Raw genomic sequence first — 288358 nt, forward strand, 5'->3', positions numbered from 1 at the left:
GAATTGGGTCTGCGCAGAGTCCGTCCTTCGCTCCGTGGAGCTACTGCCACCTGCTGCAGCATCCACCGTGCCTGCTGCACCCCCAGGCCGCTTCCCCTTTGTTTCACGTGTCTGCAGGTTCCCGGACAATATTGCCTCAGCAGCCGCAGCCGCCACTGCCGCTGCAGCAAGAACAGCATCACTGTGCCATTAGCTGCGCTCCCGGTAAAGGCGTGCGGTTAGGCCGGCACCTGTCCGCCGTTGCGGCGCTGCTGAGGCAACAGCCTGCAGCTGACCACGGTAGGCTGACAACCCTGGCCGCTCTTTCGGGCCAAGAGGGGACCTTGCCCGAATTTTAAACAGCACCCAAGCCCAGCCTCCAGGCTGGGTCGCTTTGGCACACCTGGAGCCAAGTGGCAAAATGGAACCACTTTCTAGGTTTGCACCACCCGCCTGCTAGGCTTGTGTGTAGAAAGCCAGCAGCGGAGTGCGCACTCAGTCCTTCCAAATTGTTACAAATGTGTTCTGCTCGCTTGATAACACAAAAGTGGGAAAATCCTGGATCTACAAGTCTTGCTTGTTCTTGTCCGCTTCGGTTGTGGCTTCCACGGCTTTCCCGACTTACATACTTCCCGAGGACCTATGACTATGAAAGTGAGTGAGGTGTTTTGCTGTTAATAAAAACAAAACAGTCTGCAACACAAACATCCCCATCCCCGATTGCTTAGGAACTGCGAGTGTTCCCAGTGGCGAATGCGAATGCGTACATGCGCCGACTTCCCGAAACCCGTATGTAATATAAATAGAGCAATTTCATACCATTTATTTCTTGTATATACGACGTGCCCTACTCCAACGGGGAATGTTAAAATTAAGCCTAGTTATAGAGATTGAATAAAATGCAAAACTAGGATGCTACATCGCTTGTTTCCTACTATGTCTCGTTATTTGCTTTCGTAAATGGAATTAAAAAATTATATTATCTCGCAATTCGTTTTTATGATTTATATTCATTAGAGATATCGGGGATGACACGTTTTAAATATGGGCTTTAAAAGTTCCAAATATTTGAGGGCAAAAGTTTATCTTATAAACTAGTTTTAATTCTAACGAATTAAATTTAGGTTTTTGAAAGGGGAGTTTCGCTGTGCAGCTCTTGGTGGCCTGGAACTAGCGATCTTCCTATTTCAGTTTCCAGAATTCTTAACATGCTCCATAACACTGAGCTTGTGCGCCATTTTTCTCAAGTTTTTCTGAGATAAACTGGAGGATGACTGGAGATCAGTTTGAACCAGTGTAGCTATTCTTGGAAAATAAACGACTGTTGCGTTTACAACAAACAAACAAACAAACAAACAAACAAACAAAAAACAGAATAGTATTTTCAAGGCCTTTTCTTTATAATTTTTGAGAGATCCTTGTAACAGTGATACACTTCCAGGATACAGGGAAAACAAGGGAACGCCCATCACCTATGACTTCCAGAAGGCGGGATTTTAGATGTTGGGTCATTATAATCCGTGGCTTTGGGGAAAGCCCCGGGAGTAGAAGAAATCCTCTGTGCTCCCCACCCTTAGCAAAGAAGTCTACATTTCCTTGTTTACACCCCACCCAGAACTCCTACTGCTCGCCTCGCCTGCTACCTCAACCCCTTCCAATCTGAGAACTTTGTGGGAACTTCTGGAAAGTTCCTAAACTCAGACATTAGTAGCTTTGAGCATTCGGACAGGCAGCTTTCCTCTGTTTGGCCCCTGGGCTCTCAAAGTACCACCCCTCTGGTGGCTAGCAGCAATCTGAGAGTTTAGAGGCAAATAGAGAGAGAGAGAGAGAGAGAGAGAGAGAGAGAGAGAGAGAGAGAGAGAGAGAGAGAGAGAGAGAGATCCCCTTTCCTGTGTATCCGCAGCTCCTCTTTGCGCTTTGTGCAAAGATCCCTGGGCAGGGCCGAGGTGGGCTCCAGCGCTCCGAACTCCCTTTCCTCCCACCCCAAACCTGTCCCTGCAGGAGGATGACCCGGCCAGAGCTAAGGTTCTTCCCTCAGTTGAAATGCTTTATTATCAAAACCATAGCAAGACCAGACTTTTCTAAGATCTCATGGCGAGTTGAGATGAAGGTCGTCCTAGGTGTCCATTAGGCTAGGGAGCCCCGAAGACTAGGACAGCTTGGACCCCCTCCCGGTGTGACTTGCACCAAGCCCGGGGACCTTGCTGTGGTCGCGGCTCCTGAGAACCCGCAGGAACCAGCAACCGCCGCCGCCGGGCTATTCCACGGTGCCACATCCCAGGAGCACTTGAGGACGCACCTCGTGCACAGCCTGGCTATCCTCACTGCCTCCTCCCCGCCCACGCGGAGCCCCAGCCGGCGGTTCTGGATTCCACGTCGCGCGGTTATCTTGGGCTGGGCTTTTAAAAAAAAAAAAAAGTGTGGCCTCTGAGATCCCGAAAGCTGGACGGTCTCGTGGCGACAGACTGACTGGACGGATCCTGAACGGATTGTGCGGGCCATCCCCACGGTCACAGCGGGAGGGCACTTCCTTGGTCTCTGCCCTCTAGGAATGAATGACGCTTACCATCAGTTGCTCTCCGCCCTCTGCTCCTGGAGCGCCAGGCATTGACCCACTGAACATTCCCTGAAGAAAAGACCGCAGAACCCCACCGTTCACAGAGGAAAACTGTTCACCTAGGAGAAATTGTTTCCTAAGGACCCTGGGGAGGCAGTGTCCCGGGCACACGTATTTTCAAAACCAAGCTTTCTGCACCTGTGGCCCCAAGGTCAAGCCCAGGTCACTAGAACCGAAGTAGCTAGGGTGGAATCAGTAAAGAATTCAAGAAACTCCTCCCTCCCGAGTGATTTTGTTCTGGTTCTCTCTGGTGGTCCCTGAGAACTGTCACCCTGAAATGTTGTGTTGGAGAGATTTCCCCAACACAACAGAGCCACCTCCTCCCGGTGGTCTTTGGGCCTGGGGGCAGTGCTCTCAGCCACTTACTCTCCCACCCTAGGCTTCCTGCTTGCTGCTGCAGACCAGGGAATTTTGGTACACTTTAAAGTGCGGAGAAGAAACATTTGAAACTGGGGATCAGTGGGCCAGCTGGTGCTCTGGTCTTTACTGAGGTATCCCAAATGAACTACCTGTTGACATACTGGGGCAAGTGCTTAGGATCCAAAACTGCCTTCATCTCTAGACTGCAGAAGTCATGCCCCCTACTCTTTTGGTTTAGATTCTGAGACAGATGATAGACAGCCTAGATAGAGCCCAGCCAGAAACAATGGGAAGACACTGGACTCTTCCGGTAAGGCAGCAAGATGAAACTAATGGCCTTGCTTTAGCTTTTCTTTTCTTTTCTTTTCTTTTCTTTTCTTTTCTTTTCTTTTCTTTTCTTTTCTTTTCTTTTCTTTTCTTTTCTTTTCTTTTCTTTTCTTTTCTTTTCTTTTCTTTTCTTTTCTTTTCTTTTCTTTTCTTTTCTTCCTTCCTTCCTTCCTTCCTTCCTTCCTTCCTTCCTTCCTTCCTTCCTTCCTTCCTTTCTTCTTCTTCTTCTTCTTCTTCTTCTTCTTCTTCTTCTTCTTCTTCTTCTTCTTCTTCTTCTTCTTCTTCTTCTTTTGATGAAAATAATTTTTTAAGTTTTATTTATTATTTATAAGTGCACTGTTGCTGTCTTCACACACACCAGAAGAGGGCATCGGATCCCATTACAGATGGTTGTGAGCTACCATGTGGTTGCTGGGAATTGAACTCAGTACCTCTGGAAGAACAGTCAGTGCTCTTAACCACTGAGTTATCTCTCCAGCCCCCGAAAATAATTTTTTAATTTACTTTTTTATTAGATATTTTCTTTGTTTACATTTCAAATGTTATCCCCTTTCCTAGTTTCCCCTCAAAAAGCCCCTATCTCCTCCCCCCTCACCCTGCTCACCAACCCACCCACTCCTGCTTCCTAGCCCTAGCATTCCCCTGTGAAGGGCATAGAACCTTCGCAGGACCAAGGGTAATGGCCTCTTCTAAGAACCTGTGGGAGACTGTTTTTCCACCAGCATTTACAGAGAATGTTCAGGAAAAATTTTCCCACGTCAACATATAATTACAATCTGTACAGAATATTACTTGAATTGCTAATGTCACCTTGTAATTTTTTTTTTTTACAAAATAGTCTTAATAGCTGCCCCACCCCCACCCTGCATCAGCCCTGAGATTATTTCTATGACTTTTAAGTGTTTGTTGACTTCATGCCTACAAGCACTAACTTAAAAGAATTCATACAGGCGACAGATAACAGGACCAAAACTGACTTCTGGCAAAAGAAAAACTTACAGGGAGGAAAAGAGCAAGCGTTTGAGGCCAGAACCTCTAACTTTGTTCCCTGCTGCTCAGACTCCCTTAACACAGCGGAGGGTTCCCTGGATGTAAACCTTGCTCTCCTATTTCCTCAGGGTGCAGGGATGTGTTTGCTGCCATCAGTAACTAAGAACGCTTTAGGACAATATGGCTCCTGTACAGTGAAGCAGTTTTACTTCCCAAAGCCAGGCAGAGAAAACCATGAGATTATGTGAAGCCTGAGAGGTATGCGTTTTTCCATGCATAGGTGTGAGTCTAAGGCACTATTTACGATCCATAGCATTTCAAACTTTTCTGCTCAAAGGTGATATTCTCATGGCAAAATATACCCAGGGATAATGCTGTTTCTATAGATTTTAAAGACAAGCAAACAAACAAACCCAACCCCCAAACCAGAGTCTCACTATATACCCCTAACTAACCTGGAACTCTGTGTAGACCAGGCTGGTCTCGAACTCACAGAGATCTGCCTATGTCTGCCTCCGCAGAGCTGGGAGGAGAAGTGTGCAACATCCCCTGGACCTTTCTGCAGACTTTGGGATATTCCCAAGCTTGGGCCTCCTTGAAAGGCTTATGTTAATCATTCTTCAATGCTTCTTATATTTTTAAAAATTGATGGCTACTTCAGGTGCACTTAAGGACACATTCAATTTGCTAACCAAATGCCTCATCTTTAATTTAAATCTAGTTTTGTGATAATAAAGACCTTTATATCTTTAGATTTTTGTTTTAACATTTTATATCATATTGTGTTTTCATATGTAAATATTAAAATCTCCTCAGTGATTGTCAGGATAAGGTAAGAACGTGAATTCTGTGCTTGTGGAAAGAAGATCCACTTTCAGGGAACCCCAGACGTATGAGGATCAGGATATGAAATTAGATTGGACAGAAACCACTTGCATGTAAGGAGCAAGTTTATAAAATCTGAAGGTAGTGAGCTCTTTCTGCTTCTTATGAGTGAATTTGCAAACTAAATCGACCTCTCTCCAGTCACATAGACTCCTGGCCTCGCCTTGCTCCAGAGCCCTACAGAACAATAAACAACTACACTATCTTCAAATTTTAAATTAGCACACATGGGGCAACAGGGACTCTCCCTGTGAATCACCCACTGGCTTCCTTTCTGTCTAACTTAACTTTTGCTGGTGTGGAGAATTATTTCCAATTTATTTTTTCCAGAAGCTATTGACTGAGCAGCAACTACTTGGTGCTAGGCACTGTGTCAGGAGGTAGGGACACAGTGATGAGCAAGACAAATCAGGCCCTTACCTCTGGAGCTTGAAGTCACGATGTCAGAAGTGAATAACTATAAAGACAATGGATACGTGGTATGCTGGGCAAACCCACAGTGGTGTCATGTTTACTTGGACTTTCTATTCTTATTATCAGTTGTGTGTGTTTATATAGACACGCTCAGGTGTGCTACCAGGCAAAAAGGAGGCTCTGTGGGCAGATAGGTAACTAGCTAACATCACTGTTGGGACACTAAATTTTTTCAAGGATAGGTGAATATTTCTCATAGACTCTAAATAAGTTTCAGTAAGCTGGTAAACCATGTGATTTTACCTAAGCCATGACCAAGAAAGTCACCCGGAAGTGCAAGGGGAACTCAGTAGAAGGGAACTAAGGTGGCCCACAGAGATTTTTGGGTGGTGGGTGGAGTGCTAAAAGGCTGATTAGAGTAAAAATTCACCTGTCCACTGTAAAAGTATCTTTTATTCATTCAATATAATTGCCTCTGAGGCTTCCTGCCTTAGCCTGCTAACCTAGGCCTAGATCTGGAAGCAGCTAGACTCCATACAGTCTTATCAAGGCCTAGGATGTTTTCATTTCAAGACTTACTGCCGAATAAGCTCACCCTTTCTAGTTCTTTCTGAGCTCTTGCTGGCCAGTTCAGCTGTTCTGGCTTGAAACCCCTCTCCATGCTAACTGATTCAATCTAGCTTTTCTTAGTTTCTTACTAAATTGCTCTATTTGACCTCAAGCTAACTCTAGCAATCTGTTCTAATCTTCTGGCTCCTCATTCTCGGGCTCCTTTTGTCTTTACCTGTGTCTAGCTTGTTCTCTTTGCAACCTGTCTCTGTAAAACTCTCCTGGTAAAACTGCCTCCTTTCCCCTTTACACAACCCCTTTCTTCTCTCTTCTCATGAGAGTTGGGCATATCCTATTCTGTCAAATCTTTCTCTGATTCGTCACTTTGTCTGCCACTCAATTAGACATCACATTCAAACTCCGTGCTTCTGTACAAATGAACTTTCCCCCATCGTTTTGGATTAAAGCTGAGCACTAAGGAAGTGTCTGTATTCCAGCCAGAGGGATTAAAAGTGTGTACCAAGGGCTGAACCACACAACTAGAAAAATTTTTTTCTTCAGTAAATAACACAGTCTTGGGGTTCACAGTGTGATCAAACATCCTGCAAGCCCACTCTTGTGAGACCTGTGGGTGAGACTTTCCTGGCTACAGAAGAGATATTTATAAAGAACTCATAGACACATCTAAAGGGTTGGAGTGCAGGGAAGGGGAGAGGAGGAGAGGGGAAGTGAGGAGAGAGAGAGAGAGAGAGAGACAGAGACAGAGACAGAGGAAGGAGAGACTCAGCTTTACTGTGCCAGTCACAGGAGCACAGGTGCCAGAGCCACAGTAGGTAGGGTCAGGGTGTCACTCACTGACCAGGGCTTGTCCAGCATGCATGAGGCTTTAAGTTAAACCCCCAGTACTGGGAGAGATCAGTAAAGAGTCTGTGCCCCCTGGAACTGAGAGCTGCCCCTGGATGTGAGTGAGGTGCTAAATCCATGACAATCTTAGGGGGAACAGCATAGCTTTGTCATTCTGTGAGCTATCTCCTCTCCCAAGCCTAACTTTAGGAGGCATTAGAATATTCCTTAGCAAGCTGGCAGAGAGATGGGGAGCAGGAAGAACCTAGCATCTCAGGGCAGAGGTCTGACCTCTGGCTGAAGGGTAAAGTCTTGGGTGTCACTGAGGGTTGATGCTTTACACTGGCTGTCCCTGAAGTCAGCCTCACCATATGTCACGGACGTGCCAGAAGATGGCTTCTGTAATAAAAGCACACATGTGACATTTACCATCCTAACCTAAGCAGTTTTGATTGTACACATGAATAGTGTTAAGTACACATGGATTCGCAGAAGAGCAGAGACCTTTGTTATCTGATATGAGCGGAATTCTGTGTCTGTGTAGCAGCTTCTTATTTCTTTCTACCTCTCCTCAGCCCCAGCCCTGACAGGAGGGTTAATCTCAGTTGTCAACTCAAAGACAAACCACTGTATTCATTCCTTCACCAACATTATGAAACAGGCTCTTAGCACAACTGACTCCATGATAGAAGTACTGTCTAGGTCATAAAACAGCACATAGATGTACTACTACATGCCAAAATGAACACAAAGACCTCACCCATCAAAACTCACAGTTCTGGGAAAGTCTCTAAATTGCTTTCTTTTTGGCTTCTGTTTGTTCTTGTTAACTGAAGTATGTCAACCTAGGATATGGATTTTTGTGCTTAAAACTCATCCTGAGAGAGACTTGGTACTATACTAGCATCCAGAACACCCAGTGTAGGTGCCGGCCAGCAAATAAACACTTTCTATTGCTGTAAAGTCATGTCTGAACTGCCTTTTCTGGTGGATATTTCACAACATTAGGTCTCAGGTTTCGGCTTCCAGCATGGGCTGGGGATAAGTTGCTCCTCAGAAATTCTTTAGGCCTTCAGCACCAGAATGGAATTGCTGGAGCACCCAACCCACAGACTGAAAGAGTTCTCTGTCTCTCCTGTGTGAGGCAGACATTGTTGGACTTTCAGGACTATATTGTGTAAATGCATCTAGCAAATTCCCTTTAGTTACCTGGAAACCTGCATTCTACCTCCAAAGATTTATCCTATTATTATTTTTTAGAATGGCAGGCTAATTGTGGGTGGAGAGGGTGTGTGCCCTGGCAGTGTAGATTAGGGGTGCAGGGGGAGGCTAGAGAGATGCCTCCCGATTACACCTGTTTGCAGATCTCTGCCCTTCCCCGGGAACTGTCATGTTGGCTCTTGGTATTTTAGTGCCTGGCATGAAGCTTGTCACGGAGCAGGTGCTTAACCCAAACGTGGGATCTATAACCTGAAAGAATAGTTTATTTTCAGCTGTAACTGTCTTACAAAAGGTACGTTTGTGATAAGTAAAAAGAAGGTTCTGGAAAACAAAGAACCCGGGATCAGTAAAGGCGACGGGGCTGTGACAAGATGAATTCTGGAGAAAGTGCAAGAAGGAGAGGGAAACAGACTGTGGTCCCTGATCCTCCTGCCACCTGCTTCTGCACTCATGTGCCCACACGCCATCTTTAAAAAGGTGAGACTTGCGCCCCTTCCCTCTGTTTAACCCACTCTTCCCATTTATACATTTTCTCCCCCCCCATTCCTCCTACTTCTAACTTGGCATGCAGTCAATGTACCTTCTACTGTGTGTCCTTGGACTGGAACCACTCTTTTCTGTGGGTGGTGGGCCTCCACCATACCTGTCGTTGGCACTAGTATATAGCGTTCTCAGCTGCTTGTTGCTTTCCATTGCTCTGCCTGAGGGTGACTCCCTCAGCTCATCATCTGTCCTGTAGTTCCCTGAGCTTGCTGGGGTCTAGTAGCAAAGGTCAGACTTTTTTCAGGCGGCTTCAGAAACAAAATCCAAAATACCCGCCCTCCCCGAATCCCATTGGATTTACCATGAACCATAAACATAAGCGCCCGCCCGCACGCCAGCACGCACGCACACACGCACCTATGAAGCTTAGCTCTAGGGTCTCAGTACTCAAATCTGCGCATGCCCAATACCTTCCTATAAAATGGTATGGTATAACATAAACTATGTTAAATGTTTAAATGATTATCTGTCATACTGCACGCAGTATGGTGCTCTGTAGATGTTTACTGTATTGTTTTGTTTATTATAGTGCACATCCCCCACCCAGAATAACTTCTGTCCACACTGGGCCAAATCCATAGATTTGGAATCCAAAGGCATGAAGAGCCAGTGGGGTTCATTGTTATCCTCTCCCTGTTGGGAAAGCTCGCCTATGCTTTCCTTCAAGCAGCAGGACGCACTGTATTTACCATCTGAACTTTGAGTAGGAGTCTGTGTCGCACAGCACAGCTCCTGCAGTTGTGTTTTGGGGCAGGCCAGTCTTCTTCTGGGTGGTCCCAGCACTTCCATAATGACCCCACTTCTCCAGGACCCAGCGCCACACTCTTCCATCTCTGTCAAACTCTCCAGAAGTGGAAACTTAAGGGGTCTTTGGAAAGTCAGTTGGATCATGTTTTGCTGGGGCAAACACATGAAGGAACGTTTCATTAAAGTGGTCACAGGTGTGAAAGACTAAGGTCGACTCGTGAAGGAATGTTTTGCTGAAGCAGACACAGGAGAGAGGATGCTCTGCTAAAGCAAGCATGTAAAAGGACACGTGATGAAAGATTCTTTGCTAATGACACCCATGTATTGGCCTGCCTTACACTGTGTAGTTGAGCTACATCTGTCAGAATTCCATAGAGAGAAATGTACCAAAACCTTCTGGTGGTGTGCTGCAGTTCGTTGCTGCTTCCAAGGACTCAGGCTGACTGGATGCATGCGCTAAGGCAAGACCGGTGCAGAGGCAGGAGCCTGACGGAGGCAAGGCATGTGGAGGACATGTGATGTTTGGAGGGTATAAGTAGGACTCCGCAGAGTGACAAGGACAGAGCTTGGCTTGCTGGTACAGCTAGGTGTGCAATGCTTTTGTGTCTTGCATCTTTGCTGATCTTTGTTTCCCCGAGAGAGGCACACCTGAGAATTCCTGGTGTTCCTATTGGTCCCTCCAGCTGACTCGAGCCAAGGCTGGGGTCTGGCTGTCTCTGCTAGGTCTGTCACCGCTGTTGCTAACCCAACTCTACTGAACTGGACTGCTGGTGTATCTGTAAAGTGTTTGAATGGATTGAGCTGCCGCTGCCTGCTAATCTGTGAAATGAATTGCTGATTTCCAGACAACACAGATGGGAGTTGCTCCAAAGAACCTTTCCAGACAGGTCCACTTCCTCTGTATCCTTTCTTTTCAACTACCTCTCATAGGTGGTGGGTTGCAAGGAAGGTTAAAGCATTTAAAAACCATCATTAAATGTAGAATTTGAAATAAAAGTCAATGTTACACTTTCTTCCAGAGGACTATATAGCATTCGGATGAGAACTCTCCAGTATGCTACTTGTGTGTGTTATTTGTGTTATTTTATTCTCTAGAATGTTACATTTGCTAGCCCTTTCTCTCTCTGATGTATAGTATTATCTTAATACAGCTAAGAATCAGGTTCCCCAGAATCTCTCCCCAGTGTGACTCCAGGTTAAGCTTGGCCACAAAAGACATTTGTGCAAGGCGTTGTCACAGGACACTATGGGCACTGGGGACAGGTTGCTGTGGATGTTGCCTTACAGATGTGAATTCATGGCCTATCCCATTGCTCCACTGATGCCACTCTTTACTAAGTCCCCTCCAGGCATGCATGTGTGCACCTCTGTGGCTAGTGTGTTGCTTTTCTGGTGACTTTCATTGTCTACGCAGCATGGTAATATTTATGGTCCGTGGGGCTCTAGACCATTCCTTCCATTCATCTATGCAGTATTTGAGATGTGAACAAAGTCTAGGTGTATATACCAGAAGACAGTGGGGAATTCAGAACCAGGTTTTGGGAATTTGGCTTGTAGATAGTAGAGGAGGTGATGGTGAGATGAGATCACTGCATAGCATCATAGCCTAGCATGACAGCAGAAGAAAGCAGTAACAGACTGAGAATCGTGACTCAGGAGGGAGCTGGGAGCTGTAGATGAGGGAGAAGTGGGGAGGCTGAGAAAGATGAAGAAGAGCATCAATGAGGACCAAGTAAGGACCATCAGCCCTTCCCCCCAGCCACTGGGCAGTGACACAGAACGCATTGTTACAATCTGTTAAATGGGGCTGGAGAGAGATGACTCAGTGGTTAAGAATGTTACTACACTTGCAAAGAGCCTGAGTCTGGTTCCAGCATCCTCTGGTTATAACTCACAACTGTTTGTAACTGTAGCTCCTGGGAATACAGCGCCCTCTTCTGGCCCTGGCAAGACCTACACTCACATGCACATACCTCGGCCAACCACACACACAAACTCTTTAAAAAAAAAAAAAACTCTGTTGAAGTCAGATAGTGTTTTGGTAATGTCTTCTAGTCTCTATGGTAAGTACTCCTTCTGATGTTCATTTCTTATAAGTAAGCAAAGGTGGTAGAAGACGAAGAAACTGACTCATTTAACAGCTGTTGGCTCTCTTGCTGTCCTGGCTGTCTTGAGCAAAGGGACTATCAGTCTAACAGCTGGTTGACCTGCCCTTATGCCAGGATCAGCCAGCTGTCTGGAGCACTCCAAAGATGCCTTGAGACAACTATGCCAAGACTTCATGTAGCTCATTGCTCTGGGCCCTGAAGGCATAACATCAGCCAGAGCTATTTGAAATCAGACCTTTGCCTATCACAAGCCTCAGGAAACCATTTCTGAAGGGACTCTGGCCAGCTTGAGTGTGGCGAGCATGTCTCTGGCAGGCCTTGCCCTTCTCCCTGATTCTCTCTGCCTTGCTAAGAAACTGTTAGATTATACTCCTAAAGCTGGTCAGCCAAGGTCTATCCCCTTGTTTGATCAATTCCTCTTCCTGAGGCTGACCACCAAGGTCCATCTGTCAAAGTACTCAGGTCCAGAAATCAAAAGTCTCCTTTGGCTTACCTAATTAACATGCCCAATTAAATTAAAACACCTCATCCTAACCTGGGGTTTCCCGTTTTACCATTATAAACTGCCATTTGTCTATGGACCATGTCTGTCTCCTCTCTACCCAAAGGCAGTCCTTTGTTTCCCTGACAAATACCTCTTCCCCTCTCCCTTGACTCTCTTTTCTGTCCCCTTCCCTCTTCCCATCTCCTTCTCTTTTATCCTCTATCTCATGCCTTGTCCCTTATCCATGCCCTCTGTCTCTCTGGGACAAATTAATCTCCTTTGTGCCTTGGTCTTGGGGTGTCTTGAGCCAGCTTCCAAGGTTCTTTACAATTTCCACCTTTGCCAGAGTGGGATGTATCTCCTTGTGGTCTAGCAGAGGCCTGTTGTGTCTGTGGTGTCTGTTGCTGAGGTGAGGCCATGATTGGTGCAAATTATAAGCCTCAATGCGCATGATTGTTGCTAAGAGGCAAGGCTGTAACTGACCTAGATAGTGGGTTGTGACTGTCCCACACAGCCCTTCTGTGACTGCAAGTGCAGACTACTCAGAAGTGAGGTGACAGGAAAGACTGTCCTGTTTTGCCTGCATTTGCAGGTGTTATAGCGCGAGCTTTTCTTGCTGACTTTGTAGCATGCAGAGGCAGCAGAGGCAGCAGAGGCAGCAGAGGCAGCAGAGTGGTGGACATGTCAGTGTCAGGGGCAGACAGAGCAGAAGGTCAGAGGCAGCTGTAGCTGAGCAATCGGTAGGCCAGGCTGTGAAGGCAGCGAGGCACCTGTCTTCTCAGCTAAGCCGATCTGGAGTGGTCAGGCAGGACAAAGGAAAGAGATGACAAGGGAGGCTGGAGAGCTAGGGCTGAAGGATAAAAGCCTGGCAGGAGTCAGAGGAGAGCACCTGTAAGCCTTGGTCGCTAAACCAGAGAGTTATCAAGTCCTCAGCGTCAAAGGTCTCAGCCCCACCAGGCCAAGAGCTTTAACTCCGGACCGAGAGATCTTGTGGCCAGTACAAGATTGTAACACTAGAGGGCAGCATCCTCACTGTTTCCTGCTGCCTAATGCCAGAGGTCTCTGCATCCAAACACAGAAGAGATGAGAGCTACATACATTTGGTGAGCTTCCCCTTGCCTACCCATGATTTCCCTCTGGGTAGAGCTAAAGGACTCTCAGCTGGCTAGAGACACCGTGTGACTCAGAAGGTCACATAAAATGCAGGCTGGGTTTGCTGCAGCCCTTTATATGTAAAGGAATCTTAGATCCAGAAGAAAGATAGAAGTGACTTAAGGGGCGGGCATATCCACTTCATAAATGTGCCAAAACAACACACCAGAAACTGGGTGGCCGAAAACAACTGCCTCATTATTCACGGAAGCCAGAAATCCAAAGTAAGGTGTTGGGAGCACCGTGCATTCTCGGAAGGCTGCAGGGAAGTCTCTGTTGCGTGTCTCTCTTGGGCTCTCCTGTTGCTTGCCAGGCTAAGCATTCCTCCAGCACTCCGTGCATGACCATCACTCCGTGGGAGCGCTGCTCCACAGCGATCTTCACCACAGCTGTTGCTTTGCTCCCATCTCTGCCTCCGTTAAGGGGTTCTCCCTGGGTCCATGTCTGTGTCTCTTTTCTTCTTATGACATAGCAGACTAAGGGCATATACTTAACTGGTTATATGCATCAACAACTCTGTTTATAAATAGAGCTTTTTACAAAGTTCTCTGCTCTTCTGCGAATCCATGTGTACTTAACACTATTCATGTGTACAATCAAAACTGCTTAGGTTAGGATGCTAAATGTCACATGTGTGCTTTTATTACAGAAGCCGTCCTCTGGCACATCCGTGACATATGGTGAGGCTGACTTCAGGGACAGCCAATGTAAAGCATCAACCCTCAGTGACACCCAAGACTTTACCCTTCAGCCAGAGGTCAGACCTCTGCCCTGAGATGCTAGGTTCTTCCTGCTCCCCATTTCTGCCAGCTTGCTAAGGAATATTCTAATGCCTCCTAAAGTTAGGCCTGGGAGAGGAGATAGCTCACAGAATGACAAAGCTATGCTGTTCCCCCTAAGATTGTCATGGATTTAGCACCTCACTCACATCCGGGGGCAGCTCTCAGTTCCAGGGGGCACAGACTCTTTACTGATCTCTCCCAATACTGGGTGTTTAACTTAAAGCCTCATGCATGCTGGACAAGCCCTGGTCAGTGAGTGACACCCTGACCCTACCTACTATGGCTCTGGCACCTGTGCTCCTGTGACTGGCACAGTAAAGCTGAGTCTCTCCTTCCTCTCTGGGGTTTCTAGGAAGGACATAGATTTCTATGAGCAGCGACACTGTTGAAACTGATAAATGATATATATATATATATATATATATATATATATACATATATGTGTGTATGTGTGTGCATGTGTGTGTGTGTGTGTAGTGTATGGACAAGGATTATAAAAGACTGAAGAAGCTGCAAAGGAAGAAAGGGTTAAAGGCAGTTTTGGACTTTTGTTTTTTGTTTTGTTTTCTGCAAAATGGAAGAGGTTTGAACATGCTTCTATGATGAATAAGTTAAAAAGCCCTAGGGATGGGGAAGCCAAAGATTCTAGACAGAGAACAAGTAATTGATGGGACCAGCTCCGGAGGGTCTGGGGTCTGACGTGCAGGAGGATGGATCAATCATGGGCTTGGAAGGGGGGCAGGAGGGAGGCTGTAGGTGCAGATGTGGCTGGGGGGAAGGAGGAAGCCCGCGGTGCAGCTGGGTGAACCGTGACAACACAGCTCTGGGAATACTGAAGGTGTTCAGCAAGTCAAGAGCCGTTGCTGGTGTGAGCAGCTGCAACAACAGCTTGCGAAGCTCGCAGTACCCTGTGGGTAGAAGATTAGTTAAGGATTCTGACCATGGGAACTAAGATGGGGAGGGCAACCTACTCCTCATGCTGACGGAAGGGACTGCGGGGGCACAGGTTCATTGTTAACCTGAAAACTGCTCTGGAAGACCAGAGGGAAGCCCTGTAGTCCTGGTTGGTACCTGCCTCTCTCTGGCACTCTAGCACCAGGACTTCACGCTTTGGTGTGTGTGGGGGATGCAGCTGGGTGTGTGGGTTTGTGCACAATGTGTGGAGGCCAGAGGGTGATGTTGAATATCTTCTTCCATGACTTGACAACCCGAGTTCGCATCCCCAGAACTCAGTGAAAACCCGACTCTGTAGCTCTTAGTTTGTCCTTCCAGTGCCCCCTAAGGAAGTTGGCAAGCTGACACAGGAGACTATCAGGAAGCTCATGGGCCAGTTATCCAGGCTCAGTGCATCATCAAAGAGACTTTGCCTCAATCGAGGTTGGAAACTGAGGACTGATACCTAAGGCTGCCCTCTGACCTCTCCATGCACACCTTGGCACTCATATGCCCATATGCTAGAACATGCACACACACTCATACAATCACACAGCACATACTACACATGAACATACATGTACATACATACTACCCTTTAATGCACTCAGTTCTCTGTATTACAACATTGTGTGCTAGGTGGACAAGGTAACTGAGTCTTTAGGCATGCTAGTTGCTATACATGCTATTATGAGGACAAGAAGAAACACTCAAAATTATGAATGTATAAATTTAAATCCCACACCCTCATCCATATTCATATGTAGGCATGTACACACACACACACACACACACACACACACACAGAGAGAGAGAGAGAGAGAGAGAGGAGAGAGAAATGAACTTCTGTTTTCTCAAGCTCTGTCCTATAAGAAATCACATAAGGAAAGTGGGAAATAGAGTCTGTGATGCCCAGGCAGAGATGCTCAGAGACCAGTGGGGTAGGAGGAGGGCAAGAGAATAAAGACAGAAGAAACAAATTAGATAGAAGCAGTCTGGTTCTGTAGGAGAGAGGGGGACAGTGAGGATCAAAGGCATGGGAGCAGTTCATGCCCACTGCTTTCACCTTCTGTGGTCCTTGATGCCAGAAATTAATGTTGCTTTAAGAGCTCACATGCCAAGTGTTTTAACACATCAATTCATTATCTGCATATGAATGTGGGTGTGCATATGCCATAGAGGCATGCCACAGTGTGTGTGTGTGTGTGTGTGTGTGTGTGTGTGTGTGTGTGTGGGTGAGAGGACACTTTGCAGGAGGGAATACTTTTCTTCCAACATGTGGGGCCTGGGGATTAAGCTCAGGGCATCAGGCTTGGCGACCAGTGCCAAGGCATCTTGAAGGGTCACACGAACAGTTTTCTGTATAAACCGAATGTCCTTGTATTATTGCATTTTATCTTGCTCCCAACTGGTCCCCCTAAAATTAATTTTTAATAGAGCTGTCTTTGCACTAATTAAGAAAGGTGACCAGATTTTCTTTCCTTGCTTCTTGGAGCTGCCCTGTCCCTTTTGTCACCAGTGCAGGCTGCTGTACTTAAGGAACACAAAATAAACCCACTAGTAATAACAGCAGTATCGGCACCCAACATTTTACTGTTTATCCAACCTGTGTGAGTCACTGCACTAAACCACACAGAAGCACTGCAAGGGTTGTTCATGATGAGAAGAGGAGGGGAGTGTGGTGTGGTCCTGAGGGCAGACTGGAGTTCAAGTGTGGTCTTTGTGATAACTGTCAAGAATGGCGCACCAAGTTATCCTTTCACAATTGCAATGAGATGGGATCAGCTAAGAGACACATTAATTAATCGCTGGGCAGTGAAAAAATTACACAAACATACAAAGAAAAAAACCAAAATGATGAAATTTGTAGGAAAATGGGTGGGACTGGAGAATATATTAAGTGATATAACCCAGGCCCAGAAAGACAAACAGCATATGTTCTCTTTCATTTATGAATCCTAGCTTCTAATTTTTAGTATATGTGGGAGTGAGGGTGGATAAAGCCCGGGAAAGCAGACAGGGGCCCAGAGTGGGGACAGAGAGGCTTTGGGTGGGGGAAGGGTAGTAGAGGGCATATTCTGCAAGAGTAGAAGGGGGAATCCTGGGAGAGGAAGGGATTTTGTGGGGAGGACGTAGGGGGATGGGTGAAGGTCAACCAAACTCACCTTTCTAAAAATGCCGTAAAGAAGTCTGATGCTTGGTAAGCTAATTAAAAAAAAAAAAAAAAAAAAAAAAAAAAAAAAAAGAAAGAAAGAAAAAGAAAAAGAAAAAAGAAAAAAAAAAAGAAAGAGGCTGGAGAGATGGTTTACTTACTGTTCTTGCAGAGGGCATGAGCTTGGTTCCCCTGAACCACATTGGGTGGCTTAAAACCACCTGTAACTCCAGCTCTAGGGGAACTGACAGCCCTTTTTTGGCCTTTACAAGGGGCTGCTTTCACATTCACAATCTCTCTCTCTCTCCCTCTCTCTCTCTCTCTCTCTCTCTCTCTCTCTCTCTCACACACACACACACACACACACACACACTTAAAAGTTAAATAAAATCGCAGGGTGTGGTGGCACATGACTTTGATCCCAGCACTCAGGAGGCAGAGGCAAGGGGATTCTTTGAGTTCCAAGGGTGACATAGTAAGACCCAGTCGCAAAAGGACAAAACAAAACAGGCAGAAAGTTAAAAAAAGGAGTTTGCATGGGTAGATGAAATTGCTCCTAGAAACTATAGGTTATTAAAAGAATATCCCAGTGCTAGAGATAGGCTAGCCTGCTACAAGGTTTCCTAGAAACTATAGGTTATTAAAAGAATATCCCAGTGCTAGAGATAGGCTAGCCTGCTACAAGGTTTAGTCGGGGAAGTCCTCCAAACAATACAGTCATCTGCCATTGCTATCGATTAGCACCAACCTGGGTGGTAAGAGTCTGTCAACGATACCACATACCATATTCAGTTCGAAGGCAAAGAACTCAAGTTGGAACTGGTCTAGAAGCTCCCCTCTTGTTAGTTCTCACAGTGCTGGAAAAGACACACTGCTGAAGAGTTTTCAGCATAATCTGACCCAGCTGTGGACCCTACTAACTGGCCAGCCAACATATACCTCCTGGCGCAATACTGGCACACCTGTTATATGGGTAACCAGCCACTTTAAAATTGGCTCTGTGGTCTGCACCACAGGAGGAAATTCATTTCTTGTACTGTAAACCTGGTCAAAAGTCCATGGCTGGGTCATGGGTCCTGCAGTCTCACTAAATGGGCATAATCTGCTTCTACAATCTCCTCATGAATAAGCACTTTATACCCATATGTTAGTGTTGTTGTGAGCTTTGGTCAGAGAAGAATCTTCTTGCAGTGGGCAGTGGTAACTGTGGAGACTTATAACTGACCAAAGTAATGAGAGTAAGTGACTCTTTAATGCTCACTCGTAACTAGATCTGCATTATCTTTCCTGCATAGTGTATAAACTGGCATCATCCTTTCCATAGCACGGGCAACATTCTATAAGAAGTTCCAGAAAGAATGGATGCTTGTATCAGAAACATCAGAAGATGGACAAGGAGTGACATGGGATGCTGACTTCTGGACATGTTGTGGCTGCTGCATTCTTGAACTCAGAGCGTCTTTACTCAAGGCTTACATGTTCGATGGGACTACTTGGGAAGGATTAGGAGGTGTGGTCTTGTTGGAGGAGGTATGCCTCTGGGGGTGGGATTTGAGGTTTCAAAAGCCTACACCATTTCCAGTTAGCTCTCTTACTCTCCCTAGTGCTTGTGGATGAGATGTAAGGTCTCGGCTCCTGTAGCAGTGCCATGCTTGTCTGTCTGTCACCATGCTCCCTTCGCCATAAGAATCATGAACTCTAATCCTCTGGAACTGTAAACCCAATAAACATTTTCTCTTACCCGTTGCCTTGGTTGTGGTGAATAGAAAAGTAACCAAGACAGCACCCGTGATTTCCTGCACAAGGTCTGCCTAATATTAGGCTTGTCATCACCCTGTCACCGAGAGGGAAAGGGCTCACGAGGCATCGCCAATCCCTGAGGATCTATATGTAGCTTATGATTAGTGGAGGGGGAGAGACATTTTCTTCCATGTTGTTTCCAGTGGTAAGGTGCCTGTGCTAAGGTAAACAACCTCTCACTTGTATTCTTATAAGCAAGCGATCCTAATGAAACTCACTGGCTCATTAAAAAATGACTCGTGAAATACATGAAAAGTAGAACAGGGAATAGTTGAGAAGAGGATGGAGCACAGCGGGGTTGGAGGGGATGAGAGAGAGAGAGAGAGAGAGAGAGAGAGAGAGAGAGAGAGAGAAGATGACCATGGTTGAATACATTATGTATATATATGAAAACACAATGAAACCCAGTACTGTGTGTAATGAATAGATGCCATTACAGTAGTTTTAAGAGAGAGAATGATACCCCAAGAAAGGATTCCATAGGTAAATGTGTTATAAAGAACACTGATGTTGGTTGTTCACAGTAATAAATGACTACTGAGGGCAGTCACGTAGGAGGCAGGATCTGAGTCCTTAGCTAACACCCGTGACAATCCCACTAGTGAGTGTTAGGGTGCCGAGCTGTAGGAGGGGACCCACTCCATGCTTGAAGCTCTGAGGCTGGAGGGACCAGAGCTAAGGGAGAGGCCAAGGCAGGCAATGCACTCTGCCAAGTGGAGGAGACTCAGCAGAGTACCCAGAAACCCCTGGGAGGGGAAGGAGGAAGAGGATGCACGGAGAAGTGTTCAGAGTCTGCCAGAGAGTGTTTCTAGGGCAGAAGGGGGCAGCCCAGAGCCTAGAGCCTTTACCACCTCGAGCTGGCTAAGGGGTGAGGAAATGGCTTTCCACTTCCCTGCCCTGGGATTTAAGACTGGGAGGGGCTGAGGGGAGACGGGAAGAGAGAAATAAGTTGGGGCAATCACAGATGAAGCCTTACAGTTGTCTGAAGACCCGCAAGGGTGGGGTAGAGGGGAGGGGGGATCTTGAAGAGAAAACAGCTGAAGGAGGGTGATAATGAAAACCCCTCTTCTGGGTGGGTTGAGGAATGGGCTGATCTCCAAGAAAGAGATTACAGTCGTCCGTCTGTTTTGTCTCTGGTTCAAGCTCTCATCTCTGATCCATGTTATAGGCTTCTGAGGATTAGATGAGAAGACACACAATTTGATGCTAGCACAGTGCCTGGCACACCTAGTAGTTGCTAATTATTCTATGTTACTATATATAATTATATATTATATTATTATAAATATAATTATTATGTATTTTGTTACTGCAAAGTTATGGTGAACTCACCCAGAACCTCAAAGCCAAGGAATACATCACTTACACGTTCTTTCCTCTTGGTATCTTATATTTAACATTGAAAGTAAGAGTTCTTTGTACAAAAAGAAGTACCATTTGACATGTTTGAAAGATAGGTCTGGTAACGTGCTCAAAGACACATTCTTTTTATCTCCCATGTACATACAAACAGCGTACATTTCAATTAAGGCTTACAAGAGCCAAGCTGCCTTTCTGTGGGGCTTGGCTTTGATTTATTACCCACATCTGTGTAGAAGGATTAAGAACAGGACGCTCTCTGATAAGTGACTGAACTACGTTTCCCCCACTTAGCTAAGAAACCTCCTGTAGTCTGAAGCTGAGATAATGCCGTGTTTTAAAGAGGAGTTCTCTTCTATGGGCCAATTTGATTTTAAGCAGCAACACATCTTAGAGGAGACTCTTCCCTTGGAGGAGTCCGACCTGGCTCTTTTGGTAGAACTCCGTAGAAAAAATGAAAGCCAAAGGGAGGAGAGAAGGTAGGGTGGTGAGTGAGGGGGCAGGGAAGAGGAGAGAGGAGGAGGAGGAAGGGAGGAAGAGGAGGAAGAGGAGGAGGAGGAGGAAGGGAGGAGGAGGAGGAAGAGGAGGAGGAGGAGGAAGGGAGGAAGAGGAGGAGGAAGGGAGGAAGAGGAAGGGAGGAAGAGGAGGAAGAGGAGGAGGAAGGGAGGAAGAGGAGGAGGAGGAGGAGGAGGAAGAGGAGGAGGAGGGGGGAGGATTATGTCATGTAAAGTCCCCCCCACACACAATCAGCCCTTTTCACTTTTACAGAGATGTGAGCATATTTAAGGACACATATGGCACTTATTGGAGAGGTTGCCTATGGATCAGTGTGGAGAAGGACAGATAGAACAGTGGAGGGCTTTGCACAGCTACTGATTGTGCTATGAGATAGAGGAATGACTTTTAAGAAAAGAAAGGCATTGCTTGTTTCTTTTTATTAAAAAATTTCAATTAAATGTCTTTATTGATATTGTGTGTGTGTGGGGGGAGTGTAGGAATATGGAGGTCAGAGGACAACTTGTGGAAGTCATTTTGTGGGCTTTTGGGGATCTAAATCAGGTGGCCAGTCTTGGCAGAAAGTGCCTTTATCCGCTAGCCCCTGATTCTTTATGTTTCTGTAAAATCAGTCTGGCACAAAAGCAGACAATTACTGAGCACAACAGCCCCATGCAACCACAGGTTTGGAGGAACTTTTTAGGGAAGTCTAAGGAGGCTTCCTGAGGGATCAGGGGCTGTGGTTCAGTCAAATGTCAGAACTAGATCCCTGACTGTAGCAGAGCCTAGGGACGTGTGTGTGTGTGTGTGTGTGTGTGTGTGTGTGTGTGTGTGTGTACGATCACAGAAACAGTGTTCACCAGAGATGGGTCCCGAGGCTGATTCCCCTTGAGCTTTGTTTGAGGGCTACACTCCAGGTTACTTTTATAATTAATATTTCTGGAAAGTCCCCAGATGGTTCTAGCATACTGCCAAGTCAGAGCTGACTCCTCTGGACTAGGACTTGATAAATCTGTGCAAATGAATCAACTGGATCTTGTTTAAATGCATTGTCAGGGCTGGAGTTAAGCTCACCAGTTAAGTGCACTGGCTCTTCTTCCAGAGGGCCTTGGCTTGGTTCCCAGCAACCACATGGTGACTCTCAGCTATGTGTAACTCTCGTTCCAGAGGATCTGACACCTTCTTCTGGTCTCTGAGAGCATTACACACATGTGCAGACATACATGCACAAATACAAACAAGTAAATAAAACAAAAAATGCAAAAGCAGATAGAGTGGGCCTATGTGGGCCTGGGTGGCTCTCTCTCTCTGTGTGTGTGCATGTGTTTGTGTGTGTATGTATGTTTAACACACTTCTAGAATCTGCTACTGCCCTTGGGCATTTGGAGACACTGGCAGGTGGCAAACTGGATCTCAGGGGTCAGTAGTCCTGTTTTTCTGGCTGCCTTTTCTTTTCTTCTTTCTCTCTTTCTCTCTTTCTTTCTTTCTTTCTTTCTTTCTTTCTTTCTTTCTTTCTTTCTTTCTTTCTTTCTTTCTTTCTTCCTTCCTTCCTTCCTTCCTTCCTTCCTTCCTTCCTTTCTTTTAATTATATTTTTTATTAGATATCTTCTTTATTTACAATGAGGAAATGTTATCCTCTTTCCTCATTTCCCCTTTGAAACCCCCCATCCCATCGCCCCCCCTCCACCCCACCCCCGCTCACTAACCCACCAATTCCATCTTCTCTGTCCAGGCATTCCCCTACACTGGGACATCATCGATCCTTTACAGGACCAAGGGCCTCTCCTCTCATTGATGTCCCACAAGGTCATCCTCTGCTACTTATGTGGCTGGATCCATGAGTCCCTTCTTGTGCACTCTTTGGTTGATGGTTTAGTCCCTAAGAGATCTGGGGGTCTGGTTGGTTCATATTGTTCTGCCTATGGAGCTGAAAACCCCTTCAGCTCCTTGGGTACTTTCTCTAGCTCCTCCATTGGGGATCCTGTGCTCAGTCCAATGGATGGCTGTGAGCATCCACTTCGGTATTTGTCAGGCACTGGCAGAGCCTCTCAGGAGACAGCTTTATCAGGCTCCTGTCAGCAAGCTCTTGTTGGCATCCACAGTAGTGTCTGGGTTTGGTAACTGTATATGGGATGGATCCCGAGGTGGGACAGTCACTGGATGGCATTTCCTTCAGTTTCTGCTCCACACTTTGTCTCTGTATTTCCTCCCATGGGTATTTTGATCCCTCTTCTAAGAAGGACAGAAGTATCCACACTTTGGTCTTCCTTCTTCTTGAGCTTCATGTGGTCTATGAATTGTATCTGTAAATTTTGATTTTGAGAAGGGGTGTGCTATGGTTTGGGTAAGTGTCTCTGCAGTCCCTTGGGTTAAAGGCTTGAGTATAGGCACTAACCTTAGGGAGGAATTGGTAGGCGGAGGCTAGCTCAGTGAGGGTAAGTTCTAGAAGGGGACCAGGGACCTTCCCCTTTCCTCTGTTTCTTAGTTTTCCACCATGAGGTGGACAGGCCTTCTCTGCCACATGCTCCCACCATGACAGGCTGGCTTACCACTAGACCAAAGCAATAAGGCCAAGAGAACATGGGTAAAACTTCTAGCCCTCTGAATCAAAATAAGCATTCTGTCATGTTGGTTACCTTAGACAACTAGTGATGTTTGAAGAGCTGACAGACACAGGCTGTCTGGTAGACGCAGGTGGGAAGGGTGTAGGGCCACTGGCAGTGTAGCTAGGCTCTGAATCCCAAGGCCACTATTCATGACACAAAATGAACAATAAAACGTATTGGAATTTAGCAGGAATGCACGTTCTTCTCTTTGATTTGAGTTATGAAAAAAGCTCCTCCAAGGCAAATTGAAGCCAGAGTCAGCCGCAGTTGCATTTCAACAAGGATCCCATTAAAGGAAGGACTTAAACTTCCACCTTTCTTATAGCAAAGGACTAAGATTTCTGTTGTTAACTGTGGGGTCCAGGAGTTGAAAGGCGATAGTGACTGAACCTTCTCCACTTTGGCTGGCTTAGAGGCAGGGCCTGGGACGGACAGGTGGCTTAAAGGAACCGCTCCTGGGCAAGGCTGCCATCTGCAGAGAGGGTGGAGATCTGTTTTATGTTAACCTTAAAGGGGAGGGGGAGGGGGAGGGGGAGGGGGGGAGGGGGAGGGGGGAGGGGGGAGGGGGATGGGGGGAGGGAGAGCAAAGAGAAGATGGGGAGACCAGAGGTCAGTGCTGCTCCCTGTGGGAAAGGTTCTGCAGTAAAGTCATGTGTGCCTTTAAGGGCAAAGTTTCTTTGTAATATGTCCCTTTTAATCAGAAGACTCTGAAAAATAAACTAGTTATGAATCAAAAGAGGCAACTCCTAAAGTCTGGGCTTGTTTTGAGTTTTGTGGGGTGCCTTGATTGCAAAGAAGCAGTGCTTCATTTCTTGCTCCAGATATAAGGCAGGATTCCCTTGGCTATCATTTCAGATGTCAGGAACGTTGAATGGAAAAAACAAACAAACAAACAAACAAACTTTTCTCTACACAGGGTTTCTCCCCATTGTTTAGTAGAGAATGATCTAATATTTCCTCCTTAATATATCTTAGAATCCGTGTTTCTCTCAAGTGATGACAAGCCAATCATACAGCCTTCCTGTCACTGTTGTCACACTTTCTGCAGATCTTCGCTGACACGCGTCTGTTGCATTTCATGGCTTCTCCTTTAGGTGGCGCTGTTTGACCATTTTCTCCACTGGCGCCTCAGTACTGGGGACCACATTCAGAAGAGGAGATTGACCCGCTGTTGATAGAACCCCACTTTCTCTTTCACAGGATGCTCTCTTTGCACGGAGTACAGCCAGCCGGTGCTCTTTCTGCATTGCAAACCCGAGACATCTCTCTGTTGCAATAAAAATAAAGACTTCTGAATAACGTACTCCTGCCTGCTCCGTCGTTGCTCTGTCTAAGTCGCCAGGCAGCGGTGGCAGCATTTAAAAACATAAGTGGATGGTAAAGTGGGATGGGGTGGGGTGGTGCGAGGAGATCGGCAAGTCACAGAATGTGGACTGATCGTTGCCATATAAAATAAGCTGGAAGAAGTTGCCTGACACCATATGCAGGAAAACAGAAAAAGGAGAATTTGCCGTGGGGAGTTATCGGGAGAGGTCATTGTGGGCTGTTCCATGCACAATAACCATAGACTGCTTTTAAATGTGTGTGTGTGTGTGTGTGTGTGTGTGTGTGTGTGTGTGTGTGCATGCACAGTTCCATGCAGTTGTTCATATTTTCTTTTACAGTCAGAAAGTTGATTTATCTTCTCTTCTTATGGACTTCCTCCTAAAGTTGGAAGCCCCTTGAAAGCCCCCCTGCCCCGTTTGTTTATTTATTTATTTATTTGCTTACTATTAACAACCATCGTTTGATTCTAGAGTATTAAAGGACAGTTGAACTTCGGGACTCTGGCTCTGGGTGGGGTTGGCAATGGAAGTACAGCATTTCTCAGGAGCTCACTGCTTGGGGACTTCACTCTTGACATTGTGATTCCAACACCTGGTGGCAGGTGTGGGCTGTTGTAGCCCTTGGGAAGCTAAACCAGAATTGATAGCCTAAGCTATAGTGACACCCAGTCTCAAACAGGACAACACAAAACTGACCCAAGTGTTAGTTTTTTTAATTTTTGCACTGTTTATTTCAAAGCAGTAGGCAACTTTGGGCTTGTTGTCATTGTCTTTCATAGACGATCAAGCTAAGGGGACAATGTAACTGACAAACTTGCTTCACCCACCCCTGGTGCCAGCGGCCAGCATCCCATGGCACTAGTAATGGGGTTGTACTGATTTGGCACCTACTGAGAGCATATTTGACCCATTATCTTTTCAGAATTAAGATGCACTAGCTCTTGTGTGGAATGATCTGGAAGGGACCCGGTGTACTCAGTTTCCTTCCAACACACGTTTGGTGAGATGAATTAGCCATTTATATCAGGAGATTCAGCAATAGGGTCCGATTTTTTTTTAAGCCCAGAGAAGAGGAAGATATTTGCAGCTGTTTCAGAGAACGATAAATCAGAGGCTGGTGGAACATTGCTCTCCCTGAAGGCTTCCATTCCTTCCTCAGCAAGCAATCTGTGGGTTGCACACTGAACTGAGGGAGCATGAAGATGCTTGCTTCCGGGAAGACCTGGTGCCTCAGATGTTAGCCATTAGGGCCCAGATGTGAGATTTTTCAAGTTAAACTGAAGCAGCTCTGGTAGGAAGGCCTCTGTCTGATTATCCGTGCCTTCTGTCTCTGGATAGTCATCTCAGGAAAGCCAGATTTCGGCAGAAAAGTTGTTGTTGTTGAACATCGTGCAGCTGAAATCCTTTGGGAATAATAGAAAACATGGGGTAGGACTGGGTACATCGTGCACTTCAACACAATGTAGAGGCCACGGGCTTCCTAATAATAAGCCAAGACAAACAAAAATCCTCACGTGTGTTGAAAATATTACCTTCTCTTGTTAGATAGAGAGCTGAGCCCAGCCACATATCCTCTCCACATATCCTCTCCACATATCCTCTCCACATATCCTCTCCACATATCCTCTCCACATATCCTCTCCACATATCCTCTCCACATATCCTCTCCACATATCCTCTCCACATATCCTCTCCACATATCCTCTCCACATATCCTCTCCAGTGGTGACAGATTTTTCTGGTTATGTATATAATATCAAAGTCATTAGTCTTACCTTTGGCTCAGGAACAGATATCGCTAATCATCAGCGCTTTCCAAGGTAAGGCCTCACTATCCTGGAGGCTTCCCCTCCACCCTGTCATTTTTTCTCCCCTCCTTTGAGTATAAATATCCCGTTGGCTCTCCAGACGGGCTCCAGGGAATGACACAGCATGTTTAGACATAGGTATGGTTTGGCTTGTAATTCCTGTGTGAACTATATGCAAGTTTTCACTCCTCTGGATTCCCCTGGCCTCTGGGATGGTCATATCCAACAGTTGAGTCCCATTACAGTAACCTGTAATGTTACTGAATTATTTAGTCAGTGGTGGTGGTGGTGGTGGTGGTGGTGGTGTGTGTGTGTGTGTAGAATGTCTAGAATTTCCTCTGTGTTTTCTGTATGGAACAAAATCATGCCACCCCTGGTTCTGGAGAGAAGGAGGCTCTGAGAGCACTGGCTGCTCTTCTAGAGAACTGCAGCTCAGTTCCCAGCATCCACTTTGTGGTTCACAACCCTCTTTAAGGATAGTCCTAGAGGGATCTGATGCCTTCTTCTGGCTTCCTAGGGCACTGCACGAATGTGGTGCACAGGCATACATGTATGCAAATAAACACCCATAAAACGGCCATACCATCAGCAGGGACAGCCATCCCATCCCATCATCTCCCCCCCAACCCCCCTCAAGCAGACAGTTAGTTTCTGTGCTGCATCCTCCTGCAGTAGCCCGGGGCTCCCTCTCCCTCTCCTAGCGTTAGAATGGCATGACGTCCATGGTGAGGACGTTCTGAGGAGACATTCTCCCTGCCTCTGTGTCTCCAAAACCCAACACTCCTGCTGATAAGAACTCCAGGTGCCTGTCCATGAGACCTTAGAGAAATAACAAGCTCAAGGGAGACCATGGGAAGAAGGTAAGCAGAGGTCAGGTCACAGACAGTTACGACTGGCCATAAAATTAGTCCTTGAACAGACACCCATTAACCCCGCTCCCGCTTCAGTACTATTCCACCCTCTACTCCCCTTCTCTGTAAATATTCACACTATTTCTAACTGTACTGTATATAAACCCAATGTTTTCTGGACTCAGGGTGGCTTGCCAAGCATTCACACAGTGAGTTTGAACTTGAAACAATAAAAGACTCTTGCGAGTTGCAGAGGACTTCATAATTCTTGGGCTCATCTGGGTTTCTCTGTGGACTCAGGGCACAACAGTCACTTTTCCTATATGAATGTCTTTCTGTCCCTTCCTTCTTTCTTTCTTTCTTTCTTTCTTTCTTTCTTTCTTTCTTTCTTTCTTTCTTTCTTTCTTTCTTTCTTTCTTTCTTTCCTCCCTCCTCTCCCTCCTTCCCTCCCTCCCTCTCCTTCTCTCTTCCCTCTCCCTCCATCCCTTCCTCCTTCCTTCCTTCTCCCTTCCTCCTTCCCTCACTTCTTTCCTTTCCTCCCTTCCTCCCTCCTCTCCCTCCCTTCTTCCTTCCTTTCCCCCATTTTCCTTTCCTCCTTCTTTCCCCCATTTTTCTTCCCCTATTGCTCTGATTGGACCTTCCAGTATTTTGTCAGGTAAAAGTGGCAAGAGCAGGCATACTTCTCTTAATTAAATAAAGGGAAAACTTCCAATTCATCACCATTGAATATGAGGTTACCTATGTGTTTTCCATATCTTTTTGGTATATTTCCTTTCTGCTTAATCTGTGGAGAGTTTTCATCATGGAGGGATGCTAAATCTTTTTTCTGCATGTGTCAAAACATTCGTATGGTTTTCATCTTTTAGTTCATTGCTTTGTTTGTTGATCCCCAGGCCTAAGCCCCGCTGGATCCTGGCGACGTCTCTCTCGTGCTGTTGAACTTGAGCTGCGAGTGTTTGGTTAGGAGTTTTCTCCTCTGTCCTGTCGTTTCCCCGCTTGTGAGTGCCCTCATTTGGCTTTGATGACAGCATAATGCTGGGCACTTTTTACAAGTCTGAGAAAGATTAGTTTAAATGTTTGGTGAAATTTAACCATGAAACTGTCAGGTCCTGGTCTTTTCTTAGATGGGAGGCATTCTGTTACTGAACCAATCTCCTCACCCATTATTGGTCTATTCAGGCATTTTATTTCTTAACAATTAAGTCTTAGTAGGTTGGGGTTTTTTGTTTGTTTGTTTGTTTGTTTTAATTTTATGTGTATGGGTATTTTGTCTGTACATCAACATGTGTACCATATATATCCAATGGTCCAGGAGGCTGGAAGAGGGCAGCAGGCTCCTTGGAACTCCAATTACAGATGGTTGTGAGCCTCCATCTGGGTGCTGGGAATCAAACCCTGGTGCTCTGGAAGAGCAGCCAATGCTCTTCTTAACTCCTGAGTCATCTCTCTGGTTCCCTTGGTAGGTTTTATGTCTCTAGGAATGCATAATCTCTTTTTTATGTCTAACCTACGTGTGTGCATGCATATGCTTTGGGGACATCTGATGAATACGATAAGATAAGTAACTTAAGCCAGGCCACTTAGTTACCTTAGGCAGTACTACGAAGGTTGAGTCTCCTCTATGCTTCTTGCGCTGTTTCCTCTTCCTAGCAAGGCACTGTGATTTGGACATGAGTCCTCATTGCATCTAAAGGCAACCATGGCCAACACAGTCCTGTTACACTCTCTGTGACTGCCACCACAACACTGCACATGTGTGCCTGAGAAGCTACGCAGAGTATTCCGTTGTGTGTGTCTACATTTTTACGTAAATGGTCTCAGGTGCTACTTTTACAAACTGGTAAGGCATTTCCTGGTCTTTTAGGAAATTAAGCGGAACTGGGGTCATGGAATAGTGAGCACCCACTAGGGTTCTTTTGATTAAAAACAACGGAAAGGAGCTCTGCTGGTTCAAACCACAGAGGGATTCAGCGAGACACAGAAGGTCTTCCTAACCAGGAAAGGCAGCTGCTCTGTGGACAAGAGCAGCAGGCAGCTGAGATTCAACCCTCTTGGCCTGGCCCTTGGCTTGGATAAACCACAATGGCCCCGGCTTCTCCATACCTGGATCCCAGTCTTTAAATTCCCGAGATAGTGAGAAAATCCAGTTAAGCCAGGAGGTCTTCCCTGAGTCCTCCCCTGCCCCTTGTATGGTCAGGAATGTAGGATGATGTAGTAGAACTACTGGAATCAGGGCCTTTTCCAGTGAACTGGGGATATTGCAGAGGGGGACCTGTGAGCTGGGCACCTGGGTAGGTGATGACTTCATGGGAACAGGGAACGGGAGATCGGGAGATGAGAATAACACTTTCTTCTTGTTTTCTCATTTTTTTCTCTCTTTCTTTCCTTCCTTTCTTCCTTCCTTCCTTCCTTCCTTCCTTCCTTCCTTCCTTCCTTCCTTTCTCTCTCTCTCTCTCTCTCTCTCTCTCTCTCTCTCTCTCTCTCTCTCTCTTTCTTTCTTTCTTTCTTAGAACAAAGGGGAAGTGTTACTATTTGGGAGTGCCAAATAGTCATTTGAATTTCAATTGGTTTGGGCTTCTGAATTTTGAGAAAAATTCAGTCGAGACTCAAAGAAAATGACTCCTTGCTTAGTAATATGGCTCCTTAAAGTTTATGAGAAAAAACTCAATAGCCAATGTAGAGGATGTTCTGGAAGACCTCCATTGAGTCCAGATCGCTGATAGGTGGAGATAAAGGCCAAGGACCACTTTGCTGGCAAGCAGAATGGGTATAGGAGAGACCTCCATAGCAACGGGTGACTAGCCCGAGGTCAGAACCTCTGCCCGCTGGACATCGGAGGAGGCGGAATGACCAACCGTGGTCACAAAGCTAGCCTGACTCATTCCCTTAAGCAAACCAGATACAATTAGGTTAAAGAAAGTGAAGCTGGTATCTTCTCCCTGGGGGTGGGGGGAGGGCTATCTGTTCCACAGTAGGGTTTTCCTAACAAAGCTTATATGAGCCCCTAGGTATGACCTCTTGCTTAGATAGGGGTTGGGTTGAAGCTGTGGTAGGGTGGGGTAGGAAGATGACTTCACACATAGCGCCTAAATACATCCATGCCCGTGTGAGATTTTAGATCTACATTCTCTTCCTCCCTCCCCGCTCCCCTGGCTTCAGGGAAACCCCGATGCATTTGGCCTACAGTAGTTATATATTCCTACTGAGTCACTGTCCACTGCCGAGCACACAGGGAATGCTAAAAACATGCTGCTGACGCACTGGCCCTGAGAACAGAGAAATGCCAAAAGTCCAGGCCAAGAGGAGGCAGCAAAGCAAGCAGAAAATGTCCCAGGGCCGTTCTCCATGGAAACCACGCTCCTTTTCTACCCTCCCAGGACACTCTGGCTGGGGGACATTAAACATATATATATATATATATATATATATATATATTTTTTTTTTTTTTTTTTTTGGCTTTTCGAGACAGGGTTTCTCTGTATAGCCCTGGCTGTCCTGGAACTCACTTTGTAGACCAGGCTGGCCTCAAACTCAGAAATTCGCCTGCCTCTACCTTCTGAGTGCTGGGATTAAAGGCATGTGCCACCACGCCCGGCTAATATATATTTTTTCAAGCAACACCTAAAATATCACCTTTCACTAAACCTTCCTTCCCCCAACAAGTGATGTAGCCTATGGGGATTCCAGTGGAACCCACATCTTCCTCCAGACCTTTACAACGAGGACACGGCATGGTAAGAACTAGAAGGCTGAGCTCCATACATGCACCTAGCAAATGTTGGCACACCGCTCTCAGTGTCCTTATGCTCCTGGCTTTAGCTCTCCATCCACAACTACCCGTGCGGCCTGAACGAGCCAGTCAGGCTCAGATGTTCAGTTTCTGTGTCTTTTGACATACCTATTTCTTAGGGTTGGTGGTCTTATTTAAATAATTGGTGCAGTGCCTGGCTTACTGGTCTTACTATTATAAAGTAAGTCTGATCACTGTTGCCATCATTACCATTACTTAGACATTATTACTAAAATAATTAATAGAGATTAACTCGACTGTTACATTGCTATAAGAGTCTTTTTAAAAATTTTTAAAAATTTTTTGTTAGATATTTTCTTTATTTACATTTCAAATGTTACCCCCTTTCCTAGTTTCCCCTCTGAAAATTCCCTATCCTCTCCCCACTCCCCCTGATCCCCAACCCACCCACTCCCAATTCCTGGCCCTGGCATCTCCCTATACTGGGGCATAGAACCTTCACAGGACCAAGGGCCTCTCCTCCCACTGATGACCGACTAGGCCATCCTCTGTACATATATAGCTAGAGCCATGAGTCCCACCATGTGTACTCTTTGATTGGTACTTTAGTCCCAGGGAGCTCTGGGGGTACTGGTTAGTTCATACTGTTATTCCTCCTATGGGACTGCAAACCCCTTCAGCTCCTTGGGTCCTTTCTCGAGCTCCTTCATGAGAGAAATGGTCTTATTCTTTGTATCAAAGAGTACTGGGTTTGAGTGACCAAGTTTCACCTTTTAGCCTGGTATCAAGTACAATAATATAAATTAGAGAATTAATGGTAATGAAGAACAAGCATTTTTACTGACCCATATATGCTCTGTAAATAATAATGCATAAGAAGCTATCAGCTCAAAGTGTAAAAAGAAATTTTGGGGGTCAGCAAGATGGCTCAGCAGGTAAAGATGCTTGCTGCCAAGACTGGATACCTAAGTTCGATCCCAGAACACACATGGTAGAAGAAGTGACTAGATTCTGGGAAGTTGACCTCTGACCTCCAAATGTATACTGTGGCCCACGCACCTATGCACAAGAAAATACATAAACTCATAGAAATTTCTAAGAGAGATCCAGTTCTCTGGCAGTTTGATTTGGGAGGTTAGCTACAAGATACCTAGACTTTTTAAGGGCCTGTCCATGAGTCTTTGGAGGCTAGCAGAAGTCAATGAGAAAAATTAACATAGGTGTTGATTTCCTATGCCTGTCTGCACTTGGCCCAATATGAAAAGCATTTATTGTAAATTAACAGAGTTGTGAAAATTGTGGCTTTTGGAAACTAATTCAGTGATCCCTAAAGAGTGATTCCCTAAGGGCACTGATGTATTTCCCAACATCCTGGATAGAAACGTCAGAGACACGGAGTATGAACATCCTAAAATTTCAGAAATAGTCTCATCACAGTGCTTCCTGTCCTGATCTAACAGAATCTGATCTTTTCCAAACTGTTTCCAAGGGCTTCCAAGTGAAGCCCTGCTTCCTGATCCACCTGCCTCGGGCTGGGATTATAAGCATGCAGAGACACACCTAGATTCTGTCAGCTCGACCTACTGCCTTTCCTATAAGCTGACAAGTTCTTAATTGGAATATGGATAAGAACCATGTTAATGGTTCAAAGGAGAAGATGGAATGATGTCATTGGACGTGGCCCTGAGACATAAAGCAACTTGTGGAACACTCTTTGATCTGTGCTCATTGGTGTCTCAGATAAGGACCCCAAGGTTAAATAAGAGTTGGAATGCCAGAGTGAAGTTGAAGCAGGCTCTTTACCGCAGAGCCTCCAAGGTCTTCAATGCACGAACGTGCTCTATGCTCCTATAAGAATGGAATGGGGATGACGGCTTTCAACAGTTGCTTTACCCCAGGATCTCACTGGGGAAACACAGGTCTTGCTGAGTTTGGTGTATGCGTGGTATAAAGATGGTGGTTGGTGCTGTCTCAGCTGCAAGGAGATACTGAAGAAGAAAGGCAACACAGGTGCTCCTGTTTCACACCAAGACTTCCGGGTGGTGCTAGTGACTCAGAGAAGGCAGAGAGGCATCCCTACGTCAGAGAGCATCCCATTTCTCTTGACTCACCTTGTAAAGGAGCTGAGCTCAGCACAGGAGCATCCAGCCTGGAGACTAGGACCAGGTTCTTATCTCTGCCCACCTAGGACCGGGGATGAAGGACGTGCCAGCAGCTGTGCTTGTGAAGCTGGCCTGCCTCCCTTTCCCTCCTTTCCCATTGTAGTGAATCTTGGGAAGCACTCTAGTCCCACACTGCGAAGCTTTCTCTGCGTTGTCCTCTATCTCTCCACACACTGTAGATGGTTGGGATCACAGCCGTGTACCAAGCTCAGTCCCCCCCACCCCCCCTTTAATTCCCTCCCTTTTCACTCCTCTCTATATGAAGATTTTCCTGGTTTTGGATTTGAGGAGGATCAGAAAGAAAGGCTTCAGGCAAGAGGGCCAAGCACAGTAGGTGGCACCTCACCTTTGTTTCAGTTGGCTTCGTTCATTCATTCCTGGTGGACATTAAGTGTGTTTTAATCGCCTACAGAAGGTATTTTATCCAGAGTTCGGTAGCGTGGACAGATGCAGTGTGAGGGGAGCTGATTTCTAAGCAGATGTGTAGGAAGGACAAGCAGGAAAAGAATAAGAAAGTATGTGTTTGTTGCAGTTACAACAACAATGAAAAGAAAAAAAATACCTCTCACCTGGAGAGATGCTACAAATGTGGATGCTGGGGTAGGTCCTGGGGACTAAAGGGGCCGACAGGGTATGATTCTGCACAACAAATGTTCCTGCTGAGTGTACACACACACACACACACACACACACACACACACACACACACACTCACTGCCCAGCCTTCAGTTTCACCTCTGGCAGAGCCTAACAATTCTCAGCTCTCCTTTCCAGGGTTATTTTTGGCTAGGGCTGTTCTCTGATGGCAATAGGTTTTAGCCCCCTCCCACCTCCCTCTCTGTCCTTACTAGGGAGAGAAACTTGCGCTTGAGCTAAGCAGACTCGGGTGTGGGGAGAGAGGGCTGTGGGCTAGGCCCCTGGCTAGCTCAGACTCCAGTGCCAGGCTGTCTTCTAGTGGAGAGTGGGCCTCTGGAGGAGCTGGAAGGCTGAGTAGGGGCACTGGACTAAAGAGTGTGGTGTGGCTGGGGACACAGGAGCTGGTCCTAGAGCCTGGCTTTGAGACACTCCCAAAGTCAGGCGATCTGGGGAAAGGAATTGAGGACAGCTGGGCGATCCTCTGGAAAAGAGCTGGGCTGCAGAAAACTATCTGAAGGTGGAGGCAGACTCCACTCTGGGACGTTGAGGGGGACAATCCGAGAGTAGCTGCGGGAGGGTGGAGAGGGGCGGGGAGGGCGCAAGGCGGAGCCGGGAGCAAGGCCAGACCGCGGGGGCCCGGGAGGGCGGCAGATCCCCGAGGCTCCCGCAGCCGCGGCAGGACCGGCCAGCGGCGTCATGGAGGGGAGCCCCATCCCGGTGCTGACGGTGCCCACGGCGCCCTATGAGGACCAGCGGCCGACCGGTGGCGGCGGGCTACGACGGCCCACAGGGCTCTTCGAGGGCCAGCGCAACTACCTGCCCAACTTCATCCAGAGTGTGCTGTCGTCCATCGACCTGCGCGACCGTCAGGGTTGCACCATGGTGGTGGGCAGCGACGGCAGGTACTTCAGCAGGACGGCCACTGAGATCGTGGTGCAGATGGCTGCAGCCAATGGGGTGAGTGACTCCCACGTCCCAGTTTGCGGATCTCCACACCCTGGCCACCTCCCTGTGCTCTTTCCAGCTTCCCACCCAGGCGCACTGGCAGCCACTAGGCACAGTGGGACACTGGCCTTAAAGAGGAGCTGCTCTTCTCAAAGCCCCTGGGCTGGAAACTTAGGCTTCTCCAGCACCTGTTGTACTTTCTGTTGTATTCGTTCTGCATCCATTTTCCACTCCATCATAGCCTTGGGTGTCCCGTATTCCTCCAAGCGGTTTATTGCCCACCTCCCTACACAGACTTTTTTTCGAGTCTGTCAATATAATCTCTCACTCCGGTATTCTTTTATTCTATTAATTATTATTATTATTATTATTGCCATAATCCTCTCTCTCCAAATCATAGCTGTCAAATTTTAACAATTATCTGCGTGGGCACACTCCAGTATTGAACCATGTGCTATTTGTCAAGACTGGGCCCCAACACTTCACTCTAGCCCAGTGGTCCTTTAGTGGTGACTTTGATTGGGACAGGAATGGTTTGGATGATTTTGGGGGCTTTGCAACCTTGGCTCTCAGTTCCCAGGAGGTCTCTAAAGGGTGTAAGTGAGACTCGCAGCAGCATTCTTAACGCCATTCCTAACGCCCCTCCAAGATGCCTTCAGCAAGATGCCTCCAGCCGGTCCTCTTCCTTCCCATCTGCATCCTCATTCCCTCTCCCTTCTCCTAAGACCTCTGCAGTTTTTTTCTGCCACCTGGATTCTTAGACTTTGAGTTTCTTTCTGTCTGCTCCCTCTTCCCTACCCTACAGACAGAAGCACCCCCTTAAATGGTAAATTCATTCTGCTCTCCCCACCCCATCCCTGCTTAGCCCCAAATCTAGCTACCCAAACTTGTGACTAGCAAACTTTAGGGGGTCTCTGAATTATCTGTAGGAAGTTTCAAAAAGTCACTTGAGCCTGGTGAACGCGATCAGATCCACACCCATGGAACTTTACCTCGAGTGCAATCTCTTGCCGATGTCCATCTTTAAAAGTGAAAGCAGGTAATTACCTGTCCTGTGGATTCTGGCCATCCCACCCCTCTCTCTGTTTTCATTTCTCCTTAGTGTTTCTTCACTAGGGCTGTTTATGCTTCATGTTCTCTACTGTGATTTTTCTCTTCTCAGTGTTTTAGGAATGGCATGGAGGAAAAGGTGTTTTGTGAGTTTTTTGTTATTGTTACTTTGTTTTTTAATACCCTAAAAGCAATCACGGGAAATGGTCCCTGGAGTTTTAGAGCAGATTCCAGACTGGTATTTATCTCTGGCTCTTCACCTGGGATTGATGAATGTTGGCTGGAGTTCTGTTGGTGAGAGATTGACAAATACTCTTTCCCTCTTGTCTGACAAAGCTATTCCTGGGCATGATGGAGGATAATGAGCCCTGGGAGCGCTGTAACACCGCTCACCCTCCTCCACACTCCAGTTTGCCAGGCGGTGAGAGGAATGTAGCCTGCCCACTATTTATTGTGGGTCGGAATAGTTATTGAAGATGGCTGTTGATATTCATCTCAAGCAATGGCTTGGACCAGTCTCCTTTTCATTTTTTTCTCACCTTCCGGGAGACCTGTTCTGGAGTGAATAGTCAGATGGTTGGCTCTAGAAAAAAAGTAGCTTGGCAGGACTAGAAAATAATGAGCAATATTGGTCCTTGTGTGATTGAAAATGGATGTGAACTCACTTGCCTTCTAACCTACAGGCTGCGTGAGGCTGAGGGGATGATGGACCTGAGTTTCTAAAGCCTTTAAAATGGATTCCTGACGGGACATTCATAACCAGGATACAAAAGTAGCAAACTAGAATGTATTCCTCTCTGAACTGGAAAGTCTGATTATCAAGTGGCCTGCCATTCCTCTATCTGAAAAAGCTTGGTTTTGATTGGAAAGTGACTGTGGTGGTTTGAATGAGAATGGCCCCCCATAGGCTCATACAGTTGAATACTTTGTCACCAGGGAGTGGAACTTTTTAAAAGGATTAGGAGGTGTGGCCTTATTGGAGGAATTGTGACACTGGGGGTGGGGGTGGGGGTGGGGTGGAGGTGGAGCTTTGAGGTTTCAAAAGCCCATGCCAGGCCCAGCCTCTCTCATCTGCTGCCTCTGGATCAGGATGTAGAATTCTTACTACTTCTCCAGCGCCATGTCTGCCTGTGTACCTCCATGCTCCTGCCATGATGATAATGGACTAAGCCTCTGAAACTGTAAGCCAGCCCCCAGTTCAGTCCTTTCTTTTATGAGAATTGCTGTGGCCATGATGTCTCTTCACAGCAATAGAACGCTGACTAAGATAATTAATTTTACAAGGAAGTTTTTTTTTTCTAAGATGTACTTGGTATTTGTTAGTATAATTGCTGGAGGAGACAAGAATTATGAAATTTCTAAACGGTGAACATATTATATATATTTTACTAGTTTACAAACTTCAAGCTGACATATTTTACACTACTGTATAACTTGGAATTTGAACATTCTAGGACAAAATTAGGAGTATAGAGCCAGAAAGATAGCTCAGCAGGTAAAGTTCCTGCTTCCAGGCTTGATAATCTGAGCTTGTTTTCTAGAACTCATGTGGTAGGAGAGAAGTGACTTTTGCAAGTTGTCCTCTGTCACATGTACATTGTGAGATGCATACATATATATATATATATATATATATATATATATACACACACACATATATATATATGCATGTGTATGCACCCACATACATATACAATAAATAAGTGTAAAAAATTAAAAATTATGGTTGGAATAGTGCCTGTCTGCACTCTTACAATACACACCACATGTGACACACATAAAGATAAATAAAATGAAGAATTTTATAATTCATGAAAATTTATACCTTGCAGAAATGTCAAGATGGGATTTATTGACAGCCATAGTCTTGACTCTAAACATTTTATAATGTTTATGCCATTGGTTTTGGATTAAATGTTTTAAATTTTCTTAAGAGAAATAGCATTTGTTTATAAATTCTTCAGTATGGATCCCTTAATAAATAAGACTCTTTCCCTACATAGTTATAACTCAACGGTTGGGTTCACTCAGTTGTTTTGAAATTATTTTATGGGTGATTTACTCAAACCAAGTTCTCCTGATCAAGGAGTAAACATTGCATTTGGTAATGTTGGTCAAGTTTTAATCTGTACAACACTCTCCCACTTGCCTGTCTGTGTGTGAGTCTGTCTATGAAGGTGACTTGTCTGAGGAGAATCAGTGAGTCTGTGTATGAAGGTGACTTGTCTGAGGAGAATCAGTGAGTCTGTGTATGAAGGTGACTTGTCTGAGGAGAATCAGTGAGTCTGTGTATGAAGGTGATTTGTCTGAGGAGAATCAGTGAGTCTGTGTATGAAGGTGACTTGTCTGAGGAGAATCAGTGACTCTGTGTATGAAGGTGACTTGTCTGAGGAGAATCAGTGACTCTGTATGAAGGTGACTTGTCTGAGGAGAATCAGTGACTCTGTCTATGAAGGTGACTTGTCTGAGAATCAGTCCAGTTACTTGCAGAATGTTTCTTCCAGGCTTTTCACATTTTCTTTAATGGCACCACTCAGCTCTTCATTCTACCCTGGTTTTCTTGTTGGAAATTAGTTCTGAAAACTTGGCTTAGCCCACTTGAGTTACTACTGTAACACAATGCCAGGGACTGGATAGTGTATAAACACCAGGACTCATTGCAAAGCAGCTCTAGAGGCTGCAGGCCCAAGGTTCAGGCTCTGGTTATTTTGGTGTCTGGTGAGGGCCCATTTTCTGGCTCACAGAGTGGTGCTTTTTTTCAGTAGCTTCACTAAGTGGGAGGGCCTAGCTAACTCTTCAGGACTCTAAATTTCAACCACAAGGACTCCATCCTCACCACCTAATCACTCCCAGAATGCCTTACCTCAACCGTCACCTTAGGCTTTCAATGTATGAATTTTGTGGGACCAGAATATTCAGCCCATTTGCAAAGTTCAGTGGATTCAGATTTAACTTACTTTCTAATGAGAGTATTTCAAAGCCTGATGTGGGGGTATAAGCCTCTGATGCCATCATTTGGGAGGCTGATGTCAACTTGGGCTATGAAGTGAGACTGTCTCAAGGAACCAAAACAAGAACAAACATAGTTAATTCAGTATATTCGTTTTTCCAGACATTTGGTTTTTCTTCTGCTCCATCCTCCCTGTCCTACAGCTGCAATCACCTTTTGGAATATCCACTTGGTCTCCTCACTATCATCCCCTCATCCCAATCCAGAAACACATCAATTAGCACTCCGGGGGTCTCTGAATTACCTGCATCTTGTGAAGCACCGCTGTGTGGTCTCAGCATTCCTGTGACAATAGAAGGACTTCGGAGTCCTGCTGGTCACTGTTCCTATACCCCACCATGTCTTCCTTGGTTTTAGTCAGTTGTGGGCTCAACTTCATATTATGTGCATATTTGGTTTCTTTTTTTCCAGAAAATATTAACAGGTTTATTTATAATTGTTATAAAGTCGAACTGTTGAGATGTGCTCACTAAAATATTTTGCTTGCATTAATGCTTTATCCTTGGCATTTATATTAAAAATTAGCATGCAAATGAAAATAAAGAAGCTGTCAGAACCTGATTCTACCCCCACCCCCATGTTTCCATTTGCACTCATACATTTAGGTACCTTTTGACCCCATGGAAAAATATCTAGCATTTAGAACTACTGATAACAGGAAGAAGAGGAAAACTTCTTTGAGAATGAAATGTTTCCCCTCACAGCGGACTCTTAAGCACCTTCCTCACCAATGCAGCGTGCTAGCTGGATATCTTTTGGCATAACTGTTGCACACTTGACATAGATAGCACACAGGTTGGTTTCTTCACAATGAACAACCAGCTATTGGCAAAGCACCAACAGCTGCACTCTGGATGCGCAGATCTGTCTTGAAGTCTTGAGCAATTTCTTGCACCAGACCCTGGAAGGGGAGCTTTCGAATCAGAAGTTCAGTGGACTTCTGATAGTGTCTGATGTCATGGCATGCCACAGTACCAGGGGCAGCCTGTTTTTTTATGAGCCATAGTATAGATACCTCCTTACCCTGCTTCTCCTTAGGCTGGAGCTCGGCAAGCAAGAGGGATTGCTGGCCTTAGACAGCAGTGGTAGCGTGGGCTGTGAACACAATTTGCAAGTTTGGTTTCTTATCAATATTTCCTCAGTGGCTTGAAATCCACTTCTGATCATCTCTTAAACTACTTCATTGGCGGTTTCAAAATAGTGTTTCTCTAATTCTCGAATTACATTAGATGGCATTCGTGTGTGTGTGTGTTGGCAGGGGCATGTATACCACACCATGTTTGGGATCAGAAGACAATTTTTTGGAGTTGGTTCTCTCCTTCCACCAGGTGGATCCTGGGGATTAAATTCAGGTTCTCAGGCTTGGCAGCAGATATGTTTACCTACTCAGGCATTTCCTCAGCCCCATGGCATGGGTGGTTTGAATGGGTTTGGCCCCATACATTCATGAATTTGAATACTTGGCCCACTGGAGGGGTAATAGTAGGAGGTGTGGCCTCACTGGAGTAGGTGTGGCTTTGTTGGAGGAAGTGTGTTACTGTGAGAGTGGGCTTTGAGGTCTCCTATGCTCAAGCTCTGCCTAGCGTGGAATTCCAGTCTCCTCCTGGCTGCCTTCAGATCAAGATGTAGAACTTTGGGCTCCTCCAGCACCACATCTGCTTGCACACTGTCATGTTTCCTGCCATGATGATACCTCTGAACCTGTAAGCCAGCCCCAGTTAAGTGTTCGCTTTTATAAGAGTGGCCTTGGCTGTGGTGTCTCTTCACAGCAATGAACGCCAACTAAGACACCTTGCTTATCACGTGAGGGTGACCTCAGGTACTCATGTTTGCAATGGAAGCACTTTACCAACTGAGCTATCTCCCCAGTCTTTAGGGAGCCTTCTTTTAGAACCCTTACATGTCCTTACAATGGAACTACTTAGTTATTCCTTCTGGAAAGGAGACACCCTGTTTCTTTCCTTCTTTTCACACTGCCAACTTTGGAGCAGGGGTTTGGGAAAATAGCCACCCCCACAACTGAAGTTTATGACAACTGAGTGTGTGTCGCTTTTGGTTTTTGGGAATGCACCAGGAAATCTTGGATTTTTATGCAGTCAATTTCACTGGATTAGTAAATAAATATAAAAAGATACGTTTTTGCTTTCTACCCTCCACTCCGTACTGGGGAAGGAAGCCAGGCTTTGGGGGATGCTGGGCAAATGTTCTACCCCTGATCAATAACTGCAGCTCTCTCAATTTTATAGTTTCCATGTTGTTATATAAAATTACTTAAAACCTTCTGGGAAGTATTTTAATTTTTTAAAAAGACACAAACAGCCCTATACCCTAGAGTGAAAGGAAAACAATGGCCATGTATAAAAAGTCAGAGACTGAACTGAGAAGCAAATAGTATTTAATCTTGTGAACAAGAGTAGTTTGGAACTAACTGGTCTTCAGACCTGTTTCTCTTTCCATCTTATTCAGAGCCTCGTCAGTAGTATTGAGTCACACACACACACATGCACATACACACACACACACACCACACATAGACACACAGACACACACACCACACAGACACAGACACACACACACAGACACACACACACCACACAGACACAGACACACACACACAGAGACACATACACACACACCACACATAGACACACAGACACACACACCACACAGACACAGACACAGACACAGACATAGACACAGACACAGACACACCACACATAGACACACAGACACACACACCACACAGACACAGACACACACACACACACACCACACATAGACACACAGACACACACACACCACACAGACACAGACACAGACACAGACACACACACACAGACACACACACACCACACAGACACAGACACACACACACACAGACACATACACACACACCACACATAGACACACAGACACAGACACAGACACACCACACATAGACACACAGACACACACACCACACAGACACAGACACAGACACACACACACACACCACACATAGACACACAGACACACACACACCACACAGACACAGACTCACACAGACACACAGACACACACACACACACACACACATAATTTAAATAGTTTAACAGCTAAATAAAGCACAGTTGCTGTAAAAATGCCTTGGTCCTTTCTGGGTGAGCAGAGCAGGAAGTGACCGAGGTCTTCCTTCTCTGGAGATGACATTCAATAGGTTTCTCTGATGGTGGAACTGTTTTGGATTCGGCACTGTCCTATGCTCTATCCAAGTGTGACAGTTGAACACTTGAAGTGTAGCTAGTGTGACCAGTGAGTTTTTTTATTTTATTCCACTTTAATGAAGTATATATGAATTATATATTTATATATAATATTACATATTATATAAAATATACAATATTGTATATTTAATAAAATATAATGAATTATGTATTTAATGAAATATGTAAATGAGTTATAGTATTTCACCTTAATGAAATAAAATTGAAACTGAAATGTCATAAGTTAGTGAATGGTAATGATGTTGGAGAGCACTGCTCTGAAGCTTAGCATTTCAAATCTGCGTGTTAAAATTAGAGTTGGTCTGGTCTACCCCAGAGTATCTGCAGGTTAAATGTGGGTTATCGTGTTGGGGTCCCTGCAAGTGTCAGAGCCGGCAAGAGGATGACCTGTGCTAAGTGAAGAATGACATGCAGGCCAGGAACACTTTAGCAGAAGTTGGGTCAAAACTTCCAGAGCCTGACTTTACAGTTTATTTTTCTTACACACTGAAGCACAGTAAAACTTGGGGAGAAATCTCCATGAGCCAGTTATCACAACAGAGCTTCAGGGACAGCTACGTGGAAACCCCTTTGCAATGTACACCTCTGCAGCAAAGCACCTCTGCCCGTTACAAGAAAATTACTTCTGTTGACTGATGATAAACAGAGCTCAGGGTAAGGGCCTACGGAGGAAGGATTTATAATAAGCATCAAGATAGATTCTGTTGATGGAGAATGCGAAGCACATGGGACCTCTTTTATAATGATTGGTTCTACTCACTGAGAGACCTAAGCAATGCTCAGGATTTTGTGGGGGTCCAGGTAGAGTCTGGCTCCATAGAATAACAAAAGATCACCAGGTTGTTAGACAACATCCATTCTACCCTTCAGAGTAACCACGCATCAGTCATTGTACTTTTCCTGAAGAATAAAAATTTCTACATGTTTAATAATTCTGGTTCTTGGAGTTGGAGAGATGGCTTAGCGGTTAAGAGCACTGGTTGCTCTTTGAGAGGTCCTGAGTTCAATATCTCTCACCTGCATTGCAACTCAACAATCCAATGCCCATTTCTGGTTTTCAGGCATCCATGCAGACAAAGCACCTGTATCCATAAAAAAGAAAACAGAAAAATCTTAAATCAAAACCAAAAACGAACAAAGAAAAAAAAAAGCTAACTCTGGTTCCTTCAATGCTTTACATCATCAAATATCCAAGGACATACTTGGAAAGTCCAAATATGATTTCTGCGTGTGATGACCTTGGAGGTGACAGGATGGTAGAAATGGCCTTGGGTCAGCAGCTGGAAGGCAGAACTTGCTTGCTTGCTCTGTCACTCAGATTGCAGACGGGACACGCTAGCCTTTTGGTATGCCTAGAAGCCAGCGGTCTTCAAATTGGCTTCAGATCCCTGCTTTACCCTGAGAGTTCAATGAAACCTTGTTTCAGAATGCACTTTAAGCCACCACATTGGTCAGTTTTCATTGTTGTGACGAACGCCTAATTTATGGTGTTAGGGATAAAGATCTAATTTATCCCAGCATTTCTAGGGTGTCAATTTGTGGTCGGTTTGCTGTGGGTCCATGACAGGAACACATGGCTAAGCAAAGTTGTCCCCCCAACCTCTGTGGTGGTCAGAAAATGTAGTGGTATAGGAAGGAACCAGGGATAGGGTATGTATTTCTAAGCATGCTCTTCCAAATAGGCCCTACCTACCTTGCCTTTACATTATGACTCCATCAAGGTCTTAATCCTGAGTCCTGAATAGGTGAAAACCTCAGGACTGAATCGCTTCTCCCAAAGTCCATGAACCCACAGCTAATTTCCTTATTATGTGAGCCTTTGGGAGGCATCTTGGTTTCAAATCATAATACATTTTAGCATAAAGAAAGAAAAAGTATTGTTGTGGCCAACTGAATGTATCTTAGATAATTACGATTTAACCATATGTATTGAACAAAGCCTGTCATGGGTCCCTTGACAAAAACTTTGCAGCTCTGTTGTACATTTCAGCCAAGAGAAAATCCATTTGCTGGTGACATATAAACTAACTGTACTGACAACGTGGGGACCAGCAATGATAAACAAAGGGTGTAGTTTATGCAAGAGATTGGAAGGGCTGGCCGCATCAGTGAAATCTTTTGGAGGCAGGTTGAGTCAGCTGAGGATTTAGGACTGTCCCCCCCAAGGCAGGTGCTCCCACAGATTGTAAGATCCCAATTTGCCCACGAAAAGCTGGTTAGTCAGAGAGAGAGAGAGAGAGAGAGAGAGAGAGAGAGAGAGAGAGAGAGAGAGAGAGAGAATACTTGTTTTAGCATGTGTTAAAACTATCTGGGGAGTGGATCTTGGCACGGTTCCAAAGCAGAGTGACACAGACTAGAAGTTGGAACAAAGGTGGTGGTGGCATGCGGAGGAGGAAGTAGGAGTTGCACCCCACACTTCAAGGCGTAGGGCCTCTTTCCTGCATTAGATCTGAAAATCTAAGGTTGGGTGACCCAGGATCTTGCCTCTAGAGGAAGACTGTGCCGTGTTTTCAGCTAGTGTTCCGTTATAGAACTGGTGGACAGAACAAGCTCCTGTAGTGCTTGTTAGCACAGACATTAGGGGAAGCAGGCTCATGGCGCAACGCAGGAGAAACCCCAGAGGAACCTTCCACAACCTTGCCTCACTGCCCTTTCCGGATCTTCGTACCTGAGTGTGTTATAGGCAAATGTCCTGGGAGCAGCAACACACTTCAGGAGCCCTTGGATGTCCCTTCCCTGTGTGACCCATGCATGGTTGACACTTTCAACCTCTAGTGTCCTTACTCTCTGTTTCTGGGGGAGTTAAAGGAACGGGAGAGTTTGAGAACAGCTGGGCCCTCCCAGTTGCTGGGAGGTTATTTTAAGCTTTGGTTAATATATCCAGAGACCCAGATGGTGTTTTCAACCAAGCTGCTTTATTAGATCTCGTGATAAAATATAATAGTGTTTATTGAAAAGGCAGACACGCGTCCACAACATTATGTGTAAAACTTGCCCCGAGAAACATTTCTGATCAAAGGTCTGTTTTGATGGAGTCCTTTGTGAACCCTGCAAGTTTGCTAATTTCTTTACAGACCTGAAGATTAGGCCTTGGGGTCAACTTTTGGAGCAGCTCAAACACAGGTATTGAATCATCAACATTAACTCTGATTTTAGGGCCCTGCCCATTGGTAGAGCACAGCAATATGAAGTATGAAAGAGAATTTTAATGAGATTACTTGGGAATAATATGCAGGAAAAAATGGATCTGGCTATCCCAGGGATATAAAAATGAACGTAGAGAGCCAGGGCTTCAGTGTCAGCATCAGCCAATAGCCTTATGGGTAGATCTTTATCGCTCAAGCCTGGCCAGTGGGCTTACACTGCTGTGCTTACACCCCAAAGGGGCCATTTAAATCATTTCATCTGATTTTTACTCTGCTATTTATGAGTAAATGCATCCCTATAATAGGCACAAAACTTTTAAAAGTTAAAGCTCATATTTTCTGGGTCTTTCAATATCATGTACCTCTTATGGTTTCTAGTGACGTCACCTTTTGGAGCAATATCTATATTTGTACAAAGAGAAAATAATTCAGGAACACTCAACCATCAAAGAGGATCTTTCCCTTGGCCTGGAGTCACAGAGGTTTTGACTTTTCCCTTTCCAAGTCTTTCCTAAGAAACGTTTTGTGCAAACATAATATTGTTATTGCTTTTCTTATTGTTCTCCTCCAGCAAGAGTCCTGATTTCTAGCTAGTGCTATCTAGAGCTATATTTAGGATTTCCAAAGGAAAAAGGAAAAAGGAAAAAAAAATCTGAAAGCAGAGGTACAAAGTTTAGTTTATTCAGTAAAGGATCTCCAAATGTACCGAGAGGAAAAATTTAAAACCAATGGCTCATGTCTCCAATATAGAAGTACTCTTCCAAATCAAGAAGAAAATTCAAACAACTTAATACAAAAGTTGTCACCAACAAGTGCACAAAGAAGGCAATTAACCTTACCGTAACCAGATAAATCTAAATAAAGAGAATAGCTATGTTAAGAGCATTGAAAATGCTCAAGAGTTGGTACAGCTGGGGGAAGTCGTCATGTTTATTACATATTGTTGGGGAGCATTAATAGACACAACTATTAAGTTAGCTGGGCAGTAAATATCTTAACTAATAAAGTCTTTAAAAAAATAACAGTCTCTGCTCTCCATTTTTATGAACCAACCCTGAGGCTGTGTGACTTCCCCTGGTCATTCAGGTCACAAGCTACAGCATTGCAGATAAAATCCAGACCTTTTCCTGTTTTTACTGTGTTTCATGAAAGGCTGTGTGCTGCTGTTGGCATGTTAGTTTTGTTGTGTGTTTGGTTGGTTGGATGGTTAAGTTTCTGGTTACTGAGATAGAGGGTAGTTTGTGTTGCCCAGGCTAGCCCTGTAAGCTCATATGATCCTTTAGCCTATTTCTCCTGTGCCTGGTTAGTAATATCTTTAAAATGAAATCAATGAATATAGCTACATGATATAATATATGACTGCTTTAACTAGAAAGTGTGTAACATAGAATGCAAAACGGCACTTCTCCTCGCCCTACCACAGCACACACAGATATATGCCCACTGTAACTGTTTAGAGTCCATCCGTACTTGCTGATCTTCTATACAAAACAATGGGATCCTGCTTCCCCTGTGAATATTTCTCCAGTTAGCAAGCTGCCACGCACACATTTCTGGTACCAAATATCATCCCACTTCCTCTGCTTTCAGATTTTAATAGCGTCATAGTTATCACCATGTCATAAGTCATTCGCCACTTCTCTGTTACGTTATGGAATGCATAGATTGCTTTCTAGTGTTCTCTTAGCAAAGTGCCGCAGTGAGCATTGGTGAACACGGGCTTTCACAAGTGGACTTAAACATCTACAGCACTGACTCTTAGATGAACACACTCCTGGGCTACTTGCCTCCATAGTTTCTAAGGTGCTTGGTGGCTTAATGTAATAGATTATTAAGAATTATTATTTTTGAATACTCATATAACACAAGCAAAAATATTTTGCTTTGATGAAAAGGAGGCAGAATGTGATTTTTTAACTGTGGTTTTTCTGACCAGAGGCTCCTGAGTTGATCTGCTGACTACAGTTGCTTCCTATGGCTTCCTCTTGACTTTTGGCGTTTCTCCAGGCTGCTGGCAAGCTGGGTGGCAACTGCCGCAGATACCATCCTTCCCTGGCCAGCTGTGCCCACACACACATGCACTCCTCTCAATGATCCTTGAGTGCCCGCAGTTGTTCCCCCAAAGACTGACTCAACTCAAAGGACTTTCCTGATCCAGTCTCTGTGTTGTGTCTCCTGAAGGGAGCAAGCTGGGTCCACACCATGCTTTTCCACATTTAACCTTCCTGCCCACTCAGCCTTTGTGAAGACATGAATCCAGGCCTGACCCCACTGCCCTTTCCTGAAGCCAGACCTTAATCTGATCATTTATTGAGGTTCTTTTTGACCTAATGGACTGGGCCACGTGAGAGATTATTGAGAGACACAGGCCCAGCAGAGACTGGAGACTCCACGCTAATCTAGCTAATCAGCCGAGGAGTCTGAAACTGCACAGCTGTGGGGGCTCACCTCGCTTTCAAGCACTTGGTTAAAATATTTGTGAGGGGCTTGTGCCTGAAGCTCTGCTCAGTGTCTGGTGAGGAGGCACGCTGTTCTTTGGGAGGGAGCTCTCAAATAAATGAACAGTGACAGATGCAGACACGGAAGGTCTAGAACGGCTGTCGTAAATAACAGTAAACTGTTTAATCTTGCTGAGTTGTAAATCTGATTGCAGAGGTCTTTAGTTCACCAGTGCAGTGGAACATAGGATGAAGGGTGGGGCCCCTTAGGAAATGGGCAGTTACTATTTCCCAATTGGACAGAAACTGGCCTGAGGAGATTCATTTTTTAAAAAACACACACACATACATGAATTTTAATTGGCTGTAATAAGTACTCAGAGAAAATTTACAACTTTAAAGAGATTTTTAAAATCCTATGTGAAATACTTTACATAAAATCTACCTATAAAATGGGTGTGGATATACATGTGTGCATTCTGTCTACTGTATCAAGTAGCATGTGCCTAGGGCCCACTCTCCCTACCCCCACAAAGCTGTATATTTTCCTTGAATATGCTGAAGAGGAGTCTTCATTTCGTTTTCTGTTATCGTATAAGCTGCCATGACTAGAACAACTTAAAGGAGAAAGGGTTCATTGTATCTCAGAGGTCAAAAGACAGAGCTCATCTCGGCAGGGCAATCCTGGCAGTGAGAGCTTGAAACAGCTGGCCACACTGCATTCCTGGAGACCAGGCAACAGACAGATCAATGTATGCCAGCGGGCCTCAGCTTCTCTCTTCTCCACTTTATACAGTCCTGGATTCTCTGCCGAAGGAACAGCCTGATCCAGTTAGGGGAAGGACTGAAGGAGCTGAAGGGGATTGCAACCCCATAGGAAGAACAACAATATTCACCAACCTGACCTGCCTGAGCTCCCAGAGACTAAACCACCAACCAATGAGTACACATGGAGGGATCCATGGCTTCAGCGGCATATGTAGCAGAGGACGGCCTTAACTGGCATCAATGGGAGGAGAGGCCCTTGGTCCTGTGGAGGCTCGATTCCCCAGAGTAGGGGAATGCTAGGGCAGTGAGGCAGGAGTGGGTGGGGGAGCACCCTCATAGAAGCAGGGGGAGGAGGTTAGGATAAGGGGTTGTGGAAGGGAAACCTAGAAGGGGGATAACATATGAAATGTAAATAAGTAAAATAACCAATAAAAATAATAAAAATGATGAACCTTAATGTAAACAAGACAATCTCCCCTCTCAGGCAAGCCCAGAGGCCTCTCTCTAAGTGATTCTAGAATCTATCAACTTGGCAAGAAACTTGAGGCAAAACACTTTAATATTCATCAATAATAGTCCATTTAAGTAACGGAAGATAATACACCCTTTACAATTATATTGAGAAGATTGTTCAGTGCCATAAAAAGATAGGATTACCCAGAAAGACACATGCCGTGTGTCCTCCCTAAATGTAGCTTCGAGTCTTTAGAGTTGTGGGTTTGACTTTGAGGGTTTTTTTGTTTGTTGTTTTGTTTTTTGTTTTTTGTTCTTTTGGTTTTTCAAGACAGGGTTTCTCTGTGTAGCCCTGGCTGTCCTGGAACTCACTCTGTAGACCAGGCTGGCCTCGAACTCAGAAATCCGCCTGCATCTGCCTCCCGAGTGCTGGGATTAAAGGCTTGCGCCACCACGCCCGACCTGACTTTGAGTTTTTATAGAAGCGGGGAAAGTAAAAAGGGCAAAAGGGTAGGGGAGTGGGAGAGAGATTTTAAGGGAGAGATGGTATGGAGGGGGAAGGGTATAATGGGTGGGGGTAAAGTGAAAGGGGGGTGAGGATGGGAAAACAGATGGAGATGAGATTACTAGCACTGAGAATGTTTGAGAAACCTACGATTTACAAACTGTAAGTTCACACACACACACACACACCACATAGGAGGAGGAGGGAGGGAGAGAGACAGAGACAGAGAGACAGACAGACAGACACACACACACACACACCACATAGGAGGAGGAGGGAGGGAGAGAGAGACAGACAGACAGACAGACAGACAGACAGACACACACACACACACACAGATTAAGCATCAATCCCTTTTGTAACAGTGTGTGAAGATAACTGAGACAGGCAGAGACCAAGGCTGTGCCTGCGAATGTTGACCATAATTGTCGTAGGTGCTAGGATTACAGATGATTTTTATTTTGTTACTATGTACTTCATACTGACAAAGGAGAAGAGTATTTCAAGTTAGTGCCTGATGATAGCGACACATTCATTCATTCATTCAGTGTTAGGAAATGTCACCAGCTAGAGAAAGGGAGTGGGATATGCTGAGGGATGGTCGGTGCTGGCACTGTGACCTGCAGATGAGCTACGTTACTTTTTTTTTCTCTCATCATGTGATCTTGTAGATTCTTTAGATATAAAAGCTGAGGTGCAAAGGGGCTCAGGATCTTACCCAGAGTCACGGAGGCAGGGGAGTGAAGTCTTGGTTGGCTCTGGGATTCCCTTCTGCCTTCTTTACTAGGAAGCAACAACAGACATTGGTGATTTTTATCCTTTGTCTACGGAGATGATTTACCTCAGAGAATGTTAGCAATTTACTGAGTCGGGCTCAAGGATAAGGCTACTGAGCATTCTCTGAGCACGTAACTACCTGATTGCTAGCAGGGACATAACTTCCCATTTTTACTCCAGTTTGCAGCTGAAGGCAATTAGAGTTCGTGATCTCGGTGAGATTTTCATAGTGGGCTGATTAAACAACATAGTGGGGGCCACACTGCTATATGCCTGCGAGTTTTCTTCACATGTTCAGACACTAGGAGTTGCATGAGGAGTCTGTGTTGGTTTGGTTCAAATGTACCCTCAAACCTCTTTCCAGCTCCAGAGTGTATGCGATGTCTTCCAAGGGTCCAGGAAGCCGGGATGCATCCGCTTGTTCCCATCTGGTCCCCATGTAAGAAAGCACATAGCTGACAATTATCCATCTGCAAATGGAGAAGTCCCTTGATGTTTGGGTAACCACATCCATGCCTTGCCTCGAGTCTGTTATTTCTCTAAATTCCACTGAGCCATCCATCTCCTTATTCACCAAGCGCTCCTTAAGGGCTAGCATGGCTCTCTGACAGCTGGGACTTAAAGACTGAGGGCTTAGTATTCCTGTTAATGGCAGCTTGGCTTGGGGCTTTCTGTGTGTGTGTTAAACAAAGAAGACAGGAAACAGGCGTCTTTGTATACATTACTAGCTACAGTACCTCATGGGGGGGGGGGGACACTGTGGCATCTGTGTGGCCCTGCAGAACACTCTGTGGGGCATGAAGGAAATGTCTGTTTATTGCTCTCTTCACTTTCCCTGATTGATTTCTGGGATATAGCCCATTAAGCCATGTGATTCCATTCTAGGGCAGTGAACCAGGGAGTGGGAGACACCGAAAGTGCCACACTTCTCTCCCTTTTTAACAAATGTCTTACTTAAAGCTGAAGGAGACTTACACTGGAGTGTTTTTCTCGAGAGAGTTCACACATATGACCAATCTGGTTTTCTTTAGCCTGTGTTATCGGGGAACCCACTCAGCGTCTGGGTTCTGTATCTACTCGGACTATTAAGGCTTAGGGTTGAAATGGCACGTCTCTGCTCTCAAGGATTTTAGTTGGAGCTAGTTAGAAAATGAACTTATACTAAATCTAATTTAGGAGAACAGTTGTTAGCGTTCTAGAAGAAAATAAGAGCATGAAGAAAATCATAAGTTAGTTGTGGGCAAATGATATAAAGAAATGGAAGTGATTAGGAAAGGCTTTATATCATATTGATTACATCTTAGGACCAATGGAAGGCGCCTTTCTTCCCTCATCTCTAGCCATGTCCCTCCTTGGGTGAAGACAATAGCAAGATAAACAAGTGATATTTGTTTGGTGAGTGGCTTGGTGTCCTTAGGAGAACAAACACAAAGCAGCGTGAGGGGTCACCACCATGTCCCCTTCCTCTAAGCATCTCAAGTCCTGGCAGCGTGGGAGCCAGTCGACCCATCTCTCTCCTTACTCTGAATCTGGGGAGACATGTGCCCCATGTACACAGCTGAAGAGTCCTGTGTGTCTGCCTGGCTGCCTCCTGTGCTGTGAAACTTAAGGAACTAGGACTGGTCTGACCTTCTGTCCTGGTAGGAGCTGAAGTAGTGGCAATAAGGTTCCTTCGGGGGAGTCTGGTTCTGCTGGACTGGGTGGGATCATTCTTAGATCCAGCCAAAGCCACGCAGTGAGAGGTTCAGGGTAGGGACTTAGGGATACCCTAGTTTTCCCTCCCCAGTTGAGTCTCGGTTTTACTCAGATACACAAGGCAGATGTTGCCCTTCAGTGCTGGACTCAAAAGCAAAGCCAGTCAGGTAAGCAGACCATAGTTTCTTTGCTGTCTGCGACTTTGACAGAGGGTGGTCTTTCTAGGGCTTTCCCAGAAAGTGAAACAGAGGGTTAAAGGGGAATCTGCTATCTAGAAAAAAAATAATTTTAATAAGTGCAGGGTTTAGGGAAGACATTAGTATTATATTGGGTCATGCCTAATTTCAAAAGTGTTTTTCCTTACAGAACCTAAAGTGAACAATTTCGGCTTCGCAGATAAAGACACTAAGCTCACAGAAGTTAAATGGTACATCCTGCCTCCTGCTCCCCAAACTTGACACAAGCTAGAAGCATCTGGGAAGTGAGGCTTCAGTGGATAAGATAACTCCATCATATTTACCCATGGGCATGTCTGAGAGGGCCCAACCCATTTGGGTGATACCAACCCTGAGCAGGTGGTCGTCTATGGTTTAAGAAAGAAGACAGGGTGGGGGTAGAGGGGTGTCTCAGTAGTTAAGAGCACTGGCTGCTCTTCCAGAGGTCCTGAGTTCAATTCCCAGCAACCACATGGCGGCTCACAACCATCTGTAATGGGATCTAATGCCCTCTTCTGGTGTGTCTGAAGAGAGCATCAGTGTATTTATATAAATAAAATAAGCAAATTAATTTAAAATAAGAAGACTGAACAAGTCATAGGAAGAAAGACAGTAAGCGCTGTTCATTCTTCCATGATTTTTCCTTCAGCTCAGGCACCCAGGTTCCTGTCTTGAGTCCCTATCCTGACTTTTTTCAATGATGCCATATAAATTATAATATGACATAAATAATTTTCTTCCCAAGTTGCTTTTGTTCACGGATGTTTCATCACAGCAGCAGAGACAGAACTAAGACATGGTACAAGATTCACATGTAGCTTCAAATTGGGTGCCTTCCCTTTAGTCCATAAGCCTTAAATGTGCACTTATCTTAACAATTGTTAGATGCTGAAAGCCATGACGTGTCCAATGATGCTCGTCTTGGCTTAACTGAGAGAGGGAAGGTTAACAGAAGAGGAAACAACATAGACATGCAGAGGAGAAGATGATGTGAAGACAGAGTCATGGGTAGATACCAGAATCCAGAGAGGTGCTGGAGGCCCCTCTCCAGGCGCCATCTGAGGATGCGTGTCTTTGGGGGCACCTTGGTTTTGTGCTTCAGGGTCTTCAGAACGCCAAGAAGCCAACATGCTCTTGATTTAGCCACTATGTTGTTGATAGTTTGTTGTGGCAGCCGTAGAAAAGGGTACTGATTTTATATTCGTTTGCAGATTTTGTATTAATTTGTTAAGTCTACCATAACAAATGACCCACTTAGCTCAAACAACAGCAACTTATTTTCTCACAGATCTGGAGCCCAGAAGTTGAAAGGAAGGCATTGGCAGGGCCGTGCTCCCTGGAGACTCTCTGGAAGGCTCTGTTCCATGGCTCTTCTAGCTTCTGGTGGTGGCTGGCATTCTTTGGCTTCCTGGGCTTGTGGCCACATTGCTCAGCCACAGCCATCTTAGCCTCTGTCTTCACCTCCTCTCTCTGTGTGTCTTTCCTTCTGTATGTCCATGTTAATACAAAGTGCTGACCTTCCATGATGGAACTGACCCAAATGAATCAACCTGCTACCTGGCTCATCCATCCCAGGGGAATGCAGCTTGGGGTTGATTTCTACTGTCAGCAGATTGGACACTTAGCAGGGAACAAGGGCAGATCAGCCTAGCTGAACCGAAACCATGCCTCCGAGTTAATGAATAACCTCTTTACCACGGTGGTCACTTTGCTCATGAGCTCTTGGACAATGTTAGGAGTGGGTAGGGAAAGAGACTCCTGGGCACTCACAGACTGGGCCATCATATCTTGTTTATTGTGTTGTTTAGTTTTGGTCAACTTGCCACAAAGTAGGCTCACCTAGGAAGAAGGGATGTCAGGAGAAGAATTGGTGGGGTCATCTGTGGAGGCATTTTCCTGATTGCTAATTGATGTAGGGAAGGCTAGCCTACTAAGGGCAGCGCCATTCCTTAGCAGGTGGGCCTGTGCTGTGTAATAAAGGCTGTGGAGCAGTGAAGGAGAAGCAGTAAGCAGCAGTTCTCCAAGGCTTCTTCATCTCCTGACTCCAGGTTCCTGGCTTGAGTACCTCCCTGACTTTCTTCAGTGGAGAAATGTTCCTAGGAGTTGTAAGCCGAAATACACTCTTTCCTCCTTAAGTTGATTTTGGTCATGGTTTTATTCCAGAAACAGAAACCTAAGTAGGACGAAGCCTACTTCTTGCTCACTTCTAGTGCTCTTCACTCTCCTATGACCCTCTACTGAATTTTTGTGGACTGCTAACTATGTTTGCCACAGTTGGGCAATTAAGAATTAATTACTTTTTAATGGCTAAGTAGTATTTCATGATGTTCCCCCCCCCACTATACTCTGTCTAGCTGACTCTTTGTTATTGGACAAGATCATTTTAAAATTTTCATTTTAAGTAAACACACTATAAGACATGTCTACATGTATATACCATTTTCAATTTTATTAACTTATTCATTAACTAATTCATTATTGTGCCAGGGATAGAATTCACGACTTCATGAAGTATAGTAGGCAAGTGCCCGGCTAGTGAACTCTATCTCAGCCTCCTGTCTACCAGTTAAGAATGTATTTCTTTAAGGATCAATATAGATGATGGGGCAGACAAACACTTATGAATACAAGTCACTATCACTTTATAGTGACAAACTGAACAACTTTCTTTATTTCTACAGCCTCTACCAGGAAATGATTCGCCCCTGACAGCCTTCTCCTGGTCTTTAGCCTCGCTCCCTCACCCCCACCCCCACTTGCATTGGCTTTTAGTCATTGTACACAGTCTTGGTTCCACAGAAACAGTTTCTTTCAAGTATGTTGTATACTTTGATATGGAGCATCTCTACATCTCTCCCTCCATTACCCTGCCAGTCTCCTTCCTCCCTCAGTTTTTATGCTTTCATGTCATTCATACACATACACACACATACACACAAACATACATACATGCACACATACATACAAACACACACAAATTCACATACTCACACATACTCAGTCAAACATATTCTCACACTAACTAATACATATATACACTCTGTCACACACACATACACACACACAAACATACACACACACACACATATTCACCAAACACACACATGGTCTTATGCATGTTTTTAAGATCTAGAATCCACACAGAGCGTTATCTTACTAAATTTGGACTTATTTTGCCCAATGGAATTACCTCCAGTCACATCTGTTTTTCAGCAAAGAACACAACTTCATTCTTCTTTATGCATTTATAGCTATAAACTTTCTTCTTAAAAGGTCTTTTATCATATACCACAGGTTCTGGTATGTTGGGTTGCTTTGGTTTGAGGAATTTTTAAATTTTCCTTGTAATTTCCTTGATGATTGCTTAGTGGTGTGTTGTTTGATCTCTGAGTTTGTACATTCCATGATCTTTTGCTGTTGAGATCTAGTGCATTTCATTGTGATCAGATAGAAGAATTTACTTCAGATTTCTTATATTCATTAAGCCTTGCTTTGAATCCTAAAGTGCAGCCTTCTTTGGGTAAGTCTCCAGGGCCTGCAGAGCAGAATGTAGATTCTGGAGTATTTGGCTGGACTATTCCATAGAAGTCTACTAGTTCTATTTGACCCCTGTGACTTAACTCTGATATTTCCTTATTGATCTTTTCGGGGGGTCTGGGTGAGAGTGTCATTTTTGGTTAGAGTGGCATATTAAAGCCACCCACCATCGCTGTATTGAGGTTGGTCTGTGCTATTACATCAAGAATAATTTGTATTTATGTAATGAAATTGAGTACGCCAATGTTTCGTGTGTATCATTTCTTTAACTGTAACTTTTGTCATGTTGATTGTCCCATTCATCATTATGCAGGGAACCTTTTTGATTTCTTCCAGTTAATTTTAGCTTCAAGTCTATGTTGTCAATATTAGTATGGCCACGCCTGCTTGCTTTCTAGTTCCATTTGCTTGGGATGTCTCTTTACCATTTGTTCACTCTAAGATTGTGTCTGTCTTTGCTAGCAAGTTTGTGTTTTGCTTGTAAAAACCAAATATCAAATGGGTTCTGTTTGTTTGTTTTTTCCTTTGAGGTAGGGTTTCATTATGCTTCCCTGTCTTTATATAGAGTATCCTGGCCTCAAATTCACAGAGATCCTCTTCTTGCTACCTCCTGACTCCTGACAGTAAAAGCATTGATTCACCATGACCATCTTGTCCCCCAGTGTCTTTTGAATGGAGAATTAAGAGTACTTCTGAGTTATTGCTGAAAAATATGGATTGATTCTTAAACTTTTGCTGTGTTTGCAGTATCGAGTATGCCCTAAGTCCTCATTCACTTCCTGCTCTACTGTGGTTTATTCTTTCCTGGGGTCTCATGGTATGCTTATCTGCCACGTTAGTGTGTAAGACTCCTTATCTGCCACGTTAGTGTGTAAGACTCCTTCATCTGCCACGTTAGTGTGTAAGACTCCTTCACCTGTCATGTTAGTGTGTAAGATTCCTTCATCTGTCACGTTAGTGTGTAAGACTCTTTCATCTGCCACGTTAGTGTGTAAGACTCCTTCACCTGTCATGTTAGTGTGTAAGACTCTTTCACCTGTCACGTTAGTGTGTAAGACTCCTTCACCTGTCACATTAATGTGTAAGACTCCTTCACCTGCCACGTTAGTGTGTAAGACTCCTTCACCTGCCACGTTAGTGTGTAAGACTCCTTCACCTGCCACGTTAGTGTGTAAGACTCCTTCACCTGTCACGTTAGTGTGTAAGACTCCTTCACCTGTCACGTTAGTGTGTAAGACTCCTTCACCTGTCACGTTAGTGTGTAAGACTCTTTCACCTGTCACGTTAGTGTGTAAGACTCCGTCACCTGTCACGTTAGTGTGTAAGACTCCTTCATTTGTCACTTTAGTGTGTAAGACTCCTTCAAGTGTCCTATGTTTCTTCGAGTTCCCAGAGCACGCAGAGAGGGAGGGGCCTTTGCCTGTAGAGCTGTTAAGTTCCTGACTCAGTGGGGGAGGGCTTTTAAGTTTATTTATTCATTTAAAAATTGATCAGGTATATTAATTATATGCAATATGTATTTAGTGATGACATTTCACACACATATATAATATATTTTGATTATATGCACCACTCTCCATGAACTTCTTGCCACTGTGCTGGTCCAGTGTGGGGAAGAGAAAGTTTCCTAAACCCATCCTCTGCCAGTGCAGCTGCCTTGGATGTAGCTTTGATCTCTTTGTCTCAGTGCTCTAAAGTATTCTAGTACTGAACACAGTGCGAGTTTTATAAGAATCTCTCTTTGTCCTAAACTGTATTTCCAAACCCTGCTGTGGCCCTCACTAGCACCATGAGGAGAGCACACTCAGATGTGGCTGAGCTGTCTACAATGCACTCTGGACTTATTCACCTGCTCTGCTTTCCAAAGTTTTACTTCTCTACTTAGACTAGTGTTTTTCTTCTTTCACCCCTTTCGTAGCATAGCTGATGTCCAAGTCTCCTGACTCCCACCAGGACAGTCTGGCCATTCATTTCTATTGTCATAAAATTTCCTGACAAAAACAACTTATAGTTTCAGGCTACACTCCATCACTGTGAGGAAGTCAAGCCAGAAACTTCAGTCATATCCTACCCACAGTCAAGGACACAGAGGAATGAATCCATATATGCTTTCTTGCTTCCGCTTACCTTGGTTTCTCGGCTCTTACACAGTTCAGGACCTTGCCTAGGGAATGGCGCTGCCTACAGTGGGCTGAGCCTCCCCATATCAGTTGATTAAGAGAATCCCCCCACAGGCATGCCCACGGGTCAATTCAATGTGGATACTACTCTGTTGAAGCTTTCTAGTGGCTCTAATTGTGTCAAGTTGACAAAGGTAACCATCACATCATCATGTGTGTTGTCTTCTGTCTTTCTCTTTCCCAATGTATTTCTCATACAGAACTTGTTCATTAGTTTTGATGCTAACCGATCCACAGGTATTTATTACACACTCACTGTCTCTGCAGGTTTTTCTAGGTTATTTAGAATAAATAATTCTTGGGGGTTATGTATAGTGAGTGAGTAAATAATATGGAAAGTATTGGGTAATATTATATGAGGAAGCAAATTTGTTGGAACAATAGAGAGCAGTGCAATGGAGGGATTCTGAATCCTATGTTTCAGAGGGCTGTCCCTGTTTTTGTCTCTTACATTGGTGCAGAAACTCAAAAGCATGACAGCAAGAGCAGGCTGTAACTGGCGACATTGAATGCTCAGTCAGGAAGCAGAGAGCTGTGTGTGCTTCTGCTCTGTGGCTTTCTTCTTATTATCTAGTCTTAGACCAAGACCATAGACTGGAACAGCCGTTTAAGGCAGATCTCCCACCCTCAGCGAACCCAATGTAGACAATCCCTTATTGATGAGCCTGGAGATTTGTTTCCATGGAGATTCTAAGTGGCATCAAGGTGGCAATCGAGAGTAAAGTATCACACAGAAGAAGAAAGAGAAGTAGGAAGCAATCCTTTCCCTCTTCTTTGTCATTTCTAACACCTTCATCATTATAGTTTCTTAGTCAGACTTAAAGTAAGAACTTACGTGAGCTCAGCAAACCTGTTGGTCTTCAAAAGTAGAGATTTCAAACTACCAGAAACCAATGATCCTTGAGTAATCATTAGCTGGCAGTGGAAGACTAGATATGAGCACCCCAGGACTTGGAGACTTCAGGTGGAACACACAATCTTCCTTTTATTCAGCTTTACTAACACAGAGTCTGTCCAATTCCTTTGTCTAGGAGATTGAATACCTCTTGACAGAGCCTGGACTACTTTCCTGTCTAAATGCCTTCAATTCCATGAACCTTGGACTGACTTTTTTTACCCCATATTTTTTAGATTGGACGGCTGATTATTGGGCAGAATGGCATCTTGTCGACACCTGCAGTCTCCTGCATTATCAGGAAGATCAAGGCAGCTGGTGGGATCATCCTAACAGCCAGCCACTGTCCTGGAGGACCAGGGGGAGAGTTTGGAGTGAAGTTTAATGTTGCCAATGGAGGTATGTGGTTCCAAATAAGCCTTAACTGATACTGTTTCTCATATATTATCATACTCTCTGATGGCAAGCAGGCAAAGTGGAGAGGAATCAGCTCAGAAAAATCCAGTGAGATGCCCAAGGCTATGATATGATTCCAAGGAAGTGCCACATAGCCTCTCAGATGCACAAGGGCTAGTCTCTTGGTCACCTGTATGCTTCAGCCAAGGGAAAGACTGGATAGTTGATACAAGAGGACTCTGGATTTTAAAGTTAGAACATACCCTGGGGGCCATTTAAAACATCCCTTTCATTCCGCAAATAAATGAATTGAAGCCCCAGGAGGCTGAGTTACTGTGGAAGACCACAAAGCTGCTTGAGAGACAAATTTTAGCTTAGGTCTCGATCTCAGTGGAGATTTTTACTATGTATATAAGGTCCTTAATTTGTTCTTAAATTTTTAGAAATGTATAGTCTGTCATAAATAGACTCCAGCTATCCATCCACGTACTTTTCTCATTTTTGCCCCCTGGGGTATTTTAAGGCAAAATTCCACATGAAGACATTCCACACCTAAGTATTTTTGTGTTCATTTTTAAAGACAGACCCATCTCCCACAACTATAGGAACATGCTGTGCTGTTTACTTTTCTTGTGACAAACTCCTGACCACAAAGTGACTTCAGGAAAGAAGGGCTTATTTTGGCACACGGTTTGAGAGGACACAGTTCACCAGAGAAGGGAAGGTGCACAGGGGAGGAATGTGAGGCTGCTGGGGGCGGGGGTGGGGAGTGAGAAGGGAGAGGAGCAAAAGTTGGTTTCTTTGTATTTCTCCTTTATTCACTGTGAGGCCTCAGTCCATGGAATGGTGCCCTGTACTTGGGGTGCCCTGCACTTGGGGTGCCCTGTATGTGGGGTGGACCTTTCCTCTTCAATTAAACCTTTGCAGAAACACCCTTAAGAGATGTGTCGCCTAAGTGATTCCAAATCCAGTCCAGTTGACAATGAAGACTAACCATCATACATATCTAACAAAAATAACACCATCCCTCCAAAACCATCTGAAACCTGATCTCTAGTCACTTTCCCTGTGGTGATTGTCAACGTGCTATTTACAGCTGTTTCGTTTAAAAATAAAAGATGCACATCAGAATTGTACCTTGGTTTTCACTAAGCCTCTTTAGTCTTTTAAAATCTAGAATATCAAGCCTGTTTGCTTTATGAGAGCGTAAGCTGAATTTTAATAAAAAGCAGTTATTATTGTGAATTATTCCCGGCACAAGGGAAAACAGCACAATGATGTACTGGAAGAAGAAGAATTTGTTATTGTTCCTCCCCATGGCCACTTTTTACATTGTTTAAAAATAAACTATTCATAAATTATTCATATTGAATGTTAACATACACAAAGAAAGACACACACAGATACACACATGTATCTTTCCTGGGAAAGAACATATCCTGCTGTCATGAGACAGTAAGTTCTAGTCGTGCCTGTGAGGTCTGTTCGGTATAAAATGCAGTTCAAATCCCATGAGAACTTTGTCTTGTTGATCTACCCATTGATGAAAATGGGATATTGAAGTACCCTACTATTGTTATCCTGATACCCATTACTTCCTTTGTATTCATTAAGATTTGCTTTAAGTACTCGGGAGCCTCATCACTGAGCACATATTGACTCATAATTCTTATGGGTTCACAGATACACACATGTACCCAGACACAGACACACACATGCATATTCACAGGTAACACCCCGCCCCCATCCACACATACTAACCACAAGGAAATATTAGAGCACATCTACAAGTGTTGAGGGCATAATCAACATGCAATAGTATAGGAAAATCACAAAATCACAAAAGTAGACACACAAAAAATGGAAGAAAGTAATAAAGAGCCACGGAAACAACCAGAGAGCAGTCACCTGAGTGGGCGGGTAAGTACTATGAGTAATATCCCAGAATCCTGGATTAACTTCTTCAATTAAAATAGGTAGAGTTGCTGGATGACTACAAAAAGGAGCCATCTCATCTCCTTGCTGCCTGTAGTTGACTCTGAAGCTTTAAGAGCACATGTGAGTCGAAAGGGAAGGAGCACAAAAAGATAGTTCTAGAAGATAGACACCAAAGGAAACCAAGGCTGGTAACACTTAGGTAAAATATAACTCAAGTCAAATAATTATTACAAGGTGAAAATAAGGTCACCATGTAATGACAAAGGGAACAGTTCACTAAGAACCCATAAGAATTATGAGTCAATATGTGCTCAGTGATGAGGCTCCCGAGTACTTAAAGCAAATCTTAATGAATACAAAGGAAGTAATGGGTATCAGGATAACAATAGTAGGGTACTTCAATATCCCATTTTCATCAATGGGTAGATCAACAAGACAAAGTTCTCATGGGATTTGAACTGCATTTTATACCGAACAGACCTCACAGGCACGACTAGAACTTACTGTCTCATGACAGCAGGATATGTTCTTTCCCAGGACATGTGGAACATTCTTTAGTTAGACAATAAGATAACAAATTCAAGAATCATATGGACAGTTATTGTCTTCTATTTGCTAGGATGGCTACTATGAAAATAAGTAACATAAATGTTTGAGAGGATAGGGAGAAGGAGAAGCCTAGAATAATTGTCAAGTTATACAAATTGGTATGACCATTAAGGAAACAGTATGGAGGGAAAAAAAAAGGAACTTCCATATGAGCAAGCCATCCCTCTTCTGACTCTAAACTCAATGATGCTGGATCACTATAGTGCAAGGAAATCTGCACTCCTATTTTCTTTATAGCATTACCCACAATAGCTAATATCTTAGGGTTTTACTGCTGTAAACAGACACCATGACCAAGGCAAGTCTTATAAAGGACAACATTTGATTGGGGCTGGCTTACAGGTTCAGATATTCAGTCCATTATTATCAAGGTGGGAACATGGAAGTATCCAGGCAGGCATGATGCAGGCAGAGCTGAGAGTTCTTCATCTTCTTGAAGACTGCTAGTGGAAGACTAACTTCCAGGCAGGTAGAATGAGGGTCTGAAAGCCCATATCCACAGTGACACACCTACTCCTACAAGTTCACACCTTCTAATAGTGCCACTCCCTGGGCTGAGCATATACAAACCATCACAGCTAAGATATAGAAACAACCCAAGTATCTGTTAATAGTTGAATAGATGAAGAAGGTAATAGATACACGATGGGATATTACCAGTCTTAGAATGGGATGGACTTTCATTTGTTACAACGTGGATGGACCTGGAGGGCATTCTGTTACATGAAATACTTGTGCACCCACAAGGCAGCTGACAATGTTCTGGTCTGTACCTCTAGTTCCAGGGGGATATGATGCCCTCTTCTGGATGCTGTGACCATTAAAGACATGTGGTGCACAGAAAATGTCAAGGTGAAACATCCATACACATAAAATTAAAAGTAAACTGTACAAACAAATGAAGATTCACCTTGCTCTCTGACTTCAGTTTCTCCACTTAGAGAGGGTGGCAATACTTATGTTCTTGAGTATTAAGCTCCATATAACATATCCAATATGTTTTCACACATGTAGGCTCACATGAGGACCATATAGTCCTGTCTATGACCAAAACCAACTACTGATTTCATGCTTAGCTCATTTAAAGTCATTTAACTCCAACACTGTTGCTAGTCTGACCTCCTGAGGAAACATATCAAGCAGTTTTTAGCTACTTCCCATTTTTAAAAACTAAGTTGTGATGGCGAGTATGAACTGGAAAAAGTAATGAACGTATCTGGGTAGCATCACATATCAATGAGACAACAGTGAGGAGTAGAAATCAGATTTCTGAGGCACTTGGGGAGCTGTGGTTTGAATCTGGAATCTCCGACTTCTGTCAAGTGCATATCCTGTTTGTGTCTCATATCCTGAACAAAGCTGATTACATAACCGGGTCTCCCCAGCAGGTGCAAAACTATTTTTAGAGTGTATGTATCATTGCTTAGGAGTGGATTAAAACAAACATGTGGGTTGTTCATCTACACTGAACAGGCCGGGCTGATCAAATATCCTCTCCATAGTGAATGAATAAAATGTGGGACATACATGGTCTAATTGAACTGTGAATCTTTGTTCATTGTGTAGAGAGTCCCTCCTTGCTAGTGCGGGAGGCCAGTAATGCATCTCTGATAGAAATTATAGGGGCTTTAAAATAAATGCATTTTGGATGTCAAATTTTTAGGTCCTGCACCAGATGTTGTCTCAGACAAAATCTACCAGATCAGCAAAACAATTGAGGAATATGCCATTTGTCCAGATCTTCGAATCGACCTGTCTCGACTGGGAAGACAAGAATTTGACCTGGAGAACAAGTTCAAACCATTCAGAGGTAACAGATATCTTGAAAAAGTCAGAAAATGTTCCTGCATGGGGCAACCTTCCAAGAGGGATGCATATGGTAGATTCTAGTTGTCCATGGGTGTGTGGCGGGTCCTGGTTGGTGATCAGTGGTTGCTTCAGGGAAGGATACTCATGAAAATGACTGAATTAGTCAGCTGAAGAGTGGCGCTGTATGAATAGTTAGAAAGTATATGCAGTACAGAAAGAAACTGGAGAAACCTCTGAATTAGATATGGACACTTTCAAAAGCCACTCTCCAAACTGTATCATTCTCAACATAGGATAAGGTTTGTAGCATCATAGCATACACGGAGTAGACTGTGGATCACCAAAATTTGCTTTTCAATAATTTCTAAGTAATTAAGGCAAAGATGCGGGTTAAGAGAGCAATGGGTTGTTAAATTTCCCATGGGAGGTAGGAGTTTCTTTGACAGGCTAGAGCCATCCAGTTCTGCTTCATACACCATGGTTGATCACCTGCTCTATGCCAAGTACTGTCTCCAGAGATTTTACAAAGGAACTCAGTAACTCCCAAGTATTTTTTTTTAAGGCAAATTGTTCAAGAATTAAACAAACAGTCTGGCATACAATGTAACCACAGGACTGAGGAGACTGAGGAAGCAGGGTCATAAGTTGGAAACTAGGCAGAGCCCCACAGAGAGGTGTTGTTCCCCAAAAGGGAAAACAACCAGAATGAGTTTGACAAATATTACATGGTTGAGTGGATAAACTATAGAAGTACTAAGAACAGAATTTATTATTTTACAGATTCAGTTTGAATACTATACCAATATTCATACTGTGAATATGCATCTCATCTCATTTTATTCAATTAAAATTGTACAGAAGGCATATAGTTAGCAATAGAGCTACCTTCTTTTATTCTTGCAGTCCCTCTACAAGATTGGGCACAGTTTGTGTTCCAATGGTGTCCTCATTTTTACAAGCAATTCACCTAGATGAAAAAGATGAACTATCATAGGCACATGGTTTTTAAAAATATAGCATTTTTATTAATTCTTTAAGAAATTTATATATTTATACAATGTACTTTGATCTTATTCACTCCCCCAACTCCTACTCATAATTTCTCCTGGATTCACCTTCACAACCTGTGCACAAGATTTTTAAAGTCAGAGAAGAGCTTAAAATAAACTGTGTGGTGGCAAAAGCACTGGGAGACCTATACCATGTCTTTCTTGGAAAGTTTTGAGTTGATTATTGCTCAGATAGTAAGTATTTCCCGAAAGCCTTATCATATCCACTAGAAGCAACAGTGCCCACGTAAACAACAGAGTATCATTATTTGTTCTTCAATATTGTCATACATGTAAACAATGTATCTTCATATGTAAACAATATATCTTGATCATAGCACTTCCTAGCTCTCCCACAGGCTCCACTCTTAACATGTCTTCCTCTCATATTCATGTTCTCTCTCTCTCTTTCTCTCTCTCTCTCTTGCTGTTTTTGTTTATTTTTAAACCACCTAATCTGATTAGTGCTTCCCTGTTGGAACATTGGTTGATCTTGTTTGCTCGATCTTTCTCAGGTAACCATAGTTGCAGTGAGTTCCTAAACACAATGGCAATGTCATATGTAGAAGACAGGACTTAATACCACACTGTTCTCTGTACTCCACCTCTTACATTCTTTCTTTTATTTATTTATTTTTACATTTTTTGCATTTTCTTCTTTATTAGATATTTTCTTTATTTACATTTCAAATTTTATCCTCTTCCCCCATTTTCCCTCTGAACCCCCCTATTCCATCCCCCCACCCCCACTTTGCTCACTAACCCATCCATTCCCACTCCACTGTTCTGGGATCCCCCTACACTGGGGCATCGAGCCTTCACAAGAACAAGGGCCTCTCCTCCTATTGATGTCTCATAAATCCATCCTCTGCTACATATGTGGCTGGAGCCATGAGTCCCTCCTTGTGTACTCTTTGGTTGGTGGTTTAGTCCCAGGGAGCTCTGGGGGTATTGGATAGTTCATATTGTTGTTCCTCCTATGGGGCTGCAAACCCCTTCAGTTCCTTGGGTCCTTTCTCTAGCTCCTTCATTGGGGACCCTGTGCTCAGTTCAATGGTAGGCTGAGAGCATCTACCTCTGTATTTGTCAGGTACTGGCAGAGCCTCTCAGGAGACAGCTATATCAGTATCCTGTCAGCAAGCACTTGTTGGCATCCACAATAGTGTCTGGGTTTGGTAACTGTATATGAGATGGATCCCCAGGTGGGACAGTCACTGGATGGCCTTTCCTTCAGTTTCTGCTCCAACCTTTTTCTCTGTATCTCCTCCTATGGGTATTTTGATCCCCCTTCTAAGAAGGACAAAAGTATCCACTCTTTGGTCTTCCTTCTTCTTGAGCTTCATGTGGTATGTAAATTGTATTTTGGGTATTCTGAACTTCTGGGCTAATATCCACTTATCAGTGAGTGCATACCATGTGTGTTCTTTTGTAACTGGGTTACCTTACTCAGGATGATATTTTCTAGTTCCATCCATTTGCCTAAGAATTTCATAAATTCATTGTTTTTAATAGCTGAGTAGAACTCCATTATGTAAATGTACCACATTTTCTGTATCCATGCTGAGGGAAATCTGGGTTCTTTTCAGCTTCTGGCTAATATAAATAAGGCTGCTATGAACTGCTATGAACTATAGCTGACTTCAGATGTACCAGAAGAGGGTGTCAGATCTCATTATAGGTGATTGTGAGCCACCATGTGGTTGCTGAGATTTGAACTCAGGACCTTGGGAAGAGCAGTCAGTGCTCTTACCTGCTGAGCCATCTCACCAGCCTGATAATACCTTTAATGTAGGCTTAAGTATTTCAGCTTCAAAGCAATATGACATTGAAAAAATATATGATATTTAAAAACTTAATTATAGGGGTCTGGAAAGATGGTTTAGTATTTGTGAGAGAGTACCAAGTTTGTATTCCAGCACCCAGGCAGCTCATATCCAGTCACAATTCCAACTTCAGGGGATCCAATACCTCTGACATTTGTAGGTGGCTGGACTCATGTGCACATACCCAAATATGTGTACACATACATAAATACACACACACACACACACACACACACACACACACACACACACACAGAATTAAAGAGATAAATAGATGTAACTACAAATTTAAAAAGCAGTACTTTTTTTCTGGACAAAATTTTATTTCTCCCCAATTCAAATATTTACTCCCCCTTGAAAGAATACTTTCTGAGCATTCATTGTGTCTGATAGCTATTTGAAAATGGTGCCATATTCTGTGTGCTGGGTCTTCATGAGTTAAATAAAAAGGTGGGATTCTCAGTGGCACATTGGAGAGCTCTTGTGTTTCCGGAGCATTTGCAGATGTTTGGCATTCCCCTGGAGATTAGGTACTAGGCTGAGTGTAAAAGAGGGTTTATGTAAAGTCAGAATATGCCCCACATCACCACTTCTGTGCTTGGATCCAGTGTGCATAATAACATGTGGAAAATAAGACCACAGCTGGGTCATTCCTTTATGTGTTTGTTTCACACCAGCTGAGTCATTTTTTTGGCTAACCCCACGGGAAGGACCACTGCATATGTGAGTTGATTGTTAGCATTGGTGAGTGTGCAGCTGGGAGAGAGAGAGAGAGGTGTTTGCTGACAAGGTATCAGCAGGAGTGACCATATACTTGTATTGTAAATTCTTCTAGTGGTTCATTTTATCCTTGCAAAAAGAATGTGGAACGATAGTGTTTGTACCTTTACTTATCTGAAAAGTTTGTTGCATTTTGGCTGTGCTATGGCTTGAGGTTTGGTCTGGAAGTGGATATTTTCCTGATCATGTAGCATGCAGGTTATTCTGGGACTTTGTTCAGAATTTCCCATCATTGGGGTGGTAATTCTTTTTATGTCTGTAAAGATCATTTCTGGGTATGCTCACTGACATCCCTTTCTGTTTTCCCATTAATCAGTGGAGATTGTGGACCCCGTTGACATCTATCTCAACCTCCTCCGGAATATCTTTGACTTTAACGCCATCAAGAGTTTGCTGACAGGACCCAGCCAACTGAAGATCCGTGTTGATGCTATGCATGGAGGTAAGCCTGTGTTTTATTCTTTTTCCAAAAGCAGTGTCTGAAAACCATTAAGGAGACCTCTCTGTTTTCAGATATACAGAATGCTCTAGAAAATTTTAGGATTCTAGTTACTTTCTGTTGATAAAAATGAAAACAAAAATTGAACAAATAAATTTGGGTCTTTGCCACATCGAGGGTGAAGTAGATCAAGACTGCCCATTTATTGACTTGAAAAATCATGCTACATTTTATGAACAGTGGAATAAAAGTTATCATGGAAAACATAGCTGTACAACTCCTTTCTGCAGTCAATCACAATGCATATCACAACACCCAGTTTCCTGGTGTCTTAGTCAGGGTTTCTATTCCTGCACAAACACCATAACCAAGGTGCAAGTTGGGAAGAAAAGGGTTTATTCAGCTTACACTTCCACATTGCTGTTAATCACCAAAGGAAGTCAGGACTGGAACTCAAGCAGATCAGGAAGCAGGAGCTGATGCAGAGGCCATGGAGGGATGTTACTTACTGGCTTGCTTCCCCTGGCTTGCTCAGCTTGCTTTCTTATAGAACCCAAGACTACCAGCCCAGGGATGGAACCACCCACAAGGGTCCCTCTCCCCTTGATCACTAATTGAGAAAATACCTTACAGCTGGATCTCATGGAGGCACTTGCCCAACTGAAGCTCTGTGATAACTCCAAATTGTGTCAAGTTGACACAAAACCAGCCAGTACACCTGGTAAAATCAGGACTCCTAATGCTTAATTAACCAATCAGATTCATGTATCAATAATATCACAATTTACAAGATGCCAATACAATAATTTCAGAGCCAACTGATAATGATAAAAGCTTTATCCTAATGATTCTAACCTTGCCTGCCAGTGTCAACCTTTTCAACCCCTCTACTGATTTATTTTAGTATTTATCTCCTTGTTATGAAATATCACAAATACACACACAGCTCTTTAACTTCTGAATTTTAAAGGTTGCAGGCTTCTTACTGGACTTTTATGTTGTGGGTAATATTAAAAAAGTGAACTGGCATGTTTCTGTGCTAGTGCCGGCACCGGTGTATTCTAGCTGAGCTACTCCCTCCTGCTAGCTACTCTCGTTCTCTTGTCCCTAGAGCTCCTAGTTCTTCCAGTAACTAAATGGAACCACCAATCTTGAGGTTGCATATCACAATACCCAGTTACCCGGTAACAAATCAAGACTCTTAATGCTTAATTAACTAATCAGATTTATGTATCAATAATATCACAATTTACAAGATGCCAATACAATAATTTCAGAGCCAACTGATAATGATAAAAGCTTTATCCTAATGATTCTAACCTTATGATATAACCACCTGCGGCTGGCTAAAGACACGCTGGTTCTCGTCTGCCACCATCTTGCCTTCTCCACTTTCTCCTCCCACGGCACTCCCTTCTCTCTGCAACTCTTAGCTCTGCCTCCCTTTTTCCTTTCCAATCACAGGCCTCTTGCTGTCCTAATATGATTGGACAGGGAAAATCCTACAACATTTTTATAGTCAACCATTTACCTCTCTCAGCAGCCCCTGGCAGCTGTTCATCTCTCTGCTTTCATTTTCCTGCCTCTTCTGGAAAGTCATACAAATGAAAGAACAAACTCAGTAGTCTTTTGCTTCACATGTCATTCGGCCCAGTGTTTTGTAAAGCAGTGTTTTTGGCACACATACCCCTTCTTGTGCTTTGTGACTGTTGAGTACTATTCCATTTTATTGACGTACCACATGTTGTCTATTTGCTGGTTGATGGAAATTAGCCTCTGTGCCCATGGTGTTTGGCTATTACAATGAAAGGTGCTATGAAGAGTCACAAACACGTTTTTATGGGAATGTATGTTTCCATTTGTTTTGGGAAAGTTTCTAGCAGCAGGATTGTGGAGTCTGATGGCAAGCATCTCCTGAACTACATAAGAACGCAGCTGTTATCCAAAGTAGCAGTTCCGGTTGCACACATCAGCAGCAGTGGTGAGGGCTTTGGTGTCTCTGATTCCCAGCAGCACTCCGTAGTGTCAGTCTTTCCTGTTTCAGACATTTTGCTCCACCATTCATTCTCCCTGTGTGAAGAAGGTTCTCTCTGCTGTCTATTTCAGACTCATGTTTCATGCAGTCCACAAGATTTTGATGATCCTTGGCTGCCCGGCATGCTGAGTATCTTTTGGGACCTTGAGCACACTTGAGTCTGACCCTCCCTGGGCTTTGCTTGGAGGGTCTGTTCTTGGGATGTTTTGTCACTTCTTAGGCTGATCCAGCTCTCCAGGAAAAGCTCTTTCAAGTCCTTAGCCTAATCTGGCCCAGGAAAAAGACATTTCCTTCTTCCTGAATTTTTGTGTTTGCGTCTCATTGCCTGGCTCCTACTATATGTCCATCTTCAAATCGGTCACCTTGACTGAGGGCTGGGGAACAGATGGTCAGATGTAGGTCACCTCCCTAGCCATGGGGAAAGTGGAATTTAGCTATATCGATCATAGTCATATGGGCTGATTTGGAGAAAGATGTGTGTTTTCAAAAGAAACCCAATGCTTCCTTTAGAGAAGGGGACATGGGAACCAGGTCACAAGACAAGAGATGTGTATGGTGTGACCTCATGTACATTTCAGCTGGCAGGATTGCATGGTGATCCTATCACAGGCTCTCCCCTCCCTTGATTTTAATGGCTTCCACTTGTATGGTCCCCCTATTAGGACCCCTCTCAAATTGGTATTGTTCCTCCAAGTCTTATTTAAAACACTGTGTTCTCTGGGAAGTCTCACCCATGAATATTGTTTCCTTAAGTCATTGAGTCCAATTAGACATTTCCCTTTTGATCTCACCTCTCCATCTGTACATTGGACTTACTTCACTATTAGATAAAAGCCCAGGAATGTAGGGGTCATGCATCTTACCCTCTTAAATCTGATCCTTTGAGTTCTTAACATAGGGGTTCAGTGTTAGGTCTTCTGCTCCATGGACTTCCTATTCCTGCTTAGTGGTCATTGTTTTGCAAGAGGTGCCTTGTTTCATATAAAGCCTCTGGGATCTGGATGCTTACTTGGCAACATTACAACAGTTGTGCAAAGGGAATTGTGCTAGTGCCCTTTAGTGCTTTCCATATACTCAGTTGAAGTGCTTAATACATGAAACACAGCAGGTAATAAATCATTATTACATACTTGATTTCTTTAAGGCAGTGTTTTATGAAATCATAAGGAAAAAATTTCATCCTTTTGGATGATTGACATCTTTTATCTGCTCAGCAGAGCCTCTGGCACATGGTAGATGATCAATATATGGTAACTGATAGGATTCTTATTTCATATTGTGCCTTTAAAAAATGACTGTATAAAGTTTTCTTCTTCTGGGCTATTAAGTGAATTGTTATCTTTTTATTATCAGAAGAAAAACACCCAGGGAAGAATATTCTTCAGGCATTTTTATATTTTCTTCTATTTTTTTTAAGTTATGGGACCCTATGTAAGAAAAGTTCTGTGTGATGAACTGGGAGCTCCAGCCAACTCCGCAATAAACTGTGTCCCACTAGAAGACTTCGGAGGGCAGCACCCGGACCCAAACCTGACCTATGCAACCACCCTCCTGGAAGCCATGAAGGGGGGAGAATATGGATTTGGAGCTGCATTTGATGCTGATGGGGTGAGTGAGAGGGTTTCCAGTCTGCTGACCCTCTCATCACGTGATGAAGAAACATCAGAAACCAGAGACTGGAGATCCTGTGGGTGGGGCACTGCCGTTCAATGCTAGATAACACCATGCAACAGCCACAGCTTTTCATAGTTTCAGATTGATGGATGTTATTTAGAAATTATTTCTTTAAAAAAAAACCAGCCAGGCGATAAATTTTCATGTATTGCTGGCTTTGTTGAAAGTACCACGTTAAGAGACCGGCTATTTATCAATTACTACCACTCTCCAGTCCATGTGGGGGGAGGAAGGGATTGAGTCTGTGGGAGTCACTGAAGCATGAAGGAGCTGTGCACACATCTCAGCAAGTGGACCTAATTCCAGCTGTATCAAGATTCTAGGCCCCTGAGGGGTTTATATGGTTTCTCACACTTCCTTTGGCCAATTCAAATTGTGTGAGGCTGTTTCAGTGGCAGGAGAGTGGCTTGTGTTCATGATGGAAGCTGGGTACGAAGACCAGATGCTCCTTAGTGATAATCTTCACACATTCCTCCCCCACAGGACCGTTATATGATCCTTGGCCAAAATGGCTTCTTTGTGAGTCCCTCAGACTCTCTCGCCATCATCGCTGCCAACCTCTCTTGCATTCCGTATTTCCGTCAGATGGGGGTTCGAGGGTTTGGGAGGAGTATGCCAACCAGCACGGCTCTGGACAGGTAAGCAGGGTCATTACTAACATGTAGCACATTATAAACCTCTGAGCCATGGCCCCTCTGTGGGTGACTTTCTCCCTGATCCACTGCTAGTCTGGTGACAGCCTGGGGACTTCAGGATGTGGTGTGATATAGCAGCATGAGATTCAAGTGGTCTGAGCTGGATTCTTCTTTCTTCTTTCATCTCTATGTCGTTCTTTTTAAAATCTGCAATATGGGGATGCTAACAGTGTCATCCTTGCATAAATTGTGGTGAGGTATGGATGGCATCATGCTTTCTGTCACCAGAGGTGCTTGTCTATTCCTTTACTACAGATTTCATTGCTGTTGGCTTGTTTCATTTGATACGTTTTGTTCATCCATATGCGTTTCATTAAAACATAGTAAATATCTCATAAATATGTAGTCTTCCTGAATCTGAAGGTAAGTATATATATATATATATATATATATATATATATATATATATACATGTATGTATATCTATATGTGTGTGTAAAACGAAAAGAGCAGGGAGTTTGAGGTCAGATTGTGTTATATACAGGACTCAGCTTCCATCTTCATCTGGTGAGTTGAAACAGGGATGCTACACCGCAGGTTGGTTGTAAGAACGAAATGACAGAGAACACCCACAGGAGGTTCATTCTGGGGGCCCTTGAAGTGGGACCTGGATTTGATCAAACCCAGAGCCTAGAACCTGCTAGGCAAGCTCTCTGCCACGGAGCTACATTCTTGTTTTCAAAAACACCTATCCAAGACCACACATTAGGTCTGGTTGTGACATGAGGTGTTCTTATTTAGCACAATTCCTGTCCTTTGGCAGAGATATTTGGAGATCTGGCTGATTGGGCTGTCCTACAGAATTCCACCTTCTAGATGGTGTGACTATTTTCTTGTGATGTTACTTTTCAATCCTTCATATTGTAAAAGTTATATGCTGTAAAATGTATAAAGTTGAGAGTGAATAAAGTCTGGAGGTAAACATGCATTTAGCCACCATTAAGACAAAGGTGTGGCTTGTTCCCAGAATTCCCCAAACTCTCCTACCTCTTCTGGTTCCTGCAGACAGCCATTGCCATAGTTTCTACCACTATTGAAGCCTGCCTATTTTAAACTAGACATGGGTGGGATCCTCTGCATGTCACCCTCCATGAGTCCCTTTTTAACTTATCCTTATCGTTGCATATATCAGAAGCACATCTCTCCTTGCTATGAAGTATATTAATATGTAATAATATCACCATTTGATTTTCCAGATTCTCATTGATAGATAGCTGGGTTCTCTGCAGCTGGTAGCTATTTAAGGGTTTTGTTGTTGCTGTTGTTGACACATTTTAATCATGCCAGGGTAAATGCCTAAGAATAAATATTGATTTTTAGGATAGTTGTACATTCAATAAGCTGAAAACTGTTTTCTACCATACGCGTTTCTCAGAAATGTAGGGATCATAGTTTAATCGTATCCTTACTGATATCAGGGGCTTGGGACAGATTTTTAACTATGGTCATTCTATTGTGTGCTAGATATCATTTTATTGTAGTTTAAAAATCTCACTACACAATAACTGACCATTTTGAATGATTTTGTAAGCTTACCAGCCCCTTGTTACCTTCTTCCATTGGGTATTCATTCAAAGGGTATTTGCATGTACTTAAACTGGGTTACTGTCTTTTGTGTTATTGATTTTTGGATTATATATATATATATATATATATATATATATATGATTAGCCTTTTGTCAAATATAGTATTGTTTATATTTTCCCTGCCTGTAGTTTGCCCCCCAGCCCTCTATGTGTGTGTATATGTGTGCACATGTGTGTGTATGTGTGCATATGTGTGTGTGTGTATGGAGGCCAGAGGTCAACCTTGGGTATCATTTCTCAGATGATGGCCACACTTCAATTTTGGGACAGGATCTCTCACTGGTCTGGAAATCATCAAGTGATCTAGTGATCTGTGTGTCTCTGCCACACCAGGGCTGGGGTTACCAATCTGCTATCACACTCAGCTTTCTAACACAAATTTTGGGCTCACACTCGACTGACTTGCACTATCTCCTCAGCTTCTGCTTTCCATTTTCCAGTGCATGCCTTCCAATGGGCAGAGTTCTGAATTCTTATTAAACCCAGTTTGCTAATTTTTTCTTATCCTTCACTAACTATGTTGCTACTATAAAGGCTTTTGACTTCTTTGAGAAACATTTGCCTACTCTCGTTGTGTGATACTATTCCTGGGAGACATGCGCAAACATCTACCCCCCCCCCCCCCCCCCCAGTAAGGAACTCAAGGCAGACCAAAGTAAGGACACTACCGAAGTTCAACGGGGGAAACAGGTTTACTGGGGTTGCTTATAGGAATTAGGGTGAGGAGTTATTTACAGGGGCAGAAATGACTCAAAGACAGCCGCATCATGCAAAGCCTTCCCCAGCATGGGCGACAGCTCATGAAAGCTGGAAACCAGGATTCCCTGCACAGCCTGCAGGTAGCTCACTAGGCTGGGCAGTGTCCTTTCCAGCAGTTCAGATGGTCTGAGCCTCTTTGAGTAGTCGCTGAATGACCTGTTTCTTCCAGTGACTTGGCTGATCTGAGCTTCGTCTAAAAAGCTCAATTTATTTGAGACTCTCTCAACAGTCCTTACAGCTTATATATGCTGTGGAGGGAGGGGCCTAGTGTACCTGGCCAGTGTCAGGGACTCCTGAAGCCACTGAGTTATTTATTTCCCCCCAAGATGGGATGGTTCTCAGAAGAAAATGCTGTCCAACACTCTTAAGGTTAAAAAGATATTTTCCCTGTGTCTTTCTTTTGAAAAGTTTTAACATTTATGACTATGGGTTAGTAGCCCTATCCCTTCACTTGAGGTCCTGTCTATCTACTGGAGGTGGACTCTTCAAGTCCCTGCTCCCCAATGTTGGGCATTTTGGCTAAGGTCACTCCCATTGAGCCCTTACTTTTTGGTTCCTTTTTATGTGTGCTGTGGAGTAACAGTTGAGGGCTATCTCTTCCCATGCTCACTTGCTCCAACTCTGTTACCTGGAGGAATTTCCTGTCCCCTGACTAGTATTGATTTTATTGTTACAAATTGACTGGAGATATTCATCTCTTTTATCCTGTTTTATCCATTTTGCTGATCTTCACAGATATACCACACTGAAATCAGGCCAGCCCTCCCTTCATTTCTACTCCTTGTCTAATTAGTACATATGTATCCAGTAGGCCTCTCTGTTACCAAACATGTCTTAAAATGATATGTCTCTTTACACCAGAGCCCTTTGAGACCTTGACTGAGGTCGTGTTGAATCTATGGGTCCATTTCAGGAGGACTGCATTTTAATGATATCGGCTCTCACAGTCCATGGGTATATGTCGAAGTAGCCTTTCTTGAGTGTCTTACATATAAACTTGAAGTTTTTCGTGAAGGTACCTCATGGTTCTTGTTACATGTTGATCCTGTTGTGAGTGAAATCGTTTTGTTTTTTTTTTTTTTTAAAGAGAATTATTTTATTATTTTTAATTTTTATTTGTGTGTACGTATGTATCTGTGTGAGTGGATGCCATATGGCTCAGGCTCCCAGGGAAAGGATCCAGGGCATTATGTAGTTTATTTGATATCACAGGATTCTACTTAAACCCAATTTTATAATTTAGACAGAATTTACATATATACCACTTATCCTGACAATAGTTGTTGTTGTTGTTGTTGTTTGGAACGTGTATCAGTCATTGCTCTCGATCTGTTAATGATGAGCCAGTCATCAGGAGAGTTAAGAGCCTTGTGCTGGGTCCCACAGTTAACTGGAAACTGGCAGGATTTGACCCTGTATCTCCTGATACACTCACTTGGGGATCCAGAGGGTGCCAGCCGGAGCGGTTGGAAACTCCGCCTAGCTCTCCTGTGGGGTAGCCAACAGCTTAGGGAGCCAGGGCCAGGAGTGGGAAGTTTCATTCTGACCACAGAAACCATTTGTCCTCTTTTCTCGTGGAAATGTCCCAGGAGCTCTTGATTTCACTTTATCCACTTTCCCAAGAAAACCTCCGTTCAGTCAGAAGCCAGAGGCCCTGCTTAGAGAGGCACAATGGGCCTGTTCTGATACGTGAGTGACCGTGTAAAAGGATTATTCATGCTTGCTGGTTGGGATTCAGGATTCTGTGGGGCTCTGACGTGCTGATTTGCTTTGGGTATTTGATCTGCTGGGTAGCTCCCTTGTGGGTTCTCATGATGGACACTTGATAAGCCTCTTTCTTCCTGCGGAACAAGTGCAGGTTGGTCTTCTTGTGGTTTTCCCAAATCACTTGTTGTTATGATCATTGTCGTTATTGCAATAATTAAGTAAACGAAACCATAGGTTTGTACCCACAAACGCCAGGGTGACAGTGAATGCTGGAGGGATGGACAATGATCCACTTAACCCTTGGTATTTCAGAATGGGCATCTTTGAAACTGACGCGTTATCCAAACTTTAATTGTTCGCAAATAAACCTGGTGTTTCCCAGGGAAAGACCTTCATTGTCTTTAACTTCCATTCTCACAGTATCATGAAGACGAAGATTCCATTTACCCCCGGATAATAAACTTTCAGCTTTGAAAATGGCATTCTTTGGGGACCCTGTCATCTGGATGTGTCTCACTCTTGGTACAGATGAGCTGGGTTGTTGAAAACATTCTGGGTCAGATGATTGGCGAGGCAATGCGCATTCGAAGTGTGTTTGTGGCCCAAGGTCTGTCTCCACCCACGAGGAGGTACTAAATCATCCCTGGTGTCATCATCATTTAGTAATATTTATGATGCTCCTATCTGTGCTTGGGGCAGTGCCGAAAGCTGTGCAAGGCAAGGCAAACATGCAGGCTCCAGCCCTGCTCACTAGGGAGATTTCTACTCTTACAGGAGGCCAGCATCCCTGAAGACATTCAAAGGGTCCAGCTACGATAATGTTTTGACTACAAACAAGGCCACAAAGGGTCCATATGTATAAACAGGACAGTGACACACTAGTGACCTTCAACTCCCCTGCCTCCCTTTTTGGCTCTCAGTGCCACCTGCATGTCCAATATTTATTCGCTAGAAAATATTTTCTAAGTACATTCTATGCCCTAGATGTGGTCCCTTGCTATGGCAGAACTCACCATCTAACAAGACAGAAAATAACATGTAAAGAAAAAAAGCATAGGCACACAAATTGGAATATAAGGTATGGGGATAGGAACTTGGCACCATAAACTTGGTGAGGAGGGGGCTTAGAAAGGGTATTTACAGAAAGACTCTGAGGAGGTCACAGGTAGGTCAGGGGCCATCAGAAACAAGCAGCTGGGCCTGGCTGTGAGGCTGGGCTAAGGAGTCCCGTATAACACATATGAAAGCACTTACCCGTGAGTCTGTGGTTTGCTGTGGTTGTCTGCCAATCCTCAGTCTACAATACGGACTGTAGCTTATCTTGATCATGTTCAGCTGGTTCTTGGAATTCAGACAGTGTTAATCCTGCAAGTATGCGGGATTCTACTGATGTATGGTGACCTCGACCCTCGACACCTCCACAGCTCCGTGCTGTTTCATCTCCTGAATCAGTCATGATGTACACGGTGATGAGACGGATAGTGATGAGTTAGGGCCTATCACTCAGCTTCCTTAGATTGCTTTTGCAACAAAATGATGGGAACATTTTTGCCTCAGCAGATAAATATGGCCGCATCTCCTAGTGAAACAGCAGAGGGAAAAATTGGGAAAGCCTTTATCACAGATTGCCATGAAACCCTTCACACCCATTAGAATGAAGGCAAGAAGGAACTGGTGCTCTGAAAAGAGGCTTTACAGATGGCTTAGTGGTTCAGAGCTACTCTTGCAAAGGGCCTGAGTTTGCTTCCTAGCAACCACATTGGTCGATCACAGCTGCCTATAAGTCCAACTCCAGGAAAGCTGATACCTCCTTCTGCCTTCTGCTCATGTGCACACAAAAATATACATGCAACGCATCATCAAAAAACTCCAAAAAGTGTGTGGGGGGGGTGGCTTACAAAAGAGAATCTGTGGAGGCATAAATAAAGTTAAGGAAACTTCCCAAGGTCAGAAAAGAATGGGGAGGCCAGTGTGACAGTAATTACTGATGTGACTCTCTAGGACTGGAAAGGCGGTTGCATGAGGACTGAGCTTGAAGGGAGAGAGATGTAATGAACTCTGTCCTCTCTCCCTCCACTCTCCTGCTATTGCCTCCAACTGACTTAACCCAGAGAGAGCCTAGGAATTCCTTTTGGGAAGGAGAGCAGGATATTGAGTGAAATAGGGATCAAGGAATGGAAGGGAACAGCCAGCACACAAGCCAGCCTTTCTGGATCTCTCAACTTGCTCACTATACATCCAGTCTCTCTCCTTTGGGGGACCTCAACTTAGACAGGTTTGTCATACCCATCATTTTGTAACTGGCCTTATTTATTATTATTATTATTATTATTGGTTTCTTACATGAACTAGGTTTTTGGTGCTGGTGATCAAACCCGGGGTTTTGCACATGATAGGCAGAGCACTGCACCACTGGCCCATGTTCCAGACAGGAGGGCTTCTTTCTTATCCCTTATAACATTCAACATTTGTGTTTTCTCTGATTGACTGCTCCAGCACAGACCACAGTAGCGCGCTTGAGCATCCCACTGTGTTTTGACTCAGTCTCCACTTTCAAGTCTTGTGCTGACTGCTCTGGTTCTCATGTTATTTTTTCCTTGGATTATTGCAATAATTGTTCGTCTTCATCCCTTATTCTGGATTCCCCCAAGGACGTTTTTCTAAAGTACAAAATCATACCTCTCTCCTTCCTAAAGTTTTTCTAGTGTCTTCCATTCCGGTGCCTGGGTATACAGATCCCACCAGTCCCTGTTATGCTGTCTTCTGCCTTTTAGATCCATGCGGCTTATGGTGCCCCTGGTCCATGACCTCTTCAGTGCATGTCCAGGTGCTTCTCTGAGTGCTGCCTTGACCTGCCTCACTCCAGCTCATTGTTTTCATTTTGAGTTTGGAGTCCAGCATTACCTTTGAGTCTTTGGCGTCAAAGACCCTCCACCTTAAAGCAGAGCGTGAGCCTTGCTCTTCTCGGATCCTTTGCCAATATAATAACGGGAACTAAAACCACTGTTCCTTTCCTTTCAAATTGTCACAGAACTTGTTTTTGGTGTATTCTTGGTAAATGAGTGCGTGGCATTTCTTCAGTTTGGGTACTTACCATTTTGGAAAAATGGCTTGCTGAACACCACAGATTGGTGCATATAATTCTGAAAGATTACTGTGCACTGCCAACAGACCTCCGTTGACTTTTGAGCCAAGATAAATTTTGTGATACTATCACGCAGATACAGGGGAAATAGACACACTTGCTAAGGAGAAAACAAAGGATGCCAAAGGACCCAGTCTTAGTTGGGTATTGTCTTACTCAGGGTTTCTATTCCTGCCCAAAGCATCATGACTAAAGTAAGTTGGGGAGGAAAGGGTTTATTCAGCTTACATTTCCATATTGCTGTTCATCACCAAAGGAAGTCAGGACTGGAACTCAAGCAGGCCAGGAAGCAGGAGCCGATGCAGAGGCCATGGAGGGATGTTTCTTACTGGCTTGCTTCCCTTGGCTTGCTTAGCTTGCTTGCTTTCTCTCTCTCTCTCTCTCCCCCCTTCCTTCCTTCCTTCCTTCCTTTCTTTCTTTCTTTCTTTCTTTCTTTCTTTCTTTCTTTCTTTCTTTCTTTCTTTCTTTCTTTTTTTCTTTTTCTTTCTTTCTCTCTGTCTGTCTCTCTCTCTTTCTCTTTCTTATTAGATATTGTCTTCATTTACATTTCAAATACTATCCCAAAAGTCCCCTATACCCTCCCCCCACCCTGCTCCCCAACCCACCCACCCACTCCTGCTTCCTGGCCCTGGCATTCCCCTGTACTGGGGCATATAATCTTTGCAAGACAAAGGGCCTCTCCTCCCATTGATGGCCTACTAGGCCATCCTCTGCTACATATGTAACTAGAGACACAAGCTCTGGGTGGGGGGTACTGGTTAGTTCATATTGTTGTTCCTCTTATAGGGTTGCAGACCCCTTTAGTTCCTTGGGTACTTTCTCTAGCTCCTCCATTGGGGGCTCAGCTTGCTTTCTTATAGAACCCAAAACTACCAGCCCAGAGATGGTACCACTCACAAGGGGCCCTGCCCTTTGATCACTAATTGAGAAAATGCCCCACAGCTGGATCTCATGGAGGCACTTCCCCAACTGAAGCTCCTTTCTCTGTGAAAACTCCAGCTTGCGTCAAGTTGACAGAAAACCAGCCAGTAATAACAGTAATAACAGTCATAAACAGTGCTCAATTTGTGGTTTTCATGAACGTGTATGTGTCCTTTGAGAGTTGAAGTTTTAGAGATGGCAGGCAAGTACTGAAGCCCGTGTCACATGTGACTTAATGTGAGAGGAAATGATAGTCACATTCTGGCTAATAATTAAAATCTGTTCTAACCTAGGTCTTTGCTGCATGCCCTGGTAGACAGGAGGAGCAGTGAGCTCACTCTTAGGATGTTTAGAGCAGTGGTTCTCAACCTTCCTAAGATGGAGACCCTTTAATACAGTTCTTCACATTGTGGTGACACCTCAACAATAAAATTATATTTGTGGCTATTTCATAATTACAATTTTCCTACAATTTCAATTGTAACATAAATATCTGTGTTGTCCAATGGTCTTAGGTGAGCCCTGTGAAAGGGTCATTAGACCCTTGCCCAAGGGGTCACAACTCACAGGTTGAGAACCAATGGTTTAGCAGCTGCCTAGCACTCCTTCCTGGGTAGTTTTTGTGTTCATGCCCTAGGAAGGATGATGAGAGCATGTGTGCCTGCTACCCAACATTTCTAAGTGTAGGTATTAGGTGGGACGGTGGTATAGAGGATGGCGTTTGTGTGTGGCAAGAGTGAGAGGAAAGGACATTTCTGAACAGAAGGTGCCCAGGCTTCTGAGACATTGGATACATCATCTTCTTTCATGTTTTCAGAGTCACTACATTCTGCTCTGTGAGTTTGTCAGAAAAACAACTCTTGGATGGCTATTAAGTGGCCTGAGCTCCAAACTATGTCATTTTCCTTTCTCTCCCAAGTGAATGGAAAGATGTATGACTTCTGTAGTCCCCTCTCTTGGGTCTGCTCTATCTGTAAGGATTCTTCATCATTCCCGATGCTGCCTGGGATAGGTATTGGGATTGGCAAAAGTGCCCAGGACCCCGTTCTCAGTCCTTTTACTGATGCAGCTTCCTTGGCCTTAGAGATATCATATTGACCACTGACAGAATTCTTCATGCTGAGTGAATCTCCTTAGCATCATCATGATTTTGACTGGGGTTAAAGACTACAGCGGGGTTTCAGAGATTTTCACTAAATCAGTGGTATGTCATTATTTATAGCTTCGTTTTGATTTGTGGAGGATATGTTTGCTTAAATAATCTCCTTCATTCTTCATGACTTAAAATATGTGTCTATCATAGAAAGCAATCCAAGGGTTCGAGAGATGATTCAGTGATTTAGAAAGCAATCCTATTGGTTACTGTAAAAGGGTAATGAGGTAACCAGACAGAGAGCATTGCTTTGTGTCTTGATGATGGTGGTAGTTACACAATTATGTAGCCTTGCTAAGTTCCATGGAGCTATGCAATTAAAATCAAGGAAAGGGAGATAGTGAATCTAATTTTTACAAGCTATACTTTAGTAGAAGCAACAAAATAATCGAACCTGTTTCTGTAAAAGAGAAGAATGCATTTCTTTTGAGTCTTCCTCTACAGCCAGCATCAGGAACTGTCATTTACTGTGCATGACTCCCTTTGTCACCCCACAGAGCTTTGCACACACAGAGACCTTCCTGAAAATGTTGGTTGGAGTCAGAAGACAGGAGGGGGGTCTCTGAATTTTTTTCTTCTTCGTGCTGAATCAGAACATAAGTGTGCCAGCGGCAACCTCATTTTCTTTGACAAAGACTTACCTTTTTCATTTAGAGCTGGAAAACTTTTACAATTTGAAAAACCAGTAGTCAGATTTTCTTAATCACAGAAAACAGACAGGGAAGCCAGCCAGCAGGGTAGCCCTCATCCCTGTGCTTGGCTTGTAGCATTGTCTTTACATGAAAGAAAGCAATGAAGCATCCTAGGCCCAGTGTGTGTTTCCAGGATGCGAGAATGTTGATTTTTTATATATGCTTCTATTCTGAAATGCTTTTTTTTTGGTAACTCCCACTAACAATAAAGAAAAATTAAATGACTTTTAAGTTTTAACCTCCCAGAGTCATGGTAAGCTGGGCCAGCTGTCACATGGCTCAAATGCTGGCTGAATATCATTGGTTTTACTCGAGGGAGGAGAGAGAAGTGAGGTGGCTCGGAGGCGGATCTGAGAAGCCCCCCAGAGTGCTGCCCATTCAACTGAGAGGAGAATATGACTGCATTTCAGAATACTGTTTCCCCCACACATCCATAGAAATATTGGAACAGACTATATTGTGGACACTGTATTTTTATAGAAAAGATATGATGCTAAGAGGTTACATAACTTGTTCAAGGCCAGATGAAAATGAAGATACCATCAAGGCTGTAGCCATCAGATCGTCTGCCTCAAGTCTTGTTGTTTCTTCACTACTCCTGCTGTTCGAAGCAACAAAAGTTCTGGCTCTACAGGAATGGATGTCACTTGTGTGGTTGGCCTGGGGATCTGTGTGACAGGAGAGACATATTGCCCAAATGGTGGTAGATAGCACCAGACACAAATAAATAATTTTAACTCAAAAAAGCCTTGTAATTTTGATCCTTTTTTCATTTGTTTGTTGGGTTTTTTTGTTTTGTTTTTTTGTTTTTTGGGGTTTTTTTTTGTTTGTTTGTTTTTTTGATCATGTACCTCTCATTAGTCAAACTTGGGAGGAGGCACTTCCTGGCTTTAACATGGGACTTCCAGGAAAATGTTGTCAGGAGTTCAAGGTAAAGTTGGAATGTACACCCTTGCCCCAGGATCTGCTTGAAGCTGTAAGATCGGCACCAGCAGCTGCATCAAGGCTGTTGATCTGGTTTCAGCAGCATTGCCAGGCTGTCTTCTGTGCAAGTAGGGTAAGCAGATAAGATTCCTTCTCTCTGAGAGTTTTAAATCCAAGACAGTCAACACTGGTGAACACTGCTGACCCAAAACGTAAATGGTATTGATGAAGTGTGATGGGTTTCTTTGGTAGGGAATGGGCTAGCCATAGCTTTTCAGATACCCATGCCTAAAAGGAAGGAACAAACAAACAAACAAACAAAAAACAGGCTGTCTCTGTCTGCATATTCTGCACAGATGAGAGTGGAGGTCTGGCTTGATTATCTTCAGCTCAGCTCAGATCTGGTTTCTACCTGAGGTATGACTGTGGCATTTGGATTTCCAGCTGCTTCTAGAGTCCCTGATTGCATCGGTGGTTTATATCCCAGCATTGAGGACAACTCTTTGGTGAGTTCAGGCCTGTATTTGAGAAGGCAAGATCTCTATCCAGGACTCAGATTGTATCTGTCAGGTCCTTTGTACAGAATAGGAGAGAAATGAGATGAAGCGGGACCTAAATAGTTAAGCAGTGTTTGGCCCACACAAAGCATAGGCCGACCTCAGGTGAACCTTGATCCAGCAGCTCATTTAACCTGGTTCTTCTCCTTTCTGCTTTCCCTTGGAAGGTGTTGCTTGCATCTCCAGTCTTCTCACTCACTCTGGCTCTCTAGAGCAGAGTGAATGGAGCAAATGTCACAGGATTTCTAGATCTCACAGCACTCTGCTTATGAGGCTGAGAGACGAAGGCACTAAACACGTTTCCTTGAGACTTGAACCTGGTTAGAGATTTCAACAGGGTCATAGCCAGTAGGGTGGGTTAGAGATTTCAACAAGGTCATAGCCAGTAGGGTGGGTTAGAGATTTCAACAGGGTCATAGCCAGTAGTGTGGGAGGACAGCCTCAAGCCTCTCCCCGTCCTTAAGCAGAGCTGGGAGGAGGATCATTCCTTCTTAGATCAAATGATGTTAATGGATACATTTGTTCTTTTTGCCCACTGAAAGTAGTACTTGTAGCAACTTTGTAACTCATTATACCGCAAAGGGCAGTGAAGTTCCTGAGGGAGTTGGGGTGCAGTTTTAGAAGGGAATTCAGTGAACATTTGGAACCACCAGGGTACTGATGCTCCTGCAGAAGCCGGGACATAGTCCTCTTTGAGCTACCCTGAAATCTGTGTGCAGATAGCCTGGGCTTGAACTCTTCCTGGCTTTTTGACCTTGGACTGGGCTACCTGACTTTTCTGGTTTCTTTTCTTAAATAAGGATGATGAGAGCAAACCTCTTTGTGACTAGTAAGTAGATGGGGGACACAGCTTAGAGCAGTTTTATCCATGGTAGGAGCTCAGGGAAGGAAGGCCATTATTATCAGATGATGTTTTACAGACCCCATCTAAACCATGGTGGATTAGTCTCATTAGCATCAGTTACTTTTCTCATTGCTGTGAGCAAATAATTGACACAAAGCGATTGAAGAGAGGAAAGGTTTGTTCCGGCTTATGGTTCAAGGGGATCATTCCATCATGGCTGGGAAGTCATGGTTGCAGAACCAGGAGGCTGGGAGCTCACAATATATTTGCAATTAGGCAGCAGGGTAGGAATGGTAAGCGTGACTTGTCAATAGAGCCTCAACCCCTCACCCCAGGAACCCACTTCCTCTGGGGAGGCTCCATCAGCTCCATCATCTGGAAACTAAGTGATCAAACACACGAGCCTATGGGAAACATTTCACATTGAAAACACAATGCACACTTAGGACTTAGCCTTTAAAGGTCAGTGACTTGCGTCGACCTCTGTATCATCCAGGTCGAGAGGTTGTGAGGTTCCTTGCTGTGGGCCCTGTACACACCCTAAAGGAAGCCTGCTGTGTGAATGTCCCATACCCACAGATTTTATGATTATTTGATGATTAATGCCTGCTAATTGTCTTTAGCTCTTCTTTGTATGGTCCTTTTAGCTAGTGATCCAGGACTAGGCCTGTTGCCCTTTGACCTATCTTTTAATTAATATCTTTAAAAGCTGCAAAAAGTGAGAAATCTTCGGACCTTTGTTCCCTCTAGAGACATGTTCATAGGAACATGTTGGATGCTACATGCCTATCTCTTTCGAAAATTCACTTGGTGGGAGGATTTTTGTTGTTGTTTTGTTTTTCTTTTAAAACACATCTGTGTCTGTCTGTATGCCAGCCAAAATCCATTAAATCTCCTAAACATTTATCTCTCCCATTAATTGTGATGATAGGGCTTTGACTGTATCTTGCAGACATCCCACTGAAACATATGTGAATCATGTCCGTATTGTAAGCATTTGCCCATTTTCTGATCTGGTTAGTAGTTCAGCCAAAAGCTACAAAAGTAAAATATGAGAAACACCATAATGGATTGTCTTGTGATAAACTTGTTCACAGAGAGATTTGTGAGAATGGATTTCTTTGTTGCTCTGCAATTTCCTAACAGCAGCTGACCTTAATTTATTTGCTCTAAGTGTTTAATTTTCTGATTTTGTATTAACTTTGCCCCTTTCTCTGCTAAGCCACTACTCAGGTCTTTTGATGCATCACAGACAGATTCTGGAGATGGAAGTATTAAATATTAAAACTCTCAAATGGGATTTCTTTAAATGGATCTTATTAAATCCGATAGAGTCAAGGGTACTAGAAACTTGAATATAGTGAGTGAGTCAAACAAGGTCTTAGAGATTTCTAGAGAAAACTAATGACATTTTGGGGGCCACAGACTGGGTTGTAGCTCTGACTGGACATGACTAAGTTAAGGTCACTGCATTATTACTATAACAAAATACTCAAGGTATCTAACACTGTAAGGGGAAAAGTTTGTCTAAGTCATAGTTTTGAAGGTTCCAGGGCATAGTATGGCTTCAATTCTGGTAAAGAGTCTCCTAGCTACAGTAACATCATGGTAGAGTGCTACCACACAAAATATATGAAAGTGCTTAATGTTGGCAAACAGGATGTTAGAGAGACAGAGATACTGGGAGCCTACATATCCCTTTATGAGTATACCCTCAACAGCTCAAATACCCCCCTTTAGGCCCACATTCCAATGGTTCCACTACCTTGGAGTCCAAGCTTTTTACTACATGGGCCCTCAAGGGACACAGTTCAGCAGTTAAACTACATTCAAAGTATACTGCTGCCATGTCCTTTTCTTCCTGTTCCTCTTCTTCCTCCTCTTCTTTCTGTTTCTCTCCTCCTCCTCCTCCCCTCCCTCCTCCTCCTCCTCCTCCTCCTCCTCCTCCTCCTCCTTCTTCTTCTTCTTCTTCTTCTTCTTCTTCTTCTTCTTCTTCTTCTTCTTCTTCTTCTTCTTTCTCCTCCTCTTCCTCTTCCTCTTCCTCTTCTTCTCCCTCTTCTCCTCCCTCCCTCCTCCTCCTCTTTCATTCTCAGGGCTCAAGACAGTAGGACACAGAAATCCACTCTCACAAATCTCTCTGTGAACAAGTTTATCACAAAACAATTCATTATGTGCTTCTCTTATTTTACTTTTGTAGCTTTTGGCTGAACTACTAACCAGATTAGGAAATGGGTAAAACATACCCATGTTTTAATTTAGGTAGAGAAGGGGATAAAGAGCAGCCAAGGATACACAGCTCTCACAGAAATGGATACTGACATATATGATTAAGGCTCAGTGTTGAGAACTTTTGGGTTGAGAAATGTAGTCATCATACTGAGTGTTCACACACAGAGCGAAAAACTGAGTGTTCTTGTGAAGAAAGCAGGGCAGGCTAGTCAGAGGGGGCAAAGGGCAATCTCGGCCTCAGTTTTCAACAATGTCTTCAACACTCGCTATAGAAAAGTGGTGCTCGATGGAGATAGAAAACATCTAAGTTTTGCTCAGAAATTTCCCTTAAAGCACCCCAGAGGATGACATAAACTGTGATGTTGGCAGGACTAATAAAGGCAATGATGAGAAGAAGGCAGGGGAAGGGAGAAATATCTTCTAGAGAAAAGCATTCAGGCTGTCAGGATGCAGTGACTCAGAACCCAATGAATAAAGGTATAATTTCCTTCTCTCAAAAATAACTAAGTTTCTCCATGTGGAAAAAGCACACTGAAAGCAAACCAGCTTGACCAGTGAGTGTTGCAGGCACAGGAAGCTAAAGGCTTTTAGTTCTAAGCACAGAGACTGTCATCCTGTGACATAGCAGTGAAGGAAAGCTGTATTACGCCTATTAAAACATTTAGAAGGAGCAACCCCAAGGGGACAGTTGATTCTCTGCTGATATGATGTCCTAGTGGACCCTGCTCCTCCATGCTCAGGTGTGGTCTTTCTCCAGGTGAGTTGTTCCTACAACAAAGTACCCGAGGCATCTAATGTTATAAAGACAAAAGGTTCGTTCAACTCGTAATTCTGGAGATTCAAAGGCACAGCAGAGGTCCCAGCAGTGCTGGTTATTATCTTGTCATACGACCTGGTCTTATGTCACACTCAATTCCAAATGCTACATCTCCAGTGAACCCAAGTCTCAGGAACAATCATAGAAGACAGAGCAGAGAGACTGTAAGGACCAGGGTGATTCCTGTGTCCTCTGTATATGACAGGGAAGTTGCACCCATGAAATCTCAACAACATGGATGCCTGAATAAGATCAGCATGATGACAATACCAGTGGACATGCCAATATGGACAGCAGAAATCTTATACTGTCGCATCCCTAGAGAAGTGCTACAGGAGGTCAGTGCCTCCTGATAGGGGGCAGACCAGTCTCCTTCAGGAGTAAGTTAGGACATAGGTTGTTTGACCCCTAGTGGTCAGCTCTGGACACATGTACACACACGCAAAGCTAAATGACTCAGAAGATGTTATATACATGGGCGCATATGTACACAAGGCATATGTATGTACATGGAAAAGTAATTACAAAAGAAATCCTGAACTTGAGAGAGGGACTTGGGGAGGAGAAGGAATGGCAGGCATGAGGTAGATGCTGTGCTCATGTGTGAGGTTCTAAAACTATATTACAAACAAGCAAGAAGAATAAAAGCAGGAATTATAAAAACACATTTTGTGAAGTTCTCAAAAAGTTAATAAAATATTATATAAGAAAAAAAGAATCCAGAAAAGAGAAAAACATTTCCGGAGCCCTCCTGTGAGGAGCTGGACCTGTGTTCTTCTGGGAAGTAGCATCTTGCTAAGTCCCAGTTCTGTCAAGAATACAATGAATTTAAATTACTTGCTCATCATTAAAAAATATTCTAGAATTATGGGCATTCCCCTCCAACCTCCGTCCCCTTTGATGTTCCTTGCTTATTGTGACAAATTCACTTACTCATCAACGGACATTTATTGAATTCTCTCCTCTGCATGGTCTAGTTTGCTTTCTGTTACTGTGGTAAACACCTTCACCAACAACAACTCAAGCAGGAAAGGGTTGATCTCCTTATAACTTCCAGGCCAGAGCCTATTACTCGTGGAAGTTAGGACAGGAACTCAGGACAGGACACTGGAAGTAGGAGCAGAGCCAGAGGCAGTGAAGGAAGACTGCTTGCTGGCTTGCTTTCCTCGGCTCATTCAACTCCATTCTTACACAGTCTAGTCCCACCTGCCAAGGTGTGGCACTCCCTACAGTGGGCTGCCCCTCACATCAATTATTAATCAAGAGAAGACTGCAAAATTCCCAGCCTGACACCATATTGCATGTGTGTGTGTGTGTTGGTGATGAGATGAGCCACTATGTCATGAAGAGATGGTAGAGAAAGAGGAGCAGAATGGTTTGTGCACTATGAAGAGAGGCTGAACTGGAGACCACAGGGTGGGGAGAAACAGCCTGATATGATTCGCCTGCACTGCCGCTTGAGGCTATGATTTCCCTGCCTGTGCTGCTGCTGAGGGGCATGTCTGAGTCTGTGGCCCTGCCGCAGTGGAGGATCTGTGTCAATGTTCATGGCCCGTGTTACCACCAAAGGCCATGTGGATGTTCCTGCTCTGGTCTGCTGCCTGGGGCCACATGTTGATGTCTGAGGGCTTCACAGAGCTGGCCCTGCCCCCTCACCAGCTACAGCATTTGGGAGAGCTGTCCCTACTCCTCACTGGTTATAGCATTGAGGCGAGCTGGTCTGCATCTTGCCTGGACAGCACAGTAGAGCTGGCTCTGATGGTATGGGCATTGGAGCTGGCCCTGAGGGCAAGGGGTGGTGGTGGTGGTGATGGTGGTGGTGGTGGTGATGGTGGTGATGGTGGTGGTAGTAGTGGTGGTGGTGGTGGTGGTGGTAGGGGTGGAGCTGGACCATTCCTTGTCAGGGAAGTGCTGGAGAGGTGGCCCTGATGGTGTGAGCACAAGAGAGCTGGTCCTGCTCCTTTCTGGCTGCAACAGGCAGAAGAGATGGCCCCGACCCTCAGCCAGGCAAAGCAGGAGAGATTGCCCTGGTGGTGCAGGTCCAGGAGAGCTGACAGGTTGAAAGACTCAGCTACCACCTAGGCCCAGATCCAGGGCTTTGAGTTGGCCCACCCCAGCATCTACCCCATTTATGATATGCTGGAACATGTGAAGGGGCTGGCCCTGCAAATCCAAAGCTGCAGGATCTCTATGACACAGGGCAACAGGGTATCTGAGAGGAGCCCCAGTCAGAATCCAGTATTGATAGAGTAGGAGAAGTCAGAGGCCTCGAGCCAGACCAGTGACTCATTGCAGTGAACATTGACAAGTAAAGCTGGGCAAAGGAGTATATACTGTGTGACACACTGCAGCTTCCACAGAGAGATAGTTTTAATTATTTTTATTTTAGGGTAGAGGTTGCAGGGGCAGAAGGCAGATATGGTGGTGATTGGGGTTCATGATGCAAAATTTACAAAGAATTAATTTTTAAAAAAAAGGAAAAGAAAATGCCCCTCAGGCCAATCTGATAGATGCCAGTCTTCCCTCGTAGGTGTGTCAGGTTGACAAGATTATCCATCACACTTGGTCTGGGAGGGCAGCAAATAGGCTCAGATTTCTGATTTAGTGAGAGTGAGGTATTAGCGGCAACACATAGGATATAAGGCACTCCTTCTGTACAGGCGACTTGTTAGTGGAGAAAAGTTGGGCCGAGGTGACCAGGACTTGGTGCAACCATCTTATCTTCTTTTACATTGTGAGCATCGTCGTGGGAACCCAGGAAAAAAGACCTTAAAAATGGACCATGCCTTCTTTGCTTCTTATTTCGATTTGAGTGGAGTGCTCTGACTGCAGCAGTGGTCCCTGTAGTGAGGTGGGATGAGCTAGGTCAGGAAGAGAGAGTTCATTATGTATCAAACCATCCACTGGAGTGACAACGTCTAAAAGTGCAGTGGCAAGAGCCCAGACTTCAACTTCACATTGCTCCAAGGTTGAGTCTGAGACCCTTGTTACTCGTTATCAGGTAGATGCACCCCTACCTAATGTTTCACCCCTATCTAACCTTTCACCCCACCTAACCTTTTACCCCACCTAACCTTTCACCTCACCTAACCTTTCTTTGCTTATTTTCTCATTTGTCAAACAAAAGTCAGCTTTATTGGGTTGTCATGAGCTCAAATGGGATTATTAATGTAGGTGCTTGCTGGCCGTGCAGGAGGCCTTGGATTCATCTCCATCACTTGCAGATGGGAGTCATAAAGTAATGAGGTCCATATGGAATAAGAACTCAGTGAATACTATCTGGTTTTTTTTTTGAAGGTTATTACTTATGTCCTTTGTCTTGTTATTTTCTCCCTCTCTCAAGAATCTCATATTATTGAACCATTTATTGAAGACAATCCCATCTCTAAATCATAATCCTAACGTTATGACAACTGGAAGCAAACCTAAGCGCCATAGCCTTCACGGCTCTTGAGCTGAAAGCCGTGGTCCTTATATTTCTGGTCTGATTCTGGTACCTACCATATACTAGATTCCCTACCTTCTCCTACTGTTGGCTACTACCTGAAAGATGAAAGGGACACAGGTCAAGCATGCAAAATTCCCTCCTACTGGGCTTGATGGAAGCATCCTTTGTCAGCAGATCAATTTCTAGATCTTGGGGACCACACTTGAATTCCACCCTTCCTCCACCAAAACTGTTCAGTAATTTCAAGCCACCATGCACAGCTGCCCACAGCAGCCCCACCCGTGAGACGGCCGGGCACTTTTCTTAGTCGAGTCCTCCTTTGTCTAGCTATAAATTATCTTTCATTTTAAGAAGAAGATTCCAGAATGTGGAGCTGCTGGGCATGAGGTTGAGAGAATGAGTTGGGGGATGCCGCCCGCTGCGATTTACACATGCAACAATGAAGGTCAGGAAATCCAGTGGTGTGAGGCGCTTGCAGGAACAGAGGATGCTGCTGGGCTCATTGGGAAGAGAGTCACAGACCGACAGGAAACATCTGCTTTAATCTGCTCCAACATCAACAGAATCAATGTGGCGGGAGCCTGTTGTTACTGTGCGGGTTCCACTTCTCCAGCCAGGGCTTGGCCGAGATCAGGGCTGTTTGGACAGGCAGCACCATATGGTCTCCTTTGTCAAAATGTGGGTGTAACAAGCAGCAGTATTTGGGAATATCCTGCGGCTATTTTTCTATTTAGAGGGACTGTTTTCTTCTTCTTCACCCTGCCAGCTATCTGTTTCCATCTCTTCCCTTTTATGTTTTCTCTTTTCCCTTCTTGGCATATTTCCATCTTGGGTTTCTGTGCTTCTCATCCTGGGTTCTATTGCCACTGGAGCAACGAATGCAGTGAGTTTGTGCCCAGGTGTATCTCAGCATCTGGAATCACTGTGGGAACTCACAGGCACACGACACAGCCATGAAACCATAGAGGTTGTCCACTGCACGTAGGACGTATCTGCCTCCTTTTTGCCCTAAGAATCACTTGTGCTGGGGAGATGGGGTAAATGTGACTGCCAACAAGCTCAGAAACCTGAGTTTGATCCTCAGGATCCACAGAGTGGAACAGGAAAACCAACTCCTGCCAATTGTCCTTTGATTTCCACACGTGGACCCCTACCCATATACACATGAACACAAAGTAAATCAAATATTATTTAACAAATGTAAAGGTGCTGGTGAGATGGCCTAAGTAGGTAAAGGTGTCTGGCAGGTAAACTCAGTCACATGTATGGGATTCTAAAACTCATGTAAGGTAGAAGGAGAGACCAAAGTTGATCTCTGACTGCCTCCTAACACACACACACACACACACACACACAGAGAGAGAGAGAGAGAAAGAGACAGAGAGAGAGAGAGAGAGACAGAGAGACAGAGAGAGAGAGAGAGAGACAGAGAGAGAGACAGAGTCAGACAGAGAGAGGGAGAGACCCACACATATATATCAGGTACACATAAACACACAGACAATAATAACTGGAAACAATAATCAGTTATCTGGAATTAACTAATAATGTTTCTTTTGATCTTAGTTTTCATTACTTGAAAAAGTAGTATTGCTCCTGTGTGTATTATATATGTCTGTGTATTTTGCTTGTGCATATGTGTGCATATACGTGCGCATGGAGGCCAGAGGTTGGTGTCTTCCTTAATCTGCTTTCCACAAGGCTGAGCCCTGTGCCCATTGGAGGCTAGGAGGGGATGGAGGAGGCTTGTTCTGAGAGGCAGCATACTGGAAGCCCACATTTGTGAGGAAAGCATCCAACAGAGCCTAAGTTTGCAAGTGAACTAAGAGATTAAGGTTTAGACCTGGGGACACTTGACCATAGTCAAGAGACTCCAAACACAACCTGAAGCCTAGGAGGGTCTCAGGAGATGGGACAGCTGAACTGGTGGGCTTGGGAATGAACAGGGAACTTATGGTCAGGACAGGGATCAACTTGGGTTAGACAGAGCCCTAATTCATCGTTACATAAAATTTTCTTTATTTTTAACCTCATAGCATTGTTGTTATGCACTTAGACTTTAATTTCTTGGTGTGTGTACACGTATGTGCTCTTGTGTGCATGTGTGCCTACTTGCACATGTGTGTTATGTAATAATGTGTATAGGAGTGCAGGTATAAGTAGATCAGAAGATAGCTTTCAGGAGGTTATATCTTCTGTTTTGTGTAAGGCAAGGTCTCTCTTGTTTCTGCCATTGTGTTGTATACTCTAGACTATGTGGCCTGCAAACTTCTGAGAGCTTCTCCTGCCTCTGCCTCCTCTCTCACTGTAGGCATGCTGGTATTTCAGATGCTACAGCATCTTGCTTTTTCCATGACTCCTGGGGATCCCAACTGGGTAAATGCTTTTACTGACGGAGCCATTTTCCTAGCCCTATTCCTTCAGTTCTTGATTGTAAGTTTGTTATGGCAGACGATATTTAAATGTAATGTACTGTGCCTTAATAGTATATATTGATTTGAATAATTTCTAGACATGGTATTTATGTCTCAATGTGCATATGTCAAATACATACATTTTTTGTTGAATTAAATTTATTCTCTTTCAGAAAATTCCATTTTCTAGGACTTAGAAATGAGTGGAGAAGAAACCAATGTTGTTGTTGCTATCTTAATGGTACCATTAAAGGCAGCATGGCTGGTGTGTATTGAATGATGCCCAAGTCCTATGGGGTATAGTGCATTTGCTGCAGACCTGAGATAAATTAGCCATGCACAGGAAAATGGAGAAATAGAGAGGCTCCCCCATAAGTGTTATATATGGTTATTGGGTAGGCAATGGCTTTGTGCCACCTACAAGAAACTGGATCAGTGGGAGAAAAGCAAACATTGGGTGAGGTCCTTTTAGCCAAAGAAGTCCATTGAAGAAGTCACATGTGGTTCTGATGGCATCCATACCAGCACACAGGGAGATGGCATCTATACCAGCACATGATGAGAGCTGCTGTATAAACAGCCCAACTCCCTTGCCCCTCATGAGGGAATCTCAAGATGGGTATTTTCTCCAGCTCCCAAAGAGCCCTTTTGCGATTAAGTTCTTGCTACCCATGGAGATAATTGGTCTGAGATCCTAACTTATATTAGTTTTTTCCCCCTTTACCTGTTTATCTGTCTTCTCACTGGTTTTTGTTGTTGTTTTTGGTTTTTTGAGACAGGGTTTCTCTGTATAGCCCTGGCTGTCCTGGAACTCACTCTGTAGACCAGGCTGGCCTTGAACACAGAAATCTGCCTGCCTCTGCCTCCCACTCACTGGTTTTCTTACCAGCAGAATAAGCTATGTGTAGTTGAACCTCTGCAGAATTCAAGTCTCTCCCCAGAGAAAAAGGGTGCAAGTGCATCTCTTCCTATTTTCTCCCTGGCTGGTGAGATGTTTTAAAGCCATGCCAGATCTCACCCTGCATACTGACCCAAGCTTGGCTTCTGAAAAGCAGGCAATGGAAACATTGAAACATCCCAAAATTACAATAGTTAACTTAGAAAGTGCTCCGCTCTGGGGAGTTATCTTGGACCTCTTTGAATAGGTAATACCCAAAGGGGCATTTCTACCTTTGATGGTCATGTATAACTTTATTATTTTATGAGATTAGCTGCTATGAGACTCTTTTATGGAAAGAGATTTAAGAAAGTCAACAAGATACACATCTGCCACGAGGGCAATTTTATCTTAAAAGTGGGATTTCCCTTCAGCCTAGAATGCTGACTGATTTTTTTTTTCTTCTCTAATGGGGTTCAGCAGGTTGACAAGAAAGCCAGGATGAAAGACAGATGGAGGTGTGAAGATTGGCTAGCCCAGGTCCCATGAGTCCCCAGCCTTTCTTTGCTCAGCTCTTCACCTGTTATAACTATCTCCTTCTAGCCAGACAGTGTCTGTCACTCGCAGCCTGTCACCAGGCACGGCTTCTTATCTCAGTCAGCAGAAATTCTTATGAAGTGGGTTTTCTTGTCAAAGCACCCAGAGACTTGCTGGGACTTGGCCTGGAGGCCCCTTCATTGATAGTGGGTTATACTTGGCTAATCTAGCAGAGAAGCCCTTCAGCCCACCCCCAAAAGAAGGACGAAGGAGCCAGGGAAAACACTGTCCTGGCTCTGGGCTTCCTGGAACTTGCGTCTCTCTTAGTGGGAAACCTTGATCTGTGGCCCTGAATGAGTCACTTCATGCAATCCTGTTATCTTACCCCCTCCCCCATCGGATCAGTATCTAGGATGCAGAATAGGCCTTTCTAGCTTCAAAATGGACCCGAGATGCAAATTTAGTGCTGGGAATTGGTTCATTACACATCTAATCATGCCAGGAAACTTGCAAACACTTGGGATCAATACCTGCCCTGTAATGGGTCCTGACTAAGGCTGTGCATAGTCTTTCTCCCCAGCTGTCATGGAAGATCACCCTTCTATGCTGCAACCCAGAGATCCCAGAATTTGATGGTATATACCAGAACGTAGGGAGAGCCAGGGAAGACCATCTGCCCTGCTACTGGCTTCTCAGTTGGATTTAGTTGTACCGTCTGTGGTATAGGAGCCTCTGATAGCATCTTCTCTCAGCTTGGTTTCACTTCACAGGAGACACATCACTGCCAAAGTCCTCCCGAATGCCTCCAGGGAGCAGGGAACTTAACTCTCTGCCTTTGGTCTCTCTCTTTTGCTCTGTTTCCGTCCTGACAAAAGCCAGTTGTTTTTGAGGGCAAACCTAAGGCCTTTTTCAGTCTTATCATGCACTGCTCGGTTGGGCCCATTTCCCTGGGCAGGTCGTCACACATTTTCATATGCAGGAGGAAGGGACTGGCTGAGAACTTTCCCTCTACACTTTCTGACATCTTCCTCTCTGTTTTGGCTTAAGCAAAGTCACCCTTAGACTAAGAACCCCTCTGTCTTATGCTGTTCAGCTTTGCAGACAAGTGGGGTTTTTAGCTCAGACCTTTTAGCTGCCATCTTTGTAATGTTGAGGGTATGAGAGAGAAGCGCCTTGGAAATTAAAATCTACCGCTGGTTGCTTCTGCACTGGAAAGGATGAGAGAAAGGGCAGCTTGTGTTCAGTAGTGAAGACCCAGGCCCTGATTTCTAAGGGTGGTCCTTTGCTCTTCTTGCCTTGTTTGGCTTGCTGCTTGGCAGGATGGCTTCCTGTCCTTGACTGGTCTTGTCCTCTGAGACAGCCAGGTCCGTAGCTCCACATCACCTGAAGCAGCACCTCCTTGGCGCCTGGCTGGACTAGCATAGGTCTTACCAACAGCTGACTGAGACATCACTGTAGTCGGGTCTTTCTCTTTCTCCCAGGACTCCTGACTGCTTGCCCAAACTATCCTAGTAGCCTGCCCCCAGTTTCTTGTTTTGGGTGTCAGAGCTGGAGGGCAAGAGGAGGTTCTGGGAAATTAAAATCGGAGGGTATAAAATAATACTGTGAGCAACCTGGCAGGACCAGGAAGCCTGTTACACAGTGATAGCCACTTCACTGAGTAAGTGTCCTGCCCCTGTGCCAGTGTAAATACAGAAGTTAACTACCACCTTGGGTCTGTTTAGTTAAACATCGCCAGGTTCATTTAGATCAGTCTAACACAATTGACTGCAATTCCATAGCTTCCTGTTTTGGGTTAATTAAGAGTTATGCATGAGCTTTGGCATGCACACTAAGTTGCCCGTGGTGGAAGATGAACCCATAACCAGAAACATCTTTAGATATGGTATCACAAGCCTAAACATCCTTAAGATGTGACAATGTGGAGTCCTTCTTGCTGGATACCTTATTGGCAAAATAGCAAGAGATAAAGAGCTGGAATGGCTAGCACCCAGTCCAGGTTGCTCCTCCTCAATTTCCACACCCAGGCGTGTAGGACAAGAGGGACAGCCCACCCTAGAGGTTTTGCTTGTGTGGAAGGTTTGGGTAACGTAGGCATAATGTCAGGTATATTGGGCCATTTAAAAGCTGCAGTGAGAGAAGCCCTTCTTGAGGGAAACAGGAACAGACAGGGACACTGGAGGAGGCCCCAAAGCTTCTCTGAAGATCAGTCTAGATAACTGTTTGTTTTTTTTTTTTTTCACAGAAGCTTTTTACGGACCTAGTGTTGCTTGCTTCTTTTTTTTTTTTTTTTTTTTTTTTTTTTTTACATTGAAATCTTTTTAGCCTGGTGGTCAGTCACTGTATGGAGCCTTACCTTGCTTTATGTGTTCTCTGTCTCAGACAGAACAACTCTTGTGCAAACAAAGGATGCAGGGCAGGTTCAAGTCTCTTATTTATTTAAATTGTGTGTGTGTGTGTGTAGTCGTTCTGAAAGAACATGTGTTTTCCCTCGTGGAGGATATCCTTTTGAAATAACAGAAACAATCTAATCAGCCTCATGTTCTTCCCCTCCCTCTCTACGCTCCCTCCCTTTCTCTCCCTCTCCATCTTTTAGGGGCTAGGCACCTTGAAAACTCTCTTGGCCATTCCAGAAATAGTGAGGGCCATCCCTTAAATATTAAACCGTACTATCCTACATGGGGCACTGTAGCTAGCCTATGTCCAATGCTTCCTTCCTCCTCGCCCCTCCTTGCCGCCAGGAGATGAGAAGAGAGTAGTCAGAGCAACAGTCAGTGGGGAAGCAGAACGACCTAGATAAGGAACGCAGGGCTGAACGCCGAAGTCTTCTAGATCCATTTCGGTGACACTGCCACTGTGTCCCTTAGGGGAGGAAGATGCAGACACCCCTGTGACCACTTCTCTCCTAATTGAACTTCAGAATTCCTTTTTCCTCTCTCCCAACTCCCACCTGCCCTGCAGATACCTCAGACTCCATGTTAGCACAGTTGGACTGTCTCAAAATCTATCCTAGTTAACACGCTAAGGAGAAAACCTGAGATGTTAAATGTGGAATAGATTCCACTTTGAATTTCTCACCACATTTTTCTTTCTTTTTTTTTTTTTCCATCTCACCAGCCCCAGTTTGCTAGTATCTTTTTTTTTTTTTTAGCTTTTGCAATCCTTTCCCGTTTTATTTATTTATTTTTTATTTTTATTTATTTTTTTTAAATTAGGTATTTTCCTCAATTACATTTCCAATGCTATCCAAAAAGTCCCCAATACACTCCCCCCCCCAGTCCCCCACCCACCCACCCCCACCCCTTGGCCCTGGCATTCCCCTGTACTGTAAAGTTGGCAAGTCCAATGGGCCTCTCTTTCCAGTGATGGCCGACTAGGCCATCTTTTGATACAAATGCAGCTAGAGTCAAGAGCTCTGGGGTACTGGTTAGTTCATAATAATGATCCACCTATGGGGTTGCAGTTCCCTTTAGCTCCTTGGGTACTTTCTCTAGCTCCTCCATTGGGGGCCCTGTGATCCATCCAATAGCTGACTGTGAGCATCCACTTCTGTGTTTGCTAGGCCCCGGCATTGTCTCACAAGAGACAGCTATATCTGGGTCCTTTCAGCAAAATCTTGCTAGTGTATGCAATGGTGTCAGCGTTTGGAAGCTGATTATGGGATGGATCCCTGGATATGGCAGTCTTTAGATGGTCCATCCTTTCTTCACAGCTCCAAACTTTATCTCTGTAACTCTTTCCATGGGTGTTTTGTTCCCAATTCCAAGAAGGGGCACAGTGTCCACACTTTGGTCTTCGTTCTTCTTGAGTTTCATGCGTTTAACAAATTGTATCTTATATCTTGGGTATCCTAAGTTTTTGGGCTAATATCCACTTATCAGTGAGTACATATTGTGTGAGTTCCTTTGTGAATATGTTACCTCACTCAGGATGATGCCCTCCAGATCCATCCATTTGCCTAGGAATTTCATAAATTCATTCCTTTTAATAGCTGAGTAGTACTCCATTGTGTAAATGTACCACATTTTCTGTATCCATTCCTCTGTTGAGGGGCATCTGGGTTCTTTCCAGCTTCTGGCTATTATAAATAAGGCTGCTATGAACATAGTGGAGCATGTGTCCTTTTTACCGGTTGGAACATCTTCTGGATATATGCCCAGGAGAGGTATTGCTGGATCCTCTGGTAGTATTATGTCCAATTTTCTGAGGAACCGCCAAACTGATTTCCAGAGTGGTTGTACAAGCTTGCAATCCCACCAACAATGAAGGAGTGTTCCTCTTTCTCCACATCCTCTCCAGCATCTGCTGTCACCTGAATTTTTGATCTTAGCCATTCTGACTGGTGTGAGGTGGAATCTCAGGGTTGTTTTGATTTGCATTTCCCTGATGATTAAGGATGTTGAACATTTTTTCAGGTGCTTCTCTGCCATTCGGTATTCCTCAGGTGAGAATTCTTTGTTCAGTTCTGAGCCCCATTTTTTAACGGGGTTATTTGATTTTCTGGAGTCCACCTTCTTGAGTTCTTTATATATATTGGATATTAGTCCCCTATCTGATTTAGGATAGGTAAAGATTCTTTCCCAATCTGTTGGTGGTCTTTTTGTCTTATTGACGGTGTCTTTTGCCTTGCAGAAGCTTTGCAACTTTATGAGGTCCCATTTATCGATTCTCGATCTTACAGCACAAGCCTTTGCTGTTCTATTCAGGAATTTTTCCCCTGTACCCATATCTTCGAGGTTTTTCCCTACTTTCTCCTCTATAAGTTTCAGTGTCTCTGGTTTTATGTGGAGTTCCTTAATCCACTTAGATTTGACCTTGGTACAAGGAGATAGGAATGGATCAATTCGCATTCTTCTACATGTTAACAACCAGTTGTGCCAGCACCATTTGTTGAAAATGCTGTCTTTTTTCTACTGGATGGTTTTTGCTCCCTTGTCAAAGATCAAGTGACCATAGGTATGTGGGTTGATCTCAGGGTCTTCAATTCTGTTCCATTGGTCTACTTGTCTGTCGTTATACCAGTACCATGCAGTTTTTATCACAATTGCTCTGTAGTATAGCTTTAGGTCAGGCATGGTGATTCCACCAGAGGTTCTTTTATCCTTGAGAAGAGTTTTTGCTATCCTAGGTTTTTTGTTGTTCCAGATGAATTTGCAGATTGCCCTTTCTAATTCGTTGAAGAATTGAGTTGGAATTTTGATGGGGATTGCATTGAATCTGTAAATTGCTTTTGGTAAGATAGCCATTTTTACAATGTTGATCCTGCCAATCCATGAGCATGGGAGGTCTTTCCATCTTCTGAGATCTTCTTTAATTTCTTTCTTCAGGGACTTGAAGTTCTTGTCATACAGATCTTTCACTTCCTTAGTTAGAGTCACGCCAAGGTATTTTATATTGTTTGTGACTATTGAGAAGGGTGTTGTTTCCTTCTTAAAGGGCTACTTGTCTTAGTCCATCTGGGCTGCTGTAAACACAGATGGAGTGGGTTATGAACAACAGAAATGGTATCTGTTGGGCTGGGGAGATGGCTCAGTGGGTAAGAGTGCTTGTCCTGCAAGCCTGAGGACCTGAGTTCAAATCCCAAGAGCCCATGTAAATGCAAGGTATGTTGCTTAAGCCTCTGTAATGCCAGCATGGGGGTGAGGAAGGATGAGACAGCAGGCCTTCGGATCAAATCACACACCTGAGCACTGTTAGTGGTTGTTTTAAAATCACCTCCCCGTGGACCTCCCAGACAGAACAATTCTAGAAAGCAGGAAACAAGGCAGTCTCTGTCTTTATTCCTTTACTTCCTACAGCTTTTAAGATCCCTTGTGATTTTCTAGCTGAAGACTACAGAATGCTGTATTCCCCATGGCTATTTGAGCAAAGACCCCCTCTCCCCCAACCCCAGGTAGAGTGATCGTGAGCTGCTAAGGCACAGGCTCATTGGAAGCCTCTCAGAGACTTCTACCTGAATCGGCAACAGCAAAGCTTTTGGATTTTGTGCTGGCTAGATTTATGTCAACTTGATACAAGCTAGAGTCATCTGAGAGGAGGGGGGCTTCAATTGAGAAAATGCCTCCATAAGATCAGAGTGTGGGCAAGCCAGAAGGGCATTTTCTTAATTAATGATTCACGTGGGAGAGCCCAGTCCACTGTGGGTGGAGCCACCAATGGGCTGGCGATTCTGAGTTCTGTAAGGAAGCAGGCTGAGCACGTCATGAAGAGGAAGCCAGTAAGCAGCATCCCTCCATGACCTGTGCCATGCTCCCGCCTCCAGGTTCCTGCCCAGCTTGAGTTCCTGCCTTGGATTCCCTCGATGGACTGTGATGTGTAAGCTTAATAAACCCTTTCCTCCCCAACTTGCTTTAGGCCATGGTGTTTGGTCACAGCAATAGTAAACCTAACTAGGACAAGTTTATTCTGTCTTTACTCAGAGGACACACACTTGTGGTGGTTTTAAGGAGGGGAAATATTCAACAATGTAAGAGAAATGTAGAGAAGTGTTGTTAATTCTCCCATGTGAGTGCAGGAAATGGACAAGCTCTGAGAGCCCCCATGATCATTGACTTTAAAAGGGGAGATATTATATCAGGACAAAAGCCAAAGTTGTGTGTGTGTGTGTGTGTGTGTGTGTCTGTGTGTGTGTGTGGCTGGAGGTTGAATTCAGGACCTTGTATCTACTAGGCAATGGCTCTACTCCTGAGCCACAACCCCAACACATAAAAGCCAAACTATTTAAAAGAACATTTTGAAAGAGCTGGTACTGTGTTTTGAGGTTTACCAGCTTTTTGGTGCCTAGAATTGACTTTTTCCTCTCTCTTTCTAAGAATAATAACCATATGATTAAACAAAAAAAAAATCAATTAAGTTTGGTATAATCCTCTAGCTAGTCATTAAAAGTATTCACTGCTCTGGATATTCTGTGTGATTTTTTTTAATATTTTTAATTTTTGCATGGCATATGGGAGGAAAACCAAGTTATATTATTATGTTCATTGGTCAAATTGCTCCACACCTACTTATTCCAAATAAATATTCAATAGAAAATACAATGGGAGATCTATTACTTAGGATTTATCTATATGGCCTTTCTAATTTTGGTTACTTCTCCCTTATTTTTTTGTCCACCAGCAAGCCCAAGGACCAGTTTAAGAATACATTTTTGAAGTTTAGTTTTCTGTTATAAACATTTTGAGTGGATTTAAAACAAATCAATGGTTAAAAATCCACAGAAGTTGCACAGAAACCCCTTTCATCCCGAAGCAGGGAGTGTGTGGCGCGAAGATATAGTTTAGGGTTTGCTGTCTTTCTCCTATGTAAGTTTTCAGCCCTGACCTTGGACAAGTCCTGAGTTTATCCTGCACACGGATTCCTCAGGCATTAAAAAGGGCGTGGTTATCCTACCTAATTCTCGGGGTGATTTCTCATGAACATCATGAAACTTATCTTCAGCCTCCTTCTGCATGCATGGGAGTGGTCCTGCTTCTCTCTGATGGCTGTTCACGCGCGTATGGATCCAGCTGGGCCCCTCCCCCACATGCACATTTTGTCTTACCTTTTACATCCACCTCTGCGATGATGCGGTCACTTCTCAGCTCTGTCTCTGTGATAGACATTTAAACAGTTTATGTGTGCTCATACTAATGCAGAGGTCTGCATCTCTGTGCGCTTACGTGCCTCTCTGTATTATCCATTTATTTGGGGGACCAGTTTATCTGGAACTAGATTATGGAGTCCGCGTGAATGAGCATTTAAAAAAACCCACCACCACCAACAAAAACATCTATTCTCTCTTTTGAGCTTTTCTTCATCCAAATACCCTTGCCTTTGGTAACTTTCCTAAGAATGTCACTAAGTGTTTCAATGCCTGTTTGAAGACAGCCAGAGAGATGTGGAATCAACATTTGGTGGCCATATTTCTGTCTTTAGACTCTTAGAACCACACAGCTGTGAGGCCTCCTACCGAAGTAGAAGTTTCCCCAGGGAAGACTGCAGCTTAATCCTCCTTGTACCCTAGCCTGGCCAGGCTGACTGTACTAGCTCAGTGACTGATGGTTAAATAGCTATAAATCCGGCAGATGGCTAACATGTGATAGGTCCCTTACTGTCCGCTAACTCGCCAAGTTGTTCATTCATTAGAGAGCTGTTAAAGACACCATGCCAGGTACAGGTTCGAGAAACCGACAGGGGCAAATGTGATCCAGGTGGCCTCGTCCCTCTAGCAACCCAGTCCCCTGCTCCAGTGCTGCAGCAGAAGATCTTGGTATTGATCTGTTAATGGCCTGAGAAGGGGTTTTGAGGTAAAGCTGCCCTGACTATGATCACCAGGAAGGCCCTTGCTTTACCCAAGTATTCTAACCACGGCCTCATAGATGTCTGTCATTCTGCCACGTGGATCCTGTTTCAGAGCCTCTGCTATGTTGTCTGATAACCATATCCCGTGTCGGAGAATCCCAGGCTGTGTTGTGAAAGCCTGGGCATGAGGACAGAATCCTTTGACGCAGCAGGATGGGGAGGGTTTCCAAATCCCCCTCACCCCCCCACCCCCCACCCCCCCTACCCCCGAGAGCAGAAAATCCCTATTCGATCCATTTGGGAATCATAAGACCACCTGCTGGGTGCACGGACACTAGGGGCAGGGTGTCTGGCCAATTGAAGCAAGATTTAGTTCTGAGCGTTCAACTTGTGTGTGAGGAAATGGTACTGAACATTCTACGTTTCCCACTTGGCTGTTGCTAGAAATTTCAATAAAGGAAATAGAAAGTGGGCAAACAGTTCTCAAAGGGGTGTACAAAGGGTTTTGTTTGTTTGTTTGTTTTTGGGGTTTTTTTTTTTTTTTGGCCCCAGACTCTGGATTATTTTGCAATCAGTTCCTTGGGAATCTGTGTAATTTATTGAAGACTGGCTTACAACCAATGGCAGGTCTACCGTGAAGTCTCCTGTAGTGTTGGCTTAGCTTGGATACATACCTCTAAGGCAAAGACTTTTTAAGGGTATCCGTGGTCTAGACTTCCAATGCCTATTGTATGTGAAAGCTCTCAGAACACCCTCACATGTATTTGATGCTCCACACTGAGTCACTGAGCTCAGGGTTCTTTGTGAAAGCTGTGACTTTCCTTTTCCCGTGCTGCTATGAGCTCTCCAAATTTGGTTCAACAATTATACACCTCTCGAGTATGCATCCTGGTATAGTCATCTGTCCAGTTCAATTAAAACAAATGCACTTGACTTTATAAACAGATGGCACTCTGGAAATATTTATAATGGGGTCTGTTTTGGTTCGACCAGAAAGACATTATTTGCCTCCCATCATCCTGAAGCTTGAGGACTCTCCGTGTTTGGGAGAGAATGCTAACTATTTAAAATTTGCCTTCTATTTCAAATGAGGCCATATCTTTTCTTTTGCCTCTGTTGACTGGTTTTCAGGCTAATGACTGTTTCCCTGGAACCAAGGTCACATATCCTGTTACTGCTGCAAGCTAACAGCCTGTCAGGAGTATGGAAATCTGTATCTGGGGTTTGTGATTCTGCAGGAAATCAGGATGGTGAGGGGGGCCCTGCTGGAGGAAATTCTACACTGTGCGTCTCCTGTCTTAATGTTGATTCTTAATGTTAATTCAGAGCAGCTGCAGGAGTCCATGGTATCCTGGAAGCGGCTGTCTCGGTCTTTCACGTCCTGCGATTTCATATGCTCATACATATGTTCCATGACACTTAGGGAATTTCTGGGAGTATTTATGCTCCCCATAACTCAGATTTCACGCGTAGTATCATCTCATGCATAACTGGGGGGGGGGTGCCTTCTTTTTGTGTTGTCTTCCACATTCACGCTTAAAAACACAGCCATATATGAGCTTGACATGGGGCAGAGTTCTAGCTAGTGTGATGCTGTACCGAGTGCTGTGTCTGTCTGTAACTTACTAGTTGGGACAAACACATTGACCTTTCTGGTCCTTTTCTTTCTTGACCTGCAAAACTAATAGGAAACATCTTGCTTTGGTGTCTTTCTGTCAGAGGTATGTGGATAGAATGCCCAGTGTCTGCTCCCATAAATGTACCAAGTTGTAAGGATTACAGCAGTATTGCTATGCAGACTAGATGAAGCAATACTCAAAAGCATTTACAACAGCCCTTAACCCAGAATGAGCCATTAGCATTAGAACCATCTTTGTTACAGAGACTGAAAGATGATTTATTTATTTTATACCATGTGATGCATGTTTTACTTGCATGTATGTGTGTGTATCACATGTATGTCTGGTGCCTATGGAGGCCAGAAGACACTATTAGGTTCCCTGGGACTGGAGTTACAGATGGTTGTAAGGCACCCTCTGGGGGCTTGGAATTGAACTCCTGTTCTCTGGAAGAATGAATGGCCATTGTTCTTAACCTCTGAGCTATCCAGCCTCTAGTATAGAGATATTGATTCCCCATTTCTGATGTATGTCAGAATTCAAATTAAACCGGAGAAATGTTGGCATAGCTTCAGAACTGTAAGCCCGAGCATCCCTTTGAGCCTCTTTATGTGTGTTTGTTATGAAGAATGATTTATTTATGTGCCTCTTCATACCATGCCTTTTATAATCAAAAGCGAAGACCTACAGAAGTTTAAAAACCTTTCATGTGATTATTCTTGTCTAGTTTGAAGGCGCTTTTCTTTGAATCTATGTTGTCTTATGAAATGGAAGTATTCCTCATAATATGAATCAGTTATTTACATTTTTTCAGTAAAGGATCCCCAGTGACCTCAGCTTACTCACTGGTCTCTTTCAAAGGCATCTATCTTTCAAACCCACAGATGACAGCACCACCAGAGTGAATCCTGGACTTATGTGACCAAGTCTTAGGGACAGTATGATACTTAAACAGCCCAAGGCTGATGAGAGGGGTGCTAGATTTTATTTCCAGTTCCCAGGCATACTTAAAGAAGCCCCATTCTCAGATCCTGGCCATATTGCCCAAGATCCATCTTATCCTGTAGGCATGAATTTTCGCAGCCTATTTTTTTTTAAATAAATATCCAGCCTCTCCTATTGTCCACCATCCACCAGAGGTAATGGAAGAGAAAAGTTATTAGGATATGGGGGAAGTAGACATGTTTAGTAATAGTTCTTTGGGGGAGAGCTCTATCTTCTTTGTCAGCAGTTCCTGTAGCAAACACCAATTATGAACCAGCAGCTACAGTCCAATCCTCTTGGCAGGCAGATACCACGCATGAACCAGACGCTGTAGTACAATCCTGAAGAAATGACAAAGCTCACCGACTGTCCTGAGGTGAATCTGTGGAAGAGGCAAGTAATTGTAGGAACTTCATGAGCAGTTCTTTGGCAAGTTTCTCTCAATGGCAACTTTACCACAAGCAGAGCTCAACAAAGCTATGTAAGGCTTTGTTGAGCCAATACATGCCTGGCGTTAGTGAAGAATAGTGAGGTGGAGCAAACCAAATCAACGCTTCTTTCTCATTGTCTGTGGGGTCCTATTTATACTCCTTCATCATGTCTCCACTATAGCAAAACATCCTTTCCCCTGTGTCTGCCTCAGGGAAACATTCTTTTGCCTTTCTGATTTAGCAAGGCATCCTTTCACCTGTGGGCCCCAGCAAACTATCATTTGACATAACTGACTTTCCAAAGAAACTAGAAGTTTCCACTTTATTGTCCCTTCCATTTCCTTGTACCCAGGAGCCTGCACATCTTGTTCTGTCCACTTTCTTTTTCCTCTCTAACTCACCATGTCCAGTTTTATTTTATTGGCTTTTAGTTTTGACTCATCTCCTCTTCTCCTGGTTCTGAAGTCCAGGAATTAACTAATCAGGTATCCCAGGGGTCAGATTAGTAAAATGCTGTCCCCTGAGAGGAAAGGAAAAGGAGTGAAGCTGAATAGGGAAAGAAGAAACATCTGTACAGGGAAGAGGAGGCATTAAGGCCTTGGGAGTGAGGCTGGGAGTGTTCAAATAATAATAAATTTGTCTCTGTCACACAAGCATTTTTACAAAGATTTGACGCAGCTATGAAAGTTCTTACGTTACTTCGCAGGGGTCAAACATTCCAAAAAAAGGCCAACTGTCCACAGATCTCAAGCCACTGGCTATGGAGTGTGTTATGTGTTCAGGGAAAGCTTAAATAATACATTTAGAATCTTCTAGAATTACCTTCCGGCAGCTAGAAGAGCAAAGTCTATGCTTAAGGACCTGTATATGTTCCATTGTAGGATGGTGGCTGGTTTGCACGTGGCTAAAGAGGCAGCTTACAGGAAGGGGCATTGCAGGGGAAAGTGCAACCTGGGTTTGATGAGTGCTAGATGCAGAGAGCAATACTTCCCACATCAGAGATGAGACTGATAAAGACGACTGCCTTGCTGAAACCTGCTGTGCACCCTAAGGCTTGGAGCCACTGGAGATCTTTCTTGCATGCAGCATGCCTTGGGGGGAACTTTGCTTATTTTATTGTCTGTGGAGTTCTTGGCTGTTTTGCTCTTTCCTTTAAAATGTCTCTGTCTCTGTACTGAACCCCTGTTGACAGTGGAATGTGGCATTTCCGACATTGCATATGCACATCTGTGTGAACATGTGTATAGACACTCAGGCACGTGCATGGAGTTTTAATTTGTGTTCTAAACAAACAAGAATGAGGTCATTGTTCGCTCTTTGATCTGAAGCTTGTCATTCCCACTTTGCAGTCTGTCGTGAAGGTGCGTGTCAGAGCATGAAAATCAGTGGCGATCTCTGTAACAGCTGTGAGATTGCGGGGCACTGGAATCGCAGCTGGGACTCAGTAATTCCTTTATTGGCAGACTCGGAGGCGAGGTGGCTCCCAGTGTTTTCCCCTAATCCACAATAGTGCAGTGAACGCTTGGGGGTACATACATATTATTTTTTTTTACACATGTACTATTCGATTTCTAAGATTGCGATTTCTGCATCAAAGCGTGTGTTTTTAAGTTTTAACTGCAACTCTTACATCTGTGTCTTGTGTATTCCAAAAACAAAAAAAAAGAAGCACACGAGGTGAGAGTCCTCATCAAATTTAGCTGCCAACCTCCTTTGCTCTTTGGACAAGTTACTTTATTGGGGTGCCATCTTATCTCCAACATCGCCAGAGTCTTACCACTTACAAATAGCCCATTTCAGAGGCTTATTTAGGGCTGTTCCAAACCAACACACAATCTTCGGTTCAAAAGATGGCTGAGAGCAGAGCTGATTTAAGCTCCTCCCAATGCTGCTTTGATTAGGAAACAGATCCATTAACCTCCCTGGAAGGTTCTTTTGAGACATTCAAGCTGTGAGTTTTTCTTTCAGAGCCGAGTACCACTGAGCAAAGCCCCATTTCGGCCAGATTGTGTGTGGATTTTGCTCCATTCAAATCAGTTCGATGGCTGTGTGTTTATGCATACTCTTAAGTGCTCTGCAGCGCTTGGATGGGGCACGTTTGACCTGTTGGCCAGTGAACAGATTTGGTTTTAATCAAGTTCCAAGTGAGATGGAACGCCAGTCACATGGTAGCGATCTTTCAGCTGAAGGCCGTGTTTTCCTTACTGATCCCTGTAAAAATCTGATTCGTAAATAAAGTGAGGAGTCTGGGAAAGATTCTGGGTTGGTTTGTTTCAGCCTTCTGCTTTTTGAGGAATCAGGGCCCAAAGGAGGGGGATGTAGGGGTTATAGGTGTTTCATTAATCTACTTAGCAGGGCAAGGCTGCAGAACAGCCTGACCCTCCTCTGTAAAATACAACAGTCCATCCTTATCCCTTGAGGCTAAGAGTCAAGACCCTAAGTGGATGCTTGAAACCACAGATAGTGCTGCGCTGTAAATAGACTGTGTTTTCTATATACACACACACCTACCTATCATGGAGTTTAGCTTATAAATTTGGCACAGTAAGAGGTTAATACAATGCAATAATTAAAGCAAATGTTACCATTCATGCATTTAGGGGTCATTATTAAATAAGTATCAGTCTCTTGCTCTGAGGCACTGGCAGCAGGCAGGCTGAAGCCAACAGGACTATACAGTAGTGATTGGTGGGTAGTGTATACAGTAGTGATTGGTGGGTAGTGTATACAGTAGTGATTGGTGGGTAGTGTATACAGTAGTGATTGGTGGGTAGTGTATACAGTAGTGATCGTTGGGTAGTATACACATTAGTGATCAGTGGGTAGTCTGTACAGAATGGATATGCCAGGCAAAAGAGATAGTTCGCATTCTGGATGGGACATAGTGGAAGAGCCTGAGATTCTATGCTATGTGAAGTGTCATAGAATTTAAAACATCTGAATTCCTTCCTGAATTTTCTGCATCACATCTGTGGACTGTGGTTGACTTTGGGTAACTAGAACTGTGAATCAGAGTGAACCATATACTGGCCAGGATTCCTTGAGATCCTTAAGGAAACATTCTTTATTTAGCTCAGCTGTCAAAAAGCACATCTGACATCTACTTAAGCCAATATAGGACAGATTTGGGGTTTTCCATGAATGGGGTACTTCCAGGCCCAAGAAATGACAGCTAGTAAATAACTCTTGTTTGCAGACTTAGCCAAAAGTTGTGAAATCTGGTGTTAGAATTTATATCTCCCTGACCAGGTGACTATAAATTACAAGTGAATTCTTTCAGTATTTATAGTTAAGGTGTAGGAAGGTAGTATTAATATGGTTTTCAAAACAAACTGGAACGGATTGAAAATGATCTCTGCTGGTGGTGCTGGCATATAGCAACCATCTCAGCGCCTGTGAAGCCTAGGCAGGAGGGTCATGAGACAGAGGCCGTCTTGAGCTCCATATCTCAAAAGAAAAAGAGAAGAGGAGAAACATGAAATGACCCTTGTCTCATTGCCTCCCTGAGCCACTTGTATCTTACGTGGAAGCGGAGCATGGTCACCATCCTGCCGAGTCCTGCTCCACTTCTGGCTTCTGCCTGGATGCTTCCTCTCCTTGCTCTGCTCCTCTCAAAGCTGCTCCGTGCCAACACTTAGGTCATCCCGTTCAAGAGGTCTCCCTTGACCACCTTTCCTAAAAGAGAGCCTCTTTGTGCCACTTTTTATTTGTCTCCTGAAAGTTCTAAAACAATTTTAAAGACGTCTGATATCACTCACACACTAATTTACACTCTTGAAGTTCTGTGTTCATATCTGCAGTCTTGGGCAACCATTGCCACAGTTTTGAGACGCTGTGATTTTGCAAAGACATCTTGTTCCCTTTGGCTGTCACTACCCTGCTGCAGCCCATGACCGTGCGGTCCATCCACGGGTCTACTCACTTTCTAGTTTTCCTGATTGATTGAAGGATTTCATATGAATGGACTCATGTAATATGAGGCCTTTGGTCTGTCTTCTTCAATGCTCACCATATCATGGCATGCCTCAGTATTTGCTGATGTTTCATTGTGTGTGTGCTCTTGTGTGTGCACATACACATGCACACATGTGCTCCATTTGGCTTTTACTCTCCACCGATGAATATTTGGGAGGTTATTGTGAACAATAATGCCAAGTGTGTGCACAGAAATACCTTTTCTTTTCCCTTGATTGTGTACCTGAGTGGAATCAATGGGCTCCCTGTAAATTTTGTGGCTCGTATAAATGTCCCTTCCATTAGATTATAAACTCCATATTGTGAAAACCATATCTGACTCGTCACTGCGGTAATTTTTGCACCTATAGTTACTTCTCATAGACAGTAGTTCCTCGGTTAGTACTTGATGATTTGGCTGTTTAGCTAATAGATATTGTGTCTGTCAGGCATCATACAGATATTAATCATCTATATCTGATGTGCTCTGAGAAGACATGTACTATTTATTACATGAGTCCAGTGCCAGCATCTATAACTTTTTTGGTGGTTTTAAGCCTGCCATTTTCATCCTAAGTGACTTTCTTCCCCCGCAGCAAGATTCTGGCTTTGAGCAGAATGACCAGCCCAGGTTAGGTGCCTAGACCTCACTGTATCTTTTGAGACAAAAAAAAAAAAAAAATCAAAACAACCCTCTATCCAAACAGAATTCAAATTACGTTAGTAATCTGATAACTGTCTTTGTTATCGCACTGTTGCTGTGGTGAAACACCGTGGCCAAGACAACTCAGAGAAGGAAGGCTTCTCAATTGGAGGCTTGCTTAAGGTTTCAGAGGGTGAGTCTGTAGTCACCATGGGTGGATAGATTGTGATGGCAGGGAAGCAGGCAGGGTACTGGGAACTCACACCTCATCTGTGTGTTGCAGGCAGAGAGGGTGGGGGAGGGAGGGAGAGAGAGCGTTAACTGGGAATGGCCTGGGCTTTTGATGCCTGAAAGTCTATTCCCCCAGGGATGCATCTCCTCCAATACCACCACATCTCTTAGTTCTTCCTAACTAGCCCACCAACTGGGAACCAAACATTCAAATATAAGAGCCAGTGGGAGCCATTCTCATTCTAACCACCGCCCCGACTATGTAAGAGCTAGGGAGAAGAAGCCAAAGCGTCTAAAAGATCCTGAGGTATAGGGCGGAGTGATGGAGCGATGATAGTTGTGAATAAAGTTGCAGGAAACTGAATATTGAGAAAGCAGACACTGGAGGATCCAAAACATCAATACCTGTAATGGAAAACAGCAAGCCAACAGGAAAGAATGTCTGGGTTGAAGTGGTGACAAAGCCAGCAAAGACCTGCATCTACCCCTGAGATCCGGAAGAGCATACACCGGTCTTCCTGAGGTTTGGTTGTTCACATTCCCTAGGTGTCTGTGACGGTGTGGTTTTATGACTGAATTGTCACTGTCCTGGTTCTTCTGTATTCCTGAGAACCATGTCCACTTTGTCACGTGAGGTCACTGGAGCTGGGACCTCATTCTCTGCATCTAGAAAGATTGAATTAAAGACTTTTATTATTAACCATATATTATAGAAGCTGAAATCAGGGCTTGAGATCATGTCGTGGAAGGAAGAGGTGCTGGAATTCAGGTCCCTGAGTTCAAGGTGTTTTGCCCTGTACCATGCACTCAGAGAGTCTAGTTCTAGTAGGAGCACACACATCAGCTAAGGGAGACAGCTTGGAACTATGTATACATTTAATTGTATCAGTGAGAATTATCAGTGAATTTTTTCATGAAAATAAGAAAATTGTTTGCATTTACGTAGAGCTGCCTCCCAACTTATTACTGACGGCAGCACGGTCTGCAGTGTAGATGTAGCATTTGCAGTACCCACCAACCTCACATCCCCATCAGCTCCCCCTGCTTTGAAATTAAAGTCAAATGAGACATAACACACTCTCTTCTGTGATTTGCAAATTAAAGTCCCTCTGCAGCATAGGGTGAGGTTTTTTTTTTTTTTTCTATTTTTACCAATTTTCTTCTCTTGTTTTATTTCCTCTGGGTTTGTGCTGAAGGAAGAGGCTCTGATAAAGGACATTGTTGGTGGAGAAAAGGAAGGCAAACAACCTCCATGACATGATATGCCTTAAAGAGAAAGGGTTTCAATAGCAATGTCCAGGGACTTCAGGGCAGGGGCAACAGTCTACAACGTTGCTGAGAGTCATTCGGAATGTGGTGCTCTTAACACACGTTACTTCAGCACTCAATTTCTAAAGGATGGTGCTGCTCTTCTTCTATATGAGAGATCTCCAGGCATCTCAACACTACAGATAATTTTTTTAAAGAAACACACATATATACACACATGCTACATATACATACTAAACTTATTTATGAGGGTTGAAAATGAACTACATTAGTGTGCTGAGTTAGCATGTATGAAGATTAAGGATGGGTTTCATGTTGGTGTGCTGGGTTTGCACATATGAGGGAGTCATTGTGTTTGATTTTCAGCAGTATTTTAAAAAAACCACAGAAAATTAAGAACAAGAAGGAGAAAAAGGAGAGAAAGAGGAAGAATGAGAAAGAAGATTATCCTTCAAGGAGGAGGGCAGAGAAGGGCGAGGGAGTCTGCTGGAAAAATCATGTTTTTTGATGGGTAGAAAGCTCCATGCTTTCAGGATAATGGAAGAGCTAATACAGCTACCTAAGTAAAAGTTGTAGGGATGCTCTGAACAGACGACACTTGGCCGGAGAGGATACATGGATCTCAAATAGGCACACAGGAGGATATGCAATGAGAGTAAAACCACTACAGAACAGTTAGAAGAGCTAAATAAAAAGTCATGCTGATACCAAGGCAAGTACTGATGAATCTACACATCGCTGGGACTCTTACACAGTGCAGCCTTTGTGGAGGTGCAAATAGGATAGCAAGAAAGCCACTCTGGGAAATAGTTGCCAAATGCTTATGACACTAAGCAGATGTTTACCATATGATCTTGTAACCCCACTCCTGTGTATATACCCTGGAGAATTAAGCCTTATACCTGCATAAAACTTGTATGCAAATATTTACAACCGCTCATTCATAATAGTTCCAAGCAGGAAAGAGCCAAATCCCATCTAACAGATGAACAAGTAAACAGATAGAGGCATACAATGCTTTACAATAGAATAGAACTTGGGTGTGCCCAAGTTGGATGAATCTTAGGAGATTTTGACCAGCAAAAGAATCTGACTCAAAGGTCGCATGCTGTATGAGTTCATTTGATAAAATGTAGGGGCACACATACATGGTCATGGTGAGCTGTGAGTTCACAAAGGCTTCCATCGCTTGGCAGAAATATCCTGTACCCTGACTGTGCTGCTGAATGTGGGAATCTACTCACAGCCAAAGCTGAGAAAAGCAGGACACACCGAAAAGGCAATTCCACTGTAGGAAATTTGAGAAAAAAGAAGCTGGGTGGTGGTGGCATGCGCCTTTAACCCTAGCACTTGGGAGGCAGAGGCTGGGGAATCTCTGAGTTCGAGGTCAGCTCGATCCAGAACGACCAGGGAACAGAAACCCTGTCTAGAAAGACTTGAAAGAAAGGAAAAGAGAAAAGAAAGAAAGGAAGAAAGAAAGAGAGAGAGAGAGAGAGGAAGGAAGGAAGGAAGGAGGGAAGGAAGAGAGAGAAAGAGAGAGAGAGAAAGGAAGGAAGGAAGAGAGAGAAAGAAAGGGAGAAAGAAAGGGAGAAAGAAAGGGAGAAAGAAAGAAAGAAAGAAAGAAAGAAAGAAAGAAAGAAAGAAAGAAAGAAAGAAAGAAAGAATAAAGAAAGGCAAATAATAAACACAAGCAAAAGGCTAGCAAGATGACTTAGTAGAGAAAGGTGCTTGTTGCCAAGCCTGGAGACTTGAGATCTGAGTTACAGCCCTAGAACACACATGGGAGAAGGAGAAAACTGATATCCATGGTGCCCTTGAGGTCCTCTGATGTCCACATGTGCATTCTCTCTCTCTTTCTCTCTCTCTCTCTCTCTCTCCCTAATATATATATATATATATATATATATATATATATATAATTAAAAATTGAAATATATTTTAAAATCGTTGCTCACAATGCTCTTGTGCTGTCCAGGTTGTGTCCCTGGATTCTCGGGGCACATGCCAGGGATGGCCATCTTTAACAGCAGAATTTCAGAAAATTCCTTAAAGCTGAACTTATTCTGGAGGATCACTGTCCATAGCAAGGAACCCGCAGCCAGAGATAGGCAGTTGTTTCAAGGCAAGTGTGGTAGGGAATCTGAAAGTGCACTATGCTGCCAAGTTCATCAGAAAACACAAATATTTGTAGAGCTTTGGAACAAAAGAGAAATATGGGTTTTGGCAGAAAGGCCTTAATGGTACTTGTGGCTTTAAAATAACCAAGCCTTGCTCCCATTATGTGGAAATCACATGCAGATGTACTGTATGTCAGAGACCATGGTGCTGTCCCAGGGAGACAAACCCAGACTGACAAGCAGGACAATCCATCTCCTTGTGAAGATTCGGCAAAGCCCCAGAGTTTCCTGGCCTTGGCTCTCGGAGGGTTGTGTGCACTGCTTACAAGAGTTGATTGGATCACTTTGCTTTGTGCGTTTGTGATTATTTCTATTTCCAGCTGCAGAGATAGAATCTTAAGTTTTTAGTTTGGGAATGGCGTGTTTGAAGATCAAAGCCAGAAATTCTGGGCAATTTGGAGTGACTATGGGTGTGGTAATAAGGGGACGGTGGTTTCCAGCACCCTTCCTCCCTACTGCCCCCCCCCATCCAAATGTAAGGTCTTAGTATCTGCTTTACTTCCCAAAGGGAGCTGTTTAACACCAACCCCCCCCCTTGCAGTGGATTGGATTAAATGTATAGATATTTATAAATGCAGGGTCAGGAAGAAGAGGTCAGGTAAGGTACTTTGGATGCAAGTAATAAGATCAATTTTAGGTGAACTTGCAAGATTGTGATAAAAGGATAGATTCTTCATCAATAGAATGATCTAGAAATCAATAATAATAATAATAATAATAATAATAATAATAATAATAATAACAGGACCCTAGATAGCCACCTTCCAGACCAGGGAAGAGAGATACAATACATTGCCCCATCTCCACCTCAATTGAGATTCAGCGTCTTCTCAGAGTAGGGTCACATGTTCACTCTTTTTTTGCATGGGAAAGAAGAGATTGTCTTGGATAATAGTGGTTAAGCAAAATTCTACAGAATTTACCTAGGTGTGTTTGTTTCTCAGGTAGAAGTTGGGATTGGTCAGGGGAAAATAACAGGTTCCAGATATCACTGTGGGTTCAAAACATCTGGGTTGTGAACAGGAAGGTGTGACCAGGGATTTGGGTGGGTGTATGGGATGAAAAGCAGTAGCCTAGGAAATATAGGCGAATGGATTTTGAGAGAAATTGCTCTTTCCTGGTCCTTTTGCTTTTCTCACTAGAAGACAGGAGAGCCTTAAAACCTTCACTCTGCTTTGGCTATGACTTAAGTAGGCAACCCAATGTTTTATGTATTGGAAACTTGGTCCCCAGTGTGGCTGTCTTGAGGGTGGTCTAGCCTTTAAGGGCTGAGACCAGGGTGTAATTAATCCAAGAGGTCACCATCCTTGGAATGGATCATTAAAGATCTTGTAGACAGGAGTAATTCCTATTCTCATAGGAATTATCCATAGACAGTGAGTCAGTGTAGGTAGCACACCATTTACCCGGAACCTCTCTTCTGCATGTTCATTTGATCATTTAGGCCAGCGTGTCTGTCAATCAGATCACTTCAAAGTCTTAACCAACTAAAAGTAAATGACCACAAAGCTGAAGATAGGTTAAACGAGAACATAATTTATGCTTGATTTACATGCAAGCAATTCGCTGTGAGAATTCCCACACGTTTACATTGTATCTGCAGCCCCTGTCTTTATTAGTTCCAATTTTAGGACCGAATTTAGCTAGAAACTTTGGGGTTCCTAACTTCTAACAACACAGCTAAGGCCTTGTATATAAAAAGAACTCTTGGTAGTCTCGTGGTCCTTTGCCTAACTTCTGTCTTCTGTTTAAAATGAAATGGTCCCTTGTCAAATGCGTAACTGGCTCGGTCTGTACTGACATGCCTACATTGGTGTGAGTCTGTGTTTTTATGTAAGTCTGTTTGGGTTGGTGTATCTGCATGTCTCTATGGGTGTGTGTCTGTGGCTGTCTCTTGAGTGTATCTGCGGATACATTTCTCTGTGTGTGTTTCACAGAGAAACAGAGCACGGGTAGGCAGAAAGCTCTCCAAAGAAGGCCAAAGCCTGGAAATACCTGTGCCTGCTTTACTGTTCACCTTCACAGTGTGTGTGAGGATCCCTGCATACTCTTTGGCTTCATTAAAATATTGACATCCGAGAGAAGAACGGAAGTGTTGTCTCTCCATAGTTAAGAGCAGACGGCCATGGAGGGATGCATTCTGCCTACTTGCTCTTGTGATTCCCCCAGCAGCAGGTAGAGCTTTCCATCTTCCCTGCTGAACCATCCATCCCCACAGCTCCTCGTTGGCATTCCTCTATTCGTTTGTTTCATAAATTAGAAGGGAGAATGCCATTGTGATCCTTAACCATATAAGGGGGGAGAGAGAGGCCCCGCTATGATTCAGTTCTGCCCTGGTGTCAGAACTGTACATACACTGGAGGCCTTTTAAGGAAGCGTGGTGCGTGCAGGGAAATCATCCCAGGGCAGTCCATCTATTCTCTGCTACTGCAGAGTTGGTGCCTGCAGGCTCTGTGTGACTCTGAAGTATAAATCACAGTGGCCTGTTGGCACTAGACTTTGGGAGGACAGTTTAGAGCTCATGCTCTCTGCTGAATGTAGTCAGCTCCCTGTACTTTCTAATAGTGGCTCAACTCACACTTGGATTTCTGGCTTTTAGTGAAAACTTCACCAGTGCCACATCCTGACCTTCACTGGGGTGTTCCCCTGTCTGTTGAGCATGGTTGTAATGGCAGCAATGACATGTTTCCTCCTTCCTACCTTCTTCAGGCTTCTGATTAGTTGGTTCTGCACTGTTATAGTCACTTCTGGAGAAGACTGGAGTTAGATATAGATATAGATAGATAGATAGATAGATAGATAGATAGATGCATGATAGTGTGTGTGTTTAAATGCAGTGCTCATGTCTTCTGCAACAAGCACAGTGGCCATGATGTTTCCTTCAAAGCAATCAGTCTCAAAATCATCCAGGTCCAGAGATCTGTGGAGAAGCCTGTTTTACCCGAGGCTCCCACTCAGCACCTGAGAGCCCCATGCCCACTTCCTTAGCAGTGGCACTGCTCAGCTGAGACCCTTTTCTGCCTGGAACCACTGGAGATGTAACTCTCTGAGACTCAATGTTCTCAACTAAAAATAGAGAACATAGATACATAGAATGATAGGTAGGTAGGTAGATAGGTAGGTAGGTAGGTAGGTAGATAGATAGATAGATAGATAGATAGATAGATAGATAGATAGACAGATAAATAGATAGATGATGGATGGATGGATGGATGGATGGGTGGGTAGATAGATGGATGGATGGATAGATGAATAGAACTGCTTTGAGCCAGACAGTTCCCTTAGTGGTCCCAAGATCTTAGGTAAGTCATGTAACTCTCTAAGACTCAATGTTCTCAACTAAAAATAGAGAAAATGAATGTGATAAAATGCATACAACGTGTTTAGCACAGAGCTGGAAACATAATGAAAGCTTGATTAATGGTAGGTATTGTTACTGCTGCCATTACTGTCATGGCCAAGATGAGAGCTATAGATTTGGTGCCTGTCGGTAGCATTTCCTGCAACCCTGCTGTTCTGATCTAGTGCAATTTTTGACGGAGTGATTTTCTTTAAAGAATAAACATATTTAAAAATAGTCTTAGTATCCCTGAAGAATGTCTTGACTAGACTCTGCATAGGAAACAAGGTGAGGGGGGCCACGGCCTGGCTCTCCACCCAACCATCCTTCAATTTATGAAGTGGGACAAACTATCTAATCTCCTGGTACCTTCGTGTTGTCGCCTGTGATCTACTGATGAGAGTTGTTTAAATCTAGGCATGCTGGTTGCCAGGGGCAGAACCAAATCAAAGCAGAATAAGGGAAAAAGGAGAAGGTTCACTGCAAAACTATAGGGATTTCTCTGAAACAAACTATGTCTTAATTTCACAAGATGGGGAAGGTGAAAGAGAAAGAGGGGTTGGGGGGGGTGGAGCTCCTTCTTGTAGACAGATTACCTACTCTCCCCCAGGCTGTATCCAATCCTAGACTCACTTCCTATCTTGAACTCCACCTTCTTGAGTTCTATCCTACAGCAAGCAAAAGAGCAGGTTGGTAGGACAGGCCCAGATGGCAGAAATGCGATTGTGTGTGTGTGTGTGTGTGTGTTTAAATGCCATGCTCACCTCTTCTGCGACAAGCACAGTGGCCATGATGTTTCCTTCAAAGCAATCAGTCTCAAAATCATCCAGGTTCAGAGATCTGTGGAGAAGCCTGTTTTACCAGGGGCTTCCACTCAGCACCCGACAGCCCCATGCCCACTTCCTTAGTAGTGGCACTGCTCAGCTGAGACCCTTTTGTGCCTGGAGCCACTGGAGATACACAGAACCATCTAGCATGAGAGGATGTATAGCATAGTGTTATGGGAGAGCCAAAAGGATAACTGTGTCAGGGTGTCACATTGTCTTGGGGAAGACTTGGAGGTGACCCCCCATTCTGGATGCCTTTGTCTGATTGGGCTATGGTAACAAAGTTTCACAAACGAAGCACCCTGTAGACAACAGCTATTCATTCCTTACCTTCTTTAGAGTCTGTGGAATCCAAGATTAAGGTGCCAGCAGATTCATTGTGCAGCAAGGGTCCTCTTCCTGCCCCTTAAATAGCATTGTTTCTATGCCCTGTATGGAGAAACAATAAGGCATTTTTCAACCCCCTGTAAATGAGTGTGAATCCCCTTCCCAAAGGCTCCTGCTCCAATCACCTCCCAAAGGCACCATCTCCATCACTTGAGGGATAGGATTTGACTGTGTCTTTAGTTTATAGTTTAACAGAACTTAGCTCCATAGCCCTGGGCTCCAGAGAAGTTTCCCAGAAGTAAAGGTTAAAGGATATTCAGAATCAGCTGGCCAGTGAGGGAAGTGATGTGGCCAGGTTATCCAGGACCAAGACTTGGAGCCTGAAAGCTACAGTTGGGGTTGTGTTTTGCCAGGGAGGGCACTGTTTCAATCAATGCTAGGCATGGCTGGGGAACCCTCTGCTGAGGCTCCACTGTCACAGCCTTCTGGCTCCTGTGCAGCACCTCTGGGGAGCCATGGGGCCCAGCACCATGGCTGGAGGTGAATTCTGAGCCTACACAATCACTTTTTTTTTACATGCCCCTCTGTCAGAGCCTTATCTTAGCGGGCTTCTGAAGTATAGACAGTTCCTTTGGCACCAGAGTGGAAGTTCCCCTGTAAAACTCTGATTTACATTTGTGGAATATTGACTGTGTATCATAATCATGATCCATCCAGACTTCAGCACACCAAGGCTTGCCAAAACACAGAGGCATACTGGAGTCCACAGGAGCATGAAATGTGCGGGCGGAATTTGTGATCAGGCTATTGTAAGTAAGAGACATAAGATCACCTCACTGTGCTGACAGCTTCCCTCAGTCAGTGCATGAGAAGTCATCAAGGAAGGGAAAACAATCCCCTTTATTGGCATAGACACAGAATCCAACTCTTTACATACATAACCCAGATTATCACATGGTGGGCTTTCTGAGTGGTACCTATGTCCGAAGCCTGGACCAGCTAATATTATCTGATGATTTCTTGCATGTTGTATCTAATATGTATTGGAATTGTTACTGTGAATAAAATATTTTTTTCTACAGGTTGCCCAGTGTATGATTCACCCCGTGTATACTGTGTCCACTCAGACACTACTCACTTAGTGGTCATCTCTGCTATCATTCAAATAAGGGCATCTCAATGTGTTAAGTATCCCTTATTTCACTTAATTAGGCCTTGGAACTTGTGAGTGGTGGCTGGCTGCAGTGTTTGTTCTTTATTCTTCTAATTGAATTCTTCAAATCGATTGTTTAATATTAGTTGTTATATTTTGTTATTAGTTATTGTTGCCAATCTCTTATTGTGCCTAATTTATGCACTAAACTACTACAGGTATATATTTATAGGAAAATCGTAACACACCTTATACAGGGTCTGACAACCTCTGAAAGTTCCCACAACCTCTTGGAACACACCCTGGATAAATGGAGGACACTAATTTTCCTCAACACAGTATTCTATACCCTTCCTAAAACAATCTCCCCAAATAAGAAATGCTACGTGGTAGAAGTCTAGACTCCTTGGCTCTGATAAAGCAATATAACTCAGAATTACTTAGGAGAGAGGCCTTGAAATTCACATTTAATGAACTACTTGGGTGATGCCAGAAAGTGTGTGAAGCACCAGCTTTCAAGAAGCCAGGTAATTACACCCCCTCCCTGTCTATCAGTGTTTTCCAGCTTGACAATGGTGAGGAAACTGTGTCCTTGCTGGAGCTCTGTATTGGACCTGCAAGGCCACCATGTGGGATGCTGTGCATGCAGTTTGCCTTAAAGCTTAATATCAGTTTACATTATGCGATGTCAGCTTATACTCTTGTCTGCTTTGGGTATACACATTTAATTTCATGATAGGAGCCCCCCAAAAAATCAACTATCCTATTATTTGTTCCTGTGGAAAATCCATTACAAATCAATTAGTTGCTTTTGTTGCTTTGTCAGAAGCACCAGAATAAAGTAACTTAAAGAAGCCAGGGATTTGGGGGCTCACAGTTTGAAGTTACAGTCCATCGTGGTGGGGAAGCCATGGCGGCTGGAGTGGGAGGCGGCTGGTCACATCACATCTACAATAGGGAAGCAGAAAGAGATGAATGCTGGTACTCGGCTAGCTTTCTCCTCTTTATTCTTCTGGGCTTCTAGCCCATGAGACGGTGCTGCTCACAATTGGGGTGTGTTTTCTCACCTACATTAACCCAAGCTAGACAAGCCTTTACAGACATGCCAAAAGTGTATCTCCTAGGTGATACTGTCATTTTAACTCTTCGTGTAAACCATCATAAGGGAATGATGATGTTTTTAATTCTATTTGTTTAACTTTATTTGTTTATTTTGGAGGTGTTTGTGGATGATGATGATGATGACAATGATGTGTGTGTGTGTGTGTCCGTGCACGCGCATGCACATGCATGCACACGTGTACCATGCTTACACACTGCAGAGGCCAGGATGTTGGCAGTCTCTTCTTATCACTCCTTGTCTTATTTCTTTGAGACAGGGTTTCTCACTAAGCCTAGAGCTGTGATGGCAGCCATCAAGCTGGCTCATAGGTACTGGGGACTTGAATTCAGGTCAAAGGACCTTGCCCAGCAAATGATCGCACTCACTGGACAATCTTCCTAGCTCATGAAAGTGACCTTCTTTTGCCCTGACTGTTTGGGACTTTTCAAGAAACTTGCTCAGTATTCCAGTAATAGGCTGCAGTTGCAGGAATGTTTGTGTCTGGGTCTGGTATTCCTGATAGGCATCTTTAATTGTACTGGGTATTGGCTGAGGGGAAAGGAACAGGCTGAGAAGACTATGGAATGCAATGGCCAGGTTGGTTGGGTCTTCTGAAATAAGCAGAGTGCTTATCATTGCCAACATGGTGTGGATGGTTCTGTCCAGGGAACAACTTTGCCTTTAACCTTTACTGTAGAGGAGGAAACCCAAGGTTCTAAGGAGAGTTGCACCCTTCTCTGTTGCCCCACATAGCCTACCTACACACATGCTTAAACATACCAGGGCCATTTATTTATATTCCTCAGAGCCATGTTTAGTCTTTCGTCTTGGGCTTTCGCTCTCCATTAGCCTCTGAGTGTAAATGACCTCAATCCTACTTATGAGCCCCAAAGTGAAGAAAACTGCAGCTCTCCCATGATGAACGGCCCAACTGAATATGTGAAAAATGCAACATGTCATTTTATTATTAAATTTAGTACTCAAGAACTCATTATAACACTTGAAAATAATTTATAGGCTGTATTTTCTCATTCTGAAAGGATTCTTGAGTGTGCACAAGGGACGGGAGATCGTTGCCAATAGTTAATTAAATGAGTGACTTGGATGTTCATCATTTCAAAAGCAAAATTACAGAAATCCTTTAAAGATGCTTTTGGAGCAAAAAGTAAAGATTTGTATGTGAAACATGGCTTTGTTTTAATATGTTTGACGTGATGTGGGTTGGGCTGCACATGTGCTCGCGCACACACACGCGCACAAGTAAAACAAACACACACACACACTCATTCTCACACTTAAAGACTTATTTATACTCACAGAATTCCCCACAATGCAATGCTATTGAACAGGCCATACAGTTGCAGGAAAATGACATGATTTGTCCTAGATGTTTTTGAAGAATCAGTTGAAAGGCCTTTAGGGATGTTGATATGACCATCTTGGGAGGCCATCACCTCTCTCTACTCTAGACATGTCCTGAAGGGGTTGGAAGCTGTCACTTTTATTCTGCCTTAGAGCCAGCAAAGGGCTGCTCCATGCAGCTATATTGGATGTGCCCCCTATAAGGGTACTACTTAGCAATGAGGTGGTCACATAGAGTACCCTACACTCGAAAGCTAATGATTATGATGGTTTAGCAAATGTTTTTCATGCATTCTGGTCTAAGAAACTCAGCGTGATACAGCTGGATAGCTGGAAATGAGGTTTGGAAGAAAGGTGTGTCATTTATCTTTCACTGCAATGCATGCCTGAGATGTGAGCAGGGCTATTTTGTCTCTGTTTCTGAGGTTTCAGCACATGGTCAGTAGGCCTTTTTGCTTTGGGCCCATGGTGGCACTGTACATCATGGTTAGAGTACATAGTGGAAGTATCCTATTTACTTCATTGTAGTTGGAAAACAAATGTGAGGTTCTTAGGTAGGGGAGGAGGAGGAGGGAAGAGGATGAGAAGGAGGAGGAGAAAGAGGAGGAAAAGAGTCCAAGGTCTCACTAAGCACGTGGCTCTAGTGACCCAGCTTCCTTCTATCAGGGCCCATCTCTTAAAGACTCCACCACTTCCCAGCAGGGTGTGGGCCTCAGACCAAGTCTACAATACATAGGCCTATTGAGGTACCAGTATTGAAACTGTAATGGAGGAGTCTGAAGGCACTGTCTAGGTTCTAGCTCTGGCCTGCTGGAGTAGTGATCTGTCATTTCCTTCTCCCCTCTAGGTATGGGATCTTGATTGGAAGGGAGCTATTTGTCCCCATACATAGTTGTTCTTAAAGACAGGGCTCCTGATATTTCTGCATGCTTTTCCACCTGCCCTTTGCTTTCTTACATCAGTAGGCTGGCTTGTTTCCTGGCAGTAAGTTCTTGAAGGAAAAAAATCTCCCTGTTCTTGCCCTATCCTGACATCCTCCCTAAGTTCCCAATAGGCTCCATCTGGAATGGGATTTCACAGATACAAAGACTCCTGCTAGGTCTCAGGAATGATGGGACAGTTGAGTCGCCTTATTTTTCTAGGAGCATCTGCTTCTCCCATTAACCTCAAGATCTCTGTATTCTCGCTAACCTCTTTTGATTCTTGTCTCTCTAGCTGTCTCTCTGACAGCTAGACCCACTGAGAGGATCTGTCTCAGTGGTAGCTGGCACAATCACCCGATCTATGACAGCTACTTTTCCGACCTTCTTCCTCACCCTACCTTTCTGCCTTGGGGTTTCACCTTAGGGCTACACTGCCCAGATCACTCAGATATTAGAGAGCTTTGCTGTCCCTTGTGTTGGTCACAGTGTCTGTACTGGCTAGGCCCAGGGTGGACTCTCCTGTTGTCTACTTTCTCCATTGGGCTCAGAGTTTCTTATAGTTTAGGATTAGAGAGGTTGGGCTCTCTGCTTTCTGGAATCCCCTTCAACCTTTTCTCTTTGGAAAAAGCGCATTGCTTATGATCCCCGAGGTGAAGGAACAGGGTTTGGCATGTTCTTTCTTATCGGTCTTCACAAGTGTCCGGTGGGAGTGAAATCCTTTTGAACCACACCGGTGTCATATTCACATAAAAGATGGATTCTGGGTTCATCTGAGCCCGTGTTTTCTAACATGTGCTGAGTCAAACTGTCAGCCCCGTAGAGTGTTCTGGAAGAAGTACACGCTGTTCTTCTAAGCGCTGCAGTGAGGTGAGTATGAGGCTCTTACTCTGTATGGGGAGAGAGGCTTCACCAGAAGTCAGGGCTATTTCACACGGAACCACAGCATTGGCCTCAGTAGGTAAACAGACAGACGCACTCATTGTCCATAAGAGCAGTGAGACTGTTAATGTTTGCAGCCGAACTTTGTGACGTTTTGGAGATTTGGTTAGATTTATTCTCGGCTTCTAGGCATCCTGCGCATCTGCGCACGTTTGCGTTTTAAGGGGTTCGGGAATGTAAATCTTGTTTTACACCCGTGGCTGTGTTCTGATGGCTCCTATGACGTCTGCATGAAGTGAGCAAATGCCTTTTCCAGCCAGGGCAGTTGCCCTCTGAGGCTATCCAGATGGGGGGAGGGGCTCAGATGAGTTCCTAGCTGGACTTGCAGGGTAGCAAAAGAAGAGGCTGGCTAGATCAAGCTGGAAAATGAGGAAACAGCCAGTCAGCAGTGGGGAGAGCATGTCACTAGTGATTGTTCAAGGATACACAGGGTATTTCCAGGTTCTCTGAAATAAAGAAACTGAAATAAAGGCTCACACAGATTTGCCAAGTGTCAAGGAAGCTATTTTACAGTGAAGCTATACTGAGGAACAGAAAGAAACACACTATGAAGAACAACTGTTGGTCACATGGATCTGGTAACCTGTTAGCAACCCAGGACCCGGGAGTCCTGGAAAGCCCTGATCATTGCTCAGGGCTTCCTTCTATAGACTTTGAGAGAGGTAGGGACATGACACAGAATCTTTATGTGTGTGTGTGTGTGTGTGTGTGTGTGTGTGTGTACAACTTGGAGGATTCAGTTTTTTCCTTCTACATGTGGGACCTGGAATCTGAACTTGGATCTTTAGGTCTTCATGATCCTTTAGCCACTAAGTCATCTGGCTGGTTAATTCTCTGTTTTGAAATTTTTAAATGATGTAAGCCTTTGTGTACTGTACATTTTTTCATCCCATGATGCATCTGATTCTAATCATATTTATGCTCAGTCATGTATTGGCATAAGATGGTAAATAGGGTTTTTTTTTCCCCATTAAAAGATCACTCAGAGGACAACATTTGCTTTACTGAGCATGCACGCCAAACCAGTCAAGGCTGGATTGACTCCTAATAGTCATGGATATGTTCTGAAATATATTTGAGTAAAAACTGTCCATGAAAGAGAAATTTCTGATGATTGCTAAGGGGGAAGAGAAACTTATTCCACTGGTCAGAGAAAAAATATCTATGTCAGAAAAACTGATAGCAGGTGGGGGTCCTACATTGCTAACAGGTTGCTACATACACCGTTCAGAAAGTTTGGGTGAACAACCCATATAGTAAGAGTCTCAGGGGCTGGAGAGATGGCTCAGTGGCTAAGAGCACTGACTGCTCTTCCGATGGTCCTGAGTTCAAATTCCAGCAACCACATGGTGGCTCACAACCACCTGTAATGAGATCTGATGCCTTCTTCTGGAGTGACTGAAGACAGCTATGGTGTACTTAGATATAATAATAATAAATAAATATTTTTTAAAAAGAGAGTCTCAGGCTGCTAAGTACATTATTAAATGGGAGGGCATATGCAGAACTCAAACCAAGTGGAGTCCTAGTTCGCAAACTATTCCCTGTTTGCCTGTCTCAAGCTAGTATCTCCCATTTGCCCCAAGTCTCTTTGTTCCAGTCCCCTGGCCTGAAGGCTAGCCTGTGTGTACTACCTATAGACTCTTCTTTTCTCCAGGTTTCAGTTAAGGTTGGCTAAGTGGAAATACTGCAGATGTCTGGCAGAAGAGAATGTGGTCAGACATTTATTTCTCTCCCCACAGGTTTCTGTCCACTGGCAACATGCCTTTCTGAAGGTTCTAGTTAGAACTCTTTGGATGAGAGCATGTACCTTTTCTGGTACCTGCCCAGTGGGGAGTGGGCTTTCTCCTGTATTTTTCTTTTTCGCTTTGCACACAGTGTGACCAGTTCTTGTAGTGCATCATCTCTTCCTCTTGGGACCTTCATCAAGACAAAGGATAAATGACATGTACAAGAATCTGAAGCTGCAGGATTGAGAGAGGCCCCATCAGAAGGGCATTTTGCTACGTCAGAGGTTGGAAGCAACAGAGGTGGAAGCTAAGGTGTTCATCACTGTTGCTGGTGGCTCTAGAGTCCAGGGCTTGCTGGGAATCCTTCCACTTGATTCTCTCTGAGCGAGGGAATGGCTTGCTATTCTACTTCAAAGGTAGAAAAGCTGAGTTGACTGATGCAACTATCTTAGCAAAGCTCACACAACCAGAAAGAACTGGAGTTGGAAGAGAACTACGGGTCCTTTCCATCCATGCCAAGGCATCTGGATATGACTGAGCAGGCAGCAAAAGCTTACCTGCTCTTTTTGTTCACACAGCAGTACCTTTTAATGTCCGACTCTACTTCACACCCACACCCACACCCACAAAAGTCACCAGCTCTTCCATCAGTTGCTTTCCCTAGAACTCTGACTCATTAGACAAAATCTTTTTTAAAGATAATATTAGGGCAGAATTGATGCGGGCTGACCTTTCCTGATACTTGCTGGCAAAATTAAATGCAGTCCCAAGGGACAGAAGAAACCAAGGTAGGTAGGCAGAGCCTCATACAATCCCTTGATTGGAGATGGCTGCCTTTGACTTAGGGTTTTACTGCTGTGAACAGATACCATGACCAAGGCAACTCTTATAAGGACAACATTTAATTGGGTTTGGTTTACAGGTTCAGAGGTTTAGTCTAGTACCATCAAGGTGGGAACATGGCAACATCCAAGCAGGCATGGTTCAGGAGGAGCTGAGAGTTCTACATCTTCATCTGAAGGCTGCTAGCAAAATCCTGGCTTCCAGGCAGCTAAGATGAGGGTCTTAGAGCCCACAACCATAGTGGCACACCTACTCCAACACTTTCTAATAGTGCCACTCCCTGAGCCGAGCATATACAAGCCATCACAGGCTTCAAGAGAAATGGCAGCTTGAGTCACCTGGTGAGACACAGATCAGAGTGATTTCATGGGATGAGTGTTTAGTTAGGAAGGGTTGTTCAGTTCATGGCCTTCTGCGGTCAGAAGGCAACAGGCTTTCATTCCCAAAGGGACCTTCGGGGATCTGGAAGGTCTGCCTATGACCCTGTGCAGGGCACTAACTCATGGACATTGGAAAGTTTGGGCCCTTAAGCATTTTCAGTCTTCATGTCTAAGAAGCAGGATCCTCCACAGACAGCTGAACATGAACCTATTTAGGAATCAGAGAAAGACAAGGTACATTTCTTTTGTGAGGTCCCTGGGCAGAAAGGGGCTTAGTTGGATAGCCATGCAAGAGAAAGGCACAGAATTTCTCAGGATACACCCAAGCTAATTAGTTGCAACTGGCCACATGCTAGCACGCTTGGACTTGCTTGCTGGCCCAACAGGTGCAGCTGTGGGACAGGTAGATCTTCCAAGTTCCCGTGTGTGGCTATGGTGAGACTGGGAGATCCTGGCTGCTTCTCTGAGCCAGATGACATTCAGCCAGACAGTGTTGGATCTCTTTCTGTAGCTGAATAATTCCTTTTAAAAGAATGATTCTTCAGAGTTGCAAATATCTGAAAGTCATTACTAGAGAGTAGGGATGCTATCCCATTAGGCTCGCTGCTCGGACTGTTGAGGGGAGGCAGTCATTGGAAGATAAAGTCTGCGATGATGCTAAGATACAGACTATATAATTTTTCTGAACCCTTCTGCCGCCTGGACAGACTCTTCATACTCTTGAGCCACTCCGTCTATGCGCTGTGGTGTGGATAAACCATAGTTCGTCCAGTTCCTGCTGGATGGATGGATAACAAGGTTGCTTCCAATTTGGCTTTACTTCTCTAAGGATGGTGCTGGGATAGACACGTTTGAGCATGCATTCACGTTTCTCTAGAGAGTCACTCCACGGTGGGCTTGCTGGATGATAGAACATGATTGATTCTATTAAAAACTCTCAAACAACTGTACAATCCTGCTAGTAGTATTGGGATTCTATTTTCCCATGAACTTCAACACTTAGTGTCTCTCTCTCTCTCTCTCTGCATCTCTCCCTCTCTCCCTCTCCCCCTCCCCCTCTTCACCTTCCCTCCCCCTTTCTTCCTCTCTCCTTCTCTCCCACCTTTCCCTCCCCCTTTCCCTTTCCCTCCTTCTCCCTTTCCCCTCCCCTCCTCCCTTATTTTGCTGGTTTCCTGTGTGTGGAATGTTATCTAACTACTGTCCATGATTTACTGTACGTTTTCAGATTGGCCAATCCTTCTTTTTGTTGTTGTTGTCAGATATTTTCTTTATTTACATTTCAATTTTTATCCCTTTTCCCCATTTCCCCTCCAAACCTCCCCTACCCCCCCAACCCACCCACTCTTGCTTCCTGGCCCTGGACCAAGGCCCTCTCTTCCCATTGATGATCAACTAGGCCATCCTCTACTACATGTGCAGCTAGAGCCATGAGTCCCACCATGTGTTTTCTTTGATTGATGGTTTAGTCCCAGGGAGCTCTGGGGGTACTGGTTAGTTCATATTGTTGTTCCGCCTATGGGGCTGCAAACCCCTTCAGTTCCTTGGGTCCTTTCTCTAGCTCCTTCATTGGGGACCCTGTGCTCAGTCCAATGGATGGCTGTGAGCATCCACTTCTGTATTAGTCAGGCACTGGCAGAGTTTCTCAGGAGTCATCTATATCAGGCTCCCATCAGCAAGCTCTTGTTGGCATCCACAATAGTTTGGTGGTTGTATATGGGATGGATCCCCAGGTGGGGCAGTCTCTGGGTGGTCATGCCTTCAGTCTCCGCTCCACACTTTGTCTCTGTAACTTCTTCCATGGGTGTTTTGTTCCCCCTTCTAAGAAGGATGGAAGTATCCTTCTCTTTCCTGTGAACTGCACAGGCTCTTTGAGATGTCCTTGTGGATTTATGGTATTGTAGTGAGGTGTTGAATCCTCAGCACACACTGTGTCTTTCAAAAAATTGATGGCTTTATCCTTTTTTCATGTGCCTTTGGCAGGAAGGAAAAGTTTTGTAATTTTCATTACACATTTAATTATCACGTTTCCTTTCTATTAAAGTAGACACATACTCTCCACCTGGTTCCCTCTTGTCTCACAACTGAAGCTCATTCCCGCTCATCTATGGAGGTAAATTACAAATGCTGTTTTGTCAAAATCGGCCTTAAATTACTGAGTTTAGGTAAGAACTTGGGTTCCTAGCACAAGGGAGGCAAATCCTGAGGTCTTTGTGGCCCTTCTGAAGCTGAGTCCGACAGGAAACATTAGAAGCTGGAGCAGATATTTGCTTTGGGAAAACTGGAGAGCCCATGACATTTCAGTGGAGACTGCTCCCTCCCAGGGTCACTCTGCTCTCACAGGGCTGTGGTACAGCCTTATACAAATGCTAATTCTCTGCTCTCTGTACTGTGAGCATCTATGTAAAAATCTCTTTGTGTTCACTTTACCCAGTGCCAAGGTGTCTCTTCTTTCCTATGTCTCTTCTCTCTTGCTTACAGTGTAGACTCCATAGACCTCTAGGATAGCATGCAGGAAAAGATACTAAAGGAATCCAGAGGAGGGAAAAAAAACAAAAACAAATCACCTTTTCTACAAACCTAGGAGGCATTGTACTGAAATGTCTTCTCTCCCGGGCTGGAGCTGTCTTGTGAGTTCTCAAGAGGCAAACGAGCTGATCCTTAGTCTTCGGACTCACAGGAGTTAGGAGGACATGGGACAATTGTCTCCTGGCCACCTCTTGCCTTGCTGGAAAACTCAGAGCTTTTACGTTCTCTTCATTTCAGCTTGAAGACAGTTTTTTAAAATTATCATTTAAAGACAATAAGAACCAGGTGCCTACACCAATGTGCTCAAGCACCAGGGCTTGTTAATATGAACTTTGTTTCCCACACAGAGGCATACTCATCTCTTACTGGTCAAAAGAGAATAAGCCCTTGGTTGTTAGAATTCTGCATACTTAGTTTCTTGGCTCTTGGCTCAGTTTTCTAAAGCAGAGATGATGGTGATGGTGATGATCATATTTCTTTCAAATAATGCCAGGATCTTCAGAAATCTGCCTGCTTTATGTTGCTGGACACTTTAGAATGTGACAGGGATGGGTCCTCTCCAGTGTCCCACAGCACAGACAAAAAATGAATATGCAGAAGTGTCAAGAGGAAGTACGAAAGGTTCCCGGGCTGGGAATTCCCTGTTGCTCTATAGCTGGTCAACACCTACAAGTCAGAGGGACAAGAGAGATGCTGTTATCTTAATCTTTGCCTTTTAAACACTCTCGGGGGGATAAGTCTGCTTCTTTTGGGTTAACAAAGATTCCACACTGAGGACAGAGATAATGCTGTAACTCTAGAGGCCTTTCAATAGTTGGGAGAGTATTTCCATTGGTGGGGTGCTGGCTCATCTGTTCCTCACAGCCTGTCTGATAAGGCAGGTGGCAAGTATTATTTCACTTGAGAGTTTTTGAGGTTTAGACAGACGCTGAGATGCCAAGGGTCCCAGGTCACACAACACTGTTTTCATATGCTTAGAAAAATTGTCTGCAGTCATTTTAATGGGACAGCTCAATGTTTTGGGTTTATTTTTTCTTGAGACTGTGAATTGGCCCATCAATCACATCGGTTTAAGAGTGGACTTAAGATTATAATTAGAAGACTTTGGAGGATAGCTCAGTGCTGGAGTTCTTGCCTACTGTGTTCAAGGTTTATCACTGGAAGAAAAAAAAAAAAAGAAGAAGGAGAACGTAGGGGTGATTGCTATTAGAAAAAACAGGTTCCGATGCACTCAGCCTTGTTCACATTTACGATTTGGGAAGGCTTCCTTTAAAAAGGATTTTAAAGTACAATTTCATATAAGCCTTTTACCAGACAGCAGAGCCAGACAGCAGAGCCAGACATCAAAGGGCTCTTGGGGTGAATACATCCATGTAATGATACCAAAGAACTAACTTGGAGGCTATGCTACATGCCTACCTGGACATTAACAGTGTGCAGGAGGCTTGCTTGGTCGAGTAGGAAAATGTTGCTGATTCAAACATGCATTTAATCTTAAATACTCCAGAGGGATTTTTTTCATACAAATTAACTTTTAAAAATAGTTAAATAATCCCCCCTGCCATAGGGTCTGACTCTTTGAAGTCAGGCAGGCTGGCTTCAGATTTCTGACCCTCCTTACTTCAGTCTCCTGAGTGCCGTGCCACCATGCCTAGCTTTAAAATGAACTTCAAATGTAAATATAAGGTGCATGTAAAAAAACAAAACAAAACAGCTTGGGAAGAAAATGTATGTAGTCTAAGGGATTTTCATATAATGAGCCCCCACACAGCAACCACTGGTGTGAAGAAACCAGCTTCCTCGTGCCTGCTTCACCACTGTTCTTCAGCAACCCCCCACCCCCAGATGAACAACAACCTGATTTCTGCCACCTGTGATTGATTTTGCCCATTTTACATCGTGTCTAAGTGGGACACGGCATTATTCCTTTGTCTGGCTTCTTTTACTCCATGTTACCACTCACTGCTTCCGTTGTTCTATATTGTGGAGGTTCACTCAGTTTTGCTGTCTTATGGTACGGCACTGTACAGTACTACACTGTACTGTGTCGGACTGTAGTCAGTATGAATCCGCATCCCTCCATGATGAGCCTTCCATATCATCTCCAGCACTGGCAATTCCCTCCTTCTCCTCTAGGATTGTGGGTAGTAATAGTTCACTATGGTTTTAGTATGCCATTTCAAGTGATTTTTATATGCTAATTGGGTCCTTTGAATATCATCCCTGTGTAAAGTGTGTGCTTTTTACATTTTGTTTTTCCTTTTCTTTGGGGACTTTTAATTTTTAAAAAATGACTCATAGAAATTCAGAATATGGATTTTCTAAACCTTCTAAACCTTGAAGATGAGGGCTTTGAAAAGAGGGCTAAGAATTCAGAACTCAGAACATAGAATATGCTTCCCTTTGGTTATGAAAGGTAATATTTGGATTTAGGTAAAGGGACCAGATCTTGTCACCTTTAAATCTGTTACAACTTTCTTGCAGCTGGATTATAAAATCAGCTGGTTGTACTCGAAAAGCTTTGATCCCTTCCTAAAGTCACGTTGAAAATGAATCCCCTCCAGAGCCCAGGTGTTGAGAGGTGAGAGGATAAAGAAGCGAGGCTTGGAAGAAATGATGGGGCCCAGCACGGCTCCTTCCTTGTTAATGAATTTACAACCCTTTTGAAACATGTTTCATGAGCAGGTGGCAAGATAGCTCTCCCATATTTTGCTTCGTGAGGACATAGCAAGAAGTTCCCCATCAGGCCAAATGTAGGCACTGCACTCTTGGACATTCCCCACCCTCCAGAGCCTCAAGAAATAACTTTCTCTTCTCTATAAATCGCCCAGTCTGCATTCTATTTCAGTGTGACAAAATGTACCCAGACAGACGTTGAGATGACAGATCACTTATGAGAGACTTTGACAGAGATTGGAAACAGACAGTTAATCTGAGTTAAATTAATGACACAGATTAAGCACTGTACAACAATGGCAAATGGCAGGAGCATCTTTGGAGAATAGAGAAGAAGAGCTCAGTCTTTAGGAGCACAGAGTACAAGGAGGGACGTGAGAGAAGCTGTGAGGCAGAGACTGTGTCCATCTGGAAGTCACTTTCTTGGAAATCTGCATACCCTGGCTGAGGAGACTTAATGCAGCATGTTCCGTTAGCTACCAGGGCTCATTCTCCCTGGTAGAAGACTTGGAGCCTCGACAGTCTTCTTACTCTTAGCTTCCTTAGGCAGAGTTTGCTCTCAGCATATGGGAGCAGCGGTCAGGGAGAGGCATTCATGAGCAGCTTCAGGTTTGGCTTTTGGGATAAGGGCTTGTAGACTCCAGGGGCTTCCTGCCAACAGGTCGAAGGCATGCTGTCTGTTGAGTGCTATGCTTGGGATGAGTCCCAAGTTCAGGGTAGGGGGTAGGGACGGGAATTCCTTTCTGACCCCAAGACATAATCAATTTATGCTCAGGGTCCTGGAATTTAATTACCCATCTTGTCTCAGCTTGAATAGCTGCAACAGCGGCAGCTCATAGTTACAAAAGTATCTGGTTCTCTACAGTCCAGCAGCAGCCCCAGCCTGGTTCCCCCCAGCCCCCACCCTGCAACAGTGATTAATTGGAAAGGGTGGGAACTGGGGAAATCCTTTCCCCTCCCTTCAGTCCTGCCAACTTGGCTTTGAACCTGCAAGAGTAATTTGAACAAAGATCATGTGTCCTTCCTTGTTACCTGCTCTCTTCCCTCTCATCTTCCCCGTGTTGTACATTCTCTTTGGCACTCTAGCGTGTTTACATTTGTTAGGTTTATGGTGACCCCTGTTTTTCTATGGGCTCCTTTAGGCTTCTGTGTGATTTATTTCTCCTCCTTTGAGCTTTTGACCATGAAATCAGCAGCCCTTTGTTCTAAGGTTTGTGGAGAGATTCTTCCATTGTTCCTCTCAGGATGGAAATGTGATTATATATTTCTTCTTAATATGAAAAGAAGATAAGCTGGATCCTTTGAGTTGAATGAGCATCTCAGTGATACATAACAGTGGCACAGATTCCTTTGTTCGGGGCTTCATTTTCTGTATATATTGGCGAGATGCATTCAGGGTGTTAGATAACACAATGGTTTGTTTAATGGCATTTCTATACTCACATTCGTAAGCTATTCATTATCATGACTAAATTCCTGAGACAGTAACTTGGAATAAGAAAATATTTACTTTAGGTCAAAGTTTTAAAAGTTTCAGTTCAAGTTGGCTAGAGCCACTGTTTTGGGCCTAGGGTGAAGTAGAGTATTGTGACAGCAGGAATATGTGGTAGTGGCTGCCGTGAGGGCCAGGGAGCAGGCTAACCATGTGGCCCCCAAAAGCTTGAATCAAGTGACCTTCTTCCTCCATCCAGGATTCATATTGCACAATTCTCCTGCCTCTAAACGGTCTACTCAAAATATGAATCCATCAGTACATTTCACTCTTACATCATGACCAGTGTGACCGCCTCATCTCTGGAGACACCTTTATATCCTGCCCAAGGGCATGCTTCCTTAATCATCTTGTTGTCTCTTAATCCAATCAAGTTGACAACTAACATCAGCTATCTCAATATCATAAGTTATCTGTCCATTCCCCTAGGACATTTACTTATATTGTTCCCGTTATTGTAAATGGTAACCGATCAGTCTTGTCAAATCTGGGGTGCCCGCTATTGAGTAACACCACACCAACAAACTTCCTATGAGCAAATTTCTTTTAGAATCATTGCCTGGGGCCTGGTTCTAAAAGAAATTTGCTCATAGGAAGTTGGTTCCTTTCTACCGTGAAGATTAAAGTTGCATCCACAATCAACACTATGCCATTTAGGTTTCTACTACTATAACAAAATCCCTATGGCAGTCAACTTAGAGTGAAGATGGGTTTGCTCTGGTTTTAGAGGCTTCATTCCTTAGTTACTGGACCATGTTGCCTTTGGGACTATAGCGATGTAATCTATATTAGTGAGAGCACATGGTTCAGAAACCGATCACCTCATGAGAAATCAAAAAGAGAGACAGAGGATGAGGTCAACATCCAGCAATCCATTTGAGGATGTGTCCCCAGTGACCACAAACCTCCCACTGAGTGTTACTTAATGTTTTTTACAATGTTTAATAATGCTGAGCTGAGAACCAAGCCATAAGGTGTGGGCATTTAGAGACCATGTCATAGGGATATATCTGAACTATAGCCAGGGGACAGTGAGGAAAGAGATCAGAAGAGACACATCTGACTACTGAAGACACATAAAAGGCCTCATCCAACACCCAAGGAGCCCTGAAATGGCTTCACAGAGTTGTACCAAAATGAAGAAGAATGACAGATCTTTGACTATTCCACACAGGCTAATCACTAATTGGGCTGACCTATAGTAGCCCTTTGACTTTGAGTGAGACATGTCTTATTGAAAGAGAGCCATGTTTGTGACCTTGCCACAGACCGGGCTCAGTCCCCCACTCCCCCAGTCCGTGGGAATCAGGGTCTCAGACAGATGGGCATAGAGTCGGCGGGAATTGGGGTGACAAACAGACTCGGCACAAGAGAGTATGGATCTGAATGTAATTTGTCAAATCGAGCATCAAACTTTTTATACAGGAGAAAATAGGGAAGTTAGGTGACAATGAAGATACTGGATTCTTACATAAAACAGAGGAATGCAAACATGGAAGGACTGGCAGGAACCAACTGGGATAAAATTCAATGTTAACAACTGGGATCAAAAACAGCTCCACCTAAGGTCCACTTAATCTTAGAAGCCAGGGGCCCGGGTTTCGTGCCCTTGCTGTAGTTCCTACTCTAGTCTACTGTATAGTCCACCTTCCCCCTAGGCCATTGTAAATACTTGTATAAGGGTGTAACTCAGCTATCTATAGTTCTAAGTATCTACTCTGGTTCCTCTTTAGGTCACAAACTTCCTTCTTCCTAAATAATGGTAAATTCCTGTGTAGGGCAGTGACTTAGCTATCCATGCCGAAGGTCAGATCAAGAACTGACTAGAATCTAACTTAGCTATATGTCAAAATATCAATCCTTAGGAGCACTTATACTAAAGCAATATTAAGGGAAAGCACACAGATCCGTTTACCAACTAAAGCAAGGACATTGGAGCATTCATTACACAGGATGCCACAGTTCCAGGAGACTAAGTTTCCAGGAACTTTTCGCCTCAGGACCACACCCAGGCTTTTCAGCCTGTCAGGAGGGTCACTACCAGAGTGGATGTAGCATGACCTTGAAGCCATTGGCATCCCTAAGTGCTGGTGAATGAAGATTCCAGCCATAAAGTATCTAGCCGTGTGTGTGTGTGTGTGTGTGTGTGTGTGTGTGTGTGTGTACACATTGTGTGTGCGTTTGCACAGTATAGGTTGGTTTTGTGACTGTGAACCATAGTGAACCATGGTATCTACTTCCTATCATTTCTAGAGTTGAATTACTGTTTCATAGGGTATAGACAGATTCCTACTGAGTAAATGTTGTCAAACAACCCCTGAATGTGCACAAATGCTGTCTTAATTTAGATTCCCTTGTCTTAAGCAAACTCTTGGCAAAAGACAAAGAACATCTATGTGTACGTTGATATTAGAACAGTTCACACATTGACTTTGTATATATTGTATTATAGAGAAAGCAAAGTTGGGAGAACTGAAATATTCTACGTACTCTCTAACACATGGCTTAGCCGGTGCGTGGTGGCGCACGCCTTTAATCCCAGCACTGGGAGGCAGAGGCAGGCAGGTTTCTGAGTTCGAGGCCAGCCTGGTCTACAGAGTTCCAGGATAGCCAGGATTATACAGAGAAACCCTGTCTCAAAAAAAAAAAAATGGCCTAGAAACTGTCAACAGCTCTTCAAGTTGTTCTGAAATGTAGTTAGGAGACAAGCAGATCACAGGTCTTCTTATTGAGCCGAGGAAATAAAGGAAATCAGGCATGTGAACTGACAGTTACCTCAACTTTCATTTTTCAGAGTGGCTAAATCAATGAAGGTCCCTGTGTATGAGACCCCTGCTGGATGGAGATTCTTCTCAAATCTGATGGACTCCGGACGCTGCTCTCTGTGTGGAGAGGAGAGCTTCGGCACTGGTAGGCTCGGCTGGGCTGATGTTACTGGTGAGGGTGGCTGAAATTCCGCAAACCCACTGGAGACTTGTAAACAATCTGGAAGAGTTATTTAGAGGCCAAAAAGTAAAAAATAGAAAACCAGGGAAACCCAGCAGGATGCAGGTAGTGACACATTAACTTCTTTTGGATATCTTTAAAGATGGCCCTTTCTTTAAAAGGAAGTTCATTTGAAAATGATAAATGTAGACAGAATATGATATTAGTCACACCACTCAATCTCAGGGTTCTGTCTTTATTATTATTTGGTTATTATTTATTATTTGATCATTTTATTTTGTAGTGCTGAGGACTGAACTTTGTCAGACCTTCTAAATTTTACTTGAGATAGGGTCTCACTATACAAATCAGCTTTGAACATGTGATCTTGAACTCTAGAGTAGCTAGGATTATAGGTGTGGTTCAATATGTTGCACGTTGCTTTTTTTTTTTTTTTAATTTTGTTTTTCAGAACAGAGTTTCTATGTGTTGCCCTGGCTGTCCTGAAACTAGCTTTGTAGACTCATAGAACTCTGTAGATCTTGAACTCACAGACATCCACCTGCCTCTGCCTCCCCAGTGGTGGTATTAATGGTGTGTGCCACCAAGGCTGGCTTTTTTTTTTTTTTTTTTTTTTTTTTTTTTTTTTTTAAGACAAGGTCTTTCTATGTAGCTGAGGCTAGTTTAGAATTCACTAAATAGCTCAGGCTGGCCTCAAATTTGGATTTTCATCTTCCTACCATTAACTCCTGGGTGTTTGGCAGGTGCCACCATGTCCTTCCCTCTCTTTTAAAAATTAATCAGCATGGATTTTGCTACTCTCTCTACAAAGAAAGTTACCTTTCCCGATGGTTAAGAAGCAGCAGTCTCCTGTCCCCCAAAGCTCATCTCCTTATTCCTGAATATTTTAGTGGGAATTTTTAAACATAAAACCTCATTGGAAACAGCATATAACCATGGTGCTATTGACACAGTTAAAATGTTTAAAATTCCTTCTTTTAGTGCCTTACAAGGTCACTCCATTGCTTTGTGTATTTCTACAAATCCTGTTATAATTTGTATCTTTATTCTCCTACATACAGTCCTATACCTCTGGCTGCCTTCATTTTTAATTTTTTATTTTCAATATTTATATTTATCTATTATTTCCTTTGTTTGATGTGATGATATATTTACTGAAGGAACTCTGATGTTGTATTTTTCTTTCTTTTTTTTTGATTTTTAATATTTTTATTACATATTTTCCTCAATTACATTTCCAATGCTATCCCAAAAGTCCCCCATAGCGCCCCCCACTTCCCTACCCACCCATTCCCATTCTTTTGGCCCTGGCATTCCCCTATATTGGGGCATATAAAGTTTGCAAGTCCAATGGGCCTCTCTTTCCATTGATGGCCGACTAGGCCATCTTTCGATACATATGCAGCTAGAGACAAGAGCTCCGGGGTTCTGGTTAGTACATTATGTTGTTCCAACAATAGGGTTGCAGATCCCTTTAGCTCCTTGGGTACTTTCTCTAGCTTCTCCATTGGGAGCCCTGTGATACATCCAATAGCTGACTGTGAACATCCACTCCTGTGTTTGCTAGGCCCCGGCATCGTCTCACAAGAGACAGCTATATTTGGGTCCTTTCAGCAAAATCTTGCTAGTGTATGCAATGGTGTCAGCGTTTAGAAGCTGATTATGGGATGGATCCCTGGATACGGCAGTCTCTAAATGGTCCATCCTTTCATCACAGCTACGAACTTTGTCTCTGTAACTCCTTCCCTGGGTGTTTTGTTCCCAATTCTAAGAAGGTGCACAGTGTCCACACTTTGGTCTTCATTCTTCTTGAGTTTCATGCGTTTATCAAATTGTATCTTATATCTTGGGTATCCTAAGTTTTGGGCTAATATCCACTTATCAGTGAATACATATTGTGTGAGTTCTTTTGTGATTGTGTTATTTCACTCAAGATGATGCCCTCCAGGTCCATCCATTTGGCTAGGAATTTCATAAATTCATTCTTTTTAATAGCTGAGTAGTACTCCATTGTGTAAATGTACCATAATTTCTGTATCCATTCCTCTGTTGAGGGACATCTGAGATAGAGCCTCATTATGTAATTCAAGTTGGCCTTGAACTCTCAGAACTCTCAGTCTTTCTGATTCTGCCTCTCAAGTATTGGGATGGTCAATGTGTGCCAGCCTACCTGGCTTTGCCTTTTAGTCCTATCATTTACCTTCATTTTTAAAACAGTTTCCATATCCCCAGGATAAGTGCCTATCTGTGTAAGTTGTTGGTCTCCATTAGATTTGGCTGACAACAGGGCCATCTCGGACTCTAGTTCTATTGTGTGTCTTACTACTTGACAGTTTTTTGCTTTTACTTGCTCTTTGTGGCTCTCATGATTTTTAATCCAAAGTATGTGAATAAAAATGGTACATATGTGGGTAAGCAGTACTTGAGTCCAGAAGATGGCACAGCTCTTCCCTCAGGCCAATTAATATGGAAGGTTAAGTTCGTCTAGGCTGTAGTTGAGTTGGGTTTGGGCTTTATTGTTTACATTCTAAACTCCAGTGTACCACAGGCCTGAAGTTGTTCTAGAGGTAGGATGCTTTGCAATGACTTCCGAACATATAGCAGCTCCCTCTTTCTCCCTTGTCCTTCAGAGGCGAGACTTGATGTCCTAGCCTGTGTGTGCTGAATGGCTTGTTGCTATTTAGAACTCACAATACCCTTTGCCTTGTGGTGGCAGATCTCTAAGGAGTTCAGGAAAATTCTGTAGATTTCCTGGCCTTTTCTCATTGGTAAGATTTTTAAAAGACTTTTCTTTTACAGACTTCTCTACAATCAGGGTGCAGAAATAGAACTGCACATGCTATTTCTTAATGAGTTGCCCTGATATCTGTTTTAGTCCCCATTCAATAGGTTTTCTTCTATTAGGAACCAAAAGATCTTAGAGTATAACTGGTCAATATATTTCTTAGTCTCTTTGAGCACTTGGGGAAGTGTTTGCAGGCATTCAAACTCAGGACTTTGCACATGTTAGGCAAAGGCTGTGCCACTTACTCCCACCCCAACCTAGAAGTCTTTTAAAATTTGTGTTGCATGTTCCGTTGAGCTTTGCATATTTGAATTTTTCACATTCTTACCCCCATTTTTCTCCAAGTCAATTAGTGTTTACCCAGAAAAGCACAACTATTACTACTAATATTATTTTAGCACATTCTGTTATTAACTTTAGTGCTTTCATTTCCAAAAGTTATATATTATCATCGTTTTTTTTTTCTTCTGGTGCTCAGTCAAATGTATTTTTTTGATATTTTCCCCACAATACTGATATCTTTTTAAAAATATTATCTTGTTACATAATGATCATCCTCAAAATTGTAGTCGATGACAAGTAGTTTCTATAGTTTAATATTTGGCAACTATTTTTATCAATACTTTTTTAATTTGTAAAATTGCTACCATGCTTTAGGTTATTTTTTTTTCTATTCATGTTTCCCTTGTAGCTCATCTAAGAATGGCTACTGGATTCACCAGGCACATCATTAGAACTTAGTGATGCAGCTGAGCGGTGGTGGTGCATGCCTTTAATCCCAGCACTTGGGAGGCAGAGGCAGGCAGATTTCTGAGTTCGAGGCCAGCCTGGTCTACAGAGTGAGTTCCAGGACCGCCAGGGCTACACAGAGAAACCCTGTCTTGAAAAAAAAAAAAAACCAAAAACAACAACAGAAAAAGAACTTAGCGATGCACTAACATATCCTTCCCCCCTCTTTATTTTGTAAATGTAAATGAAAACTAATGATCTCCCCATATCAAACTACACTTGAATTGCTAAGAATAAGTTGTATTTGGCAATGTTGAAACAGATTGCAATAAAGCCACTTTAAATGGTCATAATGACAGTCTTTTAGGCCAAATTCATAAAGAAACCTTTTTTCTTGGCCTATTTTCTTCTCTTGTCAAAATGAGTTATACTCCAGTAGAATTACCATTAACATCTCAGGAAGGCTAGCATGCTCTTTATTTCCTTGGACAGAAAGAGACCATAGCAAACTTTCTCAAATATGACTGTCTGGACTCAAATGGGTTGTTGACAGTTCTGCTTGGTAGAGCCATGGCTGTTGAGTCCTTCTCTGTGGGTGTCTAACAAATGGAACTCTTTTCTTCTTCCTCTAGTGTTCTGTGTGCTTCCATCAGAGACCATGATACAAAATGATCAGAAATCTTAAGTTACATATAGTAACATAATTCTGCTCAGTTGCTAGTAAGATAGCACAAATACAGCAACTGGAGTGGAAAATATGGCATCCCAGTAATCTCTTCTCCTCTAGTTCCATACACATTTACAGAATGCTTACAATGTACCTTGTGTTTTATAACTTCTTTATAAATAAGAGGATAAAATATTACGTATATAAACCATGCTGTACTTTTATGTGATAGCTAGTTTCTGTCAACTTGACCTAAACCTAGAGTCATCTGGGAAGAAGAAACCTTAACTGAAGAATTGCTTTGATCGTATGGCCTGTAGATATATCTGTGGAGCATTTTGTTGATTGCTCATTGATGTAGGTGCTCCCAGTCCACTGTGGGCGGTGCTGTCCTATGCAGGTGGGCCTAAGCTGTATAAGAAAGGAGTTGAACAAATCAATAAGTCGTGTTTCTCTTCAGTCTCTGCTTCAGTTTCTGCCTCCAGGTTCTTGTCTTGAGTTTTTGTCATGACTTCCCTCAGTGACAGATTATGACCTGCAGGTTGTAAGATGAATAAATCCTATCCCTCTTAAGTTGATTTTTGGTCAGTATTTTATCACCACAGTAGAAAGACAACTAGGACAGTTTATTAATATGTATTTCAACTTAATAAACATTTATTAATTGTTTCCCAATTATAAAACATTATATTGGGTCATCTGTCCAATATAAAGTGATGAAGACCATATCCTTAAGGATAATGAGATGTCTACAAAGCCTTTGCAGGCTATAGAGAGGCATAGAGAATATACTTTAGAAGATGAGATAAGGAGAAAATGCAGTAGGCTGGAAGCTTAGAGCATGCTTTTTGAAAGAGATGAAAGGTGAGCTTGTGCTTGAAGAATGGGGAGGATTTTAAAGCATAGACATGAAAGACCAAGGCCCTGCCGGATGGCATAATGTCAGAAAGCTAATGGAGGTGGAAGAACAGGGGCATGTTTTGTAAGTGGTCAATTCTCCACTCTTCTAGAGTAGTGGTTTTCAAATATGGATCATGAGATTAATATAATATCATCCATTGTGTTAAGGAATAGGAACTGTGAGAAAGCAATGTAGTTCAGATGCTGCTTGCCAAAATTTCTGTGTACATGTAAATATACACATGCACATGTACTTTCTCTTGGCAAACTGCCCTTATTGTATGTAGATCATGGTGAAAATATCTGAGAGCATCTTTGGCCAGAATCACAGAGCTTCCCATAAAAGGCAGAGAGTAAATATTTTAGGCTTTACCAGCCAGAAGGTCTTATGGGGTCTCTGTTGAAATTTCTTAGCTCTATGACTGTAGCACAAAGCAACCATAGATAATGACTAAACAAACCAGCATTGTTGTTTTCTTATAAAGTGTTAGTCACGGAAACAAGCATGAGTCCCGAGTTTGCCCAAGGGCTGAGTTCGCCCATTTGCTACCCCTGAACACAGAGTCAGGTAGAGGAAAGAGCTTCAAGAGACAGGACTGGAAATATCATGAGAGTCTGAAGCCTCCACTGCCTCAGATGCTGAGCCCTAAGCAGATGGCTCTCAGCTAGCTAGCAGTGGGAGGCCACACCCAGCGTGCGCGTGGGGAGGTCAGCCTGCAGATGCTTTCAGCAAGCTTTTCTCTGAGATAGAGATGCTGACTGCAACATGAAGGCTGGACTGGATAGGAATTTTAAAAGGCTTTTGCTTTTAGAGTTGTCTGCCATTTTTCCTTTCAAGAAACACAGGAGACTTTTTTTTTTTTTCATGTCAAGGGTTTTTAAATTGTTATATCTTCTGCCATTTTGGCAGGTTAAAATGATATTAGCCTACTTTGATAGATGGAGCTTTGAGCCCAAGGAATAGTGAAATGGGTCTCCCAGGGCTCCCAAGCCTGAAAAGGTCTTCATTTTCATTAAATCTAGCAGAACTAAAAGGCAGTTCTCTGGCTTTTTTTTTGGTGCACACTGCTTCTACCGTGCTTGTCAGTCTTTCCATGAACATAATGACTCCTTCTGCCTCTAAAACAGTTGACAACCAATCTAGTGCCTGCAGAAGCAGGGCACTGAATTTAGGGAAGAGAAGTGGCTTCATTCAGCTCTTCCATCAGGCTTCCTTAATGCCAGGTCTCAGAAAGGCTGTGATCTGGCTGTACAAGAATCACAGGGAAGCTTTGTTGATTTTGTGTGTGTGTGTAACTTCTATCCTATTCATACATATATATTCAAATTATATAATATATATACAATTTATTTGAAACATGTGCATGTGTATATATATATATGTATGTATGTATGTATGTGTTTATGTATATGTGTATATGTGTATATGTATATGTATATCCCTGATTCAAAATGGTGCCTGGGGCTTTGCATTTTGAAGAAATATCTTTAAGTAGTTCTGGTATACATCCAGAAACAAAGAAAACTATCAGTGTTTCTGATGTGCATCGTGACTGGGAGAAAGCATATGTTTGAGATTTCACATTGGGTTGCACTAAGCAGGACGAGGGCACAGGGCTTGTGACTCATATCCAGGACACTGCAGGCCAACCAAGTAACTTCTATGTCCCCCATTTATAACTTGTAGATATTGGCTCATCACAGGAGCCAATGTTAGACTATGGTTTCCAAAATCAATACTTAATCATAGGAAAAGAAATGAAGAGATAGAAATATTCAGAGAGGCTTCTAAAGTGTATTTCAGACTTTCCAAAGTAGAAGCTTTAGCCAGTGTCCCTGGGGCATGGAACTGTGTACCAACCAAGAATGCACTATTCAGTGCCAAGAAAGCTTGGAAATAAGACTCTATCTCAGCTCAAGGATGCCAAGACATTGCCCAGGGGTAAGTTCTAAGGAACAAGATGCATCCTGAATAGAAATGTCCCTGCTGGCATCTCTGTTTCCCAGAATGTGCCAAAGTAGCAGTCCGGTGGACAGGTCTGTATTCAGACTTCTCTTGTATGAGAAGATGTAGGTCCCAGTCAGTAGGAACCTGTGTTCATTGTTCTATCAAAGAAACTGGCTAATAGAAGCCAAGCCACCTTTGGTGCTAGGACCAGGTGCCCACCCATGTCCTGGGAAGGAGCTGGACAGCTGCTTTCCTGGGGTAGGGAGCATTTTGTACATACTCCATCAAAGAGAGAACTATTCATCTAAATGGCATTTGGGCTGCTTCTTCCAATTTTAAAGGAATCTGGACTTATTCCAAATACAAACAGAATGTACTAATATACTAAAATTAGGAATTAAAAAAAGACTAAAACTTTGGAGAAAATTGTTTTGGATTGTTGAAAAATGTTCATCAAGTTTTCATCAGTACCATCAGCCTTCTAGGGGGCTGGAAAGATGGCTCAGCAGTTAAGAGTACTGGCTGTTCTTCCAGAGGTCCTAAGTTCAATTCCCAGTACCCACATGGTGACTTACAACCATCTATAATGAATTTTAATGCCCCATTCTGGCATGTAGGTGTACATGCAGCTAGAGCACTCATATACATTAAATAAATAAATAAATCTTAAAACAAAGCATCAGCATTCTAAGAGACCATGATGTTTTGAGAGCACATGAACTGTCCTGGCCCAGGATTTGTGAGCTTGTCCCATTGTGAGCCATCCTGAAGAACTGTCCTTTGTGTGGAAGATCTCTAAGCCTGACCACCAGCAATCAGTAGTATATCACCTACATAGCAGCTAAGGCTCTCATACCTGCTGATAAGAAAACAAACAAAAACCACACACACAAACACAACCAAAACAACAACAACAACAACAACAAAGCCCCATGAAGCACGAATCTTAGAATCTTAGAAGCAGGAATCCTATGTTGAATTTTCTAGAATAATAGCTTGCTTTGTTCATTTGTTTAACTGAGTCAGGGCAATTCTAAGTTATTTATGCATCCATCTCTTTCTGGAAATTTGGAATTACATAAAACTCTCCTGACTGTAACACATTTAGCCAAATTGTCCCTCCAGATTCTCCCCCTGTAAATTCCCAGGTACAATATTATGTTCTTAAGTCAATAGGTTTTCTATCTCAGATTTTAGCACAACAGAAAGAGGCCAGTGGCTTGTCTTGCCACAGAGTCTGCAATATCCATTTGATTTCCTGAGGTCTGCTGGATATCTCTGTCATGTGGATATTGTAAATATGCTGAAGATAGGGACCATGTCTGTCTTCTTCAGACCTTATTCTTTGACATAAGGTAGGTCCAGAGTAAATGTTCATAGGACCCTTAGAGGAGCAGAAAGATGGTATAGCCTAGTTACAAAGAATGATAAAACAAACATATATAGTTTATAGACAAAACTATAAAAAGGAAGTTCTGATGTTTCTTTTCTTGTCTTATCATTATCAGCACAAATTCATAGCCAATAAAGCTCTTCTAGAGAGATCTCCCCTTCTGAAACCCATACTAATGGGTGGATCTTAAAGGATTGGTAATTTGTACCACTAACTTGTCTATTTCTCACGTGGGTGTGGACACTAACTTGGGTCTGGCTGTGCTTAGCAGTGGGCTGTTTCCAGCCCTTACGATGTTCTTGAAGTTACTGAAGCACAGTGTCTTTAGTAAGTCATTCTGCGATGTTGCTTTGTGCTTTGCATTATTGACTTATTCCTCTGTTACTTTGTGTAATGAAATTTTACCTCCCCCGGTAGTTACACAGTTTATTATACTCTCAGGTTATTCCCCTTACTCTTATTATGTGTGAGCCACATACGTTTTAACTTCAGACTAGCTTTCACAGCAGTACTGTGATACAAATAGTAAATAGGCTTAGCTCTCCATTCTTTGTCCAACTATTTCTATTTCTCCAGGTCAGATGAAGGAAAGCTTATGTTTGTTCCCTTCCAAGGGGTCTTAACTTCACATTTGTCTGCTTTTAGCTCCACCCGGTCAGCAGGAGAAAGAAAGAGGTCGACGTATCTCTGAGTTTCAGATGATCAAGTACAGTGATTTTTCTTCTCTGTGGCCAGTGCTTGTAAACTTGGCTAGATTGCAGAAGGGGTGAGCTATAGTGATGACAGCACTATCAGGGCTGGGAGAAGAGTTTCTCTGCAGGACTGTAAGAAATGGGCTATGTGCAATTCAATCTAGGTTGGGCAGAACGCAGAGGTGCAGTGATTGACATTCCCAAGAGCCTCTTTGTAAAGTTGGAAAATTGAAACTGCTTTCTGGATTCTCTAGGAGCCATCACCCGCTGTGTTGGAAACAAAACGCCCATCACAGTGGGAAGAATGTCTCCATTATATGACCCCTTTCCATGGGGTTTTCTTGGGAACTGGTCCATTGGCCACTCAGTTAATCCTGCATGTTGATGAAAAGCGGCAAGAGAGAGTGTTGTGTAAATGGAAACATGGGATTGGTGCCTTTGAGCTACATCTATACTTTCCAGTGCATTCTGGGACCAAGAGCCTAGGAGATCATGGTCATTGGTCACAGGATAAGGACTTCCAAATAGAATGAACATTACTTTGCAAAGTGTCTATTAAGGGGCTTTGAAAGAAAGCTTTGGGAGATGTTAGTCACTAAGAGATTTACTGAGGAGGGGATGTGATGACTCAGTAAAAGTCTGCACCCTGAAAGTCCCTGGGGATATTCTGGTTTAGCATAGGACATGTTGGGAACAGTTCTTGGAGAATTCTGTTCTTGTTAGGAACCTTGGTGGCACAGAAGTAGTTTGGGATATATAAGCTCAAGAGATCTCTATTCTGTGGCTAGTGTGTTCCTGTGAGGGAAATGTGATTCTGGGTTCTGCCTCTCCTCCCTGCATGTTCGGCCACCATCACTGGTACACCAGCTTCGAGAAGACTGGGTGTAGTCTGGAGTGGGTCCACAGTCTGCTTCTTCCTTCCGGGGCTTCAGATACCTTGCAACGCCAGGCAGGAAGGAGGAAGTGGAGTCCAGGATGAATGTTGTGTTTTCTGACTTATGCTTTCTCCCTCTCAGGGTGTCCAGATGCTGCTGCACATGGGGCTGAAAGAATGAATCAGAGTAGGGGGTTTGAGGGAGAGAAGGCCTTCTCTGAGAACCTCAGTGTTACAGCTCTTTTAGGCAAAGGCCTTATCTGATGATCTTTAATGAAGCAGTTCTCTGAAATGATCTTACCTGGTTTGCATTTCTTTATCCAGGCTGGGTTTGAATGCATACACCTTATCTGGAGTGAATCAAGGGTTGTCTAGTTTTGAGAAAGGGTAGCCTGCTCATGGGATATGTTCTTCTAGTTGAGCTGCCTTTTCTGTTTTCAGTGGTAGAAGATGTGCTTAACCTCGAAGAGACTTGATGTGCTAGGGTTGGAAGATTCCCAGGGACACCCTCACATGCTCAGAGGAGAAAGGGGAGACAGGGGAAGAGTTGTGGGACCGGGTAACCAGGAGGGAAGCAGTGAGCAGGATGTAAAGTGAATAAGTAAAGAGAGAGAAAGAAAGAGAGAGAGAGAAAGAGAGAGAAAGAAAGAGAGAGAGAAAGAAAGAGAGAAAGAGAGAGAAAGAAAGAAAGAGAAAGAAAGAGAGAGAGAGAGAGAGAAAAAGAAAGAAAGAAAGAAAGAAAGAAAGAAAGAAAGAAAGAAAGAAAGAAAGAAAGAAAGAAAGAAAGAAAGAAAGAAAGCATTTGCATAAACCCCATCAAAGTCTACATTTATGAACTCTGACCAAGCAACTCCACATCTAGGAATTGTAGCTATGCTCATATAAAGAAACGATGCATAAAAGTAAGTTATTGGTTGTGCTACCAAAACTGATTCTGATCAGCTAAATAAAATATGTGATTTTCATGAAAAAAAAAAAAAGACTATCCAGAGAGGAAAAAGATCATTGGCTGAAGACTAAGGCTAATGAGATGCCTTAGTCATTAGCATGGAGAGGTGGTCCAGGTCCAGATACATTGACTGACTACCTGTGACCACCTGGTTGGGGGTTTCCTGTTAAGTGCTCCGAGGCAGGCACAGAAATAGGGAGAGAGCTAGTTTCACTTCTGCCCGTCTCAAGTTTTGAGATTTCCAGGGTTTGAACTCTCTACCTCACCCGTTCTATGCCAGCTCCTCTTGTGCCGTGGTCCAAGTGCCCCACAGGGAAGTATGTCCACTGGCTTCCCATGAAACCTAACATGCTCCATTACTTGGTCTGGAGGATAAATTGGCTAAGAACGAGTTAATAAAATTCCATGTGTTACTTACGGAAGACTCCTAAGGAATCGACACAATGCCTCCCATCCTGTACTTTATTCCCCACCCTGAAATGAGGAAGGGACCATAATAGCCCCTGTTTTGTAGATGAAGTCACTATGGCTTAGGGACAGTCAAGCCTCTGACTAAAGTCACTTGATCAAATGAGGAATCAAACTCACTCTTCCAGGTTCTCCAACACCTGCCCCTGATGTTCCAGTGATGCTAGCAAGTCTGTCCCCAAGGCCTTGTTATTGTGATTGTTATTTTGTATGAGATGGGATTGATTCTACGTAACTTGTAGGATGGTGACCTACCAACAGCACAGCACCAGGATCTGGCAGAGCTGGCTCCAGCCTTGACACCTCTGCTATGTGATTCTATTGGCCTGGAGGAACAGCTTGGCTTTTCTGTGCCTCTGTCTTCTCAGTGATGAGATAGAGCTTTTCAGGCAAATGGCTTACTGAGTTTCCCCACTGTAGTAGGTTAGCTTGCTCTGGCCATCCTCACTTTTAGGATGGAGCCAGTGGTCCATGGTGTCCTTCATTTATTTGTTCAGCAAACGTTTCATTCATATCTTTCAGGGATACAGGGGGGGGGGAAGTTTCAGATGCTCAGCCTTCTCCTGTAGAGTCTGCAAGGTGCTACTTAAAGGATCATCAGATTAGCCAGATTATGTTGTATGAAAGATCATTAGAGGCACTTCATGTTGCATATTGTTTGTCTATTACTACAACTCTTACTTATCAAGAACCAAGGAGCGTCCAGTGCAGAGGATACGGGGGCAGCAGTTGCTGTCACATGGCCTTTCTGTACTCACAGCTAGCACTGACCCTATTCCAGGCAGGTGAGCTTTGCTCTCCCACTGATGAGCATCTGTGCATTTCAGAGTGCTTAATTTTAGCATAGAATAGATATCATATATAACATATATAAAAGAAACAGTCATATAATGACCATTTTTAGCGAACCATCTTTTTTCTACCAGATGTGAGAGAGTTGAGTATAATTAATTTGAAAAACGGACAAGAATTGTATCACAATTCCTCAGCAGGCTCTGGAGTCTCTCTGAAAGGGATGCTGATCCCCTGGCTTTGATTTGTGGTCCTGCTGTTTAAAGAAAATAAATATCCCTGTCTTGGCAAGACGACACAAAGATGGAGAGAGTTTCACTACAGCTGAATGAGAACTAGAAGCAAGCAGATAGAAGTTCCTAAGATGTGGAGAGTGAAAAGGAAGGGCTGCAAGCCATCCCCCAGATCCTTGGGTGGCTGAGCTCTGCTCTTGACCACATGGTCACTCCACCTTCTCACTTCTAAGATGCTCTCGTCACTGAGCTATTCCAGGAGTCAGGAAGTCTATATAGGTTTGGGAGCCAAGCTGCCCAGATTCAAATCTGTTACTTAATAGATGTGTAACCTCATATCTTGACTCCATCCCCTATCTATAATGAAGGGCTGTCAAATTGTAAGCCTTAGGAGAGATGTACGAAATGCTTGAGACCGGTGCCTGGTGCTCCAGTGTTATCTTAGAAGGGGCCTCACTCAGCTGGAATTCTGCTTTCAGAGCCAGTGTGATGTTTACGTATGCACTTGCATGGGTGTACATGTCACCTGTCATCTGGCTTCCGGGGAGAGTGCACGCAGAGCCACATGCTGAATGTTCACATTTCCTGAAACTTACCCAGAACCTCCTTGAACACATGGTCCTTTTTATTGAATGGGCCACTCCTCTGCTTGTTAGGGACGTAGAAGCCTCTTAGGATATGAGAATTCTCAAACCCAGACTGGGAAAGTCCCGGGATGAATCAGTCATTCCAAAACTGGTCAAGTCCTCACTTTTCCAGATGCAAAGGACAGAATGAGGCCACAAGACTGCAAGTGACAGACACCCATGTGACAAGGCCAGTGGCATCCCCTGAACCGGAAAGCAGTAGCTATTGTCCTGTCTTGACCCAGAGCAAGAACAGACAGACATGGACCCTACTCAGCAGCTTCCCCCAGCCCTGGATACCTGTGACACTCACCCAGGGAGCTATTCCAAAAGATTCTCAGTGCCTACTGTGACTGGTCCCATGGGGCCCTGAACATGGGCATTTTTAACATTATCTAGTGGCTGTAACTTACCGTGGAGGTTGGAGAACTGCTAATCTGTGCTGAAGTTCAGTCACAGTCTTGACAGCCCTGATGGGCCAGATGTGAGCACAAGATACCCTGGAATTCCTAACTGACTAAGATTATAATAATAATCTTATAATATGATAATCCTAAGATTCAGGATTCCCATGGTGGAGTGCGGATTTGACTCAGTAGCAATGTATATGTGCGATGCCGTATTGATTTGCCTATTTGGAGAAATTCCTTCTGCTTTTCCTCTACTGCCCTCTTCTATTTCTTTCTTATCTATTGTCCTCTCTGGTGAGTACAGTATGTATCCTGGCATATTGCTAATCTTAGGGGACGTTTTTTGTGGTGATGATGATATCGGTGACAACTGTGTGCACCTGTATAGTGGGGGAGGGCACATTTTTGTGGAGGTGAAACATCAATTGTGGAAATTAGTTCTCTCCTTCCACTGTGGGTTCCAGGGCTCACGTTCAGGCCATCAGACTTCTGTGGTAACGCTTTCATCCACCAAGAGCTCACACAGGCCCAAGGAATGTGGTTCTAAAGTTTGAAAAATTTCCAGGTCAGATTGAAATAGAGAGGGATCAGTGATATTTCTGACAAGAAAATAGATCTCCTTCTGGGCTGCCTTTTGCTGGAGCCTGGCAGGGGAGAGCTGTGCCTCCTGCAGGCTTGTGGGCTCTGGCATGATGGCTGTGGTGCAGGCTGAGCAGATGAAGGTGGACCGGCTTGCGTCAGGATGGCTTGGGTGGAGGAAGGGAAACTCAGTGGTCCTTCTAGGCTTGAAGTCAGGGCTAAATTCTCCTTGCTTTGTCCCAACTGAACAGTAGGCTTTGTCTAAAGGATCATCCAGGAGCTAGAGGAAACAGGCTCAAAAATTCTGCATAACTTAGCAATAATACCAAGACTCCCAATTCCCATAGTGTAGTGCAGATTTGACTCAGTAGCATTATACATGTGTGATGCTTTATTGATTTGTAATAATTTAATTATTGTGTTCCTCAGTGCCTCCAAGGTAAGCCTTCCAACTATGAAGGAAGGAAGGGCACAGTTAGGCATATTACAGAAGCAAAGAAGCCTATCTCAAAAGGCCGAGTACTGGGTGAATCTAACCACACCACATCCTGGAACACATATGTTTCAAATCTAAATTTTTATGGATCATTGACAAATTTAAATTTTTTAAGTTTTGAAAATAACTTATATGTTTAGTGTAGACATTAAGCAAGGGGCAGAGAAGGAGAACAACCACAGTGCTGAACTACGGTGCTGCCATTGCCAGAGTTATATAACTGTGGTTAGAAGCTCTGGGGTCCACCTGTGCCCCATATGCATCCCTGTGTTTCCTGCAAAAATGTGCTCCATATTATTTTTATTAAACTAATTTTTCCAGTTATTAAACTTGCATGAGCACCACTATGCTCCTGAGGACCCTTGTTTGATATTTTGTTTCTGTGAGAGGTTTTCCTTCAGCTTTTTCACAATCACTCTGATGTTTAACAACTGATATTTATTTTCCTAATTTTTTCCCTCTAAGTTATTTCTGTGAGTGAATATCTATCAGGGTAAAGGATTAGAAAGGCAGCAGAGTCCAGAGGCTGCCAGGGTGTTAAGGCTTTTGATCATTGTCATCAGTTTACTGGACCAGACTATCTGCATCTACATTGATGCTTTTTTGTTGCTAGGACAGTTTCTCTTTAAGCCAGCATCGGCTAGTGTGTCAGCCTGCAAATGCTGCCCCATTCTCTTGGCTTTGCTTTGACCACAGTGAGACTGAACATTTGTTCGGATGTTTGCTGGCCAGTCATCATTTCTCTCTTTGACAGTTGCTGGTTTGGGATGTGGCTCATGGTTCACTGGCCTCAAATGAAAAATGCTTGCTTGTGTGTTTCTCACAGCTGACTATTGGGAGTCCTCTCAGTGAATCCTGAAAACATTTTACAGTATGCAGTTTATTATCTGTCTGTCTGTCTGATTGTCTGTCTACTACTATCTACCATTAATCTATCAATCTATCAATCTATCAATCTATCTATCTATCTATCTATCTATCTATCTATCTATCTATCATGTGTGTATGTGTGTGTGTGTGTGTGTGTGTGTGTGTACATTTCCCCCTGTTCATCATAGGCTTGTAGAAAACGACTTGCTTCTTTGTATGTTCATATTTCTTATGCACCTTACCTGGATAGGGCGTCCAAGTTCACTTGCCTTAAAAGGTATGTTAAAGGACCCCACCCCCACCAAGCATTGTGATTATCCAACAGAAACATCTGAATAATCGCAGCATCGTGTCTTGTCTCTCTCACTTCTTCAACGAACTAGAGAGCACAGTGAACTTCACTTGATCATCATCAGCCTCCTTTGGCTCTTGGCAACTGTTGACCACCCTGTTGGCAAAGATGTCCAGGCCAGCTCACCAATTTCCTATGCATTATCTGCAGATGACCAGGGGGGTTTATCCATCTAAAAGAACTCTGTGTCTCTGTGCCACTAAATTCTGACATCTTATCTTAAGGACTTAATAGCATCTAATGGTTCTATCTCTGGTAATGTGATCCAGCTGGAGATCTAAGGTATGCAAAGCCCTTATTTTAGACAAAAGGGTACTTTTCTCCAGCCAGTAAGTAAAAGTGACTTTTCCCCCTCAGCTATAAAAGGACAAGAGGGTTTGAGATGATTGCACTGGGCCGGGTTTCCTTGGCTTGTTGTTTTGGCAGCTGGCCATACTGCTAAGCCTGAGTCTTCCAATTTCTTCTCTCTCTTTTTTTTTCTTTTGAGCAGCATAAAAATCTTACTGGTTGAGACAAGTCTCTTTATGGTGTGATGATTAATGCCCAGGGTCTTCTTAACCTGGAGCCAACCACAGTGGGACATCCAACAGTGTCACTGGCAGACCATTGATCAGTGTGTGTTAAGAACTAGAAACTAAAAAGTTGCCTCTCTTTTCTACTGATGTAAATTACTGTGCTGCCCTCTCTGGTTGCATGTTTTTCTCCTTGAGTGAACATACTTAACATTCAGTACTCTCGGGAGAACAGCAATGATAAACAAATAGCTTGCAGTTTCGGCTTTAGCCTGCACAGATGTTTAACTGAGGAACCATTTTGTGCCATTTTTAAGGCTTTAAGGTTTCTGTGGCATGAGTCTGCTTTGTTGGTTTTCTATGTCTATTTCATCACCTTAAAATTAAGAGTGAGCTTGTCCAGTGTTGATGCCTGATTACAATAAGAGATGGTCCACTTCTGGCCCCTGTCTCAGTTCATAAGATGTTGCTATTGCTAGAATCCGAATAAGCCGAAGAAAGAAGCATCCAGCCTGAATGACGTATTTTAAAGCAAGTGTTGGGGAACCGGCATTGTAGATGCCTTGTGAGAATTACGCCCAGCCACAACCACTGAGATATCTCAGTCACTTCCGAATGCTTATGGATATTTAGTTGACCAATCCCAGAAGAAGCTGTAGAGTAGAGGCAGTTACTATTACTATATTCTAGACAAGAATAGCAAACAGAAGCAAGTGGGTAAGGAAGGATGTGAACATACAAAACTGGTCTCTAGGATGTGCCTGCCTCCCTTCACTATCTTTTAAAAGACAGGGCCTTACTATGTTCCCCGGGATGATTTTGAACTTCCAATGCTGCCTTGGCTTACCGAGTATCTGGGAAATCAGGCATGAACCACCACCCTAGAGTCTGCCCTTTGAACTTGATTAGATTGTTATGGGATCACAAGATTGGTGATAGCATCCTATTACAGATGAGACACTGAGGCCAGGAAAGATTAGTAACTTCTAAGTGATGCTTCACAGCTGGCAAGCAGCAGAGGTTTGTTGGGCCCCTCATTCCTGACCAAGAGACAGACATTTAATGTATCTGCAGCACAAGCTTCAGGGTGCACATAGCACAGTGGACTCCCCGTTAGGCTGCATGAGTTGTTTGTATGAGAAATGCTTCCCTTTTCAGCCTTCCAGTCATCCCTGCCTCTGTGACTGTGGGCTTGCTCTCCTTTGGCTTGGATGCCTTCTTCTCCAGATGTCTGTGTGCATCTCCTCATCCTGCGGTCTCACTCTCAGGTGTGAGCAACTCATTGTGCCTGACCCTCACAACTGCATTGGTCTCTAGGCTTGCCATAACTGTTCAATAGCACAAGCTGAGTGGTTTGAATGGCGGAAATGCATACACATACACTCTCTCTCTGTCCCAGACTCCAGGCATCCAGCATGAAGGTGTTTTCAGGCACTGTTTTCAGAGAGGACTATGGCTCAGACTCCCTTCTTGTTTCTTCAGTTTCAGGTGCCTCTGTGTACTTCTAAGATCACAGCAGCACAATTCCAGGCATTGCATCTATGCAGCCTGGGGCTCCATTTTTCCTTTTCCATGTTTCTGGTTAGAAGAACACTGTTATTGGACTTAAGACCCACCTAAGTCCAGGATGACCTTATTTCAAGACCCCTAACTTAAGCACATCTGCAAAGACCATTTCCTCTAAATAAGCCCACAGGCATAGGTTACAGGAAGATGTGTCTTCTAGGCAGACTACTACCATTATTACTGCCCACTAATGCCAGCATCTACTCTAATGTCGTCAAAGCATCTGCCCCTATTTCATGTGCTATATTCTTCTGTCTGTTTGGTCCTTGCTTGCCCCCATATACCTGAATTCAGACTGTCAATAAGAAACCCCCTTCCTTCCTCCTCTATTCCCAGGATATATGAAAATGCTTAGATAATTATAGGAGCTGTGAAATATTTACTGAATAAAATGAAGAGTAAATACTAACATTGTATCATTTGGGGTCTTCAATTCCTTCAACAACTGTTGGGATTTTTAGTATGCTTTTTGTTATAATTTGAATTTCAGTTACATATTTTAAAGGGAAAAACCCAAGTATATTATAGCATAGCAAGTCTGCATAGTGGGTAAATATATACAGCCATTTCAATTTACCTCCAAGTTGCTAAATGGACTTGTTCCCTTTGCTTTTCCCCAGGAGAGAACCCTCAACAGAATCTCTCTTTTTGCCGTAGGGTCTGATCACCTCCGAGAGAAAGATGGCCTCTGGGCTGTCTTGGTCTGGCTGTCCATTATTGCTGCCCGGAAGCAGAGCGTGGAGGAAATTGTTAGAGACCATTGGGCCAAATATGGCCGCCACTACTACTGCAGGTGAGAAGGGTCAGGCTCTCTGCCTGTGTCTTGAGAACTACACTTAGAGATGTTTTCTAAAACCGATGGGCTAGAATTTGAGGAGAAAGAATCTTTTAGAAACACCCGAGGGACTCAAAGGCTGGGGCTGGCTGCTTGAAAGTGTGTCAAAGCTACTAAAGGATAGATTGTGCTTGCCCTGGAGACATCCCCTCTAATCTTTTCATGGAAACTATAAGGCAAAATGAGTGGTCATGCCAAGAGAGTATCAAACTGTGGAGATGTGAGGACTCTCTTGTGTCTCACTGGGGCTGTGAGTCAAAGCAGACGTAGTTCTTGTTTGCCCCAAATCCATCTTTCCAAAGAGCGAGCAGACACAGAAGTTCATGGTTTGGTGGCTTTGGAGTCTTCTTCCAACCTGGGTCTGATCTCCACACATTAGAAGGGTTCTAACATGGCTGAGCTGGGGCTCTCTGCATGATCCACATGGTTCAGAAGCCCCCCGAGTTTTGCTAGCAGCTTGCCCTTATGAAAAGAGACACAGAGAAGGAAAATAGTACCTCCGAAGGGGGCAAACAGAAGAATGGTGGGCTGGAACTCAGGATAGGTGGTCTACCCATGTCCTGTTGGTGAAGTAAGAAAGGGTAGGAACCTTTCAGGTTTTGCTACCAGGTGCCAGGTGTGTGTATCTCATGCCAAGCCATGCTTAGGTGGTATAGAAGAATTGTCGACTATGGGCAACTATATGTGGGGTAGCCTCAGACTCTGCATGTAAGCAGAGATTGTACTCATTCTGTGGCTCATTTTGCTTTGCTTGTGTGTAGTTATCAGCTTGGGGTGCTCAGTTGAGTTTCAAGGACTTGAGGGACAAAGAGCGTTAGATGTTTCCCTTATATGGCGATTGTTTCTTCTTTGGAGAAGCCATTGACTTAGATAAATACCAGAGAATAAGGAAGACCGTGATGGTGCTTATTAAACTCTAAGGGACTGCAATGTTCTGAGAAATCCAGACATTTGTCATAATAGCTTTGATGCCTGGCTAGTTATGATGACTAAGAATGTGATAATAAACCAGCAAATTATTTATTGAGTCATAAAACAGAAATTCTAAGGTAGGATCTTGTCTTGCTCATCAACATTTCTAACATGGGCCACACATACCCCCTGATTCTTGGGGAATTTTATTTATATATTTGTTTAATTTATATTCAAAGACCAGTTGGCATGAGAAAAATTCTTCTGTCGTATAAAGATCTTAGAATGATTCCAACCTGATAAAAATACACTGTGCTTGCCAGCTAGCAGGGAGATTGCTCTAAGTCAGAGATGTGCTCTTCGTAATTTGTGGGATGTCGATCTCGGTTCCTACCAGTGTTTTGAAGAAACGGTGTAATAATAAGTATATTTATAGTATACTTCATGTTTTGTGGCCAAGAGCTTGTAATGCTAATTGCTCTTTTCATAACAATACCATATTAGAGAATACTATGCAATGGAGATTTGACTTCTTACAGGACATTGAACTTTACTTCAAATTTCTGTCTAAAAAGATCACAGAGATTAAGAAGGGAGTACGGAGCAGATAGAGCAAAAGACAAAAATCTCCTGCAATCCCAGCAACTAGCGGGAAAGTCAGAGGGACGACGGGGGTTTGAAATAATTTGATTTCTAGTTGACAGCTTTCTTGTCAAGGACAAAAATCATAAAACAATTTCACTGTCAGTAATACTGGAATTAAAGTTGAAACGGAGAAAAGTCTCCCGATGTTCTCTGTATGGGTAAACCCCAGAACCAGTTCTCCACTTAGAGGTTGTATCCTTGAAGTTGGAGGTTGTGCTAGGGGTGGTGGCTGGAGGGGATCTCAGGATAGAGAGGGGAGGGAGGCCTCAGGAATCATTTGTATATGAAAATGAACACTAGGTCAGATGCTTGGACATGATCTCAGATTTAGACTCAACATGGTCTTCCTTATTAGTACATGTTCTCATATATCAAACTTTTGCCTCGAACTCTCTCCTGTCTTATCCAACTTCCTGCCTCTTTCTGCTTTTGTGTGTGTGTGTGTGTGTGTGTGTGTGTGTGTGTGTGTGTGTGTAATTTTATTTTAACCTTACTATGGAGCTAGGCTGGCCTTGAATTCATATTTAATTCTCTTGCCTGAGTCTCTTAACTGTTGCAAATACAAATACACACTGCTAGATCTGGCTCTTATATGGGTCTTTCCCCTCTCAGAGTGGCCACCTCTAATGGGAATCCCATGTCTGAATACATTTGCTGACAGTGTTATAAGGACTTTCTTGTTATCTTGTCCCCAAAGCTAAGGAAGAAATACCTGGTGTGGGAAGAAGAAAAGGAGATGGTATGGTTCCATGCCCCTCATTTTGGCAAGGGTTCTGATGTTTATTGGCCATCTTTAAAACTTTGAAGTTGATAAAAGTTGTACAAATATTCAGGGTTCCTGTCTTTTAGCTCACTCTGAATATTCTCCATGAGGCAAAAACACCCCAAGTTAAAGCCCTACTGAAGGCAACTATTTGGGCTCAGCTGCCCCTCCTTTGGCTCCATTTGCAAATACCCATCCCTTCCATGGTGTGCCAGCTGGAACTGGAGACAAATATGTGATGTTTGGAGAGATGACTTCTTTATATTAGTGACTAAGGGGGAAAAAAACCAAACAAACCAATGAACAGATGTTTTTTTAAAGCTCTGATGCCTGGCGTTGTGCCAGCTGTGTGGTATGCATCATCAAATTTCAAACTCCAAAATAAACAAGCCAAGAATAATTTCGATCTTTTTTTTTTTTTTCTCTTCTGATTACCACCCCAGCCCTACTATTCGATTCGAATAGCTTGTGGCTAGGAAGACTTTTTTGAATGGAACAATTGTGACATTTCTTTCAAGTTCTCCAGAGATTTTTTTATAGTGAGCTCAGTTCCCTTTTTGCCCTCTTTTCTGTCCCTCTCACTCCCCCATTGCTTCCTCACCCCAGGCTGGTCACATAGCTCCAGAAACAGCCAAGAATGAGAGAGCTAAGGCCTGTGCCTTCTTAGACTCACATTCTGAAGGGTGGGCAAAAGCAGACTGGAAGTCAACAAATAGGGAGACCACGCAGAAGAAAAATGTGCAGTGGTGACAGGCAAGGAGAGAAAGGGAAGCTACCCAGGTAGATGGATGGGTGTGTAAGACTGGCACTTTCAGGAAGAACAGGACAAGCCAGCTCTTTGAGTGTACCAGGCATAAAGAAGCCTAAAAATGTTAAGAAGGAGAGGACTGGCAGTGAGGGCAGGAGGTGGGAGCAGGTCAGGTGTCAGAATGAGAACTAAGCATTGAAGCAGATTCATGAGGTCCCATTTATCAATTCTTGATCTTAGAGCCTGAGCCATTGGAGTTCTGTTTAGAAAATTTCCCCCTGTGCCAATGAGTTTGAGGCTTTCTCCCACTTTCTCTTCTAGTAGATTCCGTGTATCTGGTTTTATGTTGAGGTCCTTGATCCACTTGGGCTTGGATTTTGTGCAAGGTGACAAATATGGTTCTATTTTCACTTTTCTACAAAGCAACTGCCACTTAGACAAGCACCATTTATTGAAGATGCTGTCTTTTTCTCCATTGTATTTTTTTTTTTTTTTGCTTCTTTGTCAAAGATCAAGTGTCTATACGTTTGTGGTTTTATTTCTGGGTTTTCAATTCTATTCCATTGATCAATCTGTCTGTCTCGGTACTAATACCATCATAGTGTCTTAAATATATTTGTCAATCATTAAATCTCTAACTTGTTCAACTATTACTTAACAAATAAACCAACATACATAAAGCTTAGAATAGCTTTAAATGCACTCCAACTCTCTCCCTCCATTACACGAACCCCCACATAACTGATAAATTCACATTCACAGAAACCAAACTATGAGTAAAGCTAGAACATCTGACTGAACTATGCCTTTCTCTTGTAAGTAAAAGTAAAATCTGAATAAAATTATTTCTTTGATCAGAACCTTCTGTGACACTTCTTTGCCCAGCATGTGGGTTCCTGCTTCGGGCTAGATCCTAAAGAGCCAGAGCTTGTCTCTAAGATAGCGTACAGATTCTTTTAGTTAATTATCTTCAGTGGATAGGAAAGAGATATTCTCTCACTTTGTGGCATTAATTTTATAGATGTCTTCTTAGCTTCTTTCCTTTCCTTTTTAAAAATTTTTTATGTTATTTTTAATTAGGTATTTATTTCATTTACATTTCCAATGCTATCCCAAAAGTCCCCCACACGCTCCCCCACCCACTCCCCCACCCACCCACTCCCACTTCTTGGCCCTGTCGTTCCCCTGTACTGAGGCATATAAAGTTTGCACTACCAATGGGCCTTTCTTTCCACTGATGGTCGACTAGGCCATCTTCTGATTCAAATGCAGCTAGAGACACGAGCTCCGGGGAAGGGGGAGGGAGGAGGACTGGTTAGTTCATATTGTTGTTCCACCTATAGGATTGCAGATCCCTTTAGCTCCTTGGGTACTTTCTCTAGCTCCTCCATTGGGGGCCCTGTGATCCATCCAATAGCTGACTGTGAGTATCCACTTCTGTGTTTGCTAGGCCCCGGCATAGTCTCACAAGAGACAGCTCTATCTGGGTCCTTTCAGCAAAATCTTGCTAGTGTATGCAATGGTGTCAGCGTTTGGAAGCTGATTATGGGGTGGATCCCCAGATATGGCAGTCTCTAGATGGTCCATCCTTTCGTCTCAGCTCCAAACTTTGTCTCTGTAACTCCTTCCATGGGTGTTTTGTTCCCAATTCTAAGAAGGGGCACAGTGTCCACACTTTGGTCTTCATTCTTCTTGAGTTTCATGCATTTAGCAAATTGTATCTTATATCTTGGGTATCCTAAGTTTCTGGGCTAATATCCACTTATCAGTGAGTACATATTGTGTGAGTTCCTTTGTGATTGGGTTACCTCACTCAGGATGATGCCCTCCAGATCCATCCATTTGCCTAGGAATTTCATAAATTCATTCTTTTTAATGGCTGAGTAGTACTCCATTGTGTAAATGTACCACATTTTCTGTATCCATTCCTCTGTTGAGGGGCATCTGGGTTCTTTCCAGCTTCTGGCTATTATAAATAAGGCTGCTATGAACATAGTGGAGCATGTGTCCTTACCAGTTGGAACATCTTCTGGATATATGCCCAGGAGAGGTATTGCGGGATCCTCTGGTAGTACTATGTCCAATTTTCTGAGGAACCGCCAGACTGATTTCCAGAGTGGTTGTACAAGCTTGCAATCCCACCAACAATGGAGGAGTGTTCCTCTTTCTCCACATCCTTGCCAGCATCTGCTGTCTTAGCTTCTTTTCAACAGCTACTTAAACTTGAAACTAAACCTAGGGGCGTGGGAAGATGTGAAGCAGAGCAAAGTCTGATCAAGCTAAGCAGGGCAGGGTTGAATCCTACAGTGTGTGACAGAGTATGCTTGGGGTTTTAAGTTTTGTTCTCAACATGATAGGAGTTTGGGGAGGGGCTTATACAAAAGGAGCCACATAATGTGAGTTTTATAAGGGCTGCCACGTGGAGATTGCATTGGAAAGGCTTTGAGGAGAAAGAAAAACCTATGTGTGCTTTTCTGCCCCTCAACAGAGGAATGGATACAGAAAATGTGGTACATTTACACAATGGAGTACTACTCAGCCATTAAAAAGAATGAATTTATGAAATTCCTAGGCAAATGGATGGATCTGGAGGGCATCATCCTGAGTGAGGTAACCCAATCACAATGTTTTTCTTTGTGCTTTTCTGTATCTCCTGGAACCAGATCCATGAGAGGTCCACTCAATTGCCCACCCTCTGATTGGGTTTTGTTTTCCTGTGCCTTGCTCTCCCCCAACAGGTTTGATTACGAGGGACTGGAGCCCAAGGCAACCTATTACATCATGAGGGATCTGGAGGCCCTAGTGACAGACAAGTCCTTCATCGGCCAGCAGTTTGCTGTAGGGAGCCACATTTACAGCATTGCAAAGACTGACAGCTTTGAATATGTGGACCCCGTGGATGGCACCGTGACCAAGAAACAGGTATTTGCAGGGAAGTCACTGAAACAGAGGGATCATGCAAAGCTTGTGGCCAAAGTGTACAGAGCTGGAGAATTCTTTAAGGCTGGTCTTCTCCGTGCTCTTCACTTTGAACAGCAGAGCTCTCCATCCAGGAAGAAGCCCTCAATAAAGGTTACCTCATTACAAGCAGAGAATGGATTAGAACCTGGGCTACTTTGTCCCATATTTCTTACACCTGGTAAATGATGCTCTCAAATAGAAGAAATAGACCCAGCATTTCCTTCTTTAATGGTAGCAACCTAGGGGTGCTTTTATGTCATGGATATTCTTGGTGATAAATCCAGAGAAGTGCCTAGAGCAAAATATCTGTCGTTAGGATTTCCCAGTGCTTCATTTTCTATTACCTTATGTCATCAAGGAACCATGAGGGTTTAGATAAGTTCAATGTGCCTGGCAGGGAAGGAATAGTTGGAAAGTTTGCCCAGAACTCTCAAGTGGAAGATGCATGGATGAATGCTAATCTCAGGCAAGTAGCAAAGCCAATTGCAGCTTCCATTATGGTCTTGTCTTTGTGAATTGTGTGAGAAAAGTTGATGTCTCTACAATGAGTTTTCCTCTCCATCTTGTCTATTTATTGGTTATGACAAGCCGTGACCCCTCAGGGAGCACATCCCAGACATTAACACTGACAGGAGTAATACAACCTGAAAAATGTTGAGAGTGATTTCAGTTCTCAAATCCCCAGGGTCTTATCTCTTTATACATCCTTTGTACGTGCAGACAGGATCATGGACGGATGCTGCAGGTGATTGTCACTAGATAAGATGCATTACTGCTATCTAATACCCTAGTATGTCCCCCTGCCGTCTTTGTTGGGAAAGCCTCTTGCATTCTGTGTACTTCAAACCCTGGTGCATTCTTTTTTATTCTTTTGCTATACTACCTCCACTTGGCTTAGCTTTACAGTTATTTTTAAAATATCAGTCTTCGGGATGGAGAGATGGCTCAGTCGTTGAGAGCAATTGCTATGACACAGGACCAGGCTTCAGTCACTAGCATCCCCACGGCAGCTCACAGCCTTCTGAAGCTTTAGTTCCAGTGGCTCTCATGCCTTCTTCTGGCCTCTGTGGGTACCACACATACACATGATACACAGACATACATGTAGGCAGAACACTCATGCATAAAACCATGGAAACAGGCAGTCCTTCATTCTACTGGTCCTTAATTGTCCACGTAGAAAGGCAAATACAGTCAAGTAAAACAGGATTTAGATGTCAGGGTTGGATCATGCCACTTGCTGGAATTACAGCGAAGAGTTTTGGTTTCCTAGGCCCATTCTTCTCCATCCAGAGAACACTCGTCGCGCACAACCGTTTCAGACATGGAATGATGAAATATGGTAGAAAATGTGTGCGTTTTCCTTCCCATGACAGACAAAGGTGTTAGTTTTCCTTTCAATAGGGAGCACCCCATGGGAGCACCCCATATTCTTACGCCATGTTTCATTTCATTGAAGATGGTTCTTGCCGACTGGTTTTGCTCTGTAATAACAGCAGTGATTCAGCCCTCTGCAATGGGAGACAGGTGCTCATGTGACATCTTTGAGATCCTGGACCTTGAACAGTATTTTCCAGTTTTGTTTTGTTTTTTTGTTTGTTTGTTTTTAACTTTCCCTCTGGTCCAGGCTTCCCCTTGCCCAAGGATCACTTTGGGTTTTTGTTGTTGTTGTTTTGTTGTTGTTGCTGCTGCTGCAGTAAGATTCAAGAGACTTGAAATACATGCTTTCCAAAGTACACATCTGGGTCTATGGCTATAACATCCTGAAGCCACACCCCCCCCATCTGATCTAAAGTATCCTCATGAGGTTTCTGTTCTCTGAAGAAAGCTTAGAACTATCTTTGGGGGTGGGGCAGGCCTAGAGGCAATTATATTAATATGTCTACTAGTCTAGTCATAGGAAGTTTGTCTGTCCAGATAATTTATTTGCTGTTTGACCCAACATTTCTCTACCTTATTTTTGTTCTAGGGTATTCAAATGCCTTCTCCTTAGATGCTCCTTAACCAGTTACATCAGGGCACTTCCTCAGCTAGATCTGAAATTCTGGTGTCGTTTTATTTGCCTTCCCCTCCTTAACCACAGATACTATATTGCATTTGAACTCTGGAATGTGTTAATATTTTTTCTTCACACCCATGTTCCACCTGGGCTCTAATGTGGCTATAAATAGACTGGTGTTGTCAGGACCTGCTCTTGGGAATGTCCTTGTAGAGAAGAAGAAGAAGAAAAAGAAACTATCTTCTTTTTTTTAAACAGCTCAGGGCCCTGTGAGTGACATCTTCATTTAAGGGTGACTCTGAGTCCCACTGGAGCCTTTCAGCAGGCCTGGGTTTGGTTTAATGTGGGTGATGAGGGACCAGTTAACATGTGTGTTGTCAGATAATCAGGGTGACTCTTTTGACACAGTTTGTTGTGTTGGGTGTTGTATAGGTGGGACTCAGCACAGCAGGGCTGTGAAACCCTTTAGGTTATCAGCAAGCACCAACATTCAACTCAAAGATAGTTGAATTTGGGGATGCTTCAGATTATATTGCATATAGTCAGCACACTTTCTAAGTAATAGACACTACAAAGAGGTAATTGGGTTTAAATGAACTAGAATGATTTCAAAAGAGTCATAAAGTACTTTGGTATGATCACTAAGTTGATATTTATTGAGCATATACAAAATATATAATTTGGGGTTTTGTCATTGTACTGTTTTCTAAATATAAATATATGATGGCTTTATGGCCATATAGCCCATACACTATATAATTTGCTCGTTTAAAGTTCAACTGTCCTTGGTTTTTGCATTGACAAAGGAATGCAGTCACCACCACCTCAATAAATCTTACATTTTCACAGGTCCACAATGAGACCTTATCCATTTTAACTGTCACCTCCCTTCCAACACTCCTCCAGCATCCATGTCCCAGCAACCAATGACCTACTTCTGACTCTGTGGATTTGCCTATTCTAGACATTGCCTCTAAATAGAATCCCATTTGCTCAAGTCACAGGGAATCCCTCAACATGTGACATGCCTGTCAGCTTTCACTTGTTATCCATTGCCCTGGCCTTCTATATCATTCAGGGTATCAACACTTCATTCTTTTTACGACTGAGTCATGTTCCCTTGTGTGGATGGCCATGTTTTGTTTTCCATTTGTCAGTTGCTGGGTTCCACTTATTGGTGCAGTTTCCATTTTCGACTGTGAGAATGAACACAGTGTGGATGTTCACCGGCAGTTGTCCAGACGTGGGTTGCAGCACTCTTGGTGCACAACTAGAAGTGAAATCATTGGGCTAAGGCTTAAAGGAACTTAGGGCTTCAAAACTAGTTCTACCACATTATGCTCTCTCCGCTAACATTTGTTACTGTATCTTCTGATCTTTAAATACTGTTGCTTTAGAAAAACATACTATACTGTGGACAAAATTAAGATAAAAGCAGAGCCAGTAATAATCTCTCTGTCTCTCTATCTCTCTCTGTCTCTCTGTCTCTCTGTCTCTCTCTCTCTCTCTCTCACACACACACACATACACACACATCTCCCACACACACACACACACACACATACACACACACATACACACACATCACACACACACACACATACACACACACACACACACACGCACACACACACACGTGATCCTGACACTCAAGAAGCTGAGGATCATGAGTCCTAGGTCAAGCTGGGCCATATAATGAGACCCTGCCTTAAAAAAAAAAAAAAAGGAAAGGAAGGAAGGAAGGAAATAAGGAAAAGAAATTTTATATCCATAAGGAAAACCAGCAGTATTCCAAACACAGCTCTGTAACTCTGCATGTGCTATAGGAAGCAGCTCACTGTCCTCCTCAGCATCTTATTCCTCTGTAGAAATCTGTGGTCCTCTTTGGCTTTCTACTCCTCTTCAGCTATTGGCTGTAGCTTCCTGTGATCCTTTTTGGCATCTATTTCCTCTTTGCTATTCTATTGTTTGAAATCGGATGGACCCAGGCTTAAAGGCTGTATTTGTCACGGTCCAGATGCTTGCCTGTAGATATATTCTTGAACGACTCTGAACTTCAACTTGAGAGGCAGTGTTGATGAGATCTGCCTGTGAGTGATGGAGGATGCCTGGGAGGAGTGGGGGGTGGAATTCTATAAAGCTCTAGGTGCAGTGGCTGATCACTAATCCACACTCAAGAAATATTAATTCCTTCCCTGTATCCAGAATCCTTAACTTGAGTATCAGCATGTGGGAAGGGTTTATCATTTCCTCCTTCCTTTTTTCTGTCCCCAATATCCCCAAAGGAGTGTGCATCTACATACCTACATGCACATACTACAACAGGCACATTGTTTGAAAATAATACATGGTGTTCAGTAGCACTTGAAAACCTTGTGCTGAGTCTGTGTTTTATCCTAGCCTTCCAATATTTCATAGTGAAATTTGAGGTTCTGATGAGTCAGTGATCCACGGTAGGGGAGGCTCCTGGTCACCTCTTGTGTGGTCTAAACTCGACTTACTAGAGGACAAAAATATATACAGACACAGCTTCCAACAATACGTTTCATACAAAATCTTTGCTGTTTGCTCGATGCAGAAACTGTCTGTAAGCACAGCATTGTAGTAGCCTGTGCTTCATGGTACTGCTGGAAATCAATGGGCAACTTTGAAGTGCATAGTCGGGGAAATCTAAGGACTGGCATTACTCCTCCACCATTAAAAAAAAAAACAAACAAAACTCAAGATTTAATGTTCTAATTGCTGACTTGATTTTCCTTCTGGCTGCTGTGACAAAATACCCTGACAAAGATAACTTAGGGAAGAAAGGATTCGTTTGGCTCACAGTTCCAGGTTATAGCATACCATAGCAGAGCTAGCAGAGAAGTCACCACCATGGAAGCTTGAGGGAGCTGGCCACATCCCATTAATATCAGGAGGTAAGGGCAAAGAGTACATGTGTTCTAGTGCTCTGCTTGCTGTCTCTGCTCTTACCCAATGCAGAATCCCCTGCCCAGAAAATGACATCATCCCCACGGGTGCCTCTTCCCATCTCAACGTATGTAATTAAGATAATGTCCACAGGCATACCCATAGAACAGCTAATCTAGACATCCCTCATTGAGACTTTCTTTGTACGTGATCCTAGGTTGCATGAAACTGGTAATTAACTATCATGGCATTCAAGGTCAAGTGTTTCATTGTGGTATTTTTCAGGCAAATAGATCAGATTTTCTTCTTACTCATCTCCCACTTCTACCCCACTCACCCCGTTGCTCCCCTCTCTTTTCCCAGTCTTTCCTTCTGTGTTCCTGTCACATACATTCAGTTATTCTCTCCTGTTCCCTCCTTCCCTTAGACCTCTTCCTCCCCTCTCATAGATCTCTTTCTACCCTCCCCCCAAATTTAAATCTAGACTTCACCTATGAGAAGAAACTTGGGAAATTTGTCTGCATCTGGCTTATTTCACATAACATAATGATCTCCAGTTCCATCCATTTTCCTATAGATGTAATAAACTCCTTTTTCTTTATAATTGAATGAAACTTCAATGTGTACATATACCACATTTTCTTTATCCATTCATCTATTAATGGATATCTAGGCTGGTTTCATTTCTGGCCTGATATGTGTAGTAAAGCAATAAATATAGATGTAACTGTTTCTCTGGGGTATAATGACTTATAATCCTTTATACCTAGGACGGCTAAACTTACCAAATGGTAGTTATGCTTTTAGCTTTAATTCCCATAGTGGATGTTCCAGTTTCTACCCTTACCAGAAATGGATAAGGAATCCCCTGTCTCCACATTCTCACCAAAATCAATAAACAATATTTTTTTCAAATAAAGTTTTACCTTATAGCTTAATTTGGCCTGGAACTCAGTATATATCCTAGGCTGGCCTTGAACTTACCAACTGCCTATCTTTCTGCCCTCCTCTTTTTTTAAAAAAGCATTTCTTTGTGAGAATTTCACACTTGAGGACTGCATTTACATCATTTCCCTACTCTCTTCCCTCTGCAACTCTTCCTATATTTCCCCACTTCCTCACAAACTCACGACCTCTTCTTCTTTATTTCTTATTGTCACATGCATGTATGCGTATAATAATAAACATGGTGAGTCCATTTAGTTTTGCTCATATTCACATTATTTGGGGCTGGCAACTTTGAGATGGGTAACCCATCTCAGGGGCTGGTCCCTGGAGAAGACAGATTCTTCTTTTAGTAGCTATCAACCAACTGTAGCTCTTCATCCAAAGGTGGGACCTTCTAAGATTTTCCCCATCTATTTTGGGATGTTGGCTGGTATTGTCATTATATAGGTCTAGTCTATGTGACCACATTGTTAAGATTTCATGGGTACAACTCCTTGTGACATACAGAAGACTCATGTTGATCCTACGACACCCTCTTCAAGATGTTTCCTTAGCCTTAGGTGGAGGGACTGTGCTATAAATGTATCAGTTGGGAATGGGCATGCCAAAATCTGTTGTTCTCTTCATTGTAGGCTGGTTGTGGATTTCCGTAATGGTTTCTGTCTATTGCAAAGACAAGTGTTTTTGATGCAAGATGAAAGCCACACTTACTTGTGGGTATAAGGATAAGTATTTAAATGCAGTTGGGAATTATTCTGGTTTAGGAATGTGGCAGTCATAGGCTCTCCGCTAAGGTCCATGACCTCACCAGCCAGAGTTAGTTGGTTAAGTTTACGGTGCCATTTTCTCATATTGAGTGAGCCTTAAATCCAACGAGGTGATATTCCACCTTCCTGATGAATTATCTTATTTGTTCTCCCTATGATATCCATCTGAGAAAATGGGAATAATAGATGGCTACCACGGGAAATCAGTAGGAAAATCAAACATTACCTGTAAATTCCTGGCACCGAAAAAGGACTCTAGTAAGTGATTAACTTAACTTACTCAAGAAACCTTGAGAGCACCGGGGATGTAACAGAGGGTTGAACATTTTACTACCTTGACCCCCAACACTGTAACAAATGAAACAAAAAGAACAGAGCTGAGCTTTGATGAGTCACATATAATAAGAAAAGCAAAGAGAAAATAGACTTGCCAGGGTGTCATGTGAAGATCTGAAAGGGCCTCTGGTTTCTGAGTCATCTCTCAGTGATTCAACTCACATTACCCTCTCCTCCATCATCCCCCTCCACTCCCCACCAACACATACATTCTGATTCAGGAAGGGAAAGGTTCTTTAAGGCAGCTTAGACTCCCTCTTTGACCTTAATTTGAGGTCAGAGTCAGGAAACAGATAATGGAAAAAAAAAAAGTCATTCTACATGCCAACCAAATTGACCCTAAAATCCTGTTGTGGTGATAAATCCCTGGCCTGCTCAATGGCCTTGGAAATGTTCAGGGAAATCTGTCCTGCCTGAGACCCTGAAAAAGTCAAGTCGGAGGCAAGAAGGAAGCCCTAAGGCACTCCACCCCAACTTGAATTCTCAGGGACTCCTTTGTCCTGATTATGGCTTTCTAGCCTTCATAGGATTTACTATGACTGTTTTAAGCTTCTGGGTGAACTAAGGATCTACTGCCTTTAGAAATAGCAACTTAATAAGGCTTGGTACCACTGCCATCACTTCATATCCAGGGCTCCATTGGTGCTAGGCGCTGTGTCCCTTTTGCCGCCAACACCCCAAGGGACATTTTAGTGCCAAGACAGTCTCCTATCACTGAGTTGTCCTGTCTGTTTGTAGCCTTGGTCCTGTCTTTTCAGTGCCCATAGCTATGAGACTCTTCCAATCCTAACAGTAGGAAAATTTCAGTCTTGGTTCTGTGAAGGAAGGGCAGCTGGGAAAAGTGGTCAGACACTGAGAGCTGACAGATTGCCACCATTATGGTTGATCCCAAACTTGTAATTAATGTACAACTTAGAAAACATGATTTTGAGAACTTAGTTGGGCATACATATTGAGGGAACTAATGTAGGGCAGGAATCTAGGAAGCTCTTCCGTGGGAGATGACATTTAAGCCATGCCCAGAAGAGTAGGCAGGAGCTGACCCAGTGAAATCATTGCATCAAACTCTGAGTCTTTCCTCAATGGAATATAATTATATGGCTGGTTAGCTTTCTTGGCGAGATTGATTAGAGACAGTCTCATGTGGTATTATGATACCTACAATTATAATTTTCTACTTCAACAGTTCTGCAACCCTGTAGTCATGGCAAACGAAAACAACTTGGCTCTCTGCTTTGCTTTGCTAAATATGCCTGTTAGTAGGATGTCTTGAAAACTATTGGAAAAATATTTCCTAGTAGTATCCAGTTTCCCTGGGATTTTCCTATTTGTCCTTTAAGCACTAAACACATAGCCCGTTCTTTATAATTACCTACCTGTTAGCTACTGCTATGAAAAATAGAGTAACGGTATCATAGTTTCTTGTTAGGTGGGAGGCCCTCCTTCTGCTTCTAGAGAGTTCAGGTACAGTGAATTAACCTCTCTTGGCAAAAGCTGATAGGTTTACGGCTGTCTTCTAAACTATAAAGAGCCTCTAAGTGGTCTTCAATCAGAGGCACCTCATGGTGAAACTCTACTGTCTCTGTATGATCATGTTAATAAAAGAGGGAAGGTTGCATATTTGCACAGGAACTAGGGGAGGAAGTGCTGCTGTGACTAGGGTGCAGGGTGTGGGGTGTGGGATGCGGGGTGTGGGGTGGTATTTCTGAGTCCATGGTCTCCCAGGCCCAACACCAGTGTGATGTAGAGTAAACAGGGATGGGCAATAATTCCAACCAAGAAATGAGCGAATGCACCCACTCTGTTTCCCTTGCCCACATGCTATGGCTAGGATTTAATGAGGAAAATCCAATCAGCATCTCATCACTTAAAGTAGCATTTGCTAGATGGGATCTTTGAGAGAGCATCTAAGGGGTCCTTTGGTTTAATTTTCTCCAAATAATTCTTTCATTCTTTCTGCTAGACTCAAAGGGGCTTGTTGATTTAAAAAACAAACAAACAACAACAACAACAACTTTTTATGATTCTTTTTTAATTTCCCTCATGTACTCCAGTCTCACTCATCTCCCTGTCCCTTCAGATTAGCCCTTTGCCCTTGAAATCTCCCCCTCAAAAAAACACACAACAACAAAGCATAGAAAACATCTCATTGTGGAAGCTGTAGTGGGTCACAGTGTGTCCCACAGTCTACCCCTCTGTTCACACATCCTCACTTGCTAATCTTCATTTGCTAATGTTTGTAGCTGGTCACTGCTTCTTTGTGGGTTCTTCTTTTCCCTACCCTTTATCCCCCTCCCCCAGTTCACTCCCTATCACGAGATGGGAGAGAAAGAAGGCAAGGAGAGAGACAGACAGACAGACAGAGACAGAGAGACAGAGAGACAGAGAATGAGATCTGTGACTCTAATTTCTTTCTTGTTTCTTCATTGACCACAACTGCTAAAAAAAACAAAACAAAACAAAACAAAAAAACAAAAAACAAAAACCACAACCAACCACCAACCCTGCCTCTTGGGGCACAAGCAGTTTATTTCCCTCTGAAAAATATCCAAAATTCCAAATGTCCCACAACCACAGACACTATCAGCAGTTGGCAAAACCACAGCTCTGCTAGAGCACGAGGCAAATCACAGTCAGCTGCTGTGGAGTAGCCCCATATCCTATACCTGGGATTAAAACAAAAACATATTCTAATAATACTTCTGTGGGTTTTTTTTAAAGGAACAAAAATTCCAGAATTCCCACTACAAATGTTTATTGCAATGAGTCACTGGTATGGTTGGGAAGATCTCTGGCTTCTGTAACACCATCAATATTGGATCCTCTTTGGAATTCCTCCCAATTATCCTGTTGTCATGGAGATCCCACAGCTTTCAAAAAGCAGGACCTTTTCAAGTGTCCCAACCATTTGCAGATGATATAGATTTTTAGGGTGGGCCAATTCAGAGCCCTGGATCTGAGCCAGCGTGGGTGGTAGCTGAACTGGTCAGCCTGCTGGCTCTCCCTTTTCCTCACCACCAGGGTGAGCTCTCCAGCACTGCTTTGACTAGGCCATCCAATGCCATCATCAGTAAGAGGCTGGGTCAGTTCTCTTGCTCTTATGCCCTCAGGGCCGGCTCACCTGCACCTATACCTCCAGAGCCAGTCAAGGTGTCAGCTGCCCAGTCAAGGTGTGGGGCTCACTCTCTCAAGTGTTGCAGCCTGTGAGGGGCTGGGCTGCTCTCACACCCTTGGTGATGGCTCACCCATGCCTTTGCCATAAGGGCCAGTTCCACTGTATTGCTCAGGTGAGGGGTCGTGCCCACTCTCCTGTGTGCTAGATACAGCTAGTGCAGAGGCAGGGCTAACTCTCCCACTCTCATGACCTCAGGCCCAGCTCTCCTGGCTATTGCAGATGGCAAGGTGGCGGGTAGGTGGGTGGGTGGGTGGGATGAGAATGACCCCCATAGACTCATGCATCTGAATGCTTTGTCTATAGTTGGTGGAACTGTTTGGGTAGGGCTAGAAGGCGTGGCCTTGTTGGAGGTGTGTCACTGGGGATGGGCTTTGAGGTTTCATAAGCCCACATTATTATATAAGCCTATTAATGGTCTCTGTCTGTCTCATGCTTGTCAATCAGACATAAGCACTCAGGCACCTCCAATGCCAGACCTTTTTTTTGCCTATTGCCAGGATTCCTGCCATGATGAGCATGAACGCTAACCCTCTGGGCACTTGAGACCCCAACCTATCTAAATGCTTTCTTTCGTAAGTTGCCTTTCGTAAGTCACCGTGTTTCGTCACAGCAGTAGGAAAGTAACTAAGGCAAAGCCTAAGTGAGACTATGTTTCGGGGTGTAGATGTACAGTCAGTGCACTGTACAAAGGCACCCAGCCTAACAGGCAAGCTGAAGTCAAAGTCCAAAGCTAGCCAAGAGGGGAGGTGCCTTTGTATCCCTTTCCCACCCAGGTGGGGTCCCATCTTGTAATTCATACAAAGGTCCTGTATGGACTAGCTGCTGCCTTGCTCAATTATGTTTGAACTCGTGTTTCCAATTAATTCTATGACTTAAAGAAAGAAAAAGAGGCAGTTCGGTGTAGTTATTTTTCTTTTTTTTTATGTGTTCCATCCAAATCCCCTGCTCTGTGGGCTTCACGTTCTCTTCTACAAAATATGGTTCAGATGTTACATGGCAGTGTTTTTACCTGGAAGCTTTCCAGATAAATGGCCAGGATTTCCTGTGGGAGATACTATCCACATTAGGCTCAGGGTATCTTCCAAGGTTGTCCTGACTCCACGTTCACATGCCTCATGTGGCCGACTGACTGCACATGTGATGCTGTACCAGATTTCAGGGCCATATGCTGTTTCCCTCTGGAATTCATCCTACATCAGCATTGTAAGTCAGATGCTGCCAATAGCTGTTGGTAACACACAGTTCCCCCCTCCCGCCTGGCTGCAACATCTCCTATAGACTCCAAGCTAACATCTGGCGGCTCTGCATGGATTTAGCAACTAGCACATCTCTCTGCCTTGATTTACATGCAGGTTTTTTTTTTTTAAAGCCAAACAACAATCCTTCCAACACTCATTTATCAAACACTTATCAGAAACTTACTTTACATAAGGCTATAAGCCAGCTTTGAAGACCATACAAATCAGGACAAAATGGTCAGACCTTTTGCACGAGAAGTGATCCTGGAACATGGGTTCTTTTGTATGGGGTGGCATCAGATCATTTGCCTGGAGTCAAAAGACCTAGAGGCTCTTACTATGTTATAACACTGAACCAGCTTCAACAATTTCCTGTCTCCTCCATAAGCAGAGACAGTGGTCAGGACCCCATCTGAGGGTTTTTTAGATCTCCCAGTTACTAATGACTATTAACAAAGGAACATTTTATTGCTGAAGAAGTCATTTCAGGGACAGACATGTGGAAGGTAATTGGCAGAAGACGGACAAGATCAACAATGATTCCACAGGGCAGTCAATACTCAATCCCTAGCACCCACGTGATAGACGAAGAGAACCAACTGCCAAAAGTTGTCCTCTGACCTCCACACATGCACTGTGGCACTTGTATACATACCCCCACCGCCACAAACAAACATACAACAATAATAAAAATAATACAAATAAACAAGTGTGTGCCATCATACGACACTAGCATTAAGAATATGGTTATTTGTTAATCATATTCAGAATCATTCAATTCTTTCATAGGAAGAATCATAAGACTTTTATGATGAGTGATACTCTCCGAAGCCCTTTTCGCACACATTTTCTGGTGTGATGCTCCCAATTATCCTATAGGCAAGGCTGTATTATTTTTTTATCCAACTTAGGAAACAAAGTCTTAGAGAGCTTAAATGACTTACTCAAGACCACCAGCTAGCCAGTGGCCAAGCCAGAATTCTAGCCTGGGTGTATCTGGTTGCTATTCCTGAACCACATCCAAACTGCCTGCACACAGTCATCAAAGAGGGATGAATCTGAGAGGGAAAAACATGGTACTTGGTGTCTGGATGCTGAGTGGGTATTTGTGTAGAGATTGCTGCATGCAGTAGGTGATATTGCAACAGACCTAGAGTGGGCCAAACCCTGTTCTCAGCATTGAGGTGCGAGCTGCAGGCAAATTGGAGGCAGCAACTTTTATACCATCCTGCCTCAGATCTTACCCTATCTGCTAAAGTAGACAGGTGCCCTTCCCTATGTTTGTTTGTTTGTTTGTCATGGCTGTGTCGTTCTGATAGTCTAGCTACTATAGCTGCTGTGGCTACAGAGGAATCCTTCATGGTCATTCCGAGAATTCCTTAGACTATTGTTCTAAATCTTTTTAAAAACTGACATTTAAGCTCAGGCCAGTCATCTGTGGGATGAGGCAGAGGACTCACTGAGAAGACACCATTGCAGTGGTTCCGACTGACTAACAACATCCAAATCACCCAGAAGAGCCACCAAATCCCAGTGCCCAAGGGATTCCCCATACAAATTAAATCAACATGTCTGGGCCAAGGGCCTAACACTATTGTTTTGTAAGGACAATCCTCTCCCCGCTAATTCTAGTATGCAGCAAAGTTCACAGTCTTCTCACAATTGCCAGAAAGTCAAACTGACTTAACTTTAATGCCTTAGACAAACTTGCTTTGTTTTAGGACATTGTAGAAAGGGAAGATGGGCTGGTAAATATCAGATCTGCCTCGTTTGCAGTGTGCTGGTGATTGCTATCTATAACTATTGTCTTCTACACCTACCTGTTCGGGTGGAACCCTTAGCTCCCTGTTCACCACAAAGAACATTTGCATTTGTTTTCATTGGCTAAGGACGGAGGCTCTATCAGTGACTGCCTGGTGAGGTCTGTGGCATTGTCACTCCAGGTATTGAACACGTCGTGAGTGACATTAGTTATGAAGTTTCTATGGAGGGTCTGTTCTGTGCCTGGCATTGTCCTGACTCTGTAGCTAAAATAGAGGTGAACAAAGTGTGTGTCTCTTCCTCCCAGAGCTAATGAATGACCTGAAGACAAAACCCAGTAGGTCAAACACTTTAGCGTTCAGTTGCCATGGGGACCTTTTTTTATCCATTTGCTCTAGGCCTTGTCTGTTCAAGAGGATTTATGGCAACAGAAACACATAATGAAGTTGTTAGGACATAAATAAGAAACAGAGAGCACGACTGGGTAATGAATAAATCAGAGTGCCAAGGACAGAAGAAGAAAAACTCATAGCTTCCCAAGTCATGGAGAGCCACTTGGACTCAGCTTCCAGTTTAGTGTTAAGGGTCCTGGCAGCCATATTGAACAGGGATATGTGGTTAGTCACAGAGTGTTTACTGTCAGAAAACTAAAGATAACCAGTTCCTTGGGGGAAGGGAAGGCTCTCAAAACACTTGGCTTCTGAGAGAAAAAGCTAACATCCAGCTTCATACTGTCCTTAATGCTATTCCTACAGGACTGTGAAAGCGGACAGTTATAAGACAGTGTGGTGTCGCAGCCTGCACCAAGAGCGAGAATGGCAAACTAAAGTTCCATTCATCCAAAGTACTTACAGCAGGAGTAGGTGGTCAGATTTGGGATATAGTCCAGATGCATCCATAGCTGGAACACTTGGGAAATAGAGGGCTGAATCCCTGATGCTAATCATCTTCATCATCGTCATTTCTCTCTGCTGAAATTTTGATAGGGCAGCTGGCCACATATTTTGTTTTCTGCTATAAGGTTGAAGGGTAAATATTTCAGACCATGTACATGATGTAATTGTTTATACCCGAGGACAGCAGACACTTTTTATAGAGAACTATATAATAAATATTTTAGGCCTTATGCACTAAATGATCTCTGCCACAATTATTAATCTCTAAAACTATAGTGTAGAAATAGCCATAGACAATTTCTAACTAAATGGGGATGGCTGTGTCCTGATAAAACTTGATTTAAAAGTGGGGGTGGGGTGGGAGGAGCTGACCAATTCTAACCTACAGGTAGTCTTTTCCCAATATCTGAAACAACATAAGAAAAAAACAAAAACAACGAAAAAACCCAAAGGGAAAGCATATTATTGTTATTCTTTTGGTGAAATAGAGGAACGCTAAGAAACTAGGCAAGTCTTGTTGAATAATGATTTTGGCCTTCCTATTTTACTCACAGGAATAATGCTTCTCACCTGAAAGACCATGGCTCAGGTTTGGACTGCAAATTCATTATGCTGATTGAAAGAAATATGCTGTCTTAGTCAGGGTTTCTATTCCTGCACAAACATCATGACCAAGAAGCAAGTTGGGGAGGAAAGGGTTTATTCTGCTTACACTTCCACACTGCTGTTCATCACCAAAGGAAGTCAGGACTGAAACTCAAGCAGGTCAGAAAGCAGGAGCTGATGCAGAAGCCATGGAGGGATGTTCTTTACTGGCTTGCTTCCCCTGGCTTGCTCAGCTTGCTCTTTTCTAGAACCAAGACTACCAGCCCAGAGATGGCACCACCCACAAGGGGAACTTCCCCCTTGATCACTAATTGAGAAAATGCCTTACAGTTGGATCTCGTGGAGGCATTTCCCCAACTGAAGCTCCTTTCTCAGTGATAACTCCAGCCTGTGTCAAGTTGACACAAAACTAGTCAGTACACATGCATATCTTAAGATAATCCAACCCAACTATTCACACATAGAAATGGTACTCACATGGGGTCTTAGCTCTGTTTCTTGTCCCTGAGACCAATCAATACCCGAGAAGAAGCAACTTTGGGAGGAGGTTTGGTTTTGGATCACAGTGGCTGGAGAGAGATTCCATCATGGCAGGGAAGACATGGCAGCAGGCATGCAAGGCTACTGCTGGGGATTGCTGGTGCTCTGATGTCTTTCTCCCTTTTCCTATTTTAACTACTTGGGATCAAAGCCCATAGGATGGTGCCACCCATAGATAGAGTGAGTCTTTCCTCCTCAGAGAATCATCTCTGGAAACACTCTCACAGCTCACAGATGCACTCAGAAGTGTGCCTCTTAGGTAATTCTAAGTTAATCAAGTCAACAATGGACATTAGCTTTACACTTGGGTATGGCGTTGCAATATAGAAGTGGGATGGTTCTAAAAAGCCTTGCGTTCTATGTAGAAAATAGAATTGTGATGGTGCTGGCTTCTCAAACAACACTGATTCTCAGTTGAGCTCTTATGGTTGGCATGCTAGGAAAGAGAGATGGTGTAAACTATTCCCAGAAGGTGGATGTATGTCATTCATTCCATTATCACCTTCTCAAGGTCAAAATCTCTTCCTTCCTACTGATTTCTAATGGCTTTCTATGTGTGTAACATGCAGTATAGCCAGAGGAAGCGTGTGATTTTATTAAAGGCTTAGTTATGAACTTATTCCAAATTGATGATTCAATATGACCTGAAATCTTTATATACCTCCTAACAGGCCTAAACAAACCCAGGGGGTTCATTGTGTGAGGGAAGCTGTCTCAAAGACTTGAGTCTGGAAAGGCCTGGAAAAGGGTAACCCCAAGTTACTTGGCACTTGTGAAGAAAGGTGTATCAAGTATTCTCAGGCTTAGAATTGCTTTTAATCGACTTATAGACAAGCATACCTAGTCCTGGGAGCTATGAGTTACGTACGGGTGTGCCCACCCCATATTGTGTCAATGAGAATGTAAGGCTTAACCATCAGGAACAGTTTTGAAAGCATCTGTTAAAACATCATAGTGAGCATAGCTGCGGGACTTTCCGGGGTCTGTGATTAGTTTGAACATCATTTTGCTGCAGATGTTTTCTGGATAATAGGAAATTCATTCTTTTGCTCTATTTGGGATTCACTGACTGCTCTGCTCTCTGGTGGCAAAAGCTAAGAAACAGTTTTTGATGATTGAAATAGATGATTCCAGGATTATGAAGGACATGAATTGTGTCTTTACCTTCCTATACCTAGGACATAGTCTAGCACTTACTCCACAGGAACACTCGTGGATGTTAATCCACAAGTACTTGGTTGCCTGATTCCCATTGGTTTGTGTCGAACATTTCTAAAAGAGACAAAAGCTTTGTGCTTGGGGTTTGAGACAAAATCTTAAAAGGTAGAAAATCGTGCAGATGAGATCAGATGCCCTTCTGTATCAGACGTGGTCAGGTCTGGGATGGGGTAAGAAACTGACAGTTAGATTGACACAGCAGGAATGGCATGGTTTTAGTAATGGCCAGATTATAAGTATTGAGACTGGAAGCCAGGGACATTTTAATGATAATTTACTCATGGAAAATGTCTGATATCAAGGTCACCTAAGAATCTACTTTTTAAAGAAGTAGTAACTACCTCTCCTAGACAATACATTAAGAGCTGACCCTGGTGGAGATAATCTGGGTGAGCCAAGGGCATGAAAGCAGGAGAGCTGACTTTGCCCCTTGTTGCCTGTAGCATTGGGTGAACTAGCCAGGACTGTGCTAGATAATTCATCCTGGTGACTAGGATGCAGGGAGAGCGTGCAGGCTGACTAACTCAGCTGCCTCCCAGGCCCAGATCCAGGGCTTTGAATTGACCCACTACAACATCTACCCCATCTATAATCTCCTGGAGCACATAAAAGGTCTGGTTCTGCAGATCCAAAGCTGCAGTATCTCCATAACACAGGGTAACAACAGGATATCTGAAAGGAGTCCCCATGCGGATCTAGCATTGAAACCAGAGGCCTCAAACCAGACCAGTGACTCACTGCAATGGACATTTGCATGCAAAGAAGCATGGATAAAAGGATAGACTGTGTGGCACACTGACACACTACAGCTTCCACAACAAGACAAGTTTTAAAATTGTATCTTATTTTCTTTTGGGAATGAAGCTGCAAGGGTGGAGGGTAGATACAAAGGGACAGGGAGATGAGTGGGATTGGAGTGCCTGATGTGAAATTCACAAAGAATCAATAGAAAGTTAAAAAGAAAGAGGTTGCAACTGGCAGATGTGTTGTTTCTCCTCTTCCTTCCTCTGGTCACTCCACGTGCTATACTGACCAGACTTACTTTATTAGCTGACTTAGATTTTGATCAGATGTCAGAATATGATCTTATGATCATAAAAATCTGGTCATATTTTAACTATCCCTGTCACTAATGAGAAAAAATACATAAAATATGGATGTGATGTGCTAGGATAAAAAAATTTAATGTTAAACAGCACTTACTGCACCTGGCTATAGCTCTGTATTGTTCCCACGTCAGGAACAGCACCTTCTAGAGAGCAAAGAAATGGTCACCTGAGAGGATGTGGTTGTTCTCAGCAATACTCACAGCCTGTGAGGGATGAGGTCCTGAGTTAGAACCCATTGCAGGGTTCTATCAGTACAAGAATGGGAAAGGGATAAAGCTAAGCCAAAGAGCATATAGAGATAACCTTAACCTTAAAACAAGATATTTCTACTCAGCATGTTGGTGCACACATGTAATACCAGCTCTTGTAAACTGGGGACAGGGTCTTGGGGACAGGGCCAGCTTGGGTGACATAGCAAGACTCAGTTTAAAAAGGGGGTGGGAGTGGGCAGCACCCTTTTTTGGATTTTTTGCAGAATTTTTGCACTCAATTTATTGCAAAATTTCTTATTGCTATAGATAGTTTGCATAATGCCTAGTGCATCCAGATGTCTAAGGCTTACACCCTGGCTTTGGAAACATTTATTAAATAGTATCCTGTCTGTTATCTCTACTATTTTTCAAGACTTATATATCACTAGACCAAGAAAGTCTAAGCATATGTACATAATTTGACTCTTCAACATCTGCCAATGTTAACCACAAAACAACAGAAATAAAAGCAAGAAACAAATGAATAACCTCAAGTAGCTTTGGGTCTACCACAGTGCTGCGCTTGGGTGAGCATCAAGAGCCAACTGTAAGCAGGCATGGCCCTGTTGAGCTTCAGTGTATAGAACTATTCTGATTTCTGCAGCATGTATTAGATACCATTACTTCTGTATTCACTTGTTAACAGCCATTTGGGATATTCTTGGTCTCAGGGCCTGAGGATCATTTTCTCGGATGCATCACGGCTAATATTCCGGCTCAGTTCCTCCAGTGGTGTGCGGGCCACCATCAGACTGTATGCAGAGAGCTACGAGAGGGATCCCAGCGGTCACGACCAGGAACCACAGGTACAGGATCAGAGCTGTGCTCTTGGCACTGTCTATCTTCCCCTTTAGAGTGCGCCCCATGGGCCTTTAATGAAAAGACATTGATTACTTTAATGGGAAGCAAGTTGTGTATGACACCAAACAAATTTAATGCATTCATTGAAGTGTTTGAAGCAGAAGAACTTTTCTATAGATCTATGACAATTTCAGGTCAGGGTTTCCCAAATAACTTGTCTTTCTTCAGTGTCCTGCAGCTTAAACTGGGTGCTGATAAGAAAAGGTGCAGTGTATGCATAAAAAAAAAGTTGAAGTCAAATTTGTTCGACCCTTGATTATACACACATAAATGATCAATCTCTGGGTGTTAGGACAACCCCGGATCACACCATGGCACTGAGGTATCCATATGAACACCATTCTGGGCTTCCTCTCTCAAACCAAGGAAGCACTCAGCCATAAACCACTGTACTTCTGCATTTAATAATACTGCAGACCGGCTGGCCAGACAGACAGAACCTGCTCTGCCTTTGAGCGCATCGTGATGCACTCCCAGGTGCTCCTGACTCCTGGGTCTTTCTTTGGATCTGGTTTGCAGGTGCTCCCATGGGCTAAAACATTAACCATCCTTCCTTTTGGAAAAGTAGAAGGGCAGAAATTCAGGCTATTTCTTACTGTATGGTTGGTTATTCAGAATTTCCTACTATAATCTGTCACCATGGGGCAACCCCTTTTTCTAGTTCAGTTTATGCAGGCTGTCTTGCTTTGGAGAATCTCCAAGAACTTGGTCATCACCATGTTGTGGATTCTTCTACCTGCTCCCAAAAACTCAAAGATCTGTAGGAGCAAACTCATCCTAGATGGGGAAGTAGAGGCCCGGGAGGCATTCTCAGGGTAGTGGGGACGTGAATAGACAGAGCCCATGACCAGCATCTAATCTAGCCCTTCCTCCCAATTTCCATGCCAGGGGTAGGCCACGTGCTGCCAAAAATAATTTGTCAGTGAGCACATTTCAACCAAGATAGTACCAAGCCACACAAGAATTATATGGAGACTCACATACTCTTTCCGAATAAAACTGTCTGCTACACCTCATATTGAGACCAGAGAAGAAAGGCAAGAGCTGCGCGAACTGGGTGAGGAATGATTTCCTGGCCTCTGCACCCCTGAGTCATTCTGACTTGAGACTATATTTTTCTTAGCATCTCCCCTCTGTTTGCACAGGACAAGTGGTTACTATACTTGCTTTTTTTTTTTTTTCTTTCCTCCCATGCTAGGCTCCTTCCAGGGCATTAGGCCTTCTATACACAAATAAGTCTCCAAAGTCTATACACAATGCCAGAAAGAGCAAACAGCATTTTTGATAAAGGTTTTTCTTGAAGCCAAAAATCCTCCAGAGGTCTGCTTTCAGATGGCTGTGTGGGCAAGCAAAACATAAACAGTGCTTGTTTTAGTCCCCATCACTGCGTATCTTCCACCCTGTCGTTATACAAATGTGCCTCTCTGAGTGGCTGAGGAAACCCTTCCAATACAAGCAAGAGTCTTTCCCCAGGACCCAAGTATATGGGGGCTGAGTACATTTATTTTAGCACATGATCTAGCTAAAAGTTCTGTATTAAAATAGAATTCCTGATTAAAATAGCACATATCATTGACTCACTGACTGAAGCCCTATTGCATAATACATTGGGATCATGATATAACAGTCAAAATGTAAAAGAATTCTAACCTCATAAGGGAAGAGGGCCTAAGGTAAAGGGGGAGGGAGGAGCTGGGGAGGAGGAGAGGGGATGGGAGAAAAGGGGAAGGGAGAGAAGTCAGGCACAGTGGCTTACCCACATTAATCACTGCTTAGATCCATCTAGGCCCTTCCATTGGAGGTTTTAAGGTTTCTGGGAAATGTTGCTTCCTGGCACAAACTGCTCTTTCCTTCTAAGAATTCCAAGAGGAAGAGGCTTTGGTTAACCATTAACAGAGATAAAGACAGGACACTGAAGCTGCTGGATCCCTCCTGACAAGTGGCGAAAGGACTCATCTGTTCATCTTAGAGTCTGCTTCTTCAGTTTTGTCACCTGGATTGCAAAGAGCACATCCCTGTGTGAGCACATGAATGGGCGAGCATACACAAACACACACACACACACACAGACACACACACACACACACACACACACACACCTGTTAAAGTACTCTCTAGTCTATAGTTCTGTTAAGTAACTGCATACATTTAACCCACTTTGCAGATGGATTGCTTCTTTCTCAGACAGTCAAAGAACAAGAACCTGGCAGCTTTAAACACTCAGACTTGTTACCTTGAGGAGGAAGTGTTCAAATTAGCCTAGTGATTTAACTAGGAAACCCAGTGATGTCATCAGTGGGCCCGCTACTCCCCGCCCCTACAGCTAGAGTTTCTGCTGCGTCCTTTTGTAGAGGTGATGGTGCTGTTTGTTTTAAGTTGACATCCAGTCATCACTGTACCTACAGCAAACTATTTACAACTGTCTATCCATACTTAGCTATGATTGGTGGTGAGGGAAGAAAGGACCTGAGAAAGGCCCTGGGAGGAAAGGTGATTTGCACAGCTTTGGTCTTTGCTATATTCGGAAACTCCCAAGTCCCGCCAAGGGCAGATGCTAAACTATCACCTCGTTTTCAAACACAGTTACTTTAATTTTACTGGCAATCAGGCCCCTAATGAGCTCTCAAGCCAGCTGGTAGAAACTTGTAAAAAAAGCTTGGGCTGGAACGGTTTAAATTCACAGGTAACAAGAAACAGTATGGCTGTTTCCATATCCCTTCCTTCTCACCTCTTGTCAGGATTGCCAAACATGCTGTTCACTTTCTCCCTTGTCCACGGGAGCCCAGGGGCGGAGTAGCTAATGCACAAAAGACAGCCAAAGGGAAAAGGAAGGCTGTTTTAAAAGGACTAGGTTAATCAGAGAGTGAAGGTCAGCTTGGGGCTAATCAAGATGGAACCACACCCCAGCCCACTCCAATCTTGGGAAGGAGCCAATACTCTCGAACCTTCCTTGAAACTGATGACTGGATGTGTTTCTGATAAGCTGTGTCCAGCAGAAGAGAACCTAAAGCATCCTGAGGTTTTGTTTGTTTTGTTTTGTTTAATTCATGTGTCAAACCTAAGCCCACCTACCATTTTGTTCTAACAGTCCTTATAATAATTTATAGTTCAGAAATAGACATTGCAGAGCCATATGTTTATGTAGGATTGAATGTCCAGGCCAGGGCACTTTTGAGAGTGCAGGTATCTATTAATACTTAGGTTGAGATTGGCCATTGTCAACTGGCTGTGTGGTTACTCCAGCTACATCCATCCATCCTGTTGTAGAAGTTAGGTTGGGGCTTCTGAGAAAGTGGTAAGGAGAGAAGAGTTAGATCAAAGAAGTTCAGCCCAGACTATCATCGGAACCACTTGGAAAGATCTATAAAAACATCTGCAGACCCATGTTTAGAGATTCAGTTTTCAGAGTTGTGAATTGAGATTTATCAAGATGCTTCTAACATTAGTGTTTAAATGTATCGGTTAGGATGTGCCAGGCTCTAGTCTAGATACTTCAATATGCTGCTTCTGTCATTCCTCATTTCACTGCCCCCTGGTGGTGAGACTATTGTTAATCCCACTGGTTGAAAATAAAACCACTACCACAATTTTGTGCCAAATTTGAAGCAAGCTTTAATTGAATGCTGGCCAGGATAATGGACACTGGTCAGGTCTACTCTTGAGTTCCCAGGAAATGGCACACATCACATTTTGCAGGGGTTCTAAAAGGCAACCTTCTAAAGTCACTGTATTTTCCATCAGGTCCAGTCAGAGGCAAGCTTACAGCCTACATGTGATAAGGCGCGACTGGTAGGCTTGGTTCAATAAACTCGCTTAGGAGAGTGAAACATGTGGCTGGTTATTTCCCAAGAACTATAGCTCCCAGCGTTCCAGCAAGCTCTTATCCTTGGACAAGTGGGGCCTACAGTAACATGTTACAATTATCATCCAGTTTTCCAAAAGTGGAAACCCTGATAGGGTTCTGATCCATGGACCATTTCTGGATTGGTTTTGTTTTAAGAGAGACTTCTGGTCAGATGAATGGTTAAGTCTAAAGGGATGAGGATTTCTAACCCAAGCTTGAATTGAATGCAGTGTCTGGACATTTAGTTCAATTTTATTTATTAAGAGGTTTGCCTTCAAAGGCTGGGGGATGGCTGAGCACCTAAGATGTTCCTCTTTTTACATTCATCAATTCTTTGAGGAGCCTCTATCATCAACTGGGTCCCAAGAACTCAGTAAAATTCAATTCAATTCAGTCTCACCTGACCTCCAGAAAGGGCTCCAGTGGACTGTAACCAGTATGTCTCAGAAGGTACAGTTCAGGGATGGCCAAGGGAAACTGTGCAGAGCCAGCCAGGTATGGGGGTGGGGTGGGGCGGGAGTTCCCTCCGATAATACCCCTTCCCATGGGTTCTCCTAACCCTCTTCAGGGGCACTATGGAGGCTTCCTTACTCAAATTTGATTGATAAAGCCAATGCCCTCAATTGCTGAGCTCACCCTAGGGGTCAGGGAGTCACAAGTTCAAACTGTCTAACCAAATGGGTGTGTCCTTGTCAGATAGCTCCCAGCCTGAAGACAGGGAGTGTGAGTATGAAGTTGCCCGTGGGTGGAGCATAATCAAGCCCAAATGCTCATCACCCAGGCAATCCCAATAGTGTTAAATCTATGCCAGGAACACAAGCACATACGGCTTCTTACCATTTCAGACCTAGAAATCTGGGCAAATGACAAGTTTTCCACAAGTAGCCTTTTACAACATTATTGAAAGAATAATATTCTAAATGCATGCTGGTTATGTTTTACAACTCATAAATAGCCTGGAATTATTAGTCGAAAACTTGAAGACTAGAATTAGAAAATGAGTTGTTTATGATGTAAGATTGGAAACATGACAGACTTCAAAGAGACACAATAGGCTTTACTTAACTGGTCCATTTTCAGGATGTGATGAAAACATGTGTGGGTGTGGATGTGTATACGTGTGTATTTGTATGTCTGAGAGAGTGGGAACACGGTTTTAGAGTCATACGATAAGCATATAATAAAATACAACTTTGCTATTAAGAAAAAGATCCTCATAGGATGTCTTAACTAAGCCACATGTTTGAAGAAATCCACGAGGAAAGACTACATTTTTCCCTTTCTCCTTAGAATTTAGTATATGTGGCCCAGAGCAGGAGGTGGAATTGATACAGAGAGAGTTTAGAGAAGAAACACATGGCGAAAGAGCTGGGCTATAAACTCTATGGCCAAGTTAAGGAACTGGCTCATTTCCTTGGAAGAGACAGATGACCCAAACATCTTTAGAAATTTAAAAATAATATGAGGTGGCGACAGATGACCAGCTGTTCGCCAGGGCTAATGAATATGAAATTTGAGGAAATAAACTCAAGCTGAAGGGGAAGAGGTTCAGATTGCTGTCTGGACCGTTTCTCAACAGCGACTTTCCCACCAGCACAGCTAGAATAGCCAGTTTGAGCTTTTCTAGAAGCCTCTATAATTCAAATAAGAATTTTAATATATGGGCAAAGATGCAGAGATCAGATAAAATAATGTCTCAAAGCATTTTCACCCTTGAAATGCCAATTCTGGAGGGAGGGGGGAGAGGGAGAAGGGGAGAGAGAGAGAATGAATCGTGTTCAAGCTGCTGGATGGGTTAGATTTCCCTCTAGTGGTGTAGAAAATAACTGACCACCTTTCACAGATCGTCACTTGAAGCGGAATTAATCTTTCAAAAAAGCAAATGTTATATACATTTATACATTTTGTTGTTGTTACCGTCTTGTTTGTCTCTCTGTGGTGTGTGTGTGTATATGTGTGTGTGTGTGTGGGGGGGGTGTCCATGTTGGGTGATGGGGATTTGAACTTAGGTCCGTGTGTTTGCACAGCAAGCATTTACCCACAGAGCCATCTCTCTGGCCCTTTTGTCCAGGTTCTTTTCTATTTCTGCTGGCTTAGTTGAGTTACTTCCTGAGGAAAACAAAACGAAGTCAAGCGAACCATCAGGCCCACAGTCTTCCCTTTCCTGGCCTTGAATTTGAAATCTCCGCCCCAGTTCAGCCATTCTGTCTATCTGCTATTTCCCTGGAGTTGAGAGGCCTCATTGGATAACCAGGAATTTGAGGACATGTCAAACCTGCTTTGGGCTGGGAGTTTGGCTCATATTTCCCAGGGCGTCACACACCAGTACTCTCTGGAGTTTTGATGACAATGAGCCTTTTCCTGAAACCAGCCTCTGCGGTCAGAATATTCCTAAGAGTACAGCATGTGTTATGGCCCTGCCCACACACTGTGCCCTAACCAGAATTTATGAGAGGCTAGACCCTGCCTATGTATGCCCCTCTGTCAGCCCTGCAGCAGGGCCAGGCCACATCTCCTTTAAAGCAGTATGAACAGAAGAGACCCTCTTTCTAAGCCTCATGACAGAATCTCCAATTGCCAACATGTCCAAAAAAACCTGGTGTCTTCTTGGGTGAAAGATGAAAATGCTTTGAGACATTATTTATCTGATTGCTGCATCTTTGCTCATATATTAAAATTTTTATTTGAATTATAGAGGCTTCTAGAAAAGCTCAAACTGGCTATTCTAGCTGTGCTGGTGGGAAACAGAACACGGAGGAGCTGAACGTGAGGGCTTGACCTTGCATTCAGGTCAGGTTTAGTTTACAGTTCAGAAATCCTAAAGATTAAAAGCATGAGACATGCTGCTCTCGCTTGACAAGACAAAAGCAGAACCGGCTTTTAAAGGAGTGTAAGGAAATCTAACATTTAAGTCTCTTCCCAGTTTTCTAAAACTAAGGTACAACTCTTACCAGGTTTACACCGAGCCTCTGCTCTGCTGGGTCCCAGACACATGTTTAAGCAGTTGTTGGTTAACCCTGCACTATTTACGTCTACAAATCATCAAATTTTGTTGGATCTTGTTTACTCGGCCTCAGAAAGCATGAATGAATTCGTGCTGGTCATACAAGGACAGAAGGTCACCAGTCACAGCTCCTCTTGCCAGATGATCGGTTTGACAGGCTGCGGTCAGCACAATCCAGCTTTTCTAACAACATCTTTGGTCCAGCCCAGATGGACAGCCCAACAAAAATTTCAGCACCTTTTCGTAGAAAGCGGCACAAGTAAATCATTGTGTTTGCTCCTAAACCAAAGCTCCGGACTCAGTGTAACCAGCCAGCACCTGGAGGGGGCCCTGCCAGGCTTTACCACAGTCATGTGATAGTGATAGCACCCGCTGTCAGAGTGGCGATCATCTGGCTCAACTCTCCTTAGGCTCTTGCCTGGTTTTCAGGTTGCCATCCTAGTGCCATATTGAGACATTGTGTACGAGATGCACAACAGGGGAATCCCTCTTTCTTGTCTTTTCCCTCCCAGTTATGCTGGGATCTCAGAGGAGCTCAGGGGTGGGGGTGGGGGTATTTTGATGGCAGAATGCTTAGGTTTTGGGAAGAAGGGAAGCAAAGAAAGAGGAGTTTGAGTTTAGAATGGGAGGGGCCCATAGCTGAGCACATCTCTTGGTACAAATTGTCATGTGAGATGCTGTTTGTTTGGCTGGAACCTAAGCACTCCATACTTCATAGCTTAGGAATTGAAGTTAGGTGAGATCAAAGTGGAGCTCGAGGGTTTGTTGGAAAGTCAATTGTGTTGGATGGTGTTTTGTTGGGGCAAACATGTGAAGGAGTGCTCTCCTGAAGCAGACACGGGTGAAAGGATGTTTTTCTAAAGCATACTCGTGAAAGATTGTTTCATGAACGTAGACACAGGTGAAAGGTGAAGGGAAACTCGTGAAGGAACGTTTCACTGAGGCAGACGCAGATGAAAGGATGCTCTGCTAAAATAAGCACATGAAAGGACACGTGATGAAGGATTCTTTGCTAACAACAAACACATATTGGTCCACCTCACCTTGAGTAGTTGAGCTGCATTCATTGGGACTCCATAGAAAGAAACGCACCCAAAAAAACCTTCTGGTGATGTGAGGCTGTTTCTTGCCACTTCTGTGAACTCGGGCTGATTGGCAGAGTGATGTCAGCTGAGGCAGATGCAGTGTGCTGAGGCAAGACCTGTAGAGGACACGTGGTGTTTGGAGGGTATAAATAGGACTCAATGGACAGTGACAGGGGCTGAGCTTGGCTTCCTTATAGAGCTAGCTGTGCAACGCTTGTGGGTCTCTGGTCTTCACTTGGCTGAGAGAGGCATAACCAAGAACTTCTCCTGGCATCCCTCCGGGTACCTCCTGGTGACTGGAGCCAAGGCTGAGGCCTGGCTGTCTCTGGTAGGCAGTGCCACTGCTGTTGATTCATGTTTGCTATTCTGACTCTCCCTAAATGGACTGCTGGTGTATCTGTGAAGTGTTTGTGAATGGACCAAGCTGCTACTGCTGACCTGAGAACCGAACGGTTGATTTCCAGACCAGGTCAATACGAGCAACACAGAGAGGCTGGGATCCCAAGAGAATCACGTTTGTGGAGACCAAAACTTGGATTTCAAATTTTATCATGTCAGGATGTCTTTGGATAATTTTTTTAAAAATCAGTTAATAGCATAAAGTCATGTTTAGTTCATAGGCTATACCCAGCCTGAGTGGAGGCCAGGTTCAGATCAAGGACTGCATCATGTGAGCCTTCTGAACGTGACAGCTGCACAGGTTCCTGTGACACTAGTGATGCATAGATCCAAATGTCTTCGTCTAAAGATTTTATTCTATAAAAGGTAAAATGACAGGGCTGGGAAGAAGGATCAGTGGTCAGAAGCCCTGGCTGCTCTTCCAGGTGACCCGGATTCAATTCTAAGCATCTACATGACAATTCACAGCTGCCTGTGACTCTAGTCCCAGGGGATCCAAGAACCCTCTTCTGGTCTCTGTGGGTACTGCATGTATGTGGTATATAGACATATGGTTAGACAAATACTAATACACATAAAATAAAAATAAGTGAAGTATTTTTAAAAAGCAAAATTACACTCGTATTTATGTGTGTTTGTGAATCTGGATAAATTTCAAGATTTTGTAAAAATCTGCAAAATTGGCCTAATGAGATTAAACATCTTAGCTTTTGATTATAACCAAACATGGGAATGCTTTAAAATGTTTTTTGAAGTCTAAATTTTCAGGTATTTTGTTTCCTATTGGAAAGTTTCCTCCTCCTCCTCTCTTTCCTCTGCCTCCTCCTCCTCCTCGTCCCCCTTCTCCCTTTCTCCCTTTCTTCCTTCTTCTCTTTAAGCAGTAGCTTTGACATGATATTCAGAGGAAAAATATTTTACCTATGCCAGAAGAAAAGGATTAAATGAAATGGAGAAGGAAAAGTCTAGTTGCCATCTGTGTCAAACTGTTAGAACACGGACGGGCACTGCTGCAGCTGCCCAAGCTACACTGGTGTGAACAAACTTTCCTTGCAGGATTGTGAGGGACAGATGCCTTAAATGGAAACCCCCATACTCACTTCCAAATTCAGGATCCCCCACAAGCAATGAGTCTGTCCTTGATGTCTGTCCTTTGCTCTTAAGCATATCCTAGGGAGCTACAGTCAGGATGGCCAGTGTGGTGTTCCCAAAATGCTGAGACACTTTGATGATGCAGTCCTGAGATCCTGCAGCTGGACATGTCCTGCTGTTCTTCAGTCTGTGGGTGTTTGTTTCAGCGACTCAAGCTGTCCACTTCCACTTGTGTTAGCATTGTCTAAGTCATATTGACAGGGTTCAGGGATTTGCAGTTATTGAAAATTCACTTTTAACTAGGAAAAAATGATAAGGAATTATAAAACAAGTATAATTATTGTTTATCAAACTACTTGGAAATTTCACAACCCAAAGGATTCTTGGTTGGAGGCAACAGGCGCTGCTTAGAATTGCAGACTCATGCCTCCTCTCAGATCTACTGAACAGATCTGCACTGTCATAAGCTTGCAGGTGACTCACATGTGCTTAAAAGTCAGAGAAGCCTTTAGTGGATGGCCTTTGAGATTCTTATTTCTCCCTCTGCTTAGCAGGCTTGGCCTTCCTTCCAGATAAATCCTCAAATGCCAACCCAACTATCATGTACTTCCGAGGGCTCCTTAGCCTCTGCTGTGCCTTCCTACAGCTGGAAAATTACCAAGAGCACAGAAAACAACCCAAGAAAAAAAATTGTCTCCGAGGCCCTCGGAAGATTTATTTCTGCTTTCCAGGTCAATTCACAGAAAGGGAAACAAGAAGACCAGTTTCACTTTGCATCTCCATAGAAACCTTACCTCAGTGTCAATCCACAAGTGAGCGTGTTTTCTTTGCATGCTATCTTAGCTAAGCTGCGAGACTCAAAATAAGCCCTGGATGAGGTGAAGAAACTTCTAATTTGATGTTTTTCCAAGACACGGAAGCCTTGCTAAATTTGTTGGTAGACAGTCTAGCACAACTCGCATTACAAGGAGAAGAGCAATTATTTAAAACACTAAGGGTTTGTATGACAGCCGAGTCTTAAAGGCACAGAATGTGAGAAGAGCCATGCTCCTGTGACTAAGGACACATAAAGTGCAGAGTGGCCCTCCATGAACCCCACTGATGGCTTTGCATTGCAGGGAAGACTCCTTGGCCACTAACACTCACACTTGGACCAGATGAAGGCTCCAGGTCCCTCTGAGTCTCACTGGGGAAGGCTTTCTCATTTCTGTGGGTCAGAGGGATAGAGGTTCTTGACCTGGCTGTACCCATGTAAGATAAGACACATTTTCTCAGGGCTCTTTACAGTCTCTACAGAAGAGATTTTTTAAAGGGTGAACTATAAAAGCCATGTTCAAAAAAAAAAAATCCAGAATTTGTTTTCAAACTGAGAAGTATGTGTGTGTGTGGGGAAAGTTATGTGTGTGTATATCTGTGTATATCTGTGTGTGTTCGTGCGTGTTTGTGTGCGTGTGTGTGTGCATGTGTACACTCACATAACTAATAACCAAGACAGCATCAGTCATTTCAGATAAGGTAGACTTTAAGGTCAAACTCATTGCTAAAGATAAAAAAGGGACTCTTCAAAATAAAAACCAGGCTTAATTTCTCCCAGGGAACATAAATGTAAATCTAAATATAATGTAAATATAAATATAAATCTCTAAACCCAAAGACTGGAGAAGCTATAAGGAAAAAACTAAAATCCTTACTAATCCTAAAATATTCCTGACCCTGCTTCAGTAATTATTGGAGCAAATAAACATCCTATTAGGACTAATGCATATTAGTTAAACACACCCCACTTAATGGGCATTTATAGATACGTCACCAAGAGACATTAAACATAAAATTCTTCTCATGTCACGGAAACACATGTAAACATTAACCATGGGTAGAGAATGAAAGGGCTGTCACTATCACAAAGGTGATTAAGTAAGAAAGTGAGGTGAAGGAAGCACGGGACGCATTGGATGAGATGCAGCACTTTCTCACGGTCAACATTCTTCTGAAAGGGACCAGAGAAGCCTTGAATCTCACAGGCCAGTGCTACTGGAACATCTCAGGTGCAGGAGGTATGGCTGTACTGCTAAAGACAACCAGCCGACAGGCCTGCATACAACTCGAGCTATTCTCAGAAGCACAAACATCAATTTTACATATAATTCAAGTTGATTAAATTTAATAAACATCTGTGTGGTTCTAACAGTTTACAGTTCCTTTACTTTTACTTTTATTTTATATATATATATGGGTATTTTTTTCCATGCATGTCCATATACATGTGTGCAGTGCCCTCAGAAGCCATAACAGGACACTGGATTCCCTCGGAACTGGAGTTACAGCCATTCGCAGTTATTAAACAGCTGATTTCAAATGCCATACCAGAAACAGAGCCCCCAGAAAAGCACCAGGGTAGCTAGGGCGCAGGGTCGGCTGACACTCGCCAGCTACCCACAACACCCGCCACAGGATCTTAATACTTCTGGTGAGTGGAACACAACTTCTGCTCCAATCCAATTGCACGCGGGACCTGAGACTGCATTAGTTAGGGAAGCAGAAACCGGCCTGAGTAGGGCCACAGGCCTCATCCGGCTGGATCAGCACCGGGGTAGCTAGAGCACAGGGTCGGCTGACACCCGCCAGCTACCCACGACCCCCGCCACAGGATTTTGAGACTGCTGGTGAGTGGAACACAGCTTCTGCTCCAGTCCAATCACGTGGGACCTGAGACTGCTTTGGTTGGGGAGGGAGAAATTCGGCCTACATAGGGCCACAAGCCTCTTCCGGTCAGAAAAGCACCAGGGTAGCTAGGACGCAGGGTCGGCTGACACTCGCCAGCTACCCACAACACCCGCCACAGGATCTTAAGACTTCTGGAGAGTGGAACACAGCTTCTGCTCCAATCCAATTGCGCGCAGGACCTGAGACTGCATTAGTTAGGGAAGCAGAAAACCAGCCTGAGTAGGACCACAGGCCTCTTCCGGCTGGACCAGCACCAGGGTACTGCCAGCTACCCACGACCCCCGCCACAGGATTTTGAGACTGCTGGTGAGTGGAACACAGCTTCTGCTCCAATCTTTAAACAGTGACAACGACAACAACTAACCCCAGAGATTACCAGATGGCGAAAGGTAAACGTAATAATCTTACTAACAGAAACCAAGACCACTCACCATCATCAGAAACCAGCACTCCCACTTCGCCCAGTCCAGGGCACCCCAACACACCAGAAAAGCTAGACACTGATCTAAAAGCATATCTCCTGATGATGGTAGAGGACTTCAAGAAGGACTTTAATAACACACTTAAAGAAATACAAAGGAACACTGGTAAACAGGTAGAAGACAATAAAGAGGAAGCACAGAAATCCCTTAAAGAATTGCAGGAGAACACTGCTAAAGAGTTACAAATCCTTAAAGAAAAACAGGATAACCTAATCAAACAGGTAGAAGTCTTTAATGAAAAACAGGAAAACACATCCAAACAGATGATGGAAATGAACAAAACCATACTAGACCTAAAAAGGGAAGTAGACACAATAAAGAAAACCCAAAATGAGGCAACACTGGAGATAGAAACCCTAGGAAAGAAATCTGGAACCATAAATACCAGCATCAGCAACAGAATACAAGAGATGGAAGAGAGAATCTCAGGTGCAGAAGATTCCATAGAGAACATCGGCACAACAATCAAGGAAAATGTAAAATGCAAAAAGATCCTAACTCAAAACATCCAAGAAATACAGGACACAATGAGAAGACCAAACCTACGGATAATAGGAGTGGATGAGAATGAAGATTTTCAACTCAAAGGACCAGCAAACATCTTCAACAAAATTATAGAAGAAAACTTCCCAAATCTAAAGAAAGAGATGCCCATGAACATACAAGAAGCCTACAGAACTCCAAATAGACTGGACCAGAAAAGAAATACCTCCCGACACATAATAATCAGAGCAACAAATGCTCTAAATAAAGATAGAATACTAAAAGCAGTAAGAGAAAAAGGCCAAATAACATATAAAGGCAAGCCTATCAGAATTACACCAGATTTTTCACCAGAGACTATGAAAGCCAGAAGATCCTGGACGGATGTTATACAGACACTAAAAGAACACAAATTCCAGCCCAGGCTACTATACCCAGCCAAACTCTTAATTGACATAGATGGAGAAACCAAAGTATTCCACGACAAAACCAAATTCACACATTATCTCTCCACGAATCCAGCCCTTCAAAGGATAATAACAGAAAAAAACCAATACAAGGACAGGAACCACGCCCTAGAAACAACAAGAAGGTAATCCCTCAACAAACCTAAAAGAAGACAGCCACAAGAACAGAATGCCAACTTTAACAACAATAATAACAGGAAACAACAATTACTTTTCCTTAATATCTCTTAATATCAATGGACTCAACTCCCCGATAAAAAGACATAGACTAACAAACTGGCTACACAAACAAGACCCAACATTTTGCTGCTTACAGGAAACTCATCTCAGAGAAAAAGATAGACACTACCTCAGAATGAAAGGCTGGAAAACAATTTTCCAAGCAAATGGTATGAAGAAACAAGCTGGAGTAGCCATTCTCATATCTGATAAGATTGACTTCCAACCCAAAGTCATTAAAAAAGACAGGGAGGGACACTTCATACTCATCAAAGGCAAAATCCTCCAAGAGGAACTATCAATCCTGAATATCTATGCTCCAAATACAAAGGCAGCCACATTCATTAAAGAAACTTTAGTAAAGCTCAAAGCACACATTGCACCTCATACAATAATAGTGGGAGACTTCAACACACCACTTTCACCAATGGACAGATCATGGAAACAGAAACTAAACAGGGACACAGAGAAACTAAGAGAAATTATGAATCAAATGGATCTGGCAGATATCTACAGAACATTCTATCCTAAAACAAAAGGATATACCTTCTTCTCAGCACCTCATGGTACCTTCTCCAAAATTGACCACATAATTGGTCACAAAACAGGCCTCAACAGATACAAAAATATTGAAATTGTCCCATGCATCCTATCAGATCACCATGGACTAAGGCTGATCTTCAATAACAAAATAAATAATAGAAAGCCAACCTTCACGTGGAAACTGAACAACACTCTTCTCAATGATACCTTGGTCAAGGAAGGAATAAAGAAAGAAATTAAGGACTTTTTAGAGTTCAATGAAAATGAAGCCACAACATACCCAAACTTATGGGACGCAATGAAAGCATTTCTAAGAGGAAAACTCATAGCTCTGAGTGCCTCCAAAAGGAAACTAGAGAGAGCACACATTAGCAGCTTGACAACATACCTAAAAGCACTGGAACAAAAGGAAGCAAATTCACCCAAGAGGAGTAGACGGCAGGAAATAATCAAACTCAGGGGCGAAATCAACCAAGTGGAAACAAGAAAAACTATTCAAAGAATCAACCAATCAAGGAGCTGGTTCTTTGAGAAAATCAACAAGATAGATAAACCCTTAGCCAGACTCACTAGAGGGCACAGGGAAAGCATCCTAATTAACAAAATCAGAAATGAAAAAGGAGACATAACAACAGATCCTGAAGACATCCAAAACACCATCAGATCCTTCTACCAAAAGGCTATACTCAACAAAACTGGAGAACCTGGATGAAATGGAGAAGTTCCTAGACAGATACCAGGTACCAAAGTTGAATCAAGATCAGGTTAATGATCTAAACAGCCCTATATCCCCCAAAGAAATAGAAGCAGTCATTAATAGTCTCCCAACTAAAAAAAGCCCAGGACCAGATGGGTTTAGTGCAGAGTTCTATCAGACCTTCAAAGAAGATCTAATCCCAGTTCTTCACAAACTATTCCACAAAATAGAAACAGAAGGTACTCTACCCAACTCATTCTATGAAGCCACAATTACTCTGATACCTAAACCACAAAAAGACCCAACAAAGATAGAAAACTTCAGACCAATATCCCTTATGAATATTGATGCAAAAATCCTCAATAAAGTTCTTGCTAACCGAATCCAAGAACACATCAAAACAATCATCCATCCTGACCAAGTAGGTTTCATCCCAGGGATGCAGGGATGGTTCAATATACGGAAATCCATCAACGTAATCCAGTATATAAACAAACTCAAAGACAAAAACCACATGGTCATCTCGTTAGATGCGGAAAAAGCATTTGACAAGATCCAACACCCATTCATGATAAAAGTCTTGGAAAGATCAGGAATTCAAGGCCCATACCTAAACATGATAAAAGCAATCTACAGCAAACCAGTAGCCAACATCAAAGTAAATGGTGAGAAGCTTGAAGCAATCCCTCTAAAATCAGGGACTAGACAAGGCTGTCCACTTTCTCCATACCTATTCAACATTGTACTTGAAGTCCTAGCCAGAGCAATTCGACAACAAAAGGAGATCAAAGGGATACAAATTGGAAAAGATGAAGTCAAAATATCACTCTTTGCAGATGATATGATAGTATATATAAGTGACCCTAAAAATTCCACCAGAGAACTCCTAAGCCTGATAAACAGCTTCGGTGAAGTAGCTGGATATAAAATTAACTCAAACAAATCAATGGCCTTTCTCTACACAAAGAATAAACAGGCTGAGAAAGAAATTAGGGAAACAACACCCTTCTCAATAGTCACAAATAATATAAAATATCTTGGCGTGACTCTAACTAAGGAAGTGAAAGATCTGTATGATAAAAACTTCAAGTCTCTGAAGAAAGAAATTATAGAAGATCTCAGAAGATGGAAAGATCTCCCATGCTCATGGATTGGCAGGATCAACATTGTAAAAATGGCTATCTTGCCAAAAGCAATCTACAGATTCAATGCAATCCCCATCAAAATTCCAAATCAATTCTTCAACGAATTAGAAAGTGCAATCTGCAAATTCATCTGGAATAACAAAAAACCTAGGATAGCAAAAACTCTTCTCAAGGATAAAAGATCTCTGGTGGAATCACCATGCCAGACCTAAAGCTCTACTACAGAGCAATTGTGATAAAAACTGCATGGTACTGGTATAGTGACAGACAAATAGACCAATGGAATAGAATTGAAGACCCAGAAATGAACCCACACACCTACGGTCACTTGATCTTCGACAATGGAGCCTACTGGTATTTTCATCACTATGGAGAAGGCCAGGCACACTTGAAGAGTGGGGCTGAATAGGTCACCATCTCAGCTCCTTCTGCTGATGTCTCATATCTGTGTGGGTGTGAACTATGAGAAATATGACAACTCAGTCAAGATTGTCAGCAATGCATCCTCCACCACCAGCTGCTTAGTAGCCCTCTGCTCTCCTGCCAAGGTCATCCATGACAACTTTGGCATCGTGGAAGGACTCATGACCACTGTCCATGCCATCACTGTCACTCAGAAGACTGTGGCTGGCTCCTCTGGGAAGGCTGTGGCATGATGGCCATGAGGCTGCCCAGAACATCATCCCTGCATCCACTGGTGCTGCCAAGGCTGTGGGCAAGGTCATCCTAGAGCTGAACAGGAAGCTCACTGGCATGACCTTCCATGTTCCTACCCACAATGTATCCATCATGAATGTGACATGCCACCTGGAGAAGGCTGTTAAATATTATGACATTGAGAAAGTGGTGAAGCAGGCATCCGAAGACCCACTACAGGGCATTCTAGGCTATGATGAAGAGCAGGATATCCTCTGTGACTCTTCCACCGTTGATGTTGGGGCTGGCATCAAAGTTACTCTCAGTAACAACTTTGTAAATAGCATTTCCTGGCATGACAATGAGTCCAGCTACAGCAACAGGCCTGTAGACCTCCTGGACTCCATGGCCTCCAAGGAGAAAGAAGCACTGGACCACCCACCCCAGCAAAGACACAAGACACAAGAGCAAGAGAGAGACCTTGGGCTGCTCAGCCCTGACACTGAGCATCTCCCTCAGTGTTCATTCCAGACCCCCAGAATAAGGAAGGAGCTCAGGGAGCCTTACTCTCTTGAATACCATCAATAAAGTTCACTGCACACACACCCCAAACCCCAAAACCAAAGCAACAACAAAGTGTTCAGGAAAGGAAAACTTCCCTATGTATGGATGAGGGTCACCTGTGCTAGCAGCTGCCCAACTTTGAGGCTCAGATCAGAGCACTAACAAGACCTGAGACTTCCCGAATGTCAACCCAATGCCTCTGGACCTCAGTTTCCTCATCTAGAAAGCAACATACGATCCCTTCAAAGTCCAGTTTTAAGATCATTTTGGCATATGGATTCAGAATGGTGTTGGATTCGTAGTGGGTACTCAGTGTCCACTACCAAAAACTTCACGATGAATCGAAACCTCAGAATCCAAAATCAAAGCCAATATTTCAGTTTGTATTGCTTGTGAGTTAAGCCCAGCTAGGAGATATTCTGATGTCCTGATCTGCTTAGGCAAGAGGGAGAAGATACTGTGTGTGTAGAGTTTACTGTGCATTTAAACATGTACTTGGGTGAGACCTCCTGGGCACCTCATCGACAGAGCCCCAACTACAGGGTAGGATGTTGCTGAGAAACAGGCTGTGTATGTCTGCCTGCCTGGTAACCACTGTGCCAGCTTGCTTTTGAATGCTGTTGTTAGCTGTGGAATGTGTGGACCAAGAGGCCCCCTGCCATGTGATGAGTTGAGAAAAAGATCCCTTCATCCATGCTCATTAGCACGAATCTGAAAGAACAGCTCTGAATTGTGGCTGGGTGTCAGCTTAAAGGCAGGCAGGATATGGCTTTCAGATCTGAATATTAATTGCTGGTCCATAGAGGAAAGAATCAGCCAAACATCCTGTATCTGAGAGCTACTTGATGCTTGTAAAAGGATCACGACTGAAAACTGCCTGGGAGCCTTTGATAATAATATTATTAATACATGAATATCTACCATTAATTGAATGTTTACTATATGACAGGCACTGTCATATATCATCTTGTTTCATGCTTCTGACTCTATATGCCATAGAGCTATTATTAGATTCCAATTTGAAAAGTAAGGCACAAGAGATTAAATACCCTGTCTAGTTTGTGCTAGAGGTGGAAATAAAGCCAGGTCCCACTGTTACAGGCAGTCAAGGCACTCACTGTAGAGTCTCCTGTATCGTTCAGCCAGCCCTTAACTCTTTCCTGACCCACCAAAGTACTGTGGCCTTGGCTGTCATTATCAGCTGATGTTACTTAACAAGCTTCCTCACTACTTAGCAGCATACTGGAGCAACATAGTCTATGTGTGCATGGATCCCATGAGCCAGGTATTTGAACAGGGCTCTGGTATAGTTTTCCCATCATACCTAGCTCTATGATGCCAGTGTCTGATGGTGAGTGACTTAAATGGCTGGAGCTGAAATCCTCATATTCATGCTTTTGGTAAAGTCAGACTTCTTAACACAACCACTAAGGGCTTGCCATTCTGACTTGTGTGAGATAAAATTTCAGAGTCATTTGGATTTGCAGTTCCCTGATGGCTAAGGATGTTGCACATTTCTTTAAGAGCTTCTTGGCCATTTGAGATTCCTTGGTTGAGAATTCTCTGTTTAGATCTGTCCCTCATTTTTAAATTGGATTATTTTGTTTGTTGATGTCTACTTTCTTGAGTTCTTTATATGTATTGGAAATTAGCCCTCTGTCAGATGTGGAGTTGGTAAAAATCTTTTCCCATTCTGTAGGCTGTTGTTTTGGAAGACCAAGTCTTTTAACACATTGATCATTGGGAGATATTTAGCCCTGACCTAGAGCAGTGACCTTCAGAGTATGCAGTATAACAAAGATGGATCCAGGCCTAAAAGAAAGTACTTCAACAGCAGAGTCTCCAAGACATTGCCCCACTCCTCATAACTCCTGATTGGAAATTACTTTTAAGATAGCATTTTCTGTTACATGGTAGTGAGGAGTACCATCATCAGTCAAGATGAGCTGAATGCTATGGAAAATACCAACTCCAAAATCTTAAGATGCTGCTTATGAAAATGAGGTCCATGTGGCTCAGTTTGGAAGGCTAAAAGCCCAAGATCTGGCTGCCTGATTTGTTCTGCCTCTAGTGAGAGCCTAACAGAAGATAGTGTCATAGCAGGTTTGGGTATCAAATGAGGGGATTCCAACTCTACACAAGAAGCCAGAGAGGCTGTGGGAACATAATCCCTTTGAGGGCATTCCATCATCTGGCTTAAAGACCTAACACTAGGCTCTACCCTTTAAAGGCCCACCATCTCCCAACATTTAAAGGCTCACCATCTCCCAAGGAAAAACTTAATATATGACTCCTCAGAGGCAAGCTCAAACAATGTCTAAATCATGGCTTGGGTTTTGAAGACCTAAATCCTATCCAGGGAGGGTATTTCTGGCCCTAAACTTTCAAGTATATGTTTACTGTAAAGTTGCATTCAGGAATAGCTCAGTGTGTGTGCACTCCATACTACTGACACACCCATCATATCATGGCAAAGGCCAGCTTCTCAGGAAGAGCCATGATGAATTCAGGGCATGGTCCTCTTGGCCATCCCCAGGGTCAGAAATCCAAATGGCAGGCTGACAAGTCACCAGAGCCAGAAGGGCAGTCAGACACAACAGAAAGTTGCTGTTTTGAACTAGAATGCACTCTAGAGGCATTCATTTGACATTTGGGACAGTGTGTGTTGAGTTTATAATAAAAGACCATAGACTATAGCAGCTGGTTGACTACCAGCGTGCGCGCATTCCAACTCCTTTCTGGGTTTTTAATGACAACAATCACCTATATATCTGCTCTGGGTGCCTGGGACAGTCCTGTTTCCTACCTCCTAGCTGGCTTAGCCCCACACCTCTCTACTGCTATTCCATGAAAGAAAAACTGATACCTAAGGAGGGGTAAATGACTTACCCAGACCACACAGCTCATGAAGGGTAGAGCCAGGTGATCCAGGGATCCAGAACCCATTTAACCATTATCCTGTTCTTCCTGTTCTAGGATCAAGAACACAATGCTTCAAAAGAGGGTCTGTGTTTATATCAGGCTCACTTGGGAAGCTTGTTGGAGCTACAGACTCCAGGATGCATAGGAACACAAGCACTCTATGTCTGAGTAGAACCCACAACAGTATCCTTAGGTGATTCTTGGCTGGTCCATGGGTTCAGGCTGCTGGACAACCTCAGCAGCCCCATTGATGCTTTGGCTTCATTTTTAAGGAACATTTACAAACAGAGCACCAAACTGAAGCATGTCACTGTCGCAACCACGGGGACTCGGATTGCTGTAAATGACAGCAATGTCACATTTTTCTGCAGCCTGGTAGGTGAGAGAAAGAAAAGACTCAGACAAAGAGACTCTACAGATTACAGTCTTTATTTTACTTTTAAACTTCTGGCTTCAGTCTTTTAGATCTATTTCTTCTAAAAAAAAATTTTATTATTTTTTTTTTTTGTGAGAGGTAGGGAGTCATCTCCCATGAAACTAGCAAGTCTATTCTGCACAAAGAAAAAAATTTGAGATGTGCCATGGAAATGCCCAGTGAATAGATACACAAGGACATAGTGGGACTCTTTGGGAGGGTGCGCAGGGATCTAAACTAGTTGGCAATTCCCCATCCCTTTCAGTGTGCTTGGTGGAATGAAAAGTGAGGTGAGTACAGGCAGAGAAGAGAGGAGAGGGAAGTCGTGAGCAGGGGCCTACTCCCGTGAGGCTTAACCTAGGAACCTGTGCAGGCTAGTTTGGATCTACATGGCAGGACACTGGAAGGCGAGAAGCCCCATGTCCTCCAGCCACGAGCTGAACCCACAGAGCTGGCCAGCCTGTTCACTTCCTCCCCACCCCATGAGCTCTAGGGGCCACCAGTGTGGGGCCAAATGGAATTCACATTTGAATAATTAGGACAGTCATCTTCATGATTCTCATAGTTTTGTTAGGTTTGTAATATAAATGCCATCTCTTGGCTAAAGACCCAGATCAACGGTAAAAGTGGGGGGATGGGGGATAGAGAAGGAGGCAGATGGCGCCTGCCCTTGTGGCCTTTGTGAGTGGCTTGGTTTTACTTTGGTGAATGTCCCTGGGAGTATTCCCTCTACTTTAATCTGGAGGGGGATTTTCCCCCTCAAAAGCATTTTTATGGAGGCCTGTTTTGTTATTTGATTTCTCTCTATATTGAGCTCTGGATTGTGATTTATCTATAGGCATTTTTTTCTTGTCCCCCTTGATTAATTTTGGGTATATTAGAATAGAGATAGATATATGACATGACATAGGGGGAGAGACTGAGGGTTATCAGCACATCAGGAGCCTGGCAGCCACCCTCCGTGAGAATGGCTAACCACTGTTTGAGAAGCCATGTGAGACTTGTACAACAGAAGATCACTTCCAGAAGGAAGCTTGGGGTAACAAGGTTGGGAGAAGCTGATGGTCACCTAGGAAACCATGCTAGAGGAAAACCCAGGAGGAGGAGGAGGGTATGGGCGAGGAGCCTCTGTGGGGATAGGGCCAGAGGGTCTGATGCCAGCAGGTGAGAAAGGAAGAGAAACTCGGTGAAGAGTGCTCTAGCCGCACTAACAGTGAGTGTGGTGTAGGTGTAGCACACTGACTCCCAAATCCCAAGGCCTAAAATGGTCCCAGTTTCAAAACTGTTTGAGCCCAATGTGCTACAAGTGGAAAATTCTTCATTTTGACTCATGTGATACAGTCCCAGTGAAAATGAAGGTGTATGGAGAATATCATATAAAATTACATTGGGTTATGTGTCACAGAAAGCATGTGTGAAAAACAAAAATGGATTTTGTCTCTAGAGGTGGATTCTACCCCAAGATATTTCATTATTTAGGTATATATTACCAAATGAATAGAAAAGAAACTGGAAATGGGATTCTGAGCACTTTGAGTGAGGGCTGCCCAGTTAACAAAGGAAGGTAAAGGTGTCGCCATGATCTGCTTCTGTGAGCTGGCCTGATTGCCACTGATGGCCTCATTGTCTGATGTATATCAGAGTATAAGACAAATTCAGCTCTTTAGTACCAAAAGAATTCAGAGAAGTCACTAAGTGCATACATGTCTTGGTACATACATGTCCTGGTACATACATGTCCTGGTGCATACATATCCTGGTACATACATGTCTTGATGCATATGTATCCTGGTAAATACATGTCCTGATGCATATATGCCCTGTTGCACACATGTCCTGGTACATACATGTCCTGGTGCATGCATGTCCTGGTGCATACATGTCCTGGTACATACATGTCCTGGTGCATGCATGTCTTGATGCATATGTATCCTGGTGAATACATGTCCTGATGCATATATGCCCTGATGCACACATGTCCTGGTACATACATGTCCTGGTGCATGCATGTCCTGGTGCATACATGTCCTGGTACATACATATCCTGGTGCATGCATGTCTTGATGCATATGTATCCTGGTGAATACATGTCCTGATGCATATATGCCCTGATGCATACATGTTCTGGTACATACATGTCCTGGTGCATACATGCCATGATCCATACATGTCCTGATGAGTACATGTTCTGCTTATTGTGTACTTCACAGCACATGTGTGATATATGTGCCCAATTTCCAGTCATTTAGGTTTGGGTCAGGACACTTTTCTTTGAATATGAGTACACTATTTAAATTTGTGAGCCTGTTTCATCCTCTCTAATGTCCAGCTTTTATCCCTATTGACTTAGGACCAATAGAACCTGTAAAAGCAAGGCTCTTTCTACACCCACATTTGCTCTGAAATAATGACACAGAGACCGGGTATATTTATTAAAAGCTTTGGGCTCTAAGCCGGGCAGGTTCTGAGCTATTCTAACCCAACTATGCTGGCCTGGTCTCCTTCCCAGCCATGTGACCTGTGACCTGCCATCTTAGTCATGTTCTAGCACCTTCATCTCCATTCAGTCAGCCCACCAGAGACCCTGCCATACTTTCTTCCACCTTCTCCCTTCTGCCCAGCTGTAGGCTAATTAGCTCTTGATTTAACCAATCAGGAGGTGACAGGAAACAAGGTTTTACAAAATGCTGAGTCATCCTTCCCAAAGTCCAGACTGCAACCGATTTCTGGGTACAGAAATCAGCACATGAATACACAGTGCACGAAAACATCTCCCAACTGGAACCTAAAAGGGATCATGAAATAAGCCAGCTTAAGAATCCTTTTAATTTTTTTTTTGATTTCTCACCAATATTTTACAACATCTCATGCACATCTAATTCAATAAATCATCATTCCCTGTTGTCTGCAAATCACTGAATTTCATTCTTTATAGTAAACGTCTCTATATGTGTTCTCAAATCTTACTGTTTATTTTGGTAATTATATTGAAAACATTTCGGTTCAATTATTTGAATGAAGTGAAATTACTTGTGGTTGTTCATGATGGAGGTCGTATGGTTTAATTATATGAAATGCATGCCCCCAGGTTAGTATGTCCACTGCTCTGACTAGGATAACCTTTGGCTCCAAGGATGGTAATGGCCTCCACTGCATAGTGAATTACATCAGTGGACTCCACCCTAGCTAGCATTTAGGTTCCCCTCACATCAGCCTGGCTTTCGATCTCTTAGGATTCTCTGAGGACTCAGTACATTGAGACTACTTGAGCTATCTGGACCCTTTGCATGCATGATCTTTGGTCTGACTGCAAACCTGAACACGCTGCAGTTTTTAAATGCCCCTTTCTCAGCACAGACTTCATTCTCCAGAATTATGGAATCTTTACTTTTTCTTTACTCCACTACTGCCCAACTCTTCTCTGTCAATACCTTTGTTTTGAATTTTGTCTCTACATGGACTCGCTTTATACTTCCATGCACAATCCACACTGAGACAGGAGATTGTTTGATAAACAGGAGTGCACTGTATGCATACATTTAGTAAAAGTATACATGAGAATGTCCTCAGGTGAGGTCGGTCTTAAGGCAAAGAGCTAAAGGTCAGCATGAACAGCGTTTCTTGTTTGTGGGAGTAACAGGATTGAAGAACGCAGACAGACCAGCTTCCCCACTGCTTTGTAATTTATGTCTTATGGGTGAGCCTGGCGTATGTGCTCTGCTCTTCAGAAACCAGAGAAGCAATGGAAGGTCAAGGAGTGATGTTTGGTCCTTTGTTGAACTGTGTTCCAAAGCTCTCCAAGCCACCCCACCCATCTGGGAAGACTGAAGAAGCTCAGTAGCCAGGATGGATCCACCCGTTCTACAGTGTTAGCACGGTGGCGGTGCCATCTACCCTGAATGTTCTCAGTATGGTGGGAGGACCAGCAATGAGCTTTGCCCTCACACTGAATGTGGCCAAGGGTTTGATGGGGCTATAACTTGGAAGGGATTAATGTATCAGAGAAAGAATGGAGGTTTCCAGACTTCCTGAATTCACAGTCTTGTTTAGTAGTAGGCTTACGTATGACCCCACCATTAGTTAATTTCTCTGCGCTTGGGTAAGACCTCATAGAACAGTTTTCTGTCCTGCTTCTGTGTCCGGCCCATTCCAGTCACTGCCTACAAGCTGCAAAATGCACTCTGAATCCACATCTCTAAGGTAGAGATCCATCCAACGCCTGTACGGAAGCTAGCTGATTTCAAATCCACATCTCTAAGGTAGAGATCCATCCAACGCCTGTACGGAAGCTAGCTGATTTCAAGTTGACTATCATCCTTTTTTCTTTTCCAGGCAGTGCTGAGCCCGCTCATCGCCATCGCATTGAAAATATCTCAGATTCACGAGAGGACTGGCCGGAGAGGACCCACCGTCATCACCTGAGCACAGGGCAGCAGAGCACTCCGAGAGATGCTTCACCATGCCTTCTTGCTTCCTGTTTGTGCCTCTTAGGACTTTGGAAAAAAGAAAAGCTATTTTGCTGTTGGGGGGGGGGTGGAGTGGGGGGGGGGTGACAGGAGGGTGGGAGTGGGGTGGGGGGAGTAAGTACCCCTTTTGTTTTGATTTGTCTTCCAAAAGCAGCAGGGTCTTTGGTTGGTTGTCTGCCAAAGCTTCACTATTGTTTAATACTTGGATTTCATCACACCAAAGTGCTTCCCTTTCTGAGAAATATAGATGCCCTAGGGAAGTATTAATCACAGCCCCTGTATATTTCTAGTGTCTTGTGAGAAAAAGATTCTGAGAGACAGGATAGAGAGAGAGATAGGGAGAGAGAGAGAGAGAGAGAGAGAGAGAGAGAGAGAGAGAGAGAGAGAGAGAGAGAGAGACACTAAGGTTTAGAACTTCTAGTGAAACACCCCCTCCCACCAGCCATCCAATGGCCACACTTCCCAGCCTGCCAACAACTCTGCAACACCTCTCTTACTTTTCTAGGGTTTTCTGTGATTCACAATGACACACCTCCAGCAAGGCATATATAAAAGGGTGTTTTCCTTTCTTTTATTTTGCATGTAGTCTTCATTTAGCTGCCAAGCTGGCTGCATCCCTCTGAATGTAGTCACTTCCTGTGCAGGTGGGGAAGGATTTTCTAGAAAGATCTCAAAATGAGGAAGAAGCTTGCTTGATTACGTCACAGAAGTCAATACATGAGTCTGTGTAAATCCTCCCAGGAAGAATACCAGCGCATGTTCTGATCTTGCTCACAGTGGCTGGATAAAGGAGAACAGAACGGGCTGGAGTGTTTAAAGGGACAGTTGTGGGCCCCATGAGACAGAGAGGTGGACTGTCACAACTGGCTTTCTTTGCCTGGGAGGGAAAGAGACCTGGCAGCTCCAGCAGGCACGTGGACGAGGGCAGAGTCCTCAGCCAGGCTCGGGATGTGTTTGCTTCTGTTTGTCTCCCTTGGGAACTGCAGGTTCGCTTACCACACCATTTGCGGAGGTGACCTAGTGCCCTTTGACTGTTGAGCAAGGCATGATTGCTGTCGTCAAGGTCGGCGCCTTAAGGAAAGATTCCCAGCAAGGTGTTTGTTTCCGTTTTCTCTCTGTGCTTCTGTCAAAAACTTGCTAGGACATTTAGGAGCCAATAAAACAGAATTTCCTTATTTCAACCTCCATACAAGATCGTGGGCCTCAGGTCCTTTGTGCCTCTTGCTGCTTTGCCATTCCATCAGTGGGCCCCTGTACTGATAAATCAGCTGCTCAGATCACTGGCACGGCTGTTGTTAGCTCTGATGACTGGGCAAACGGATTCTAAAAATAGAACAGGGGGGTAAAAATGGAATTGCTCAAAATCAGTTTTGGGAATCAACAAAAATTAAAATGGCATCTAGCCATTCACCATAACAGGGCTTACTTCGGAATACTAGGACGATAGCTTTTTAGCTGAAATTATTTTTAAAAAAAAGTTATAAAAAGTATGTCAGGCATGGAAAAGTTTTGCCTTGTGGCTTTCATTCTCATTATCTCTGGAGTAAAGGTCCCGATAACGTCTGCCCGTTCATTCACTGTAGACATGCTGTCAGTGTGATCTGACAGAGCCGTTGGCACATCAGCTCTAGCTGGACAAGCAGATCTCTTTTTCAAGTTCCTGAACTTGAACCATCTCTAGCTTTTAAGTTCAAGTTATTCTACTTAAACATCCTGTTTCCTTTTGTAAATGTATGTGTAGTAGCCCAATTTATAGTCACTTATTTGCTCATTCATTCATTCATTCATTCATTCAGCAAACACTGGTTGAGTAGCTACTCCGGATACATTTCTGGTTTTGATATATCAGAAAGAAGGATAAAGTTTTTCTTGCTCTTAGGAATTTACAATTTGGGGAGAGTTGGCCGTGACCAAGACCCAAAAGTAACTGGGGAGGCATAAATGTTGCAGTAGAGATGCAAGCATGAACTATGGGGACATACAGAGTGTAACTGACTCAGAAATCATGGGACACATGAAACAGGACCCTTTTCCTAAGGAATGGGGTTTCTTGAGATTCATAAGCATTTGTATAATTTGCCAGAGATGAATGGAAGCAGCAAGACAGAACAGTGTTTATTAGCCAGGACTTACAGAAGAGGTTGACTTTAGGGGCCACAGTTGGAGTGGTGGGTGACATTGAGACAAACACAGGCTATGACATCAAGGGCAGCTATATTAACAAACAGTAGGCTATGACATCAGTGTCTCCCTCAGTGACTCTAGGACCCTCTCAAGTTCACATTGCTGAGGAATTATTTCTGCCTTAACCCAAGATTGTATGTGTGTATTCTTGCATTATTCCCGTGTGAGATGGAAACCAGCAATACACTCTTCCCTACATGATGCTCTCCCTGTCAAAGATGGAGAGGCAACAGCTAGCCTTTCAGAACAAATGATTGGAGGGTCATTGAGATGGCTGGAGGGTGGCTGAAGGCATGACTGCAGAGGCCTTACAAGGGGCTTGAGTTCAGTCCTCAGTATCTAGATAAAGGTAAGAAGAGTCCTCTGACCTTCACATGTGTCCTGGCCTGTGCACCCCCCTGCACACACACACAATCTTTTTTTTTAAAAAAATAAGAATAAGCAGCATATGACATGAAAGAGTTTTGTGGGAACCAGCACAGTGAATCACAGAAGAGGTGTTACGGTTAAAGTGAAGTAACTATTAGGGCTACTCTGGTGGTCTTCTGGCACCAAGGGGTTCCCTTACTGCAACATATGCCTCTGGAAAGTGTCAAGACACCACACACACACACACACACACACACACACACACACACACACACACAGTGGTTCTTAACCAGGACATCATCCCATGCATCTAGGAGATTTGGAAATGTGTATGTGTATAATGATGCCAGGGAGGCATTTATAAGGAGAACCTGGTAGGGTATTAAATACTGTACCTGCCAGGTGTCAGCCATCCATCCCAAAAACAAGATGTTGCTTTGTTTCATCCAGGATTCTAGAACTTCTTCTTCATCCTTTAAAAGCGGGAGGGGTGAGTATGAAGATGTCTCAGCTAGTAAATTGTCTCAAAAAGTATTGACCTTTGGCTTCCATATGTATGTATATACATGCATTCACACATAAGAGTAGCTATTTTTTTTAAAGAGAGAACACTTATCAAGTCTTACTGTTTCAAACTGCAGAATGCGTCCATTATATTTACAGGTCATGAATGCCTTCACATAAGAAGCTTTAGATTGATGGCCATCCTTGATAGAGGTCATGGATGACCCTGAGGCCATGGCCACACTTAATCATGACAAGAATGATGGTATCATGGCATTGTTTGGCCACCCACTGGTCAGTATCAGGCTTGAGATTTGTTAGTGGTCGGATCCATGAGCTATGGCTGATGTAGGGGATGAGGCACATTTGTGGATAATGACAGTAAGATGACTCTATGCCCCTGGCTAGTTAATCAGTGTTTGGACCATCAGCAGTTACAAATGGCAAGAGATTACTGAGGCAGCAGAGCTTAACAGAATGTCCGTTCCACTTCAACCAGCCGGAGGCTTTACCAGCAGAAGCATCCCAAGTGGTTGTCAGCTCACTAGTGTGTAACCCTGGCTTGTCTTGGAACTTTATAGAACACAGTGGAGACACGGGTTTACAAATGCATGCCTTCCCCTCTTTCCACTTCTTTCAGCACCTAGTATGGAGGTGATCTTGAATGATGCTTCACCCAGAACAATGTACTTAGGGAAATGTAGAAAGACAAACAGACATCTCAGTAAAAACACCTGTAGGTTTTTTGCATGGAGAGGCAGGGTTATCCCAGTACAACTCAGATATGCAAAGACCTAGCCAGCATCGTGTGCTCTACTCTGACCTGGCCATCCTGATCTTCTAGGTGCTGGGGGCAATTACTTAAACTTGTTGTTCACCATAAAACTATCAACTGGCATGGGTATCATTCAAAGTGGAGATGAGAAAGAAACAATCTCTGCCATGGAGACTTTCTTCTCCCCATTGTCTCAAAGTCTGAATGCTCTCCACAGTAGCCATGGGACCATGAATGCTCTCTGCAGTAGCCATGGGACCATGAATGCTCTCTGCAGTAGCCATGGGACCATGAATGCTCTCTGCAGTAGCTATGGGACCATGAATGCTCTCCTCAGTAGCCATGGGACCATGGCTTCCAACCCAGCGGCCGTTCATTTCATCACAAACCTGAGAAAGAACGAAGATGCCAGAGCTCCTTCCCAGGAGAGCATCCTTTAGGGGATAATAAGGTATCACTCATTACAGTAGGGCATACTGGTTTGACTTGCCCACTGGGTTCTAGTTGGTGGGATTCTAAAACACAAGACCGCTTTGCGTAACACTCAGGTTGTTGACTCTTGAGTCAGAGTACATGTGTTTTAGAAACATGTCAAGGAATGTGAATTGCTGCTGTTTCTTTTTTTTTCTTTTTCTCTCCATCCCTCCCTCCCTTTTGTTCATTGACAGAGTTTCATGTAGCCCAGGCTGGCTTCTAACTTACTATGTATCCAAGGCTGACTTTGAACTCCTGGTTCTCCAGCTTCTACTTGGCAAATGCTTGGGTTGCAGGTGTGTGTCACCATGCCTGTCTTTAGTGTTTGGTTTTGTTTGTTTGTTTGTTTTTGTTTTTTGTTGTTTTTTTTTTTTTGGGTTTTCAAGACAGGGTTTCTCTGAATAGCCCTGGCTGTCCTGGAACTCACTTTGTAGACCAGGCTGACCTTGAACTCAGAAATCCTCCTGCCTCTGCCTCCCAAGTTCTGGGATCAAAGGCGTATGCCACCACGCCTGGCTTTAGTGTTTTTGTCTTTTTTTTTTTTTTTAGGAAGCAACAGCTGTTGTCAATGAAGCCTGGGTTTGCGGAAATATGAATTCATCTTTATACCGTGGAGAGTGTTACCATGACTTATGTTCCTCTACTGATTTGTTATGTGATACAAAAGGTGGCAAAAAGTGGGGGAGGGGAAGGAAAGCCCGAGGTGATGGACAGGTGGCTCAGTGAGTAGTCCTGTTTGTGGAGAAAGCAGGAGGAGCTAGTTTAAACCCTTACATGTGCAAGGAACCCCAGGAAGATCCTTGGAAATTCACTTGCCAGCAGCCTACCTGAAACAGCACCCCCTGGCCACCCCACACATGTGCACACACATGCACTCGTGCACATACACACGTATGTACAACACACACCCCACAAAATAAATTTTAAAAAGACTCTGAATACAAAATGTATGGCCTTAAAGAGACTAACACAATTTATGCAAACCGAGTTGAACATTTGCTTTAGCCAACCCCCAGTTGTACAAAAACCATCTATTCTGTGTGTGAATCCGGTTAGAAGTCCAATAATGCGGGTCCATCAGACCCAGAGGGGAAACTGCCCTGCAGAGGGATGAAAAGAAATGACAAGAAAGGAGTAATGAATTTCACTGCGAATAAACAATCCCTTTCCCGCTAAACAACCACCAGTGGCCTTCCTGTCCAGCCATTCCCTCACTGTCATGGATTCAAAGCAGAGATACACAAAGGTCATGGACTAGGGCTGTGTTCGTTTGGCATCGTGTATTGATCAGGATGTTCACGACCTGTGAACTCAGTACTGACCAGGAATCAGAAACCGTGGCCATCCAGTCCCACTTTGTTGACCTCTTTCTTGACAGCTTCATCCCCTCTGTGAGTTTTTAAAGACTCAGCTGTGCCTGTCACTGTGGCTATCCTCAGTAGGATGTAGGAAAACTGCACTATGAGGGCCCAGCTCACAGGCAGGAAGCAAGGCTGACATATTTTAACTGAAAAGCCCAATAAACCTAAAGCCACCCAGCTTTCTCCTTCAAGGGTGGAAGGTATTGCAGTGACCCAGAACATTTCTTTCTGTTAGGGATCTCTTCTGAAATGGAGACAGCAATCTAAGCTGCATCCTGAAAGGACTAAAGAAAGGCACAGCAAGCCTAATGCAAAAGGACAGAGTATCTTCCCTTGCATCCTTTGGGTCGTTACCTTCCTTCAGGCCACTGTTTTATTGGAAGTCTTGAAGCCTCAGTTGATATATTGGGAAAGCAGGCATGTAAAGATGCCTCCTCACCTTGTAAAGATGGAGTGGGGATTAAATAACATGCACGGGGGCGGGGGTTAGTTGGACCTACTGTTTGAAAGGCATACCATAAGTGTTAGATTCTGAGTGTCCTACTGGCATCCTTCCACCAACATGTTCTCTGATTTTAAAAACTCCCACAAAGAAAATGAAACCAAGGAGGGATGGGGTGTTAAGCCTAGAAGCTCTCTATCTAGACACACACACACACACACACACACACACACACACACACACACACAAAACCCATCCTGGTACTAGAGATATGTCCTTACAGGTATTAATCGCTTACATTGTGAATTTGGCGGGGGGCAGGGGGGTGCATCTTTGAAAACTACATGTAAACATTTTCTAAACTTCACAAGATTTTCAGCAAGTTGTATATTAACATCACCCTTGATTCCTTGTATCACGAATTAAGTGTTCTATCTAGTCAACTTGAATCTATAAGAACTCCTACGTGCTTGTATAAAGACCTCTTTAAGAAATAACTCAACATGTTGTGTTTGAACCATTTAAAAGCAAATGTACCAGTCTCTTTCTTTTATATAGAAAAAAACCACACACACATAATTAAAATACAATGATACAAAAATAACACTCCTAGATGTGGGCGATGGTGTCACTCAGGGAGCACAGTCAGTGGGTGACACAGGGCTGCCTCCCACATGTCCTTTCCTTTGGTTCTTTGGACACAGCGTGTGAGGGACTATGGCTGTCTCTCCCACAGCAAGTGCACCTCCAGGCTTGGGCTGAGGTGTTGAGGTTAGGAAGGAGATGGAAAACACCTTCTCTGAGGTTCATCTAGGTTGGGCTTTGTGGGAAATTTTCTGCACCCTCTTCCTGCTGGTGGCTACCCACTTCTTGGACCCCATGCTGCTCTCTAAAGGCTAAACCCTGGTACCCATGGTGGCCCTTGCTCCAGTGCAGGGTGACAGAGCAGCATCCCAGTCCCTGCCTAGCCTCTCATCTCAGCAGCCGGTGAGTTCTGTGAGCTGGAGAGCAGTCCCTGCCATTAGCACCCTGCTTGGCTCCTCAGCATCCTGTGCCTTTGCTGGAGTCCCTGCATCTGCTATGATCTCCTGGTAGGGTGGCGGGGCCTCTGGTTGTGGGTCTTCAAGGTGTTCAAATTCAAGGTTTGTCTCTGTATACAGAGGAGGAGGGAATCCTTGGATCTCTCTGCCTGCAGGGCAGGCCTGTTTCTCAACATCCAGGCTCTCTTCATAAGCTGGAGGGTAAAAGTCAGGCCTGTGGAATGAAACAGCACAAATGTACATGTGTTATTTAGGCCTTGGTGGTGAGGAAGCATATGTCTGCCTCTCTCAACTTACATTGTGTGAAGCTAAACTGCTAAGAAACAGAGTTTGAAACAGATGTACTTTTCTGACATCACGGGTTTCTAAAAACTGCATATCCTTCCAGAAGAACACCCTCCCCAACCCCCACCCCACCCCCGCCTTCAGTCATAGCAGGCCCTCCTGTTCCAAACAGCATTCCAAGGGAGTCCACCTTGTTTGCTCTTTCAATCCGAGAAACAGCCATTCAGTGCACCAAGCTTATCAGCTTTAGGTGACACAGGGACTTTGACCATATCCCACCTCTCTTTAACAGTACTCAATCCTTGTTACCATTTACACACAGCATCTAATACTCCACTGCTCTCAAGGCCTCAGACCTTCACAAGCAACAAAATAATGAATGGAAACCGTTTGTTACATGCAGGTCCATGGCAGAATAAATGCTACCACTCTCTCCTAACACATTATCAAGGCCTGGGCAGCTAGTTTCAGAGAAAACATGGGAAACACACTCTGGTTGCAAAAAGGCATCAGCTGAGAGCTTTGTGGGACTTTCCCCTGCAGACTAGTAATGCCAGCCTACCCATGGTTAAGAGCCATTCACTCCAGCTGATGGGCACGCTGGTCAACTTGCCCATCTAGTCTCTAAATGTTTCTGTCTCCTCCATCATGAATGAAGGTGGGGGTGTGGCAAGTGGAAGGGAGATGGTGTGAGCTTACATGAGTTGTATATTTATAGAGGTAATTATCCAGTGCCAAAGGGAGTGTTTGTGGAGGGTAACCACAACAGAGCAGGGCCTGCCATTTGTAGCCCCCGCTCCACTCCAAATATCACAGAGCCAAGAGCTAAATAGCTGAAGAAGCTGTCTACTGTACGATGTAAGTCTTGACCTTTCCCAGGAATAGCCAAAGTTGAGTCATGGGGACAGAAAGGCGAGCTTTCCCCTGGAACCACTTGAGAGACTGCCGAAAAGACTGCTCCAGTGAACTCCGTCACTGGAGGATCACTCACGTGGATGTCTCCACCTAGCTACCTATTTTGAGTGCAAAGCTTTTGAGATATGAAACTTTTCTGGCTGACTCTGTGGGCTGAGCATCTCATGATGCAGCAGGAAAGGGCAGTGAAGGGTGTCAAGATATTCATGATTTACTTTTGAATACTCCAGACAAGGGAATGTATGAATGTGTTGGTAAATTTCAGATGTATCATTCACTATTAGCATGAACTCACAAGGTAGATACACACATACACACACACATACTCATAAACACATGCACAAACATACACACAAGTACACACACACACATACACATACACACACACAACCAAACACACAAACACATGCACAAACATATACATGTACAAACACATAAGGACATATACACATATGCACATACAAACACACATACAAACATATATGCATGCACACACATGCATGAACACACACAAATATACATACCTGCGCACACAAAAACATTCTACACACACCATCACTCTAGACACACCTTCTGAATCACTCTTGGTTTTTCGAGATAGGGTTTCTCTGTGTAGCCCTGGCTGTCCTGGAACTCACTTTGTAGACCAGGCTGGCCTCAAACTCAGAAATCCACCTGCCTCTACCTCCCGAGTGCTGGGATTCCAGGCATGCGCCACCACTGCCTGGCTTACTCTGTTATCTTAATTTAAGATGAAACCCAAAGAATCCCTAGTTAAGCTAACTGACCTTGGAAATGGATTCTGATTGTTGTCTCTGGTGTGATGGATGCCAACAATGCACTGTCACTGGTGAGAGGACTCTTATTCAAAGTACACGGAATAATCAAAACCTTTTATGATCTTCTTACTCTTGCATGAAGAGCTCACAGGACTTACAGATGCTTACATCCTAGGCCTTAAGACACCCTCTACCTTTAGAACAATGTTCTTGTGTTTAGACAAGAATTAGAAGGTCCATGCTAAGTTAACCAACCACAAGGTTACCTGAATCTTTGCCCCCCCCCCCCGACCTTGGATAAAATATAAATAACATGTATTACTTGTGAGGGCATTAGTGGTAGTAGTAGTCTTATATTGCTGCAAAACTATCCCTACAATCTCTAGATTGTAGTTTGTATCCCAAACTACAGCCCTATAATCATTAAATAATAATTCTTCATTTCTCCCCGCACCCCCCACACCCCAGGCCTGGGACTACTGTGTTGCTTCCTGTCTGCAGTAGCTACTTAGTGTAAGCAGCTGTGATAGCTGCTAAGGGTTGGTGTAAATGGCTGTGGTGTAAGTGGCTCTGGTAGCTCATGGTGTAAGCAGAAATAGTACAGTGGCTGTCCTTTCTGTCTGGCAGGTGTCACTTGCCATAATGTTTTCAGTGTCTAAATATCTACGGCACATATTAATTAATGTGATCTGTCTTAAGGCCAAGTGTTAATGCCGTCTGTGTGTATCCGTGCTGCCGTTTGGTTTTGTATCATCGATGGGCATGTTATCATCTTGCCTTGAATATGTCCTTCATAAGAGGTGAGATCAGAACACTTAAAAGGTCAGTCATTTAGAACGTCCCTTAGTCACAGAAGTTGCTGGACTGACTTGTCGTCTGGTCTGCTTGCTCATTTATTGTGGGTAGATCTTGGTCTGGGACTTCCTTTATAACCAGTAACCAGGTTATCGGGACCATCTAATCATCACCTGCCTTTAACTAAAATTACCACCACCACCCCCAGACATAGGAAGAATCTAGGGATTGTGCCCCTTAATTTGTTTATGTGACTTTTTACTGTGGGCATGAGAATCTTACCCTAAGACAATTCCCTCTTATGACGTTGTTTTCCCCAAAGGCAGCCCCGCTCCCCACCACGCACAACAGCCCCAGAGCAAATTGCCCAATGGTGGAATTTCGAGCCTAGCTTCATAGCCTCCTATAAGTGGATCCACTATGGGCCTGTGCTTCACTCCCCTTCCCACACTGTGACTCCTCTCAACCCTTCTCATGCCCTCCGGCGCTCAGCTCAGCACGTACCTGTCTACAGTGGCCAGGGGCAGGTCCTGGAAAGCGAGGTGCTGTCTGAGCACGTGGTTGAACATCTCTTTGTTTTCATTTGCTTGGCGGTAGGTGCCCCAGAAAATTCCACTCAGAAGGATCACAAACCCCATAGGCAGAAGCACATAGGCCACAACCAGATTCCTCTGGGAGTGGAAGATGGAGTTGGAGATGAAAAAGCCCCCCAGGCAAATCATCAGGAAGCCAGTGAGGAGGGAGAGGGCACACAGGATCAGCCCAGTCCTGTTGTTCTGCATCCTTCTTCTCTGGAGCCGGTCTGATCCTGCCACTCCTCTGCTTCCAGGCCTGCTGGGGGAAGAGCACTCACTAGCCAGGCCACAGCCTTATATTCAGGAACAAATGGCCTTTGAACAATTAAATGAAACAGGTACCGGGAAGCTATTCATTAACCACTGGAAGTTACTGTAATATCCTCCAGGGGGAACCTAGAAACATAACATTGTGTCCTGGGGGAAGGGGAGGTTGCGGGTAGCCAGTATGTTCCTGGTTGGTGGGTGGGACCTCAGCTGCTCCCAGGTATTGGAAGACAGGTCGGAATCCTTTTGAGGATGAAGGCACTGGTCTCTCAACCCTCGCTGTAGGGAAGTCTGTACTGAAAGTTAGAGACGTTAGCATCTGTCTACAAACTCTTGCCTTCGTTGTTTGGCAAAGACTCCTTTCCTGATTTCATTTTCTCTTTCCGTACTAAAAGTACATTTCGCCAAGGCTCTTAGCGCTCTGTCTTTGCCTACGTCAGTGACTCTACCCTTCATTGTCCCAATACTCTGATTCTGGGAAAATTCCATGGGAGCAGGCCAGGAAGTGATCTTTCTGTTGATAGAAGAGAATTCCAGAAGGAGGGGGAGCACACTGGAGAAGGACAGGGGGGCGGGGGGGGTGCGGGGGGTGCGGGGGTGCGGGGGGGCCGGGGGTGCGGTGGCACCTGGTGTAATAACTGCTGTTTGAACTCTGCTGCCGAATTTTCCCGTTGTTGGGGTGCAGATGTTGCAACCCATTGTCCCTTCTGACTGACAGGTGCTGGCTAAGTATTTATTCTGTGTGGCTTTAGTGCACGCTACCATTCCTGGTTCATTATATATGTTTCACCCAAGTCTCTCCCTGCTCTCAAAAAAAAAAAAAAAAAAATCCATAGGCATTTGACCTAAGGGCATTGTCCCCATAACGCTTTAGCATGATATAGCTATCATGTATACCAAGAGAGTACACGTCATAAATTTCTCCTATTACACCCCACTCTTTGGCCCCCACACAGTCTCACAGGGCACAGTGGCAGATGAAAGGCTGTAAGAAAATCTGAAACCTTCCCCCTAAAATATGTCTGAGGCAAAATGTATCTTAGCAGATGCTGCCAAACCATGTCCCTTGCCCTCTTTCCCTACGTCTCTGCTCTGTGTCACGTTGCCCTAGGAACGTTCTAGGAGCTACCTTCTGCGCTCTGTCTGAAGTCGGTTGTTTTCATCTCCGCAGTCTGTGGTTATAAACCTGCTTCAGGCCGTACTTCCTACCTTTCTTTTATTTGGTGCCTTGGCACGTCCACACCACACCAAGAGACTTCTCTCCCCACTGGGGCTCCTGAGTCACTTCCTAGAGGCTTCCCACATTCCTCCATTGTCATCCCTGGTCCTTTGCTTTTCCAACAGGAAAGTGTTTATTTGTGCAGAGTCACAGTATTTATACTTACATTCTCTAGCCTTGTTCCCGACGTTTCCTTAGCTCCACCTCTGAGTTAGGGCTAGGAGAGACAGGAAGACACAGCAGTTAAAAAAAAAAAAAAACAACTGCAGGCACCCCCTCATTCTGCCTACTGACCTCTACACGTATTAGCTTCAATTCCAACCTTGAACCACTGCCATCTTCTAGGCTTGGTATTATTTTTGTGGTCCAGCCTTTAGCTCCCTCAGTTTTCCCGTTCCTGAGATCACCTCTGATGATTCCCATCTCCTATGTAATAGTCCCCTCCATATGAGGGTGAGCTGTACCTAGTGATATGACTCTAGATGTATGGCATCTCCCTCCTTCTCCTCCTTCAGCACCAACAAAAGTTACGGTTTTTCAGTCAAGTGTCTTCCTTTCCAGCATCCCGGAGGTGGCTCCTGTTATTCCAGAGCAGTGTCTGGTTGCGTTGGTGATAGTGGAAGTAATGGTCGTCCCTTGCTGAAAATTTCAGCAAAACGACTGTCAACGCTGTTCCCTTGAGCTTGGCCGACCCATGAGCACTGTTCTGAACATTATGTGCAGCCTGAGTTCCAGACACTGTCCTGCCTCCGGGTTCACGTTAGAACACCCTGGAAATCGACTTTTTCTTTCATACTCCGTAGCACAGTCAGGGCCTTAGGACATGACCCAGGCCTCTACACCCAGGTTTCTGTTTCCAGGATTCACAGGCCAGTGTCTTGGAAACAAGACTGTGGTAACTCAGAAGCAGCTGGTGACCTGTGGGGGCTGTGGCACAGGAAGGGCCTGCTCTAACCAAGCACAGGTGAAGCCAAGGTGAAGGCTTCAGAAGGTCACCAGGGTTCAGGAAGCGAGGCTCTGCAGGAGGTGGAAGAGGAGGAGGCACCATGTGCGTAACAGGAGATGCCACCAGGTCTGACCTCATGGTGCTGATTACTAAGTGGTTTCTGGATTAGCCTTTCACACTTGAGGGTTCACTGAGCGCCAGTCACTTCCTCCCTCTTGTTTTCTTTGCTTTTAAACCTTTTCCTCTGCCTTCCCCCTCCCCCTCTCTCACTCAGGAGATGATTGAAACCAAGGGAGTTCTTGAGATTGGCAAAGGACAAACAGCAAGCCAGGAAATTCCTAGCATGGGAAGGAGATGGCCACTGAGTGGCTCACTGTGAGCCAGCAGGTCACCCAGACAGAGACTCTGAGCAGGTCCAGAACTGGATGGGGTCTCTCTGTTTGTGGGGTTCTAGGCCAAACCCCTTGGTAATCAGTATAGATTCTATTTTCAGTCAATGTTTAAAAAGCCTAGTGGAAGCCGGGCGTGGTGGCGCACGCCTTTAATCCCAGCACTCGGGAGGCAGAGGCAGGCGGATTTCTGAGTTCGAGGCCAGCCTGGTCTATAAAGTGAGTTCCAGGACAGCCAGGGCTACACAGAAAAACTCTGTCTCAAAAAACCAAAAAAAAAAAAAAAAAAAAGCCAAAGCCTAGTGGACGTTCCTGTTCCTGATTCTGTCAAGTCTGGTCATGTTTGGATCTTGTCGCATCTGTGGTCCAAACAAGAAGAAAAGTTTGTTACAGAAAGAGTTTAACTGCCAACATAATCTACATAAGCCAGAACGGATTAGATTTCTTCTGATCTCTAGAAAACTGAAAAGAGACCTTCCTCCATAGCTGCTGCAGAACAAGACAGGGCTCTCAGATTTCATGAAACCTCCCTTATTAGTGAGCTTTTATTTCCCCTCCTCCTATCTCTTATTTGCTTCATTCACATTTTTTCTTTTGAATGACTTAAGCAAAAATTTTCATGTCCTTCTATGATATTATAAAATTTATAATCCAGACACTATTGTGGATGCCAACAAGTGCTTGCTGACAGAAGCCTGATAAAGCTGTCTCCTGAGAGGCTCTGCCAGTGCCTGACAAATACAGAAGTGGATGCTCACAGCCATCCACTGGATGGAGCACAGGGCCCCCAATGGAGGAACCAGAGAAAGGACACAAGGAGCTGAAGGGGTTTGCAGCCCCATAGGAGGAACAACAATATGAACTAACCAGTACCCCCAGTGCTCCCAGAGACTAAACCACCAACCAAAGAAAACACATGATGGGACTCATGGCTCTAACTGCATATGTAGCAGAGGATGGCCTAGTGGTCATCAATGAAAGGAGAGGCCCTTGGTCCTGTGAAGGCTCTAAGTCCCAGTGTAGGGGAATGCCAGGACCAAGAAGTGGGAGTGGGTGGGTTGGTGAGCAGGGGAACGGGGGGAGGGGATAGGGGGTTTTTGAAGGGGAAACTAGGAAAGGAGATAACATTTGAAATGTAAATAAAAATATCTAATAAAAAATAAAAATAAAATTTACACATAAAATCAGTTGAGATCTTTCTTTTTTCTTTTCTTTTTTTCCTTAAAAAAAATCTTGTCATTTATCATTGTATGCCAGATATTGTATAAGAGACAGCAGAGATGGAGATAAGAAGCATTCATGAACCTCACTGGACACAGCACACTTGTCCCTCTACCCATCAATTGGTATGGGAGGGTGAATCTGGTGCCTCTTTGGCTCATTGATGCTTGTGATGAGGACCAGCTTTCTTAAGGTGGGGGGTTCTCAGTGTTCCTCTTTCATCCTGATTTCAGATCTTCACTCTACATGTGCACCTCATGGTGGTGGTGGTGGTAGTGGTGGGGTCTTATCATTTTGGCCTGGTCTCTAAGCAACAGGTTGCTGCCTGTATTAGTTAGGGTTATGGTTGTAAAGAGACACTGACCTCAACAACTCTTATAAACTCAACATTGAATTGAGGTTGCCTTACGGGTTCAGAGGTTTAGTCCATTATTATCATGGTGAGAAACACCACAGTGTGCAGGCAGACATGCTGCTAGAGAAGGAGCCAAGAATTCTTTCTATACCTGGATCAGCAGGCAGGAGAGAGAGAGAGAGAGAGAGAGAGAGAGAGAGAGAGAGAGAGAGAGAGAGAGAGAGAGAGAGAGAGAGAGAGTCACTAGGCCTGGCTTGAGTTTCTAAAACCTCAAAGCCCACCCCCAGTGACACATTTCCCCCAATGAGGCTATACCTACTCCAACATGGCCACACCCACTCCAACAAAGCCACATATCCTAATCCTTTCAAATAATGCCTCTCCCTAAGAGCCTATGGGGGCCATTTAATTCAAACTGCCACACTGCCAGTTGCTTGTTAGAAAGGTATAGGATCAGAGACTGACTTCCCTGCCACCCAGGTGTACCTCAGGCTTCAGACTGGATTTGGGGCTGTCTTGGGGGACTACCCGCTCCAGCACTAACCCTAGCTAGTGTTCTGGTCTCAGAACAGTTTGCTGGGCCTCTTCTAGAAGTAAAAGGTTCTTTCTCTCCCCCTTCTCCAGTCATGTGGGATTTCACTGTGTCCTGATGGCAAAAGCTCCTCTTTTTCTGCCAGTCCAGTCCAGAAGATTATTGGAGTTCCAGTGGGGCGTCAGCACTTCCCTGTAAGTGTATGACCAAGATCATTAGAGCAGTGTCTATAAGCCTATAAGTATCTGCAGTGCCCACTGGTTCTGTATTCTCATGTCAGCCCACACTTGAGACCTAACAACTCATTACAGGTTTTAGCTGAAGGGCTTGAGAGATGGCTTAGTAGTTAGAAGCACAGGCTGTTCCTCCAGTGGATCCAGATTTGATTCTCAGCATCTACATGACAGTTCACAGCTTCTGTAACTCCAGTCTCAGGCTCTTCTGGCTACCACAGGCACTGCACATATATGATGCTCACACATGATACATAGGTATACATGGGGGCAAACACCACACACACATAAAAATAAATAATAAAATAAAAGTTGAAGCTGAATTAATCTGCCTATATTGTGTTGTCCTCAGGTCCCTACTTCCTGGGTTCAGCCTTAGGTTATATAGGCCTTCTGTCCCAGCTTGCACCGAAGTCTCTTGGCTTGAGCCCGGCTATTTGGTTAACTTTTTTACCTCAGCTCCCTGATTAACTCAAGGAAAGTTGTGGATTATAGGCTACCTTTTTTCACAGGGAGAGAAAGACTCTGTCCAGGCATGCCAGGCAGAGAGCTTTTGGCACCATTTTAATGGGTACTTTGGTTTTTTTTTTTTTTTAAATCAATTCTTCAAGTTCTTATAGTAATTTTAAAGTCTCCTTTTTAAGTCAAATTTCATAATTAACAATCGCCTAGAAAGAGTTCATGTATTGTCTGCCAATTTTGCAGTTGAGCTGTCCACACACATAGTACATATGGTATGGCACAGAGATGTGTAGGCAGAATTTATTTATGCTGTTATATACATCATTTACTCATAAAATTTGAATCTCCTCAGATGCTACAGCACTTTCTAATGCTTAGCTGTGCATGTCTGTCTTTTGTCTGTGATAAAATTACCCAAATTTGTATTTTCTGTTGGACATTTTCAAGGCCTGTTCATGTGGGGAGCTCCACCAAGAAGCAGCACTTAGAACCTCCAGGGTTTTCTTTTAGAAACCCCGTTTTCCATCTCCATTCAGAACTGTCTGCTTTCACTGTTAATTCCTTTAGTCTGTTCTCACCTCTCTTTCTGTAGCATCGCCTTATAAGCCAGGATTTTTAAAGGCATTGGTTTTATTCATTTTGTATTTCATCTTTTTTTTTTTTTGCATTGGACCTTAAAAACCTCTGCAGTTGACTTTTGAGGGTTGTTTTCACATTCTTCTCAGAATTGCCTGTGGAATGCTCGTTTCTGATCATTTCCCAACATAATTGGAGCTACACATCTTCTGGCCACTTCAGCTCAAATTTCATGTTCTCATTGTCATTAATTGCCAAAGAATAAATAATGTGATCTATTATGAATGCAAGCAAAAGAGATAAATACATGACAGACATAAGTAAAAACAGCAATTCAAAATGTGTTCAGCGTTGCTTATGGTAGGGAAACAGTGAAATACGAATTTTTACATATCAGACTAGTAAAATTTTCAGTGACCATACACTCTATTGGCAAAGGTAGAGAAAAGGCTGCCTCAAAGGCTGCCTCGTGGGTTGCTAGTGAAAACGCAACATCTAGCAATGTTACATTTGTATTTTCTTGCCTCAAAGGCTGCCTCCTGGGTTGCTAGTGAAAATGCAACATCTAGCAATGTTACATTTGTATTTTCTTGCCTCAAAGGCTGCCTCATGGGTTGCTAGTGAAAATGCAACATCTAGCAATGTTACATTTGTATTTTCTTTCTGACCCACAAGTTGTGCTTGCAGAAATGGACTCCAAGGAGATTCTGGCAGAGTGTAAGTCATCAGTGAACAGATATCGTCATGGCAACAGCACTACATGCGTCTGGAAACATTCAAGGAAAAGGGAGGCTGTGCTGGTTAGGTTTGGGGTTTTGTCAACTTGATCCAAGCTAAGGTACCTGGGAAGAAAAAAACTTCACTTGAGGAGTTGCCTCCATTAGATTGGTCTGTGTGGGCATCTGTGGGGCATGTTCTTAATTAGTGATTGAGGTGAGAGGGTCTAGCCCACTGTGGGCGGTGCCACTCCTATGCAAGTGAGCCCGGGTTGTATGAGATAGTAAGATGAGCAAGTTATAGAAAGGAGCAAGCCAGTAAGCATGTCATGATCTCTGCTTCTGCTCCTGACTCTGGGTTCCCACTTTGAGTTCTTACTGTTGTTTCCCTCAGTGACAGACTGTGATCTATAAGCCAGACAAACCCCTTCGTCTCCTAAGGTGGTTTTGGTACATGTTTTATCCCACTAACAGAAAGTAAACTAAGTCAGGGGCTGGTTAGCAAACTAAGGTAAGGCAAAATATCAAAACTCCGGAGATTATACTTAGAGAGATACAAGTTACGCTGAAGGGCTCCCAGCAGCCTCAACTGTTTGGATGTTGTAAGTCATAATCCTCTGTGTCTGGGGCTCTCCTGCACACTGCATGGTATCTGTCTAGTCCAGTGTAAAAAGGATTAAGTAATGTTTCTTTATACAGAATGGTCTCTAAGATGTATTGATAAAAGGACAAATTAAACAACAAAATTTATAGTGTTTATAGTGTGAAAACATTTGTGTGTGCATGACTATATTTCAAAAAAGAAGGAGGAGGAGGAGAAGAAGACGAAGAAGACGAAGAAGACGAAGAAGAAGAGGAAGAAGAAGAAGAAGAAGAAGAAGAAGAAGAAGAAGAAGAAGAAGAAGAAGAAGAAGAAGAAGCAGCAAAGTATCAAACAAAATTTTAAGACAATTACTTTAAAGAGGAGTCAGAGAAGACAAGGTGGGAGGGACCAGGTTGGTTGAATGACATCAGTATAAACGTACCCTTTAAAAGTAGTTTTGACACTGTCACTAGATACATGCTTTTCACAGCTAAAAGCCAAACTACAACGAACAAGCAAAGCAATGCCTGCTTTCCTGTTTTTCAAAGGAAAAGAAATAAATATCTTTTCTTATCAGGGTTGCCACATACCATAAAGTAAGCAATTGTCTTAAGAAAACACAAAATAAAGATTTCTGTTTAGTGGGAGAGAGCCTACTCTTAAAACAAAACCTACAGATAAATTCTAAAATGCATTTTGTAATATTGTTCTTAAAATCATAAGGTGTCATTTAAATTTTTATATGTTATGAATAATGTATATATAGTGAACCTAGACCAAAATTCCCAGCACAAGAGAAAGAAACTGGAAATAAAAATCAAAGAATTGAGAAAATATGAATAACCTTACATTGGAACTTAAATGATTATGAATTTATGAGACTTATTTGTTTAGGAATGGATATCAGCTAGCACAGAGGAAGCTTCTAAAAAAATGACCGTTTAGTGGCAAAGAGCATCAACTGTGCTTAGACTGTGCATGCTACAACTATTTCCCCAAAGGCGCCAAGCATCGGTGTCAAAATGTCAGAGTGTCGATCTCAGCCACAAAAAAACAGGAGGCATAATTTTGAACCCCAAAGCTAGGATGTTAATTAAAGCTCGGGGGTTGGGGGGAGAGTACCAAGGCTGTTCACTAAAGCTCTGGGGTGGAGGGACGCCTAGAGAAGGCAGATCTCCCAGCAACCTCTGCGCTGTGGATGCTTTTGGCGGAGCTCTCCTGTACTTTGCACCAGATTTCGTAGCAAGCCTGGCCTGTTCCCATGGCAATCGGCTTCACCTTCCAGCATTGCTACACATCTTCTGGAGATCAAAATTGTCACCAGTTGTGAATGGTGAAGGCAAAAGTTTCGTAGATTGACATGAATCAATGACTAAAAGGAAAGTTTTATCATGACAGTTTATAGCGTCTGCAGGACTGGAAAAGTCATCTCTGGTTGTTTGTCCGTTCTTTACCTATTCCTTTTGTCTCCTCCCTTGCAAGCTGTGAGAGAAATATAAAATTTCAGGAAATCCCCTTTCCTCTCTTTCTCCCTGAAGAACTAGGTAGCCAGTTTCTCAATACTTAATATTCATGCGTCTATTTGTATATGCATCAGTTTTATACAATGGTGACTTCAATGATCTGGAAGTCTGAGTGTTCCTTCCATATTGTTGCATTTCTATTGTGTGGCTGATTCAGCCTCCCAGTGCACAGAGGTTATGGGGGAGCAGCCAGCCTCTGAAACACAGGGGAGAACTCTCAGCTGTGCAGTAGATTACCTTGGTGGGAGAACTTCCTCTCCCCAGAGTAAGATGCTCCCAAGAGCCTCTGACATAAAAGAAGCCAAGCCATGATTTCTTGCCTTCCTCCTACTTCTCTGCTCACTCCACCTCTAGCTTAGGTCCACAGAGTATTGTCCTGTCTGCATCTCCGCTCAGTTGACCCCTCTGAGGGACACACTGGCTTCAATGTTTAAGCAGATGTTAAGGCTTTAGTGTGGGAGCCACCAGAACTCCTTTAGAACCCCAGCATAAGAGGGATCTGGGAGGATCTTGATTGGCCCAGCAGCTCACAATGTGATCTTTGAATTTATGGCTCATATGATTACTAACCAAGCCCCTGTATGCCCTGACCCCAAAAACTCTGAGCTCAAAACCCCTCCAGTACATATGTACACAAACTGAGTTTGGCTTTTCTTTATTGTTCTGTCAAATTATATCTACACAAATCTTCAAAAATACCCAAACTGCTGTTATAGCTTTTCTTTTCTGTTATTTCAGAGTAATTGGAAGACAGGAAAAGCAGACAAGTATACTCGGGCTGCCAATTAGATGTCCCCATTTCCCACTGAGGGCACCAGGATATGAGTGGACATTGTTTATAGAGCTAAGACCGTGTTCTATTATCTGTATGCTTTATATTTTGTTTGGTTACTTTTACCAGCAGAACAATATGGTTTTTGAAAACAATATTTCTAGTGATTCTGTATTTGGAGTGAACCTTAGCAATATATCATCCTAGGGTACACCTGGTCGTTTCATCTTTTCCACACCAAAGGATGGGATGTTGGAGAAACGAGGAAATGCCAGGTTTGGAGAACCTTGAGATCTGGGCTTTATCCTAGCTTTATAAATGTTTCTTGTACAATCCAGTTCTTCCTTCCATTGACTAAGTGGGGATCAAGGACAGACTAAAGCAGAAATCAGAGTAACTGACTGGCTGAGGAGAAAGTTAGATGTGTACCCCAAACATTTTTTTAATTTGGTTTCTCTTCCCCCGTGTTTTGGATGCTTTCATGGGAGCATTGTCCTTGGTTGAAATAGGAAACTTGTGATATTTCTTTTTGGTTATTAATATCCTAGAAACAAACACTACCCTTTGGAACATGATGTTTCCTCTAGAAAATATCACAGGATGCATGAAGTGTTTCTGAGGGGTGTGTTGCTCAGTTACAGGTGTATCAAGATATGGAAAGATGATGCAACCAGTATTTCTGCTGAGAGACATGTTCTCACAGCCAGGAACTTACTCAAGCTGTGAACATGACTTGACAGTCACTGTAAACTCTTGTGGGATTCTGAGACCAGATTTTTAAAGACCTTCATTTAAGTGTGTCAGGATGAATAGCTCACTGCACTTGGATAAGGGTGAAAATCATGAAACCCTACTTGGTTTGTTTTATAAATAAATTGGGAGCTTAAGAAGCAGAGGATGCCCAGTTCCTGTCTAAAATCACTGAGAAGCAAAATGCTGGCTCTTTTTTTTTTTTCTTTACTTCACTCTTTACTCAATCTGTCTGTTTATTTAATGTGAGTCACTGTTGTCTAGCACAAATATTTCTTTTTAAAAAATGGAATTTAAACATAAATGATGACACCCCCCTATATTTAGTAGGAGGTTTAAAAAAACTCATATTGCAATGTTTGTAAAAGATGGATAAAAGAAAGACAGAGGAATCAAACTGCTACAGATCTATAGGAAAGAAGAGCAGTAAATATCTTTGTTTAAATAGTTCCTTAGGTTTCTTACTTTCATGTGATCCGTTATAAAAAAATACACCTAACACAATCTCTCTCTAATCTGCTGAGATCACTGTGTTCTGAGAATGTCTGCTTAATGTTTCTAATTAGCACAAATTTCTTTAAGTAGGTATCCTAAGCTCCCACCAAACCTAGAAGATGGTGAGTATGCTGAGTTCTAGAAGATGCTGAGTGAGTTCTAGAGGATGCTGAGTGAGTTCTAGAGGATGCTGAGTTCTAGAGGATGCTAAGTGAGTTCTAGAAGATGCTGAGTGAGTTCTAGAGGATGCTGAGTTCTAAGAGTATGGTGAGTTCTAGAGGATGCTGAGTTCTAGAGGATGCTGAGTGAGTTCTAGAAGATGCTGAGTTCTAGAGGACGCTGAGTTCTAGAAGAGTATGCTGAGTGAGTTCTAGAGGATGCTGAGTTCTAGAGGATGCTGAGTGAGCTCTAGAGGATGCTGAGTGAGTTCTAGAGGATGCTGAGCTCTAGAGGATGCTGAGTTCTAGAGGATGCTGAGTGAGCTCTAGAGGATGCTGAGTGAGTTCTAGAGGATGCTGAGTTCTAAAAGGATGCTGAATTTTAGAGGATGCTGAGTTCTAAGAAAATCAGTGACCTCAGACCACCTGCAGCATTCTCCATCTTACATCATATATTTAACATGTGCAATTTTGCTTAACAAATTTACAAACAATGGTAAACTATAGGCTCACAGTATCTGTTGAGAACATTCCTTTTTGAGATATCAACCAGCTCACAAAAGACCTTGTTTCATAGCAAACAATTCTAGATCTCAGTGAGTTTGAATGTTGAAAGTTTGTTTCTATCTCAATTCCAGTGCTCACCATAGACACCATAGTTCACCTGGACTCTGCTGCAACTTGACACTGCTGCCACTTTAAGACCCAGATGATCAATAGCTAAGCAGTGGCAGCCACAAGAGAAAAACCTAACCTTCCAGGGTCCTGGGCTGATAATTAACATTTGTCCCAGAGGTTCACAAGTTACTTGGTTGTAACTCATTGATAATAATTGGCACTATATTCCCAACAACCCTAAGGCACCAAGAAGAGTAAAAATGTAATAAAGGCCCAGACAGCCTGAGCAGCCAGAAATATTTGGTGAGCAGCCGAACTCTACTTGCCAGACCTTTACACAGGTACCAAGTGGAGCACAGAGGATGAGCCAGGAGCTTTGCCTTTTGACGAGGGAGACACGCAACCTTCCAGGATGTAAAGAAGACAATGTGTTCATTAATCTATAGTGGAAGCATCATGTTAGAACAGTGGTTCTCAACCTGTGGGTCCGACCCCTTTGGCAAACCTCTATCTCCCCCCAAAATTTACATTACAATTCATAATAGTAACAAAACTACAGTTATGAAGTAGCAACAAAAAAGTTTTATGGCTGGGTGTCACCATAACATGAGGTACTGTATCAAAGGGTCACAGTGTTAAGAAAGTTGAGGACCACTGTGTTAGAGGTAAAGGTGATTAATGTTAAATGGCCAGCTGCAGAGTGTCACAGATGAGCTTAAATTCTTGAGGGGTTTCACATCACCAAAGGGGCATGTAGGAGAGATGGGAACCTGATAAAGGGAGTTTTGTATTCACCTTTAAAGCAAAAGAGAACCAGGCCAGCAGGACAGCAGAGGAAGGGTGAAATAAGAGATTGGAGAAGCAATCTGAGGACAGACCACTGACGGCCCATGTCCTGGAGGGAAACTGTACTTCATATGGGGATGGTTACAATTTTGCCAAAATCATGTCAAGGATGCTGTCTCCAAGAAACTGCTATTTCCATCCTGACACATTTACGATTCTTAGAAGGATTTGTTCTCAAGCCCATTACAGTGAAGTAATGAGGCTGCCATCAGAGAGCACTTGATGTCTGCCAGGTAGTCAGTACATATGAATGAATAAACTAAAGGAAGAGTCAGGGAGGAAGTCAGAGAAAACACAGCACCAGATCTATTTGCTTTATCAGGTTCTGAGTGTGTTACTTACTGAGGAGTGCTGCTTGGACAAAGCCTGAGGAACTCGTCCATCTCGGCACGTCTGGGACTTTTCACTCTCCCTTTCTTTAACCTTGGCATGTGAATTCTTTTAAGGGTTCTTCTTAGATTCGGTTCTACAGTTCTTTAACCAAATTGGTTATTTCTTGGAAAAAAAAGTCTAGATTCTCTGTGTGTAGTTTTTAGTCTTGATGTCTCAAACACTAGACAGAACTCACTAAAGGAAGTCCTGTCCCATTAAGTAACATTTATGGGGATGTAAGGAAGAGACATACAGTCCTCACGGACATCGGGATAGACATTTTGATTAGAATCTGCAAGTCCACAGACTCACAAAAAGGCACTATAAAAAGAAATAACACAACCTAACAAGTATTCCAAATGCTTGCCTGTGGTTTTAAAGAACACAGATGCTTCAACAGCAAGTAGCATTGCCAATCCAGGCTGTGCAGGAGTGGGGAGACAAGAAAGACCAATAGTAGTGGTTCCATTAAGTTCAAACTGGAAGATAGCTGAGTTTGTACTTAAAGCCCTGCTCTTTGTTGCCTCCGGAAAACATGAAGAGAACCCATTCATGGAGTAGATTAAGCAAAGTCTTCATTGCTTTCATCGGTAACACTCTGAGTCTGGTGACAGGTGAGCAAGTGAGAGAAGAAATAAAAAAGTAGAAACTATGTTTAGCATACCAGACACCGTAGACACCACAGCCATCTAGGCTGGTGTATCTTAGACTCAGGACATGTTGTGTGAACCCCCCGGGGAATCTTAAGAACATCCAGACTCTACCCCAGGACTGGGGTAGAACTTCATCTCTAACAAGCTGCTAAGTGATGGTGATGATGGTGATGATGGTAAAGATGATGATGGTGGTGATAGAATGGTGCTGGCGTGGTGATGGTATGGTGAAGAGGGTGCTCATGGGAGTGACCTATACCAGTCCCACTGGGGTGAGGATATTAATCAGTCTAAGTCGACCATAGCCATTCTATTTCTTCTGCCCATGATTGAGCTGAGCTTAGTCATGTGATCAGTCTTGATCAATGAAACAAAAAGGAAAGTTTGAAACAAAAAGGGATGTTGGCAGGGATGGACAAGGTCCTTGCTGCTTCCTGTCTTTGGAGGAATAGAGTTGTGATCTTCAGAGATGCCGTGTTCATGTCAAGGTGTATAAAGATTTTCCTGGTATCTGGGTTCTTTATCCACCATATTATTCGACACTTTCTGTCATGTGCATCATATTTCCCAAATCTTGTATCTTTTCATTCACTTCTATCTCACCCTGTACATTATCTATATCAACCTGAATCTATCTCTATACCTATATCATTCCCAATGCCAAATCTTCACCTGCCTCCTCAATATGTCCACCCAGAAAGCCCACTACAGGTAAATCAAAGATAGGACATGGAAGTCTCCACCTTTGGCCCATGAATAGATTGTTAAAGTTCTTAAAAACCCTCATCAAGGTTGCCTTTGGTTTAATTAAGTATGACCAACAATGGACCCACTCACTACTGGCAAAGAGACTAGACTGGCCATGTTCATCCTACCTGGCAAGCCGTGTTTCTTTTACATTTAATACCCTTCAACCTGGTATTCCCTGACATGTTCTAGAGCAATACTGTAATAATTTCCTTAGCCTAGGCCTCTCTTTGAAGTTGAAAATTAAAATGAGGGCTCTCTGGTTGTTTTGAGTAATATAGTTAAATATTACAGCGTGGTTGACCCCTGCCTCCCAACTGCTACTCCTATGACGTGACTCTGTCTTGTGCTGATCAGCTGCTGATTAGACAAACATGGATGGGCTGCCGAGAAGGGGAGTGAACAGGGAAAGGGATGTATTAGACCTTAGCAAAGAGCAATGTACATTCTCTAGTTACCCTCGGACAGGCTTTGGAGGGACATGGGCTGCATCCTACAGGACCAAACTGCACCATCTTTACTTCTATTCCAGTCAATGAGCAGGCAGTGGCAGAAGAGAGTCTTGCCTGCTGCAGCCGCTCCTCTTCTCTGTCTAGCCTGGAAACATGTCAGACATGATGAAAGAGGCAAGGCCAGCCTGGGATATGGGCAGGGACAGGGGAGAATTAAGCTCTGCTGGAGCAGTGACTTCAGCAGTATCTTTGTTCTCTGCTTCTTGTCACCCCAGCCTCTTAACCCAGAGAGAGCACAGGCCAGATGCAGAGCAAAGCAAGCACGCAATCCCTTGGGAGGCCAGGGGAGGCCTCTGCTGGAGGAACAGATTCAAGTCCCATTCTAAGCGAGGCACTGGCAGTGTTTCCTCTAGTCTGTTCCGGAGTCAGGGAAGGCTGAACTGTTGCAGTATCTTGCTGGCTTTAGGGATGCTCCAGGTGAGGCTTGTGGAAAACCTCCAGCGGAGTTATTTTGCTCTTGTCCAATTCTCTTATAAGTTCTCTTCACTTCATTTCCACTTGTATCCTGGAGGGTCCCTCAGTCATTCTCCCTCTCTTCACTTTGTCCCGACTTGCCAACCCCTCATGCCGTGTATCTCTCTTTCTGATGGAATATATTTGGAGAAACTAACCATTTCTATCCATGTGTCATGTAAGATAGTGATGATGCTCTGAATGATGAACTTTAGATTCAATAAGAAACTCTGACCGCCCTCCAAAAGACCCAACAAGCAGCTGAAAGAGTCAGATGCAGATATTTGCACCCAACCAATGGGAAGAAGCTGCTGACCCCTGTGGTTGAATTAGGGAAAAGCTGGAAGAAGCTGAGGAAGAGGGCAACCCTATAGGAAGACCAGCAGTCTCAACTAACCTGGACCCCTGAGATCTCTCAGACACTGAGCCACCAACCAGACAGCATACACTGGGTGATATGAAGCCCCCAACACATATACAGTAGAGGACTGCTGGATCTGGACTCAGAGAAGATGCACCTAACCCTCAAGAGACTTGGGGCGCCAGAGAGTGGAGACATCTGGTGGAATGGGGTGGGGACATCCTCTTAGAGATGGGGGGGGAGGTGTGGGATGGGGAACAGTTGGAAGGTGGACTGGGAGGGGGATAAAGTCTGGATTGTAATGAAAGATTAAAGAAAAGAAGAGAAGAGAAGAGAAGAGAAGAGAAGAGAAGAGAAGAGAAGAGAAGAGAAGAGAAGAGAAGAGAAGAGAAGAGAAGAGACGAGAAGGGGGAAGGGGAAGAAGGAGAAGAAGGGGAAGGGGAAGAAGGGGAAGGGGAAGGGGAAGAAGGGGAAGGGGAAGAAGGGGAAGGGGAAGGGGAAGAAGGGGAAGGGGAAGGGGAAGGGAAGGGAAGGGAAGGGAAGGGAAGGGAAGGGAAGGGAAGGGAAGGGAAGGGAAGGGAAGGGAAGGGAAGGGAAGGGAAGGGAAGGGAAGGGAAGGGAAGGGAAGGGAAGGGAAGGGAAGGGAAGGGAAGGAAATTAAAAAGAAACTCTGACTTCTTGGAAAAGACTGAGAGGGATGGCTGCATGTAGCTGTAGTGAAGAAGGCAGAACTAAGAATAAGAGGAGGCTAACCCTCAACAGGACTGCAACCCTAAGGCTTTGATCTTCTCTGTAGGGAGCTTTGATATGATGTTCTTCTAGAGCAGTGGTTCTCAACCTTCCTGATGCTGCAACCCTTTAATACAGTTCCTTGTGTTGGTGGTAGCAATCCCCTCCAACCATAAAATTATTTCCACTGCTACTTCATAACTGTATGTTTGCTACCGTTCGGAATCATAATGTATGTCAGACATTTGTCTGACATGCAGGATATCTGATATGTGACCCGGTAGGGGTTGTGACCCACAGGTTGAGAATCACTGCCCTAGAGTCATCCCATGTTGAAGCAATAAGGCCAGGATTTTGTCTTCCAGGATCAGCTGAGCACTGGCCAGAGGCTCTTTCTAGGAAGGGGCTAGTTCTTGAGCCAGGTCATTGCCTTCATTGGAAAGAAGGTTCCAATGCAAATGGGACACAGGCCTCGGGCCTCAGAAGGAGGTGGCGAGCAGTTGGAGCTGCTGTGTTTGAAGAGGTCGAGCCTAGCTTGGGAGTATGAGAGGAAGCAGGGAATGGATCAGCTATTGCTGATCTGTATTACCTGGCTTTCAGATATCTTCCAGATCTCTTTAACACTTGATTTTCTCCACTATCCTCCTTCCTCATAAGGAAGTTACAGAAGAGCCCGAACTAGTAAATAAGAGACCCACATAAGAATTTAATCACTTTGTTTTCCACTCATTGAATCCATTTTCATAATCACTTCCTATTTACAGCAAGTGAAACTGAGTTTCCATGTATGGTAGAGATGTGAAAGTTCCTTTTACAATGAATTTTAGGGCTGGGGTTGCAGTTCAGTGGTAGAGGACTTGCTTATCTTGTGTGAGGGCCTAGGTTCAATCCTGAGTACCACAGAACCAATCAACTCAATGAACAAACACAGCTTCAAAAACAGCAGCAAATAATAAATAAGCTAAAAAATAAATAAGCCAGTACTGACAGCCAAAGAGATACTTGGCTGTGCCAAACAGTCCACAAAATGGCCTTGCATTGCATGCTACAGCATCTCTGTGTCTCTAAGTCTTCAGGATAAGAACAGTATCCCCACCTGCAAGGTTACTGTGCAGTATAAATGTGCTAGCCTAAGGTAAGAGTATAATGCAGTACTTGAGACACCCTAGATGGTGGTGCTGTACAATGCATGACATTTAAGAAAGATGATCATTTAGTTCTTATGTGCTTCCTGTAAAGAAGCATGCTGGGAAAGCAAAGAAAACCGGGGGCATCTTGCATTTAAAGACAGATTCATTTTGAGAAAGCTATACTTAGTTTCATACCGTTCTATTAAGATTGCAAAGTTTAAGGGGAATTTTTGCTGTGATTTATACTTATTAACATGCACTTTAAAAATATTCTGTGTTTATTTCCTTTATAAGGAACATAAAGTCTCTGAAGTATCCTGTGTGTTTCCCAGCCACCCACTTTCACAGGAAATGAAAAGCTGTAGTCAACCTTCGGAGGGTGCTTCTACACTTGTTTACTAAGTCCCAGACTTTGTTCTGAGAAGTCTAATTATGGAGAAGTCGAGCTTAGGTGGCATGTGATAAGGTACCCAGATGTGCTGAAGTATAAAGTGAAAGCAGTGTGTCCAGGCAAGCCTCTAAAGAGCTTGAGGGACGCAAGGAGGTGTGGTCATGAAAACTTTAAACACTTTAAACAGCTCACTGTTCAATGTCTCCAGAATGGGGAATGGATCATCAGAGACAAAAATGCATCTCACCGAAAGGCACCATGCAAGCTACCAACAGAGGCAAGCAAGTGGTAACTATGGTGACTATGAATCCCAACAGCAGCCAGCAATGTGTGCAGCATTGCCACACATACCTTAGAGAGCCAAGGGCTCTCTAATTGGACTTATGGTCCTCTCAACAAGAAGGAAACCATACCTGGTAATAAAGCACTAGCCCAGAGATATAGAAATCACAGATTTTGGAGGAGAACCTACAATCACCACTTTATTAAAACAGCACAATCCCTAACAGTACTTGAAATATGTGTCCTTATACCTACAGATAAATGTGTCCCCACCACTCATTGAGGAAACTTCTCTTTGCAACCAGCAGAGACCATTACAGAAAACTACAATTGATCAAGATGCAAAGTTGTAGAGCCCAGCAGATGTATCCAGAACATAGCTCTAGCATCTAAGGTTCAGGGATCACTACAGAGGGAGAAAAGGGAAGATGGAAAGAGCCAGAGGAACAGGAATTTTGCTGTGACATTGCACCTCCTAGAACTGTCAGAGAAACAATTTTCATAAAGTCTCTCACCAACACGGTTTCCTACACAAGACCTAAGCACGGATGACACCAAGAGGTGTACTAAAGTGGAAGGGAGAGAGGTCTTAAGGCTTCATCCCTAGACAAAAACTATAGGTAGGCAACTGAGGAATACACAGCAAGGGATAAATAAATAGTCTCCCCAGGGAAGAACACATCAACTGGTTACTCAACACCAAATGGAAACGAATGCATATGGGTAGCTTATGAACTAGGTAGGTAGCAACAATTAAAGAAGAAGAGGCAATTCATTTTGAGAGGCAGGGTGGGGCCATAACAAGGAGGGGCTGGAGTGAGGAGCAGGGAGGGGAGAAATTATGTAATTATCTTGGTAAAAAAAATTACCCCCCCCAAAAAATAGAAGGAAAGAAGAGAATCAACTTTATCGTCTCATACTTTGGACTACAATCAAACAGTGTAAACTTTCAACTTTACAAAGGGATTTTCATTGTATATCTCATATACACATGGAGCTTGATATGTGAGCGAAATCGTTTTTCACATTCTCCATTTATCTCTTCTAGGATACCTTGCTGTGTATGTCCGGTGCTGGCTCTGTTGTGTGCTTTGGTATGAAAGAGAATGGAGCCTCTGGAGAAGCTCCCAGCTGCGTGAGGCAGGCTGATGTCTGTTCAGTCTCCAGCTCTGTCACCCATGCGATGTCTAATACAGGGCACGTTAGTTAACTGCCCGCGACTTCATTTTCCTGACATACAAAATGGATGCTAACAACGTGGCACGGCACAAGTGTGGGGCTTGAAGGTGTTCAGAAAGTGCTTGTCACCCTCCAAATGGGTGTGATTCTGACACCTTGCTTCACCAATCTACTGTCCTTGTGTCATCAGGTGGCCTTAGTCTGCTGCCCCTATGATGCAGATCCCCTCCTGCACACCCATATTGCCCTCATTCGCATTGCTATAGATGTATCACCCCTGTGGATTCCATCACCCGAGAAGGACCAGATGTTCACTAAGACCTTGAGATCACAATAACCCAGACCAGCCTTTCTCTCTAGTGGATGTCCTTACCCATTGTGGGGATGACTCTGAGTCACCTCGTGACTTGATCTGAGCCTCTTCCAGATGTCCAGAGTTGTCCTGTCCAACCTCTTGCTCAGACCTTGCCCATTCCTTAGACTCTGCTTACAAATTAAAAGACCGTGTCTTCTTTCCGCTGACCAAAGTAAAAATCTTCACTGAAGTGCTCACTGTCTGCCCTGTTCCAGGTGCTCACGGATGAGACGAGAATGTCCCCCAACCCCTACACCAGTGGAGAGAATTTTCCTGCATCCTCTTCAGGGACCTTGGAATAACCAATGATTATTGTATAGGGGCGAGCATAAACATTGGTTCAAGTGTAAATGGAAAAAAAAACATAGCCCAGGATGGAGGGAGCATTGGGTGTGGCCATTTACATCCTGAATATAATTTTAAAACGAATACATTCTAGAAGGAGGGAGCCTATGAGTGTGAATAGTTGTGAGGGCTATAAGTAGAAGGAGGGGTGGTCCAGACAAACTCTGTTTGGAGTCTGAGTGAGTGCAAGTGGCAGACATTATTTAGTAAGGGGAATCCATGGCCATATGGCTAATATCCTCTGGACTTTCTGGCTACATAGTGTCCGTTTTCTGATAGAAGACAGTTGCGCTCCCTTTATAGTCTGGTCTTGATCAAGATAAAGGAACGTGTGGAGAGGGTCTTGCTCTTGACTTTGGGTACAAACCTTTAAAGTCTTTTCATTTTCTCTAGACCAAATAGGTCAGCATGCTTAAAAAAAAAAAAAAAAAAAAAAAAAACCAATCCTCCAGATTCAGGATTTACCATTATCTTTCTCTGGGCCCCAGTACCATGGGGTACAAGACAGCCTTAATCATAGTAAGATAATCTCAATCCCACTGGGGTCTGATTTACAGGCTGTCAGTAAGAGCAGGCATTGCTGCACCTGAGTGTTGTCATCAGATGGGCTCCTAACCCACCAATCCTGGCCAATCAATGTCTCCCAAAGACTTAGGGTTCAGTGTTACCCAGAGTCACCTCGAGCCAGGGGAGCTTGGCACGCTGAGAGGACCAGGTGGTAATGTGGGATTCAGCGTTCCCTGCTCCATCAATGACTATTTTAGCCATCCTACCATTTTGAAAGAATGTGAAAGTCCCTCTGGGAACCTACTCTATTTATAGCATCGTTTCTATGGGAAAGAGTTCCAAGTGACAATCAGTGGGAGATGGATGGTTTGGAGGACAGCTGATAATTGTTTCTTCACATGCAGGGACTGCACTGAGGCTTTAAAAAAATCTAGTAAAAACAAGCAGAGCAAGGATCAACCAGATGCTGCTTCTTGCGTTCTTAGAGGAATTTCAAAAATCGCCTTCTTAAGTAAACAAAACTTATTTTAATAATATCTATTGAGCTCTTGCTGTGCCGATGGCGACTGGCTGTATATGTGTTATCTCGTTCAGACTTCACAGCAACTCCCAGAGGCTAAGAAGCATAGAATCTGATCCCGTTTTACTCCACTCATTAATTTATATTACTTATTTATTTATTTTTAGAGTCTCGTAGCCCGAGCTGACCTCTGAACTCATGAGCCTCCTTCTCGAGTGCTGAGACAGGTGTCAGCTGCTTTCAGTCTGGGCAAAGTAAAGAAGGCAGACGCTTCTCCTCCGCCCTGGTGGAAAATCAAACCGTGGAAATAGCAATGGAGAGGAATTTTCATCACCTCTCCATCCCTCTGCTACCATGAGACCTTTATCACTACGGCAGAACACCGAGAGAAGCAACTTTAAAATAGCAAAGGTTTATGTTGCCTCCTGGTGACAGAAGCTTCCCCCCTAGCGGCTTGATTCTGTTTCCTTGAACTGGTAATATGGAGAACTGTGGGAACCCATGGTGCAGCAAGGGGCTCATATTGCAGAGCCTGGTCAGCCTCGGCCTTGGGTCTAGAGATTCACTGTACTCACCTCAGAGAAATTAGAGAGAATGCAGGACTCCACAAACCACTGGCTTTGAGACCTGGGTAGACAGTGCCTTCCTAGCATGTGCCAGCCCTGTGCTTCCATCAGGCATTCACAGAGCACAGTAGCAGTACCAACAATACCCTGACCTTCCCTCCCTTGGGTCAGTGCTGCCTTTAGAACCTTAGTGAACAGGGCTGTATGTTTTGTTTTGTTTTGTTTTGTTTTTTACCTTTGCTAATAGTTAACAGATATTGAGCACATAGCCTGTTGCAAGCGCTTTCCAAATTTTGTTTATTGTTGGTTGTTCTGGCTTTGTTGTGGTTGTGGTTAGAGGAGCTATGGGGAATTGAACACAAGGATAGCCTTGAACATGAGATTCCCCCTCTCTTAGCCTTCGAAGCATCTGGGACCCCAGGCTTGAGCCATCAGACCAGACTTCAGTACTTATTAACTAATACTGCCCTCTCAACAGCCCTGTGAGCTAAATGTCTTCATTACTGCCACCATTCCAGACGAAGAAACTAAGACAAAGCAAAGTCAGGTAGCTTAGTCAGAGTCACCCCACTAAAGAAACTGGCAGTGCTGGGATTTGAACTAAGGCAGTCTGGCTCAGAACCCATACTCTCAGCACAGAGCTCTGATGCTTTGGCTCAGAGCCCATCCCCTCAGCCACAGAGCTATGATGCCTTTGATATGGTATATAAATAAAGAGGTCAATCATTAACTGAGTTTATAAGGATTTAATTCTTGCCACTGCTTAACTGGATGACTGCCACTTAAGGCAAAAAGCCCTGGTAATGACGCATCTGTGGGTCTCCCTAAAGCTCCTGTGTTATTCACATATTCACTCAATGCTCTCAGGAAGAAAAGACAACGTCTGCTATCTTTGACATCTCTGACTCTTTCCCACCAAGCTAGCATGTCTTTAGTGCCATGAGGCTGTAAAGGAGACATTTGATTGGCCTGCAGTCAGTAGGAGTTGCCAAGTTACAGAGAGTCCTCCAATATCACCTTTGATCTGAAGACTGCTCCTGCCATCATTGCAAAGAGGCCCAGGTTTTTCCAGCGATTGCCATGGAAACCTAGAATTCTTGCTCCCTGTCTTATGCCATCTGTCTGAGTAAAGATACAACACGGAAAATAACAACCTATAATTTCTTATAGGAAAGTCCCTCAGATTCATAGGAACAGAAATATATATATATACATCTGCTTTCCCTCCAAGCTTTTCAGCAACTTCTCTGCAGCTAATAAATTAAACTGTGTCACATATTTGACAGCTGTTTCATTATACATGATTCTTAGCTCTAGAAACACAATTATATAGAAAGCCACCTCAAAAGCAAAGCAAAGCAAAGCAAAGCAAAGCAAAGCAAAGCAAAGCAAAGCAAAGCAAAGCAAAGCAAAGCAAAGCAAAGCAAAACAAAACAAAACAAAACAAAACACTGTGCATCAAATAAGATCAGCATGAGTTGCAATGCTCACAGTCAGAGAAATGTTGAGGGTCATCTTTTATTTCTGGGTACCAGAGGCTAGATTTGCTTCTTTTAAATTGAAGCCTGATCCTGGCTCCCTCAAAAGCCTTGGGCAAATAATTTGCCCATGAACGAAGTTAGCTTAATAATGGCTTCCATGCAGAGCTGTTAGAAGATAAAAGAGCCTGGGAAGGATTTGGGAGGATAGGACTGTGGTATTGAACATGGTCATTCCTTTGAGGAACTAGATCAAAGCCAGAGAGTGAGTATTGGAGCTGGAAGGCAGTTCTCAGCTCAGTGCCTTCCAGCCTGCTTTGTGGAGTTCTTCTGATTTCCCCTGGGAGCCACAGAGCTAAGGGGCAAACAGAATAAACCTCTGGACCTAGCGTCAGCAGGACACCTCTCATTTATTGGATATTGAGATGAATATTTTCAGGCAGCTGATTTTAGAAAAGGAGCCCAAGAGGTGCATATTGGGAAGGCCCTGATGTCGCCAGCCTTCTCTTGCTATAGGGTTACAGATTCCTAGGCTAAGGCCTGGGACATAAGCCATGTCTGTGACTTGGAAGGTCCCTGCCTCCCCAGGCAGCCATGCCCTCAGTGGTCTTTAGTGTTTGAAGAAACTAAATACTAGCACCCATATGCTACTCAGAGATGGGGTTCATCGCATCACCTCCATGCCCCCATACCAACCCTCATTCTCTGTCTCCTGGCTCCTTGCTTCTAACTGTATTGCTACCTGACTCACTGGATTTCCTGCCTAGTGTAGCTTTTCTGACAATAATGTGAATGTGTTACTCCTGAGGGAGATAATTACTACGGATAAATATTTATTTCCTAATTACTAAGGATGAATATTTATTTCCTAAAGGTTCCCAGTGTTCAGTATTGAGGAATGAAGCATGCAGACACCGATCAATGAGGGTCTGGGCCGTATTAATCACAAAATAATTGTCCCTCATGTGGCCCACTTCAGAGAAGGTGTGAGCTTTCTCTATGGTGTGAAACAGTAATTACATCATTAAAGCCCACACCGCTGAATGGCCGGGCCACCATGGCTCTGGAGCTGGAAGGGACTATGGAGATCATTTCTCCTTCAAAAGATTCCGTGGTTGCCAGTACTGAACTTACATCTCGTCTCAATTCTGCTGCCATTTCTTGAGCATTTACTAGAAACTAGAAAACTGGGTTAAACTCTTCACAAGCATTGATGGTCGTTTAATCCCTATAGTCTCTAGGTAGAGTTAGAGTTACTCTCCCTACGCCACAGAGGTGGGAATCGAGGTTAAATCAGAGCCATGGTCCTGTATAACTACCAGGAACATCAGTCACTCTGTCCTCTTTGAAAATGGAACCACCCGGAGGACAGCGCAGCAGCCCTGGGTTAAGTGAGTCCCAGCTTCGCAGAGCTGGTAACTGGCCAAAGCTGGAAACACACTGAGAACTCTCTAAGGTCCATGTTCTAATCACTAACAGGCATATGTCAGATGCTGTGCTGTGTGCAGATGCTGTATGCAGATGCTATGAACCACATACTTAAAAAACAAAAACAAACAAACAAACAAACAAAAAAATACGGATGCAGCGGGACCTCAAATGCCAGGCTCGATTCAAACCCAAGACAGGTACCCAGGGAGACTATTCTTGTGGGCGTTCCTTCCTGCTTCTGAACTTCCCTCACATTCTAGATATCAAAGTGTTAGCTCCGTGGCATAATTTTAACTTCTTTTAACTTTTATTCTTAAGTGATTTGAAACCAAAAAGTTACATCAAAAATAAAGAACTCCTGGGGGCGGTATTGAAATGGCTTAAAAGCTACACTGTGGTGCATGAACGTACACATACACAAATAATAAATAAAACTAAAATAAAACTCCCCCAAACCTGTCTAGATTCACCAATTATTAACATTTTGCTGCTGCGTTCATGTATGCCCCCCTCTGTCCTATCTTTCCTTCTCTCCCTTCCTCCTTCCTCTTTGGGTATCACATTTAAACACACACATGCTTATACGTGTATATGTGTGCATGTGTGTACATGTGTGTGCATGTGCGTGTGTATCAGCCCCACCCCAGATCCACTGAAGCATGGAGTTGAGACAGTACCCAATAAGTTGTGTTTCAACAGATCACCAAGTTTGCGTTTTTGAGAGCCACTGTCCAGTGGAACACACATAGATGTGATAAGGGAATTGCTTTATGAACTAGCTATTTCTTCCTCCTAAAATAGACACTGAGAAAGACTGGGAAGTATAGTTTATGTCTCTATGATTGATAATGACATAAATGTACTATTGCTGGGTCTCACTGAGCTGAGCTGATTTAGATAAAGGGATGCTAGAGGCTCAGGTAAATTGTAGCACTTAGTGTGATCATTAAAGATCAAATGGGCCTTGCCTAATCCATTTCTGTGTACTGAATACCTCTGAATTTTTTTGTTTCTTTGTTTTTGCTTTCTGAGACAGGGTTTCTCTGGGTAACCTTGGCTGTCCTGGAACTCACTCTGTAGATCAGGCTGGGCTTGAACTTGGAGATTTGTCTGCCTCAGCCTCTCGGGTTCTGGGATTAAAGGCATGGGCCACCACAACTCTGCCCCTGAAAATTCTTAAAGCTTACAGCTCATACTCATGGCAGAAAACTCATAAAGGCCACCATGACAGGGGAACTGGAATCTATAAATGACTGGGTGTGACAAAATTACTTATGACACTTCCCCGAGGACAAAAGCCTGAACTGAATCTCCCTTTCTAGAAAGAAGCTTCGTGAGGTCATTTTGACAGGAAAATCATCCACACAGAACTCCATTAGTCCTCACAATCACCAAGTTTCTATTCCCCCTTTAAATACATAATCAGGGGTTTACAACCCAAGGGGTGAGGATTCCCTGAGGAGCAGGACAAGACTTGGGTAAGACTCAAAGCCTGGGTTTCCTAGTAAGATGACGACAGGATTTCTAATAATCGTTTATTTCCATAGCCTGCGTTGGTTATGAGCCATCCCAAAACAGGCTGTCTCTGCTTGTATATACAGAGCAGGCCTAAGCTTCTGAAGAAGGAGCATGGGAAGTTCCAGGCTGTGACTGTGTGGGCACTCACCCTGAAGCAGTCCTTTTAGGGAGGTTTCTCGGTAAAAGGCAAGTGCAAGGGCTGGGAACAGAATCTCAGCGTCTAGATAGTGTTCCAAGTTTTCCTAACTCGAGAACTCCAATCAAGAGAAAAAGAAGAGGAAGAGAGGAAAAGCAATCATTTCTCCAGGCCACTAAGCCTTACGAAGTGGAAAGTGTCCATGCTTATTCTACAGCAGAAAGAATCCCTTTCCACAATGTGCCAGACAACAAAGATGAGAGAGGAAATCAAAAGACAGGGTCGGGCAAGTCTGATGCTCCCCCTGGACTAGCAAATTGTTCTTTTGAAATTTTACTATAGTCAATGACTATCTGTTCTCTCTCTCTCTCTCTCTCTCTCTCTCTCTCTCTCTCTCTCTCTCTCTGTGTGTGTGTGTGTGTGTGTGTGTGTGTGTGTGTGTTGTGTATGTGTGTGTGCATATGTGTACTCAAGCCGCAGGTGCTTTCTTGAGTCAGTTCTACCTTATATTTTGAGACAGAGTCCCTTACTGAACATGGGGATTGCCGATTGACTAAACTGGCTGGTCAGTGAGCTGTAGGGACCTACCCATCCCCCAGCTGCCCAGTCCCAGGGTTACAAGTGCACTAAGTCTCTGGCTTTTCCATGGGTTTTGAAGGTCTGACCTCAAACTTGTGTTTTGTTTGACAAGCACTTTATTGATTGAGTGATTTCCCTGGCTCCGCCTTATAGTTAATATCCTGTCTCTTTCCCCAGGTCTCCTGGCCACACTGAGTATCATGCAGAGTCTAATGTCCTTATACCACCCTCTGCTCCACTTGGCATTCTTTTCCTATTATTTATTTTGGGTCAGTCAGTCTTTTCCCTTGTCTCCTAACTATACGGCCACAGTCTAACATTTGAAGAGATGCTCTACATTACATTCCTGATAAATGATCAATGTGAATTCAGCAATGTAAATTTGACCTTGAAGTATGGAAACGTGACCTTTGGTTGGGCTTGGTTGGCTATTAGTCCGTGACTCTGGTTCTTTGCCCTCATCTGTGAGATAAGTGGAAAATACCCACGGCCACTAATGTTCTCTACAACTTTTTTTTTTCACATTATGTTTAAAGTTGCAAATCTACATTTAGGAACACATAAATGAACAGGAAGCCAGTATTTTAAAAGCACAGCACATTAAAAATCATGTCAAAGCATTTCTATGGGACATCTTAAGTCTTTTTTTTTTCAACTATGCCAAATGTTTGCTTTTTCTCTCCATTTTATAGATAGAAAATTGTTTCAGAAGAGGTAAATAATTCCCCAAGATGACAGATGAAAACTGCTAAATCAGAAAGTTACAGTTGTAGACCCTGATAAAGCACTTGCCTTGCATACACAACACTGGGTTCAATCTGCAGCACAACACACACAGACACACATACATGCACGCATGTGTGCATGCATGAGCAAATGTCTTGAATAAAATTCCTGAGCCTGTCAGACCTCCAATACTTCCTGTTTAGATCCAAACCCTTTTATTCTACATTTTTCATTGCTAATAGTTAAGTCTTCCTCAACTTGCCCTGTGCTGTGATTTGGCTATAGTTTACCCTCCAAAGCTTCATGTTGGAAGTTAGTCCCAAGCTAAAGATACTGAGCGCCAGTGGATCTAAGGGGTGGGATCTAGGGAATGGTGATCAGGTGAAGAGACTGTCACCTGGAAAGACATTCATGACAGTCTTGAGCAATGACTTATGTCAAACAGGACCTGAGTGGTTCCCACCACTCACTATAAAGGAACGAATCAGTCCCCCCCCCCCCATCTCTTGGTTTCTCCCTCACCTGCAGTACTGTCTTCAGTTTTATGATACAGCAGGGAGTCCTTCCTAGGCACCTGCGCCTAGGCACTTACTTAGGAATTGGTTTTCCAGTAGACAAAACTTTTTATCATAAAGCTCCCCTGGGATTTCAGAAGGGGCCCAAGGATTCCCGGTGGGTATTAAAGAAAGCTATAAGCTGTGTTCTCAGGAAAAGAAGGGAAACCACAAAGTGTCCACTCTGGAGAAAGAAAGCTCTTTAAAAAATCAAGCCTTTGTTTAATGAATTGCACATGCTTGGTATGATGTACAATTCCCATAGGAGGCCGTGCCTGGCACTCCCGACCGGAAACCTCAGCTCTCACACGCTAAGGAAAGACAAAAAAATCTTCCTTTTGCCAAGACCTGCTTAAGAAGCTGTGCAGGTCCAATATCTGCAAGCAGAGGCTCCATCAAGAAAATACAGTGCTGAGGTTCATGCCCCAGTGGAGACAGGCCAACTATGAAACCACTTCTTTCCTTCAGACTCTGTGCTCCGAGCTGTGGTGGCCCAGGTTAGAAAAGGGGACAAACTCATGTGAGTTTTTGATAACCACAGGAGAGAGGCATTCTGGGTACTTTCAGTATCTGACTACTGAGTTATCACCGTTTTTCAGAGATGTCAAGCTTTAGGCCTCTGAGGCAAACCACAAGAGATTTAGGGGTGTTTCCGACTGCCATTTTCAGCTGTTCACATTCGATTGGTGTGCTGATTAGGTTCTGTCAACTTAATCTAAGCCAGGGTAGCCTGTGGAGAGAATGCCTCCATCAAAGTGAGTAACCTGCAGGCGGACTCTGTGAGGAAGTTTTTCCTGATGGTTAATTAATGTAGGAGGAGTCAGCCCATTTCGGGAAGTGCCACCACTGGGCAGGGCTGTGGGGGGGAAGGGAGGAGCTTGGCTGAATAAAAAAGCAAGTTGAGCTAGGCAATGGTGGCATACTCTTTTAATCCCAGCTCTCAGTAGGTCAAGGCCAGCCTAGACTACAGAGCATGTTCCAGGACAGCCAGGGATACCCAGAGAAACCCTGTTTGGAAACAAAACAAAACAAAACAAAACAAAACAAAACAAACAAACAAAAAGCAAGCTGGGTAGACTGCGGAATAAGCTAGTAAACAGTTCCTTCAGGGCCTGGGCTTCAGTTTCTCTCTCTGGGTTCCTGCCTTGCATCCCTGCATTGATTTTATGATGGGCTGTATGTCGAGTGTAACATGCAATAAAGCCTTTAAGCAAACTAAGATAGGTGGGCTTTGATTCATTCTTCTCCACCAGCCTCTTAGAGGCTTCCTTGATTAACTCACAGAGGACTGAGTCAACATGGCTTCTAAATCACCCTTAATGTTAGATTCTTCAAGTCTTCCCTTTTGCAGCAAGCAACCAGAAGGACCTTGAGTTTAGAATGCTACCTCTGCAATCACACTTTTATAGGCACAGTGGGACAAGTCTGTCCCCTCCAAGAGAGAACATTGGTGTAAACAAAGATGGGGAAACAGCTTCTCTTCATTGTCCTTGTCACTTATCCATTTAGTCCATGAAACAGTGACCTTGTGGATGTGGGAAGCACAGGATGACAAGGGCAGGGTTTGTCCCCAGAGAGTCCCCAGAGAGTCCAAAGCTGACCCGGGGAACGGCCAGAACAGGAGCACAGAGGAAAGTAAACAGTTGTGAGCATCACGAAGAAATTCTTGGACCAAACGATGGTCTGAGGACGATGACATCTTGCCCCGAGGGTGGGAGGCAGAACAGATGGAGGAATTAATCCAGAAGGCCTGCTATAGGAGGGGCCGGGTCCACAGCCCTTCTGTTTCACAGGGACCAGAAAGAATCCACCGGGGAGAGGAGGGTCAGAATAGCGGCCAAGCTGAAGAGACAGATCCAAGGATGCTGGCAGTCGATTCCCAAATCCCCAGTCAGCTCATAACTAGGGTAGGAATGTGCTTCCAGAAGCACAGAGAGGAATTCCGGTGCTGCCCCTACTCCTCCTTCTCCTCTCCTCTCAGCATTGACCCCAGCACCTTTTGAAGGATGAACACGCACGCTGTCACTGAGCTGTGAGTTACTTCCCTGTTTCTCTTGATTTTTGATGCTGTCCTACAGTGCCAATGGCAGTTTTAAACCACCCTATCACAACAGTATTCGATCCTTTTAAAGTGTCATCTGCAACCCTTGGTGCCACTTCTGTCTTCGCTCCGAGGTAGTAATATGACCTTAAGTCACTTCACCCTCTTGGAGCGCAGTTTCTTCACATCTCAAAAGTGAACATCGGGTTATCATTTCATTCTTACATACAAATTCAAGACTCCGAGAGGACTTGTTCATCACATCACAGATCCCTGAGTCAATACTGTGTGGTCCACCTGGAGGTTTCAGTGTTAAGATAGTAACACATTTTATTTTGATTAAGTGATATTAATACACTTTACTCTGACCATGTTTGACAGGGTTTTTATGGTCTTGATTTAAAGCTGTGTTTGGGCTACACCTTTCATTCCTACTTGGTTAGGCTTCTGCTCTTTGCTTCTATGTCCTCTTTCCTCACTCTTCTTTCTGCTCACTCTTCTTTCTGCTCACTCGTCTTAACACCTGTTTTAAAACAAGATTCTCTGTAGTCATGAAGGGACTTCATGGCGACTTTGATAGTGGTCAAGTGGAACTCTCAACATTTGGGTCAGAAGGTAGACAACTATTTAGAGGGTGGTAGTTAGAAGAGGGGAAACAGTAGTGGGGAAAGAAATGTGAAGATTAAAGTTCTTAATGTTGTGTCTAAAAGTTGGATCAGCTAGGTTTAGAGAAAACCCTTTTTAAAGGTCTGTGGGTAATGCAAACCCACATAACACCACTGGAGGCACCTCCCTCCTGCAGGGCTCTGCCCAGAGATAGCAATGGCATCTCCTAGTACCTCTTCTCTGTTGTGGTAAATCTCCAACACAAATAAGCCCGGGCAATGAAGACACAACTCAATTAATATGAATACATGCTGTGTGCCTAGATTGGGCAGATCTACCACTACACTACCATCTTCCCCAAAGAAGAGACCCCTTATAACTTGTGATTTCTCCGGGCTGGGTGCTTCTGCTCCACTTTCCTTCTTCCTCCTCCTCTGTCATCCTTTCTCTCTGTCTCTCTCTGTCTCTCTCTGTGTGTGTCTCTCTCTGTCTCTCTCTCTCTCTCTGTCTCTCTCTCTGTCTCTCTCTCTCTGTCTCTCTGTCTCTGTCTCTCTCTCTCTCTCTCTCTCTCTCTCTCTCTCTCTCTCTCTCTCTCTCTCTCTCAAAACCTTCAGCTCCACCTTCCCCTCTTTATCTACCCAATCACTGGCTCTAGCCTTTATTTATAAATTAAGGTGGGAAGAAGGTTTACAGAAAATCACCTGAGTGCTGACTCATTCCTTGTTTGCAGCCCCTCACAGGAGAACAGAATTAACATCAAATACAATTAGTCCCAGGGCTATCTTTAGCCCTTCTCTATGTTGCCTCCTCTTCTAGAGGATCTTGAAGAGCATCAGGATGGCCTAAAGACTGTGGTCCTGATGCAGACTATCTGATAGAGCCATCAAAAAAGCTGTGGGAAGATGCTGATATTCAGACCCTCCCCACATGAGTCTGTGCCCATTGGCCTGGGAAAGTGGGTTTATGTCTGCTGTGTTTCCCAGGTGATTCGAGCGCAGAGCTGGAACCTGAGAGTCCCTCCTTGAGGATAGAAAGTTTCCTTTGCAATTGCACTTTTATAGGCAGGATGGGACAAGTCTGCTCCCCTAATCCCTGAGGAAAAAAAGATCCGTGTAAACAAAGATGGAGAAAGAGCTTGTCACTTATCCACTTAGTCTATGAAACAGTGACCTCGTGGATATGGGAAGGATTTGTCCCCAAGAAGTGCAAAGTTAGCTAGAGAAAACAACAACAACAACAGAGACGTAAATAATTATGAGTTATAACATCAAGTTTTTCTACCCAGCCACTTTGTTCCCAGAGTAAGGGCTCTGAGACGGAATATTTTATAAACAAACGCCTCAGCCATAAGCTAGGGCTTGTTCCCCTGACTAGCTCATGACTCAATTATCTGGTCATTCTGTCCTACAAAGTACCACATGGCTTGTTACCTCGTCTCAGAGTTCCTGGTCTAATCTCCCACACTTCTGACTGTTTTTGAATTCCTCTTTATCCCCCCTCCCTCCATCTGTCTCTCTCTCTCTCTCTGTCTCTCTCTCTCTCTCTGCTGGATACCCCACCTCCTAATCCTGCCTCAGCTCTTTGGCCATAGGCTTTTTTTTTTTAAACTAGGTATTTATTTCATTTACATTTCCAATGCTATCCCAAAAGTCCCCCACACCCTCCCCACCCACTGCATACACTAGCAAGATTTTGCTGAAAGGACCCTGATATAGCTATCTCTTCTGAGACTATGCCGGGGTCTAGCAAACACAGAAGTGGATGCTCACAGTCAGCTATTGGATGGATCACAGGGCCCCCAATGGAGGAGCTAGAGAAAGTACCCAAGGAGCTGGGGGGATCTGCAACCCTATAGGTGGAACAACAATATGAACTAACCAGTATACTCTGGAGCTCGTGTCTCTAGCTGCATATGTATCAGAAAATAGCCTAGTCGGCCATCAGTGGAAAGAGAGGCCCATTGGTCGTGCAAACTTTATAGGCCATAGGCTTATTATTATTGACAAGTGATGTGTCCATACAGAATATAAGAGATTTTCTCTACAGTGAGTGTTGTGCACTTTATGTGACAAGAAAATCACTTGAGGAAAAAAAAATGATCAGAGGAAAGTGAGGTCTTGCCCCAAGGGAGGCATGTCAAGAGTGCCAGTACAGTTTACTTTAAAAGCTGGCCATTGAAGGGACAAAGGTGACAGAGTCATAACTTAAACCTGGGTAAGTGTGACTAATGTGGGTTGTTACACTGTCGGTAACACAGCTCTTACTTTTCCTTTCCTCTCAAAATAATACCTACAAGCTGAGCAATGGTCACAGAGGGTGGCTAACGGGGACACCAGATGCCTTCAGACAATGAACCCGAAATGATAACTCCTCCCTCCCCTGAGTTCTACTCCAGTCACAGTATTTGTGTAGGGCAACAAGAGGGAGCTCCAGCTCCACGGTGTGACAGCTACTCGCAGGAGGAAGAGGATGGCTCCGTTTTGAAGACATTGACTAGATCATGGCCCTAGGGGACGATGGGTAGAGAGCAGCAAACGTCTGAGCCTGCTCTAAGGAAGTCTGTCTTTGGACCTTCATGCTAGTGACTTGAGTATGGGCAAAGCTTCCAAGAGAGTTCTTTTTCACCTAGCAGCATCGATAACAAGCAGATACATTCTCCAAAGTCAAGGTTAGGCAAAGAGTCAAAGGTGAAATAGAGACAAACAGTAGCGGCTCTCTCTCTCTCTCTGCTTTTTAATATTCCTGAATATGTACAAAATTCCTTTCTAGAAAGTTACTAACTCCTTTATCTCAAATTTTCAACAGAGAATGGTTCTAATTCACTGCTAGACTATTGCTATGGGTGGACTGCGTGTGTCCCTCCAAATGCACACACTGTACTGCCGCTTACAGATGTGATGTTATTAGACAGTGGAGCCATTAGAGGGGGGTTACATCACAAGGGCCCTTGTAAGGCATTGTGGAAAGCATTTTTAAAAGAGTCCCCAGAGCACTGACTCCTTCTTCTCCCAAGAAGGAAGGATACAGCTAAGACTCACTGTCTATGACCAGGAAAGCAGGCCCTCACTGAATACCAAATGGGCTTCTGCCTTGATCCACAACTCCTTGTACCCTGGGGCTATCACAACTGCGGTGCTGATGTTTATAGGCCAGCCATTTGGTATGTTGTGATATGGCCTGAGTGGACTAAGACACCTATTGTTTCTGCTACAGACATTCTCATAGTCTTAGGTCAAAGACTATCCACATGTCTTTTCCCCCTTGCCCCTGCCACTATAGCCTATCCCTAGATCAAGGCGTAACATAGGCTAACAGGCTGGATTTGTCTGTTACATTTTGGCTTACACTTTTGGTAAGATTGGAGATTTCCCTTGGTGCCAGCATATCACTATTAATGCTTAGAGCTCAGAGAGTTCTGACAATCTGGATCAGCTGCGCATTCTCTACTGAAAGCGCATGCAAGCTTGTGGTCAGGGCTGCCATTCCTGCTTCCTTTAGAGGGTGAGTCAGACGCTGGTGGCTCCCTTTCCTAATCCTTTATATCAGTGTGCACCTGTCCACAGTGAAAAGGAGGTTGGAAACTTCCAGATTCAAATATGGCAGGCAAGAGTATTCTGGGCTCCCTTCTGGTACATCATGTGCTGAGATTCAGCATGCCAGAGCCCAGTGATTCTGTATCTTCAACTACTAGGAAGCTATGTGGGGATCTACTGCTGCTGCTGCTACTTTATTTATTAATTATTATTATTATACATGATAATAACTATATTATTATTATTATTATTATTTGTTTTAAGATGGTTCAAAGACACACAACATTTTGATAATAAGCTCTGTATACTATGACCTTAAAAAAATAACAACCAGGTTTTATTAAAAAAAAACAAAAACAAATAAACAGCCGGGCGTGGTGGTACATGCCTTTAATCCCAGCACTGGGGAGGCAGAGGCAGGCGGATTTCTGAGTTCGAAACCAGCCTGGTCTACAAAGTGAGTTCCAGGACAGCCGGTGCTATACAGAGAAACCCTGTCTCACCCCCACCCCCAAAAACAAATAAACAAAAACCACTCTCGGGTTTCCACAAGAAATAATCTTTATTGAGGGTACACTCTGACCATCCCAGGACCTCTTGCAAAGCACTATATCTTAAAAGTCTACACCATCATCCACAACTGCATTTTGGGGGCCAGGAACTTCTTGAACATGACTTCTATAACATCCCCATCCTTTTAAATTAGACGCATGGGAGGAGTGTGTACTCATTCCTCACATACACATACTCCTACTGTGGTTCTGTCTACATTGGGGTCCTTCCTTCATCAGGGACTTAGGAATAAAGGGATGAAGCATAGTCATTTCAATACAGAGAAATATATAGAATTTCTACTAAATAATTTACCACATACCTACTCAAATGAGCACCATGAATGTGTGCAATGGTGGTAGGTAGGTAGGGTATCTTGAGGGAACAGGACAGAGGCCTCATCTTACTTCAGATTTAAGGATTTTACCTCCTACTTCCATGATTTCTCCTGATAGCTAATCTTTGTTGTAACATAACTGGATTTGTTCAAGTTTATGAGGGTGTTTCCAGAGAGGCATAACTGAGAAGGGAGAATCCATCTGAATGTGGAAAACACCATCCTATGGGCTGGGGGTCCCAGGCTGTGTGGTCAGAAATCAAACAAAAACAAAAACCATGATAACATGCAATCAGCAGCCACTAGTTCCTGCTGCCTCAGCTAGAACTGTTCTTGTCACCATGGCATCCCACCATGGCATCTCGCCATTGTGTCATAGCATGGCATCCCACCGTGGCAACCCACCATGGCATTCCACCATGACAACTCACCATGGCATCACACCATGCCACCATTGTATCACACCATGGCAACCCACCATGACATCCCATCATGACAACCCACTATGGCAACCCACCATGTTATCCCACCATGGCATTCCACCATGGCAACTCACCATGGCATCCCATCATGGCAACCCACCATGGCAACCCACTATGGCAACCCACCATGCTATCCCACCATGGCATCCCACCATGCTATCCCACCATGGCATCCCACCATGCTATCCCACCATGGCATCCCACCATGGCAACTCACCATGGCATCCCATCATGGCAACCCACCATGGCAACCCACTATGGCATTCCACCATGCTATCCCACCATGGCATCCCACCATGCTATCCCACCATGGCATCCCACCATGACAACCCACTATGGCAACCCACCATGCTATCCCACCATGCATCCCACCATGGCATCCTACAATATTGAACTATAATTTTGAGCTGTGAGACAACCTTCCTTTCTTTCATCGTCTTTGTCAGGCATTCTCTCACAACAGTGAGAAAAGTAGTTGATCAGATATATCTCAATATAAAAATACCTTATGAACATTTTATTGCTCCCACAGATGTGCTCAGTCCTTCCAGAATGCTTGCATTGGTCTTGTCTTCCTCCCTCCTCTGTGATATATTCACTCTTCAACCTACCTTGCATATGGATTTTCAGAGTCCTGTTTTTTGATTCAAGTCATTCTGTCCACTTGAAGGCTAGCTTCATGACTTGACCAATAACAAAGTGTTCTCTTTCTCTGTCTCTCCATCCTCTCTTTTGGTGTTCTAGCTATTCTATATCTTTAGAAGATCTCACTCTGGCAACAGACTTAGTATTTCCATCTCAGTGACTAAGGATACATCCCTCACTCCAGTGTGATGGGTAATTTTATGTGCCAACTTGATGAGGCTAAAGGATGCAGTGTTGAGCAACTTTTATGCACAGAAATGCCTGTCCACCCCAGATGGTAGATCATTAGACCAAAGAAAGTATTCCATCCATGTCTAGTTTGATCAACCAATGGGAGTCATTTATAAGGGCATCAGTGAAGAGTCCCAAGCCCATGTGTCAAGACTCACGAAGGCTGCATCACTGGAGTCCCCAACCCTAGTCAACCTTTCATTTCATATGCATTTAAGGCACACATACCCTGCTCTAGAGCATAATCCAGACCAGATCAGCTAGGAAAGGATTGCATGGAGCTGAATGGGGACAGAAAGAAGTGGCTGAGGTCTCAGGTGAGGGTTTGATGACTCCTCACCGCCTCATGAGGGAATTTTGTTTTGTTTGGGGGTTTGTTGCTGTTAGTGTAATTGTTTGGTTTTATTTGATGAAAGGTCTCATGGAGGCTTGAGCTTGCTTGGTAGATGAGGATGAGCTGGGACTCCGGACCCTCCTGCCTTTACCTCTTCAGTGCTGTGGTTTCAGGCATGCTTTAGCATTTTTGGCTATGAAGGACTGGTGGTAGCCCTAGTCTCCTGACCATCATCTCTTGTGGGTAAACACAGCTACTGGTTTTAGTCCAGCGCTGGTCCTTCCACGCCCAGAAGACAGAGTTCCACAACACTTGGATAGCCGGTAGAGCATTATTTCTGGGTGTGTCTGTGTGCCCATGTTTTGGGAAGAGATTAACACTTTCATCAGCAGACAGGGTAGAGCAGGTTCAGGCTTAGGAATCTGGGCAGCAGCAAACAGCTGAGGGCCAAATAAAACTCCAGTGGAGAAAAAGTGAAGCTTCTCTCTCTTTTGGGTCAAGGACATACATACATCTTCTCTTGCCCTTGGACATCAGAACTCCAAATTCTGGGGCTCCTATAAGAAGTGACCTCCAGGTCCTCTGGTTCTTGGCATTAGATTAAAGTATAATGTATTGACCTCCATAATTAAATGCACCAATTGTAATGCTAGCTCTTGTGTGTATGTGTGTGTGTGTGTCCGTCCATCTCTTCAACTATTAGTACATCTACTAATTTCATCATTTGATTGGTTCTTTTTATTTGGAAAGCCCTGACATATAAATCCAGTGACTTAGACATGGAAAGGTTAGCTTTCTAGTTGAGCAATATTTCTTTGCCAAACTTTTTGTCTATGAACACTATGTAACGTGGATGTAATATATATAAATATGATTTTTTAAAAAAAAATACCTTATGTGTTAGAACAAGAGTTTATAAATAGACGTTTCGAGCCTTTATCATTTGCTGATTGGGTCCCTGTATGTCCTATGAGAACTCTGGTGGAAGGTACTGGCACTCTTTCTAGAACCCTTGGGTTTCTGTGTCCACTCCCAGCCTCTCTACACCTTGTTCCCAACTTTGTCAAGATTTGTTCTTCTCAGAGCTTTGACCATGGTTTCTGCATAGAACTTGTCTATTTAGAAAGCTGAAGAGCTCAGAGTCTCCCAACACACATAGTGACCTCTTCTACTAATACCTGACCCAAGTTGGGGTGGGGACATCTGACATGGGGTTCTCCTAGCCTCGAGAAGAGACACTCCTCAGTACAGTGTCCTCCCAGTGGTCCCATCAGATCAGGTGGAGACCCAGCTGTCTCCTGACACTGCTTACCCTCTCCCTCTTTTCCATCATCCTTCCATCCCTTAGGCAGGACCTGCTGGTTATTTTCCTAACAACTCACCTGCACTTGTATTTTGAGTTTAAGGTCTGCTGCTTAAACCCATCAAAGGCATTCACCTTCAGGTTAATGACCTGGCTTTGTGATAGTATTCCAATGTGAAAGATCACAGTGGATAAAACCAATCAGTAAAGATGTCAGCCCTGAAAACATGTATAGAAGGAACACTATACAGACTGACAGAGCGGGTTATATTTAGGAATAGATATGCATATGCATATACACATACATATACACACATATATGCACATAATAACAAGTTAACAAAAATGGGGAACATGAATTTGAAAGAGCTTAAGGAGAGTTTGGAGGGAGAAAAGGAAAGAAAGGGATGGTCTTATTATTTTAACTCTTTCAATTAACAGGAAAATTATTTTTTAAATGAGTTGGCCAAAATGCATTAGGCTTCATGGTTCTCTAACAAAATGTGTATGTCAGGAATCTAGAAGGAAAGGGCTAGGCCACTCAGTTCTGGGCATGTGAGAACAGGTTGTATGTTTGTCTGTCTGCAGCCTTGCTGGAGCTTGAATCCAGAGTCTCAAACATACCAGGCGAGCATCCGACACGACCCAGCACTGAGTATAGTTTTAGAAAGTGGTTATCTACAAAGGTGTGGGTGGGCAAGATGCAGAGCTAGCAGCTGTGTCCTGAAAGATCATCAGCCGAGGCGCATGCATGGATTATAACATTATAATCCCAACATTCAGAAGATGGAGGCAGGAGGATTGTGAGTTTGAGGCCAACCTGGACAACTTAGCAAGATCTTGTCTAAAAGCAAATTATAACATGTAAGGATCCAGTGATTCGTGAACTGGGCATCTCCAACCCACAAATGGTTTCCAACAGCAGAGGCAAAATGAGAAATTAAACTTTTGTGAGGTTTCTCCAAAGCAAGACAATGAAAACATCTTTATTGGTTGATGAGAAAAATCTCTAGACAGAGCGAGGTGGACTCTGATCACTCGAACAAAGGCTTCCCTTTACCATACACGATGCATTTGATTTCTGTCTGCTTGCGTGGGGGCCAAGGTACAAATCAATGCTTTTAATGAGTGTTCTTTTCTACACAACTGGCAGCGGGCACACAGCACAGAAGGGCACGCACGTGGTGAGAAGGGAAACGTGCGCTCTGCAGAGAGAACCGCAAGGTGCTCAGCTGGAATATATTTAGTTTGTTGCACAAAGCAGAATGATCACAAGCTATGGTCTTCATTGCTAATTCTGCCCCAAGTTAGAATGCAGACAGGACTAGGGAGTCCTTTTAGAGAGAAGCAGCAAGCTAGTGAGGGAGAAGACTGGAGAGAGGAATGAGGCCTCGTATCCCTGCAGGCTGCAGGCAGCGTCCATCCAGCCGGTTAGCTGGGTGGTTGGAAGTGAGAGAGCCACATGCAGACCTCTTTGCTTTATTGGTTTTATGTAAGAGTGAGAGCCAGACTTTTGGTTGGTTGGTTTGGTTTTTTGTTTGTTAGTTTTAATTTTTTTGTTTGTGTGTGTGTGTTTGGTTTTGAGACAGGGTTTCTCTGCATAGCCCTGGCTGTCCTGGAACTCACAGAGATCTGTCTGCCTCTCCCTTCCAAGGGCTGAGATTAAAGACATGTGCCACCACCACCCAGTAAGAGCCACTTTTTAAAAGTCTGAGTTTTTGAACAAATGGTAATATCAGTCATGTACTGTTTCAAAAAGAAAGCAAAGATGGTGTGTGTGTGTGTGTGTGTGTTTCAGGTGTCCATCTTGCTTAATGGAGTAGAGCTGTTAGGCCAGCATTTAGGGGCTTATGCTCACAAGCTCATGGCCAGGCGGAGGGCCATAGGGAGACCCTGTCTCAAGCAACAATAATGAAATAAACAATAAACTGAGTTTTTCTTGCTTATTCTTGATGGTTAGTATTGCCACCAAGTGAGGTACCACCTGACATACTCTTTGTCCCTCCTCACAATAATCCTTCAAGGAAACCAGAACTAACTTCATTTTATACCTAGAGAAACTTATGGGTGCCCATCTGCTATGTGGTCAGAACTCCACAGACTCTAAGTCAGAAATAAACACCCTGATCTTTGATACTCACTTCCTGTCTGCAAAACCTACCCCACATTGCAGTGATGTTTTAGCAAAACCCAGGCCCAGGTACAGGGAGACTGAAGAAAGGGACACAGATGCAGGATCTCATAGACTGCAATTTATCGTGGAACTAACAGACAAAAACGAATGGCCCTGGATGACAACAAGACTAAGTGGATCCCATTACTTGGGACAAAAGAAGGGTTGGGACAAAAATGACCTCACCTTAGCTGGAGTGGACCTGCCTATCTTAAGAGAATATCAAAGAGCTGGGCACATTCTCGGCCCCAGGGTCTGCCTATAAAGACCCACATTCTACTCATGGTTTGGTTGGTTGGTTTTGGTGATGGTGATGGTGGTTGATTACTTTCGCTTACAGTTTCTAGGAAAACTTCAGAGGAAAACTGAATAGTGTTATTTTAGGCGGCTGTGGAGGCAAGATGGCGTCACTCACGTCAAGCTGAGTCCATGGGAGTGTTCTGAGGCCCATAATATCTGCTCTCTGTAGCTGTCTTTCTGTCTACAGAAATCACCTGAGAAATGAGGCACAACACTTCTGAAACTAGCTAAGTACCAGCGCATGTCCAATACCACAGGATAGCTAAATAAGAAAATGTATTTATTTTTTAAATGATTCACAAGCTGGACACAGCAGTATGGGTCAATAATTCCAGCCCTCAAATGGCAGACACACGAGGATCACAGATTTGAGGCCATACTGGAATATATAGCAACTTCCAGGCTAGCCTGAGCTATAGTGAGATCCTGTTTTAAGAATCAAAAACCCAAACAAACAAAAGACAAGAAATTCAGCCATCTTGAAAGAGCAAAGGAAAAATTTATTTTATTCTGCTTTTAGTAGTCTTTGAAGGACAAAATACTCTCAAATTATCATGGAGAGGATTCAGTGTTTAGCAGTGGCTCCTGCAGGTCTGTCCTTTTTTGGCTTTGCACTCAGTCAGTCAGGAGGCTTCTTTGTAGCCAGTCTGCAAGCTCAGGAATGCAGACGCCTTCTCCTGCCCTCCAGCAGAGAGCTTCAGAGTCCCCGTCCCAAGATTCAACCTGATGAAACACAGCTCGACCACTAGAGGGAGACGGTGAGGTCCTCGTGCTTCTGTGAGATTTCAAGTTTGTATTTGCTTACGAAATTGTCCTGACGCTTTCACCTAAGAGTCCGGCTTTACACTGAGTGCTCGGAGCCCGTGGAAATGTGCCCTCCAAACCCACGATTCTGTCTCATTCGAGTCTATCTGACATCCGCTTACCCGATACAAAAATCATTACCTCCTGTTCAGGCTCTTCAAAAAACTGTTTGAAAAATAGATTGTCTTTGTGTGCTCAAGTCAGCCAGGTCTCAAGAAACTTTCAGACCATGCAAAATATCTCCTACTGCTCTACTCCTGAGGTAGCGCCAGTCAATATGGAATGCACAGATGGCAGGAACTCTCACCCTGGGCCATAAGAAAGTAGCCCACTCAGTTCCCACGCAAGTCACCTCTATCCGTGCCTATTTAATAGAGCTGCCGATGGACTCTGGGGGAAGACTTCAGTGTGCTTCCCCAAGTGTGACTGCAAAGGGCTCTGGTGCTAAAGATAAAGACAATGATGAGATTTATTCTTTGAGTACCTCTTCTACACACAGCTAAGAACATATCCCTTGAATGGATACACTGGGTTTTTATAACAGAGAGGAATTGAAGGAGATTGAAGGTAATCTACAACATGAATAATTAGCCTGGCAGAAGTGTTACTCACCCAGCCCAGAAATGCTGCTCTACACCTCAGTACGTACCCTCCCTTCACCTGGAACCGCAGCCCAAGGCAACATGGTACCCACAGATGGCTGGTGATGATGCTGTATTTCAGTGCTGTCCAGTCATGTGGACGGTATAGTGGGGGAGGGGGAGAGGGACATGGATGGCACTGGTATCTAGTATGTCTAGAATGATACTAGTTGGACAGTGTAAGTGTAGGGCATAGCTTCGTTCACAGGTCTGGCTGGATAGGAGCGTCTTCATGGTTTGCTATTGGGGCTTTGAATAGAAAGCAGTAGCAACATCTTCTTCAACCTTTATCATTGTTCAAGCCAGATCCCTAGGCAGTAAGCTCTCATTTCAGGAACTATTATAAAACCTCAGGAGAGAAGGACTCTAGACTGAGTTTGTAAGCAGACCTCTTTCAATCCTGCTAATGTCCTTCCCACTGTTCAAGACCTATTTTGAAGGCCTCTTTCTTTCCTGATGTGTTTCCTGCTACCCAGGAGGATGTGACCTCTCCCAATGTCTCAATAAGGAGCAATGAAGCCAAATACCCCACCTCTCCCAGGAGACAAATGCTGGGCAGTCCCCTTCTTTACATTGAATGTACGTGGAGTGTTTATAAGGCCAGGTGATATGGTTCAGCCCTAAATACATAGAACCAACAAGAGTTGCCTCGTGATCCATTGTAAGTCAGGCTGTCCTTGGGCCCTCTGTCCTTCCCTGTGTGCTCCTGGCCAATGGATATAGAATTTCTATGAGGCAGCTAGAAGACAGTCTAGCAAGTTGATTAAAACCAAACCTTCACAGCAAGACTGTCTTCCAGCTGCCCCATGGGAATTCTACATCCGTTGGCCAAGGCCACACCTGAGTCGAGAGCCTCACCTGAGGATTCGTCCTGATTACTTGATTGATATGTGGGTGGCACCTTCTGGTAGCAGCCCAGATAAGAAAGGTGTGGCAGCAGGAAGCTTATTTGCCTTTTGTTCCTTTGGCTTTCCCTCTCCCTGCAAACTGATTTACCCTATCACTGCTGCGGATTCCTTTGCCAGTACCAGAACCAGGATTTCGAAGCTTCCGCTGGGACTGGGGATCAGTGGCTTTCCAGAAATCTTCCAGGTTTTCAGCATCAATCAGATTGGGACTCTAAGGGCACCTAGCATGTGTACTGAGAATCCATTGTGTTGATGGCCTTCCTAGTGAGATGGCTAGGGCAGACCAACTTCAACTGTGGAAGCAGCAAGTCTCCAGGACCAAGCAAGTAACTGGTTTCTCTCAAGTGTGTGTGTATATATATATATATATATATATATATATATATATATATATATGTGTGTGTGTGTGTGTGTGTGTATACATATATATGTGTGTGTGTGTGTGTGTGTGTATATATATATATATATATATATATATACACATACCTACATACATACATATATTCATTCCACTGATTCTTGTATTCTAGAAAACCCAGTCTAATACAAACTGTGGTACCAAAAGCATTTCTGGAGAAACAGAATTGTAGGTATGAATTTCTCTAGTGGGCTTGGTGGTATCTACCTGACTCTCCTACTCAAACTTATGTTCCCATAAAGAGTCCTCTGGTAGCATATAGAGCACTGAAAAGCCACATGTAAACTCTTTAAAGCACTCTGCGAGATAAATGCATTTGAAATTCCTAATTCTCCTCTTTTAAGGACCAAGGGATTTGGTGTCTCCGTGTATAAAACCTTGGAATGGCTGTAGACTAAGAGAAATGATGATTTTGCCTGGCTCTTTTTTATCATCTTTTGACAAGATAACAAAGGGTTTGGAAAGTGGGCCGAGTGATAAAAACTGACCAGCTGTAGATGCGTGTAAACAATCTATAGGTGTCTAAGCATGCCCTGGAAGGGAATCTTCTCTCCAGCAATAACAGAGCTGAGTTTCAGAAAACCAAAACCAACCCCTCATTACATGATGACAGCACAAGCTCCCTGCCCTCCCAAGGTGATAGCAGTTAAAATGAGGGCACTGATTGGACTCCTGTGACTTGGGATGGAGATGTGGGAAAGGACCCCAAGTTCCCATCAGACTGAAAAGCAACGCACAACGTGATTCTCAAAGGCTTCCAACTTCCGGGAGAGTTTGGGGATAGCAATAAGCTTCCTAAGACACAGTTGCCTAAAAACAGTGGCCATTTACCACTGCTCCCCAGATCCCAACATCTATTCATATGTGTACCACCCAGTGGACTGACTGAGGAGTCATCTACTGCTCTTCAGCATTTAACTGGGTGGTCAGTAGGGTTGGAAGGTCCAAAATGGCCTTGCCCATGTCTGGCGCTTGGTTCTGGCAGTGGTGAGTGGGGATCTCTTGCTTCTTCCTGTGGCTGTTCACCTCCAACAGGATGTGCTAGGCGTCTTCACAGCACTGTGAGTAGCTTCTGCATCCATTCACACACACTCTGTTGTGTTGCAGAGAATGCAGTTAGGAGCGTCTCATGCATATCGCCTGGAGGAGTTTCTGGAGTCAAGACGCATGCATCCTTAATTTACTAGGCGAGGCTTTATTACCACGACAGTAATACTGGCCTAGGCTCTGGAGCTACCACATTGTCACTTTGCCATGTTCTATTGATAAAGCAACTCTCAAGTCCAGATTTTAGGGCAGGGAATAGATAACATGACTGATAGTAAGAGTGGCAGAGCCGCACTTCAAACAAAACATAAAACCGCCATGTGTAGTGGAGTAACCACCTACCCCACACACCAGTGTTTGCTTAGTTCTTGAGATGGGGCTCTTGGTGACCTTTCTGTGTGGCGCATTACAGCATGACAACGGTAGTCAAGAGCATTCCTCTGAGGCAGGGATTACCATCTTTGTAGTGCAGAACAGAAACAGAACAGTCTCACCAGCTCCCCAGAGCCACAGTTCACATCGGTTCGCAGTGGACTTATACGTATGTACTTCTGTAGCATGTTCTGTTTGTATTGAGAGATATATATCATATATATTTGTATGTATATCTCCAAGTATTTATCCATACATCTGCCACTAAGCTTAAGAGAGGTTAACAGTTTGCTTATAGCTCCACCCCATATCAGTTCCGGCACACACCTCATCTCCATATGACCGTGCCATTTAATGCTTGCCACAGCAGTGTGCATGTGTGCACGTTTTTACACAGCTTATTTCCCCTTGGTCCTGGGCATCAAATCCCTGGTCTTGAGCCCATCCTAGATAAATGCTCTATCATTGAGTTACTCCCCCATCTCTCTATGGGTTATTAACCTATGAATGGTAATCTATTAAATCATTAAGAATCTATGAATCAACCACTAGTGATAAATTATTGATACCAATCTACTCACCAATGTGTCATTACTTCTTAGGCACATGGGCTTCTCACACTTTCTTATCACTGAAATCCAGATGCTCTTGTAAATGATATCCTGCAACACCTGTCGGCCAAGTGGCCATAGGCCATGACGCCACTGCCTGCACCTGTTCCAATAGCATAAGAACCAGGGAGGAAGCAGAAGAATGGCTCAAAGAGGCACCGGAGACATTGGGGCAATGATAGGGTACTAATTTTAGCCTCAGGAGTCAGATGTCCCTGTGATGAGTGTCAGAAAGCAAATCAAAAGCATTTGTAATGATCCAGAAGGACGGACCAAAGTGAGCCAGCTATAGCTGCCTGCAACACAGGTTAAAGGTCCCGTGTGGGTTTCTCTGGGAGCGAGATAACACCTCTAGGAGGGTACTTAGATGCAGGGTTTGTTTTATGGGAAACAGAGGCATCAGGAAAGGTCTTTGAGCGGTCAGACTTTAAATGTGGAAGATTTTGGAGAATACTCTGTTTTATATTTTCCTATTTCATACATGCATAATATATGGTTTAAAAATACTTCTAGTGTAGTGCACAATTATAAATGACATAAAGGCACTTGTCAGAATTGAATTCTTGCTAACTTCCACCTCGATAATATACATTGTAATGGCTTATCTTTAGGTACAGGGCAGCCATTTGTGTTCAGAATTCTGAAAACTATCTTTGTTTGCTCAACATTGTGCTTTAGAGATTTTTCAGTAGTTAGCATACCTGGCATAAATATACCATGGCTCCTGGACCCATGCAGGCGGGCATCATACTATCCATGTGGGCCTGAGCACAGCAAAAGAGCAAAGGATGCAGACTTGTCCTCTGTTGAGCTAAGACCTCTCTTTCCCTCTCCCTCTCCCTCTCCCACCCCTCCCCCTCCCCCTCCCTCTCCCTCTCCCTCTCCCTCTCCCTCTCCCTCTCCCACTCCTCCTCTTCCCTCTCCCCTCCCCCTCCCCCTCCTAGTGCCCTGGAACACCAGGGCTCCTGATTAAGACTGAGACTGGAACTTACACCAAGTGCCACTGACACTCACCATTCTCAAACTTTGAGGCTCAGGCCACACTTACGTTTTCAGTTTCTCTGCTTCTTCAGCTTGTGAAGTCTTCTCTACCCCCATAATTGTATGAACCAATACCTACCATTACATATACATGTGTATGTGCATGTATATTTGACAGGAACCATATACAGCTTGTTTATTGCTTCTTTCTCTGGGAAAGCCTAACTAATATACCATTCAAACATTAATTTTCTTTATCCATTTAAGCATTAATATTAATAATTTATTGATTTCTCTCTTCTTTTTTTTTTTTTTTTTTTTGACAAGGTTTCTCTGTGTAGTCCTGGCTGTCCTGGAACTCACTCTGTAGACCAGGCTGGCCTCGAACTCAGAAATCTGCCTCTGCCTCTGCCTCTGCCTCTGCCTCTGCCTCTGCCTCTGCCTCTGCCTCTGCCTCTGCCTCTGCCTCTGCCTCTGCCTCTGCCTCTGCCTCTGCCTCTGCCTCTGCCTCTGCCTCTGCCTCTGCCTCTGCCTCTGCCTCTGCCTCTGCCTCTGCCTCTGCCTCTGCCTCTGCCTCTGCCTCTCGTGCTGGGATTAAAGGCGTGTACCACCACTGCCCAGCTAATCTATTGACTTCTCATCTCAGAAATCCAAGAAGGATTTTATAAGAACTTGGGCATGAAGATATCCATCCATTTTCATGAGTGGGTGCCTGGTGTGGACATACATATGTATGTTTCAGATAGGCTGGCTCTTAAAAGGGAAGTCAGAGTTGACTAAGAAACAGCAGATCCTGAGTGTTTTGATAAGGCCATGGAAACTTCTGATGTAAGATAATAGGATTGGATAGGACCTGAATGATGTTGGGGGCAGCAAAGGAAGGAGCCTAATAACCTATCCCAATAGATGCCTGAGCAAACTGAGGGATTCTCAACAGACAGGCATCCTCAGAATCCCCTGGGGCATTTAACACAGCTCTTCTTGCTTGAGGACCAGAGAGACAAACGATGATACATCTCTGCAATGAGTTAGCACTCGGCAGTAAACTAAAGTTCTGACACACTGTATCAGCCAGTTGGCTCGCCTCTCATGCTTTAGCCTAAGGGAAAGCAGCTAGAAAAGTGCTACAAATGTGAGTCCACTCAAATGACACTTTGCAACAGGCAATCTTGTAGGAAAAAGTAGCCAGTGATTGCCTGGAGCAAGGGCAGGGCAGGGTGGCTGCAAAGGGGGAGGGTATAGAACTGAGCCATGCAGATGAGATGGTTCTGTGATATGTGCTCTGGACAAAATTCACAACACAGTAGCTGAAAAGCACGGATTTTATCCCATAGAAATTAAACTTGATAAAAATATAAATATGACCTCTCCCCCAAACATTGCGTCTTTGTTTTGTCTGAGCCGAGAGATATGTGAGTTGGTTGTAGGAATGACAAGGATGTAAATGTATAATAAATTTACTGTTCTCTTCTTAGATGAACAGGTTATTGTATTTCCCAAGTAATATGCCCTTCACCAGGGTTGAGAGTCACTATCCCTAACAAGACTTTACTTTGGTCCTAGGACTGCAGTTCTCAACATATGGGTTGCCATCTCTTTGGGGGATCAAACAACCCTTTCACAGGGGTCGAATATCAGAAATCCTGCATATCAGATATTTACATTACGATTCATAACAGTAACAAAATTACATTTATGAAGGAGCATGTATGTAGGCATGAGCTCTATGCCAGAGAAGACCAGAAGAGGGTGTTGTGACCCAATAAGCGGGTGCAGGAAACCAAACCTGGGTCCTCTTCAAAAAACAGCCAGTATTCTTAACCACTGAGCTATCTCCCCAGCAAGCCCCCCCCCCCTTTTTTATTAAGTGAATGATTTTCTAAAAAGATAGTTGTGCAAGTCGAAACCCAGGAGATTCATCAGAGGTTGTGGCCCATCTGATGCAGCCTCCATTTTCACAGAACTTCTCCCAGCAGGAACCACATCATCTAAGAGGACCCAGACAGGGCACCAATGCTATCTAGGTGGCCACCCCTCCTACCCTGAAGACTGTGCCTGCCCTCCTTCTCCCATAAGTAGAGGGTTGCCAGGTACCATATCAGTCCCCTGCATCGGGGGAGGGGGGGGGGGAAGATAGTAACATAGATTTGTCTCTAGAGCAAGGAGACACAAAGTTGCCAGAACCTGCTGATGGGGGAAGGAAACTAAGGAGTGTGGGAGAGAGGGTAGCTGGGAGAGCAGAGCAAGCGAACACTGCCCTGGACCACAGGTCAGCCACTAGGCAAATCTGTACATGCTGTGGCCTCTTTGGAGTGGAACTCCTTCATTACCTCTTGTCCCTTCCCAGCTATCCCCAGATGCAAAGGGATAAGGGAGACTCAGATAGAGAGAAGGAAGATTGACTCCCATTCCCTCAAACCTCTGGGCTTCACTGGATCATTGCATGGAGCTCCAAGATTCTCTGTCATCCCAGGATCAGCTTGAGAGCAAGCAGTGCCCATGAGACAGAAGACACTCATGTAAAGAGACCCACCCCCCCACCCCCCCCCCCCCCGCTTCAGAGTAACTTGAGTCCCAGTTCCAGGAAGACTCCATCAGCTCCTTCTTGGGCAAAGTTGAACAAGAGCAACCTTCACCTTGCCATCCTTCCATTTCTTCACCTGGAAAATGTAAACGTGGCAGGTAGAGCCCCCAGATGAGCGAGATGAAGAACACAAAAGTATCTGCAGCCACCGGGAAGCAGGCCGCTCTTCACCTGCAACTCTGCAGACGTTAGTCAAGAGCCTGCCCTTTCCTGAAGTGTCATTTTAACAATGGCAGACCACCAAGGCTTGCTCTGGTCAGGAAACAACAAAACTGGTTCTTGGAAAAAGCATGCCCCCAGCTAACTTCACCTGCTCACAACCTGGAGCTGGACAAATGAGTCCTGACTCCAGGGAAGAACAAATTATGCCTGAAATCCCTGTGGGCAAAGTAAGGATGGATCCCTGGAAGGGTGCAGTGCCTGAAGCCTGCTGTGTGGGCGGTAGGAGCTAAGAGAACATATAAAGAAGAAAGAAAATACGGCAAGCTACAGAACCAGACTTTATCGTGTCTTGGTAGCAGCTTCTTTGACTTTTTTTTTCCCTTGTAGAGAAGACTCTTTGCTGCTCCTAGCTGGGGAGAACAGTTCCTATAGCCTATAGCTCAAGTGAAGCAGGGAGTGAATTGTCAAGGAAACCATCCAATCCTTCCACATGTTCCACCACACAGGCAAAGGAGATGCACAGAGGGCTCTTCAGTGGAAGGCTGTTTATCTGGATATTGAATTTGGGCTTAAGAACCCCTGTTCCAAGGAAACTATTCAGTGGGGTGGACAGGAGAATACTCACCGTCATACCTAATCTCTCCAAAAAGGGAAAGCATGTTTTAGGCAAAGTTTGCCTGGCCCTTGAAAGGGTGCCTAGTTCATTCAGCATCTTTGTATCCAGTGGTTTGCGCGCACATGCACGCGTGTGTGTGTGTGTGTGTGTGTGTGTGTGTGTGTGTGTGTGTGCATATGGGGGCAGAGTGTGCACAGTTGTATGTTGCTGTAACCTAAATGTTTTTGTTGAGTCTAACATATTATCTGGGGGAAGGAATGTGCCTGGAATATTAAAAAGTGATTTTTAAAAAAAAATATTTTACAGGTTTGCATTTTCATAATAGGACATAACTGGTGAAAAGGTTTGTCTTCCAAAGGAGAAGCTGGGACCCAAAAAGGTGAAAGGTTCCATCCAGCATCATAATACCACTGCTGACTGATCTGGGGCTAGAGCCCTGGAGGGCTGTCTGCAAATGTTTGAGCGCTTATTAGATCTTAAGTAGTAGCCAGTGTTTTTTTAAAGCATGTGTGAACGCGCATGCACACACACACACACACACACACACACACACACACACACGAAGACTCAAATGTCACTGCACAGTTATAAACTAATATATAATCAGAAATTTGGGTTTTGTTTGCTGAACTCCGATCTTGTCAGACCTGCTGCTGTCGACTGTTTCCTCTGACATGTCTCCTTAAATTTTTAATGATCTACTGATATTTGCCTTCTTATTTGTCAATCGTAGGTATGTTTACTTCACTGTTTTTTCTGATGTTAAAGTGGAGATTAGTATTTCTCTGGCTTTGCTTTTCTGTCCTCTCTCTATTTGACAGTTAAAAAGAATCTGGTTAGCGGGGCGTGGTGGCGCACGCCTTTAATCCCAGCACTTGGGAGGCAGAGGCAGGCGGATTTCTGAGTTCGAGGCCAGCCTGGTCTACAAAGTGAGTTCCAGGACAGCCAGGGCTATACAGAGAAACCCTGTCTCAAAAAAACAAAGAGAGAGAGAGAGAGAGAGAGAGAGAGAGAGAGAGAGAGAGAGAGAGAGAGAGAGAGAGAGAGAGAGAATCTGGTTAAGTCAGTAATCCCCAGATAGGTCAAACAATGCATCAGATAGGATTTCATTTCCTTATTTCCTTTTCCACTTCTCTCTTCCTCCTGGAATTAACAACTATGTTAGCTTTTCCTTGGCTGTCTATACTTCGACACTGGCTCTTCTCAAAGTTTGCAGCACAATGTGTTGCCCCTCTTAACACAACCCTCCACTTCCATCAGCTTCATAATATCCTGGGTATGTCTCCCCCGGAGCACCAGTCCGCTGCTCCAGGGACTTACTGGGCTATCTATGCCCCACACCAAGCTAGGAGAGCCCTTCCTTGGTATTTCTTCTGCCTTAGACAGGAATCCTCTATTTCTTAGACCCCACATATTTTTCTAGCATGACTTACTCAGTTCATTATAATTATAGTGCTGCCCAGGAAGTGTTGAGAGGACTACAGTGTTAAGAAGCTGGTCATGTTCGGCATGCGCATTTTATAGACACTGTGGCTGGGTAGAGACTTTTCCTTGTAATTGTTAGTGGAATATAGATTTCCCCTAACTATTGTATAGCCATTCACTCTTAGACATCTATTTCCCAAGGTCACTTTTCAGAAGCCTGATGCCGCTATGATTCCTGGCTCATTTTCTACTTTAAACGCTGTGTTTCTAGGATGTTCTCTTTATCCTTTTGTGGGGGAAAATGCTCTAAACATCACCAATGCATTTGATGCATTTAATGCTTTATATGCAATTATCTTGATGGTCATTTTGTTTTGTTCTGTTTTGCTTGAGACGGGCTTTCTCTGTGCAGCCCTGGGTGACCTGGAACTCACGCAGTAGACTAGGCTAGCCCTGAACTCACAGAGATCCACCTGCCTCTGCCTCCCAAGTGCCATGTTTGAAGGGTTTAAATCTGAAGTGAAATTTGCTTTTTCTTTTTTCGAAGAAAAAAAAGGTAGGTGCTTGAGCATGGAGCTTGTCGTGTGTAGGGACCACCCACAAAGCTCGCCAACATTGTTCGTACTAGTTACACATTTCTCCTGAGTTGTTGGCTCTGAGAATCATGGACACTCAAGGCTTTGGCTCTGGAGAGTCTAACGCATTCTAACTCCAGACTTCTGTGTTCAGCACAGTGGAAAGGGGAGATGCGGAGAATGCAGCATGAGGCTGGCCATTTTTTAATTGGAAATATGAATGGAAATCAAGAAGGCTGGGGTGCAATTTGTGTCTACGTGTGGCAGAGGACTTCTGGGGTTGCATACAGCCATGTCTGCACTCAGGAAAGAGAGTGAGGAGGAAGGGTTGAAAGGGGGGCGGCGAACTTCAGAGAGAAAGATGATTTGCCAAGATGAGGCCCAAGGAGCAGAAACATAAACTTTACCTTCTGATCATCTTCATTCAAATGCTGAGCTTGTGGCCTCATGGTCTCTGTCAGGTTGCTGAAGGACCCATACCTCAGTCTTCTCTTTTGCAAAATGGGAACAGTAACCTTGAAGCTTATTTTATGAGTTAAAGGTCTTTACAGCTACTTAAAATGGAAACGAAACCGTCTCTGGAACCCTGTACATGCTGAAGATGAGATAGTCACTTCCAGAGAGCTCTAATATTCTGAAGAACTTTCCAACATGTATTGCCATACAGATTGCTAGACAGTTCTTAGATCAGAGATTTGATTCATGATGGTAGCAGCTGTGGAACCAGTGTGACTATGGAGCAGTTCCAAGGAGCCTGAGGGACCCGTGGAGGCTACAAGCGGGGGGATGTGGCTGCTGAGGAGTCTCCAGAGCCCAAAGGATCTCTGGAACAACTCGAAAGAAAGAAAGAAAGAAAGAAAGAAAGAAAGAAAGAAAGAAAGAAAGAAAGAAAGAAAGAAAGAGAGAGAGAGAGAGAGAGAGAGAGAGAAAGAGAAAGAGAAAGAGAAAGAGAAAGAGAAAGAGAGAAAGAGAAAGAGAAAGAGAGAAAGAAGAGAAGAGAAGAGAAGAGAAGAGAAGAGAAGAGAAGAGAAGAGAAGAGAAGAGAAGAGAAGAGAAGAGAAGAGAAGAGAAAGAAGAGAAGAGAGGAGAAGAGAGGAGAAGAGAAGAAGAGAAGAAAAGAAAAAAGGAGAGGAGAGGAGAGGAGAGGAGAGGAGAGGAGAGGAGAGGAGAGGAGAGGAGAGGAGAGGAGAGGAGAGGAGAGGAGAGGCGAGGCAAGGCAAGGCAAGAAAAGCAGATGTTCTGGGAAGATGCTTTTAAAGTGGTCTCATGAAATTGGAAGGGAAGATGTCAGAACAGAGCCATTCACATGGCTGAGAATGGCTAAACCAGGGGTGTGGTTGTGATAGACAGGTATGGGAACAGCAGACAAAGGAGCATGCCATGGCTAAGGTTGGTCCTCGGCCCACGGGGAGGTGTGAACCAGTGCACTTGACCTGCAGCCAGAGAGCAAAGGGTGGCTGGGGCAGCTGGAACTGAGGGCAGAGAGCTGTGCATCAGCCTGGAGCTCGTGAGGGCAGATTCTGCCCTCTTAACACCCTGCACAGCCACAAGATCACCTTGACTCTGGACAACAATGGGATATCTGAGACGAGTCTCAGCAATAATCCAGCTTTTATGGTTGTTTCAGAAACCAGAAACATTGAACCAGACCAATGACTCCTTGCAATAAGTATTGACCTGTTTGGGCCAAAAATACACTGGGTGACACACTGCAGTTTGCAGTGCCACTTTGATGAATAGGTGTGTGATGGAGCCATGGGATGATGGCAGAACTAGAGATCTGCAGTGACTGGTACGGGAGCACAGGAGTGGAGGCCTGGGAGCACAGGAGTGGAGGACTGGGAGCACAGCTGTGGTGGACCGAGAGTGCAGCTTCAGTGGACTGGGAAACATGCTGTTGCCGATTAGGGCTGGCAGAGTGGTATGCAGTAGCTGGAATGTGAAGCCCAGCTGCACAGTCACCCTGGCTCTGAGCATCAGTAGGATGTCTGAGATGGAGACCGTTCACTTTTCTGGATTGGACTTACTCCGAAAGACTTCCATGGTCCATGTTGTCACTGGAGGCCATATTGGTGTCTGTGGTTTGTGCTACTGTTGGAGGCCATTAGTGTTCACGGTCCATGTTACAACCAGAGGACAAATTGTTGTCTGTGGTCTATGCTGCCACCTAAGACGAGGCTGATGTTTGTGGATCTTATTACCACCAGAGAACTCATAGATATCTGTGGATCATGCTGCCATCTGAGGCCATGTTGATGTACATGGTCTGTGCTCCTGCTGGAGGCTGTATGGATGTCCGTTTTCCGTATGGTTGCCTGAGATCATACTGAAGTACGTGGTCGATGGAACACCACTGAAATCTAGGAGGAAGTCCACGATCCTTGCCGCTGCTGGCTGCTGTGGGCAGGAAGCTCTTCTGTAGTGGGATAAATGACTGCAGACTCAGAGTTGAGAAGGAGAGACATTGAAGGGTTCTGTGACAACCCCTTCACCCCCCCCCCCAAATGCTGACCAAACCAGTCTAGACAGGAAGCCATTGAAGAGAGTCCCTGAAAAGTGTGATCAAGATGCTTAAGTGTAGCTCTTCAGAGAAGATGGTCTACGGAGGGAGTGAAGAGGGGGGCAGACTCAGTTATCTTTAAGGGGTTGGCCACTGGGAGCTTGACCAAGCCCCAAGAAGGCAGACCTGGGAGGAGTGCAAAGCAAGGGTGATCAGGGTGCAGTGTGTGAAGTTTCTAAATAATCAATAAATATATTATGTTAGGGAAAAAAGGAAGTTCTTAAATGGAAAGTTGAGGCATGTGACAAGACTGTTACAGATGGAGTTTGAAGGGCTGAGGAGATGGCTCTGTTAGTTGAGTGTTGTGCCATGCAAGCATAGAGACCTAGGTTTGGTTCCCAGCACACACATTAAAAAGCCAAGTGCTGTAGTCTCAGTGGTGGGGAGGTGGGGACCTGAGAACCCCTGGTGCTCGCTGGTTGGTCAGTGTAGCTAAACCAACCTGGGGCCTCCACATGCATATGCACACATACAAATGCGTGCATACAAACGATGAATAATTTAAAAATATTAAATGGGGCTTGACTTTGAGGAAAAGAATAGTTGAAGTTTCATAGTTGCTTTTCTTCATTCAATAATAAGAAAGACCAGCGGGGCATGGTGGTGCACACCTTTAATCCTAGCACTTGGGAGGCAGAGGCAAGTGGATTTCTGAGTTTGAGGCCAGCCTGATCTACAAAGTGAGTTCCAGGACAACCAGGGCTATACAGAGAAACCCTGTCTCAGAAAAAAAGAAAAAAAAGAAAGACTCTGTGTGTGTGTGTGTGTGTGTGTGTGTGTGTGTGTGTGTGTGTGTGTGTGACCTGAATCCATGCATATGGCAAAAAGTAGAGGAAGGTGGCTGGCTTGTATTCAGAAAAAATAAACAAATAATGGCAGGAGAGATCAGCAGTTAAGAGCATTGCAGCCCTTCCGGAGGATGGGGACATTTCCCATGCATGTCCATGATAACTCGCAGTCTCCTGTAACTCCGGTTCCAGGGGGTCTGACACCTCCTCCGGCCTCCGTGGGCAGCCGGCACACACATGCGACACAGACATTCATGCAGGCAAAACACCCACACACATTAAAATAAAATAGGGTTTAAATAATAAATACTTAAAACAAATGCCTAATAATTAATTAATTATAAATTAAATTAAATATTATTAAGTTAATAATCTATAGGTAAATCATATTTATCTTATAAATTTATAATGTATAAATAAACAAAATAAATTAACTTTAAATTAATTAAATCAAAATATTAAACTAATAATGAATTATTATTTAAAGTTGGATAGAAATAATATTTAAAATAAATGAATGATAAATAATAAATATCTAATATTTTATATGTGTAGGTGTTTTGTGTGTATATACACATATATATTATTCTTTTGTTTTTCAAATGTGACTTCTTTCCCATTCCTCAAGCCTGTTGTGGCGTGATGGTGCGCCCTCTGGTGGTTCATAGTTTTAAATAGCTCCACCTGCCCCAGTAGTGACTGTTCTGGTAGAAACCTATCTCAATTAAAATAAGAAGCCACAATTTGGAGGCGTGTCCTGGATATGCCAAGTCAGGGTGATTTCCAGGAATTTTTAAGGTATTCCTGGTTTGCATGAGCATGTGTGATTTGCATATATGTTTTCAAGGACATATTCTAGCCGCCTGTGCCTTGGGTTGATCTGTGTGGCTTGAAATAAAGCCAGTTAGAGGAGACAGTGTGAAATGGACAAAATGGGTTTCTGGCGAGCGGCCCGTCCTGTTTTTGTGCTAAAACAACAACCAAAGGTAACTAGTAAAACCTAGTTAGTAAAGTTGCTAGTTAGAGTCAGGAAAGGAAGAAGTTAAGGGGGCGTCTTAGATTTTTTTTTTTTTTTTTGGCCCTGGCATCTGGGTACACAACGGTATTGTTCACTGATTTGAATTCTACAGCAGGCAAGGGTTTGTAGGACCTGTGAAGAGTCCAGTTTATGATATGCTTGTCCTGAACCAGTGGTCCCCCACCTTCCTAATGCTGTGACCCTTTAATACAGTTCCTCACGTTATGCGTGACTCCTAACCATGAAACTATTTTTGTTGCTACTTCATAACTGTAAGGTTTCTACTGTAGGAATCATAATGTAAATATCCGTGCTTTCTGGTGGTCTCAGGTGACCCTGAGAAAGGGTCATTCGACCTGCAGGTTGAAACCTGCTGTTGAGATGACTGTGTGGAGAAGTCAGCCTGTGAGCTCGCTGAGTCTCCATCTGAAGTTCTTTCTGCTGCAGTGTGGATGTTTGTCCTCCACACGGATCTTGAACTTGTGGATGGCAGAGAGTGGGTGCTGGCAGGGACTTTTAGTCATGGTTGCGCTGTTCTGGCCTAAATGGTTTGGCTGGGGCATCTCTTTTGATGATGGTATATAAGGAGTAATGCATGAAAGAAATCCAGTACTCCCCTTCCAGAAAGCATCCCCACACCATGCTAATGTTATTCTTGATGCATCAATGCAAAGGCCCTCAATGCATGCTGAGCCAGATGTTTTCCTTTTTTTTTTTAAAGATTTATTTATTTATTTTATTATATGTAAGTACACTGTAGCTGTCTTCAGACACTCCAGAAGAGGGAGTCAGATCTTGTTACAGATGGTTGTGAGCCACCATGTGGTTGCTGGGATTTGAACTCCGGACCTTTGGAAGAGCAGCCGGGTGCTCTTACCCACTGAGCCATCTCACCAGCCCTGTTTTCCTTTTTTTAAACAAACAATCTAGTCGTTGTGTGTCTTCTCCAGAATCACTTCTTACAACACAAGGGGAAGGTTTAGCGTGAAGAAGGCAAAATGGCAGGCACCAATAGTATCTGCTACAGACTATTTACTGGGGGCCAGGGGATTCCTGCAGACTCCGAGTAAAGAGCTCAACTCAAAATCAGTTAATGTCCCCACTAACGGGGCTCAGTTGGCAGGGGTTGCTCCCTAGGTGCTATACCAATGAGGACACAATTCGTACATATTAGAACCTTATCAGGAGTGAACACTGAACAACCCCCCAGCCAGCAACATGCTAGCTCACATGCTTTGAACATAACATCTCCAAAGGCACAAGCGGGACACCAGAAGTAGATAGTGGAGCCCATTGCTGGAGCAATACACTGTATGCTTTAAATGAGATCACAGAGAGATGGAGCTGAGGCTGAACTAGAAGTTCCCTATTGGCAAGTTTCCATACTACTGGACAATACTATGTAGGCTGCTGGGAGGGAAAAGTCAGCAGTAGCCTCTCTCAGCTATGGACCCTGTCTTAGTTAGGGTTTTACTGCTGTGAACAGACACCATGACCAAGGCAACTCTTTTTTTTTTTTTTTTTTTTTTAGAATTAATTTTTTTATTAGGTATTTTCCTCATTTACATTTCCAATGCTATCCAAAAAGTCCCCAATACACTCCCCCCTCCCCACTCCCCTTCTCACTCACTCCCACTTTTTGGCCCTGACGTTCCCCTGTAATGGGGCATATAAAGTTTGCAAGTCCAATGGGCCTCTCTTTCCAGTGATGGCCGACTAGGCCATCTTTTGATACAAATGCAGCTAGAGTCAAGAGCTCTGGGGTACTGGTTAGTTCATAATGTTGTTCCACCCATAGGGTTGCAGACCCCTTTAGCTCCTTGGGTACTTTCTCTAGCTCCTCCATTGGGGGCCCTGTGATCCATCCAATAGCTGACTGTGAGCATCCACTTCTGTGTTTGCTAGGCCCCGGCATTGTCTCACAAGAGACAGCTATATCTGGGACCTTTCAGCAAAATCTTGCTAGTGTATGCAATGGTGTCAGCGTTTGGAAGCTGATTATGAGATGGATCCCTGGATATGGCAGTCTTTAGATGGTCCATCCTTTCGTCACAGCTCCAAACTTTATCTCTGTAACTCTTTCCATGGGTGTTTTGTTCCCAATTCTAAGAAGGGGCACAGTGTCCACACTTTGGTCTTCGTTCTTCTTGAGTTTCATGCGTTTAACAAATTGTATCTTATATCTTGGCTATCCTAAGTTTTTGGGCTAATATCCACTTATCAGTGAGTACATATTGTGTAAGTTCCTTTGTGATTGTGTTACCTCACTCAGGATGATGCCCTCCAGGTCCATCCATTTGCCTAGGAATTTCATAAATTCATTCCTTTTAATAGCTGAGTAGTACTCCATTGTGTAAATGTACCACATTTTCTGTATCCATTCCTCTGTTGAGGGGCATCTGGGTTCTTTCCAGCTTCTGGCTATTATAAATAAGGCTGCTATGAACATAGTTGAGCATGTGTCTTTCTTACTAGTTGGAACATCTTCTGGATATATGCCCAGGAGAGGTATTGCTGGATCCTCTGGTAGTATTATGTCCAATTTTCTGAGGAACCGCAAGGCAACTCTTATAAAGGACATTTAACTGGGGCTGGCTTACAGGTTCACAGGTTCAGTCCATTATCGTCAAGGCAGGAGCATGGCAGCATCCAGGCAGGCATGGTGCAGGAGGAGCTGAGAGTTCTACATCTTCATCTGAAAGCTGCTGGGAGAAGACTCTTTCAGAGAGCTAAGATGAGGGTATTAAAGCCCCACCCACAGTGACACACCCACTCCAACAAGGCCACACCCTGGGTCAAGCAAATACAAACCATCACAGACTCTGCAGGTGCAATTCTGACCCGTCAGGCAAAGTATGCCCACGGGGTCAATAGTGAGAAGAATGTTTTGAGGCTAAATAAGCACTATCCAGTTTGATTTGTGGTCTGCTCTATGGGATGGGCTACATGGCCAGGTCTGCAAACCTGTTCAAAGCCTGTGGCTGGCAGGGTCCCAGGTCTGGGGGATGTACTGCCGATGTGTTGATAGATGGAAATGTAGCCAAATTGCCCCCCAGATGAGTGTGTTTACACCTGTAGATAGTGCCGCTGTCAGCTTCGGCCAGAGACGCTTCTGTAGTGCAGAGAGCAATGAATAATGCAGAGTCTCACAGTGGTCAAAGTGCTGAGAATACACACACACACACATATACATACACACACACATACTACGCTAAGGTTGGGAATGTGGCAGAACGTGGAGAGGAAGATAGGGAGAGCAAATGGAGGTGGAGAAGGACTGCTATGAAGCCCTCTCTTTCTGGGTGTAGTACGCCATCATAATCATAAACACACAGCAACTACACCTACTGGCACAAGACCTACAACCTCACAAGAAGACACAGGCATTGGGGGTGCTCATTGGAAAGAAGAAAGAAATCCCCACAAGAGTGGGAAGGAGTGAGATTGGGCAGTGGGGGGTGGATACGATTACAACACATTCTGCATGCGCATGTAGTTGTCAACAGTAAAAGACATTGGTGATGGGTTGTCCTGAGGAAGAGGAGACAGAGGAAGCAAGGTAGCTGAGGAGAAGTGCCTGACCCCAGTACAGAGCAGCATTGGACAGGTTAGTAAAACTTAGATCTGTCCAGTAATTCATTCGTATTGACGTTAAATTCCCAAATATGATTACTGCACAGTGTCTTTGTTCTACAGAGAAACTTGCTGCACTGGGAATCCCAATATCTGTACTCTATCTATCTCCAGTCTCTTCAAGCAATAATGGAACTGCTAAGCATCTCCACATACATGTACACACAAACAAATATATTAAAATGTGTTCATTGCTAAGTGTACGTACTCTGTGACGTTTTGGATTATACATATCATAATTACATTACTAAAGTTAAAAATAAAAAAGGAAAGGCACAACTATCCAACCTACACACAAGCAGGGGAGTGTCTAACCACTGAAAACCTACCCATTGTTTCTTTCTTAAGGTCAGGTGTTGTAAATTTATGTTTTCTAGCCTCTAAATCCCATCCCGATGAAATGTCAAAATAGGAAACAGGCAAAGTCCTAACCTCCCGCTCTGAAGGCTCTTAGGAATGTTCAGTATCCGCTGTAAATTGAAAAGGTGGAATGTCTAGAGAGGAATTCGCTTCTTTTAAATCCAGGTACTCAAGTAGAAAGCTGCCTGCAGGCAATCCTGTGCCCTGGTCACTGTGGGCAGCTTCCAGGGCCAGCTGCCCTGCTGAGAAAAGCTGCAGTCTCATGCATAAGCCATTCACAAGGCAATACCTGCAGCCTTAGCAGGTCCCAACAGTCAGAACACTGCAGTGGGCTGAGGATAAACCCACTCCAGCTCTGCGCAATGCCCTCTGGAGCTTCAGTCTCGACAGCAACGGTTCTCAACCCTCCTAATGCTGTGGCCCTTTAATTACAGTTGTGGTGACCCCCAGCCACGAATCTATTCTGTTACTACTTTATAATTGTAATGTTGCTACTTTTATGAACTGTAATGGAAATATCTGTGTTTTCCAGTGGTCTCAGGTGACCCGTGTGGAAAGAGCGTTCAAGTCCCAAAGGGGTCTCGACCCACTGGTTGAGAACCACTGCTTTTCAACTTCCTAATTGGTTAGTCCAGTGGCTTCTGCTTGAACCATTGATGACCAAAACTTGTCCGCCAGTGTATCCAGCTCCTAATAGTGGGAGTAACATGAGCACCTTGTCTCTTCAGACCCAGGCATTGGAAGGAAATGTGTTTCCTTTCCCCCAAGCATCTAGTACATTTTTAATGAAGAAAAAAAATAAAAAATAAAAATATCAGAGCAAGCCAAGGGATGTGGCAGGTGTTTGGAGTTCTAGATAACCAGAGAAGGTGGGTGAATCATCAAAGCACGAGAGCCTAGGCTGCTCGGGGCAACATAGCAAGATCTGTTTCACACACACACACACACACACACACACACACACACACACCCTGAAATTAACTTTAGTTAAGTATAGTAAGTAAAGCATTTCAGGCCTTCAGCAGAGCTTTCTCTATATAACGTCGTTTAGAAATCACAGAAATTTATGTTTGAAAGGCACTATGTTTATTACCTTCTGAGATACCTCCATTTTGTAGCTATATTTTAAAAATAAACAATAAAACAGTAGGGCACGCACAGGAAGGATCTGTATGTGCACAGGATTTCTTTATGTGCACCTAGACAGTATCAAAAGGAAAATGTCAAGCATATGCATTCCTACTCACTGGAACTAAGGGGCTGACTAAGGAAGTGTCTGCTTCTCACCTTATATATATATGAAACATATATATAATGTTTGAATATTTTTTAAGAAAATACTACAGGCTATTTTTTCAATATTCAAAACATTTCTCTCACCAGGCACGGTAGCCCACACCTTCAATTCCAGGTGCCCAAGTTAAGAACTGCCATTAGAGGTGTAGTGGTTTGGTCTGGGGCTGCTACACATTCAGATGCTAAATTCTGTACCCTAAGATCTGGTTTCCCCAACAAGGAGACCCGCATGAACACCACGTGATACTATGTAAATCTTGTTTCCCCAATTTGAAACTATTGGTTAAATAAAACTGGTAACAGCCAGTTACTGGAGGGGGGGCGGTATAAAGAGAGGTGAAGTTTCAGTTATCTGGCTGGGGGTCGAAGGAGTAAGGAGAAGAAGAAAGGATGTGGAGGTAGAGGAGGCCATCATGAGAGGAGATAAACCACAAGCATGTGGCCAGGTAACTCAAAACCTCTTATCTCTTACCCAACCATAGGCTTTAGCCTTTTATTGACCAATTAACTTGGGAAGCAAGGTTACATAGCATCACTCGGTGTAGATGGGAATCTCCTTGTCCCTGAGGATCTCTTTGTTGGAGATAACCAGATCTTGGGGTACAGAATTTAGCATCTGAATATATAGCAGCCCCAGACCAAACCCACTACTTAGAGGCACTCCTGTCTTCTGGCCGTGTCACAGTGCATGGCCTCCTATGAACGCACCAGCTGCTCCTGTTGTTAGAGGCAGGAGCCACATAGATATTCCTGTGTGCTCAGAATTCTGAGGCAGGTCAATCTCTGAGTTTGAGATCAGCTTGGTCTTCATAGGGAGTTCCATGCTAGTCAGAGCTAGATAGTAAGACTCTGCCTCAATTTTTTTTTCCTTTGCCCTAAATGATTGAACAAAAGAGAGAAGTCACATACACTGGTAACATGTGAGTGCTTGCACCAGGTATGTCCACTCCTTGTACAAAACAAGAAATCACTACCCCATGCCAGCCCTTCAGTTCCCCACACTTTCCTCCCTGCTAAATGTTTCCATTTCCTTCTTCTGTGTCTTAGTTGGCAGGAGGCCAAGGAGACATATATTAACAATAAAAAGGGAAGCCAGGGCTATCCAACCAATACATGATCCGAGGAGTGTCTAAACACTGAAGACCTAGCTATTGTTCCCTTCTTAAGGTCAGATATTGCAATGTTATCTTTTCTAGTCTCTAAATCCCATCTTGATGAAATGTCAAAATAGGAAACAGGCTAGGCCTCTGACGTCCTGCTCCTGACACCCCGCCGCTCTCCACTGAAGCGGAGTGATGCCCCAGTTTAGAGAGAAGTCCAACCAAAAGCAACAGTGGCACCCAGCCAAGTGTTCAGTGGTCACAAACCATGGGTGCATGTAGCACCTGGCCCAGCATTTGAGGGTGCTCTACTGAAGGACTTCTTCAGGAACAGGCAAAAGCAGGCCCGCAGGCTGTCCACTGGGCTCTTGTCAGAACTCAGGTGTGTTCTCACAACATTTGGCAAACCTGGCTGACTCATCAGTGATCAGCCAGGGCAAGGATGACAAAGGCATCATGTGATGTCCCAACTGGGAAAAGCCTGTGTCATGGCTTGAAGATTCTAGTTCGCTATTTATAGTGAGGGTGACTGTGTCTGCTCACTCATTCACCACATCCTTTGTCCTTGTGTACTTATTAATAATGTCCCCTCTTAAATGTGCCCCCCATTGGGATGACACAGAGCATCGTCGTCCCTAGTAGTTCCATTTCTCATTGCTGTCCCAGAAGACCTTACAGAAGTAGTTGTTCTGTAAGGGAGGAGAGGTTGATTTTGACTGACAGTTTAAAGGGGACAGTCAGTCATGGTAATAGGGGACAGTCAGTCATGGCTGGATCTGCGGCAGTATCTTGTGGCTGGGCTTGTTTGTATCTTAGCAGATCAGGAAGCAGAAAGGGTGGGCCGGAAGCAGAGAGCTTGGGACAGAAGCAGGGCTGGCCTTCAACCCTCAAGTCCCATCATCCCTCCTGGTTATGTCAGCCATCTCTGTCCTATATCCCAAAGGTCCACAATTCCTGTACTGGCTGGTTTTGTGTGTCAACTTGGCACAAGCTAGAGTTACCACAGAGAAAGGAGCCTCTGTGGAGGAAATGCCTCCATGAGATCCAGCTGTAAGGTATTTTCTTAATTAGTGACCAAGAGGGGAGGGCTCATTGAGAGTGGTTCCATCCTTGGGCTGGTCGTCCTGGGTTCAATAAGAAGGCAAGCTGAGCAAGCCAGTGGAAGCAATCCAGTAAGCAGCATCCCCCCATTGCCTCTGCATTGGCTCCTGCCTCCAAGTTCCTACCCTGTGTGAGGTCTTGTCCTGACTTCCTTTGGTGATGAACAGCAATGTGGAAGTACAAGCTGAATAAACCCTTTCCTCCCCAACTTGCTTCTTGGTCATGATGTTTTGTGCCAGAATAGAAACCCTGACTAAGACACCTCCTAAAATGGCAGTGGACTGAGGATTTTAAACATCTTAGAGCCTGTGATGGACTTTCTACCGTTCAAAACATAACATTATAAATCCATTAGCACCATCTTCACACAGATGTGTTCTTTACATCCAAAAAGGGATTTACCCTAGCTTCAGCAAAATCTAAAGCACTTCCAACCATTTCAGAACCATAAATGCCAAATTTCAGAAGATGAGGCAGCTGCTAAAGTGGATTTTTTTTTCTCTCTGAAATCACCTAGCCATCTTTAAGGCGATCCCCATCATCTCACTGGGAAGCCTTGGATTCCATTCCTTGAGCTGATTCCAACTGTTCCCTGAGGTTAAGAGCATAGCCATAGCATATTTTCTCTTTTCCATCCTATCAGCCTGCTTCTCCTAAAACTCCCTCCCCACCTCTCTCACTCAGGAAACGTTCTTCTCCAGTCACTAGGAGAACTGAGGCTAAGGGTAAGAGCTTTGTGGTGCATTGGCAATAACCAAAATGAGAGTGAAGTGATCAGAGACATCCGCTGTCACTTACCAGCTCTCAGACCTGGAAATATTTCTCTACGCTATGCCCCAGTTGATGGTACTGTTGGTGGTAGTCTTCCCCAGGGAGGCTAACAGCAGGTTTAAATGAGTTGGGAGGTAGCATCTTTTTGATATTCAGGCAATAGAAAGGCAACTTGACCCTGATTCTGTGGCTCTTTGCTGGAGTGAACAGAGGAAAGCACATACACAAGAGAGACATGGGTGGATCTGCTTGGCAGGGTTGACCACTGACTGTGCCTCAGTTTTGGAAACATAATCAAAGAACAGTGTTCTATCACCTCAGGTAAGCCACCCATGACAGACAATGGTCAACCATCCTCTCCTAGATGCATGCTCTGGATACCTGCCTGCCCCCTCTTTCTTCTTTGTAAACAGAGGCCAGAACAGACCAGCTTCGACCGCACCAGGAGGACAGGAGTGAGTTTAATGGCTGCTACTCTGAATGCTGCTCAATAGCACAGTGACCAAGAGGGAAATAAGGACACTCCTGACCTCTGCCACTTGTTCATTCCCATGGGACCCCAGAGCATTTCTCTGAGCATGCTACTGAAGAGCATTGCCTATGACTTTTTCAGCCAGTCTGTCTTAGTCAGGGTTTCTATTCCTGCACAAACATCATGACCAAGAAGCAAGTTGAGGAGGAAAGGGTTTATTCGGCTTACACTTCCATGATGCTGTTCATCACCAAAGGAAGTCAGGACTGGAACTCAGACAGGTCAGGGAGCAGGAGCTGATACAGAAGCCATGGAGGGATGTTCTTTACTGGCTTGCCTCCCCTGGCTTGCTCAGCCTACTCTCTTATAGAACCCAAGACTACCAGCCCAGGAATGGTCCCACCCACAAGGGGCCTTTCCCCCTTGATCACTAATTGAGAAAATGCCTTACAGTTGGATCTCATGGAGACATTTCCTCAACTGAAGCTCCTTTCTCTGTGATAACTCCAGCTGTGTCAAGTTGACACAAAAATAGCCAGTACACAGTCTATCACCAATCATTTTATTGTTGTTGTGGTGGTGGTTGTTGTTGTCATCGTCGTCGTCATTGTCGCTATTATTATTAACAAAGCAGATTGAATACTTGGAGGAGACAGAGATCTTTACTAGATTGGATCTATGAACAAAATACAAATTAGACTTGAACAGTGTCTTTTTCTTTAATTCCAACTTTTCTTACTTTCTTTAGCTGTCCTTCTAATCTACATCAGAGTCCTGGGAGTGTAATGACTTTCGCCTAATACTGTATGGGTCACACAGTCTTCTCTGGATATGCTGTTGACTCTGCCAAAGGAAAGAGGACATTGGCATTCTAATTACTGGTGGGGAGTTCTGGAAAAACACCTTTTGGCTCTGAGCATATTTATCAGTGTTCCCCGCACTGATTGAAACCTGCCACACAAGTCTTTGCACAGCCACCGGGAGCATTAAACGATGTTGATGCAGGGACTTCAAACACGAACGTGAAATTTTGATCAGATGCCTGAGGATGCCAAGCAGGTGACATCAGTGTGTCATCTGAATCGTGTGTCACACACTAGAGAATGGTGGTGGCTGGGCAAAGACATTCAAAGACAACCGTTTTTTAAAAAGTGATTGTGGCAGAATGGAAAAAAAATGTCATTTTGTGTTAAACTGATCTCTTCATAAATTACTGAATCTTTTTCTGTTACTTTATACGTTACTGAGTCTTTTTAAGGCTTAACCTTATTCATTTGTGGAAATAAAGGTTGTGCTATGTTTCTCCAGTCACGGAGATCTTAGAACAATGCAAGTCCGTTAATGAATCAGACTCAACCTCCCTGTGTAAATCGTTTGCTTGCTTTCTCCTCCAGGGAGCACTGTGTCCTGTGGATTCCCTCCTAAGGTGCTGAGGTATCTAAGTGTGTGCTGGAGCTAGGACAGTGCTAGGAAGAGGCATGAAGACCAGGTAGTCAGGGAAGCCTGTCAAGACTGAGCTGACTTTGTGTTCACACTGCCCTTTGTCTGAGAGCTTGTCATAGAGGCTGAGCCCAAGTGAGGGCTCCCTTCTGGCACTCAGAAATGATGAGGCACACAGAAACACGTGCCCATGATGTTCAGAATCCAATGTCTGTCTGCATATCTATCTATCTATCTATCTATCTATCTATCTATCTATCTATTTATCATCTACCTAACTACCCACTTACCTACCTATCCACCTTTCATATCTACTTATCCGTGCATCTTTTCGTTAAGGATAGCTACCAATTCCTACAAGGAAACACTGGCATCCCTAAACCAAGGCATCCTACTCCAATATTAGATGATCCAATAATACTTTATTTACCTTAACATTTGAAATGGGGGGGAAAAAGCCCATCTTCTTTTTTCAAGAAGAAAAGCATGAAAACAAGCAAGCAAACAAACAAACAAACAAACAACTCCATTTTCTCTAAATTTGGGGCCAGACTTTCATTCGAGTTTCTGTCATAACCACAGGGAACAAGGAATACCATCCTATCACATGAATCTCTTCATGATTTTTCTCATATGTTCAAAACAGTCTGAAGTTTTACATCTTTATTTCTACAGTAAGAACACAGTTTGTGTGTGTGTTCACTATACCTGAGGCTTGGTGAAAAGTCTAGGAGAAGTAACAGTGGGAGTTTGTGCCACCATCCTCATGTGGTGGCAAAATGTCAGACAGCAGCAACTTGTTCAACAGGTCATCTGGGCTCACACCTTCACTGTCCACCATAGCCCGTCACAGTGGGATTGACCTGGTGGCTGGGGCACAAGGAGGCAGCTTCATCTTACATTGTGGCTGTTCAGAAACAGAACCAGACTACAGGGCTTAAAATCCCACCCCCAGTGACCCACTGCTTCCTGCCAGTCTCCACAGCTCCTAAAACAGCAGCAACAGCAGGCCGCCAGGTGTTCAAACACACAAGAATGTGGGAGACATTTCAGGTTCAAACCAAAAAAGAATCCATGCCAAATACTGCTGCCAGATTCAACACACAAATTCTGAGTTCAAGATAAAAGTGAATACACTATTAAGATGCACACACTCCTTCTGCATGGCCACTGTGTTTAACTTATGCGACTTAAGCAAATGGTTTTACCTGAAACCTAGATCTCACTGACTATACAGTATTTTAGTCTATAACCCTAAGTCCAACTCACCAGATAAAGTCCCCATGAGTGGCAGCAGATTCTCTGCAGTGTCCCAATGCTGTGAGTCTGCGGGGAATCTTTGTTCAAGGACTAATTTCTGATCTACACGCTGCAGCATTCCCCCACGGATGGGAGAGCATCTGTTAGCTCTCTGGTCTTCCAGCAACCTTCATCTGAGCATCTTTTGAAGAGACAGATCACAGAGAGAAGAAGAAGAAGAAAAACCTTCTCCTCCCACATGCTGGCAGAGAAGCTATAAAGCTTCTAGAGCTGCAATATATAGTACAATCAAAGAGAAGCTATCAAATAAGATGTAGGGATAACTTATCAAAAATGTCTGGAGCTGTGTGTAGCTTTATTCATACATGGAAGTTATTTAAGGGACGATTTCTTCTCTTCACATCTTTTAAAGATGAAAAGACAAGGGCACTGGAATGAGATGGAAGTGTATATATCTCCGTGCATAAATGGGTAGCATTTCTAGTGAGTGAGTGTGTTCACCCAAATGCTAATATGTCCACCTGAGCATCAGACCTTCTATCCAACTGTGAAGCATATGCAAATGACAAAAGGACATTCACTCAAGCTAGAGGAGCCTTGGGAACCGAGGTCCTGGAGTACCGTTATGCTGAGATGGCACCCTAGTGAGCTCAGCTATTTGTTTCCCTCAGCAGATCTGGTCCTGAGGCTTATGGGGAGTGTGTAAGATTCCAGAACGAATGTGTTATTGACATGGACACACCCATGTCAAGGATCTCAATGCCTCAGACCCACGGAAATGAGAAAGCCTTCCCTAGGAGATACAGAGGGACGACAAAGCCTTCATCTGGTCCAAGTGTGAGTGTTAGTGGTGTGCGCAGAAGCTATCAGCCACAGCTTCCTCCTCAGGGCTGACTGCAGCCTGAGACTGCTCCCTACAGAGACCTCCTACCCAGATTAGCAAAACCTGCCTTTCTGTTCATGTGTATAAACCCACCGCCTTGTTCATCTATATACTACAAATCCATCTCCTCAATTCTGATATTTAAAAAAACCTGTTGCGTTTATCAGTTGCTCATGGTAGTCGTGTGTCTCCGTCAGAGCGCGTGGCTCATCCAATCCCAGCTTTTCTGTACACGTGACTGTGTGTCTGTCCTTCCTTCATTGCCTCATTACTCCAGTTAGGTTTCCAGAGCCAAGCCATGCAGGCCTTCACAGAGCCTTTTAAGAAGGATTAATTCCCCAGCTTTCCTTTCAGATCTGCCGAAGAATTTCAGTGTGTTGACAGCCCCATTAGTGGCTTCTAAACTCATGACATTTGGAAGAGGAGGAGTCCTACTAAGAGCTGGAGTCTAATCCTTACCCTTTGCCTCCTGTCTTAGTTAGCCATTAGAGGTGTATGTGTGTATGCATGCATGTGTGTGTGTGTGTGTGTGTGTGTGTGTGTGTGTGTGTGTGTGTGTTGGGTATGGTGTGCCAGCTTAACGCCTCACCTTTAAGAAACATTAAGTGCTTCCAGTTGTCTTGTAACTTGACTTCATCGGAAGAACAAGACAGGCTGAGGATGCTGGAAGATGAGAACCCTTGGAGGAGAACCCCGGGAACTCCATCCTCCTCTCACTGCAGGACCACTCCACGAGCAGCAGGTATCCTCAGACACAGGAAGACAAGCCTAACAGAGATCAACTAAAGGGATCGACTGCGCTTTAAAGTCAATAAGCTTGGGGTTGTTACAACTCACTGACACTGCTCCAAATGTCCAATGCATTTCTTTTCCTGGCCAGCAAGATGGTCCGACATAGAAAGGTACTTACTGACAAACTGGAGGCTCTGAGTTTAATGCCTGGGCCCCCATATGGTGAAAAAAGAGAACCCATTCCCACAAGTGGTCCTCGGGTCTCCACACAGACATACAAAGTCACCAATAAATAAATGAATGAAATAATAAAACAAATTCCTTTTCCTGTAAATTCTTAAGACGGCAAGGGGGAAAAAAACCCTCTAATTCAAGCTTTTCCTGCTGGTCTCCCGCTTGTTTTGAAGAATGGGATCACACTATGTAATCCCCTTTTGTGAACTATTTTATTTTACTTTACGACTGGATTTGAGCATCTTCCCCTAACAATAAATCAGACACAGAAAAGAAAGAAAATCCCTCCAAATGCTCCTGGAGTCTCAGCCCAAATGAGGTTTCTCAACGAGATCCTGGCCCCTGGCCAGATATTATTCTCAAGTTGGCCTCCCAAGATCTGTTCTGTTCACCAGGAAGTGTCCCGGTACATGTTGGATGGCAGAGATATTTTTCACAAAGGACAGAGCCGTGCCTGGTGTGCCACTGTTGACCTTTATGGAGAAAGAAAGTAACGATTTTATCCACAATGTTCCTTCACCAAGTGAATAAAACCATGCAGATGGGTGTTCTTATCTTATATTACATTACAACACTCTCTTACATTAAAAGAGGGTGGGTTTCTTAACCGTAAAGTAAGTATATCACACTAGGGGATAATAAGGTTTCTTGACCCTAACCCTGCTCCCCAAGTCTGAACTACGTTTGTCTTTGTTCTGTAGTAGCTGCAGGGAGAGTAGATCAGGAGTGGGAGAAGACATGAAAACAGGAGGAGGACTTCTTAGGACAAAGGGAATTTTAGTGGGAAGGGGAGGAAATAAGAGTAAATAACAGAGGAATATGATTGAAGTACAATTGTAAATGTATGAGTTGTGAAAAAAATAAATCATTTTTAAAGATTAGAAATGAAGTGGTTAGATCACTGGAGTCCAGCTCCAGCACTGATCAAGACAGTGCTAAGCAAGGAAGATACCTAGGACCAGCCTTGATTCCATCTGTGAAACGGGAGTGTTGTACTCCACTGCCAAGGGGAGGGTGGTGGATGAGGACATGGGTCCAGTGCACATTTTACAGAGAAAAATAAAAGCTGCTTTGCCCCTAGTCCACATGCAGCTGTTTCTAGAGCTGGTGCCTCTAACTCACCAAGATTTCCCTGTGCTTCTCAACAGCTCGGACAAAGAAGTGTGGGATACAGGATGCTCTGCGCCTTAGCATTGATGCTCCATGATACAAGAAGGGGAGCCTCTGCATTTGCCCAGGGTCGTGTTACTCCAATCTGCCAAAGGAACAGTGAAGCTGTGTATCTCAGGAACACAGTTACGTGTTTACTTAATGCCATTATTTGGGGCTCCAGGGTGCTGCTGTTCTAGAGGAATTTGCAAACAACCGGGAGACTTTGAAACCCTTTCTCCTGTAAGAGGCAGATGTGAAAGTCTAACCTGCTGAGGTGTTTTTTTTTTTTTCTTTAGAAGATAAAACTAAGATATTATTTTAGTGCCCCACCCCCACAGGTAGCTGGGGCACAGCCATGGTAGAGTACAACATTCATTGTCACAGTGGTGAAATTATGAACACTAGTCCGTTGTGTGCTGCAGTGAGCATCCTTCCCAAGGCTGCCACACCTGCTCAAACACCTGCCCAGTGAGTGAGGACTTACTTGGAGAAGTGTTTAATGACTTAGCCAAGGGCACTCCAGGTCAGTGATCCCTGACTGAGGACAATGGAGCCTTGTTTAACCTCCTAGGAAGTACTGTTATTATTTTTTTTTTGGTGAGTTCTGTAGAGCTTTCTGAAGAAGAGGGAGAGAAGAAAAAAAAAAACAGAAAAAGAGAGGCTAAAAAGTAATCAACTGTCAGTGTCTGTGGCACTGAGGCTGAGAAAGACACAGGAACATGTAACACTTGTTCCTGAGTGCTTAAAATAAATTTGAAGAAATGTAATGCCACAATAAAAGAGAAAGGAGGGTGAACATTCAGGATTTTTTTTAATGGAGGAAACTAACAGCGACATTGTGTCTGAACGCCCTCTACATTCACAGAAGGGCTAGCTGGATTCTTTATTCGAGTACAGAGCTCAATGGTAATAACATTTGCCTAGCAGGTGCAAGGCTTTAGATTCAATTCCCCAACATGACCCCCTAGATCTAAATACATAGTTTTTGTTATCACATGGCATCTCTTCAATCTCCATCTTGGGGTAGAGTATACATATTTATAAATACTTTTATTATATTTAATATTTGTTAAATTTCTATAAGTGCTTTATGAATGAAGATGCTGGCTCTCCAAGAGCTGCAGTGGCTTGGGACGTGATAACAAGGAAACTAATGGCGCATACTTGGAAGTCACAGGGACACAGCCAGAGCCCCACAGTGATACTGATGAGCAGAGTAATCTTCGGTAAAGTGGATAACTTCACTAGAGCCCATTTTGCCATCTAAAGAGGGCAGGAAAGGCTAATGTGCCACCTTCCTCGTAGAGACTCATGAGTCCCACACAAAATGTCCTGGCATAATATGTAGCACACAAGGCATACTAAATCAAGCGTTGCTGCCTCTCTCCTCAAAGCCTGCACACAGCTAGGGAACAGCAATCAGGCTGCTAACCCTAGTTGGATTATCTACTAATAAATGGGAGACAGAAGAGAGGAACTCAGCTCACCATGGGCATGGGGCAGGTGTTGGGCATTGTTAAAACACTCTTTAGATCGACATCAGAGTTATTGATAAGTTTTAACTGCAAAAGTGTTCCTTCTGGTGTTCATTTCCCTGTACGTAAGCCAAGACACGGGGGGTGGGACAATTTGACTTTCAGACTGCTAACAGCTGGACTCTTCCGTTGCTACTCTTGCTGCTGCAGAGTGACTGAGGCCAATCACCAGCAGGCTGCCCTCTGCCAACACCTGCTGTGCTGAGTTCCCCATGGGTGTCTTGAGGAAACTATACAACAATCACTGCTGTTTAAAACCTCTGCTGACATTGCAGCCCTGAGACGAGACTGTCTCTAATAGTTTGTACTGGAGTGTTTGCTCTCATGAATCTTGCTGAACTTAAGTTGCCTCTGCAAGCATTTCAGTGTGGGCCCCTTCCCCTGGTG

General features: G+C 43.9%; 3 protein-coding genes across 4 annotated transcripts in view; 2 read left to right on the forward strand and 1 right to left on the reverse strand.

The window, feature by feature from the left end:
- The window catches only part of LOC110286048 (forkhead box protein D4), a 1335-nt gene extending 997 nt beyond the window's left edge, over positions 1-338 (forward strand). The window contains exon 1 of the mRNA XM_021152506.2: positions 1-338. This exon is cut by the window's left edge and continues 997 nt beyond it. Within this exon, the coding sequence (XP_021008165.1) occupies positions 1-338 (338 nt within the window).
- Positions 339-34108: 33770 nt separating this feature from the next.
- On the forward strand, positions 34109-205339 carry Pgm5 (phosphoglucomutase 5). The gene is made up of 11 exons (XM_021152015.3): positions 34109-34836; positions 58993-59155; positions 63363-63509; positions 67477-67602; positions 71052-71242; positions 71792-71946; positions 136617-136732; positions 155267-155402; positions 161251-161434; positions 179899-180033; positions 205139-205339. The coding sequence occupies exons 1-11, from the start codon at positions 34576-34578 to the stop codon at positions 205226-205228; spliced, it is 1704 nt and encodes a 567-aa protein (XP_021007674.1). The 5' UTR covers positions 34109-34575; the 3' UTR covers positions 205229-205339.
- Positions 205340-210537: 5198 nt separating this feature from the next.
- Tmem252 (transmembrane protein 252) lies at positions 210538-218104 on the reverse strand. Of its 2 annotated transcripts, XM_029472328.2 has the most exons (4): positions 217721-218104; positions 217423-217473; positions 215700-216026; positions 210538-212635 (listed from the first exon to the last, which is right to left on the reverse strand). In XM_029472328.2, coding segments are annotated over exons 2-4 (606 nt in total). In that variant the 5' UTR covers positions 217425-217473; positions 217721-218104; the 3' UTR covers positions 210538-212358. The 2 variants fall into 2 exon arrangements, with proteins under 2 accessions (XP_029328188.1, XP_021008067.3); XM_021152408.3 differs by lacking the exons at positions 217423-217473; positions 217721-218104 and adding an exon at positions 217247-217307 and having other exon boundaries at positions 215700-216029.
- Between the last annotated feature and the right edge of the window lie 70254 nt (positions 218105-288358).

This window comes from Mus caroli, unplaced genomic scaffold (genome assembly GCF_978045245.1).
Source record: "Mus caroli unplaced genomic scaffold, Mus_caroli_1 scaffold_20, whole genome shotgun sequence".
Classification (NCBI taxonomy): Eukaryota; Metazoa; Chordata; class Mammalia; order Rodentia; family Muridae; genus Mus; species Mus caroli.

Excerpts from the sequence above, each read along its gene's own strand:
- Pgm5 (XM_021152015.3), top strand. The coding sequence starts at position 34,576 with ATGGAGGGGAGCCCCATCCCGGTGCTGACGGTGCCCACGGCGCCCTAT. Across the intron at positions 136,733-155,266 it reads AGAGGAGAGCTTCGGCACTG|GGTCTGATCACCTCCGAGAG; the intron begins GTAGGCTCGGCT and ends TTTTTGCCGTAG. Across the intron at positions 161,435-179,898 it reads GCACCGTGACCAAGAAACAG|GGCCTGAGGATCATTTTCTC; the intron begins GTATTTGCAGGG and ends TCTTGGTCTCAG.
- Tmem252 (XM_029472328.2), bottom strand. Across the intron at positions 212,636-215,699 it reads CCCCTGGCCACTGTAGACAG|GCCTGACTTTTACCCTCCAG; the intron begins GTACGTGCTGAG and ends TTCATTCCACAG.